This window comes from Podarcis vaucheri, assembly GCF_965113315.1.
Source record: "Podarcis vaucheri genome assembly, chromosome: 3".
NCBI lineage: Eukaryota > Metazoa > Chordata > Lepidosauria > Squamata > Lacertidae > Podarcis > Podarcis vaucheri.
This window is the reverse complement of record NC_138761.1, coordinates 85,286,232-85,574,589: the sequence shown is the minus strand read 5'-3', so window position 1 is coordinate 85,574,589 and position 288,358 is coordinate 85,286,232. Positions and strand designations below refer to the sequence as shown.

Genomic DNA, 288,358 nt, shown 5'->3' with positions numbered 1-288,358 from the left:
GGGAAACAAGCTTTCATAGCAGGAAATATATGTACAAAACGTGGGCCTGATATTTCGGTACTGCTTTGCAGAATTAAGAGAGAAAGGTTACTCAGAGCACACAACTCATACTCTTAGCAGCGCAACCCCAGCTATAGGAAGCCAGTGTAACTTATACTGGTGTAACGTACACCGTTTTAAACCCTATTCTGAACTCTGTTCATGAGCTTTCGGGAGGGGCAACTGCTGGCTGAGTTGGCATGTGTGTGTGGGCCTGGGTGGCCTAAGACACGTGACTTAAGTTGAACAAGGATTGAAAGAGGTTATGTCTCTCCATGTCCCCAACTCCTGCTTACGCCATCCCCCTTTGAGAGGATTTACACCAATATAAATTGTGCTGGCTGAAATTACTCTGGCTGAGCTGACAGAGCCCCAGCTGAGCTGGCTTGTGGAAATTACACTGTTCATATTTCTGACTCAGCCACACTGTTGGCCTGGCCAAGCCTCAGCTCAGCTGGAAAAGCCCAAGATCTGTCCAAACCAAACTCTCTCATGCTGACAGATCTTGGCTTTGCTCCCTCTTTCAATGTTTTATTTTGACCCCTCCTCCTGCAAACATGGCTGCCAATGCCCATGATAGCTTTGTCTCAACTTTCATCATACACTAAGATAAAGGTAAAGGGACCCCTGACCATTAGGTCTAGTCGTGGCTGACTCTGGGGTTGCGGCGCTCATCTCGCTTTATTGGCCGAGGGAGCCTGCGTTTGTCCGCAGACAGCTTCCGGGTCATGTGACCAGCGTGACTAAGCTGCTTCTGGTGAACCAGAGCAGCGCATGGAAACGCCGTTTACCTTCCCGCCGGAGCGGTACCTATTTATCTACTTGCACTTTGACGTGCTTTCGAACTGCTAGGTTGGCAGGAGCAGGGACCGAAAACAGGAACTCACCCCATCACAGGGATTCGAACCGCTGACCTTCTGATCGGCAAGTCTTAGGCTCTGTGGTTTAACCTACAGCGCCACTCACGTCCCATCATACAGTAGGGGGGGTAAATCTGTAGCCTTCCAGGTATTACTGGACTACAACTCCCATCATTCCTGGCCATTGGCCATGTTGGCTGGGGTTGATGGGAGCTGAATCCAACAATATCTGGAGAGCCATTGATTCTGCATCTCCTTCACCATCCACTTACACAGGATTTTCCCACTATAACTTCAGTTTCCTATACACAGCTATGTGTGTTCTTTTATCTGTCAGGAATCCAAGGGTCTCTTTTCTTCTGTTTCAGCCCACACATTTTAGATCTTTCCTTTCTTCAGCCGCGTTTGTTTAGGCTGCAAGCGAGTTGCAGTGCCACACATCATCTCCCGCTTTGCTCTGCAATATTTCAATAGTTATTGGTGACTTAAGGATGCATTACATTCTATATTGTAAGAGAAATCTGACCGTATGACTAGTTTCTCTGGCTGTGTGAAAGTCAGGGGGGTATTTAAAAAATGCTTTCCAGCATTGCCCAGACCAATTTACAGTGGAGTAAGATTAAAGATTCAGGAAGGCCCAGAGGATGCTGAATATTAATAGTGACTATTATGGCCCTCTTGGGCCTGGCAACATTTTACAGAAAAGTTTTGAGTTTCTCCCAAATCTCCCATTCTTTGGAGCTATGATCAAATGTCTTTGAATCCGCTGGGCCTGCAATTTTAGAATGGGGGAAGGAATGGAAGCAAAAGGCACTGCTAAATGCAAAATGCTGAGGAAGCCACACACTCATCTCATCAGACTCTAATTGCTCATTATCGTTCCTAGTGAAATAAAAGTCCCTGAAGGCAAATAATTAAAATTAATCAAACTGGTTAATTCAGAAGCTCCATTTGATAAGAACTTTCCCATCACAATGCATTCTTTTTTCCAAGAAATGTTAGAAGACATTTGTTTCCTCTGACCTTTATTATAGGTTTATAGAAATAGGACTTCCTAGAAATACCCTTCTGGACGTAAGTATTCCAGGGCTGATGAACTGTTTCTCTCTTTGCTGTCTGCTTAGTCTCTCTCTCTCTCTCTCTCTCTCTCTCTCTCTCTCTCTCTCATGCAAACGCGCGTGCACACACACACACACGTGCACACACAGACACACACACACACAGTACTTTTCTCCAAACGGGGAAAGATGTGCTGGTGGATGGATATATTTTTGCCCTTGTGAATTGGACAGAAGCTGGGAAAGAGATTTTGAGTCAGGGCTAAGCAGCCCTCTTCACCACCACCATTAATGCACTCATGCTCACAGGCACTGAGGTTGCATCTTGTAATGTTAGGGAATGTGATCTGTTTTTTATCTGCTCCACTTCACTAGAGTCTGGAGAAGATCCAGTCCAGGTTTTACACAAAATTGGGGAGCTCTAGAAACCAGACCAGTTGCAAAAATTTCTGGCTTAAAGTGTGTTAGAGTTTGTTCTCAGCAAAGTGGTTTACTCCCTATCCTTTGTGCAAAGATTATGTCTTGAACTTTTCGTTAGAAAAAGAAACAAACCATTGGGGGGAGGGGGGAGGTGTGCAACTTCATGTCTTCGTTTGGCCCTGATATGTCAGTCCAGGCTACCTCAATCAACTCATTAGAAGGGGTGCTTTTTCTCCCTTTCTTGTATCTGTCATCCAGAAGAAGGACTGCAGCAGAAATACACTCTCTGTTGGATATGGCAGCCCACTGGGCTGCAAATGAGCAATGAATCTGTTCTGTTGACCAAATTCTCATTGCTTCAAAGGAGCAGCTGAAGAGCACGCAAGTGATCTGTTTTCGTTTTAGCTGTGAAACATAACCTCTTAGTTCAACTTCTGAGAAAGTAATCCCAGACTCTTCCACAGCTTGCATCCCATACTAATCTGGCATCTCTGTTTCACACAGCTAAAGTAATAGACAGCTTCATCTGGTTGATGCAAATGAATCATTTTTACTTCCATTCTTTTCACAATGGCTAGTATACCTACCAAATGTGAGACACATCATATCTTTAAAGCACATAACACTAGTTTATCCCTCACAGAGCTATAGTTCCCAGCACCCTTAACTGCAGTTCCCAGTAAGGATGGGAGAATTCAATTCAGTTTGCAGTTAATGGTCAACATAACTAATTCTCACTTTCCAAATCAATACACAAAATTCACACCTCTCTGAATTTTCAATGCCGTTCTCCCACCCTGACCATTGGCTGTGCTGATTAAGGTTAATGGGCCTTGAGTCCAAACAACATCAGGAAGGCCACTCTTGTTTATAAAGCACCATTTTTTTTAATTGACTCTTATTAGCAGACCAGAGGCAGGCTGATGGTTTAATCAGATAAATCTTACAATGTTTTTGAAGAAAAGCAATTTAAGTTGTCTGTCTGTTTCAATCATGGCAACTGTACTGAACAAAATTTGGAGCACACATTCCTAGCACTATTGCACGTTTAACCTTGCATCCATTCACAAATGGAACAGGAAAACACAAAATATACCTGTATTATTAGTACTGGTATTACCCACTGCAATGTGAGACTAACAGCAGTTTTCTGTATGTGATGAGGGAGAAACTATTGAAACACTCAGCTTCCCTCGGCTTAGATCCAGTTTAGAGCTTCCTTCAGCTGCCTTTCAATAAAGTAAAGATAATAATCATTATTATTTCATTAAATTTTGCATCCCACCCTCTCTCCTAAAGGAGACTTTCATATCAAATATCAGGAAATCCTACCAGACAGCCAGTTTTACCTGTAGTTTGTTGCTTAGGGGTACACTCAATAGAAAACTCTAGCCAATTCTTATTTTATGATGAGTAGACTTACTTCACAACAGCTGTAAAGCTGGGTAAGATTAAAATGATACGTGACTATGTAATACATGTAATTCCAAATACACGTTCAACCCATCACTCTTTACAAGCTGAGATGTACATTTTTTTATACTTAAAAAACAACCCCAAACCCCTCCTGTAATCAATAAAGCATCTCCTGGCATGGAAATACAGGCAAGTCCCTCCTGGGTGACAGTGCTGAGAGATCTCACTTGCTAGGATAAACTTGCCTGGCCTACAGCAGTGTGATCTGCTAATCACTGTTATAAATCATTTGGGTGTCTAGTTAAGCATCTTGAAACTGTCCTTAGAAGACCCCACTTTTTCACTTCTCCTTTGTTTGTTGGCAAGCCAAGCTAGAGTTTGAGAGTTTTATATATGTAAGATATCTGAAACAAAGATGCCTGCTCAATCCAAACAGGGGCAAAATCTTCTTTGTTGGGAAGACAGAAACACCTTGGAATACTTCAAAGAATATTAATTAATAACATTTGTTGTGGCTTAAAACTTCTCAGGCTCCATATGTTCCTTCTCACTCAGCAGACATACTAGGGGAGATGATTGCATTTGTGGGCTGGTACAGTTAAATTATTTGTGTACTCAGCAAGCCCCTATAGGTTAAGCAAAAACAAACTCAATAAGAGTCTGAATAAAATGCTTGAAGAAAAAGGCTGGTATTGATGTAAAAACAGTTTGATGCGCACCCCGGGGTTGCTGTTTCTGAGGCACTCAGTGAAAAAGATTCATCTTCCTTTCATTTCACTGAGGTTTCAACAATGGAATGGAAAATAAGCATTTGTTGAGTATTAAAAGCACTCCCAAAAATCTATATCCAAGACATGTCTAAGCCAAATAAAGTAGACACTGGTTGTTATCCAACTATTGATTGATTTACAGCATTTATATCCCACCTTTTTCTACAAGGAGTTTGAAGTGGTACACAATTGTCCCCCTCCTTATTTAATCCTGTGAGGTAGATTAGACTGAGATGTAGTGACTGGCCCAAAGTCACCCACTGAGCCTTATGGCTAAGTGGGAATTAGAACCCTTTCCTCAGGTCCTAGTCCAACAGTTGAACCACTACACTACACTGGCTCTCCATGTCATGCTCAGAGTAGGCCACTGAAATTAATGGCTATTACTAACTTAAATTCATTATTTCAATGTGCTACCCTGTATTGGATGCAACCCACAGACAGTTAATTTCCCCTAGGGTCAGAAAGTCATGCAAGAAACCTAGGCATCCCCATTGTTTCCTCAGAGATAGTAGAAGAGAATTGGTAGAGACAAAGAAGGATGTTGTCAAAAGAAAACAGCCCAAAAGGCTATCGCAGCCTACTGGCAAGATGGTTCAATCGCATTTGCCCCATGTCTTCCCCCTAAGAGTTCAAGGAGGATTCCATGAAGTTACCCCATTACCTCCCACACCTTCACAACCCAGAGGTTGGTTAGACAGATGCCAGTTCTTGGGAAGCTCCAGTTCACCAGGGGTTGCCCAGAAGAATAAATTGTGCCCTTGAATAAAGCATTCCTGCTGTCTTTTCCTTGAAAAGGTATAGAGTAACTATAATGTTGTTGTTTAGTTGTTTAGTCGTTTAGTCATGTCCGACTCTTCGTGACCCCATGGACCAGAGCACGCCAGGCACTCCTGTCTTCCACTGTCTCCCGCAGTTTGGTCAGAATCATGTTTGTAGCTTCGAGAACACTGTCCCACCATCTCGTCCTCTGTCGTCCTTTTCTCCTTGTGCCCTCAATCTTTCCCAACATCAGGGTCTTTTCCAGGGAGTCTTCTCTTCTCATGAGGTGGCCAAAGTATTGGAGCCTCAGCTTCACGATCTGTCCTTCCAGTGAGCTCTCAGGGCTGATTTCCTTAAGAATGGATAGGTTTGATCTTCTTGCAGTCCATGGGACTCTCAAGAGTCTCCTCCAGCACCATAATTCAAAAGCATCAATTCTTCGGCGATCAGCCTTCTTTATGGTCCAGCTCTCACTTCCCTACATCACTACTGGGAAAAGTACCCCTTCATGGATCACTGCCTTGCCGTGGCGAAGGGGCTTGAAGAACTCAGAGAAGCTATGAGCTATGCCGTGCAGGGCCACCCAAGATGGACAGGTCATAGTGGAGAGTTTTGACCAAACGTGATCCACCTGGAGCAGGAACCGGCAAGCCACTCCAGTATCCCTGCCAAGAAAACTCCACGGACAAAGACAACAGTAACTATAATATGCAGCATAAATTGAGATTTTGAGGGAAGAATGGAGGGAGGGAGGGGAAGTGGTGCGTGGAATGATGGATTGCTAAATTTGGAAAGTCATTGAATTGTTTATTTGTCGAAAATTTATAAATAAAATTATTTTAAAAATACATTCCTGCCATCACCTACTCTAGTGCCTCTGAACAGCACACAGATCCCACCAACTGCATGTGGCTGCCTGCCTCGTGGATTAAGAGGTGCCCCAGTTTAAGAGATTCCTCATCACATTGGAGCAGGGATGGGGAATGTCTGGCCTTCCAAATGTTGCTGGAGTCCAGCTCAATGATGGGAGTTGTAGACCAACAAGGCTAGTGGGCCATAGGTTTCACATCCCTGCCGTCTAAGAGCAAACTAGACCTGTCCTTATTCATACTGTCTGGGCTTAAATGGTTGGTGTTTGAACAAATAGCTAGCAGGAGTTTTCCTCCCATTTATGAACAGTAGACCCAAGACAACAGATTATAAGCCTCCTCCCCAAAAGCCCAGTCTAGCTCCCCTACTCAGCCACACAGGCTCCTTGTTTAGGAACATAGGAAGCTGTATTATCCAAGAGTCAGACCATTGGTACCTCCAGCTCAGTGTTGTACACACTGAACGGTAACAGTTCTCTGGGATTTCAGATAGGGATCTTCTCAAGCCTACCTGGAAATCCTGGGGGTTGAATGTGATTTATTTTTTCCTGCGAGCAAACATATTGTCTACCACTGAGCTATATCCAATCCCTGTGCTGTGCTACACAGCCCAAATCGCCACCACAGCAGGCCAAACAACAGGGAGAATGTCTCATCTAGGTGACCCTAGCTGGCTTATTAGGGCATAAGTTTGTGTGTGGGAAGAATCTTCTTCATTAGATGCATGAAGTGGACAGTGATTGAATTATCGGAGTCCTTCCGTTAATTAGTCATTTGTGGCTAGTTAGGATGATGTACCACCTCATTACTGACATTGCCAGAGCAGTACTTGCAAAGAGGTACGTCCAAAATGATTGGACAATGGTGAGACACATATGGGACCAACGTGTACACACAATGGCATTCATTAACAATGTGGCAGTTAACTGAAACAATTGACAGGGAATAGTCTCATTATCTCTTACGGAGTATGCTGCAATAGTTACGTTTCTGGTGCACGAGCCACTGTATCTTAATTAGGTATAATCACATTATCAAACAGCCCTGGGTTTGCAAATGATACAGCGGATGATTTTCTATTAGTAAGGATAGTTATAACCCTGTTACTTTATTATGACACTATTAAAATGTTTGCTGACGCCAAGTCAATTCATGGAATGCAGAAGCTTATGGCGAAGAAAACAAATTAGAGATTTAACTACCTGCTGTATTTTAGAAACAAATGGCCTTATTGAACTATTGGCTATTTTAACTGGAATGATTGAAAAGGGTTAGTGTAGAGTTTATGGGTCGGATCCAGAACACACTCAGCAACTTGTGCTGAAGAAAAGGAGTGGGAAGCCCATTTTTGTCAATTCCTCCTTCCTCCTGCAGCCTGCAGTCAATCTGATCCAGAAGATTAGGGTATCCTCTTGTGCATCGTAAAATGTATCAGGATGAGGAAGAATATGGAGAAATTGCCTCCCTGTCCCCTCCCGCCAGCAGGGAGTTTCTTCTAGATCTCAGCACCTTCTGTGAATGGGAAAAGCCTGTCTGCAGTCTGTTTGCAGGCTGGACATTGACTATGTTATTGCCAATAAATGCCACTTTTCCTATTTTGAAACTTTATCCTGAAATGCTTCCTTTTAACTGTATCCCCCCTGCTGTCACACACACAACCCTGAGATTAACAGTCTCTTGCTTTACAGACGGAACTATTCCGCAATGGTCATGATCTCAGGTCTTCATACACAGCAGCAGATTGTGGCATCTGTTGGAGCAAGCCGTTTAAAGTGGAAGCATAGATCCAAACGTTCATTCAGATGGATGGCCACCAAGGGCCTGTCATACGGTGCACACAGAGATCCGATCCAGCAAAGTTTTCCACGAGGACAAGCTGTGGATTTGGGATGTAAGGTATTTGGGGGGAGGAGGAGGAAGGTGGCTTTTGGATCATATTCAGAAACACAATCCTCATGGCAAAATGTGCTCTCTTGATGGAAAATGTGCTTCTCTCCTTGGTGGAGAAGAGCTGGATGATGGGGACTGGTGCGAGCTGAGTTAAATCCCCCGGGGAGAGGACCCAAGGGAAGCCTGATTGTTCCCTCAGGCCCACCACCCGGAGAGCCCAGCCCTCTGCTTCAGCCTGCCATCAGCCAATTCAGCAGGCTGACATGGAGCAGAATTTAAAGCTGGGAGCGTGAGCCAAATTTCTCACTTCAGCAAGGAATAGACCCTGACAAGCAGTCCTGCAGCAGCAGGATGATGCTAGCCATCCCTAAATACCACTGCACCCCTAAAAGGGGGTAAGCTGACCTCTCTCAATAAAACTTGATTGATTGGGACAGTTTTCTGTACTTTAAAAAACGGGACGCGGGTGGCGCTGTGGGTTAAAGCCTCAGCGCCTAGGGCTTGCCAATCGAAAGGTCGGCGGTTCGAATCCCCGCGGCGGGGTGCGCTCCCGCTGCTCGGTCCCAGCGCCTGCCAACCTAGCAGTTCGAAAGCACCCCCGGGTGCAAGTAGATAAATAGGTACTGCTTACCAGCGGGAAGGTAAACGGCGTTCCGTGTGCTGCGCTGGCTCGCCAGATGCAGCTTTGTCACGCTGGCCACGTGACCCGGAAGTGTCTCCGGACAGCGCTGGCCCCCGGCCTATAGATGTGAGATGGGCGCACAAACCCCAGAGTCTGTCAAGACTGGCCCGTTCGGGCAGGGGTACCTTTACCTTTACCTTTACTTTGCAGGGGAGGGCTGTGACTTATCTAACAGAAATTGTCTAACTGGAGGGAATTTAAAGTATTCTGTTCCAGATTACTGTAATTCTCTTGGCCAAAAAGTCATCAGCAAAGCTTAATATTGTTGTGTGCATTTCTTTAAGTGTTGAGAAGTTCCAGGGGGCACAGTGCAAGTCATGTTTGGTTTCCTTTGGAAGGAGGTCACTGCCCACTTATTGGCATTATGTAATATCTATATTTATTTACAAATATATGGGTTGAGCATAGGTGAAGATGACCAAATAGGTTGAACACTCCAACATCTGCTCTTCTCATATCAGACAGCATTCTGTCTCAGATTTTCTCTGTCTCATTCCAAACTGTAATCTGCTCTTCTGACAGATACCTGGACACCTTCACCTGACTATCCAGAGGAAGGGGAACACAAAGACATGCCATTTTGCTTAAATGGTACTCATCTCCCTAGTCATTATGAGCCAGCTATTGAGAACCACTGTTGTCAACCCTACACAAATCTGGAGCAGATTCCCTAAGATGACTTGTACATCTTCTGGCAACTCCTGCAGCCAAGCTGGGTCCAAACATATTGCTCTGCTTTCCTTTGGACCACATCAGCAAGGCTGACAGGGCATCTTGTCATCTTGAGAACCCAGGGCCTCTATACACACCGCCAAGGATTGCACCCTGGGGAGGTCACAGGAGTTTGACTTCATCCCCCCCACACACACACACACTCCATTGTCGCTTGAGACAGATGAATGCCAACAACAAAACTGAGAACCATCAGGAGATAATTTACTGCTGGTAAATTAGTGGTGGAACTTAGCAACTTTGCCAGGACTACCAAGGCAACCTCTGATTCTATTAACCCTCTTCTTTCCAACCCCCCCCCCCAATCTCACAGCAGTATATTTTTCATAGCAACTGAAGTGATTCAGCCAACAATCCAGAAAATGCAAGCCTATGCACGCTGCGTTGTCCTCAGCTAATAATTTTGAGGTTTTAATCGAATCAAAATGACAGCATTTCAGTACAGTTTGAACCAGATGTTTACAGACACTCGTGCACACATAAAGAAGAGTGAATGATGATGCATGTAGTTCAATATTGCGCTTCAGAAACTACCATTCCAAACTATTGGAATTAAATGAATGTCACAAATTAACAAAGGCAGATTGCCCTTTGGTGGAACAAATTACAATCATAAAAAAATATGATGTGTAAGCACCTAAGGAAAACTTATTTGTTGATTAGCAGTTATTTGAGTTAACTGAAAACAAATCGCTTTCTTCTAGCTAAGCTATTTTCTTTGGAGCTGGACATACAGATAAGGGAGAGACTCCATTCCATTTGCATTTGAAGGTGAACTTACTAAATTTGCACTTTTTGAGACAATTCAATGGGGTTTTTTGGTCAGCAGGCGATGGAATGGCTGCAGCTCAGTGGCAAAGTCTTTGCTTTGCATGAAAGGTTTTAAAAAGGTAAAGGTAAAGGATCCTTGACAGTTAAGTCCAGTCATGGACGACTCTGGGGTTGCGGCGCTCATCTCACTTTACAGGCCAAGGGAGCCAACGTTTGTCCGCAGTTTTTCCAGGTCAAGTAGCCAGCATGACTAAGTCGCTTCTGGCGAAACCAGAGCAGCACATGGAAATGCCGTTTACCTTCCCTCCGGAGCGGTACCTATTTATCTACTTGCACTTTTTTTGGCGTGCGAACTGCTAGGTTGGCAGGAGCTGGGACAGAGCAATGGGAGCTCACCCCGTCACGGGGATTCAAACAGCCAACCTTCTGATTGGCAAGCCCAAGAGGCTCAGTGTTTAGACCACAGTGCCACCCGCGTCTCTGAAAGGTAGCAGGTTCAATTTCTGACACCGCCAAGTGTTGCTGAGGAAGACCCTGAGGAGCCACTGCTACTCCATGTATCCAATGGTAAGCTACAGAAACCAATACTCTGACTCAGTAGAAGGCAGCTCGCTATTTTCCAATGGGGGGGAAAACTTCTGAGCTTGCATTTAACTTTTTTGTACTATTCAAGTACAAAGTTCATTAAAAATCTGTTCTGGGTGTTCAGATTTATTTATTTACTTTCAGATAAACCACTTAATATCATTTTTAAAAATCTCTAAGAAGCTTACATTTAAAAAAAAACTCCAATAAAAATACAGCAGCATTCAGTAACATTTCCTAAAAACAGGTTAAAAACCAAAACAGCAATATAAATAAAACTGGGCTGTGTACACACTTAAAGAGCCAGAAAGCTGTTTTTAACAGCTGTTTAAAGGCCATGACTGTCTCCACATCACAAATTACCCAAAGGAAGGGATCCCAGAAGGTGGGTGCTATCGTTGAGAAGACCCACTTTTGTGTCGTCACGAGATGGCATTCCAGTGGTCATGGAAGGACCAGCAGGGTCTCCTCAGAAGATATTAAATACCAGCTTGGTCTATACCAGAGTAGGCCGTGTGCTATGTGCCCTGGCCCCAAGCTGTAGAGATGTCAGGCTTCGGAGAATCAAGTCCCTCTCATAGTGGCAGCCAAGAAGCAGAGCAATGCTAAAAGTTCTTAAAGGTAAAGGTAAAGGGACCGACTCTGGAGTTGCAGCGTTCATCTCGCTTTATTGACCAAGGGAGCCGGCATACAGCTTCCGGGTCATGTGGCCAGCATGACTAAGCCGCTTCTGGCGAACCAGAGCAGCACACGGAAACGCCATTACCTTCCCGCTGGAGCGGTACCTGTTTATCTACTTGCACTTCATGCTTTTGAACTGCTAGGTTGGCAGGAGCAGGGACCGAGCAACAGGAGCTCACCCTGTCATGGGGATTCAAACCGCCGACCTTCTGATCGGCAAGTCCTAGGCTCTGTGGTTTAACCCACAGTTCTTACCAAGCAATTTATTCAATAATTCACAGAGCGATGAAGGAATGCAGTCTTCCCTAAATAATGGCATTGCTCCAAGTCAAGTCCCACCCCCCTATGTCTCCCCTATTCTATGTCACCCCTGCGTTGGCTAATCTGAGCTTTCTTCCTCTGAGCTCTACCCTTAATGCACACCTGGTCCTGGGAGAGGGGGGGCAGGAATGCATTCCAAGAACACTGTCTGTCAGCTGTCTCTCCCCTGGAACAACTTCTTCCTGCTGTTCCTCTTCAAATATTTCCCAGCTTCTCCCCTCTGCAGCCTCTGAACTATGTCCTTCTGCAAACCACTATTCTAAATCTATACTGTCCTCCTGTTCTTGGGAAGGTTCAGGAGAAAGGGGAGCAGCCCCCACCATTCCTCCTCAGTCCAGCCCCTTACAATAGAGCTTTAAATGAAAATAACAAAATATTGAACTTGGTTCAGCAGCTAAAAGGTCACTAGGCCGATCTGTCAACACTGGCATAATATGTGTAAAGACAGATGTCTCAAGAAGCACCCTAGCATTTGCAATAGCTGCAGCTTCCGAACCAGGCACAAAGATCGCCCCACATACAGCTCATTACAGTGATCTATCTCTTGCCTAGGAACACATACTCCATAAAATGGAAAAGAGTCCTCTGTCAGTATTCCATAATTTCCACTCCTGCTGTGAAAGGAAACAAATGTCATTCACAGAGTATGTGGGTAAGGCTTGAGAATGGGGGAATAAATTTAAATGAAAAAGTGATATTGCCCCTAGTGAACATTCTCTTTCTCTGCTTGTAGTATAACTAACTTGCAAAGGAAGTGGTGGGTGACTCATTTATTGAGTCACTGAAAATCAAATGGGCTAAAGCACTACCAATACTGACAGAAAATGTACTAGAGAATCTCCGGTAGGTCCTTTGTGATTTCAGGCAGTACTGACGTCACCTAAAACTGCACCATCTTTTCAGTACATCTTATTATTTTTTATGAATGATCCTATTCAGGGCTTTTTTCAGCTGGAACTTGCCAGAACTCAGTTCCAGCACCTTTCAGGTGGGTGCCATTGCCATTCTAAGAGAACAAGGGAGGCATTCTTGGTGAGTTCCAGCACCTCTTTTTAACTATAGAAGCTTCTTGATGTCATCAGCAGCACTCCCCTAGCTGGACTCCTGCTGAAGGGCCTTGTTCCAGGCAAGATCAGCTGCAGCATAGAGTGTAGGGCAGGGTGTAGAATGGTGGAAAGCGCAGAAACAATGGTTTCACCAGCAAGCTACAGGCCCATTCATTGGCTGGGAACAGTGGTACCTCTTTGGGCTTATTTATACAGTGGTACCTAGGTTTTCGAACGTAATCCATTCCAGAAGACCATTCGAGTTCCAAAATGTTCAAAAACCGAGGCACAAAGGGTGGTCTGCAAATTTAATAGACAAAATTGAGAAAAATAACATGTACACTCAGTGGAAGCCGTTCGACTTCCGAGGCGTATTTGAAAACCAAAGTATTTACTTCCAGGTTTACGGCATATGGTTTTGGTTCATCAATAGAGACGTTCGAAAACTGAGGTACCATTGTATATGGTTGTAGCTCAGATAATCCCAGATTAGTCCCAGCATCAACAGATAGAGCTTCACGAGAACACTGTGTGGAACCCTGTAGAGCTTCCCCACACACAACCAAGGCCTGAACTGAAATACAGAAAAGGATGGCAAACTGCATGTATGTTTCTGGAACTCCTGCCCCAAGAGAGCTAATTTATCTTCTTCTTTATTTCTATTCCACTAGCAATTGAAAACATTCCTTCTTAAATAAGATTGTAATTTTGTTGTTGCTTTACTATATTGATTCTTATGACTGGCCTTTTGTGTTCTTGCTTCTTCATTTTTCTTTTCATTTTTAAAAATGTATTAGGCTGAGTTTTGTGCTATCTAAAGGCTACAATAAAGAGTAATGATAACAACAAAAGAAATATGGGTCCCTTGCAATTTGTTCCATAAACTCATACATACACAGGGAAGACAGAAGCAAGAGATGGAAACAGAAATGGAACCACATTCGTTTATTGAGGCAGATGCCAACCAACCAATACCCAGAAATCTGCATGTAAGCCTGGTGATTTGGGACCGACAGACGATAAATGTGATAAATGGAAACCATACATTTGCAAGTGCATCAGGTTTAGCCTGACCCTTAGCTAATCTGACATTGTGGGTTAGTTTTTCCATCAAGGCTAATTTCCAAACATGATCATACCAGCGACTTACAGAAAATTCCGAAGATATTTTCCATTCTCCAGCTACTGTCATTTTGGTTTTCTCTGCTGCTCTTTTTAGCTTTGCCTTTTAATGGTGAGATCACTAGTGTTTTATGTTTGCTCTGATATTTGCAAGCCACCTTGGGCAACTCCTTTGTTGAAAGGAAAAGCAAGGTGCACATTTTTTAAAAAAATAAAGAAATTATTCATCTATTAAAAAGGCAAGGATTGCCTTGCTGGATCACCCTGTGGTCCATTGAGCCCAGTCTCCACCAGCAGCCAACCAGGTGCCTCTGGGTACTCACACCCATGATAGTTTGATCCTGCTGTTTCCTTCCACCACCACATGACATTCAGGGCCACACAATACCAGGGACAGGGGGCATTTGACCTGCTCCATCATACAATCAAGTGCATGCCATCTCATGCCAACATTGCTACGCAAAAGGATAAATGGACGCACACACACACAGGCAGCAATCAGAAACCAGTGTAAGGACATTTCCATCTCCCAGGACAGTCTTCCTTAGTCCCACAAATGCTTCCATGGGGAAGCATAATAATAGTGAACGTACGTATGTAAGAATCGTGATATATACTTCCAAGAAAAAGTATTTCAGTTCCATGTTATTCAGCTTTAAAGCTTTTTTCCTGCAAGTTCTTCCTACCTTACTTTGTATGCAGGTGGACTCACACTCATATGGACTTAATTTGATTCCATCGAGTTACGGAGTATGAATGGCTATTGTTGTTAAGAAAAATCTCATCTGCTAACTAATTTGTCTCTTATCCTCACAGTTCGGTTAGAACAGATTACCAGATAGCACCAAAAAAAATTCTTGTCTGACCACTGAAGCAGAACTCTGCTGACTCAGGAGAAGTGCGCTTTCCCATTCCTCACAGTGTGTGTATAAATCGTATCTGCAACAGACTTCATTTGTATTTGATGTATGGAAGGAGTTCCCAATTGTTTCAGGGCACTGATGCAGAAGGCCTCTCTCTATTATGTGCTGTCAAGGGAACCTATATTAAAGTTTTAAAATAACATGCCTTGGGACTCATAAATCAGCTCCAAATAAGCAAAATGGTCATTATCGGCAGCCTTTGGAGAATTCACACAAGCATATTATGGGGGGGGGAGTTTCTGCAGCAGCCTTTTAACATCTTGCTTAATTCCGTAATTTTTAACTCTAAACTTATTTTCATTTCAGCAGTTCTATTTCATTCAGGAGGGTTAAAACTAGGGGTTTTAAAAATCTTAAATATTATTTATTCTATTTGGCATTGCTTCGCTTGCTGCATTGGAAGGAAGGAAGGAAGGAAGGAAGGAAGGAAGGAAGGAAGGAAGGAAGGAAGGAAGGAAGGGGTGATAGCACTCCTACACTTATTTACCTGGGAGTAAATCCTGATGAATTCAGTAGGGCTTACTTCTGAGTAGACATGCATAGAATTGCACCAGAAGCCAGCATTATTTTATAACATCTGTTTGAAAGCATGATGATATTGTGGGCTCCATCTTTCTGCAGCACTAATGCCCTAAAGTTAACAGATAACAGCAATTGACAATTCCCTCCCAACAATTGACAATTCTCATGTTATCAAACCCGTTAATAATGCCATAATTGTGTCAAACCATTCTGGTATGGCAAAATAGCAATTGATTTCCGTTCCCACTGCAAAAGCTACCGTAGCCTTAATCTTTAAAAGTTTGTTCTCCTCAGTCTCTAAGGAACAGGCAACTTGCCTTGCCAAACGAGATTGCATTGATGTATTTGCGACAAAATTCCTCACTCATCGGAGAGGCAGCATGTCCATGCAGCATAGGAGATATGTACATCTCTGGTGGCTGATCAGGTATGCAGGCTTTTCACAAGAAGCAACTCCCCCAACAGTTGAATTTACAAATGGTAATGAAGGAGTGAAGTGCTGAATGGAAGACCCCCGGGTGGCAGGCAGAAACAAGCTGCCAGCCATGATTCCTTGGCACCCTCTTGTTTCTCATTTCACACACCACCATGTGAGACCTGCACCACCAGCAGTGCACCCACAGAGCATTTCCTATCAACTTGATCCCCCTCCCCTCTTTCCTTTTTCCTTTCTCCTTCTGTGATGGAACTCCTATTTGGGGACTTCCCTGGCTTTTTCTGGCCCATGTAGGACCGGTCTGGATAGTTGGCCTTGGTGAAGATTTGACATTTTCATCCCCAAAAAGTTTTTAATTTGAGTTTATGCTGAAATGAGGCTGCATTTTAATGTATTTTATTCTTGTTTTTAAGTTGTATTTTAATCAATTGTTTTTATACCTGGTGTTAGCCGCCCTGAGCCTGGTCTTGGCTGTGGAGGGCGGGGTATAAATAAAATTTATTATTATTATTATTATTATTATTATTATTATTATTATTATTATCAAAAGAAGAAGAAGAGGAGTGAGTGCCAGCACTACAACACAATCAGGACAAAGCACACAAGCCCACCAACATATTGAGGAAACCCCATAATCCCAAGTTTATTTTATTTTATTATTCGGTAGATTTACAAAAAGGAAAACACACACCAATGAATACATTTTAGAAAGTGGTAAGATTAGACACGGCTGCACAAAGCATTTCTCCCCCCCCCCCCAATCAAGACTCCTAGCAGTCCTCTTCCCTCCTCCTTTCTTCCTGCTCAGGGCAGCCCTGCCCTCTGTCTGACCCTCAGACCTGGTGCAACACTTGGGGCTGGGACTCTGCAGCCACAGTCTCCTCTTCCTCACCTGCTCTCCAGCAGCTGCTACGGGCTGCCCAAGGGAGGGGACTGGCAGCAACAATCATAGAGAGGCAATTGGATGCTCCCTTACAGCAGCTGCAGCTGCCACCACTTGGGACATGTGCCAGCTTATTCTCCTCTCTGAGCGCAGCAGCATTGGCAGGGGAAACAGAGACATTCCAGGATCAAATTAGAAGCTGGGATGGCATTCATAATTCCAAGACTGTCTCTGGAAAACTGGGGTGCTTTGAGGGTAGAATAATCAAGTAGGGGGCTGAGCATGCAGCTAAGACTCCGTTGGGACTTTGCAAGCACTGTTCTGGAAGCCATGCAGTACTTGCCAATGATGTTTTCAACAAGAGGAGCTTGATTTCTTTTTAGCAAAATACAGAAGTTAGGAGCAGACTGCAGAGCCACAAGAAAAGAGATGCAAATGTCTTCTCATTCCAGTCACTGTGCTGTTTTTGCATTCCAGCCACATTTCTGTGTTAGTGTCTCGGGTAAAACAAGTTTTGAAAAGTAGCCTTGGATTTTTAGTTGTTCCTGTTGTTAGTCTACAAGTTAGATGAGAGGCTGTCCCTGGACGCTATTGTTTCTGTGATGGTGCCTCATTTATTCTGGCCACTTAAAAAGCCCTTGGGGTTATATTATTTTTACGTTATGTTAAAAAATGAGTACAGTTGTCAGAGTTTCATAGAGTGTCATGCATGTCTTTGGCACTTCATTGTCTTGAGATGGGAAGCACGATTACCATCTCTGAGCAGCTATCTGGAAAATAAATAAAATGTGAAGGAAAGGGAAACCTGTATAAATGAGCAAGGACAGAAATGCTTGAGCCGAGGGCAAGAAAACAAATTAGACACAAGGAAAGGAAGAAGCGTTCAGGCCCATTAAGACAGTGGCCCATTAGTTCTGAAACAAAAGTGAAGAGAAGGTAGTAAATGACCTACAGAAACAAGTTGGAATATAGGGAGGTGTGTTACAAATGAGTCAGACTTCTAGCTCAGGGGTCAGCAAACTTTTTCAGCAGGGGACTGGTCCACTGTCCCTCAGACCTTGTGGGGGGCTGGACTATATGGGGGGGGTGAACGAATTCCTATGCCCCACAAATAACCCAGAGGTGCATTTTAAATAAAAGGACACATTCTACTCATGTAAAAACACGCTGGTTCCTGGACTGTCCGCGGGCCAGATTCAGAAGGCAATTGGGCCTGATCCAGCCCCCAGGCCTTAGTTTGCTTACCCATGGTCTAGTTCAATATTTTCAACAGTGACTGGCAATATGTCTCCAGGGCTTCAGATAGGGAGTCTTCTCCAGCCGTGCCTGGAGATGCTGAGGACTGAACCAGAGAACTTCAGCATGCAAAGCAGTTGCTCCACCGCTTAGCTGGGGCCCTTCCACTGGTAAAGATGTGACCACATACTTGCTGCCTTTCCATTGGGCCCCCTTCTTAAACATCAAGCTGCTTCTGAAGCACCACCATTCTATCGGCCCTGTTTCAAAAGCAGTCAAGTGATGAGCAGGAAGAGATTAAGAAGAGAAAATCCATGGAAACAGTACTGTTCCTGTTAAGCTGTGGGTGAACATATCAGACAACACAGCGATTCTTCAAACAGCTCTTGTTTATTCACAGGCCAGAACAGAACTGAAGGGTTCAGTCAGCCTGCTTATGTAGAGCTCCAGTACAACATAACTGTAACAACTTTCTATAACTATCCAATCACTGAACGTCACTTTTGATCCCTTATTTCCATATGTGGACCTGAACTATCTACAGTATCCCCCTGCTGGCCCAGGGTGAGAACTTCAGTACATAACAGCTCCCATGGTTCAAAATCACATGGGCAGCCCTAGACATGCTGTGCAGGCATGCTGTGACTGCTACTAACTCTCTATCTCAAAAAAAGACATCCTTTGCATAGCATGCCAGAAGAAAAGTCAAGCCTTGCCTTGTCCCCAACACTTGTGTGCAGAGATTTGTTTTATTTTATTTTGCATGGGATTCAACCTTGGGAATTCCTCTCTTACAGTCTGAAGTGGATGTGTGCTGGGAGGGCGGTACTTCATGTTTTCTTTGCATGCGTCAACTTTTTGACTATGACAATGACATTCTTTATTGGGCCTTCTCCCCAATTTTTGACTCTTGCATAGTCTTGTCCTAAGTCTTAGCATGTGAATGGGGGGGGACTGTTAGTCTGTTATTCAAATCTAACAATGGTCAATGATGTATAACACTTCGAGACCATAATAGAGACTTTGGGGGCTTTGCTTTCCAAGGCTTCTACAGTATGATGAATTGCTGCCAGGAGAACATATGGAAATGTAAACAAGAGTGCTAATAAATCACACAAAAACACAGAGCAATCAGATATTATACAGAAATCTCTAACCGGCTAGCTAGGCCTAGGGCTTATTCATAACAAATAGTGTATTACAAGCAGTGCATGAAAATGTTAAGAAAACTAGATTGAAAACAATAGGAATTCATCTTTTTTCTTTTTTAAAAAAACACATACACACAAAACACCAACAAGATGCCTCTGCTCAGATCCTACGAAGGTTAGTAAAATATATCCCAATGTGGCATTATTGTTTTCTCATTTAAAGGCAAAAAAAGAGCCAACTTAACTGGTCACAACAATGTGTTCCCTCCCAATGAATGACAACAAGCAGGGATTCACACAATGTGTGGCAGAGGAGTGGTGCAGTACATAGATGGAAGGCCCATAGCTCAGAGACAGAGCGAAGACCACAGGTAAAATTCCAAGCATCTTCAGGTAGGGCTGCAAAAAGAACTCTCTCTGAACCCTGGAGAGAGCTACTGCCACTCAACGTAGACAATACTTGGCTAGATGCACCAATAGCCTATCTCACATTAAGGCAGCTTCCATTGCTTCTATGAAAGTGTCCTTTGCTATGCCCTTCTTGTTCCTCCAACTGCTTCCTGTTCTCATATCTCTTCCTGCTTATTATCTCCTTCACCCATCCTCACCCTGGACTACAGCTGGCATCTGGGGGGGTAGACCTTCAATTGTAATGTCACCTGGTGCCCATTCACACCCTTCAGATTTATTTATCCTGCCAAACCCTCCCCTTCAATCCCATCCTCTTCTCCATCAGCTTAATGGGGAGAGAGGGAAAGGTTCAGGGAGAGGGAGGGAAGAGGTGGTGGAGATATGAGGGGCAAGAGATTTATTTCAAGACTACTTCCCTAGAAGTTTCATGGAGCCAACTGGCATGAGTATGCAGATGATGGCTCCCTGTTGCCTGTCAACCTACATAGCAAACAGGGAGAAGATGAAAGATGCGGTCAGCCACGCCTTGAACACCAATGATCCAGCCGTCGCCTGGCAGAGTCCTCTTTCTTAGCCTGATTAGGCTAACTTAGGCTCCATGAGCCCAAGGAACACTATCCCCTTCTGCCAGGGATACTCAGGGTTGTGGTCTACAATTCCCATCAGCCCTAGCCAGCTTGGCCAATGGCCAGGAATGATGGGAGTTGTTGTCCAACAACATGTGGAGGGCACCATGTCTGCTACTTTTGCTTTATCTGAATAGGCCTGGAGGGGGGAAATGGGGGTGGGGTATACCTTTTTGAGCTGAATTCATTATAGCTGTTTGATGTTTGCATTTTCAGAACAGGTATTAATACGCTCTGACTATTATATGTGAAAACCTCTAAGTAGATGTGGAATACAAATGTTGCATAGAAAAGTAGAATTGATTTCATAGGGACACACTGAAGTATACAAGGCATGAGATCTGGTTAGCTAGACATGGACTGAAATATGGAACCTCATTACGGCAGCATATTGTAATGTCTACTGGCTCAATTCATTTTCGTTTTGTTCTTTTAACGAGGATATATCAAGCCCCTGGAGGATAACTCTCTGAAAGCTAAGAGCCATAACAGCTAAGAATGGAACCATATGGTAGGTCTGGCTTTCTCCAGTAGTCCCTGATTGTGAGTCTCTCTTGCTGGCCAGTGTTGAAGGCCGAGCTGGTGTCGATGATGGGCTGCTTGTCAGATCCAGAAAAGTTATTGTATCCTTAAGTGCATGCTGTGATCTGGGCCTTTTGAAAGCCCAGAAGATAGGACTCCCCAGCTGGTATGGAAGCCACAGTCTGTCAAGTATAATGAGGCTGCTTCCTCAACGGTGCTGCATAATATCTATGTATTACATATGTAAGTATTGAAAATATATCCTGACATATGGCACAATGGGCCCTGAGTGGTGCAATGCTAGCATCTCCTGTTTACACATCACACCGCAGGGACAATATCAAGGAGAGTAGGAATTGGCTTTTCTAATTGTATCTCATTAGTGAACCACTGTACTGTACCATCCTGTTAATTACAACGATAGCTTAGGAAGTAGTCTAGGGCATGCACTGTTATACATTAGTGCTGTGGATATCTAAAATCCAACAGCACCTCTCCAGTTTAATATTCTACTTCCAATTGTCAAAAACTGATAAACATGGATCAACGTGCCTTCTAGGAGGGTAGGATCACAATCTAATACCCTGCACCTAAACCCATTGACTTGAAGTCTCATTGCAATTAGTGAAGCTCTTTACTGTGAGATTGATATCCTGGGGATCAGAGAGTGAATCTACTAAAATGGCAGTGAAGTGCTTGCTGATTCTTAAAGGTATGGATCTCACCTAACTCCACTTTCATAAACATCTGTTTATTTGCATGTCGCTTTTCCACAATTATGCCCAAAGTGGCTCACAATATATCATTATTTATTTATTTATTGAATTTGTATACTTCTCTTCATAATACACAATAAAAAGAAAAAGAACTCAATAATCCCCCAACATAACAATTCAAAATATATATTCAGAGCAAATAAAAATAATTTTGTCAATAAAAACTGAAAATAAATCTCTACCACATTAATTAAAACAGTCCTATGACACCAACAATACAAAGGCACTCACCTAATTTAACAGGAGAGGGAGTAATGCCCAGAATATAAATAAAATGGTAAAATACAAAATGGGGGAGGGGACATCACTGTTCCTGAAGAAACTCACCACAATTCACTTGCATGCATTGGACGGTGGCTGCACCTTTCACTTGTAGCAGCTTTCCCTCCCAGCTCATAACTGAGTCACCTCTCTCAATCACTTCCCCTTCTCTCACCTGGAGAGAAAACAATTGTCAGGCCCTTCTTCAAATCCCACATACCCTCACAGTTTTCATATTGTCTTGTTTTGCTTTTGTTATAACTATTTGTTTTGTGCTTTTATCCTGTACCTTGGATCTCGGACGCCTTGGCTCCCAAACAAATTAGCTCCAGAACAATCGAAACCCAGAAGTGAGTGTTCTGGTTTTTTAGTGTTCTTTTGGAACCCGAATGTCTGACGGGGCTCCCGTGGCTTCCAAGTGGCTGCCAATCAGAAGCCGCGCTTTGGTTTTTGAACATTTTGGAAGTCGAACGGACTTCCAAAATGGATTCCATTCGACTTCCAAGGTACGACTGTATTATTATCTTGTGAACCGTCCTGAGATTTTTTGAAGGAAGGGCAGTATTTAAATTTAATAAAAATAAAAATAATGCTTAGAATGTCTCCTGTTGTCATCCAAATCCTGTCACATCTAACATTTGTAAAGCCAGGGTTTTGCCCCCTAGTTTACAGGCTGCCTTAAGGAAAATATATAGAAAAGCAGATGAACTAGCAACTGTATTATTATTATTATTATTATTATTATTATTATTATTATTATTATTTCTACCCCACCCATCTGGCTGGGTTTCCCCAGCCGCTCTGGGCAGCTTCCAACAAAATATTAAAATACAGCAGTCTGTTAAACATTAAAAGCTTCCCTAAACAGGGCTGCCTTCAGGTGTCTTCTAAAAGTCTGGTAGTTGTTGTTCTCTTTGACATCCGGTGGGAGGGCGTTCCACAGGGTGGGCGCCACTACCGAGAAGGCCCTCTGCCTGGTTCCCTGTAACTTGGCTTCTCACAGTGAGGGAACCGCCAGAAGCCCTCGGAGCTGGACCTCAGTGTCAGGCAGAACAATGGGGATCCAAGCAGACAGATGGGAGAGTGTGTATCTGTTGAGAAAGTTGTAGGAAGTCTGCAGCCTGACAATCTCCTATTCACATCTCACTTTATCAACAGTGCAAAAATGGTCCAATGTGGCTATTTTCTGACCACATCTCTATATTTCAAGTAGGAAAATGTAACAGGGGAAGCTGTCATCTCAAAAACTCATTTCAAACTCATCGTTTAAGCTGTTAACATACTTTATGACATCCCAATGAATCTCGGAGGAAATTCTGCACCTCCTACAATTCGCTCCCCTCCACTCTGAATTTTCATTCGGGTCCAATTAATACAAAAACCCCAACAGTTATTGTAACGTAAACAGAAAGCAGGAGAAATGGCAGCACTAAAGCAAAATGTTTTCTAACAGGGTAGAAAAATGTGGACCAAACTAAAGCGGGCTTATTGAAGCAAAAAGCATTATTTCTCTAAAAAGACAGCTAAATGAGCTCTTCAACAAAGGGAAGATGAAAGCTATGTGAGAATGAACAGGTAAATGGAAGGCAGGGGAAAAATATGTGATATAAATATGTTGAAACACAATGTGCTAAATGGGCTTTTTCCACTGCTATCGGTACTCTTGGAAAGAATATAATCATTCTATCCTCAAAAGCTACCGTAAAAGTTTTTTCTTCCCCATTTCAATAGAGCTATCTGTTTTACCTGTCATTATTTCAGCTTTAATATACGTAAAATTATTGTTTGCCTTTTATATGTCCTTTCCTCAAGAAAATAAATATTTTCACAAGGGTTTGCAAATATCTCATTTCCCTGTGTTTGCTGTGGGCCATTAACAATCATGCCCAAGACGGAATGGAGGAAAGGAGCATAGAAAATGTAAGAGTTGAGGATGTGAGTGGACAATATTTTCTACAGGAATTTTCCAATCTCATTCCTTCATTAAGAGGCCCTTATTTATCAGCTGCTTCACACGTTACTGAGGTTCTGAATCAACTCCTTGGGCCTTTGTCATGAAAACTATAATGATTCATTGGATGATCCATTTGATGGAAAGGGAGGGGAACAGTATCCCACCTTCCTCTTGCAGTTTACTGTCCCCTCCCCCAAATCTGCTCAGGAGGATTGGTGGATACTGGGGAAGAGACTGAAGCTGGCACTGTAGGGTGAAGGAGGAATCAGCAAATTCTCCCTCATCCGCTAAGGACCCAAGGCCCCATTTGCACTAGACACTTTAAGCAGTATCATACCAAACAGTCATGGCTTCCTCCAAAGAACCCTGGGAGCTGTGGTTTGTTAGGGGTGCTGAGAGTTCTTAAGAGACCGCTATACCCCTCACAAAGCTACAGTTCTTTGAGTTCCCTAGGAAGAGGGACTGGTTGTTAAACCACACTGGGAATTGTAGCTATGAGAGGTGAATAGGGGTCTCCTAACAACTCTCAGAACTGTTCCCAGGATTCCTTGAGCCAAGGCTATTTAAAGTGTTATGATATGTTCTATATATGTCATGTAGATGGGGTTTAAGTCAATGTGTTCACAGCAAAATCAATGAATGCAGCACACACACACACCCAACCAACCCTCACAACTACTACATCCCATCAGCACAAAAAATTCCACCAGTGCAATGAGATTTCCCTCCCTTTCCTTTCCTCATGTGTGCCTCACACCTGCCCCAAATCTACTCCAGAGGGTTTGGGGACCTCCTGCAGATGTGGATTTAGGGCAGTGTGAGAGGGGCAGCCACACCACAGATTTGAATTCAAGGGGGGGGGAGAGAAGGAGAGATTCTGTTGCATAAGCAAAAATCCTTGCACCTTAGTGCTACATTGAATTCCACCCTGTGGGTTTCATTGTGGGGAGGAAATGCTAAACACAGAGCAGATTATTATTATTATTATTATTATTATTATTATTATTATTATTATTATTAAAAATTCTATCCCACCTTTCCAGAGTGGCAAACCAAGCAATTAAACAATACAATTTAATATAGATAGATGATAGATATAGATCATAGATAGATAGATAGATAGATAGATAAATAGATAGATAGATAGATAGATAGATAGATAGATAGATAGATAGATAGATAACATGTTTTAAACATCTGAAAACATTTTCAAACAGTAAGATCTAAAACAATTTTAAAAATGAATTGTTATTTTTTAAAAATTAATTGATAATGTGAGAATCAGCCCTATGAAGAAGAGCTGGAAATGAATTAAGGAAAATGTTCCTTTTAATTTAACCCAAAATAGAGCACTTCAAGATTGATTAACATAACCATTTTCAGCTCATTTTTCTATGGGAGGAAGTCAGCTCAAATTGATTCCTTACATGTTCCAAAATAACACAACTGACTCCCTGCATTATCACTTAGTACCATTTTGGAACTTCTATGAGCATGCAACCGCTTGGTTCACGCATGTCATGGCAAGCCAAACTATGACTTTGCAAATGTGCCAGTTCCCGGAGAGAAACTGGCAGCCATTTTGCTCCTTGCCAATCTTTTTTACTTGCACACCAAACTGAGCTAAGCCAAGGTTTGACTTAGCATGTCATCTGGACCAAGGCTCCCCTCAGCTCCCTGCTAACCATGAGCTGTAGCCTCAGCACAGGTTCAAATGGCACACTGTCAAACCTTGGCTTAGCCCAGGCATCCCCAACCTGCGGCCTTCCAGATGTTTTGGCCTACAACTCCCATGATCCCTAGCTAACAGGACCAGTGGTCAGGGATGGTGGGATTTGTAGTCCAAAACATCTGGAGGGCCAAAGGTAGGGGATGCCTGGCTTAGCCTCATGGGAGCAGAAAAGACAAGGGAGCCAAATGGTTGCAAGCTTCTCTCTGGTAGTCCCATTAAGTGATAGCAAAGTGAACCAGCTGGATGTTCACTGGCAGTTTGCAAATCACTCAAAACAGTCACATGATTAGTTCATCACATGAGCCGGCCCAAACCCACCTCAATTTGCTCTATGCATTTTAATGCACTGTGAAGTGCACACAAGACTGGGCTAAGAAGAGCCCAGTTGCCCCACTTGAACCCTGACTAATTTCTTGAACATGCATTCCCCCATCTGGCTATAGCATGGGGTTGGGCGGGAGCCAATTTTTAACATTAAAAGGAGCATACGGGGGAAGGGAGCAAAACTCACTACTGATCCTTCCCTCTCCTCTTTTGCACAGAAAGGCAGCCATGCAGATAAGTAAATAACATATCCTCCAACTTCTTGAGTCCCAAAACGGAGATTTACAAATTCCCACCCATGCTCCCAGACGAGTCACATGACCCGCACAAGATCATGGAGTCCGAAAGTTGGGCTTTTTCGGGGCTGTGCTCACACGATGCCCTAAAACATGTGTTTTGGGGTACTGTGCAAGATTGTGGCTCTGAAAACTTTCTTTTTGGAGTGCAAGTTCTCAGCGTGAAATCTCACAAGATCACGGCACCCAGAATGGTTGTCGTCCTCCTCTCACATGAGAAAACAGGGTGCCCTATCTTTTCCAGGACACTAGCAGGGTATGAAATAGATTAGTTTTCTGCTTTATTTCATAGAAAGACACAGTGACCAATTTGTTTTCTACACAGGAAACTGAAGAGGTGGCTAGCTCAAAGTTACCACTTCTTTTAAAGTCAAATGCAATCAGATAGATAATTGATCAGCTAATTATACACACAGTATTCAAGTAATTATCCACTCCTTTACCTGAAAATTGAAAAAACACAAAAGGAGCCCTGCTGGGTCATATCAAAGCATTCCGCTACGCCTCTGATCCTGGAGGTAATGTTGCTATCATGACTAGGAAGCTTATCCTGCCCTCTGCTCCTGTCTTAAAGCTGTCCAAATTGATGGCCATTATCATGTGATAATGAATTCTAGCTATGTGCTGAGTGCAGAAGGGCATCCATTTGCCTGTCCTGAATCTTCCAGCATTCAGCTTCATTGGACAATCCTGGGTTCTAGGGCCTTAAAGGGATGGGAATTCTTTCTATCCCATTTTCCCCCACATTCTGCATAATTTTCTACACCTCTATCATCCTCCTAACCTTTTTTCTAAACTAAAAAGGCCCAAATGTTCTAACGTCTCTCTTATGTCTCTTGATAGGATTCAAGATCCATTTATAATTGATTCCCCATTTCTGTAGTAGGGATTTCAATTAGGAATTTCTGTTAGGGACTCATAGTTAATTCAAAACACAGTCATGCTCCACTTTGATTTCTAAAGTTCTTGAAAATGTTTCTGAAAAGTTAGCCTTAAAACATTTTCTTTTCTTTTCTGAAATGGATTCAAAATAGAGAGCATGCCTGAATCCAAGTTGTGTATTTGTGAGATCATCTTGTATAGTTTAGTTAGTATCCAAGTAAGCAATATGCCTCTCTGTGGAACATGCACTTTTTGAATTTTCAAAGTATTTGGTGATGCTTTCAGCTGAAACTTAATTCAAGACATACTCCGTTCCATTTCACTGGTCAGTTTAGTGCCAGTGGAAGGCAGAAGCCATGAAAATTTCCTGGAAACTCAAAAATTCAATTGCAGATTAGATGTGCGCTGATCATCAGTTTCTTGCCACCATTTAATTAATGGTGCTGTTTTCATTTTTGCACTGCTGCCATTTTCATCTACAGTGTGAACCCATATATTTATACAGTTATATTTGTTATGGCCTATGGCCAATACAAAATAAATTCTCTCTCTCTCTCTCTCTCTCTCTCTCTCTCTCTCTCTCTCTCTCTCTCTAAAAGAACCCTCCTTTGAGCCAAATTTCCAGTTTCCCCCCTTCCTTGGCCACAGTTCTCGAGCAGTGCCCAAGGTCACGAAATGAGTCCAACACAGAGTTGGAATTCGAAAGCAGATATTTAGAATCAAGCCCAACTTTGTATGCTCTCGACCAAATTGGCTTACAAATATTTTTCTGCACTCAAGAAACACGTTCCCACAAATAACAGTAGATTTTTGCACACAAAGCAGAAGTTTGTAATAGATTCGCTAAAGCTGGGAGCTCACTTGGCTTAAGGTGAGAGAAGCCACATCCTGTCAAGAAGAAACACAGGATGCACAGAATATTATACTTCCAAGGCTAACTGTAAGGTAAAGGGTAAAAGGGACCCCTGAATCATTAGGTCCAGTCATGACCGACTCTGGGGTTGCAGCGCTCATCTCGCTTTATTGGCCGAGGGAGCCAGCGTACAGCTTCCAGGTCATGTGGCCAGCATGACTAAGCCACTTCTGGCGAACCAGAGCAGCACACAGAAACACCATTTACCTTCCCGCCAGAGCGGTACCTATTTATCTACTTGCACTTTGACATGCTTTTGAACTGCTAGGTTGGCAGGAGCAGGGACCGAGCAACGGGCGCTCACCCCGTTGCGGGGATTCGAACCGCCGACCTTCTGATCGGCAAGTCCTAGGCTCTGTGGTTTAACCCACAGCGCCACCCGCGTCCCACCCAAGGCTAACAGTACAAAATGCTTAAACATTGGCAAATGTGAAAAGCAGCAACAGTGCTATCATTGAAACAAAACACATCCTACCTGTGGAAGCAGAGACAGCAAGGTCATCTTGGGCCGTATCTTCAGCATATGGACATATAGGCGATCCCTTGGGCCTGCAAAAGTGTTGGAGTCGTAACTCTACTTCGTTTCCAGTCAGTGCTTATCCTGATAAAATCCTGCAACTTTTTATACTACAAACATTCTGGTTTATTGTTGTCCTGCTTTTGTTACCTCTGGACAGCAGTAATGTGGTGGCATCAGGGATGTATCGCAGAACAATAAATAAAGCGGAATAAATCGGCCACTAATGCACTATTGCTCTTTTGAGAACATGTTGCAGAATAAAACCCACAATAAAATATCAGATTAGAGGGTTCCTTAGAATAAAAAAGGACTCGTCTAGTAAATTTTGTGCCAGCATGAACTTGAGAAATTCATGCTACAGAAAAAGAATTTAAGACATTAGTTAATAGTTAAGTGAGTTGGGATAAATATACACATCCACACCCTGGTAACTTTACCTTTTACTCAAGTATTGGGCAGCGGAACATTCTCAGCTACTTTGATCCAGCCAGGATTAAGGACACATGATCATTATATTGAAGCATATTCTGGGAAAGGGATGAGAACACACTTTCCTAATAGGAAGCTATCTGAACACCTTGGGTTCCTTAGCCTAATAGTTAATTGAACCCTGGAGTCGTTCCAGTTGGTTTTCCCCATGAACTTAAGCATCACGCTACGTATACCCAATTTTCCTTTTTTCTGTGGGGAGGACTTTCAGGGTCACACCAATATTTTATGTAATGTCTACAGTTATTTTATTCTGGCTTTATATCACCTTTAAAGAGATGGGCGGTGGTGGTGGTGCATAGAGGTATGCTGCTCTCTGATGTTCATTTGAGAAATGGTTAGTTCAGACATGCAACGTTTGTGTGATTGCCTTTAGGGTATCTGCTACCACCACTCAAAAAACAACATGTGTGAGAGGGTGAGACCGACAGGATGCAATAGCTGTTTGACAGCTCCTTCTATCGATTATATGTTGGTAGCTCTTAGGTTTATTGCGAAAAGGTCATCAGAATCTCAAACTCTGCTGTTTACAAACAATCTCTCCATAACAGCCATCTCTATTTGCAATGCATTTACGGCTTTTCTCTATTGTACTTCACATCTTTGCAAAGCTCCTAAGTATCATGTTACAGATTACTAAAAGGAGCCGTCAAACAGTATTGCAAAGCACAACAAACACTCATTTCATGTCTATTTCTTTATTCAAATACATTTCTGTTCTACTATATACTTGGCCAAGTATGCTCTAATACATAGGGGGGTGTGGGTGACACTGTGGTCTAAATGGCTGAGCCTCTTGGGCTTGCCGATCGGAAGGTCAGCGGTTCAAATCCGTGTGATGGAGTGAGCTCCTGTTGCTCAGTCCCAGCTTCTGCCAACCTAGCAGTTGTGAGGGTTGCATGTCAGTGGCAGGTGACACCAGCAGAAAAGGTGGGTGGAGCAACAGGCATAATGCTACTGTTTCTACAGTAGGATACATTCCACCCAGGCAAAAGTCGTCATTTCCTAGATTCACACACATCTCTCCATCAGAGTAAGGAAGAAGAATGATCACAGTCCAAGCACACTTGCCAGCCCCTCATAGACAGTTAAGGAGAGCATGGAGCAAGTGTGTGGACAGGAAAAGGGGTGGTGGTGATGGAAGAGTGTTGTCTAGGGGAGTCCTGACAGCCAAACAGAGAGGCTGAGAGGACCACATTTGGTCCCAGCCATGAGGCTCCTCATCCTTGCCTTCCTTCATCTTCCCCTGCCCATCCTAGTGGTGTTACCTGAAGCAGGTTGACCCGGCTGGGGTTGAGGAGGCAAGATCACATTTCTTCTCTATTCCAAATGCTGATTCTGAGCTTGGAATTGGGGAGAGTTTTCCTTACCCTTTTCTATGGATTCCTAGGTAAGATCCTCCCTCTATTGTGTGGGCAGGTAATCCCTCCCCTACCTGGCCTGGTCTCCTTGGCAACGCTTCCCCCAGGTGGGATTGGACAACTGACTGAGGTAGGCGGAGACCTCCAGGTATCACACCTGAGGGAAGGCAAAGCCAAGCCTATGCTGTTGGGGCCACTCCAGATCTAGGGGCTGCACGCGCCCACGCAAAGGGCGCCCCCCGTTTTAAGCGGGGAGCGGTCATTCCAAATGCTGATTCTGAGCTTGGAATTGGGGAGAGTTTTCCTTACCCTTTTCTATGGAACTCAAATAAAACTCTGTCTGGAGGAGCAAGGAGGATGGAGTAGATTTGGAAAACTTGCCTTTTAGAGGACTCTTTCACTGACACTAAAGAGCCATCTAGTGTGCTGGAACTGGTAAATCTCTAATCCAAAATAAATGCTTACCTCTAATGTGGACCTAGTACTTAATAATCTATTTGTGTAAGAGATTTGCTTGCTTAATGAGTGAGAGTGGAAATTAGGTTTGACTACTGGAAGCAGGCAAATCTGTCATCTTTCTTCCCTTTCTAATTGCCGGGATTATTTTCCCCTGGTGAGCCTATAAATAAATATAGCCCATATTAGATTGGATTTGAAATTTCTGACCTTAGATGATTCAGATAAGCTCTCACTACCCCACAAAATAAACATGGGTTTTTATTTTGTTTAGCCAAATTTATATAGAAATTGATGGTAAGAAAACCTATAAGCAGTCGGAAGACATGCAAAAGGGGTAGGTATCTGTCTTGTGCTATTCAAATGTTGAAGTAAGTGAGCTTTACTTCATATAGTCAGCCAGCAGCACAAGCTGCAGTTCCCTAAGCCAAGCACGATCCCTTGGCCATGACCAATGGTTTGCCACATACTCCTATTTGTGCACAGAAGATGCATGCAGTTTGCCTGGTGGGTTTCAAATGTGGGGAAGGTTCTCAAACCAGGGTCTCCCGCAATATGTTTGAGTAGAGCAAGTAGAGGGCAACACTGAGAGGGAAATGGCAATTTTAAACAATGGCAAAGGCTTTAGTAGCGCGAACAGAGGAACACCGAGGAGGAAAGTGAGCAGTTTAAAACTAAGTTTCAGAACAGCATGGGAAGGACACTGAGAACAGAAAGAAGTGGGAGATGTTTGAATAGATTGGGAAAGGAAGGTTGCTGTTGTTGTTTTTTTAAAGATAGGTTTTAACAAGGAGAAAAAGCAATAATGGGTGCAACACAGACACTACAATAACACCAAAAAGCCTACACAACAGCAAGAAGGAGAGAGGCTCTGTTCTGTAAGCTTTTTGGTGTTAGCTTCTGTGTTTCACCCATTACTGCTATTTCTCCTTGTTAAAACCTATACAGTGGTACCTCTAGATACGAACGGGATCTGTTCCGGAGCCCCATTCGCATCTAGAAGCAAACGTAACTAGCGATGGCATGTCTACGCACACACATGTCACTTTTCGCTGCTTCTGCGCATGCGCATGACATCATTCTGAGCGTCTGCGCATGCACAAGCGGCGAAACACGGAAGTAACGTGCTCCGTTACTTCCAGGTTGCCACAGAGTGCAACTCGAACATGCTCAACTCAAAGCATATGGAACCCGAGGTATGACTGTATTAAAAACCAACAACACAAAAACACCCAAGCAACCTTTCTTTCCCAATCTATTCAAACCTCTCCCACTTCTTTCTGTTCTCAGTGTCCTTCCCTTCTAGCTCCCATGCCTGGCCACTGCTGCTGTGCAACTTGCCTTCATGCAATCCAGGATTGTGATGCAGCACTACAAATTCTCTAGTGTGGGCTGTGTGATGACATCCTCATTACATATCTATATATGTAGAGATATATTCATAGACTGCAAATACACACATAAGTACCTTCTTCCGTTATTACTACAACTGTCTGAGGAAGTGTGTCATCCTATTGCCATTTGATGGCATAATACCTACTGTACTTTGGATTTTTTTCCCACCACAGTGAGAGGTTGACTTCTAGAGCAAAAGTAGATTTCTATTCCCTCACCTCCCAACCCATCCACCCACTTCCTCCTCTCCTGTCAGCTATCAAAAATCAATAATAGAGCAGTCTAAGACATGAATAACATATTCCTTTTATGCAATGATATTACAATAGACTGCTCCTTTCAACCTTTTCCTTTGCTAAGATGGAGCCCATTTATGTTACTGAGGGATGGAGGCCTTAATTATGATCTTGTCTTTCCCATTGTCTGAGGCAAATGACTAAGTGGCTTATTAAGGCAATTAAATTTGACTCTGCTCTAACTAATCTCTTGCCAAGCACAATATCCTATTAGACATCCCAAAAAAAGGGGGGGGAGAGAAGGTTATCTTTGAAACCTTACAATAATGGCTGAGAAGCTTGGTAATTAATTATCATTGATCATTCAGTCTACTTGAAGCCCGTCACCTCCTACTACCATTCCCTTCTTTACCCATGTGAAGGGGAACAGTTAAAACCAGCAACAGGGACTGTACGACGTAGATGAGGGCAATTAAAAGCAGCTTCTAAGGGAAAGTGCTTTCCTCAAACTGCTTTGCACAGCCTGTATAAACATTGTAAGCAACAGCTATCTAAGCCAGGCTCTTCCTCTGCTCTGTTCACCCTACTCCCTGCCACCTTACCAAGCAATTACTCTGGTTTTAAGCAGAAGGATACACTTTAATGGCATTGGAAGCACCTGTTGTTTATAAGGGCCTAGATAATTCTGAGCTAGAGTTGGGTAGCAACACAGTAGCCTCCATATGACGCTGGACTACAACTCCCATCAGCCCCAGCCAGCATTGCCAATGGTCAGGGAATGATGGGTGTTGTAGTTCAATATCATCAGGAAGTGCCACCTTGGCTAAAGACTGATGTAACACTGTGTACTGGGGGTGAGCTCATCAAACATGTGGAATTAATTTATATTGTATATTGAAATGCCTAGTATGTTCCAGACACAGGCTCATCTTGACGAGCACTGAGTAAACAGGTTTACAGAGTAAACAAGATTTTGACAACCCTCTAGGTCAGGCTTCCTCAACCTCGGCCCTCCAGATGTTTTTAGCCTACAACTCGCATGATCCCTAGCTAGCAGGACCAGTGGTCAGGGACAATGGGAATTGTAGTCTCAAAACATCTGGAGGGCCGAGGTTGAGGAAGCCTGCTCTGGATGCTCAGGGGGAATACAGTGAGAAGTGGCCCCCTGCCAGTGGTGTCTGTAGTTACCATCCACATATACATACAGCATGCCACCAGCGGTCCACGTAAAGAGACCCTTTAGGAAACACTCTGCATGCTGTCAAAGTCTACAGTATTGGAATCCAGGGCAGTTGGTGCAAGACTCATATAATACGCTTAGCAAAACATCAAGCAGTCCTGCTCTGGTTGTTTGCTTCCCAAAGACATTCAGTTGGCTCCGTTGGTGGCAAACGGACAGTGTAGATCAACACTTCTCATCCTTCTGCAGACCCTCCAAGCATCCCTATTTTCCAGGGATGTCCCTGATTTAGAGAACCTGTCCCAGTTTCTGATTTGATCCCAGAACGTCCCACTTTTCCTCAGGATGTCCCTATTTTCATTGGAGAAACGTTGGTGGGTATGGAGTTATCCAACCCCCAAGCCAAATGAAGACATTCCTGTATAGGGAAGTTTTTTAAAATGTTCAATGATTTGTTGTGTTTTTATATGTGTTGGAAGCTGCCCAGAGTGACTGGGGCAACCCAGTAAGATGTGTGAGGTATAAATAGTAAAATTATCATCATGGAAAGATACGTCCCTATTTTCATCGGATAAATGTTGGAGGGTATGCTTCTGCCTTCCAGGGGCTTATGAAAAGTTGTGATAGAAGAACATTATGGCAATGGAAGAGCAAACAAAGTGAAACTGCCAAGGGGACTTCCTTTCTTTCAAAATTTTAAAAGGAGAGAGAAAATTACATGTAAAAATAAAAAAGGGGAGAACTTTCAATAAGGTTGCCTTCTCTTTCTATAATATACGAGGCTAAAACCAAACTGCACAGGCAATGAAGTAGTCATCTCCACGGCCAACATTTCTAGTTGGGATCATATTGTTGTTCAACATTTTCCCTTCAAATGCCTCTGCTAAAGTACTTGACATGTTGGAGTTATGTCAGCGAGACAGAAGTGCCCTGTTAGCTGTGCTTAAGCATCCATCTGCTTCACAGATTGCTTGCTTAAACAGTAAATGGTAACTCTGTATTTGTTCATTTTATTGGTGCAAAAGTGAAAGCTGAGTAGGAAAGGGATAATCTGATTTCCAGCCAAGCTTCAAGTGCAGCAAGCCTGTGCCCTTGTCTTAATTTGTATTTTTATTTCAAGCTGGCAATAACAATCCTATGGACAGACTGCTGATGTTTCAGATTTCCAGCCCCTTTGATAGAGGAGAGCAATGATGTGACAGTAATAAGAATCCCAGCTTCCTTCCTCAGATGCCACTGATGGTAGAGCAAGGAGGAAAACTGTACTGTAGACTTTGACAGCATGAAATATGTTTCCTAAAGGGTCTCTCTGGCAATCAAGCATGTTTGACAAATCTTGACTGCTTAAATATAGAGCCTGGAATAGCCATTTGATTTCCGATGCTAACAAGTGTTTAATGAAGTATGAACGGAAATGTTAATCCATTTTCCTTGCAGATTATTAGGGACTGCTTTCCACTTCAAGAATTAGTAATAGTTAGAATCCATCATTAATGGTGTCCTCTTATTCATCTAAGAATACAACAGACGGCTATTAATACACTAAGTCTGCTCACCTATTCTGGTGGGTGGCATTGCGGCCAGGCTTGGGGGGCCCTGCAGTGATCCGCCGGGAAGCAGAGATTGACGACCCTCTCATCACTGTCCAGACCATGTCACTGGTGCTGGGCAGAGTCCTGCCCAGCGGTGGCCCTGCTGTCCAATCAGCACTGGTGGGAGGTGTGGCTGTGGAAATCTTAAACCACGGCGCTGCCAAGGATCCTTCCTCTCACACCCTTTTTCCACTTGCCACCAGCCATTTGGTTTTCGCCTACCTTGTAGCAATCGTCACAACTTTGTGAGGTTAGGCATTGGGTAAGCCTTTGTTTGGACGGAGGGGAAGTTGTAGCCTCTCCCTGTCCCTCCTCATTAAAGGGATCCTGTTGAAGAGATCTGGGGATGTGGGCTAGGGCCATACCATGACCCCAACATGTAAGTCATAGGGCTCACCCTATTGGTGGACCCTATGATGGACTCCCTGCAGACAGACATGAATGAAATTGTGGCCTATTTGAACCCACGAACCTGAATACTCGGGTCCATGTCTTTATTATCCACTAGGGAACTGCGGGTCATGGGGCCTTGGCACGCAACAACAAATGGCAGTAAAATGGTGGGATATTAATATTTACTATTTATGAGTACCATTTGCTGAAGGTGAAAAAAGTTTTCTTGAGTAATTTATCAGGCAGGTCTCTTCAATATAGTCCTATTCAAATTATTGGGAGCCATTAGTGTTAGTGTGGTGCTGCTAACATAGGTTTAGAGTGTTGGGCTGTGAGTGGAGAGACCTGGGTTCAAATTTCCACCGCCATGAGGTTCATGATGTGACAATTGCTACCTTACAGTCTAACATATCTCACAAGGTTGTTGTGAGAATAAAATTGAAAATACTGAATATGCTGCCTTGAACGTCTTGGAAGAAAGAAGGGATATCCATGTAATAAATAAATCTGAAAGGGGGTTCTGCAGAAAAACTTCCCAGAAAAATTCTAGGGGGGAACTAATATATAAAGAGATAAAAAGGTAAAGGTAAAAGTACCCCCTGACCGTTCAGTCCAGTCGTGAACGACTCTGGGGTTGCGGCGCTCATCTCGCTCTATAAGCCAAGGAAGCCGGCGTTTGTTCACAGACAGCTTCCGGGTCGTGTGGCCAGCATGACTAAGTTGCTTCTGGTGAACCAGAGCAGCGCATGGAAACGCTGTTTACCTTCCTGCTGGAGCGGTACCTATTTATCTACTTGCACTCTGACGTGCTTTCGATCTGCTAGATGGGCAGGAGCAAGGATTGAGCAATGGGAGCTCACCCTGTCGTGGAGATTCGAACCACCGACCTTCTGATCGGCAAGCCCTAGGCTCTGTAGTTTAGACCGCAGTGCCACCCACGTAGGATTTGAAAAATCTCTAGGTGTGCTTCACTTATGGAAAAGAGTCAGAGATTTGGCTGAAGGTGAACTGAAACCTGTTCCTGTACAACAAGCCATTTACAACAATGGACTACCAAAGAAAAAGAAAAAGAAATAAAAAACAAGTGAATTTCCTCTTCAGTGACTGGCCATCTATCATGTCTCAATTCATGACAAAGGCTCCTCATCTGTGTGACTGATCATATTTCATTAATCGACTGCAACGTTTTGAGATGTGTTCTCAAAAACCACTTGGCATGTGTTAGCAAAAAACGTGGCCCCGATCTAGTAGTTTCTCATGGGCACAGAAGTTCCAATACAGCTTTCCTGCCTGTTAAAGCTTCCCTGGAGGGTACCCACACACCTTTCCAGGTAGAAAGGTATCCACTCAGCTGAAATTCATATGAAAGCATGGGTGCAGAGACGCTGGCTGTGTGTGTACATAAAAGGATTCTGGAATGAGCCCTGGACAGATACAATTCTGCTTTCAGTGCAAGATTTGTGTAGAATGCAACCACCAGTCTAACCCACAACTTCCAAAGGCACTGTGCTTACAGGCACTGAGTAATACAGATAAGAAAGACAAGATTTCCCAGGATTGAAAACATTTGCCCATCTTAGAATGGGGGAAATAAACAAGATTTTCATGTCCTTGTGGTAAAAGAAAATCCCTAATTTAGATATTCATTTAGCTTTACCATACTACACACACACACACACACACACACACACACACACACCATTTAACTGTATAAGCAGTTGAGGAATATTAATTCTGGAATATTTCTACTCCCTTTGCTGATCTTATACCAAAGATGATTAATGCCCTATTTTTATTCAAGCCTATTAGCCATGGATATTAATTTCTGCAATTAGATTCAAAATAGTGGAGTATTTTGAGGAAAGTAATTAGAAGTGCAAACTGCATTAATTTTTTTGGGAACTGGTTAGAATGATCTTATCCACTCTCACAGCTGACATTATGACTTTCTCATGACCATGACAGATAGGAAGTATGGTTCTCTAATGGCACTGTAATGATTCATTATTTTAAAAGGTAATCAAACAGCCTGATTTTCAGTCCCGTTAAATGCATTTAAAGGAAATCCCATAGAGAGAACACCTACAAGCCTATCCAAGTAACAAAGATTTTTAATGAATGGTAGGTATGTTTTCAAGACAAATTATGTACCACATTGCGGAGACAATCTATTGGCATATATACCAATTATAAAGCAGAGGATCTAGGTGAAAGTAGAATGCAAAAGACCTTTGGAAAACGATGATCTGTCCTTAGGCACCTAAGAATTCTAACTGTAACATTTGCTCCTGCGAATCTCTAGAAATGATTTACACTGGAAGCTGAGTTCATGGGAAGGAGAGAAATCCTTTTACTTTTTAACAATGCATAACTGTTACATGAGAAAAAAATATATATTACTGCAATCTTGGGTGCTTCCTATGAAGCACTTAAGGAATTAACACTTTGGTTCCTATCTTTATCTATTAGCCTAGTTGCTTGGCATACCTATTTCAAGGAGCTGCATGTAAGAGGAAGTTTAGCACAGTGACACCCATCAAAACCCATATTTACAGACTGATTAGTTCAGTTAGCATTTGGGCCAATATTGATTATAATTGGGCTGATATCAATTATAATGTTGGGGGGGTCACACTATGTTAAATGTTCCATCTTCAGAAGCATTTCAGCCTGATAGATGGGAACAAACCCCGCTCCTTTGTTTGCTGTTCTTGGGGCTCTCTCAACTGCCCCCCAGACAATTGGGGGGGTTGCAGGAAAAGGAAGCCAGTCATGCAAGAAGAAGCCCTCACATAGGGTTACTGCTGGTGGGGTTCATTAGGTGAATCCCACCCATTATATACAAACATCAATCTGTGTCTTATCTGAAGGAATTCCTGCTACCCGAGGTGGGGCATTAACACATTCTGGCCCATTTTCTTTAATTTTTACATAAAGGATATTATCAAAGAATTCAGTCAAGCCCCGTTCAGCTCCGGTTCCATCAGGCCAGGCTGGTCAATTCCTGACAATATATATTGTTTTTCATTGAATATCCTGTGGAGTCAGACCAGATGTCCCAAATAAAGCATTTAAGAAGAGAATATGAGAGAAGGGGCCCTTCAAGCTACTCTGTTGTTGGTGATAATTCTGGAATGCTATGATTAAATTTAATCAGGGGTTTGAAATATTGCACCTTTTGAGTATCCCTAAATTTTCTTGAAGAAATTATTTACTTAGGGTGCTGAAAGATGCCATCAGCTATTCTGGATGGGTGTTGTCATAACATCCTTTTAAACTCTGCTAATGTGTTTGCAGAAAAGATGTACTAACTAGAATACATCTGTCAGTATATATACTATTACCCTACTCCCCCCCCTTTCTTTTCTCTTCTTTTTAAGGGGGTATTTTCAATGTTGGTTACTGATCAGTCAAGTCCATTGGTGTAATGTTCATAAACTAGATTGCATCCTGACAGATAGTGATAAAGTGATTACACAGGAAGTAGCCAATTTTGCTATAGCATCAGCTAAATATCACAAAAGTTTTTATTATGCCCCTGTTGCAGATTGTAAATTGGATTTTGATGTCTTGTTGCTGCAGTTTCTCATTATCCATTATTTTAACATTGGCCTCACATTTAAATTGATCACAACACTTTGTATTTTGAATTTCATTGTGGCCTGTGGCTAAAACACACAAAAGCAACTGATTTGGCAGGGTTTAAAAATAAATGCAACCCCTGGTGTCTCAAGCCATTTAAAACATTACAAAGGGCAAAGGGGGTCTTCTGCTTCTTTGGAATTAGGCAGCAGCGCCACAGCTTATATTGCCTAGTTGTACAATGCCTGTCATTACCAAATGCAAGATTAAGAACATGTAAGGGTCAGTTAGGGATGCGGGTGGCGCTATGGGTTAAACCACAGAGCCTAGAACTTGCCGATCAGAAGCTCGTGGTTCGAATCCCCACAATGGGGTGAGCTCCCGTTGCCCAGTCCCTGCTCCTGCCAATCTAGCAGTTTGAAAGCACGTCAAGTGCAAGTAGATAAATAGGCACCGCTCCGGCGGGAAGGTAAACAGCATTTCTGTGTGCTGCTCTGGTTCGCCAGAAGCGGCTTAGTCATGCTGGCCACATGATCCGGAAGCTGTACGCCGGCTCCCTCAGCCAATAAAGCAAGATGAGCGCCGCAACCCCAGAGTGGGCCATGACTTGACCTAATGGTCAGGGGTCCCTTTACCTTTTAAGGGTCAGTTATGTGCTGATCCATACTCTGTGGTTTGGTTTGGACTGGAATGAAATGCTGCACAACCACAAAATATGAAGGTCTACAGGGTTGTTTCTTTAATGGAATCTCATATCAAGTTTACCTTATCAAATTAAATTTCAATTAGTAATACGTTCCAAAATATAAATCAGAATCATAACATTTCAGCCTTCTTTCACATTACTTCTGTGAATTTAAACATGCTTTTCTTTTTCTTAAGTGTCAGGTGTTAAAAGAAGCTGCAGAACTGGAACTTATTAATAAATTTGACAGGATTTGTCATGGTCTAAATAAGGGTCATGAGGCTTGGCTCACGCTATAAAAAGAAGCTCCTATACAGTAGCAGAAAAAATTGTTTTTTGTACCTTTCATGACCCAGGGACCTTGCAATGTGCAGTGGAGAACTTAAATGAGAATGTGGCTCAGACTACTTTCTTGGTGGGGAAGAGCCATCAGGGTCCTTTTAACTGTAAGGCACAGTCCTGCCATCTTCCTTGGACTTAGAAGGTGGGCGCCTGCAGTACCTTCATCTCTCCAGCCTCACAAATGTGAACATAAGGCTGGGGCCCTTCAACCAGCCAGCCAGGGAAGCAGAGCCCAGCACACTTCAGGCTGGGCAGGCTACATATGGTCCCAGCTGGTTCTAGGTACCTGCAGAGAAAACTTCTCTTGACCTTACCAAGGAGTCTTGGAACTGTCCAAGGTGCTGTAGGCTCATCCACACTTCCACTTGTGCCATACCTAGAAAGCATGGGGTCCAAGCAGTTTTCCTGTGTTTTCTAGACATGGGTCCAAGCTGTTTTCCCTTTGCCCTGCTTCTTTCCAAGGGAAAACCTGCTCTTCAGCAACAGATCGGAACAAATGGCAATCTGGGGAAAACCCAAGTTGCTGTTTGCTCCAACTGAGCGCTAAAGAGCAGTTTTCCCTGGGGGAAAGCAGAAGGACAAGAGGAAGCGTGAATAAGCCTTCACACTACCTGCTTTCCCTACAAGCCTCAAGTGCCCAGAGAACTGGCCAGTAGACAGGGTCATGTGGTGAAGCTAAGTGATGGGAGATGCAGGACGCTCAGAAGGAAGTCCTTCTTCACACAGTGCATAGTTAAAGTATAGAGTTGCCGCTCAGAACGTGATGATAGCTACTAACCTTAAAATGGAATGGCTTTTAAAATGAGGTAGAAAATTTCATGGAGGATAAGGGTATTGAGGCATGGTGGCTACGTGCTATGTCCAAGACATCACTGAGGAATAAGTGCAGGGAAGGCTATTGCCTTTGTGTCCTCCTTGTGGGCTTCCCTTGGGTATCTGGTTGACCAATGCAGAAAGCAGGTTACTGGACTAGATAGGCTTTTAGTCTGACCCTACAGGGCTTTTCATACTAGTATGGTCCTGTAGACACAGACCCAGTGCAGAGATCATGGACTTGGTCCAGCAGACCAAGAACAAGCAGACCTTATCACTCCTGCTGACCTTGCCTGTTCAGTTTCAGTAAAGATGTCATGGTTTCTTATAGCTTTCTGAGGCATCTGAACCAGGAAATTGGGGGCTAAGGAAATGAGGATATGAAACTAGGACATAGGGAAGGTGGCTGGAAGACATTCCCTATCAGGAGTTGAATGGACTACATAAAAGGATGCACAGGAGCAGACAATCTTCAAGGTATTCAGGTTCGCAGTTTTAATGTGCTCCAAAAAGCCAGCTTCACCTTGAAATCGAGTGGCAGCACTTGACTCGGACCATTTTAAAGCTTTGACCCACGTGTGAGGACTCTTTAGGGTACTCTTTCCTGAGTGAGTTCACTTTCGCTCAGCAAATCCACTCCATTGCCAACAAAGTTGTTGAACCATTGTGATTGTTTTCCATTTGACACAGACAGAACTTAGGTATCCTGATTAATTTTCATGATATGTAAAGAGCACCTAAAGGCACAATGAAGCTCAAAGATTAATTCGTGCCATTTGTGAGGTTTGCCAAGGACTGGAGTTCTTATATCTAGCATCCAGTTGTGGAGTCATCTAGAGGCAGGCCTGTGAAACATGCCACTTGCCGATAAGAGAAGCTCTCAATTCCCATTAGCCAGTTACCAAAGGAACCATAAACAAAATTAGCTACTTACAGGTTTTGTTTAAATATTCATAAATGTCCAATTGTTAAATGGAGTACTCATTGTTATGTATATAGCTTCAGTGCTTGCTTTGCTCTAGATGTACTGAGCTCATTTCTTCAAAAGAAAAATAAGAAGGATCAATTTGAGAACCTGGATTTGCAACAACTCCATGAGGTTCCTTTCTTAGGGGGAAATTGATAGACAGCATCTGTACCTCTTGGCTTCAATTCCTATATTATTGGAAGGAGAGGATAGGCTAGTGATTTAGACTAAACTTAGAGGAAAGTATAACTTCTAATAGAGTTGGAATCTTTCAAAATCCCAGATTAAGGGAATTGCAAGAAGCAAACAGGTTTAGAATCCCAATTAAGAAAGAACCTGATTCGCATTAATTATGATAAAGCCTGGTTTCTTTTTTTATCCCAATCAAAACCTTTCCTAGGGCTTATTATTCAAACAGAACTCAACAGGCTTAACAGGCTCCAGTGTAGTCCAGCATGTAGCAACTGAGGTGCAACCAAAGGCCTTTCCAAATGTGTAGTCTTTTCTTTTTCTCTTTTTTAGGAATGCTTTATTGGTTGAAAACTGTATAACAGAAATAATCAATAGATGTTAAAAACAAGATAAAAATAAACAATCATTCAGTCCTTAACTGATACTTGTTTCGTACATAATTTTGTAATTAAATTTAACATGACCTCCTTTCTTCCCATTGTGCTCTGTATGGGCCTATGGCCGCAATAAATATTATCTATCTATCTATCTCCCATTGTGCTCCCAGATTGTATCCCTTGAGTACGCACTTAACTTTATTTTCTCCATGTTATTTAACTTACTTTAAATTTTGTAAAATTATCCTATTTACACACAGAAGTTCAATTGAAACCTGCCAACAGATTGATATTTTGACAATGTTCTTTTACATAAATTCTATATATGTCCCACTGTCTGATAAATTTTCAGCTGTAACGTCTTGCAACCTTGCTGATAGTCTCACCAGTTCAGCATACTCTCTTAATTTATTTTGCCAGTCTGATTTGGATGGGGTGTCCTCTCCCTTCCAACCTTTTGCAATTAAAATTCTGGCAGCAACTGTAACGTACATAAAGACTCTTCTAAACTTTTTTGGAATTTCATTATCCATAATTCCTAGCAGGAAAGCTTCGGGATTTTTAGGGAAAGAGCATTTAAACATTTTCTTAAGCTCGTTATAAATCATTTCCCAAAACGGTCTGATATTTTACACATGGATTCATGTGCCATCAGCCTCCTTGCACCAAATGTGCAGCCTTTTCCGTTATGGCCTACCTTTCTTCCACTGTATTTAAAGAAACATACATAGTGACCAGAGAGAGAGTGCCTTCTCAGCTATGACTCAAATATGGAAGACCTTCCCAAGAGAATCTCTTCTGGCACCAACTCTGATGTTCTTTTGGGCCCAGCCTTCTAATTTGCCGAGGCATCATGGAAGGTTTATAGCTGGTTTGTGTGCTGTTTTATTGCTTTATATTTTATAAGGGGAGGGGGCTCCGTGGTTTCTGTTCTCAGTGGTTTGGATTTTTTTTAACATGTTTTTATTCTATTATTTTAACTTGTACCCTACCACCAAATGTAGGGAGAGAATTAAAACACCCCAGCACCTTTCCCCATTCAGAGCAGACAAACAAGGCAGTTGCACAGATCTCCCAGCATAACACTCAAAAGCAGTGAAAACACTATCAAAAGTTTTACCACTTTCCGGGTTCCTAAACTTATTTCTCTCCTGACATTAGAGAGTTGAGAAAAATCTAACTTTTGGCAAATCAGAGTTCACAGAAGCACATGAAGCACATACTTTATGCTTCATCAGATATAAGCAACTTGTTTTCATGCCAAGGTGGTGCAAAGCACTTGGCTTTAAGGACGTCTATCACCTGCATAAACAAGGCAGTCAAGAGCACAAGGAATGCATTTATTTCTTCAATCAATGAAGCCCTCCAAAATACATATCTTCTCGGAACACGTAAAAGGCATTATGCTAATGGGTTCTGAGCTTCCTTTGGTTTTTCATTCGTGAGGACTTCACTGCATAATTCTGTGTGTTCCTTCATCAGCTTCTCCATGTCAAGTCCTTTTGAAAAGTTTTCATCCATCATTTCAACACTTTTTGCTCTTACTAAATATTATCCTGCGCCAGAGAAAAGTGTTTTTTCAGACTGTTTTTTTCTGTTTATAAACTCTATCCAGCATACCAAAAAGAAAGGGCTTTGCTGTGCTCCCCCACTTCAGCCCTGTCAATTAAGGTGGAAATTTGGGGTTTATGCCAATTGCTTCCTATTTATTTTAATAGGGATCACTTTGCATAGTGCAGCCTTCACAAAGGCAGAAATGAATTCTTTAGACAATTGCATTCCTTGGGTAGGCATGTTTAATGAGATGCAGTTTTAAAACTGTAATCTTTGGAGATCAACTATAGGTGTAGACTTAAGACTAGAGTAACCATCTCTCTTTCCCAAGTGTTTGCTTAAGGGAATTCACAGTGGATTGGTAGGTAAGTCAAATTTCTTGTTTTCCTAAGTTTATAATAAAGAGCTTATGCATTCAGACCTAAGTAAAGCTGAAATAAGCTCTCCATTTCTTGCTCTTTTCCCATTCTTCAAAGACCTCAAGTCTGAGCAACCCAGACTAGATTGCACAAGAGATGGGATTAGTTACAGTATGTGCGGAGGTGAGCTGCTGTAATGGAAGACAAATCGGAGCTTTAGGGAACTGCATGGCCCTGGAAAAGTAATCTAAAATGTCCATGACCTTGAAAGAAGAAAATGAGACTCTTTGGAATAGTCCATACCCCCCACACTCCTCCACACAAAGTATTGTTAAATTTAATTTTCTATGCATTTTCATGTATTTGAGATTGGAGGGACTTTTATTAGCAAGAATATAAATAAACCATCCTAATAAATCTCTCCAGTTCTGTATCCTGATCTTTCTGCCACTGGTACAGGATGATTCCATGGATGCGCTAATGAAGCCATAAAGCAAACATGGAGTAATCCATTGCCTCTCAGTAGCCATCTTGTGAAGGAAAAAGATTAAGGAAATTCAAATTAAGGTTCATATCACGGGTGCCTTGTATAATAGCTATTGAAGGAATGGATTTCAAGGAAGGTGTCTGGTAACATACCTACACAAGGATTAGCATTATGTTTCATATGATGTGGCCTTGGGGTAAATAAATTATCTCGCTTTGGGGTTTTGTTTGGTTCTTCCCCATTAATTGATCACTTCACTTTCTCCACAGCTTAGGAGATGGCATCATTTACATGAACTATCCCATTTCTAGGACAAAATGTCTGGGCCTTTATTCACCTAAGGCAATCTTTGGTAAAGCCACATTAGATGCATAATGCAGATAGAATCTATCTATCCCCTTCATATCAATGGCAGCTCATGATCTGTCTTGATCAAAGCAGAATCCATGGAGAATTAGGAAAAACAGAGGTTCAGTCAACATCCTCAAGTTTAAATAGGCACAGTTTTGCTGAATTTTGTCTGTTGAACTGCCCTGAGCAAACTTGCTTGGAGAAGTCAGCATCTGAATTGTTGGCATGCTGTTCATTAGCCCTCCTCTTCTAGTTTCAGCCGTTTGTTAAACCTGACTGCACTGTGCGTGACCCCTAAAAATACTAAGGTTATGAACAAAGCAAATTGGGATAATTAAGTGTGGTTATGAAGAATGGGTTTTTAATGGGATAGCACAGATGTTCTGATTTTTGAGGCCCATCGTTTTAATTGAAAAGCATCATTCTGTTGAATGTTAATTAAAATCACTATGCAACAAAGGAACATGTCTAGCATATGTACGGGAGTAATCTTAAGAGGAAAAGAGAGTTATTGGAGATGGAACCATCTCAGATGTTCCAAGCTAAGGCATTTAAATAGGAAACACAATTGACTTCAGCTTTCTTCTTTGGTCCTCTGTCATTTACAAAGAGGTTTAATTTTTTAAAAAAAAAAACTTACTTTCTTTTTTGCGAAGCTAACCCTAGATGTAAGTCATGCTATATTCAGAATTATTGATTCACATGCCAAATATAGAATATCTGCTTGAAAGGATTCTTCTAGGAATCCTCTTGGTTAAGCATCAGTTTAATCCATAATTATGAAGTCAACATGCAGAAGCTACCATAAATTTTAATATCTCCAGATGGTATCCAAATATGTTCCCTAGTCCTAATATAACTCATGTGAATACAGGGGTGGGTGGGGGTGGAATACAAGTATTTTGGGGGAAGCCATCTGTTATTTTGAATACCTTTTACTTTAAAAAAGATACCCAAAAAAGAGGCAGGGATCACATAAAAAATAAGAAAGCAGATATTGTTAGAAACAGATGAGATGCAAACATTTAGCACTGTCACAAACACGTATGAAAATTATTACGCATTCCATGGGACATCTGGGCACTTATTAATGGTCACAGGAAGAGCCAAGTGGGTGGGAACGTGTCCAGAGGAGGGCAACCAAAATGGTCAAAGGCCTGGAAACGATGCCTTATGAGGAACGGCTAAGGGAGCTGGGCATGTTTAGCCTGGAGAAGAGGAGGTTAAGGGGTGATATGATAGCATGTTCAAATATATAAAAGGATGTCATATAGAGGAGGGAGAAATGTTGTTTTCTGCTGCTCCAGAGAAGCGGACACGGAGCAATGGATCCAAACTACAAGAAAGAAGATTCCACCTAAACATTAGGAAGAACTTCCTGACAGTAAGAGCTGTTCGACAGTGGAATTTGCTGCCAAGGAGTGTGGTGGAGTCTCCTACTTTGGAGGTCTTTAAGCAGAGGCTTGACAACCATATGTCAGGAGTGCTCTGATGGTGTTTCCTGCTTGGCAGGGGGTTGGACTCGATGGCCCTTGTGGTCTCTTCCAACTCTATGATTCTATGATTCTATGTAGCTAGCTACCTGCCTTTCTTCAGTGTAGCAAATGTGCCAGCAGGTAAGTAGATCAGGGAATCAAACACAGAGTAAAGATGGCAGGCAATCTACATATGACCTGGCTAAGTGAACAGGCTGTAGTGATGAGTTATCATTCTCCCCATGAAAAACATGTCTGAGTCTGCGCTGAGCATATGTGCAAAAGTGTCATAGGTGTGAAGGTGCATGGCATTGTGCTTGTGTTGGAGTGGTCCAGTGGCCACTTAAAAATTAGCAACCCACATCCTGGACAAAGGGGGCGGGGGCCCAGTTCCACAGAATGAATGTCTAGATGCTTGATGGACCCATGCAGCATGTACTGAGACCCTGGGCCAAACTTAACTAACATGTTCCACCACCAGAAGCCTGCGCAAGGACATCTACCAGTGCCTGGGTAGGCAAATTAAGGCCCGGGGGCCGGATGCGGCCCAATCACCATCTCAATCTGGCCCACAGATGGTGTGGGAATCAGCGTGTTTTTACATGAGTAGAATGTGTCTTTTTATTTAAAATGCATCTCTGGATTATTTATGGGGTCTGCCTGGTGTTTTTACATGAGTTGAATGCCTGCTTTTATTTAAAATGCATCTCTGGGTTATTTGTGGGGCATAGGAATTCATTCATATATATTTTTCAAAATATAGTCCGCCCCCCTGCTCCCCACACCAAATTTGCTCAGGGTGTGTGGGGGCAAACATCCAGAACAGCACATAGTGGGAAAAGAGGGCAGATTGTCCCATCAGGCAAACAGAAATTCTTGTATGGACATGGGGATCTGCTTAGCACTATGCTATGCTAAACTCCTCCCATTACGATTGTAATTCTTGCAAAAGCTTTGCATTTTAGCCTCGGTTAGCCAGCTACTCTTAATGCCCAATATCCCACCAGTGCTAGTCATTTCCTCTCCTGCTCCATGCCACGTGCCTCTTAAAGGCTTGATGCAGAAACAAGCCCCGTGGTTTCTCCCTGTGCAGTCTCTAACTCCCCTTTTGAAGCAAACTTAGATTAAAGCCATTAACAACATCTGACAAAAATGCCGTCATTTTTCTCTTTAAAATGTGCTGGATGGATTTGCTTAGCTGTCGGCATTCTCTTCCTAATGCTTTTTGGCAGAGAACATCCCTGTTCAGACCCAGTGTTCTTCAGGGCTTATTAAGTGAGTTTAACTGAGGTTCGGTTACGATGTAGTGCACTAACCCTACAACTGCACTCCTCGATGCTACAGACACCCTTGAAGTGAAAGATTATACAGCTCATAGCTCTGGATCTTCTCTAATGGTGCCTTGATACTGCACCGCCTGCATGCTACAGGCACACTGCTTTTAGCTACCACTAAAAGTTGCCATTAGCCATTGCAGAATTTATTCTGATCCGGGAACCCTTAAATAAGATGTTTCCCCTTTATAATAAGCCCAGGGTGTTGAGTCTGTGGCCCTACAGCTGCCATCAGCCCCAGCCAACACCTGAAAGGCCATCGATTCCTCAGCCTCTGCATTTTCCCTTTACCCTTTTCCATTCAAAAACAAACTCAAATCTGAACTCTTGTTCAAGTTCAGTTCGACTTTCACTGTCCACAGATAGAAATGGCACATCTTTAACATTCAAACTAAGTATTTCAATTTTAAAAAAGAAAAAGTATCCCAAAGTCCAGCAAAGAAATAAAACCCAATTCTGCGAGGAGTTGTCAGTGACACGATGCTGTCAGCTACCACTAACTTGGAAGATGTCCTGGCGCCTCGCAGCTTTTGGGTCTTTAAAGCAATCATCAGGCTGTCATGGTTGATTACTTTTCAATTAGGGTTCAGCTCTGCAATCTGCAAGGTGCTGCGGGGAGAGCTAAGAAGAGGGGACTCCGCGCCTGCAAAGTGCTCGCCTCTCAAGGCTCAGCATAACAACTCAGACGGCGCAGAGAAATTCTGAAGGGAGCACTTAATGAACTGCTAGCACAAGGGAAGAAAAATGCCTGGGCTGCTTTGTAAGGGAAAGACATTTAGCTGCCAAGCCCTGTTCTGTACTGCAGGTGTAGGCAGAGGTGACAACAATCTGTGGCCCTCAGGTTGCTGCTGAACCACAACTCCCACCATCCTTGATCATTGGACATGTTGGCTAAGGCTGGTGGGAGATGAAGTTCAACAGCAGCATTTAGGCCCTGGGGTCTACAGTGGTACCTCAGGTTACATATGCTTCAGGTTACATACACTTCAGGTTACACACTCCGCTAACCTAGAAATAGTGCTTCGGGTTAAGAACTTTGCTTCAGGTTGAGAACAGAAATCATGCTCCGGCGGCGCGGCGGCAGCAGGAGGCCCCATTAGCTAAAGTGGTGCTTCAGGTTAAGAACAGTTTCAGGTTAAGTAAGGACCTCCGGAACGAATTAAGTACTTAACCCGAGGTACCACTGTACTTTGTTTTTGGGTCATCCCCCCCCCCGAACTCTAATATCCACCAACTGAAGCATGCATAGATAGTGGCTCAGTAGGTGCATGTGCACATGGAATTAAGTAACCCAGTACCTCTGAACTAATGTTCAGCCCAGGAATCTATTTTCAGTGCTTGCAGTCCTTTCATCCACAAACTCAGTCTGATTTCCTGTCAGGTTTTCCCCCCTTCACATTTAGTAGTCTAATTTAGAAAAAGAAAACCACAATTTTTTGTTACAGTTAAACAATTTGGAATGAGAAACTCTTGCTGATCTGCTGAAAATCACTGGAAGATGTACCGGTAGAAACTAACCCACTGCTTGCCCCAATTAATGTTATCATTATTTTGCAGTGTGCGGCTAGTCACTTAAGGGTGATCAAAACTACACCTGCTAAAATTTTACAAGTCTTACAGTTAGAGGAACCTGCTCTCCTCTGTAAACTGACACTGCGCAAGCAGAGTGAATCACAAACTTTACTGAACATCGTGCAACTCTTATAACAGGGGTAACCAATGTGGTACCTTCCAGATATTTGATTATAACTCCCAGAATTCCTGCCTATTGGCAATGCTGGGTGAGGCAGATGGAAGTTGTAGTTCACAATATCTGGAGGACAGCACAATGGTTACCTTTGCTTTACAAGAACTGATCTCAAAATGGAAGCTACCCTTGTTGCAATTTTCACTTGCACTCTCCAGATCAAGTTCTTCTCATTCATGCATTCATGGAGCGTCATTCATGGAGTATCCCAGCATCATTTCCCTGCAGCCATCTAACTAAGTCCCAGTGCTTAAGAAGTTCCAGTACCAAGTGGAAGACTCCATGTTATCTGGCCATCAGGCTCCTGTTACTCAAAGAACCAGTCCTCTCTCTCCTAACTTGATATGGTAGAGACTCAGAGTCCTATCTGTCAGGAAGGAAGAAGGAAAGGGTCAGCAAAGTACAAGAGATAATCAGATGTGATGCCCAAAGGCAATGGTGACTACCTGGAGGAAGGAGTAGCAGAGGCTGGGATTAAAGACTGGAAGGAGGAACAGGATTGCTGTGTGGGAAACTTGCGGATAAATTGGTAGTCCGGCCTTTCACGATCCTTTTTCCCACTGGAGGAAAATGGACTGTCAGTTCCATTCCCAGCCTGGCTTAGAGTCATCCTCCTCTCCGCTAAGCTTGTTGCCTGCCAAGAGCAAATGTCATGTTCATTTCTCCAAGGGGTTATGGAGGTAGTGGCAATGAGTGCTCAGTGAGGTCACGGAGCTTAAAGTAAAAGCTGCAGCCAGCTATAGGAAACTGCTGCACTCTTTCTACACTGCTGCACTGATTTCTACCCTTTTCCCCAGAGGGTCTGGAGAAAGAGGCCTTGGTGACTAGGAGTGTCTTTTACCAGCTTCGACTGGTAAACCATTCTTGAACCATAGCTTAGCCACTGTGACCTATGCAAGGTTGGATTATTGCAATGCACACTATATGGGGCTACACAGGTTCAGGAGCTGCAGCTGCGGCAAAACCCACAATGTGCAAAACCCTCATAGTGCTCAAAGGCTATAGAAACAGACATGCTTTATCCATTGTTCCTATTGTCATCTTCCCAAGATTAACAGTACAGTAGAGGCGAAGAAAGTATGTCCCACAAGCCCTCACCTCAGCAGTTCCCTAGCCAAGAATTACTTAACTGGCAATGGGTGAATCTGACAACTTCCGTTTCTCATTTAAAAAAAAACAACATCCTAAAAATTCATCAGTTTACTGTGAATTTCTCCTAACAGACTTGTTGCCGTATGCAATTTTTACAAATATAAACATTTTTGTAAAGTAGCTTCCCCTAATCTAATGCATTTGTGCATGTATTTTCACGGACAAATGCCTTTCTGTGCACACTTTACCCCAGTAGATGCATTTCTGCACATATCACTTGGTTGCATAACTGCTTTGCAAAATTGAGAGATGTGTGAATTTAAACATGGCTGGCTTTCAATTCACGTATTGTTTCAGAAAGTGCAAGTTCAGTCGGTTCACCTTTAAATGTGAACTGAATCAAATTTCTAGCTCCAACCTGAGCCACGAAGAAATGAAAAGATCTGTCATGCAATGATGGTGGAATGGAAATAGAGGATATATTTATTCGTGCTTTATTGGTCGCATAAGATATATGAGTTTTAAAAAACCAAAAAGTTCTTATGCTGTTTAGCATTTAAAATTCATTGCTAAAGTGTTTATGTCATCATTCTTTGTTGGTGGTCTCAGAGAAAGGTGATTATATTGAAACATATTGCATCTCTGCTTCTTGGATTTAATTGGGTGTTTTACTGGCTTGGCTTTATTTCTGTGTACCCTCAGCTTGGCTAAGCAAAGCTCTTATAGTCAGGTTTACAGTGCTTAATAATTGCATGCATACATTGTAAGCAATGGGACTGTGGTTTTTATTGGAATAATTTAGCCTTAATATATTTACATTGCACAAAGCAATGCCTCTCATTATTTCTGCCACTTAAAAACAAATCTAATCCCATTCCATTGAACTGTTCCTTTTCTACATACTACTCAAGTAGCACAAATGACCCCAATTAATTCACTCCTGTTCTATGTTCCAATAGTTTATATTTCTGTGGGTTTTGCTATCAGACTCCCACAAATGGGCCTACGGCTTGTGGCTTTGCCATGAGCAAACAATACCTGCCCAGAGTCTTGGACCTAACAAAGAAATCTTAAGAGTCTGGGATATTTGAGTGTTGACCCTCAATGGGGGAGACATGGAACAAGGTGGTGTCTTAGTATAGGATGACTCTGAAATGGTTGGAACAGGAAAAGTTAATTGGAGAAGATCAAGGGAGTATACCTCTCCCCTTCCCCAAGCTAAGTATGATATAATTTAGATCTCCATGTGAAAAGAATCTGTAGAAAATGCACCTAGAATCAAGAAGAGTGAGCGAGAGATTTCTGAGTTCTGGAAAGAATCTATTGGGCAGCTCTAATATGGGGAGCTGGAATTTGCTGTTGGTATTTTAGTTCTCTGCCTCCACCTATGCTCAACTTGTATATTTGTAAATAAACTCAAATATTACACACACAAAATTACATCTTCAGTGACCTTCCAACCAAATCCAGATAATTTATGTACCCTTGAACTTCTCTCTGCTTAACGAAGTGGGGCGAGACTGATCATATTTCTTAGATGAGAACAACTGTCTTAAAGTAGGGCTGGGGAACAGTGATGTGCATGGCCTTGGAGGTGGGGGTGTGACTTAGAAGGTATTATGGCCTGGGACAGACAGAGAGGTCTGGAGGGTTGCATTTAGCCCCTATCCTTCCTTAAAGGATTGCTTGCTCCTGTGTGATCCTGTCTGCCTGTTTAGATCACACAGAAACACTCTGTTCTGTGGCCCTCCTCCGTCGAATGCTAAAATGGTAATATGTGGGACAGGGCCTTTTCAGTGGTGGCATCTAGGCTCTGGTGTGGTCTCTCCCAGGAATCCTGTCTGTTTCCCCCTCTCTCAACCTTTGGAAAAACTGTGAAAGCACTCCTCTTAAAATCAGTTTTTATGTTTTCTGAGCTTCTGCCTGAAGATTATCTGACATAGTTCGCTGGCTTGACTGTCTACTTAAAATTATTTGCCCTATTATTTCATTGTGCCACACAATATTTTAATTATGGGCCATAAGCTGCTCTGATGGTCCTTTGTTGGTGCAAAGGTGGCAGATAGAAGCTGAAATAAAATAAAATATACTGTGGCAAGGTTCTTTCCCAGCATTCTCTTGGTTTCTGTTTATGAAGATTTCAGTGTTATTTCCATTTTCTTCTTCATGCTATGGAAAGCAATAGTTCAGCCTCCAAGAATGTCAAAAGCATTGCTGGTGTCCGTCCTATATTATTCTATCAACCATCTCCTCACAAGTTTTCTTTTCCTATCTATCTGAAAGTATTAAATTACATGGATTTCATTTGCCAGAGTTAATGAAACTGGAAGGATTATAAACTCAGCAAAAAAGGCAAGATCTAAACAGTTGTTCATCTGAATTCTAAGTATTTCTGCAAAGCCTAGGAAGGAGAGGAAGAGCCTACAGAGGCAGAGGAAAGCAGAACAGATCCTTGCTGCAGCTAAAAAGAGATGTTATGTATCATCTCAAATAGTTCAGCGTGATTATGCCTTGCATTTTTAGGAAGCAACGCCCCCCCCCCATTCTTAGAAACAAGAAACAATCTATGTCACTTTTTTCCTATTATTCTTTATCTTTTTTTCTAGTTTTGCATCAGTCTGGCACGCAGAAATTAAACAGGGGTACATACTTGCCCCAGCTTGTTTCTTTAAAAACCATCTGCTTACTTTCTTCATGCCAAATTACTGTTAAAAGCACAGAAGCGGAGCCACTTAAAATGCTGGCAAACCTATCAGCAACCCCTAAGCTCGCTTGACTTACCAATACTAAGCTGAGGCACTTTCAAGACAGCTGCTACTTTCGGGTGAGATTCAATCACATACAGTCAGACCTCAGTTGTCGAACGTAATCTGTACCGGAAGACCATTCAACTTCCTAAACATTTGACAACCAAAAACTGAAAGCGGAAGCCTCAACACAATAGGGAAACTCAAAACGGAATCCGCATAGCACATTTGGCTTCCAAAATTCGGAACAGTTACTTCTGGGTTTTCAGCGTTTGGGAGCCGAAAGGTACGATAACAGAGGAGTTCAGGAACCGAGGTTTGACTGTATCAGCAAATTCAGTTGACACAACTAAAGTTGATCTTTAGGTCTTGTGCAACAAACTCACTTCCTAAAAGATCAGACTTTTTGCAATAAGGAAAGTATTGTGGAAATGCACTGGGAAGTGTTGGAGGACACTTGCTTTGATGTAAACTGTCACCTCCCCACAAACAAATCAATATGAAGGCTCATTAGATAACTGATGGTTGTCTAATCTTCCTGTAAACAAATCAGGATGAATGCTCAGTGCACCGGTCATCTGAAAGCACCCCTGCGCTACCAAAAGAATCAGTTTTTTTGAATCCTATTTACTTTCTTGGAAACTAATGCAGCAACAGTTACTGTATTATCACAATAATCAGTGTTAGGGCCATATATTTGCCCAGTAGGATTATTCTAGGTGATACATTTTGCAGTTTCAAAGAAGTAAAGGTAAAGGTAAAGGTACCCCTGCCCGAACGGGCCAGTCTTGACAGACTCTGGGGTTTGTGCGCCCATCTCACATCTATTGGCCGGGGGCCAGCGCTGTCCGAAGACACTTCCGGGTCACGTGGCCAGCGTGACAAAGCTGCATCTGGCGAGCCAGCGCAGCACACGGGAACGCCGTTTACCTTCCCGCTGGTAAGCGGTACCTATTTATCTACTTGCACCCGGGGGTGCTTTCGAACTGCTAGGTTGGCAGGCGCTGGGACCGAGCGACGGGAGCGCACCCCGCCGCGGGGATTCGAACTGCCGACCTTTCGATCAGCAAGCCCTAGGCGCTGAGGCTTTAACCCACAGCGCCACCCGCGTCACTTCAAAGAAGTGCTTCTTGCCATTTTTCTATTTACAGACTTAAGGTGGTACAGTCTCCTCTTGGCTCCCTCTCTCGGTGCTTTAAAAGTTTCCTTCTCTTCACTATGTTTTTCCCTCTTCTACACAAAACCGCAATGATTAGAACTCAATACAATTCATCACTACTGTCTGCTTTACTGATTCCATCTAATTAAAATTATTTTTTTTTAAGGTGGAAAGATAATTGCTTTTTTCTGTTAGAACTTTAATATAATCGACCTCATAAGACTCTATAAGAGTTTAATATAATCTGCCTCATAATCCTCCAACACTACTGCTGCACACCATAAATAAATTAAAATCGAGGGGAAATTATGTTAAAACAGCATTCAGACTGAACCACAAAACCATGAAAGTGGTGCAGAAAAATTCTGCTTAAAACTGCCATACATTTGCAGCACTGATGCTTTAGGTTCACGATGCAAGAGCCTCACCTCGCAGGGCCTGTTGCATGTCCTGGGTAATTCATTACCTACACAGCTAAACCAAATAGCGCAGAAAATAGCTTTACAGTAGCTGTTCACCTACAGAGTCACTATTTACCAACAGTGAAATACTGCAGGATCAGCAAATAATAACTGGCACCACAGGTGAAGGACTTCTGGGTTCTAAGTGAGAAATGCAGAGCGATAATGCAGGATGGAGTGCTATTGTTTAGAATTTCTGGTGTGCCACTCCATTGTTCTTCCTCCTTTGCTGTCCAACACATACACACTCTCACACACACACACTCACACACCCCTTCAGTCAGCATTCCATGCCCACTTAGCATGCTCAGTGCTTACAGGCCACTTAGAAAGAAAGGTTCTGAACCCTTATGGTCCCTCACCCCTCAAAGAATGTATGCACTTCTGCAAACTTCACACTGGGGCATTTTAGCTACACATTGTTGCAGTGTGAAGTGTTTGTTTGTTTGTTTGCTTGTTTGGCATACCTCCGGGTTCTCCTTGTTGCTGTGTACAGTCATACCTTGGGCTGAAGTAGCTTTGGGTTGAGCATTTTTGGGTTGCACTCCGCAGCGACCTGGAAGTAATGGAACACGTTACTTCTGGGTTTTGCCACTCGCACATGCGCAGATGCTCAAAATGACATCATGCACATGCGCGGAAGCGGCAAATCGCAACCTGCACAGACACACAGATGTGGGTTGCGTTCGCTTCAGGATGCAAACGGGGCTCCGGAACGGATCCCATTTGCATCCAGAGGTACCACTGTATGTCCATTTGGCCTCCTCGGGAAAGCGGCTCTGGAGGCAGGACTCTGGCCTCCACTGTGAACCAGCCTACTGAAGGCAGGATTGTCGTCCTGCTGTCATATTGGCCAATGGTGCAGGAATTTAGGGGCGTTCCCCAGGGCGCGGTGCCAACTGACCAGTAGCAGCACTTGACACCGCACCCAGGGCAAGGATAAATGACCAGCCTGCAGGGACTTTTGGCCTCTTTCTTGCCATGCCACCTTCTGTCTGATACCCAGACGGGGGCTAGGGCCACACTACTGCAACAGGGACCACTTGGGGGGTGGCCCGATTTGACGTAGGTCATAGGCCATAGGGCATCACACACACACACCCCACCCTGCTGGCTTCACCCTTAGAAACACTCCCAGCGGCCGGGCAGTAGTGACATATGCAGTTGCTTACCTCATTGCCTATGGTCAAGCCTTCACATTTGTAACCAATAAAGTTGTGGCCTTATTTGATCCCCAAACCTATATGCCATGGAGTTGTCTAGTTATTTCCCTTAGGGAACAGGGCGGTCACGGGGCCTTGCCACACAAGTATATACATACACATATACTTTAAATCTGTTCTGGGAGTCTCTCACCAAAGACTACTTGCCCCAAACTTGGATCTTGGCATTCAGGAATTATAATTATGCCAAGATCCAAGTTTGGGGCAAGTAGTGTTTGGTGAGAGACTCCCAGAACACAAAATATGCAGCAAAGTAAAGTGTGAGGCTGTTGGACCTTTAAAATATGTCCCTCCAAGTGAGTTCCAAAATTGTCCCTCTTCTCCCAGCATAGGAAAAGACCATATATGTGGTAAGTTAAAAAATGGTTTACTGTACTTACAAACTCTCCGAAGGTCTGATTCATGTACTTTTCCATACTTCAGTCAGAACAGTTGCACAGGCAGTAAAATGTAGCTTAGTTACAAAGTGGGGAAGGTTCCTTGATTATTGGTACAGTGGTACCTCTGGTTACGTACTTAATTAGTTCCAGAGGTCCGTTCTTAACCAGAAACTGTTCTTAACCTGAAGCACCACTTTAGCTAATGGGGCCTCCTGCTGCTGCCGTGCCGCCAGCACCGCGCGATTTCTGTTCTCATCCTGAAGCAAAGTTCTTAACCCGAGGTACTATTTCTGGGTTAGCGGAGTCTGTAACCTGAAGCGTATGTAACCCTAGGTACCACTGTATAGGAATTCAAGAGTAGCTGGGGAGATCCATGCAGCTAAGCTGGAGAAGCTGGCTCAAACCTCTTTACACCTGAGCTTCTCAAGTAGACTACAGGGGGCAGAGGGAATAGGCTTGATTACCTATTTCCTCCCAAGGTAAGGGAAGTGCCACAGCAAACCTGTCAGGACAGGTTATTCTATGGCATTAACCCCTTCATGCATCAATTAGACCAGTGTTTCCCAACCTTTTTTGGGCAAAGGCACACTTGTTTGATGAAAAAAATCTCGCGGCACACCACCATTACAGCCCCGTGACGTCAGCACGCAGCGTCATGCCGGGAGGGACGCACGAAAGTGAACGTTTTCAATTTTTTCCCTCCCCCTTGCCAGGGAACCTCCAAACTTTGGGGGTGGGGGGGAGGAGGCAGCAAAGCGAGGGACTGAGGGACCCTAACCCTAACCCTCACCGATCACCCGGGAAAGCATGCGAACGAGGAGCCCCCGTGTCCTGCTCCCAGCAGCGGACGGCACAAAGCGAGGAGGCCTGGACAAGGCAGCACGCTCCCCGCTCTCGCTGCATCGGGGCTTTTCTCCTCCAGGCCGCTTTCGAAGTCCCCTTCTGCGCTCCCAAGAGCCGGAGCCGCTGCTTCCAGGCCCTGTCCGAGCCCCGACTTGTGGCCTCACTTCGAGGAGCGCCTGTTGCTGGGGACGGGGCTGCATCCCCCTCAGCCGCCGCCTCGATTCCTTCCAGGAGACCCGACGGCTCCCCCTCTCCCGCTCGCCCTCCTGCGCCCGCAGCAGACCGAGACCTCCCCGCCCCCGCCCGGCTCGGCCCTACCTGGGCGCCTCCAAGCCCGGCCGGCTCCGCGTCGCGCTCCACGCCGGGCAGCTGCAGCGGGGGCGCGCGGCGGCCTGGCTGAGCGCGCCCCGGAGCCGCCACGCCGTCGCTTGCGAGTCCCTCCGAGAGCCCTCGGGACTGACTCCGGAGTCGCGAGGCGGCGCGTCGCCCAGGGAAGGGGTGGCTTCCCACAAGTTCTCCAGGAAGCAAACGCCCTCACCCGCCTCCCTCCAGGCAACATCTCGCGGCACACCAGGCAACATCTCACGGCACACTTGTGTGCCGCGGAACACCGGTTGGGAAACACTGAATTAGACATAAGTATATTGGTTATAGGAGGCTGGTTATCCCCCCCACTCCTGAGTATGCTAATATCTTGTGTATAGGTGGTGCTATTTTGGCTACTCTCCCCGTGAAAATAGGAAATAGAATAAATGATGCAAATATAAGATTTATGACAACAAGCATTCCCAGGGTTGTGTATGAATACTTTGTGGTCCTTTACACAAGTAGCATGCCCTAAGTATGCAGTTGACCAGCAGGAAGTGGGAGGGTCTGAGTTTGCACAAGATTTGTACAATGGACTGTGAAGAAAAGGTGGGGGCCAAAAATGTAATTTTAAGATGCATTGTTGTCCTTTGTAAACTGCTTGTAGGTTTTCTGTTGAGTAAGTGGCATATACATTTTGTTACATCAAAAAATTAAAATCATTTCCAGACAGCAAACTAAAATTCATACAAGAGGGGGAAATGGAACTCCAGATTTTGACAGTCTTTTACTCCAGTGGAACTAGAAAATCTGGGATGCCATCAGTGCAAAAGCAAAACCATCACATGAAGTGAAAGATGCTGCAGGAAAAAATAAAAGCACACAACATTTGTACTTAAACACACACACACCGATCCAATTTGCTAGAAGTTCAAATGAGCTGGCTCCTCAATCTAAAAAATATGAAACGCTTTTCCTGTTTGAAAGACCTTGGCTGCTACAAATACTCTAGCTAAGATAATAGAACTGTGTGTTGCATATTTCACATGCTGAACATTTTTCTTTGTACTATTCTTTTTTATATTTTTGATTTCTGTGTTACCTCTGGATCAATATTCTCTCTCTCTTTGTTTAAAGTCAATGTAAAATACTTTTCTAAGATAGATAGATAGATAGATAGATAGATGATAGATAGATAGATAGATAGATAGATAGATAGATAGATAGATAGATAGATGATAGATACACACACCACAGCTGGGGTCTGGGACCATTGTTTGAGTGATTGTTTGGATATTGATTTATTTTGTTGTCTAGTCTATAGATTATAAGTGGAAGATTCCTGGAATATGTAACTGTGAGCTGTCCTAGGTAAAAACAAAATGAAATCCAGCAACCCTGTTATTCCACATCTGTGGCTATCTCTCTGTTCTTTTAGTCACAGCTAACAAATGAAAGTGCAGTTGGTTTGGGGGGGATTTGTTGTTGTTTTACAGGAAGATTAAACAGGACCATTTTTAAGTGGACAGGTTCTTGCACCTTAAAGCTGGGCAAGCGGAAATGCAACTATTGGTTAGAGGATGAAGCTTCTGTCTGCCCTATGTCCCTGGAACCCATGCAGGAGGGGAAAGATGACAACCTTAACTGCATTTATTATTTCGGTCACAGACCAGTTCCAGCTCACATACAATATCAGAGAAGTCATCAAACACGATAGGGATACATTTGAATTTGCAATTGGGTATAACAGGGACAATACAGATATAACAGCAGTTAAAAATATATAAGTTAAATCTCAATCACTAAAATATAACCTAAAACCTTAACTGAAATATACATTAAAAGAGAGAAAGAACTGGATGGGAGAAAGGCCTAGAATATGCAATCATTGCAGGCTCCAAACGGAAGGAACTATTTAAATTACATCTGATAAATAAACTAAAAGCTATTAAAAGAATGAACACTTTGAATTCAACGTGCTGAACAAACCAATTAAAGGGGACAAAAGAGCAAGTGTTATTGTTTTGCACATTCTATTCCAGAAGCTCTCCACTGTAACAGATTTATTGGCACTCCAGTGGCAAATCAATCTTCTTAGCTTAAGGTTGAAGGCTCTTTTCCCTCCATGGCTTTTACACAAAAGCCTTTCAAGCCACCGTTTCCACAGCGCACAGATTATCTTACAGTTAAGGATTTTATTCTTCCTCCTGGCAAAACCAAAGAAGTCACACACCAGTCCTGGGACTTATCTCTTATAAACCTGGCACACGAAGGTTCCTGAAGCAAACAAACACACAAAAGGAACACTCAGAACCAGGGTAATACATGGAAAATACAGAGGTGGATTTAGGGGAGCGTGACTGGTTCTGTCGCATTGGGCGCAGAGCCTCAGGCTTGCTGCTCCCCTGTGCTCAGTAGATAGGCTTGCTGCTCTCATACATAGCATATAAGAGCAGCAAGGCTATTCACCAAGGCAGAAGAGGAGGAGGAGGAGGAGACACTGCTGCCACCATGACTTTACACAACAGCTATGGTGACCCCACCATGTTGAAGCAGGAGTGGGGCAACACCTTCCTCTTCCTCCTTGGTGCCACTTCTCTCAGGTGCCGCCCAAGGTACCTGCTTCCTCCTGCGTCATTGGTGGGCCGGTTCTGCTGGTGGTAGATCAGAATCCTAGATAAACCCAAAATAATGGAAAACAAGCTTAAAACAAACATCTAGGCCTCCTTCAAACTCCCATAGAGCAGCCCATCTGCTGCCTCCTCCAGACTGGCTTCTGAACCTTTCCCAGAGGAACTGGCTACTGAGCATGCTCCACTGTGAGGGAGGAGAAGGTAGCTGATGGTTCAGCTGATGCACCCTCTGTTGGTTTTGCAATGTTTTCTCCTGCTCTGCATAATGAGAATAGCAAACAGCATGGGTTGCACTGACACGTAGACAGATCCTTCCAACAGTCAGGATGTGCATTCATCAGCATTCAATGTGATGTGTTAACATCCCTTCTGACTCCGGCCCTTGGCTCATCTAAACGAGTGTGGTCTACTTTGATGGGCAGAAGTTCTCCAAAGCCAAAGTTCTTTCCTAGTCTGGCTAAATGAGATCCTTTAATCAGATATGCACTGCCAGGGACTCAGCTTGAGCCCTTATACATGCAGAGCATGTGCTGGTGCTGCAACACAGGACCTAATGCGTCCATGTTGATTAAAGTTGATAGGAGAATATTTACCAATTTCTGAAATCCATGCTTTGAGCCCTTCATCCGAATTAATTTCATTGGGAGGAAAGTGAATGTTTATAGTGAGGAGAAATGAAAGAAACATAAAGGAAGCAATGAGTTGAGTTAAATAAGTATTTTTCCGCCCGGGTTTTTCATTCACTAGGCCCTAAGGGATTAAATAGAGAAACTGTTGTACCAGACTAAACACTGTTATGGATTTGCTGTTGTGCGCATACTTATCACATGAGTTTTGCTTAGGAAGGAGGGTGAATGCAGTTAATATTGTGGGGGTAGTATTGTCAGAAAGACATGACACCTGCCTCCTCCTCAAAACTATTATATTTTACACAGAAGGAGAATGAATTCCAAAGACTATGTGGGGAATTGTGACATGAAATTTCACTTCTGCAGACAAACCATTTTTTGTTTTGGGTTTTTGCCCCCCCCCCCAATTTGACTGAAGGCAATTCAAAACATGCACTTCTGGGAGGCTCAGTGCTTGAGAGGAAGCTTAATCCAATCTAATTCAATTTTATTTATATAGCATCTTCCATCAAAGAGATCGCAGAACCCTGCACCACTCAAAGGCAATTAAAGCATAATAATCTCCAACACATAATAAAAAGAATAACAAATGTGCACAATAAAAAGAGGCACACATTGTAAGGAGGCAAATGAGGACAAGAACGGAAGGTGGCTTCCCTATACAAAACAAGGCTGACATTTGCAAAGTGTGTGCTTAAGGAGAAAATGCCGACACCTTTTTCCTCTTCTTGCCTTTTCTCTTTCTCTCGCTCTTTAAAAGGATTGCCTCTGTAGGCTGTAAGAAATACACATTTTCAATGTGGAACAGCTCTCAGTAAAAGCATCTTCACATTGGGATGCATGACATACAACTGCGTCCACCTGCTGATGGGAAGCTCTTTGATGCGATGGAGATAAAGGAGGAGGTGATTTTCCAGCAGAGCGAACACAGGGGGTTTTGCCACTGGAGGCAAAACTGAAAATCCCACCCAACTCCTCTGCAGCCTCCTGTCTCCTCCCCAGCTGCAGGCACCACTGAGATGCCTGGAGGTGGCCCAGGGAGTATTTGGAGGCCAGAGAGATGCAAATGGAAGTAGCAAGCAGGTAGGAGGGGCAGCAGGCAGGCAGGGGCAAGTTGGCACTGTTAGGTTTCTGTTTGTTGCCACTGTGCAGTGCTTGGAGTCACAAGACTCCGTTTACATTCCAGAGTCTCCAGACTGTTGGAAGTCTCAGAGAAGACGGGAGACAGACGTTGATATTACTAGTTTCCTGTTTCTTTGTACAGTTGGCTCTCTGCTCTCACAGAGAGAGGATGTTTTATTTCTTTTCTGTCTGTGTAGTTAGAAATAAAATTCTTAGCATGTAGCTCATATTTCTCGTCTTCTGCTGCTGCTGTATACTCTGCGTAATGAGGGAACATGCCTGGAGCCTCATCAAAGGCTCATGTCATTAATCACATCGGAGGACTCGACTGGAGGAGTAGCTCGGTTGAATGCAAGTCCGACAGGCACATGGGCATGCAGGTATACGGAGGAGGCTACCAACCCAAGGCAGTGGTGAGTGGCACACTCCTCAGAGGCTGGATCTGCCGCCCCTCCCAAGTGTCCACTGCCTGCCGCCCTGAGGAGACAGCTTCATGGCACTGCTTTGCAGATTCCTCCTTTCTCATTCAGCTCTCTTGCACCACCTCCATACTGTTCCAAAGGGCCCATCAACACCTTTTGTCATGTTAACAGCCACTATCCCTGGCTTGGAAAGGAAGCTTAGCCTGCCTTTTTCCACTGGCTGGAATCCTCCCTTCAATACTCCAGTTATTATCTTAATACTACTATTTATTACTTTCTAATATGCATTAACAGACTCTGGTACCCGAGCTATAAGAGAATACTGAAGGGGTGTTAGTTGCACCACAAACTCCTCCTTTAAGTTCATTTTCCCCTCCAGCGATTTGTCTGATTGTGTAGCAGAACCTGGCACCATGTTGGATGAGGCATTTTCTGCTGACAGTACAAAGGTCTCACTATTTCCCCTCTCCCTTGAGCAAAAAATTGAAGTTAAATAGCTCATTTTAAGGTGAGGAGCAGCAGCCAACTTTCCCCTTTGATAACAACGCATTTAAAGATTGCTAACTTTGAGATTGTCATAAATAATGCTTTCTGGTACTGTGGGGGGGGGGTGAGCTATGGATTCATGCAGCCATCTTCTAGCTTGCTGGCCACGCCCCCTTATAATTCATTCTTGACAAGTGTCTCTGATCTTTCCCTGATGGGCCTCTGTTTATTAATTTCACTTTGAAAATGATTCGTCAGAGTATTTTATGTAACCACAGTGCTTTCCTGTGCAGCATTTTGTTGCCATTAAAATTAAAGGCATGTAATGCAAGACTGGTCCTTTCAGAGTCAGCGAGACAGAATGATGTCGCATCTAAATTAATACTTACCTCTAGAGCATCTCTTATGAAATGAGCAGTACATAGCAATATGCAGGGGACACCCACAAGGATTTCAGCAGTTGTGAACTAGCGCTTGCCAAAGTGGTGGTGGGGCTGAATCTATTGTGCAAAATGGGCCATCCGTCTAATTTGTCATAATATAGTTCCTTGTCTATTACAGCAAGCTTTCTGATTTATAAAAGGATATAAATATAAGCTACTCTAGGAGTGGGTTGGTTTAAAAATAAAAAGTGGTTAAAATTATGATTCGGAGCAAACTTCAGTTGTACCTCATTGTTATGTACTGAAATTCTCACCCTGGGCCAGCAGGGGGATACTGTAGATAGTTTTCACTCAGGTCCACATATGCAAATAAGGGATTGAAAGTGACGTTCAGTGATTGGATAGTTACAGAAAGTGGTTACTGTTGCGTTCTAGTGGAGCTCTATATAAGCAGGCTGGCTGAACCCTTCAGTTCAGTTCTGTTCTGGCCTGTGAATAAACAAAAGCTGTTTGAAGAATCACTGTTTCGTCTGATATGTTCACCCACAACATACACTCATCTTATTTGTTCACAAGTAGCTCATCTGAAAGTAAATCCTTATCAAAGGGGAAATTAAGTCTTGAAATTGCCCTTGTAAACTTGGAAAAAAGTATTCCTTTCAGCACTAATTCAGACCAACATATAGAGCAGCTTACGTGACCCTCTGTTCCCCAGCTGTTGTTAAACTACAACTCCCATCATCCCTGACTACTGGTCCTGCTAGTTAGGGATGATGGGAGTTATAGTCCAACAGCAGCTGGGGACCCAGGTTTGAGAAACACTGCTCTAGACTATTTGTAGTTCCTTTCAACAGGGTTCATATGTGGCCGTTCAAATCACATGTTGACATATGGTCAAGCATTTTCTCTGCATTTTCTCATTTGTTTTTAAAAGAAATCATTACAATCCTTTCCGTACAAGGCAGGCACTTTTTAACTAAACAATAATGGGTTTCTTCACCCTTGCTCTTTTATTTTTGTTAACATTTAGTGCTACAAATGAGTCATACAGATTGTGTAGGAATAGACAAATTATTAATTATTAACAGCTTTATAATATGGGGGGAAGTGGCAGCAAATGTCATCGCTCCCACTAATGAAACAAATATAATTGGATTGCGTAATCGTGTTAGAGACTCTGAGGAACTTTGGTGGTTTGTTTATTTGGGAATGTGACTTGTTATTACCATTAATAAAATTCACCAACTTAAGGCACAGTCTTATAGTTGAGATACACCAGGGGAAGAAATCTAGTAGGGATGGAGATTCAGATGGATGTTGGACTCCAACTCACATCAGCATCCAGCCAGTCAGCATGGTCAATCATTAGGGATGATGGGACTTGTATCCAGGTGGGATACCTGGAGGTCTCCACCTACCTCAGTCAGTTGTCCAATCCCACCTGGGGGAAGCGTTGCCAAGGAGACCAGGCCAGGTAGGGGAGGGATTACCTGCCCACACAATAGAGGGAGGATCTTACCTGGGAATCCTCACTTGGCTCCAGAGTTTCTCCCACCCTACCCACCCTCAGTTAATGTCTTCCTTTGCAGGTTAACTTTTATTCATAGGTTTTGCAGGTTAACTTTTCTTCACAGGTATGCGGGCGCTGCTACGATAAGGTCGCCGGAAAGGAATTTCCCTGCATTGGCAGGTTTCGCCTTTCCCGTAGCAAAACGTCACAACTTTGGCGGTATCAGGCCTTGGGCAGAATCCTTTAGTCCATCTTCCTCTTGGCGGCGGCGATACCAGGGTTCCCCGTTAAAGGGGTTTCTGAAGGGAGGCTTTGACCGTACGCCGAAAGGTCGTCATTGCTCTCCCCTGCGGCGGCGGCGTAACGGGGGCGGCTATCTCTGCTTGAACGTATGTTCTCCAGAGCCGGCCCATCCCCCCCACACACTGGATAACCCTGAAGCTCCATAGGTCCCCGGCTGGGGACTGGGGAGGGAGAACGCCCAATGCCTGAGCCAAGGTCTACCCACATTTGAAATTTAATAAAGTTGTGGCCAATTTAATCCCATAGCATGTTGTCTTGAGTCGTTATTCCACATGACCGGGGGGGGCGCTCGGGATCTGGGGACTCCGCCTGTCCACGCAATGGCATGTACCCCTAAGTGAACAGTGTTCCCTGCCAAGCCTACATATTTTTACAAATGTTATATAATGATCTGTACCAGTTTTGTTTCATTTTCCTTTCAGTTCATCAAATACCAGTTTTCCTAGTCTGTTTGTTTGAATATACTCATCTAAATATAAATTGAACTCTGCAAAGAGTTGCCCTAAAGAGATATCTGCTTAGCATCTTGGACTTGACAAAGGAGTCTTAATAACCCGGGATATTCAGGCTCCATCCATGGAAGCTAATTGCTTCTTGACATAAGACTGTTCTGTAATGTCTGAAAAGGGCAGGAGGTGGTGTAATCTAGGTCTGTATGTGAAGAGAATCAATAGTTTGGGGATTAAAAGCAAAACAGATTGGAATTGCCTGGGTGGGGGAGAGAGACTGTCAGCTAACAGCATCAAGGGTATCTGTCTGCCGTTTGTTTGTTTGTTTGTTTGTTTGTTTGTTTGTTTGTTTATCCATCCATCCATCCCTACTTATCTATCTATCTATCATCTATCTATCTATCTATCTATCATCTCCAAGATCTGATGTAGTACAGTGGATTACCCTGTTGGAATGTGCCTTCACCTATGCACAATTTATGTATATGTAGGTAAACTCAAATACTAGTAACTTGGAACTTACACACCTTGTGTGCATTCAGCTTTACGTGCTTGGCTGAAAAAGAGGAGTGGAAAGGGGGTTTGTGTCTGTGAAAAAAGACTTTGGCAATCCCACCCACCATTTAACACCCTTTAGGCGCTATCCCTGGAATGTCACCCCAGTGTGGGTTTAGAATCGCCTGTGTCACAGAACTCTATGAGGCTCCAGTGATTTCCTTCTGAGAGAAACCAAAGCTAAGTAATCGTTGTACTCCTGGAACTTCTTGCCACTCTAAAACATGGGATAAGCATAACAATATGTTACTCTCTTTGTAGAGTTTTCTCCCATAGAGCTTTCACCAGGTTTTTGAGCAAATCAACTAAAGTGAGAGCTCAAATAATTTCTTTTCACAGGTGTGAGTTTCACTAGAGCTGAAAACCATCCTTGGTTCAGCTTTACTGAAGTGTAAGAATGGAGAAACCATTTTTCCCACCCTTTCCTGGCTAGAAAAAGCTGAACTCCTCCATGACAAATTTCAATATACTTTACCTCACGTTTCTGTGCTGTGTTACTTCTTCATGCCACAACTGACACACCAAGAGCTTTGGGTGTGGGATTTCGAAAGAGTTGTTGAATTGGTGTACTGTAATTAATCTGTTGCCTCGTTAATAAGAAACAATGCTTTGCCACTAGCCTTTAGCCACTGTGATGCACAGTGAACAGGAAAAAGACATGACAGGACAATTAAGTAGAAAAAGAGGAAGAGTGCGAAAGTGAGGGTGATGGAGAGCAAGAGGGTTGGACTGAATGCAGAATGAAGGAGAGGCTGCCTTCATCCTGACCACAAATCCTAGACTACTACCGTATTTTTCGCTCTATAAGACGCACTTTTTCCCTCCTAAAAAGTAATGGGAAATGTGTGTGCATCTTATGGAGCGAACGCAGGCTGCGCAGCTATCCCAGAAGCCAGAACAGCAAGAGGGATCATTGCTTTCACTGCACAGCGATCCCTCTTGCTGTTCTGGCTTCCGGGATAGCTGCACGAAGCCTCCTCAGGGCAGCGGGAAGAACGTTTCCCCTGCCCTGAAGAGGCTTTGCGAAAGCAGCGATCCCTCTTTCTGTTCTGGCTTCTGGGATTCAGAATATTTCTTTTCTTGTTTTCCTCCTCCAAAAACTGGAGCGAAAAATACGGTAAGTACGGAATTGGGTTTTTCAAGAGGACTTATAAACAGGGTTGGAAAATAAATGAATTGTCTCATATGTGAGGGAAGGAAGCACTGGTTAACTGGAATATGAGGAACCTGTGGATCCTTCTAACCATGGTTCAGAAGTGGTTTGCCTGGTGGGACAGAATTGCAATGTTAGTTGGTCTCTCTCCCCCAACTTTCAAGCCTTTCCTCTCTTCACGGCTTAAGTTGGAGCAACAGGATATGACTTTCAAACTCCACACCGAATGATTTGGCCCATTCGGCAGCATGATACTGGACGGCCTGTTCGCTTCCTGCCTTGTTCCCTGCTGTTGCCCATTTTGTGGGAAAGCACATATTTCCCTTTTTATTTTCTATGTGGAAAAACTAATGTGTAAAGCAGCTCTGGGCTGTACTGGCAAGTTATTCTTTGGCAACTGATGGCTGCTGCACACATTACACTTTTTAGGTGTGCACCTGAGTATGCAAAGCACAAATTAAGAATAAATGTGCTTGGAAACACAGATGTCATATACACAAGAGGTTCATGAACCAGAACCAGAATTGGCTACTGCACCCTGTCAAATGTGCAGTGGCCAGGAAAGCTGGATTTGCTGCTTTATAACGTGTGGCTGCAGCTCTTGGCAAGAAACAGGGCTTCCTCGGACCCAGGTTAATGTTTGTCTTCGTAAAAGTAGCACTGTATTGTTGTTCTGTACAATGACTATTGTTCCACACCACTTTTCCTGGGTGAGAAGCTAGCAGGGAGCTCTTTCTGGAGAGAATGGAATAGTTCAATGGCAGAGAATACACACTCCCATAGAGTGTATCTATCCCATTCTGGATAGCTCAGTTGGTTAGAGCATGGCGCTGCTAATGGCAAGGTTGCAGGTTCGATCCCCGTAAGGGACAGGCTGCATATTCCTGCATTGTAGGGGGTCGCTCTAGATGATCACCTATGATTCTATGAGATATGTGGTGGCCATTTGTTGCTTATATGCTTGGCCAATCACAAGGAAGGCCATTTCCATTAAATATTGCAAGACAGTAGCTACGTATACACCATACTTGTAAAGTGCATGACTAAAGAACCCTATTAACTGTAGTTTGTGAGGTATGTTGGGTACTGTAGCTCTGTAAAGGGTAAACTTCAGCTCTCAGGATTCACTGGGGAGTCCATGTGCTTTGAATGTGCCCTGAATACAGTGGGTTTTTCCAGGGGGCGTGGGGGGTGCATACCCCTAAACATTTTGTGAATCTAAGTTTGGCCTCATTGAGGGGCAATATTTCCATATCAGTAGGAAAATAAGAGTACCCCTGAACATTTATATTTTTTTGGGGGGAAGCACTGCCTGAATATATGGTGTATACACAGCCAAGATGTTTGAAGAAATCATCTCCCAGCAGTGAGCTAGATGAACCAGTAACCTGACTAAAATATACATCATGCTTTCATGTCTAGAACCATAAATTGTAGGTATGTACTATATCAAACCTGGAGAAGGAATTGGCAAACCACTCCAGTATTTTGTCAAGAAAACTCCATGGACATAAAAAAAGGAGAAGCTTTGAGAAGAAAGTGAGAGTTTCCAAGGCATGCTCTGGTTCATGGGGTCACGGAGAGTTGAACACGACTAAGACGACTAAACAACAACAACACTATATTAAATGTTCAAGGTTTTGTCCATGGTGAGGTCTAGCCACATCTGTTAAAGCTGAATTTTAATGCAAGTCTTTAAGAGATCCTTTCTGATCAGATGAGATTTTTAGTCTCTTTGAGAGGGATTATTTGTTACAGATATTAAACATGTTTAATATATACACCAGTATTCATAAAGCTTCTTTTTTTCCGTTGCCTCACTGTTTAACCAAAGCCAATAAAAACTCAATATGTTTGCGAGTTCCTACAAATTGTTCTTTTGAAATACATTTTTTTTCATATCATGCCACCCAATGAGCTTTATTTATTCACCCTTATTCATTACTTGTTTAGCACCAGCAAATTACATTGCATATAAATGGCTATCAGATGCTATGTTCTTTTTTAAAAGAAAAAATAGTTTCATTTGAAGTTAACATCTTGCCTTAATGAGAAAGGGAAAACAGCTAGTTGATATCACATTGCTGCAATTCATTTATTCTGGTCATTCAAAGCTGCCATTTAAACACAGCACTTTTTTCCCTTTTTTCTTTTTTCTTTTTTGGTCTTGTCTTGCCTTTCTTCCTTTCCACTAATCATAGCTGATATGCTTTTAGATGCCCTGGCTTCTGAGCTGCATTCTGTTGAAACCAAGGGTATTTCAGAAGCTTCCCAGAAGTCCCTCCACAAATAGACCATAAACAATGGACAAGCTTCCCTGACAGGCATAGCATTCTCCAATCCGCACCTTCCCAAAGCCACTATATGGCACATGCTCAGATCACTTGAGGCAGTTGCCAGCAAGCCTGGCAAGCGCCACATCCCTTGGAGTGTCATGTTTAGGAATGTTCTCTGCAATTTGCAGATGAAGCGCTGGACATGCAACATGCTCTCAGTAGATAGCACAGGGTCTATCGAAACCTTCTAAGCCACACTTTAAAAAGTGGGGGGGGGAGAGTTTAAAACTGAAGTAAAGAGAAAACTGCCTGTGTTTAGGCTGAACTCTCATATTTTATCTCTGATCTAAAGTCCGGTGCCAGGGTAACTCTTGCTAAATACCAATAGACCCAAAAAGTTCTGTTGGGTGGAAGCTGCAACTGAGGGTCTCCAACCCTACTTGTTTTGCAGTATCGGCATTCCTCTGTGCTGAGAGGAAAACAAGCTGGAGGAACACAGCGGACAGATTTTTTTTAAAAAAAATATTAGCTGACTGTATTTAGGTTGCCATCTGCTGGAGAATATTCCACCTGTCTTTGCCCCGTAGGGAGATGCCCACAAACAGAAAGCAAGAAGCCATTCGTGTCTTCCCAGTACTGTATTCAGTTTCAAGTGACAACTTTCCTAGGCTCTGTTTTTCCTTTCATTTAATCTTGTGTCTGGCTTCAATTTACTTGTTTGTTAATTGTTTCAATCGCGGCGCTTTGTTCAGGTGATGTCTCCTTTGTGGTCGTACAAATTAGATAATTGCAGCAATTGGCAGCATTTTCCCTGGCACAGGATTTCAGCTCATGGGTAAAATATGAAGTTGCAACAGTTTAGGTCTATAATGCTGGCACATTGAGCTTTCAGTAAGACCCACAAGCTAGTTCAGTAGGACTGCTTGGATGGTTAATTGATTCAGTCCCAGAGACTTCAGGGGCTATCCAGACAGGAAATGCGACAGTCCTGGTTTCCATTTTTGCATTTATTCAGCCCAAATGAGAAGAAAATGTTCTTCCTAAGTTTTTAAAAAATGCATGGTGAGTGAGAATAGTATATCAATGTGATTTGCTCTTTGGAAGTAGGGAGTACTTACTGATTTCCCATATACCTATCAAATGCTTTTTAAAAAAAAGTACACTGAAATAATTGCTTGCTGATTGTCTCACAAAATGGTGTTATATTCTTTCCTGACAAAAGAATTTAGGGCGGTGTGCTATGTCCTGGCTCCTTTTCAAAGGGAACTTGATCTTCTGGTTTTGATTGTGCTAATATAAAATACAGGGCAAATTGTTTTTGAAAAGCAAATTATCTCCAGAGCAACCATCAGTACAAACTGCTCCTTTGAAATATCTCAGAAAATTTAAAGTATTACCCAAAGCTCGGGACTCTAACACGCTTCTGGGATTTACTGTCAGCTGGAAGAAACCAGTTTACCAAAATGCATGAGAGTACTGCCTACTTCAGGTTCACAAGAGCTGGTCCCTGGTTATAGCCACATCCACACCATATATTTAAAGCACATTTAAAGCACATGGCTTCCTCCAAAGAATCCTGGGAACCGTAGTATGCCCCTCACAGAGCTGCAAAGCCCGGCACCCTTTAACTACAGTTCCCAAGATTCTTTAAGTGTGGATTGTGGGTGTTACCTGTGGCCACAACCCATCTCCAGCTCCTTCCTTCTGCTCCCTTTCTCCTCTCCAGCTCATCTCCCAAAGTGCCCTGATTCTTCTTCTTCCTGTTGCATTACACCATCTCCAGGCCCTCAGGGGGAAGGGGTGGGATGAGAAGCACACAAAAAATGGAAGCCCAAACAGGCTGATCACTGCATCCTAATGGGCAACAGAGCCAGGCTGATGAACAACTGAAGCCCAGCTTGCATTGGAATGACCAAAAGCAATAAATCTGGGGTCAGCACTGTGTAGGAAAAGAGAGGTTTCAGAAGGTGCACCTCCATACATTATAGCACAGTGCAACCAATGACAGAACTCAGCCACCAAAACTTTGCCTCCTGTGCAGGGATTAAAAATTACAAGACACCCTGTTGTATCTAATAGAATCTAATCTCTCTTTCTCTCATGTGTGTGGAAAAAGAAAGGTGAAAGGGAGAACGTTATACAAAGCAAGGTGAACGTTTTTCTTTATATCAACACGCACAAAGCATAGCCAATGCACATAGCCTGCACATCTAATCTTCTTAGAACCACGCAATACTATACTTTACACTCACCAAAGAAAAGTGGTTCTTTTAAAAGGGGGAGCACAGATGAGCAATGCTTGGTGTACTGGTGAAACAAATCACCTGTCCAAGGTGGCTTCTAGAAAGACAAGTCTGGTCTTGTGTCTGAATGGTTCAGCAAGAAGTTCTAGTGTTGCCCCTAATAGGAAAGGCTCTATTTCAGGCAGAAAAATGCCTTGGGCTGCCCCTGGCTGAGTCTGGCTATACTATGGGAACAGATGGTGCTGCCTTATGAGTAAGTTAGACCCATGGTCCATCTAAAAAAGGTAAAGGGACCCCTGACCATTAGGTCAAGTTGTGGCCGACTCTGGGGTTGCAGCGCTCATCTTGCTTTATTGGCCGAGAGAGCCGGCGTACAGCTTCCGGGTCATGTGGCCAGCATGACTATGCCACTTCTGGCGAACCAGAGCAGCACATGGAACCGCCGTTTACCTTCCCGCTGGAGTGGTACCTATTTATCTACTTAAACTTTGACGTGCTTTCGAACTGCTAGGTTGGCAGGAGCTGGGACCGAGCAACAACCGCCGACCTTCTGATTGGCAAGTTCTAGGCTCTGTTGTTTAACCCACAGCGCCACCCGCGTCCCTATGGTCCATCTAGTTTGGTACTATTGAGTGGCAGTGGCTCTCCAGGGTTTTAGAGAGAGGACAATCCCAGCCCTACCTAGGGATACCAGGGATACTAGGGATACCAGGGATTGAACCTGAGGCTTTCTGTGTGGAAAGCACCAGTTCTACCATTGAGCTACAGCCCTTCCTAATCTGCATTGAGTGAAGCTGCCCTGACACGCAAAAGCTTTGAAAAGAGACTGGAAGCAGATGCTGTCCTTGGGAAAGAGCTGGAGACTGGAGTGCAGATGCTTTTGCGTTTCCAGCCATCAAGCTAAATTGTTCCTCTCTATGTGGCTCAATAAGCAGAGCAAATAATGCATGTCTTAAAAAAAGAAATACACTGAGACAGTAGGAAGGAAAATACTAAATCTTTCATTTTGCTCAGTTGGTTAAAATGTTTGCTTAGCAGCAAGGAGAGAAGGCAAGAGAGAACAGGGAGAGGAGGGGAGGAGGGAGAGGATCTTGGCATGATTCCTTTTGCCTCCAGATGCCATCCGCCTAAGATGATCCACCTGGTCGGATGCAGGGAGGGAGGAGTGAATCAAAGAAAGAGCTGGGTAGTCAGCTTCAAGGCAGAGGCAGGGGCTCTGGCGATGGGATTGCAGCTCAGAGACGGAGAAGATAGATGAAGAAAGGATGATGAATGCTCCTTTATTAGGAGCCTCTTGAAAAATCATTTTCCTATTCTTCATGAGTGATTCATTGTTTTCCTTCTTGATTCCCGGGCCATCTTAATAAGCTTTTGCTGTGTAATAAAAGGAAATAATGCTTGAAAATGCTTTTAATAAATCATAGCTGACACAGAATCCATGGGAAAGTGGCTTGTTTTTCCCCCTAGTGCTCCAAAAAGAGTGCACAAGAGAGCGATTATAAGTTTGATGGGATCCTTGCAGCAACTACTTGTATCTTCCTCTGGGAATAAGTTGGCTGCTCTGCCTGAGGCTTCTTGATGAAACACATCTAGGGTTTGGATCTTCTTGAACTTTACAGCCATCCTCCATTTTTGTGATGGCCTTACATTTTTCCTCCAACGCTGGCCTGAAAAGCAGCTCGTAGTTGTGACAAGCAGAGTAACAAAGCCAATTCCTTTGCCCCATATCATGACCATAGCTGTCAACTTTTCCCTTTTCTTGCGAGGAATCCTATTCAGAATAAGGGAATTTCCCTTTAAAAAGGGGAAAAGTTGACAGCTATGATCATGACCAGTGTGCCAAACATACAAGACAAGCTGAAGACCTCTGTTTCATTCCTACTTATTTCATTTGAAGTCATATTGCTTATCATCGGGTAGGGATGGACAAATCACAATATTTCTACTTTCTGCCCATTTTGAATGTGCTTATTTAGAAAGGGCTGTAGCTCAGTGGCAAAGCACCTGTTTTGCATGCAGAAGGTCTTAAGTTCGATTCCAGGCAGCTCCAGGTGCAGAAGGGAAGTCCCCTGTCTGAAACCCTGGAGAGCAGATGCCAGTTTGCGTAGATAATACTGAGAAAGACGGACTAGTGGTCAGACTCAACACAAGGTGCCCACCATTTGTAATTTCAAGTCGTTTTCATTCCCACAAGTTTTCCCAGCTGGATGAATATGTCTCTGTGATGTGTTATATGCATGCACATCTATAGTGAGGGATGCAAAAGCAGACAGACAGGCACCCACTAAGCAGTGGTTTTGCTCTCTAGGGCAGTACTGGCATAGCAGAGTCTGCCCCAGCCCCTGTTCTTCTAGGAATGGTGCCCTGTTAGAGAGAGAAGCACCCTCTTTCTCCATCTATCAGATAAATAAAGATCTCTCCACAGTGGTGTGGGTGCAACTGCACAACCTGTTGTTAGAAAACAATGTTTTTAAAAATAAAAACTTGTTTAGGAGTGCAAGCCAAATTATTTAGCGGCTTTGCAGACCATCCAAAATTGCCGGCAGGGCGTGGAGAGAGATGGGAGCAAACAGGCACAGTCCATGGATTGTTCCTCCTTGTTTTATGTTGTGAAGGTTACAATCCTATGCAGGTTTTCATGGATGCAAGCTGCAACTAAATGTTACTCAGGGTGGACTCATTGAAATTAACAAGCATGACTGAATTACCGGTCCATTCCTTTTTAAGACTGAATAAAACTTGGTAGAACCTCACTAATGGAAAACTGAACTTGGATATTATGCACTTTGACTTCAGGGGTAGGGGGCATTTGGGTTGACTCTGCCTCCTCATTAACTGAAGGGTAACTGCACACATACACTGTACATATGGGGTGTCTCTCAACAGTGAACAAAAGCCCTTGCTTTGTGTGCACTGGAAAGGGTGTAACTCCATGTACGCTAATGCTTGCCTTGACATTCCTGCACCTAAAATGAGATATCAGAATGGCTCGCACCCTGCTTATGTGTAAACAGACACACATAGATGATGGCTAGAGGTAAAAATAAAAAAAAGATAGTGACCACTCTCAAGCAATTGCCTATTTTGTTCTTTTTACCGGAATATATATACTTGCATAAGCTGGTGCCATTTAATTTGTCATTTGTGAATGATTCTACATACATAGGGTACCTAAGGTGCTAACTAAAATTCTGCTTGCTGTAGCACTAAAATATAACTGAGCGATGGTATCCTTTCCATCCACTGAGAGATGAATGAATAGGATCGTGTGGTTAGTTATCAGACACTGCCATCTTTTGAATTGCTTCAACCTTGCTAAACTAAAAGGATGAGCAAAATACAGAAGGCAAATTACTCCCCACTCCTGACATTCATTTTACCTCTCAGATTCTCAGGGCTATCTGCTCTCCCAAACAAGGCATCATTTAGCTTAGGGAGCAGATGTACTATGCTAGAGGAGTATGAATGGAGCTGAGAAAGAGAAAAGAAAATTACAAATTGAAAGTCATTAAAAAGTGCAAAGGGAGATGTATATACAGGATGGGTGACACCAGCTTGACAGAAGTACATGTTCTTCAGAAGATCAAGGTGTTTTAGCAGACCCTTAACTAGGCACAATTCAGCAGTGCAATGCAACAGCGAATGTGATTGGCTGCATCAACAGGCATACAGTTTTCAGACTGCAAGAAGTAGAGCGCCAAGTCTGTTATCTGGGCAGACATCACCAATAGTCCAGATCTGGGGGCCTTAGACAAACTGGACCTTGACATGTCCAGACAAGGAAAACAAAGATGGTGAAGAACCTGGAGATCAAGTCTTATGAGAAAGGGTTGAGGAAATAGGTAATTGATTGCTATGCGACAAATATTTGTCACATTGATGATAGACCAAGTTTATTTTCTGTTGCTAGGAGTTAGAAGCTGAATTAATTGGTTCAAATTTCAAGAAAAAAATATTTAGACCAGTGGTTCCTAAACTCCACCCTCCTCCAGAACACCTGAAAATTGTTGGCAGTCTTCATGAAGCACTTAATAATTTTTCTGCCTGTTGTAGCAACTGTGCTGTGCTGTGCTAGATGCAGTATGATTCATGGTGTTTTTATTGCTTCTTTTATTTCTTATATTGAATTTAATTGCATTACAATGTGCATTCCACAGAATTCAAATTGAAACACAATGAAATACAACCTTTTATAAAGCAATAAAATTAAAAAAAATCAATATGCATGTTTAATAGAGATATGCCACAGGTCACCTGAATAAATTTTGCAGGCTACTGGTAGTCCACAAACCACAGTTTGGAGACCTTTGATTTAGACTAAACATTAGAAGGACTTTCTGATGGTTTGAGCTATTTGACAGTGGAACACTCTGCTTTAAAAAATGGTAGACTCTGCACTGACCACAAGATTTGGGTTTGACCCCAATTTGGTACTTCAGCCTGATTCAATCTGAGCCAGCTTCAGAACTGCCCTATGCGGTCAGAAAAATAGGTCCAGTGAGTTTCGTTTTGGGTACCTTTATAGTTTTAACTAACGAGAGAAGAAAAGAAACTGCTTATGGCTTTATTTTTTGGCAGAATTGGATAAAATATGTTGACATGTAGCTCCTGCGGGGGGGGGGAGGATGAGTCCTGCCAAATTTCAGAAGGCTAACTACAACAGTGTTCCTGAAAGGGAAGCTTTTACCATTTGGGGATGGTTAAAAGGGATTCATTTAATCTCCATGATTTTGTGAGCTGGGTGCTTCATAGAAGTCCTGCTTTGACTCTGAGAAGCCTCAAATCTGTCCCAAATTGCCCTCGTCAGTTCAGGATCTGTCTAAATATGCTGTACACCCTTTCATGACTCCTTTGCTAGAGGTTTTTAAGTACAGCATTTTAATAGAGATCCCGTAATAGAAGATTTCCTGCACTGGCTGTGGCTGATCTCAATGTTCTTTGAGAAGCCTTCCAACTAAGTCTGTGATTCTAATGGCCCTCCACTTATAGATCCCAACAATCAACTGCTGAGGCTCACACACCTCACCACGTTTTAAGTTCCAGAAAATCTCCCTGCTTTGTACCTTCAGTCATGCTAGCATTGGCCTTTGTTATACAGTGGTACCTCGGGTTAAGAACTTAATTCGTTCTGGAGGTCCATTCTTAACCTGAAACTGTTCTTAACCTGAAGCACCACTTTAGCTAATGGGGCCTCCTGCTGCCGCTGTGCGATTTCTGTTCTCATCCTGAGGTAAAGTTCTTAACCCGAGGTACTATTTCTGGGTTAGCGGAGTCTGTAACCTGAAGCGTATGTAACCCAAGGTACCACTGTACTTGAACCCTGCTCATGCCTCCAGGATAGTTGCCTAGTGACACCCACAGAACAGTCTGCTTCTAAGCCCTCAATCCCTGCAAATTTTGGATTTTCTTTGTGGCGTGATTGACATTTTCATCTTCATACATGGGTACCAGCACTTCGATTAATGTCTATGATCTAAAAATGCTTCTCATTCTGACATTATGCACTGTTTACACATGGGATGACTACAGTACTCAGCTTAAAATAGCAGTAATTACACCAGCTAGGTGGAAGGTAATGGAGGAGCCTAAGATAAGCAATGGGAAAGGCACATGTAATGGAAACATCCACTTAAGTGCTGTTTGACAACTTTATTGTATAAATTGCATGTTACACCGAAATGTTTCCTGTTTTAATACTAACATAGATCTAAGATATTGTTCTGCAGGGCCAAAGCCTCCATCAGAACCCAGTTTTCTGTTTTCACTTTTGCCGCAAGCCAAAAGTGATTTTAATTTTGCTGCATCAAAAACCGTTCCAGGATCTAGCACCTGCTTAGCTGAATGCAATTTTTTACAATATAAGTACTAGACACAGACACTAAAGTCAAAATCAGGATGTCCTTTTTTTCAGAGGCTGTGCTCTGTCAAAACATAATGGCCATGTCGGAAAAGAAATAATTCATGGAGGAAAAAACCATGAAAAATCCTGCCAAAATGTTTAATCACATTTTGTGAATTAATCACGTTTGGCAGCGCTGCCGCACGGACAGCAGCAAGCTGTAATTCTACCTATAGCTGTGAGCTTAAAAGTTGGCTTGGATCTCTCAGACAAGCATCCCCCTGGAAGTTAATGAAGCCCAATGCTGTCAGTCAGAAATTGTCAGTGTGTCATAAACCACTGCTTTAAATCCCAGCCTGTGTATATGGTACCTCAGCGGCTGCTACCAATCAATCCTTGGAGCTTAGTTAACCATTTACCGGTAACTAAGAGGTTTGCTGTTGGCAGAGTGGGTATTAGAAGGGCAGTTACATGGGTTTTTGTTTCAGGGGGTTGAGAGGGGAGGGAACCTGTGTCCAGGGCCAAGACATTTTGCTGCCTGAGGTGGCTGGTAAATAACACATACCCCCACAGTACCCAAAGCCAGCCAATATATTTTGTCATCTGAGGCAGAAAAATCTCCCTAGGAATGAACAATGCAGTAATTATGTTAATTAACTAACAATTAGCTGCTCTTTCACAGGCCCAAAATCAGTTGTTTGAGGCAGATGTCTTGCTCTGTTTCGTGGGAGGACCAGGCCTATGCTTTACTGACTATAAACTGAGTAAGAGTTTCCATTGGGCATGTTGCTGCTTTTTAAAGATGTTTGATAATAGGAAGTATATAGTTTGTGTGAATTAATGTGACTCTCAGGCAAGCTGATATGAGACTACCAAAGGATCCATTCTCTAATAAGTTCATTTTCAAAAGGGGCTCGACTAGGCGTGCCTCACTGTACTCCCAGCTAGGAGTACCTTCACTTGAAAGAGCCTCCCTGTGTGGTCTAAAATGGAGGCTTCATTATTTCAAAGCCCATACCTGGTGCATTTTTGTTTACTAAACAGTTATTATATTATTGCTATTATTGCAACCTAGCTTCCTAAGGAGGAATGGACTTTTGTGCCTCCTCATGAGCTAGTTGACAAGAAAGTCAGGCACAAAGACCATAAGATACAAGACTGCACATAAGGTCAAGGTGTTTGGAGGCGATCAGTTCCTAGTATCACCCACTTTAGATAAATTCATCTTTGGTTCACTTCTGGACACAAAATGGAGGCCACCAGCAAAAGCCATATAACATGGACTCCAATAGCTCAGTTGGTAGAGCATGAGACTATAAATCTCAGGGTCGTGGGTTGGGCAAAAGATTCCTGCATTGCAGGGGTTGGAGTAGAGGACTCTTGTGTACCTTTCCAACTCTACAATTCCATGGTTCTAAGACTCCCACCAGCCCCAGCCAGCATGGCCAATGGTCAGAAAAATTGGGAGTTGCTGTTCAGCAACATCTGGAGGGTCACAGGTTGCCCCCACCTGCTCTAAACTCTAGAAATCATGAGTGTTAAAACAAACATAATTCCTTGAGCACAAGCTATCTCTACGGGCAAAACAAGAGGTGAAGAAAGTCCTCTTTCTTTGGCTCCTCCCTCTTCAGTTCCTTCACCTCCTGTGAGTGGCTTCTTATTCTAGGGTGTCTCACACATGAAGAATACTTCTGCACTTCTCTGTCCCCAGGAGGATATATTGTGTGTGGGCATGGCAGCTACAGGCCCCGTGTACTGCATTCTGTACATCTGTCAGATTGTCAGGCAGGTACATTACTAATTCAAGCAAGACAATAGCCTGTCCATGTCATCATGGAAATGGTGCAAAATGGAGTGTGAGGGGGGATAATTAGTATTGCTTTGACAAGAGTCCTTTGGGCAATGTTGTATTTCCACTCACTTGGTGGTGTCAACCTGTCACATTAAACCCCCAAATACATCCAATATAGAAATGTCCCTGTCCTCTGGGAATCTGAGAGAAATGTTTCTCCACAAGCATGTTGACAGTTGGAAGTAACTACTATATTTTCTTTTACCGCATTCTTGTTTCCCCTCTTCCCATCCTTTGTGCTTTCTCATAGGAACAGTGCTTTTTTTCTTAAAAAATGTTTAGGGGTACTCTCATATTCCTACTCATATTGAAATACAGCCCCTCAATGAGGCCAAACTTGATTCACAAAATGTTTAAGGGTATGCATACCCCTGCATACGCCCAGAAAAAAGCACTGCATAGTAACAATCAGATCCTCTTGGGAAACCTCATATTACTACAAATGTACATCATGGTGTGTGTTTTCCCAATAACACCATAAACAAAAACAGTAATAACTTGGATCTAGTCTTGCTCTACCACTCACAGAAAGGTCTTGGGCCCACTCTAGGCTCCCACTGGGGTAGAGGACATAGCGATTTTCCCTGGTTCCCATTCCCCCCTCCCACTATTTTGGAGGGACCCCTCAACCCTTCCGAGCAAAGCTGCAGGTGGGCATAGAGGAAGGGGGGAAGCAGCCAAAATCACCTTCTTTCCCCTTTGGCCAGCAGTGAAATATTGCACAAGCGGAATTCCACTCATGGGATCTCTGAAACCAAGTCATTCATAATACATTCATATTTATAGCCCAAGGCATCCTGAGTTCCTGGACAGATAATAAAAATGATCATTAAGGAATCTGTTCTGAAGAAAGGAAGCAGGCTAAAAGGTCACTCAAACCAGAATAGTTTTTAAATGCCCATCCTTCTACTATCATAATTCTGACCTCCCAAGATGTCTTCTTTCTGTACTTTCCCACATCTTTTTTAGACAACAGTGTCAGTGTGGGAACTTGTAGTCCTCTAGATTTTGCTGTACTTCACCTCCCATTACCCCTAACCATTAGCTATCCTGGGTAGGACTGATGGGAGTTGGAGTCCAGCAATACCTGGAGGGCCATCCCTACTCTATTTCATCAGTGCCTAGTCCTGGCTGTGGGGGACAAACAACAGGTAGGGAAAGGGTGAAGCATCATCTCCCTGATGCTTCTGCACTGTGAATTCTCATCTCCCCAAGCAGCTTTGCTTTCTTACATAGAAAGGTATTGGAGCCTCCTTTACATGTGTTAGTCAGTGATGTGAAGTTTCTCCTAATCATCTACCTCAACAGCTGCTTCCTCCAGGCTTCCCTGCTCCTCATGCTACTTTTAAGCCTTCCCTTGTTTCCTTCACTTTTGCCTGTTCTCCAGGGATTTCCATGCTCCAAGGAAACATTGAGGAACAGAGTATGAACCTCAACTATGACCTGATGCTACGCTGCCTGGTTACAAGTACTCATCAGGGCGTGGCTAGGAGACCTGAGCAATACTTAAGTCTTTTACAGTAGGTCCCAAGTCTCCTGCCTCTCATCTCCACCCATTAAAAAAAACCCCAGTCAGCCACCATCTTAATTTCCCAAAGGCATGCATGCATCTAAATTAGCATATGCATTTATTTATTTTTTGCAAATCTTTGTCACAGGCCTGTGCCCTGCATGCTTTTAAATACCTAGCAACACCCCTGCCGTCTTTTTAAGATACTCGTTTCTTGTCTATAGTATCTCTTTGTCAGACGTTAAAGGGTTTTTCTAATATTTATTCTGCCCTTTTAAAATGTTAATTTTGAGTGGGCTGTGTTATGAGATATCTTAAAGGAATTAAAGGTTAATGTCCAAGTTGCTGCCGCTTGTCACAGGATGCAACTAAACAGTGGGCATTTTAACCATGCGAACCTCTTCACTTGGGTGCCATTCACACTGTTTTTAATACTCTCACAATCGGGATGGATTTCACAATGCAGTTTGCCGTTTCCTTTCCACCACACTGGAGACCTGCTGTGATGATGACAACAGCAGTAAAATGTAAAGGGCAGAAAGGGTCTCACACAGACAGAAGCTATTTTCCCAAATGATAGTAAGAATCAGCCTGTAAATGTTTTCTGTATGAATATGCTTAATGAGGCATGTAATGTGGAAAATAACCCTTTCTAATTCAAACCACAGTCCAGAGAAATGTGTCTATTTCATTCAAACAACCTGGCAGAAGGTCCCTATTACCCTGTTCCTGTAACTAGACACAATCATAAAGGTGTGTGTCATTATAAGAGCCTTTATCACTGCCTTTTGTTGTTGTTGTTGTTGTTTAGTCATTTAGTTGTGTCCGACTCTTCGTGACCCCATGGACCAGAACACACCAGGCACTCCTGTCTTCCACTGCCTCCCGCAGTTTGGTCAAACTCATGCTGGTAGCTTCGAGAACACTGTCCAACCATCTCGTCGTCCTCTGTCGTCCCCTTCTCCTTGTGCCCTCCATCTTTCCCAACATCAGGGTCTTTTCCAGGGAGTCTTCTCTTCTCATGAAGTGTCCAAAGTATTGGAGCCTCAGCTTCACGATCTGTCCTTCCAGTGAGCACTCAGGGCTGATTTCCTTAAGAATGGAGAGGTTTGATCTTCTTGCAGTCCATGGGACTCTCAAGAGTCTCCTCCAGCACCATAATTGAAAAGCATCAATTCTACGGCAATCAGCCTTCTTTATGGTCCAGCTCTCACTTCCATTCATCACTACTGGGAAAACCATGGCTTTAACTATACGGGCCTTTGTCGGCAAGGTGATGTCTCTGCTTTTTAAGATACTGTCGGGCAGCTGGGAATCTTTCTGCATGCCGTGTGGCTTCTTCCCCCTCTGTGGTGATCTCCACTATCCACACTTGCAGGATAGAGGGGGAAACATTCCTACAACTTTGGGCTGGAATGTTGTGGAGGAGAGTTCCTTAAAAAAAATACAGTGTGTTTGTACCTTACTGGGCAGGTGGGGGAGGGAAAGTATCAAACCAAAAAGTGCACCCTAAAATTTCGCATGTAGAGCTGCCCTGAAGATGCAAAAGGCTGAAGATGTGAACATTTGTTTATATTCCACTCATTTTTAAAAAAGAATACATGCTTTCATTTTTCTCTCTCTTGCACACACATTTTAACCACACCAAAACACCATAAGGTATGACAAAGTGTGGGACGGTGAGCCCAAAGTCACCCAGGGAACTTCATGGTTGAGTGGGGATTCGAGTCTGGGTTTGCGCAAGTCCTAGCCTGACAGTCTAGCCCAGAGCTTTCCAAACATTAAGTTTGTTACATACTTTTTGGACATGCATCATTTCATGACACAGTAATTCAGTTTCGCATCATTCCATGATGCAGTAATTCAGTTTTACCAACAAACCGAAGGTTAAACTAACCCTTTTCAGCTCCAGCAGGAGCACAGGGTGCGTTCGTGCAACACACCTACACACTGCAGTCAACACACTAACATGTCTCGACACACAGTTTGGAAAGTTCAGTCTAACCATTATTGTGCACTGGCTGCCAGCTAAATTCTGAAACCAGTTTAAACGGGCCTTGTGGGGGAAAGCCAGATAGTGTTCTGTGCTCTGCCTCACCTGCAGTCCTATCTTCCATTCACAAATGATAAAGCTAGGGTTCACATAGGGCTGCGTTTGCACCACACATTGAAAGCATGTCGCACAAAGAATTCTGGGAAATGTAGTTTACATACCCCAGAACTACAATTCCCAGCAACCTTAACAAACAGCAGTTCCCAGGCTTCTTTGGCAGAAGCCATGCGCTTTAACTGGACAGTGTGCGCACAAGCCATATAAATTTGCTGAGTTGGTCTCCTCCATGTCAACTAGGCCAGATTTGAAATGCATAGGCACCCTTCTTTTCCCACTGTTAAAACTGCACGATAAAGCTAATAATCAAATTAAAACTGAATTAAAACCCTATTGGCATCCTTATTACCGTTAACGCTACCAGCTCCCAAACCGCTAAATGAAGTTAATGATGAATCTGTGTAAATAAAGTCCCTGTTCATAACACAGTACATTGTGTTTGATTAGGCTGTGGCTTACTTTATGCTGTTGCCAGATGCTAGTGGATTTGATTTTCCACTTCCCAGGATGACAAGTGATGAAACAGTCACTAGAGTGTTGGGATTAGACCAGAGAAGCCAAGGTTCAGATCCCCACCTGGGCATAATACTGACTACGTGATTCTGGGCCACTGTCTCTTAGCCTAACCAACATCACAGGTTTGTTAAGAGAGTAAAATAGGCAGGTACCATGTATATCAGGTGTGGGGAACCTTAGGTCCTCCAGTTGTTGCTGAACTGCAACTCCCATCAGCCCCAGGGATGATGGAAATTGGCATTAAGCAACATGTGGAGGGTCAAAGTTTCGCCACACCTGATGTGCACTATGCCAGGTTCCTTAGAGAAATTGTGAGATAAAAATATAAATTAAAATGAAATAAATCCAGGCCAAATATTGCAATGTATATGTTGATGCATATTTATCCATTGGAGGAGGGGAAGGCAAAGCAGAGATCTCTTATCCAACAATCCATCAGCTGTCTCCAAGGTGCAGGTGCACCATCCTCTCCTAGGAGGAGCTGACTGGAACTATCACAGGCAAAAGCCCCCAACTCTGTGGATGACTTTTTAGGGGGCAACATCAAAGGCTTCTGGTTCTACCTTGGCCAGCATTGTAAGAGTCAGCGTTGTGGTTCTATGGACCGAGACAAAATACTTCAGTTAGACCTAATCTGCATAACCCACATCCCTCAGACTTAACTGCACTGCAGATTGGCCTACTCATTCCTTTGAAAAGGAACGTTAAGTATACCAGATATCGAGCACTGATGTTGGGAACAGTTGTCCTTATTCTTTAACTTTACAAGAAGAAATATGCAAATGCAAACTTTTCCCCCTACTCTGCAGTTAGCTTTGTATGCAAATATACCAATTATTATTCATAAATAGCATTTTAGCGACTTCATTTAGAGAGGGAAAATGTTAATGTATTTTCTCCCTGTAAGTCTAAGTTTGCCAGAATGAGGAAAGCAATTTGTTGATTTCTCTTTAATTTCATGCCATTTTTACTATCAGAGGATGCTTTTGCATGCAAGATGATATATTTTAGAACCCTTATGCCCAACAACACTGTTTAATTCTTGGTATGGGTTATAGCTTTTTTGTGTGTGTGTGTTTTTATGTCTTATAAAACCTGATGGGGAATGGCTCGGTATCTAGTGATTAAAAATATGATAATCACAGCAATCATCGTTTGGCATATGGATAGTGCAAAAAGAATGTTTCTGTATAAGTACATTACATGTTCCACATGTTGTATAAGAAGCTAGCAGAGTGAAGTAAAATATATAGAAACAGTTTTGGTTTAAAGGTAATCATAACAAAGCACAATAAACACTGTGAACACGTGCATATTTAAAACAGATTTGTAACATAAAGGTTTCAACCATGAAGCTTCCTACATCTCAGACCCCACCGTGTTTATGGAGACAGGGGTCCCTCTGGTTCTGGTGATGGGCCCTGCTGCTCCGGTTCCTGTGCATTGACTCCCATCCCCTCGCCATCCTCCATCACCCTGTGAGTACTTCCTTCCCCAGCCCCTGTTTGCCCCGGGGTGTCCCAGTCCCGGATACACCCCTCACTTGGATCCTCTTCCTCCTCCCCATCATCCTGCCAGTCCATGACACCCCCCTACTCGCTCGCTCATTCAAAGTGTTTCAGTCGTCAACCACACCAGCCCTCCGCACTGGAATATGCTGACTTTATAGGTTTGCGATAACAAAGTTAGAAATGCAAGCTGGAAATGCAAGAGTTAAAAGTGGTAAACATTTTATCAAGTTTCAGGACGCTGCTCTCCTACGAATATAACTTTAAAACAAACAAAGCTACATGGAGCACTTGACATTTTAAAATACTCTGAGGATTCTATCATCTGACTAGCAAGATTATAAAAAGAAAAGTGGAACATATCCTTTCAGCAGGAGCAGGAGAGGACAAAGAGGAGACACCAGCTGAACTCTCGACAATATTTATCCTATAATTGCTGCCATGAAGGTTAGATGTGTCTCCTCAGGATTCACCAAAGTATTATTTGGATGATATTTGAACATATGACCCATCTTCCCATGGGACTGTAGTACCACACAATCCATTGGGTTTGATGCAGATTGCTGATTGATTAAAAAAAATCAAAGGTTCTCCATGAGTGAAGCTAAACACCAGGGGCAAGTTTCTAAGGGACATAGACATGTTGTTTCAGGTGTCTAGACCTAGATGTGTATCCTGCCAAGGGCAAGAAAGCAATACACTTTTGCTACCTGAGGTGCCAAACAGAAGAAGAAGAAGAAGAAGAAGAAGAAGAAGAAGAAGAAGAAGAAGAAGAAGAAGAAGAAGAAGAGTAGTAGTAGTAGTAGTAGTAGTAGTAGTAGTTTGGATTTGATATCCCGCCTTTCACTCCCTTTAAGGAGTCTCAAAGCGGCTAACATTCACCTTTCCCTTCCTCCCCCACAACAAACACTCTGTGAGGTGAGTGGGGCTGAGAGACTTCAGAGAAGTGTGAATAGCCCAAGGTCACTCAGCAGCTGCATGTGGAGGAGCGGGGAAGCGAACCCGGTTCCCCAGATTGCAAGACTACCGCTCTTAACCACTACACCACACTGGCTCACAATGTGCACACAGACGTTGCACATAAAAATGCCACCTGGACTGACAGGTGAATGTTACTTCAACACTGATGATGGGATAACACCCTATCCCATACCTAAGGGTAGCAGGTTAGCTTAGGGCTGCAGGGTAGACCAGAACGCCCACACCACAGCTCTGTCCAACCAACACCTTGCTGCTTTCCCCTTCTCCCCACTCTGCAACCTGAGAAACCTGCTCCACTTTGTCAAATGATAGGGCTGGTCCTGATGTTGCCTAGTAGGGCCAAGGTGCCTGCAACATGAAATGAAAGCATAACACTGGGGCGGGGGGGGGGAGGGAATGGCCACCAAAGACATCTGTCACCAAAGGCAATAATGTTCAACAATGGCTGTTCATGCAGTCAGCTTTTACCTGCAAAAAAGAACAAGCAAGACTCTAGCCCCCCAAACCACAGGCAGGTCCCAAAGTTTGCTTACTCTTTTGGAAAATGTAATTAAAATTAAATATCATAAGGACTCTGAACAGATTTGTTATAAAGGGATAGTTAGAGGTTCAAAGATATTAGAAGCCTGGGTGCAAAATCCTCACCTCAGAGTATTTTAGGAAGAGCACCTCCATTTCCCATGCCAGCCTAGTGCCCCAGTTAGAAATATGGAACCTGTGGCATCATGGGAACATAGAAAGCTGCCTTATGCTGAGCCAGACCATTGGCCCACCTAGCGTAGCCAACGTGGTGCTCTCCAGATATTGCTGGACTAGGACTCCAATCATCTCTTGACCAGAAGCCATCTTGCCTGGGCCTGGTGAGAGTTGGAATCCAGCAGCATCTGCAGGAAACCACCTTGGCTATCCCTGGCCTAACTTAATTGGCAGCAGCAGCTTTCTCCAGGGTTTCAGACCAAGATCTTCCCAGCCCTACTTGGAGATGCCAGGGACTGAACCAGGGACTTGCCACATGCAAAGCAGATTTTCTACCCCTGTGCTTTGGCCCTTCCCACATAGCTGCTCCACCTGAGAAACGTGGGGAGAGGGTAGCTGCTGAGCTGTTGATGGCATGTCCTTGCATGGCTGAGTTTAATTCAGACTGACTGCCGCATCAAAATGCAAACCATGCTAAGTGCTAATCACAGGCCGCTGTGATTCAATGCTTTTCAGCTGCAATTTATTACATTTGGCAGAGGCAAGAATGAGATAAAGTGTTTTTATTCATGGAAATGCATCTCCATAATCCATAAAGGCCATCAACGTGTTAACTGTGCCGTGCTTGTGATCCATCTGTGGGGCTTTCGCAGATTTAAGTTAATTCTCTAGTTAAGCAGGTGAAAAGTTTGAGGTTTCGTTCCTCAAGGTTTTCTTCATTAGTGGCAACAGTGAGGCGATTTCATCACTAGAAATGGCCTCGAAGCTCTGGGAAATATGTGGCATTTAAAAAGAAAACACAGCACTGAAAGGCTCCTGTTTAGTAGGATGCTAACCCTCCTGTGATGTCATTTCCTGTATGGATGGGCGCCTGACAATGTGCTTCAACTTTGGGCATCATCCACCCTCTTCCCTCATTATTAGAACTTTCTCTTCCTTTTCTTCCTTCCTTTCTGTAAGATGAAAATGTACATGTCTGAAAGTTAACATACTACTTCTTCATTATTGGGGCCCAGTGTTTTTTCTCTCTCCATGGGGGTTCTCGAGGGTACGCAATACCAGCACCTCTTTTTCTGTTATTAAAAAGTGTGGCACTTACTGCAACAACTTCATTGTGCGTAGCAGCACCTATTTGGGGGGGGGGCATGGATAGGCAAACTAAGGCCCGGGGGCTGGATCCGGCCCAATCGCCTTCTAAATCCAACCCGCAGACAGTCCGGGAATCAGCACGTTTTTACATGAGTAGAATGTGTCCTTTTATTTAAAATGCATCTCTGGGTTATTTGTGGGGCATAGGAATTCGTTCTTCTTCTTTTTTTCAAAATATAGTCCGGCCCCCCGCAAGGGACAGTGGACTAGCCCCCTGCTGAAAAAGTTGGCTGACCCCTGTTCTAGGGGGGAAAGCACTGTTGGGGCCCATTCATGAAAGATTTCTTTAGAGCTACATTTTCACACTCGTCCATTTGCAACAGCTGTTCTCCCAATTTCTTTTTTTATGCAAACTGCTAAGCATATGTAGTGTCTTGAAGGAGAGAAGGATGTTCCTCAGGTACACACCTCTCACCGCTTCATTATCCTATGGAGATGTCTCCACATGGCATTTTGTATCACATCATCATAATTTGTGGTGTGACTCAAGCGTACAGATGCATGTTGGAATTGGGCATATTTGGGGTGGGGGGTTAATAAGAGCCCACAATCATAACTGGCAAATGCATAAGTAACACATGGGGGGGATTACATATGACTCACACACCCTCATGCATTCACCCAAAGCATGAGGGGGTTGAGGGGCTGCAGAGGCTCGTCTCACCCACTGCCCTCCCCCCACATATTGGCCCTGTCCTCTGCTGGCCATGCACATAGGGGCCTGGTGAGCATACAACAGTGCAGTACGTATGGAGAAATGGCTAGCAAAAATGTGCAGATTAATAAAAACTGCATACAAAAAAATGTGTATTTGGGAAAATCTGCCACAAAATGCTGTTGAAATTTCATGCGCGAAAATCAAAATGGCAAAAAATGCTTCAGAAATGTGGAGAACAGAATTTCAGCCTGGAAAAAAGGAGAAACCCAAACTGACAGATTGATCCATTCCAGCTTCCATGTACAGTGGTACCTCTGGTTACAAACTTAATTTCTTCCGGAGGTCCGTTCTTAACCTGAAACCGTTCTTAACCTGAAGCACCACTAATGGGGTGCTCCCATAGCTAATGGGGCCTCCTGCTGCTGCTGCGCCGCCACCACATGATTTCTGTTCTCATCCTGAGGTAAAGTTCTTAACCCGAGGTACTACTTCCGGGTTAGCAGAGTCTGTAACCCAAAGTGTTTGTAACCCGAGGTGTTTGTAACCCAAGGTACCACTGTATTTACCATATTGGCAAATGACTGTCAGACCATAGCTCGATCAATTAGCTAGGTGCTCTGAACCAGCTGTTCTGGAGAAAGTGTGAGGGTCTGGATTTATCACTTCCCACGAAAGGCTGATTAACTGATACTATTCAGAGTATCTAGCTCAATTTAGGCCTGTGTAGTCCCAAACGCGGCTGTAGAGTAGGTTAAAAACGTGCACACTGAGTTCAGAAAGAAAGGCTGCACCTGAATAGAACCCACAGCTTGTCTCGTTTGTGCTTGTGAACTCAGCCTATGAAACAAGAATGAAGCGTAACAGAGTCAGAGAGCATGCTCTGTGTGTATTTTATGTGTGTTCATGATTATGGCAAAGGGTTGGGGTGCTGTGTTACTGCCATGAGAACAGTACTTTTTGTCCTTTGCTATCTCTTTTTGTAAGCATGAATACTATTCAGGGAGTGGGTGTAATGGCAGTAAACCAAGAACAGGGAGGGGACGAATATCATCTTGATCCCAGAAGGGTAGCCTCTTTGGTGCAGACAGGAAGAGCAGCTGCTTCGTCATCTGTAAGAACAGCAAAGTGTCACTATCCATAAAAATAAAAAAGTTGGTTTGAATTCTTCTAAGAGAATAAAAACATTCTTTTCTTCTTCTTTAAAGGCTTCCTTAATGCTTCCTACTTTTTATTTAAAGGCTGCCACCTCATCATTTTATCTCCATCCTCATCTTTAGTTCTCAGCTTTTAGCAAGCCAACATGCTAATTCCCCCTTTTCCTCCACTTTATACTTTGAATTATTTTGTTGTTGTGGCATCAAACCCCTGTTCTTTCAATTGAGCTTGAAAAAAATTGTCTTGAAAAGCAATAAAAATTCTCAGCTTCTGCACTAATTAAGCAGTCTCCTCTTTGTATTTATTTGTTTTAAGCCTTCTGCTTCATTTGCTCATTTATTAGGGGATGACATTATTTATGGCTATATATATCTACTATATATTAAAATAAATCTAACATGCTCCCCACCACCACCCGGCATGTAGCCAAAAGATTAAAAATAAATACACAGTCTGTTCTTACAATCTGGCTGCCTTAGAAGCTGTTCAGGTAAAGGTATACATAGCTCTTAAGGCTGGTTACCTGTTCAGGTAAAAGTATACATAGCTCTTAAGGCTGGTTACCTGCATGGGCGGGGTACAAATAATAAATTGTTGTTGTTTGAAAGAAACGTGAATTATTTACCCTTTTTCTGCCCCCCCTGCTAAGGGCAACTGGTGCAGTTGAAGTCCCAAACGTTGGCCTTGGGATTTCATTTCATGTATGGGTAGAACTTTTGTCTCTAAATGTCTGCAAGGAGCCCATCACACCCTGTGAGCAGTGGCTGGGCCCTGTACTACAGGCTGGCATAAGAAAATTCAGATTACAATGGGAAAGTATAGCTTCATGAGATGTCTGTGGGGAAATATGCCATCTACTGAAAGGTGATGTTTGCTTATATTAGAAGAAGACGAAGAGACAGAAATGAGGCATCGCCGTAAGCATCAAGTCCTTTGCAAAAGGCCATAAACAAACACCGGCGCCATTGACTTCAGAAATTGCCAGAACAGTTAGGGTGCTCTAACCTAAAGCAGAACAAGAAAATGCAATCAGTGTCATTTCTGCCCACTGCTCTTTAGCTGAGGAACACAGGCTCTGTCTCAAGAGAAACCCTCCCTCACACTCTGCCGCTACTTAGATAAAGCATTTTACACTAGAGGGTGCGAAAAGAAATGTGAGGGATTCCCGTTTCATAACAGGGAAAGTCATTTGTGCCATGTTCTGCAGATGAACAGGCTGTGTGAGTCGACCCCCCTCTAAGAGTCTTGTTCTCTTTCTTAAAGCCCTCTCTTGGGGCCAAGCTAAAAGGGACCTCTGGGCAGTTTCCTCCTCTTTCTCTAAAGGTGTGATGCATCTGACCATCACGGCATGCAAGAAGGTCTCTAGAGAGTTGTTGTACAAGAATTCCAGAGATTTTTTTATTTGCTGTGGCCTTTACTGTGCTGCTGGGTGTCCCCTTCTAGTTGTCTCTTAGAAAGAAAGTGGAAAACCCTACAGATACTTAAAGCAATGATCACAGGTCCATCCAGGTCACAGCCACACCATTTATTTAAAGCACCATGCGTTTAAAGCACATTTAAAGCACATTGCTTCCCTCAAAGGATCCCGGGAACAGTTTACCCCTGACAGAACTTTTGCTTTGTTTCTTGATTTGTTTTCTCATCCTGCTTGTGAATAAAATCTTTATCAAGGTACAGACCCCGTATGCCCCTTGCCTTGTCTGAATCTCAAAATAACCTCTGGTTTAAGTGGAGGTTTTCCAGGTTTTTAAACTGCCTCTTGTCTTAATTACCACTGATCTTTCAGACTAGTTTTCTTATTCTATATTGTACTATTTTGATCCTGTGTAAGCTATCTTGTATTTTAAAAAATACAAGATTATAGTGTGTGATGTGAAACCTGGAATGATTTTACAATTCTTGCTATAGTTTATGGGATTAAGAAGAGGACTTGAATGATATGAGTCTCATATATTTATCACATGTGTATCCCTCTGTTCTCCTGGGGTTACATGGGGGGAAATTTAAATGCTGGTGCAAAGAAGGGAGTTGGGATGGAGCAAGGGGGCAGAACCTTGAAGTCTGAGACAGGTATGGTATAGAAGGTAAAAGGTAAAGGACCCCTGGACAGTTAAGTCCAGTCAAAGACAACTATGGGGTTGTGGCATTCATCTCGCTTTCAGGCTGAGGGAGACAGCGCTTGTCCGCAGACAGCTTTCTGGGTCATGTGGTCAGCATGACTAAACCGTTTCTGGTGCAACGGGACACCGTGATGGAAACCAGAGCGCACGGAAACGCCGTTTACCTTCCCGCCACAGCAGTACCTATTTCTCTACTTGCACTGGCATGCTTTCGAACTGCTAGGTTGGCAGAAGCTGGGGCAGAGCAACAGGAGCTCACTCCGTTGCAGGGATTTGAACCACCAACCTTCTGATCGGCAAGCCCAAGAGGCTCAGTTGTTTCGACTACAGTGCCACCCGCATCCTTATAGAACTACCTATTTGTTTAAGGTGCACAGTCAAAAATAGAAGAAGGAGCCTTGTGACACCTTGACACATTTCCTATGGCATAATCTCACTTCACCAGACGCATGAAAGAATCATAGAATCATAGAATCATAGAATCATAGAGTTGGAAGAGACCACAAGGGCCATCGAGTCCAACCCCCTGCCAAGCAGGAAACACCATCAGAGCACTCCTGACATATGGTTGTCAAGCCTCTGCTTAAAGACCTCCAAAGTAGGAGACTCCACCACACTCCTTGGCAGCAAATTCCACTGTCGAACAGCTCTTACTGTCAGGAAGTTCTTCCTAATGTTTAGGTGGAATCTTCTTTCTTGTAGTTTGGATCCATTGCTCCGTGTCCGCTTCTCCGGAGCAGCAGAAAACAACCTTTCTCCCTCCTCTATGTGACATCCTTTTATATATTTGAACATGGCTATCATATCACCCCTTAACCTCCTCTTCTCCAGGCTAAACATGCCCAGCTCCCTTAGCCGTTCCTCATAAGGCATCGTTTCCAGGCCTTTGACCATTTTGGTTGCCCTCCTCTGGACACGTTCCAGTTTGTCAGTGTCCTTCTTGAATTGTGGTGCCCAGAACTGGACACAGTACTCCAGGTGTGGTCTGACCAGAGCAGAATACAGTGGCACTATTACTTCCCTTGATCTAGATGCTATACTCCTATTGATGCAGCCCAGAATTGCATTGGCTTTTTTAGCTTCCGCGTCACACTGTTGGCTCATGTCAAGTTTGTGGTCAACCAAGACTCCTAGATCCTTTTCACATGTACTGCTCTCAAGCCAGGTGTCCCCCATCTTGTATTTGTGCCTCTCATTTTTTTTGCCCAAGTGCAATACTTTACATTTCTCCCTGTTAAAATTCATCTTGTTTATTTTTGCCCAGTTCTCTAATCTGTCAAGGTCGTTTTGAAGTGTGATCCTGTCCTCTGGGGTGTTAGCCACCCCTCCCAGTTTGGTGTCATCTGCAAATTTGATCAGGATGCCCTTGAGTCCATCATCCAAGTCGTTGATAAAGATGTTGAATAAGACCGGGCCCAAGACAGAACCCTGTGGCACCCCACTAGTCACTCTTCTCCAGGATGAAGAGGAACCATTGATGAGCACCCTTTGGGTTCGGTCAGTCAGCCAGTTACAAATCCACTGAGTGGTAGCATAGTCAAGACCGCATTTTACCAGCTTCTTTACAAGAATATCATGGGGCACCTTGTCAAATGCCTTGCTGAAATCAAGGTAAGCTACATCCACTGCGTTCCCTTCATCTACCAGGCTTGTAATTCTGTCAAAAAACGAGATCAGGTTAGTCTGACATGACTTATTTTTCAGAAATCCATGCTGACTATTGGTGATCACAGCATTCCTTTCTAGGTGCTCACAGACTGTTTGCTTAATGATCTGCTCCAGAATCTTCCCTGCTATTGATGTCAGACTGACTGGGCGGTAATTATTTGGGTCCTCTCTTTTCCCCTTTTTGAAAATAGGGACAACTTTTGCCCTCCTCCAGTCTGCCGGGACTTCGCCTGTTCTCCAGGAATTCTCAAAGATGACTGCCAGTGGTTCTGAGATCACATCTGCCAGTTCTTTTAATACTCTTGGATGCAGTTCATCTGGCCCTGGAGACTTGAATACATCTAAACTAGCCAAGTATTCTTGTACTATCTCCTTAGTTATTCTGGGCTGTGTTTCCTTTGCTGAATCATTTGCTCCAAATTCTTCAGGTCGGGCATTGTTTTCTTTATCGGAGAAGACTGAGGCAAAGAAGGCATTGAGTAGTTCAGCCCTTTCTGTGTCCCCTGTTTGCATTTCACCATCTTCTCCTCTGAGTGATCCCATTGTTTCTTTGTTCTTCCTTTTGCTACGAACATACCCATAAAAGCCTTTTTTGTTGCTTTTAACCTCTTTAGCAAGCCTGAGTTCATTCTGTGCTTTAGCTTTTCTGACTTTGTGTCTACACGTGCTGGCTATTTGTTTGAATTCCTCTTTGGTGGTTTCCCCCCTTTTCCATTTTTTGTACACATCCTTTTTTAATCTTAATTCAGTTAAAAGTTCTTTAGATAGCCACCCTGGCTTCTTTAGGCACCTTCCATGTTTCCGTCTCATTGGTATTGCCTGATGTTGTGCTTTTAGTATCTCCCTCTTAACAAACTCCCAGCCATCATGAACTCCCTTTCCTTTTAGTATTGTTGTCCATGGGATCTCACCCAGCACTTCCCTAAGTTTTATGAAGTCGGCTTTCTTAAAGTCAAGAAATTGAGTCCTAGTATGCTTGGCTGCTCCTTTCCGCTGTATAGTAAACTTCAGAAGAGCATGATCACTCGCGCCTAATGATCCTTCCACTTCTACCCCACTAACCAGGTCATCAACATTGGTTAGGACCAGATCTAAAATGGCTGTTCCTCTTGTTGCTTCTCCCACTTTCTGGACAATGAAGTTGTCTGCAAGGCCAGTGAGGAATCTGTTTGACCTTATGCTCTTGGCTGAGTTTGACGTCCAACAAATATCCGGGTAATTGAAGTCCCCCATTACTACTATCTCCCTTCCTTTTGCATGCTTGGCCATCTGTTCCAGGAAGGCATCATCTATGTCCTCCGTTTGGCTTGGGGATCTATAGTAAACTCCCACAATGAGGTCTCTGTTATTCTTGTCTCCCTTAATTTTGACCCAAATGCTCTCACTTTGGCTTTGAGGATCTAAATCTTGGATCTCTTCACAGGTATACACATCCCTGACATATAACGCCACTCCTCCTCCTTTCTTGTCTGGTCTGTTTCTCTGAAATAGATTGTATCCCCCCATTATTACATTCCAATCGTGGGACTTATCCCACCAGGTTTCAGTGATGCCTATTATGTCATATTTAGTTTGCTGTACCAAGAGCTCAAGCTCATCTTGTTTATTTCCCATGCTTTGCGCATTAGTGTACAGACATTGAAGTCCATTAATCATTCCCCCGTGTCTCTTATTTAAGGATTTTTTCCTCCCACCACTAGGTCCGCGTGCTGTTTGCTCCATTTGGTCTATGACATTTGGATGTTCATCTTCATTAATTGATAGACTCCTACCTTCAGGAGCACTGTCTCCCTCCCCCACATTAGTCAGTTTAAAGCCCTCCTGATGAGGTTTCTGAGATTTTTGGCAAAAACATTTCTCCCAACCGTTGTGAGGTGCAGCCCATCACTTGCCAGAAGTCCATCTTCAAGAAACTGCAGTCCGTGATCTAAGAATCCAAACCGTTCCTGTTTACACCATTTGCGAAGCCAGCTGTTCACTTCCACTATTTTCCCCTCTCTCCCTGGGCCACGTCGTTCAACTGGGAGGACAGATGAGATGACAATTTGTGCATTTAGTTGCTTCAATTTCCTGCCGAGAGCCTCGTAGTCTCTTTTGATCTTCTGGAGGCTATTGCTTGCAGTGTCATTGGTTCCCACATGAACCAAGAGGAAGGGGTATTTGTCAGTGGGTTTTATGATTCCTTGCAGTCGTTCAGTTACATCTTGGATCTTAGCCCCGGGGAGACAGCACACTTCCCGAGACATCTTGTCAGGCCCACAGATCACTGCTTCTGTTCCCCTCAGTAGGGAATCCCCTATCACCACTACACGCCTCCTCTTGGGTTTGGTCGGGGTTCTTCCGTGAGCTGTCCGTTCCAAGGTCGCCTGCACATTCCCTGAGGACTGACTTTGCTGCTCGTCTTCATATACCTGATCGACTGTAATGAGGGAGAGATCCTCAAATGGAGTCTGCTCTTCGTCTTCCATGCTAGGGGAGAGGACCTCAAAGCGATTGTGTATTTCTAAGCAATCAGAGTGAACCCTGGGCCTCCTACTTCTTTGAGTCACGTTTCTCCATATATCTGGCTCCTGTGTTGGTGAACTAGACTCCTTCTCAGGGGAGTCCCCTGTCTCCTCCTTGGTGGAGACGGTGTGCTCTGTTGCTTCCAAGAAGAGCTCCAGCTCTCTAATTCTTTGGAGCGTAGCTACACGTTCCTCCAGTTGCTGGACTTTGTCTTTTAAGAGGGCAATCAACATGCAATTGTTGCAGGTAAAGCTGCCTGCAACCTTTGGCAAGATGGCAAACATTGCGCAGGAATCGCAGGCGACTGCAGCTGTTCCCTCCCCTTCCATCTTGAGATCGTGTCGTTGGGGTTGGCTACAGAGGTCCTCCATCATAAAAAGCTTGAAGACAGGACAAATAACTTCCCCCACACAAAAAAAACACCTAGATCTCCCCCAACAAACGTTTGAGACTAGCTCCCCTAAATCTAAAAGATGGATCTAACTGCGCGCGCCACTAGGCACGCGCCGCTGCCCTGCAAACTCTGATAAGCTCCTCCCACAGCTAATCCCCTGCCTCAACAGAAACCCTGCCCCCTCAGACCTTTACACAGGGAAAACAGCTAATGAGCCACAAAGAAACACACACACACAAGAAAACCCTTTTTGCTCCTTCTTCAACTGATGCCCTGCAAACTCTGATAAGCTCCTCCCACAGCTAATCCCCTGCCTCAACAGAAACCCTGCCCCCTCTGACCTTTACACAGGGAAAACAGCTAATGAGCCACAAAGAAAGGTAATCCTCAGCTGTAAGTAGACATTTGAGGGAGTGTCAGGCGGCAGGCCTACCAGTTATTCCGTAGGGAGAGGAAAGGGCTTTGATGCTGTGTAACCTGCATTCCTGCATCCATAAGAATATGGAGGAACGAAGATGAAAGCATGAAGTGGGGGATCTTCAGCAGGCCTGTGTTCCTTGCAAATACGCAAAAAACAGCCCACACATTTTGTAACTCTGTACATGCAGTTTTCAGGATCATCTGCACATTTTGAAGGTTGAGGCTTTAAATAGCTGTAAAGCAGGGCTTGTTGCTTAGCTGTGTATTGACCTTACTTGCATACTTCTGTTGGGATTACAGAGTTCCTTTTGCCTTTTGCACATTCAGGACAAATAAAGGCTGTTTGAGAGGTTTGTTTGTTTGTTTGGCAAGCTTTGTAAAAGAAAGTCTATGAAGAAAATAAAAGGTGAAATTTGAGTTACTGTGAATCTACAGTATGTCCAGTATGTTTGTATGTCCATGTGATTGTATGTGTGCTAAGGGTTTATGGCTGCGCTTGTGTGTATATGGTCCCCACCTGCTTTCTACACGTTAATATATCCCTCAGCATGAGAAATGTTCCCCAAAGCTGGTTTGTAGAGTTTACCCAGAGTGTTGAACAGAAATGATAAAAATGTGACCCTGTATCAGCAGTCGAAATATCCATGCCCCATGCCTATAGACATGTTTTCTGATTTGAACAACAAAAGGGTTAAAGGATACATAATTTCATTTTAAAGGATCGACCACTCTCTGTATATGTGTATATGAGCAGAAGGAAATTTTGGAGAAGACCATCTGAGAGGATCTGCTTAGAAAAGGGCAGATCTCCAAGGCTTAGGACCCCGGTTGCTAACTTGCGAAGCAAAACCATACATTTCAAACATCTGCTGAGTCAGTTCCCTAACTTTCCAAAGGGTATTTAAACAGAAGAAAGACATCTCTCCTAAAATATTTAAAGTCATATGACCATAAATAAATTAGTCTGCGGCTTGGAAAAATCCTGACATGGTAGACATTAAACTCTAATTAGTTATACTAAAGTATGCAATGCTTTTGATTAAAAGGTTAGGCCAGTGAGAAAGAGACAGCTGTTTCAGTGCAATTTTGGCATAGCACAGCAGAACAGATATTATTCTTCCTAAGCACAAGAAGAAAAGTGCATTAAAGAAAGCACATCAATTCATAGCATAGCTATGACAGAGAGAGATAGGGCAGGCCTTACCTTGCAATACAATCCATTGTTTTCAGGACCATCAAAAGCACCCAAGATTTCAGTTTGATGTATCATGAAAAAGTACATCTCCTGACCTAACTGATATTAAATGTCAATGCTTTCAAAAAAAAAAATATCTGTTGGCATCTTGCCAGGATATTCCAGGATACACAAGTGTGTGTTTTAAGCTGCAGTCCTAGACCCACTTATCTGGGAGTGAATCCCATTGAACTCGATGTGGTTTATTCCTGAATAGACACATTTAAGATAGCACCTCACATCTTTCAAATCAGGGATTGGGATGCTGTGGCTTTACAGATTTTGCTGGACTGTAGCGACCATACCGGGCCATGGGCCATGTTGGCAGGGGCAGATGGGCATTGAAGTCCCAGCAACATTTAGAGGGCCACACGTCCCCAGCCCTGTTTTTAAATTGCACTTTAAAATAAAACAAAGAGAGGTTGCTTAAAGTATTTGCTAAATGTCGCTTAAAGTCATTGTGCCCTGCTCAGTGCAATAGCATGTTCAGTTTTAACTCTCTCAAAAATCTGGGTTCAACGAGTCTCTTGAGAGGTTCTTGAGTCACAGATGTGGTGCCCCCAGCCGGTACTCACCATGAAGTTGTTACAGTAACCTGCCACACATTTTAACAACAACAAAAGAGGTGCCGGTGCTGAATACCCTGGGGAAAGAAGCACTGAGTGCCCCTTTATCAAACCACGAGAATGTATCTTTTTTATCTAAGTACAGTGGTACCTCGGGTTACAGACGCTTCAGGTGACAGACTCCACTAACCCAGAAATAGTACCTCGGGTTAAGAACTTTGCTTCAGGGTGAGAACAGAAATCGTGCAGCACAACAGCAGCAGGAGGCCCCACTAGCTAAAGTGGTGCTTCAGGTTAAGAACAGTTTCAAGTTAAGAACAGACCTCCAGAACAAATTAAGTTCTTAACCCGAGGTACCATTGTATAGGAATTACAGCTCCAGTCATGCTCCCCAATTTGAGATTGACCCTTGCAACTAGATCTTTTCATGAATTCTGGCCTGGCTCGGATGCTGAGGTTGCAGAACGGCCTTGTATCCTGTCACTAAAGTTGCTCCTGACCACCTGATCCTAGTAGTAGTAGTAGTAATAATAATAATAAACAACTTTTTATTTATATCCCACCCTCCCTGGCTGACGTCGGGCTCAGGGCGGTAAACATCAGATATATAACATTGGTATAAAATCAAACAATAACTAAATTACCTCCTAAAAACAGGTCAAAATCAAATTGTTTGCTTCTTGAATGTTCACATGCTTTAAACAGAAATACGAGAAGATCCTTGCTGGATCAGGTTACGGGCCTATCCAGTCCAGTATCCCGTATCCTGTTCCCAACAAACCTGCAAGCAGGACACTAGATTGGCAGCATGTCAACACCACACCTCTGTCACCAAGGACATGGGGCCACCTGTGATGGCAGGAGCAGACCCATCAGAAGGCCCCACTTGCTTGCCCAGTCCCACAGCTTGGGAAGACAACTTGGGAAAGCAACAGGGAAGCTCAGGGAGCAGGTCAAGTATTGGGACAATGTCTTAGCTTATGCCTAGCCTTGTATCCTGCAGCTCTGCTGTGACTTCTGAACTGTGTAACCCATAACCTGATCAACACTGGGGTGCTATAGGGAATTCTGGAATGAAGCCTTAATAGTTGAGCTGATTCTACAAGTGAAAGCCAGTTTGGGGGGGTGTCATTTGGTTTGGCAAGCCAAAATGCTTACCCTAACAGAACTATCAACATAGCATGACACCAAATTCCACCCAAAGGGTGGTATTCAAATGTTTTATACTGTTTCACAACTCCTTTATGGGATTCCCTTGTGGATAACTGACTTTAACAACAAAGTCGAGGGTGTAGAGGCATCCCTCTTCCGACAAATTCTAGGAGCTCCAAAATGTGTCTCCTATGTGTGCAGACTTAGGCCAGCATCTCTTAGAATCTAGGGGCTGGATTATGACTTTCAAATACTGGCCAGAAATTCACTTAAATGCAGACCCGGAAAGTTTACTGACTTATTTATTGGGAGATCACATAATTTTACATAGTTTTCTGATATTATCCTCAGGGATTGCAATAGATTCCCTTCTTCTATCGGATGAGTCACAAATCTTCTCATCAAGTCATCAAGCAGAGACTGTTAGACCATGAAATCCAAAAACTCTACCTTTTGTACGTTCATCTGCTTACTTAGGATGCAGCCCCACCATGGTGCAATGCCTAATTTCTTTTATGATTTAGATACTCCATCGCATTGCAGAGCTTTTATGCTAGCTCATCTAAATGCATCCCCCTCATCTCTTTTGTTCAGAAGGTTTCAAAAAATCCCCTTCCAGAACAGATTCTGCTCCTGTTATAAGAAAACACCAGATACAATACATGGCATAATTTTGGACTGCCCTCTTCTCAACACCCTTCGCAGAGATCTCCTAGTGACTCCCTTACAGCTTAAAATATCAGTTTACGAAGAGTCTGTAATCCAATATTTGTTGAGGAATGATACTCCCGAAACTACCAAGAATGTTTTGGAGTATTTAGCCGAGAACTTTAAAGCTAAAGTTGCCTGGTTTATTCAGTGGTGGCTATCTAGTCTTTTATATACTGTATGTGTTTGGATTATCAACATATTTGGATGATTTTGTATGATTTTATTGTTTAAACGTATGCTAGTAAAGGCTAATAATAATAAAATAACTTCTATGCAAAGCAACCCACTGAAATTAATGGACCTAACTTAGTCATGTTTGTTAATTTCAGTGAAACATAATTGAATACCACTCAAAAATGTTAATGTAGATCCCACACTGATAGATGCCCTTCAAGTATAAATGCATTGCCAAGACCTTCTGTTGAGGAATCTTTATATCTCACAGATCAATCTAGATCCAAAATTAATACCCTGCACTAAGTGTTAGGTATTATGGAAAGCTCTGACAGGAATTAATTTTTCTTTTGGTAGCAATTTTAAAACGATGAAATGTTTCACTTTGAGTGCTTTCTTTTTTTTTCAAATAATCCAGGTTGAAATATCACCTCTGGTACTCACTGTTCCTATTTCACACTTCTCAAATTTTCTTGATGAATTTCTTTTAAGTGCTTGTGAATGAATTAATTAGTTAATGCCATGCAGTGCTTTGAAGAAATCAGCAGCCATAAAATGCTAAGTATTAACTTCTGGGTATTGAGGAAAGTTGTCTTAAACCTGATTTGCCATGACTAATATGCAGATTATTTTCAACAAAACTTAACTTTGCATAAAAGTACAGGCTGGAAGGCTTCAGTGTCAATCTAATCCACCCACTGAGGCAAGATTCTCTATACTCCCAAAATTCCTGCATTTAACCCAAATTACAGAATAATGCAGGCGTTGATCATTTTAATTACAGTATGACACAGTTAGAGAACAAGAAAAAAGTATCCATTTCAGCACCAGCCATTTTGCTGGTTTCTTTGTTTCCTTAGGAAACAAATGGACATAAGAACAACCAAATGAAATAAACAACAACATCTCACAGAACCTGAGATATATAGATTTGAAAACTTATTTGAAACCCCCTTCTCCATAGCGTCCTCTCCCTTACCATCTGTTCTTTGTTAAAGTTTGCTAATTGGTTATAATGATCACAGATATTGTCTATTCTTATGTTAATGATTCTGTTATTCTGAGAAATTTGCATTTTGCTAAATTATGTGTGAACATTGGGAGAGACGATTAGTATATATATTCTAGATTCTAGAGAATGGCTATTACTTGTTTACAAATGCTATTTGTTTTCAAAAGTTTGAGCACCCGTAATCTGCCTGCTCTCCTAACCAATGACCATACTCAGTGGTGGAGGGGGGACAAAATATCAGAAAGCACTGGTGAGTGGTGGTTTCCCACACGAGTCACAGCAAGAATCCAAGAATCCATAATCCATTCTTCCCTTAACAGTTTTTCTCTGTCTCTGTCTGTCTGTCTGTCTCTCTCTCTCACACACACACATACAGAGAGAGAGAGAGAGAGAGAGAGAGAGAGATATTTCAGGGCACTTTGGTCCTGCTCATGGAAATAATAATAATAATAATAATAATAATAATAATAATAATAATAATAATTTATTATTTGTACCCCGCCCATCTGGCTGGGTTTCCCCAGCCACTCTGGGCGGCTTCCACAGAAACCCAAAAAACACTAAAATATCATACATTAAAAGCTTCCCTGAATAGGACCGCCTTAAGATGTCTTCTGAATGTCAGGTAGTTGTCCATCACCTTGACATCCGATGGGAGGGCATTCCACAGGGCGGCGCCACCACCGAAAAGGCCCTCTGCCTGGTTCCCTGTAGCTTCGCTTCTCGCAATGAGGGAACCGCCAGAAGGCCCTCGGCGCTGGACCTCAGTGTCCGGGCAGAACGATGGGGGTGGAGACGCTCCTTCAGGTATACTGGGCCGAAGCCGTTTAGGGCTTTAAAGGTCAACACCAGCACTTTGAATTGTGCTCGGAAACGTACTGGGAGCCAATGTAGGTCTTTCAAGACCAGTGTTATGTGGTCTCGGCGGCCGCCCCCAGTCACCAGTCTAGCTGCCGCATTCTGGATTAGCTGTAGTTTCCGAGTCACCTTCAAAGGTAGCCCCACGTAGAGCGCATTGCAGTAGTCCAAGCGGGAGATAACTAGAGCATGCACCACTCTGGCCAGACAGTCAGCGGGCAGGTAGGATCTCAGCCTGCGTACCAGGTGGAGTTGGTAGACAGCTGCCCTGGATACAGAATTGACCTGCGCCTCCATGGACAGCTGTGAGTCCAAAATGACTCCCAGGCTACGCACCTGGTCCTTCAGGGGCACAGTTACCCTATTCAGGACCAGGGAGTCCTCCACACCAGCCCGCCCCCTGTCCCCCAAAAACAGTACTTCTGTCTTGTCAGGATTCAACTTCAATCCATTAGCCGCCATCCATCCTCCAACCGCCTCCAGGCACTCACACAGGACCTTCACCGCCTTCACTGGTTCTGATTTGAAAGAAAGGTAGAGCTGGGTATCATCTGCATATTGATGAACACCCAGTCCAAACCCCCTGATGATCTCTCCCAGCGGCTTCATATAGATGTTAAAAAGCATGGGGGAGAGGACGGAACCCTGAGGCACCCCACAAGTGAGGGCCCAAGGGTCTGAACACTCATCCCCCACCACCACTTTCTGAACACGGCCCAGGAGAAAGGAGCGAAACCACTGTATAACAGTGCCCCCAGCTCCCAACCCCTCTAGACGGTCCAGAAGGATGTTATGGTCGATTGTATCAAAGGCCGCTGAGAGATCCAGCAGAACTAGGAAACAACTCTCACCTTTGTCCCTAGCTCGCCGGAGATCATCAACCAGTGCGACCAAGGCAGTTTCAGTCCCATGATGAGGCCTGAACCCTGATTGGAAGGGATCCAAATGGTCCGCATCCTCCAGGCGTGCCTGGAGTTGTTCAGCAACCACACGCTCAATCACCTTGCCCAAGAATGGAAGATTTGAGACTGGGCGATAGTTGGCCATACTGGCCGGGTCTAAAGATGGTTTTTTAAGAAGCGGTTTAATGACCGCCTCTTTCAGCGGATCTGGGAATGTTCCCTCACAGAGAGAAGCATTCACCACCCCGCAGAGCCCATCGCCCAGCCCTTCCCGGCTCGCTTTTATAAGCCAGGATGGGCAAGGATCAAGGAGACAGGTGGTTGGTTTCACGCGTCCAAGCAGCCTGTCCACATCCTCGGGGGTAACGGATTGAAATTGATTCCATGCAACTTGACCAGACAGGGCTCTAGCACTCTCCCGCCCCAGCCCTGCTCCCACGGTGGTGTCTAGCTCCTTCCGAATATGAGTGATTTTATCTGCAAAAAACTTTGCAAAATCGTTGCAGGAGATCTTGGGGTCTTTACAAGGCCCCGGTGGTAAAGGTGGTTCCGTTAAATTGCGGACCACCTGAAAGAGTCTCCTGCTACTATTTTCTGCAGATGCAATAGAGGTGGTGAAGAAAGTCTTCTTCGCCGTCGCTATCGCCACTTGGTAGGCTCGACGTTGAGCTCTAACCTGTGTCCGGTCAGATTCGGAGTGAGTTTTCTGCCACCGACGCTCTAGCCGTCTCAGCGATTGTTTCATCGCCCTCAGCTCCGAAGAAAACCACGGGGCTGTCCGGGCTCCATGCAATCAGAGAGGGCGCTTCGGAGCCAGACAGTCGATAGCCCTGGTTAACTCCGCATTCCAGCGGGCCACCAGGGAATCAGCTGAAAGGCCATCAACATGGGATAAAGCATCCCCTACCACTCTCTGGAAACCATTTGGATCCATTAAGTGGCGGGGGCGGACCATCCGAATTGGTCCCACCTCCCTGCAGAGGGGAAGGGTCGCGGAGAAGTCCAGTTGCACCAGGAAGTGATCTGACCATGGCACTTCTTTGGTTTCATTTTTACTTAGTGTCAGATCACCCACGTCACTAGAGGTGAATACCAGGTCTAAGGCATGTCCATGACTATGAGTTGGGCCCAACTTATTCAGGGACAGCCCCATGGAGGCCATGCTTTCCACGAAGTCCCGAGCGGCCCCTTGTAAGGTCGTGTCGGCATGGATGTTAAAATCCCCTAGGACAACCAAACTAGGTGTCTCCAGGAGAACATCCGCCACGACCTGAAGCAGCTCGGACAGGAGCATATTTTGGGAGTCACTAGTTTAAGGTTCTGATACCCTTGCACCCAACCCTGAGTGTAGCATCTCTTAGGACTGAGCAGCAAATGGCATTTTCATGCTAGATATCCCATAAATTCCCTGTGTATTTTTACATTTTTAAATGCCAAAAATACACTTGAAGCGTAACACACACACACACACACACACCTTTCAGACATGAAATGCATTACCCACCATAAGCTCAACAGAAAAAAAAACGCTTTACAGTATTCATCTCAGGTGGCACAGAAAGTTAGCTGGCGAATTTTGAACAGCTGAGTCAAGCCAATGTTGATTTATTTATAAACAGATTTTTTTTAAGTATGGTTGGGGGTAAGAGAACAGGTGCAAGGGATTCAAAATATCTTCTAGAGAGAAGGCGATGATAGCTACATAAAGAAAACTTGCACTTAAAGCTCCTGCCATCTGTCCTCTTTCCTGTACATACTAGTCTTGCATAATCGGCCGATCTTCACATCCAAGGACCACAGTGCCATTCAGTGAAATCTAAGCATGCATCCAGGTTTATTAGCATTATCTGTTCGAAATCATATCTATTTGCATATCTGTCATATCATTGTGCTTACTGAATGATCACTTCTTTTCCTTTTATTTTCCAATGTGTCCCCAAACAAGATTGTCTTCACAATTTCCCCCCTGCAAATCTGAAAACCAGAAATTTAAATGGTTTAAAACACACACAAAAACAATATAACTGTAATTTAGGAATCTTGAAACAACTATGAAAGACCATCTTGTGCTAGGTAAGTGGTGCAAGTATACCCCTGAAAACAACCCTTTTATTAGATTAAATCCTGGGTGCACATGTTAGCAAGTCTTCGGATTTACCAGTGCTCACATCATATTTTGATAAGAACTTTCTACCTACAACTGCCTGGAGCTGGGTGTTCCTCACTACTTGGCTCTGACGGACCATAATAGATGAGTGGAGAAGAGAAAGCTTGGTCTTTAATTCACCTTAAGATGGAATCTGCAGAGTAAAGATCTTGCTGGGAACTTCGGAACTACTCTTGCAAATCACATTAAAATGTCATGCAACATGAGGTACATGGCAGCATATCTGAGGCCACATATGTCCATTTTGTTTCTGCTTCTCATTTTTCCAATCTTAAATTCAGTTCCCTACATTTCTGCAGCAGTTTGCGATTATTTTTAAATCCTCACAAACATGCACCAGAATTTTTGTGTGAATTTCCCATGTCACATTTTTGTATGCAGTGTTCACATTCTTTAAAAAAAATATGAAATGCATTTTTGTATGTTATTTTTTTGCCCATTTACAGTAATCTGTATGTACACTTTCCTCTAATATATGCATTTTGCAAACATGGGTTGGAGAACTGCTTTGCATAATTCGGATAAGTGTGAATTTCCGAGGCTAGTTGGGTTTCCATTCTCATATCGTTTTGGGAAAAGCAATTTTTATAGATCTGCCTTTATGTACGAACTAAATTGAATTTCACTCCATCCTTGTTGCACACACACCTCTTTCCATCCCGGCAAGCAAAAGGTATTATCAGAACTCAATGACACATTCCAGTCGGACAAAAGCGTTATGAGAGCTAAGGAGGGATGTGGCCCAAGGACTGGACAGAGAGATCTGGAGGGCCTCATGCAATTCCCTACCCCTAATCTAGACCAGGGGTCAGCAAACTTTTTCAGCAGGGGGCCGGCCAATTTTCCCACAGACCTTGTATATTTTGGAAAGAAAAAAAATGAACCAATTCCTATGCCCCACAGCTAACCCAGAGATGCATTTTAAATGAAAGCACACATTCTACTCATGTTAAAACACCAGGCAGGCCCCGCAAATAACCCAGAGATGCATTTTAAATCAAAGGACACATTCTACTCATGTAAAAACATGCTGATTCCTGGACCATCCACGGGGTGGATTTAGAAGGTGATTGGGCCAGATCCGGCCCCCGGGCCTTAGTTTGCCTACCCATGATCTAGACGGTTTACCAGTTACTCTTGTGGCCTGTCACAGGGCTGCAGGTAAAACACAGCATATACAAAAAAACCCACATCTTTCCCTAGAAAACTAGAGGTGTCAGGGCGAAAGCACGTCATTTGATTTTCTCCCTAGCATGGCTCATTTTCTGTGTGTGGCATCTTCGTTCAGGAGGCATCTGCCTTCCTTTACATGTAGTCCAAAATGGTGCAGCATGAGAACAATTTTACTATTTGATGAACTTTTTGTCTCCTTGAGGCCTTACTACTCTACCAAGTCTATTTTGCCACTCAACAAAAATTCAAGTGCACAAATCTTTTATAAAGAGGATCAGATGAAAACTTCAGCTCAATTGTTTTAACTGACGTTTGCATAAGCAAGTATCAGATAGCCGAGACCAATTACATTATTTTAAAAGGCTTATAAAGGCAAAGGCAGGGAAGAAAGGGATTTAATATTATTCAGTGTCACATTACATTTCTGGGAGAGAAATTTGGTTTTTAGGCATTAAGCAGTTTTACTCTGATAGAACTTTATTTGCATAAAAACATAAGTGTAAAACAGCTTGTCAGCACTTTACAGCAGGGGCGGGAAATTTTGGCCCTCTATGTGTTGTTGAACTGCAACTCCCATCAGCTCCAGCAAGCATGAGCCATGACTAGGGATGGTAGGAGTTGTAGTTCAGCAACATCTGGAAGGCCAAAGGCTCTCCATACCTGAACTCAGGAGAAAAGAAGGAAAAGCTAAGAAAATCAAAGTTAAATGAGAACAGCCAAAATAAAGTTAAAGTTAAGTGTTTAACTTTGTTTGGATCATGTTCTAAATATTTACTAATAAATTTGTGACGGTCTGGTATCCCATTATTTCCTTTGCCAATAATGATAACTCAGTTGGAAGACTGCCCCTGACCGTTCTGTTTTTGGTCTGATGCTTTGCCTTGTATTTCTCCTCACCCTGGCAGTCTAAATGTAGCCAAGGCAGCTTAAAACCTTGTTCCTTTTCTTACTGTAAAAGAAGCAGATGTGGATGTCCATTACTGATATAGACATGCACAGGTTTTTATATAATAATCAATTGTTTTTATCCATGAGTTATCCATCCTCTGGAATTTCACACTGGCAATGTCCCTTCACCAAAGGGAGGCAATGGTCTGGTTCCTTAGGCAGGACAGCAAGGCAGGGCAAGACAAAAGTCAGAACCATGGACAGAGATCAAGGTGTGACTCCAGCACTGTGGACAGTGCTCCTGGAGCTGAAGTGAAACATCCCATTGTCTCAGATCCTGGAGCAACTGGCTGAGTTTCATAGCAGGCCTAGCCAGTCATTCACTGCCTCCTAACCATTTCTGGTGCCTTCTTCTGCAACTGTTGACTCCTTTGAGGTATTTGGGTTTTCAGAGCTTGGATCTCTCCTCAGGGAGAGTCTGTGGACTGGCCTTCAATCTGGCAGCAGAGGTGACACCTTAGGGCTCAGCGGAGGAGAATAAAGCTCCAATGTCCAGAGATACGCGTGGAATAGACCAGGGCATGGAACCATCACCTTCAGTTAGAAAGTTTTCATTTCAGTTGCTATTATGGGTATGAATGGATAGCCAGGTTCTCTGACCTTCTTGGTAGCTCTGTACATAGCAAAAGACTCCATATCTATGCACAATAGAGAATGTAGAGATGGGTTTATCTCTCGCGAACACTAAAAAAAAATACATTTTTATTGAGTCTCTGCATATTAAAATACACTCTTTGGCTTTTATGCATGTATTGGCCCTCTCAAAGGACTTGATTCTCATATAGGGCTCAGAACCTAGATTCAGTTTGCAGTGCCCTCCAATGTGTAAAACAAATGCCTTGAAACATGTACATTTCTTCACATTCAAGCTTTAACCCAGAATGTGTTGATTTAGGAGCTCTAGCATTTTCCAGAAATGAATTGTTAGGGTTTTGGGGCTGCAATGCAGCTCTGACCATTTTACACACTATCATGGTCACACTTTTTCAAATATCACTCTCTTGAGTTTAGTTTTCTCATATTGCAACTTAATTGTTACACAGGCATAAGCCTTTCTCACATGGCCATGATCAATATCCCAGTGTAAAAGTAGTTTGCACAGAACTCAGGGATATTGTGGTGTAATTTTCACCTGTTGGGAAGAATCCATATCCTGGAAAAGCGACATCCATGCCCTGAGATTTAAAGAAATCACTATGAGGGCTCTTACTGCAATCTCTCTTTGACATATTTCATACAGAGTTTTTCCTGTCGTGGTAGGTGGCAGGTTCAGTCTTGTTAAAAAGCGGCATGAGATAAGCTCTTGGAAATCAATTAAATTGTGATTTTCTATGGAGCAATGTAGACCTCTCCTGCTCGATTGCTTGTTCTGCTCTGTCCCTATCAGATCAGCTTGAAGTGGTTTCCAGTGACTTTGCACGAGAGGCTAGAATAAAATGTCTGCATATATAAATAACTGATTTGTCTCCTTGCTGTGCTGTTATCAGGTATGTAAATGTATGTCATATTCAGCTATTTGAGCAAACAGGTCTCATCATTTCTATCTCACTGAATTACAGGTAAATAATGTCTGGACAGCATACTAAACCAAACCATGCCTTGGTGCAAACAAGCAGGTTCTCAAACTGCCAATCATGGCCATAGCACTTTCCCCATAATCTTGCTGCTGCCTTAGCCCAGGGCTAAGCCGTGGTTTGGTTCAGCATCGCATCTGAATGGGGGCTTGCAGTTTGTCTGGGGGAGACGAGCCTAGGTTCAGGTATATTATTATTGCTATTATTCATTTCATTTCTAGACCACTTAATATTTTAGAGGGGAAAATCACGAAGCAGTTTAAGGTAAAGGTAAAGGGACCCCTGACCATTAGGTCCGGTCGTGACCGACTCTGGGGTTGTGGCGCTCATCTTGCTTTATTGGCCGAGGGGGCCGGCGTACAGCTTCCGGGTCATGTGGCCAGCATGACTAAACCGCTTCTGGCGAACCAGAGCAGCACACGGAAACGCCGTTTACCTTCCCACCGGAGCAGTACCTATTTGTCTACTTGCACTTTGACGTGCTTTCGAACTGCTAGGTTGGCAGGAGCAGGGACCGAGCAACGGGAGCTCACCCCGTTGTGGGGATTCAAACTGCCGACCTTCCGATCAGCAAGTCCTAGGCTCTGTGGTTTAACCTAACACATTAAAACATTGAATACAGCAATCCAAAATAAAACATTACTGAAGAAAATCAGATATAAAGTATACCCTCAAAGCAACATAATTTACAGGAAACTAAAATATTATCTTAAAGATTTCAAAATGAAGCATTACAAAGGAGGTAAACTACTGAATGCACACTTAACGCAGAAAAGTTAAGAAAAAATATCTTTAAAACATTTAAAAGGATCCTGGGAACGTTAGTTTGAGGGGGCTGGGAATTGTAGCTCTGAGGGGGAAAGTACACTTCCCATTATTCTTTGGGAGAAGTCATGTCCTTTAAATGTGTGTTGTATATGCTTTCAGTGTTTGGTATGGCTCTGCCCTTAGTTGCTTTCAGTGAATAATGAATTACTGAAATATGTCACTCTGAAAGACTGAATATTTCGTAGTTACAGATGGGTAGCCGTGTTGGTCTGCCATAGTCAAAATAAAAAAATTTCTTCCTGTAGCACCTTAAAGACCAACTAAGAACTAACTTAGTTGGTCTTTAAGGTGCTACAGGAAGAAATTTTTTTATTTTGAATATTTCGTAGTCTCTTACTGCCACCTTATGTGATTTCTTGCCATTGCATATAATGAACTTTATTTCCCCATCCTAGTCAGTTGTTTTTAGGGTGACCAGATAAGTGACAGGACAGGTCTTCTGTACTGTGGCACAAATGGTCAGTGTCTGGTTGTTAGCCAGAAGGTTGGTGGTTTGAGCCCACCCAGGAAAGGACGTGGGCTGGACTCCTGCACTGCAGGCAATTGGAGTAGATGACCCTTGGGGTCCCTTTCCATTCTACAATTTAAGAGGGAATTACAGCAGCTGCATCTTTTCTCAAAACGTATGGCAGTATGACACAATAGCCTGTTTCTTCTCCATAGCTATTAAAGATACAAGAGCTTTCCAGTTGCATGCAGTGACACTAGCCACCTTCTCAAACAAGGTGAGTTGAAGGTATATATTATACTGGAAGATTCTCGTCTTCCAAATTTACAGTGCCCGACTTCTGTCCTCTCTATTCTTCTGGGAGGAGTACAAGCGCCAGAAGTATACTTTGTCCTTTGTGGACAGTCAGACTCAAAAGTAAATTCAAAGCACATAGACACAATAAAATCACAGTTGTGCAGCACATTATGCACAAGATTCAAAATAAAATGCATCAATATCTGACTATCATACCACTTCTGAAATCATTTTCACTGTACAGTGGTACCTCGGGTTACATACGCTTCAGGTTACATACGCTTCAGGTTACACACTCCGCTAACCCAGAAATAGTGCTTCAGGTTAAGAACTTTGCTTCAGGATGAGAACAGAAATCGTGCTCCGGCGGTGCAGCGGCAGCAGGAGGCTCCATTAGCTAAAGTGGTGCTTCAGGTTAAGAACAGTTTCAGGTTAAGAACGGACCTCCAAAACGAAATAAGTACGTAACCCGAGGTACCCCTGTATAAGGGAAACTGTAAGTGATATTTTTACAGAAGTTTAAAAGTTTAGTAGACCAGAGAAGACTAAGTTTCTATTTGCTCCTAATTCACAAGTCAGCAGGTATGGCATTTGATAAAATCAGTGCTCTGGAGGAGAATACCTTTTAAAATAGTAAAATTAATTACAGACTTCAATAATTGACTTAATGCTTTTGTTAAGAAATTGCTAGCATAGTTAGCTGGCATGGCTAAATAAGTAATGCTGCATATGCAATATTAACTGTTGTTTCAGCATATGCATATGTAGCATACCATATATGGTATGTAGGGTTCATCCAGACTGCAATTTTTTTTCCAGGTATATTCTACAAGTTGTTATTGATACAATAATAGTGCATTAGTGGTGGATTTATTCGGAACTGCCAGCACTTAATTCCACTTCATTAGTTCCGATATGTTCTTCCAATGCACTATAGCACAAAAAAGTGGGACAAAACAAACACCCTGGAATGTGTTTTTTTTGGGGGGGGGAGGATGAGTTTTAGCAGGAAGCTACAGGACACGCACTAATTAGAATGAAGCAGTATGTTTATCTCAAAACTTTTGCATGTGCAAACAATACTGAAAGCCGGATTGTGTGTAACCGCCCCAATAACATTGTGAACACAATGCACAATAAAATGCACAATAAAATGATTTACTTGGAAATTATTTATTGAACAATGTACAATAAAATAATTTATTTTAATGCACTAACATAAATTTTAAAAATTAAATTACTGAAACCTTTGGATACTTTTTAAATGATATATTTTAAAAAGATTTTTATACTTTGAATTTGTATTTACTAAGCTATATAACAATCTGATACATGCCCTTAGCCTGGGATCTAATGTGCGCAGTGGTAAAAATCACAAATTATTCCCTGCAACAACCCTTTCTAGTAAGTATGCCAAGAAGCAAATTTTCAGCCAAAGGTCTTTTGATAGGAATAAAGTGAAAATAAAATCCATTTGGCTGTGGTGATTCATGGTAATTAAAGCTGAAAGCACAACAAAGCTCAGGTCCTCAGTATAACAAAGTCAACAAAGCTTCACATTCAGGGCATCTCTGCAATTGCAATCTTGTTATTATTTCCAAACAATCACAAACTAGCTCATTTTTTCTTTAATATGCTGGTCGCAAACATTCTCAGGCATTTTCTTATCCCCAAAGCAAAATGCAGGTCAGATTTGTATTGATTTTACTGAAATGAACTACAATCTCTTCTTCTTAAACACACTTCAGTGATCACTCTAAATGACAGTGCAATCAAATGAGCACTGCACATTGGATAAGCATTCTCCTTGTCTGTCTGTAGCATGTGAGTGACTGCTGAATCTGCTACTGGAAGCACCAGAGTCAGGTGTTTCAAAGTTGCCCTCAACAGCAAAATCTGGTCATTAATTGAGATGTATATATGTATTTCTAAAGTACCGGACAGCCCAGCTGAATGAAGAAATGGAAGAGATTACTTTCCATTAGTAAAAGCTTCCCAATGCACATGCCCAACAAAATCATCCTACAGGTCCTACATTCATAATGCATAATGCAAGACTGACGTGAGGCCCTCTCTTCCACCACAAACTGATTTGAGGAGAAACTGCGCAAACCAGGTTTCTGTGGGTTTAACTAGCAAGGAGGGCTTTATTAGACTGAACTTGTGCTCATTTATTATTATTATTAATAATAATAAGAAGAAGAAGAATTACATTTTATATCCGTACTTCCTCCTGCTGGAGCAGATGCTTACGTTTAGGATCTGCTTGTAAAACCAACTTGAAAATACGGTTTTTCAAATTTCAAGATTCTAACAGAAGGGTCCTAAACACATCTTTGTAGAAGTCCTATTGAAGTCAGTGGGATTCACTGTCAGGTAAGTGGGGTTAGAACTAGTGCCTAATTCAGTTCTTTAAGATAGGGGTTATGGAATCAAAGAAATGTACACCCAGTGGTGGTGGTGATGATAATTTTTTATTTATACCCCACCCATCTGGCTGGATTTCCCCAGGCACTCTGGGCAGCTCCCAGCAGAATATTAAAAACACGATAAAAAATCAAACATTAAAAGCTTCCCTAAACAGGGCTGCCTTCAGATGTCTTCTAAAAGTCAGATAGCTGTTTATTTCCTTGACATCTGATGGGAGGGCGTTCCACAGGGCAGGTGCCACTACCAAGAAGGCCCTCTGCCTGGTTCCCTGTAGCCTCACTTCTCGCAGGGAGGGAATCACCAGAAGGTCCTTGGAGCTGCACTAAATGAAATGACTGAGTTCTTACAGTGGTACCTCAGGGTAAAGTACTTAATTCGTTCTGGAGGTCCGTTCTTAACCTGAAAATGTTCTTAACCTCAAGCACCACTTCAGCTAATGGGACCTCCTGCTGCTGCCGCGCCGCCGGAGCCCGATTTCTGTTCTTATCCTGAAGCAAAGTTCTTAACCCGAGGTACTATTTCTGGGTTAGTGGGGTCTGTAACCTGAAGCGTCTGTAACCCGAGGTACCACTGTATTTCAGTTCACTCCATGTGAAAATACAGAGCTGGTTTGATCTTATGAGTAACAAGCCTTATACAGCTAGACGGGCTTTTCCAGCACGTAAGTAGGCAAACATGCTTAATATTTGCTTGATATTTTCATTTCTAAAACGTCGCCGATTAAGTTCAATATGTGAAAGGGTGCATGTGCTGCCTATACTAGCGGGCTCCTGTGCAGGCGAGTTTTCTCCCGTGCTTTCCTTGGAATCGAGCTAACGCTGCTTGGAGAGAAAACTACCAACTTATTCTCTAAGGACACTCCACGTAGAGAGAGAGAATTTAAAAAAACTCGATTTAGCTGCTTAAGGGAACTCGCAGCTTCGAAGCGCCCAAGCTCCGAGCGCCCAAACTGAACAAGGCAGCTGGCTCCCTCGGCAAAACAAAGCAGCGCACCTCGGCGGGCGTCACGTGAACGGGAAGACGGCGCTACGAACCCTGGGACGCCGCGCTCCCAAGCGACGAGGAGCCTCTCCCGACGCGGGGCGCCGGATAGGCCACGTGACCCGACCGCGCCCAGAACTACATCCCCCGTGATGCTTTGGGCGCGGAGGACTCCGTTGCCATGGCGCCTTAGCGGTCTCCTTCCTTCAACTCCCTCGGGATGCCGTTACCGCCGCTTTCTCCAGCCCGGGTGTTTGCCGAGCTGGTCCCTCCGCCCGCCGGGGGGGACGACAGCCGGGAGAATGAAGTCCCGAGGCCGCCGGGGAGGGAAGTTCACGTCAGCGGCACCTCGGAGCTCAGCGCTAGGCCGGACCGGGCGAAAGTCACCGTTTACCTGAAGAGCAAGAAAGGGGAGGTCGGAGCGGCGCGGAGCAGCGTCACTCGGAGGCTGGATTATGTCGCCCAGAGCGCCCGGCAGCGCGGAGGAATCTCGGTGGGTTGGAGGGCGAAAAGGAGAGCCGACCCACCTCTCGCGCATGCGCGCAGCTCAACGGCTTTCTCTGCGGCTACACCACATCATCACCATCTTCTGCACCGGAAAAGCTTTCGCGCTCTCTTATATTTTGGTGGGAGGGGTGGGCCGCTTGTACCCCTACAGATACCCTCACCACCACTGACCTGATGGGAGCCAAGCTGCAACACATGGAAGGGCAGTGGTTCCACACCATAGAAGCATTCAAACTGAGCAAAACCTGCACAGTGGAATGATTAGGCTAGAGAAGTAACCCTTGGCTACCAGCCCAAGTTTATTGTGTATTTCCTGATTGTGTATTTGCTGCATTTCCATCCTGCCCTGCTGTCAGTGAACTCAAGGCTGCACACAGGTTGCTTAGATGGCAACCAGGTTTTAAAAATTGCTCTCTGTATTTGGTGCAATGAGATATATTTACGGAGTAACAGGCTGGATGATAAATGATTCCATGCTCTGCTTAGGTTGGGTTAACAGTCCAGAATAGTATTTGATACAGTAATTGTGGGTGAAGACAAGATTTACTCATCTATGCTAAGCTGGATTTTTTATTTTTACCTTGAAATAGTGTACCATGAACTCTGCTGCATTGCTTAGTACTAGTTAAGCAACCATAATTTCACTGAAAAGCATTCTCTTCCTTAGTTTTGTACTTAAAGCTGTTGTGTTTTTATCCCTAGGAGAACGACATGACTGTGACAAAGAACTTTAGTAGAATAGACAATTTGTATAAGATGGAAGCAGAGGCAAGTGTCTTAAGTATGAGTATTGGTCATGTGTCTCAAATACCCTTATATATATATATATCTCTTGAGCATTAAACAAGAAATGTGAAACTATGTCCTAATATGCTTTTCTGCTCAAGGGTGAAAATGGTTCCACACTCATACATTACAGTATTACTGCTTGTGGTTATTTATATATTATCTTTTTTGCCATCCCACTCCTGAAGTATTTTCCTGCAATACCATCTTAATAGCCTTACAAAACTATGTCAGCATCACAGCACGCTTGATAATGAGGTACTGGTGTAGTTATTTATGGAAGCAGAAATTGAAACATCTACCAAATTTACAATCCAATCCTCAAAACATTCATATTGAAACTAAGAAAAGCTTTCTTTATGCGAATTGTGTTTAGAATTGCAGCCTTGGATCTAGGCATCAATCCCATACATGCTTATCTGAACACAGTGTAGGGTAGTTGTTGAGCTTTTTTTTTAGGAAGGCCCGAAAGTTTGCTTTTTTAAAGGAAGTCACTGAAATTGTTGAGCTTTTTACAAAAACGCCAAGATGTCAATTCCAGACGTTTGACATCCCTAACACAATGGGACTTCTCATGCAGGATTGAATTGTCTTAAAATATTAGGAGCATGTTGATGTGCGGTTATAAACCAGGGGTTAATATTAATTTTCTGAATGTCTTTCCAATTCTGCAAATTCATTGCTTCTCCGTAGTTGGTTCTACAAAAATGATTGTCATTCTAAAAACTTGAATATGACAAAAATTGTCTGCTTTAATTCCATATAATAATAAGCATACAGATATGAGTATTTTTCATGTATTGCTGAAAGCTATGTAAGCCACATTGAGCAAAACTTCCTCTGTACAGAGGTAGCATATAAATGAAAGTATAATCTAATTTCGCTTTGTACAAAATGCATATTATAATTGATTTTGTATTATTCATCTTTACCCAATTTTTAGCTAAGACACTAAAAAGGCTTGCAAATTTTTACATTCCCATATAGGTCTGCATTACATTCAGTGATTTCGGCAAAATGCAAGACGTCTGTAACTTCCTTGTTGAGAAGCTAGGTAGCTCTGTTATCATCAGCCCTCCTCACTTTTACCATACAGTGGAGGCAGTAGATGCCCTTCGGTAAGTTATGTCTTCCTCCTTTTACCAGAAAGTTATGTCTTGCTAGCTTGATTTACCATTGCCATGCCTCTGGAAATCTGTTCTCTAATAAGTAGCCAAAGCTTCTATTTTGTTGACCAGTCCAAGAAAACAGCTGGTGGAATACACGTGTTCATATAGATATGGCTCGTGCATAATAGTAAACCATTTATAAAATAAATGATGGTTTAAATTGAATGTGCTAGTGCACACAGTTGGAAACTGCAGGTGTTTTACTTTTGTCCCGTTGCTGGAAAACAAGCTGTATTATGTAAGAATCCAAGCTCATCTTTTGTTTCCCCCAAATAAACCATGAACAGTAAACCAAGAACAAACCTTGATTGCTACTCGTGACTTGGAGAGAAGCAGACCAGAAGCACTAAGCCAAGCCATGGCAGGAGCAAATCCCCCATGAAAGAGGTTGATATAATATTAAAGTAGACAAAAAAACGAAACAAGGCTCCATATTCTTCTGAAGGTTCTAAATTGGAACGTATCATTAAGATGACAAATCATTCAGTCAAGCACCCCAATGCTGGTACATGAATAACCGTGAAATCCGGTACAGTCATACCTCGGGTTGCGAACACTGTGGGTTGCATGTTTTCAAGTTACGGAACACGGCGAACCCGGAAGTACTGGAACGGGTTACTTCCGGGTTTCAACACATGCGCAGAAGCACTAAATCACGCTTTGCAGATGCGCAGAAGCGCCAAATCACGTCATGCGCGACGCTGCGGGTTGCGAACGTGCCTCCTGCACAATCACGTTCGCAACCCAAGGTTCCACTGTACTCTCAGTAAAGTGGGAACAAGGTTGCAGCCTATGAGGAGGAGAAAGCCAGCCTAAGAAGAGATGAATGAAAATAAATGCAATCACATATATTTTGGCTTAGTTTCAGAGTTTTGCCTGTCTCGTATGGAAAGGTTGAAATGACAGTGCATGTATATAATAACCACTGGAAGACAGGAGTGCCTGGCGTGCTCTGGTCCATGGGGTCACGAAGAGTCAGACACGACTGAATGACTAAACAACAACAAGTATATAATAACACCACTGAAGTGTATAAAGGCCTTGATTCAGATCTGAAGCATAAAGAACTATTAAACTGTTGAACGGCAGCAGCACGGTCTGTGAAAGCATGCAGTTGGTAAAACTTTCAAAGAGTGAATATAGATCAATGGTATCAAAGGGTAGGGCAGCTAACACTTCATGCAAAACTACACAAAAGTTAAACTTTGCCTGTGGGAGAAAATTAAATACTTTTCCATTAGTTTGTTACATGTTTATTAACTGTTAACATATCAGAGCAGGGGAGATTCCACCACCAGCATACACCTCACTCTGGGCACAATGAGCTGGTTTTTGCTTTTTGCTCTGGAAAGAAAAGACAAATTAACTCTGTGTGAGATCGGAACTTTATTTGCCTTTCTCAGCCTTTGACAAACTTACATTGGATTTCCAATCTGACATGGAACATGTGTGTTGTTATTTTTCACAACAATGTAAACTGGTGGAGTGGGGGAAGGGGGTTAATTTAGTTGTTTAAGTTGCATAAATTTTAAATGTCGTAAAATGGGGGAGGGGATAACATCACTGAATATATAGAGGCTGAAATCCAACACTGATACCTGGAATTAATCTCAATGAACTCAAAGTGACATACTTTTGGGTAGATCTGTATAGGATTGTACTGTTAGTTGCTTTGTGAAGGTCTTTCTCATTGAAAAGCAGAGTATACAGTGCTCAAAAGTAGGTACGACATTGGTTAACGGTTTTAATTGACACACTCCCTTTTTGTTGCTTTAATTAGCTAAATCTTCTCATTTGTCTTTTTTTTTTTTTTTTTTTTTTTTAGACGTCAGGTTTGTCTTGCTGCTGTTGGGAGTGCCCGGCAAAAAGCTCAAGAAGTTTGCCAGTTGCTTGGCCAGCCCCTTGGGAAGCCTTTGCTAATAAGGGAAGAGGAAGTGAAAGAGTGGGAGGGTCACCTCGAAAATCACTTGGCCAATGCCCCAGACTCACTGGGTTTGCAGCAGAGACTCCAGAGTGCCACCATCTATGTTTCCTCAAGGGTATATGCTGTTTTTGAAATAAAGGGGGAAAGGAAGAGAAAACAAGCAGCTCACATAAATGTAAACTGATTTATTACTGAAGTCCAGAATAATTGTGTTTTCCTTTGGGAAGAACATTATTCTTAGGAAGCTTAACTAGCTTTTCCTTAATCAAAATGTTAAAGTGACTCTGACGTTTGTTCACTTTTTAAACGATTCCATGAAATTGTAGCACAGGTTGTAATTCTCTGGACTTGGACGCAAGCTGTGGCTTGGATCCCAATTTACGTTTCATTTCTTGGAAGAAAACCTCTTGCCATGAAGAAGCCCTCGTGTTCATAGAAGACACTTTCCATTATCAGCAGCTCCTTCCATGAATAAAACAAACTTTGGAATCAACCTAGTGAATGCTTGTGATAGCCATAGATAAAAGTACATTTTTTATATACTGTTTAGAATAATTCTTAATGGCTGATGACAGAAACCAGTTTTTTTTCAGTATTTTACACTGGACAAATTGCATATGGTGAAATGCCACATTGTCAGTGTAGTTCAAGAAATCTCTGCTGAGAGTAGTTTTATCAGGGGAGAAATTCCTTGGATGCCAGAAGCTCCTGGCCTTCAAATATGAGGATGTGCATTTACTGTCTGACATGAGAAATTTCTCAAATATAACCAGTCTGAGTTAAGAAATTATGAATAAGAGACGGAAATACTGTAAAACTGCATTGTTGCTGAAAAACTTGCTAATTTTTGGGTGTTGGTGGTGAGACTAGGCAAGGTGTTGAGTGATTTCTGCTTGAATAGTTTCACAGATTAAGGAATGCAGTTTAAACAAAAAGGATAGAACTTACAACTCTGCCTATAGTTTCTTAATCTCCAATTTAATAAAATTCTAACTTTCCAACCTGTATGAACTATTCACTCTTTGTATTTCATCTGCTGTTTGCTATTTTTGTGGAATTTATTCTGGCTTTGCTAATGTAAGGAAGCAAGGTTATGGGGGCGGGGCAGCTTTTCCTAACAAGGAAATAATGCAGATGTTTTTCATTCTCCTAGCCCAACACAAGGTCCATTTTATATTATAGTATATTATCATACCTGCCTATGCACCTGTTAAGAATAAGTGCCTTCAGAAAGAAAGTTGATCACACATCTCTGGATAATAGAATTTGTAAGGCTGTCTCACACATGTAGTGATGGTAGTAAAATTTACCAGTTCCATTAGAGCATTTGTGTTAAGAAACTAAGTTACTCTTGTTGCCAATCAATATCCTTTATATTTAAGTCATTAAGGTTGCAGTCCTGTAGAAACTTACCTGGGACTAAGACTCGTTGAACTTGATGGGGCTTATTTTTGGGTCAACGTAGGATTGCAGTATGGTGAAAGTTTTTAGACACAACTTGTGTACTTCACACATTTATATTAGTTTAATAACAAAAGCAAAGCAGCTTAGAAAAACGAGTTTTCTATTTATTTAAAAATAGGTTTGTAGTTACTACATTGCAGTGACAGTAATTCATACACATACATTCTAGTTTGTATAAAAGGATTCCAAGTATTATTCATCAAAACCAACGTAAGTGTTTCACATAACAATAAAAGTTTCGATCAATATGTACAAAAAGAAAGGGCACTGTTCATCCAGGTGTGAGACTGCACTTTATAACTTGATAAAGCAGAAGAGAAAGAAAATAACCTTGATAAAACCTAAACTTGTACTGTATGTTGGTTACATGAACATTTTTGGGATTTACACCATACTGTACAAAGTAAGCAAAGCTTTAAAATGTGTCAGTTTCAAAATTAGATGTTCCAGACAATTTCCTTAAGTTACACTACATTATATGTTTCAACATTAAGTGGCAAGATTTAAGGTATTCACTCAATAACTTTCTTTTCAATTTTTGCAGTGTAATGGTCCAAAAATGTAACTTAAAAATGTGTGTCAATAGCCTATCCTTTTTAAAACATGCATCTGAGATAAATATACCATGTTAAATGTCTTATGTGAAAGTGTAGAAATTTGGTGCTGTATCTTTAAAGGTGTAGTCATTTCCAGCACTAATTATATCATGAACCAAAATTTATACCGTATCCTGAAGCAATTATCTGCATTTATTTAAAATTCAAATATTCAGCATTTGGCTCCCTTTTTGGTATCAAAAGAAAAATGATTTTTCATATAAATAGCTCCTTAAATTATTTACCCTTTAAAAATAGGCAAATTTGGGGTTTGGTCTTTAACAGCAAGTATTATGCTATTTCCATCTTCAAAATGCCATCTCACATCTACGGTACTTTAACAAAAAATATCCTGAAATAAATGTAACCTTCCTGAAACAGAGGGTACCTTTTATTCCAAAATGTTGTGAACTAAATGGGAAAATGAGAGCAACAAAATAATTTTCTGCTTCACCATTCTTCCAAGAGTAATTATGTAAAGTTAGCACATTTAAAAGAAAACACAATACCAGATTTTGTTATATTAGAAATAATTTTCAGACTTGGCCACTATATATGAAATGTACACCTTTTTTGAATTATAAACATATGTACATTATTTACAGCAGAAACTGGACAGCCCTTTTATTAGATGAATGCTTAGGTCCAAGAACATGAAATGCAAGATTGATACATCAAAATTTACAACAAGGCTCAATCCAGTCGGTCCCTTACACACACTAGGACACAGCTGTCCCACAAGTGCACCTCTCCAGTTGTGGGAAGTCTGATGGCCGGTGTGGGTGAGATGGATGGCAGGAAACTCCTGCATGCCCTGAGGATGCAAGGTACGACTGGATTGTGGCCTTAAGCTTTCATTAAATAGACCACCAGGAGCTCTTGCTTCAAAGCAAAGGATCCACATTCTTCAGCACAGTAGGATCAGCTCTTTGCAGAAATCAACACACAAGAGCTGTGTGTATGGGGTTCTAGTTGGGGTCTTAGTATCACTTTAGATGTACTAAAGCTCATGAAACTGAAAGCTCAAATTGGTATTTCACAAAGAGTCGTAACACAGCACATGACTTATGTACTGAAACTATGTCCCCATTCATTTTTAAACGTTGAGAAGTACTACATGCTTTTGAATCGGTATTTTACAAAGATCAATCCATACTAAGATAAAGTATTAAACAACTGAATTAACCACAAATGGAAAAAATTGACAGGATGGTACGAATAATTTTGTGCAAGTTTACATCACAGCAGTACTATAGGAAGACAGGTTTTGTAAAGCTGCATCGCTACTCATACCACAATGATAAAGATCATTTCTTCAGTACCCAGTATTATACCAATGTAATTTAAGCTTAATCCCTGGGAAACAATTAAATTTCAAACCCGCTTAGCCAAACAAGGGATTGATTACTGGAGTGAAAATGAACTTATTTCCCAATCAAAGAAAATGGAATGTGCTGCTATCAGACATCGTTGTATAGTAACCACTAGTTAATATTGAAGTAATTTAATGTTCAGCATTATGGAACTAATGGACCGCTCTGTATCAGAAGCTGTATTCAGTAGACTGCATTTTACATTTGTTTTCGTTACTGCCAAGTTTGTAAGATAATTGCTTGTGTGAATATCTGTAATTACCAACAGAAAGAGTGTCTACATAGTATTTTCCATGTAAATGTGCCATAAAATAAATATTACTTTGCTCTCAATAGTTTTATCCATAACACATTTCATTATGGTTTCTCCCTCCAAAAGTTAGTGAACCAGTATTTATTGCTTATATTAAAATGTGCTAAATCAAAAGCTCTTCTGTGTTGGTACAATAATTTTTTTGCAAATCGGTCAAATCTAACCAATGACAGTAATTTCAGTCAAACCAATGCAATTTACAGCACTTATATAGTATATTTAGCACAATTACAGTTTTAAGTGTTTCTACACAAATGTATTACCAAAATAATGTTAGAAAAAAATAAGCTTGTGAATTCTTAGTACAAAATTATTCCTGAATGGGGAACAATACATTTGTGTACTGCAAATAAGACTTCGATTCTTTTGTTCTGAAATGTGTAATTTTCAGACACTATGATGGTGATGTGTAATATTCCATTCTCCAACGTTACATACACATACTTGATGTATACAAGTATATACATAAATATATGCCAAGTGGGACATAGTTATAAATGGAGTAACTTACAGCAATGGGGTTTCATGTTTGCTTTGCCAATTTCTTTTATATAACAATGCAGATAACAAAAGGAAATCACACATTTGAAATTGATTGCCTTCATCAACAGTGAAATTATTAAATGGACAAGATAAATCTACTGTAATGCTTCCATTGTGAAATGAACTATCACTGTACATAGGCTGCTGAAATATTTTCATGTTTAATGTCTGCAATATTAGTAAGAATGCATGTTTAAAAACATAAGTCAGTGTCCCAAATCCCATAATTATAATATGCTAATGAAAATAGGTATCCAAGGAGGACTAGTGCCAGTAGAATTTATTATTCTACTGTAAATCATGATTTGGCAAATACTCTTAGTTGAAGATATTTTTTAAAAAACCAAACCAATATGGGTTATTTAGAGGAGATGGTGATGGCAACTAACCAACCAAAACAGAATCTTCCCTGCCTCCAAATATTCTAAACTGGCCTGATCATAACATCGATTAGTCTACTTCAAATAAAAGTGAATTATCTTGATGTTTATGAGTATTTGTGATAAAATCAGAAATGCATTTTAAGAACCAACTGCCATGGACACAAATGGATAAAAGATGCATATTAATCTTGAACCTCATACACCATCCACTGCGAGCAACATATGTGCACTAATTGAGTATCATGTTGCATACATAGCTGTGTTGCATACATAGTTCCTGAAGTTGCTTCCACCTGCAGTCCTCAAACCCGGACTGGAAACTACATATTAACACAGACTGTCAATGTTGCCAACATGGTAGACACACACAAAACGTAAGATAATTGGTGCCGTCAACCTAGCTGTTTGGAGGGTACGGATCTGAATATAACCTCCCATGCTTCCACTGGTGGGGGGGGGGAGAATGTTAAAGGGGCTGCTTTTCCACCTCTCCAAACAGATTATTGGCTCTACCATGTTGGCAAAACACAGCTAAACCTTTGGTTACGTGAATATAATACTGGTAACTGCACACACAAAACGTCAGGCTGTTTGTGACTATGCAACTTCTTTTTCAAAATCAATTCAACATGTAATATAAAATATCACAAGATGCAATTCCATAAATCAAGAGAACATATTCTGATAAAGTCCAATGGATGGTCAGGAGAGACAGTCCATTCAGTTGTTAATTTGGCAAACAGGAAATAACCACGGCACGGTATGCTTAACCTGTGGCGTTCCACACCTCGCTACTTTGAGGATTCTAGCGTTCTAGTGTTCCTTACATGTAGGTATCAGATGGAAAGCTTGAAAGTATGGAGCGAAGGATTCTGGGATAATACCTTGTTTCGCCCCATCAAGCTTTGTCAGCCATGAATACTCATAACTCTACCTATTATGTTCCATGTTTTTGGCACACGTGAATATGCACGGCTGACGAAGCCAGATTGGGTGAAACAAGGTATTATCCCGGAATCCTTATCGTGCCATACTTCCAAGCTTTCCATCTGATATCTACATGTAAGAAGCACTAGAACACTGGAATCCTCAAAGCAGCGAGATGTGGAACACCACAGGATAAGCATACCATATGGTGGTTATTGCCTGTTTGCCAAATTAATAACTGAAAGGACTGTCTCTCCTGACCATCCACTGGACTTTATCATAATATGTTCTGTTGAATAATGGAATTACACTTTGTGATATTGTATATTACATGTTGAATTGTTTTTGAAAAAGAAGTTACATAGTCACAAACAGCCTGACGTTTTGTGTGTGTTGTTACCAGTATTATATTCACGTAACCGAAGGTTTAGCTGTGTTTTGTCAACATGGTAGAACCAATAATCTGTTTGGAGAGGTGGAAAAGCAGCCCCTTTAACATTCTCCTCCCCCCCCCACCAGTGGAAGCATGGGAGGTTATATTCAGATCCTTACCCTCCAAACAGCTAGGCTGCCGGCACCAGTTATCTTTTGAACAGGTATGTATACATCTGCATCTCTAGATTGAGGCTTACTTCTCCCAATGGGTGTTAAATGAAAAGTGTGGTTACATTTTTGTACCATGCAACTGTTTAAAGATGTATTTTGTCTTCTTTTAAACTGGACTATACTTTCAAACAATAGAAATTGTATTAAAGTTTGTTTTAATACAAACTTTGTTTTAAAGGTATAAAATAAGTAAATGTACCATAAACAAATAAATAACTGTTTCTTTTTCCATAGCAGTACATACAGCAATACATTCCCCTAAGTCATATAGTCATTTACAATAGACAACTTAAGTTTACTAAAGATGCACAAAATAATAGACTACAAGGCACAATCATTAAGTGGGATTTTCCTTTAGGGTGTATATATTGACTTATGTCAGCTTGATAAGTACACTGTAAAAAGTGCAGAAAAACAATGTGCAATGAGAACACTGTATAAAACATGATTGCATAAAAAGTGATTTGGCCTTTTTATCTTTAATAATTGAAAATAACCAATCTTCCCCTTAAAATAAAAGTATGACATTTTAAATTTTTATCTAGTATTATCTAAAAAGTCCTGAAAAAATTATTCCTGGGTAATATTGTATATATTTATGTGCTTGTGTACATAATATATACATACACAGACACTTTTTAAAATTTTAGTCAGTTTTAACACAATTTGTATAAACAATCAATCTTATCGCATCGTAAACATAAGAATCTCACACTTTTCCTGCAGTTTCCTTGAATCCTTTAACCCAATTATACATTTTGCCTAAGGATCCCACCAGTGCATTAATTGTTTTTACTACAAAGTACCAGTAGAGATAATTTTTCAGAACAGTGTATATTTAGAACATAGATTCATAAGCATAATTGAAAAATGTATGCTGCACTGACACTAAAAACTTTTCTACTGCACCGGTTTTCAGTCTTTGGCACAATAAACAGAGATTTGATTGATACGAGAATGAAGGTCTGAAAAATTAGACATATTAGTCAAACTTTTTCCAATGTGGATATATATATCTACATAGTGTGATTTTTCTCTCTGGCTGAACCTAGATAAACCAACAAGCTGCACTAGGTTGGTTTGTACAAAGCTGTGTGCCCAATTACTACTGAAATTAAACATCTTATTAGCAATGTTTGGAATTTTGCATTTGTTCTCAATGGCATTTACTGCCACACTCTGCTAATATCCTGCAAAACACAGATACTACACTCTATACAAATGTACTGTACCTTGCTCATTCAAAAATAGGAGTTCTGTTCTCAGTCTGTTACATTAAAAATTCTATCAATTTTAATCAAATAGAGGTTACTGACTGTCCAAAATTACAGTAACATTTCTGCAAATCAAGAATTTCCATTTATACAATCTTCAATACCAACTGAACAAAGTGAATTGAAATGTATAACCTACTTGGAGGGCAATAAATAGCAAAAGTTTAAAATACATACTTCTTTCAAAGAAATGTTCAGTTTGTTTTTGCTATACTTTTTCCAACGTATTCTCATTTGTAAATAGCAGCAGAAAGCAGATATCCTTAGTTCTACCACTTCCTCAGCTGTACCTGTTTATTAGCATTTTTAAATGCTGGTTACCAACCAATGAGATTAGCCTTTGCTTTTTCAGTCAACTTGCGGACTCTGCCTCTGCTAGATGTCCCAAAAGTCAAAGAGGTGTCTTCAAACAATAGTTGTCTTTGCTCCTCCTCCGAGTCATCTTCATTGTAAAAAGCTGTCCTCCTACCCTGATTTCTAGTTCTCATGTGGGGTTCAGAATCTTTAAGTTCTTCATGCTCTTCTTCAATAGGTTCATCTGTCTTTTTTCTCTTGCTTCTCGTCTGAATCTTAGGATCTGCAGAAAACGCAAGTTCTAATCCTGGCTCTTGTGCCTCTGGCTTTCTTTTAGGCTTTCTGCCTCCACGCCCTTTTCTTTGCAACAAGTCTTCCTTCACATTATTTTCAGAGAGAGAATTGCATGCAGTGGAAACAGATGCTTCCTCTGGTGGTGGTGGTGGTGTTAAGTCTTTAGTAGTCTGGATTGTGTTCTGCCCTAAATTCTTTTGCTGAGCAAGTAATAGGTTTTTTGGTTTCCTCCCTCTTTTCTTGTGCACCACTTCACAACTATTGTTGTTTGTTTCAATCTTGGGTTTCCGTCCAGGACCCCTCTTAAACATAGGCTTTGAAGACTGTCCCCCATGTCCATTTACCTGGATGCTTCCTGATGCCAAAGCCATGACATTATTCTTGCAATCTGCTATAAAGACAGAGTAACATGTCAGTGACTTGCATTACCCATCTCCTTTGCAAACAAATAAAAAATTAAGTGCAGCGCAATCCTAAGTATAGGACCAATCAGGCCTCAATTTAGTTGCATACAAATTAGACTCATCTGAATGATTAAACACACCAAAAACACCATAAAATTTTCTAGTATTAATCAGGGCTGTAAACTGATATACTAAAAACTTGCCTTATAAATTACTTAGTGGTTACTTGGTGGAAATTACTTTTAATCAATCTAAAACTGCAGCCCCAGTTATTATATATTCCATAATAACCAACATTTAAAAATACAAGAAGCTTACCTTGTGGGCTGAGAGTGGAAGATTTTGGTTTACGTTTAATTTGTTTATCCTTCTCTACATTTTCTCTTGCAGTATTATTCCTAGTGTTATGAGTATAATTGGTTTGATTATGGACTGATAAAATATTCTGGTTCTTGGAATGTTTGGTGGAATCCTCTAGTACTGGGAGACAACATAGAGAGCAAAAGGTAAGTTTTAAACAAGATTTTCAATTACTATATATTTGTTGGTCAAATAAATACATTTCTTATTTCTTCTGAAATATATTTTCAACAAAACATTGTTGAGGGGTTCTATTTAAGATTATTTCACTCATTTATCCTCACTCTATGGTTTTCTATACTTCCATGATTTACACAACCCCCAAATCTGCTGACTGTATGGGGTCTGGAAGGAGACGTGGCTCTCTGCTACTGAAGAACATTGGGACATGTCCGCAATGGTCCTTTGACCAGATGTAGCTGGCATCAGGCCCCAAAATAGTGTATTTGGGGGGAAGGTAGTATCCAAAGCCCCTGCATTCATTAGAGAAGTGCTGGAATCAGGCCCTCTCTCTACAACAAGCCTGCAGCTGACTTAACTAAATTTGCCTCCGTTGGAATGTGCAATGGGAAAGGGGACAGAAATGAAAATTTTACATTGTGAAGGAAAAAAGGCAAGTCTGCCCACCCCCACCCCCCGCTGGCAGGCCTTTGGAAGTGGCAGTAAAATTGCCCCTTTGCATCCCCAACCTCACTCCATTTAGGATTGCGTTCCTAGTCTTCCTAATCTGAATATGAACATATAAATGTGATGTTGCATCTGCAGTGGAAGCCATTATATTTTAGGTTCCAGATCTGTACCACTTATTAATAAGTTTACCCACCTGATTTACCTGATGTAACAGTAGCACTGGGTTTCACAATTGTAGGCTTTCCTCCTGAAGAAGTAGATGGTTGTTCATTAACTGCCATTTCTGCTACTGCCCTTGTACTCCTTGTTCGGACCAAAGTCACATCTGCTTTTCCATTCATCTGAGCAGCAGTGTTTCTCAGGGATGTTGAACGTGATGGTGCAGAGGGCAAAGGTATAGCAGGGGGTTCAGCTTTCAGCTGTGGTTTTATTATTTTGCGTTTCCTGTCCGGACTACAAACAGATGAGAAGTCTGACAACTCATATTTTATAGCGTAAAGCAATAGCAATAGGCCCTGGTTATCAACTAATTTAATCCATGAGCCATTTTGTCTTTATGTGGTCCAATTCACCCACACACATCTCTCTCAATGCCTCTTCAGCAATTCAAATGCTGATTGTAACCTTTAAAGGCCTAAATGGCTAGGGCCACAGGTATCCAAGGAACTGCCTAATCCCACATGAACCTGCCCAGGTCTTAGAATATTCAGTAGAAATTGATTGCTTCTGCTGCTGAATATTAGGTGGGTGACAAACTGGGAATGTTGTATGTTGTGGTTCTATGACTCTAGAATGTTCTCCATTAGCCAATGAGTCTGATGTCTAAAGCTTATCAAGCTAAGACCTTTTTAATGTCTAGGTTTTTAAGTATCTTTTTACAGTGGTGCCTCGCAAGACGAAATTAATCCGTTCCGTGAGTCTCTTCGTCTTGCGTTTTTTTCGTCTTCCGAAGCATGGCTATTAACGGCTTAGCAGCTTTAAGAAAAAGGAAACAAACTCACAAGAACTCGCAAGACGTTTCGTCTTGCGAAGCAAGCCCATAGGGAAATTCGTCTTGCGGAACGACTAAAAAAACGGAAAACTCTTTCGTCTTGCGCGTTTTTCGTCTTGCGAGGCATTCGTCTTGCGAGGTACCACTGTAGTTAGCTTTAAGTTTTAACCACAGCTTAAGTACTGGTCTGCAAGTATCCCCTTATGGTTAGTAAGTTTACTGAATTAACTGTACAGTGGTACCTCGGGTTACATACGCTTCAGGTTACAGACTCCGCTAACCCAGAAATAGTACCTCGGGTTAAGAACTTTGCTTCAGGATGAGAACAGAAATCGTGCTCCGGCAGCATGGCAGCAGCAGGAGGCCCCATTAGCCAAAGTGGTGCTTCAGGTTAAGAACAGTTTCAGGTTAATAACGGACCTCCGGAACAAATTAAGTACGTAACCAGAGGTACCACTATATTCTCTCAGATGCTGGGGTGTGGGTGGGGCGCAGGGAGAAAACAACTCCTACACCAAGGGGTCAGGTGGCCTCATGTATGGTAGTGGCAGCTTGGACAACTGGACTGGAAGAATGAAAGCTAGCCCTGGGCCTGTGCATGGGAGTAAGCTAGGAAATATCTTTTTATGCAGTGTAAAATATTAACAAAAGGAAGCCACAAGTGCTGCCACACCAATGTAAAACATTCAAATATTGCACTTGGAAGAACGAAGAACTCTATCATACCTTGATGCAACGCTACTAGAAAGAGAACTGCTTCTGCTTCTTTTCTTCCTTATCTTTTTAATTGTGCTTCTTTTATGAAAACGCAAGGCTGATTTGTAATCTGATAAGATGGAACTAATGTGTTCTTCAAAGAAGGCAGACAGGCGCAGGCTCATGCTGTAAATCTATTAAAAATATTAAAGTGTATTAATATGACAAAAAATTGAACAGTTTGTCTCACATTTAAATTTATGCCCATAGTAAAGGTAAAGGAACCCCTGACCATTAGGTCCAGTCGTGGCCGAATCTGGGGTTGCGGCACTCATCTCGCTTTATTGGCCGAGGGAGCCGGCGTACAGCTTCCGGGTCATGTGGCCAGCATGACTAAGCCGCTTCTGGCGAACCAGAGCAGCGCATGGAAACGCCGTTTACCTTCCCGCCGGAGCAGTACCTATTTATCTACTTGCACTTTGCCTGCTTTCGAACTGCTAGGTGGGCAGGAGCAGGGACCGAACAATGGGAGCTCACCCCATCGTGGGGATTCGAACCGCCGACCTTCTGACCGGCAAGTCCTAGGCTCTCTGGTTTAACCCACAGTGCCACCCGTGTCCCATGATGCCCATAGTAGTTACACAAATCAGCAGACACATGAAGCAAGATCAACTGCACAGAAGATCCCCATAAGGCTCCACAGCATCACATTCTCTGTTTCCCATGCACCACAATGGGAACATTAGAAGGAATGTTTACAGTTCTTCACCCAGCCTTGTACTCTCCATAGGTACTTTTGGTCAGAATGTAAGCAGCCAACACAGATAGAGGGAACACTGGATGAGGACAGGAGAGGGGCCACAGACTTCACATCTACTCTATTGTTCCTTCCTGTCACGTTGCTTGTCTGCATGCCCAAGTGCAGGAAAAATAGGTAGATGCAGGGAATAAGAATCCATTGAATTGTATCAGGATTCTCCATGAACAGGCACAAGACCCAAAATAAGGTATTATTTCAGGTAACACCAACTATATCTTTAAATATGCTTTAAATTTAACGTCTGAGACGTGTTTTGTTGTCCATATTCAAATCAATTACACATTCCGCTTCTCTAGCAACAAACACAACATTTAAAGAACATCAGTACATATCAAGAAATAAATTGCAAAGCCATACTCTTGATCTTTTGCACGGTGTATACACTTTGGAGTTGCTGAAGATTAGCCTCACATCTTTACACAATTCCATTGGCGATTCATAGTTCCCTGCTTCTAGTGTTTCCCGAACCGTGGCAAAATCCATTGGCGTATCAATGATGTCTCTGTAATCCTTTAGAAATGTTTAGAAACATTAATGAACTGATTTCAACAATCTAATGTTATATTACTAATTACTGAAAAAGCAGAAAATAACTGCACAAGCCGGTATGAAAAAACATAAATCTTATACTGTGTTTTAAGCAAAATCCCCCAATGGAAAAAGGCCTAAAATTTCTGAATGTGCTACAAATCAGATGTATGGCAGATGAACAGCCTCAACAAACAGAATGCATGAAATACCAAATACAACCACACCTGTAAGAGAGATAGATAATAATATTTTGCTGAAAACTCAACATCATTGTCTTTTACTTAATAGAATGTTTATCATTATTCTTCCACTTCAGTTTTCTAAGGTAAATGTTTCAGAAGAACATCATATTTTCAAAATACTCACTGGATATTCAAGAAGATCCACTGGCTGGCGAAAAGGTTCAGAATCCTCACACTGAAAAATTAGATTCAGCAATTCCTGGCACTGCCTCTTCCATGCCTGAATATCGTAGGATTGAGCTCTATTACGTAACCTCCGCTTGGGCTGATGATCCTAGAACAGCAATATTGAATACGGCTTATCAAATAAGTAGCTGTTCTTGCAAATTAAACAGAAAACTGATTATCCCCTTGTGGAAAAATGCTGAAGAAAAAAATATTCTGTGACCTCTCTCAAATTTTGAAGCCTTGCACTGTTACTTGAATTGAACCCAGTCAATTTTTAATATCTATCTGGAAAAAATCAGGAGAAGGAAGCCATGGGCTGCTGGTGGTACCCACCATTTGGAAAATCAATAGTTTTAACATTTATTGAAATAATAATATTAAACATGAAGATACACATAATCAAAGAGGCCTTATTTAAATTTGTTTGTTCCCACTTCACACATAACCAAAGCAGAAATCACTGATGTAAAACAAATATTACCTTCCTCTTTCTAGTAGAAGTTCCTGGCATGTTAATGTCTTTCTCTTCTTCCTTTGGGCAATAAAATATTCATCACATGATGCAGAAATACTAAGCATTTGAAATATACTTAACTTTGGGTACTACTTCATATTTATTTACTTACTTCTACTTCCTTTCTATTATGAACTTGTAAGTCTGAAAATATTTTTACACTTTAAGAAGCCAGCATTTGTAAACAGCAGCCACAGGCACTGCCTACGCTTGTTACTGCTGCTACTAGTTCCAGTCGTTTCCTTGCCTGCATGAAGTTCAGTGTGTGATACAAGGCCCACAAATACCTGTAAAGTTATTACTAGCTCGTATTGAGATAGGGATGCATTTTCCAGAATCTCAAATTTTAAAACGGTGACTGTTTAAAACACAAGCACACACACACACAAACACACGTATATGGACAGTTATAAATTACATTATATCAGAATTTATGGATCTGATTAATGTTTTCTTGCACTAACATAAAGAACATTAACCAGGCAATAATTTATCTTCCTAGCTTAATTTGAGCTACACAGGTATTCTTTGTAAACTAGAATCCAAATTCTGCACTTTTATCCAAAAATAAAAGTCGACTGGGTTTTATGTTGCACACTATGCTCTGGATGTGAGAGAGCTGGCAAAAGTATATAGCTTTGTACCAGCATAACATCAAAACAGCAGTGGCTCTAAGGACAGGGATTCTGAGGAAGGTACACACTGCAATGAAATTCTCTGCATACAGAATGCTTAAGGCTTAAATACTTGATTTTACTAGAATTGCATTATATTTGGGGACAGAGGTGTGTACATGTGTGTGATGCATATACTTTCATGGAGCTTGTATGTAGAAATAATGTTCACCCATAATTCACATAACAAGTAAATTGTTGTTGCAATGAATAAAGCACACAAATATTACTTCAAATAAATTAGGGACTAAAAACCATCCTTCCTGTAAAGAACATGAGGAGCTTGAACTAGAAGGAATTTGATTATCATTGCAGAACCCCTCTCTGAAAGCTAAATTTGGGCAGAAAAATATAACTACTTTCTAAAGAAATGCATGACATATTGAGTTAGCTTACCTCCTCCGAATCAGACAGGACTTTTTTCTTCATGGCATTATACAGTGGGATTATGTCATAGCAAGTCTGATCTCTGTTCAATAAAACACTTTGCATTAATGAGCTTATTTGCAGCCACAGATGCACAGAGTAACTTGGATCCTGAGCAGAAATCCAGTTACAGGATACTCCCTGGTGGGAGGAAGCAATTTTGGCTGGTTCTTTTTTCCACTGCAGCTCCTTGCTCACTGGGTGACCCACTAGAGTAGCCTGGGAGACGGCACTGGGGGCTGGAGGTGGAACTGAAGATAGTCTTCCCTCTCCCTTCCACCAGTGGGAGCCTCCATTGGATTAGAGTCCCTTCTATTAATGGAAGGAACCCTTACGCTCATGGAAAACCAAATCAGGATCTAAATGTCTATACAATACAGAATTTTATTGCTTCATGTTATTGGATTATAGTCAAAGTAATGCCAGCAGAGTTCCCTGGTGCAATGCTTCCATTCCCTCTCCTCTCCCCAATCTTCTGAAGTTTCCTCAACTTTCCAGAGCTGATTCTGAGGGTGCGCGTGGAGCTGCAGGGGAGAGGAGAGAAAGTTCCATTCTGCTATCACAAGGGTTTTGCACTAGCAGAATGGGAGCATGGAATACTGCCCAACATTAGGAAGATTTTAAATATCAACCTTCCTACTGTTTAAATGGTAATGTTAACCATGTTCTCTCCTCTAAACATGTAAAAGAATATGCCGAGTATAAAACATTGTCTTTCTTTGATTCTTTCTCAGATTATATTTTTCCTGCCTCTCTATCCAAATCCACTTCTACTCAGAAACAAAACAAAACAGGAAAACCCCAGGCACAAGCAGCTTCTAAGCTTTCAGCAATTAATTTGCAGGATTTCAACTACCCGGCTTTCAACCACACAAAGTTGATATCACACAAATTAATCACGCATAAGATGCGGTCGTACTGTATTCTCAATTCCTTGCCTTCCAGTAATGAGAACAAGATTAAATGAGCCCACAATGGAATTTACAACACACTATTTCCATGGATAAAGTTGTTTCTGGAAGAGTGGTGATTGCTGAAAAAACGAATTCTCTTATTCACAATAGCAATTAATAGTTCACTCTTACCCATCGTAAACATAAATAACATTCACTAAAGATTAAAAGCATGTAAAGAATTCCTCTGGTTTATGCTATTTCCACAATATGCACTGTGGGTCTGTTCATTAGCTTACTTTATGAAGTGCAGCAGCAGATCTGTGACAAATTTGGCAGATTTAACTATGGGACTTCCTGGTTCATTGAACGTCTGTGTATTATATTCGATATACCGAACTTCCCACATAAGTGAAGAAAGTCGCCTTTGAAATAAAGAACACATGCGTATCACAGAAAAAATAACTTTTGAAATTTTGTTCAAAATATGTAAAGACCTGGAAACGAAGAGTGATGTTCAGTGTTGTACAAGCAAACTTCTGATAACCCTTCCTCTCTGTCCCTCCCACATCCCCAAAATCTCCTAAAGACAGTCGCTTCTGGAACAATTATCGGGATACACATTTCTCAAAGTAGGGCTAAATTAATAATATGGACAAATTGTCAGAAATATAAAACCATCCTGACAAGGAGGAAAAAAATGAGAACTTAATACATGACTGCTTCAGTCAAGGCAGGCGCAAACTGGATTATAGTACCTACCTACTTCCTGCTTTTGACCGCTAGGTGGAGTCATTACATATTTAGATTTTAATGGATCAGATTGGGGACAGGTTTTCCATAACTGGGGCACCACCACGGAGGGAGCCTTCGCTCTGGTAGCTGCCCACCTTATCTCAGATGGCAGCAGCACTCACAGCAGGCCCTCCACTGCAAATGTATAGGTACATATATCTGCATACGGCAGCCCTACAATTATCCTGGGTCCAAGCCATAAAGAGTTTTAAAGATCAATGCCCACATTCTGAATTAGTCCCAGAAAAGGACCAGAAAACAGTGCAGCTGGCCTAGAGAAAAGAGATCACAGAATACTGTGTTGGTTGGTTCTGGTTCCTTGGGTTATGACAGGAGGCTCAAAGAGATAAAATTATGAGCTTTTAATCAAAAATACCTCCTGTAGGCTTCCTTTTAAGCGGTTCCAAGAGGAACAGCAGCTTTAACGTAAGTTCTTGCTCAGTTAGAAAAACAGTTAAGAAAAGCAGGGACCCATAAGCCATTTAGGATTTCCTTTAGACAAGAGGCAATCCACATCAAGGCACAGTGGGCTGGAGCATTGCAAGATTTAACCATAGGACAAGAAAGTCTTATACAACAGTTTGACATTTCATTGTACATCACAGTAATTGATCTGTGCTATACACAGCTCAGCTAGAAGCAAAAGCTGCCCAGGAAATTACCCTAACATATATAAAAGCACAAACATTTCTGGAAACACCAACAATAAAATAAACTTAAAACAAACCTGTAAAACCTATTTTCCAGCCTCTGTTTAATTGTACTAAGATCAGTAGGATATGCAACGACAGTGCAATACATTGGATAAGCTTGGAAATCCACAGGAGCCACAAAAGCAGAAGCAATATCTAAACACAAAACAAAGATGTCATTACTACATTAGTGTTAGGGAAGCAATTTTCTTAATGTGCAGCAGTAATTTGAGTGAGAGAGTGCCTAGCTAAAGAGGGAATTCTACAAGTCTTTCAATAAGAATGTGAAGTAGAAGTGACTTTTTTTTTACTTGTAAGGTACTGAATATTTGTATTCTATGACCAACACACACAAAAATATTTTCTCCAAAGTCCATCTCATGCATGCCATTTTCCGGCATAGAAATGATTGCCACAGATGAAGTGGACTGAAAAACTTGAATTTCAGTATGTGCTTTGAGAAGAATTTTAATACAGAAGGCCAAATTAAAAATATGCAGGAATGTGAGACTATCTTAATGGATAGAAATGATAAAAAACACTTTTTCCCCCTTCTTTCACATTACCTAAAGTCATCAGCTGGTTTATCCCTGATATTATTCTTTCACATTCATCATCACGAGTCCTGGAACCCCACTCTCCTTCCAAAGGCTTGTAGATTAATGATCTGCTTTCAATATTAGTTAAAGGAACACTAGTTCCAAGCTCCTCTGGAAACACAGCTGAAAGAGACACAAAATGAACATAATAGCTGATATAATTATCCTTGCAACTTAAGAAATTGCATATCTATTTTTTTTAAAAAACAACATAATGGTATAAACAATTCACAGCCCACTATTGTTTTTAACAGCAACTAACTGATTGTGGAATATTATAAATGCATTTGGAAGAAAAACAAATACTTATTTCTGCATTACAGAGCATCTTCCATTATTAACATACTTACACAGAGTCATAGCTAGCTAGGATTATTTTTATTTATTTTTTTGTTTAAAGAATGAAATGAAATAATCTATCCTTAAGGGATTGGACTGAGTTAGATGGATGAAAGGCTATATACATTTGAGCTACACATCTACATTTTTAATATATCTAATTACTTTTACAGTATTGAAAATTTTCTTGATTGAGGTCAGCATGTAAATGAATTCATCTCCATGTCACACAAATATAATGATAAACATTCTTGTTAACCAGTCTGGAGTATGGCATTAAGAATTTAGGATTTCTAAGGAAGAGCTAAAATGAGATCCAACTAAAATTAGACTCTTAAGTAGCTAAGTTTGAAGAATAATGTTAGAAGGCGCAAAAGAAACTTATGGTTAGGGGAAATTATGTCTCTCCTAGCACTAGGGTACACTAAAGCATTTTGTAAACCACTAAACCACTTTGTAACCTTGACAATTCCAACATTTAACAGTCAAAGCTTTTCTTTATAAAAGTAGAGGCTGTTCCATATAGCAAGCGGTTTATCAAGTTTCTACTTTTCTTCTCACTGCAGTCAACATGGCAAGTGATCAGCATTCCTTCCACCTTTGGAGCTATGGAGATGGGTAGGGTACATTCTTGAGGTTGCATAGTGATTCCTGCCCCTTTTCCAAGCTCCAAGGTTGGAAGCAAGGCAGAAAGTTATTTAGTTGCTCTGTTGATGAGGTGACTAGCACTTCTTGCCTCTTGCCTTTTCTCTCTTCCTGTTCGTAATGAATTGTGAATTGTTTACATTGATGGAGATTCTTTAAATTAAGTATTTTAATGTTATTTGTATTTTATAGGAAATGACATGTACAGCAATGTATTGCTGGTGTTTATTTAGAATAGAATAGAATTTTATTATTATGGTCACAGACCAGTTCCGGGTCACTTACAATATCAGTTCCAGGTCACTTACAATTTCCCTTTGTTTTTCCTACTTTTCTGTGAATTGCTTTTGGGTGTACTTATATAGAAGAACAGACTACAAATATAGTGACTGACTGAAAGTTGTATCCAAAAGCGTTGCTGAGCAGACAGATTTCCATCAGTGGAACAGGAAGGAATCCCCGTCTCCCTTGCAGCTCTTATCCAATCAGGTCTGGAGGGTTGGGGACCCAAATAGCTTGCCAAGTGCCGCTGTCTCCATACAGATATTTCAAGTGATCACCAACACCAAAGTGGGAGATTTTTGGCCCTCCAAGCATTTAACTACAGCTCACATCAGCCAAAGCAACCATGGCCAATGGCTAACGTTAATGTGAGTTGTAGTTCAGCTGAACATTTGAAGGGCCAGAGGTTCCCACACCTGACCTACATAAACAAATTAACTGGGACAGAGTCTTCATTCTTCCACTTTACCACTCATGAGTAGAAGCAATCATCATAATACTTCTAAAGTGTTAAATTTAATCAATTTATATATCAATATCTGAACTTAACAGAGTAAGGATTTATTACAGTGAATCCAGCAGTATTATGAACTCTGACCTTGGGAATTCACCCCAGCAATGCAATGGAAGGACAAGTTTTGGAGTCTTTGCAAAATGTTTGCTTCCAAGTAGTTTAACAACAAAATTTTGTATCAATTTCTGAAAACCAGGCAACCAAAATGCAATGTTCAATTTTCTTAAAACAGGTAACGAGTTAGTTCACAGACATTTTATTAATGTAATAAAGAAATTGATTTGTTTTCCCTTCTTTTATAGCATAATCAGCTTAACTTCTTTATAGTTCATCACATACGTACATAGTAAGTTCTGTCTCCTTTCTGTACATCTAGGGGAAAGTAGACACATACCATTGTTTGGTATAGGCTCCATATCCCAAGGACTCATTTTCTCAGCATCTCCATTGTCCCAACTTCAAGAGAGAGAGAGAAAATTACAATCAAGTTAAAGTTACTATTACTTATCTGAATATGTAGATGAGCAACACTTTACCCCAAAAATATTTTCAACAAAATGCAGGTAGAAAACGTACCAGCTAATGATTAAACACACATGAGGTTAAAAACCAAAAGAGAAAAATAAAACCCCATGTATAAAGCAAAAGCTACTAACCAGACATTGTAGCACTGAAACAAGCTGTCAGGATAATCAGGCTGAAGAGGTTCTTGGCTTTCTATTGTTCCAAACCACCAAGCATCATCAATTACTGATCTAAATCGGTCACCTGGACAAGAATACAAAGTCACGTCTTTACTCCAGAAGGGGTAGAACTGTATCTTAACAGTTTCTTATAATCATGACCAATATTATTAGAGGTTGCTTTTGCCAACTATTGAACAAACAAGAAGATGCAACACCCTGACAACTTTCCATTAGCAGGACTGCATAAAGCTTCAGCACTCTAATGACACCATTACAACCAGATAAGCTTGACAAAAGAAGATTCATTTCAGCGGGCTGCAAAATACTCCCAAAGGTAAGATGCCACAGAGGCTCTTTGTTATTAAAGAGGTCTGTGTCACATCCTCTAATCTCATGTTGAGACTGTATGACAGAGGCAGTCAGTTTCCAGATATAAAGAAGGCAGCCATAAATTTGGCCCATATTCCTTCCTCCTACTACAGCATTGCTTTTCTCAACATCTAAGACATGAACAGCTCAAAAACAGATCTGAATCCTGCATGTGGGGTTTAGCCAGCTCTGTTCACCTGGCTTAGAGGGCGAGGGCTGATTCCTCTCCATTCAGTCCTCTCTCCCCTCCCCTCTATGTGATCAGTACTGACAGCACTAACTATCTGTTCAGCAGACACTGTTGGTCCAGGGATAAAAGATGGGCCCTGAAATCCCGTTTTTTGACTTACAATTACAGGAGAAGACAAGGCAGACAATAGTTTATTCATTCAGAACATACTCCTAAAAATATACTAAAACAAAAATGTTTAAATTCTCTTCAGGGTTTTTGTTTGTTTGTTTTTTAGTTTTTCATACCCAACTGTATTGCAAAAGTAATATTGATTTCGAATGTTATCTATGTTAGTATTACTAATCAATACTAAAATTGATTAGTATTGTCAAGAAATAAAAGCTGGATAAAAGCCATGTTGCCACAGTTTTCTGCCTTGACCTAGTCAGCTCAGCTTTTACCTTCCTTAGAAAAGTAAACACAAAATTGGGAAAATACATTAAGTCTGGCATCTCTAGTTCAAAGCAGAAAACTGAGCAGGTTTGAGTAAATAATCCGTATTTATATTTAATGCTCAGAATTATAATTAACACCTCCCAAAATTACTGATACAGTGATTGTATTAAAGGTACTTACCTATGTTCCAGCGTCTGTGTTTTGCATCATCAAACTGCTGCCTTAAGACTAGGAAATCTATAACATCTGGCATGTCATGATACCTGGATATAACCAAAATAAGACAAAAATATTAAGAAAGGTGTTTGCTATTTCATAGCCAAAAATATTTGAGAACATATCAATGCCAAGTAAAGATTTAGTAGACATTGTAGAAGAACTTCAGTGCCCCGCCCCACAAAAACACTAAGGGATAAAGTAGAAGTCTGGTAGGAGACCAAATTAACACTGAATTGCTGGGAAGTTGGGGGGGGGGGCTGATTAAAATGAGGCACGCACACAGAAGTATAGCCCATTATTGCTCTCTTATCTTATCTTCTCTTGACTTCTATTTTCAACAGGTAAAAGAAAGGGAAGAAGGAATTTCTTAAAAAGCTCAAAGCGATGAATATTTGAAAGTTACTTAGGAAGCCCTTTTAAGCTTCATTTATAAGGACCTTTTAATTTAGATCCACTGCAAGCATATTACAAACACTTATTTAGCAACAAATATTATAACAGCTGTATGTGAACAGTGGTCCTTACTTCATTGTAAAAGATCCTCCGGTCAATTTACCAGTATCTGGGTCAAGAAAAGCAAGTTTAAGGCAGCAAAGTGTAGGTAGCCCAACTTCATATTTTATTCCAACTATTTTCATGAGTTCTTGTTCCTGATGGAGACCAAAAGAAAAGTCTTGCATTCAATATACTAAGCAAACACAACAGAAAGAGTTAACATATGACAGCAAAAGTAGTCTGGGAGTTCTAAGCTTTATAATATATTTCCTTGTATTTTGAAGTAAAATGGAGTCTACCTTTTAGTAATTTTTTTATGTCTTTAATGCTGTACATTACTTCAGTGTCTTAAGGCGGTAGAGAATGTGATTCAAATACTACAGTACATGAGAGGGGGCTGAGGAGAAGGCAATGTGGTCTATAAATTATACAGAAACTTAATATGCAACCATTATACAAAAACATAAGAAAGAGGATTATGCTAACAGCCACTCTTCATTTGGCAATATATTTATCCTTTGCTGTCATGACCACAAAACATTGAAATTGCACTCAACTTACAAGAAGTTAGGAACAGTCAATGGCAGCAAGGGATGGAGGGAAATGCACACAAGACAGGAGAGGGTCAAGGATAAAGAATGCCACCTTGCCATGGTTTGTTTTAGAGGACAACCTACGTATGCCTACAAAGTAATAAATCCTTCTGAGTTTAGGGGAGTTACTCCAAGATAAACACATACAGAAATTAAAGGGGGAAACAGAAGAGATATACCCGTAGTTCCATCTTATGCCATGGCTGTTTCTTCGGATTAATGCTATATATTTTGTTCTTCTTTGCCATTAAAACATACGCTTCATGGCCTTGTCGGAAATAATATACCTTAAGAATAGAAGAGAGACTTTTTTTTAAAAAAATGCCACCTTACTTGATGTGTGAAAAAGTTGGTGATTCAAAAACATTAAATGTCTAGATATTTTTCTTGAAATTCTCTTCTTTTTAAAACTTGGAAGTCCATTTACCCAGCCGCATAACTTATACTTAAATAACAGAGGACATGCAATTTGTCATTTCTACTTCCTGACCAGTGGCCACCTCTTCCCTTACCTCATTTTCACTGTTCCAGTCATGTCCTCTGCTACAATTCTGTTTCTACTCCCGCTAGCCTTTTCCTTTTTAAACACAACAGCCAGACAGCATTCCATGGCTACTGAGCATGCTCCTCTATCGCTGGGGGTTTTGATGGTGAGGGTCCTTTAAAATTCTCCCCCCTATATGATTCTTTGCACTTCTGCAGACATAGGAATTCCTCCAAGCCTGTTGCTACTTCTGCAGGAATGGTGCTGTTTTAACTATCTAAGCCACTGTACTCACACCAGAATATAAGACACAGAGAACAAGCATGGCTCTGCAACAAAGTGTTATAGCATGGCAAATTCTGTTAAGGGTTCCAGCTACTGCATTCTACTCTCTCCCCTCTCCTCATTTTTATTCCACAACATTCACGCAGAATTCCATGGGCACTAAATATACTGCTCTTATTGTGCTGCTTTTGTTTTTACCATCCATGGGGGGTGTGAGGTAGACAACTGGCGCCCAATCCTGGCAACAATAAAAGCTCAAAGTTTTTCATAAATGTCCAGAGGCAGCCCTCTTCCATCCCTGAGGACATTTAAAATAAGCTTTTCAGTGTGAACCATAAATAGCCTGTGTAAACAATGGGACAGTGAAATGATTCTCTCTACCTTTTTCATATATGTGTTTTTTCCTTCTATCCTCACCTGCTCTCAGCAAGCACCTGTAAGGTTTTTATACATTTATGAAATGTGTACATTTTGGGTTCTACTTAGCTTACAATAGCAAAATAGTCATGCTATGCGTTTCTCATTATTGTGCATAATATGAAACCAGTGAAGTGGCTAATAAGGCTCGCAGCTATATTCAAAAGCAAAATTCAACACTAATAATCAGTTTAAACATTTTGAAGCTTTTTAATACACCACAGTGCAAGTTTATAACATTCAGTTAAAAAAAAAGGTAAGAACCCCAGGACAGTTAAAGGCGACTATGGGGTGCAGCGCTCATCTCACTTCAGGCCAAGGAGCCAGCGTTTCTCCAGACAGCTTTCCAGGTCATGTAGCCAGCATGACTACACCACTTCTGGCACAACAGGACACCGTGACGTGCCAGAGCACACAGAAACACCATTTCCCTTCCTGCCACAGCAGTACCTATTTATCTACTCGCACTGGTATGCTTTCAATCTGCTAGGTTGGCAGAAGCTGGGATAGAGCAACAATCTCCATCATGTGAATTCAAACCGCTAACCTTCCGACAGGCAAGCCCAAGAGGCTTAGTGGCTTAGACCATAGCATTAAGGTAAAGGTAAGGTAAAGGTACCCCTGCCCGTACGGGCCAGTCTTGACAGACTCTAGGGTTGTGCGCCCATCTCACTCAAGAGGCCGGGGGCCAGCGCTGTCCGGAGACACTTCCGGGTCACGTGGCCAGCGTGACATCGCTGCTCTGGCGAGCCAGAGCCGCACACGGAAACGCCGTTTACCTTCCCGCTAGTAAGCGGTCCCTATTTATCTACTTGCACCCGAGGGTGCTTTCGAACTGCTAGGTTGGCAGGCGCTGGGACCGAACAACGGGAGCGCGCCCCGCCGCGGGGATTCGAACCGCCGACCTTTCGATCGGCAAGCCCTAGGCGCTGAGGCTTTTACCCACAGCGCCACCCGCGTCCCTGCAGACCATAGCATTACCCGCTCCTATTTTTTAACATTAGAATAAGATAACACCTGGAATTTTATTTATTACATCCATTTTTCATCTAAGGAACTCAAGGTGGCATACAGGGCTCTTTGTCTCCCCATCTTATCCCAACAACCACCTGATGGGGAAGTATGCAGCAGGCCTAAGGTCACCCAGCAAACTTCACAGCTGAGTGGAAATTTTGAACCTTTCTCTCCCAAATCCTACTCTGACACTCAAACCATTGTAGCACTTGAGCTCTCCTAAACAAAACAGTTTTCCAGTTTCAGAGCAAAAGGACTGATTCAGTTTATGGTGTGATGCTGAAACACCATGCCCTCTTGCCATGGCTACAGGCCCACTGGAATCCACACACCAGCAAAACTTTGGGGGGAAACCTAAGCTCAGATATGCCTGCCAGAATTGTGATATTCCATAAATATGGTCCCTACAATCAACAAGCACACCACACCTATATTTCCTTCTGGCTGACCCAGTTTTTTAGGCTGAAAATTGTTGGAGAATCAAAGACTAGACAATCCTGTAAGGTAGAATGTTTTCTCCCACACCACGTTTTCCCTTCTCTGCCAAGAATCTACTGTACACAGTAACAAGTCTTACTAACTTTATAGAGAGCAGATCAGTCTAATTTCTTATCCTGAAGGCCCTATTATACTGGGTGTAAATCTAAGGGTTGTTGGATGCCCCTCCCTTACGCCACCAGAGAAAAATGTTTCTGTAATAGAAGCAATAATGAACTGAGTAAATTTGCTTTCGGTACCTGACATTTGGCACTATATATAGATGGTGTGAGCTAGTTGAATTTATCAATAACTCTACCCAACCAAAATTTCTGCACTATAACAAAAGAGGGGTTATTGGCAACTCTAATGATGGCTCCCATAAAAGCAGCTCTCAAAAAGCTCTGCCCCAGCAGCCTGCCAAGGGAGAAGAAATAAGGGAGGGGGAAAATGTTCTCTTAAATCTGCACACCTCACCACTGCAATGATTTGCAAGGTTCACACATCTTGTAGACTGAAGAGTATACAGGCCTAAGAGACAAGCATCTCATATATAGTTTTTCCTTCTCTATGAATTGCATTGCATTCCTCTTATACTGTTTGCACCCCGGTGTCTGAATCACTCAACAGTGACAAGTAGAGATAACTGGTATTTTAAAAACAAGCACCACTGTTCTGGGTTATTCCAGTGTTCTGCTTTGTTTTTGTTTTCATTACTCTGAAAATAGACTAATACAATAAAACAAGAATACATAGACAGAGCAGAGAATAAAGGGAGAAAAATAATTTTTTAAACGTACCTCATCTCCCATTTGTGGTACAAATGGGCATCGGCGAGGAACAAGGTCTGTGATCCACACAGAAGGCAGCCATTCTTCCAATGTCAAGCCATTTTCTGCTAACACTCCCACAGCCAACCTCTAAAAGAACCCCCCCCCCAATAAATCTGAATTAATCTCTAGGATATTTTATTTAAAAAACAACAACTGTATTTGAGGCATCATTAGAAGTCTAAAGAATTACTGAAAAATATATTTAATTTGAAATATTTTGGTTAGCCATCCTGGGGGGGGAAACAAAATAGGAGAATGTTTGTAACAGGAGCACACCTGACACACCCCTTGTCTACATAAGACTCCCACCACGGGCCCTGCTTCTTATGCTAGACTGTGATAGAACTCTGAAAATGAAAGATTGTGTATTTACTAGCACATCTGTTCCTGTGTGTGCATGGAGGGTATATATTGCCTGGACCATGGGAAGGCACAAGTGGGTGGGTGCTTTGTGGGAAGCCTACTGTAAGGCAACTCAACCACTTCTGCTATACCTCAATTTGCAGTTCATTTGCTTCATCCCATTGATCCACTGGTTGCCACTAAGAATCGACCCAGACACTATCTGCATAATTTAGCTCTGTTGCAAGATTCAGTTCTCATTATGATTCTAAGCATAGTGGAACCCTGGGAGCTAACTTTTTTCGATGGGTGGATATATAGAAAGGTGCAGAGATGAAGAAACAGCTCTCTGTAATGCAGAGAGAATCTTCTTATTGCATACAAAATTGTTATTTATAGAATCTGTATTTTCTAACTATCCAGTTTGAAATAAATTCAATTGTGTGGTTTGGGAAACCACCCAAAATGTTTTTCATTAATTTAAAAAATGTCCAAATGCAATGCTGCTCTAGCTACACTGTTCTCTCTCACGCTATGCAGCCATTAACAGCAACTACGGTCTGGAAAGGATTCCAGGAGGGAGAGGGGGAAAGGGAAAGCTTATGTTAAGTGGCTGATCCTTTTCCAGCTCAGCTGCTTGTTTGTTTGTTTTAAGTACATGGTTTTCAATGTGTCCATTCTTTTTCCTTAATGTTTGGAGTTGCTTTGAGGAATACAGTTGGAAAGTAGAAAGCAAGTCTATTAGAATATAAACACACAGTATCAAAATCTTCTATAAGCTTGAATTTACCTTGGTTGTGCTCATATCCACATTATTAAAATAAAGCCTAATTGAGGTCTTCAAAGTAAATTTTCAAAAGATAGTCACCATCTTCACATCCTTACTGCAGAGTATGATTTTTACCAACTGCTATTTTTTAATGGTGGGTCCCCACAATTTTAATGAAAAGAATTAGTGAAGCCATGAAGATTGAAGCAGTGGGACCAGTAAATGGAGATTAGATACATTGCAAGTTGTCTCCTATCTGATATATAGACCAACCCTGCAATTCAGTCTCTGGTTTGGAAATCGGAAGCTTCTGCTTTAAATTAAGCACAATTTAGCCTTCATCCAAACTCAGTTGTGGTTAATCTTAACTATACTATAGTTAGTGAAAACAAGCCAGCTTCATAAATCAATTTGGTTCATTTTCACTAATCATACCTAAGACTAACTGCCATTTGTCCTGGTTTGGATGTCATGAGAAGCTACAGTTAGCCTGGATAGCTCAGTTGGTTAGAACATGGTGCTGATAATGTCAAGGTTGCAAGTCTGATTCCCATATGGGAGAGCTGCATATTCCTGCATTGCAGGGGGTTGGACTGAGGCTTGGGCAAATAACATTAAATCATATTGAGTAATTTTCTGTTAGAAAATAGATATAAATATTCTACACACAAACACACCATAGTTTAGCATTATATGTGAAACAGGTTAGGATTTTGCCATTCAAGGGATGGCAGTCCCCGCCCCCACACACAGGTACTCAGGATCCTGTACAATCAATCAGCAAGTAGGCAACTGCTGCAGAAAAACATTGGCTCGGATCCAAACATACATCTATGAACAGAACAGAATTTACTTTCAAATCACAGAGCTTTCCTGCCTCCCCATTCCCTTTATGCATTCTGCTACTTCAGAAATCTGCTCTGGGATTGGGAGGCCCTAATGAACAGTGTGGGATATGGTACAGAGGGCTACAAATAGAGAAGGGGTTTTACAGAAATGTCCTTCTTTCTTACAGGAACAGAGGAGCAACTTGAGATCCAAAACAATATCTGGAAAAGCCCTACAAAGTAGTAGAAAACGCAGAAGAAATACAGGAATACAACCAGGGTGGTTGTTCCAAGTCCCCAAACAGCTTTTATGTGGCTGTCCTCTATGACAATGGATTAACATAAAAGCATTCCACAGGTGAATGATTTAAAAAAAAAAAAAAAAGGTGCATTCAAAATGCACAAGGAGGACAGGTACCATCACTACATTTAATCTGAATGAAAGTCACACTGCATGAGAACAAAACCACTCTACTAATGGATTGGATCAAAGAGATTCTCTTCTGTTGATTCCTTTCCTGTGTATTTAACACATGCAAGACTTCAAAACTCTTGCAAAGTAAAAAAAGAAAGTAGCACTTTCAAGTTCAGAAACATGTAAGTACATTAATGTAGTGTGGTGGGTGCCTTAAAATTATAACTGCCATTCATAGGGATCAATATTGACAACAATTAAAGAAACATTACTGCTAATCAGAATAATGTTTATATTAGCTAATATTCTACTACTATAATACAACCTTTTGCTTTCTCTCTTTGGGTTTCCTTTTCTTTGGTGATGTTGGACCATCTTTGTATTCAGTATCTTTTTTTCTTTCCTTTCTGATTTGCTTTTGCCTCTGTTTTTCAGGACCTTCCTCATCTTCTGAGCTGCTTTCTGCTTTCTTAGTCTTAATTTTAGGAACTTTCTTTGGTGGTTGCAGATTAATTCCAGCATCTGCTGTCCAGTCTGAATAATCACTAGAACAGTCACTAGAAGAAATAACAAACCAATAATAAATTTACACAAGCTTAACACACACAAAAATAACTTTCCAGCCAGGACTTAAAATCTAGAGAGCTACACTGGCTCCCAGTATGTTTCTGAGCACAATTCAAAGTGTTGGTGCTGACCTTTAAAGCCCTAAATGGCTTCAGCCCAGTATACCTGAAGGAGCATCTCCACCCCATTGTTCTGCCCGGACACTGAGGTCCAGCGCCGAGGGCCTTCTGGTGGTTGCCTCGCTGCGAGAAGCCAAGTTACAGGGAACCAGGCAGAGGGCCTTCTCGGTAGTGGCACCCACCCTGTGGAACGCCCTTCCACCAAATGTCAAAGAGAACAACACCAACCAGACTTTTAGAAGACATCTGAAGGCAGCCCTGTTTAGGGAAGCTTTTAATGTTTAACAGACCACTGTATTTTAATATTTTGTCGGAAGCCGCTCAGAGTGGCTGGGGAATACCTGCCAGATGGGCGGGGTATAAATAATGATGATGATGATGCTAAGAAGATTTAAGTGTTTCCTACCCCACCTTTACTAGAACTAGAATTGATTGACTCTACATGCGTTTCCTGAATGGATCGCTAAAGGATGAACATAATCCTAAGCATAAAAACAGGTATACAAGAGTAGAATGTATTTTTAAAATAAAAACTACCAAATTATGAAACTTTCCTTAAATATTCCAATTAACATATATTTAATCTTATTTCCAATATAGTGGTTATCTTTGGTTTCCAAATACAACTATAAGCTTGAAAAAATAGATTATTGCTACTTATAGTTAACATTTACTGTACTTAAAGTAACATTTCTAATGTTTTAAAATTTCCTGTTTTCTAGTTTATACTAACCAGGTTCAGGTTACCATTCTGTGTAATACATGAAATCAGTCACTTGCAAAACTGCAGAACTACTTTTCCAATCTCCTTAAATATACTTCTGCTATTAAACATTTAAGAATAATTGTCCTACTGAACGCCTCAAAAAATAGGCCCATGAAGTACTGTTTTTAATCACTGTTACACTTCCTCTTCTGTTATTTAAATGATTTCTTACATTTTGTATACAGACTTTGCAAAAATATCAGTACAGAATACTTTTTTGACAAATTTCCAGTTCCTTCATTTACTTAAACTAAAGTTATCCTCTAGACCAAAATATATTTATGCATGTTTCTTCAATGTCTATCTTAAACTATTCAAGCTACAGGAAACCCATTCTCAGTGTTCAAGTTTTGCTTTAGCTTAGACAGGAAAATCTTATAGACTATAGCTGGGACCTACAAATACATGAACTATATATGCAAGGGATATAGGACTGCTACCCTAGAGCATCTTACTACCTTGAGAGTGGGTTTCAAAGTATGGAAGAGACTGGTGCTTAAAAGGGGATGATGAAAATCCCCTGTGCATGTACAGCAGCTTGGATCCCAGCCTAAGTATTTTATTTTCTTCTTTGTCTCTTTCTTTTCTTTTCTTTTCTTTTCTTTTCTTTTCTCTTTCTTTCTTTCTTTTGCATTCCATAACTGTTTGTTAATCCATCTTTTCTTAATCTCATTGTTTTTATTTTTTTCCCTTTTTAAATTTCTTTCTTTCCTTTATGCTATATATATAGAGAGTGTGTGTGTGTGTGTGTGTGTGTGTACACGTGCATTTAACAACCTTTATGGACCTTTATATTCAGTCTCTTACCTAGAGCTGCCATCACTGTGCCATGCTTTCCTCTCGTCTTCAGATGTTCCTCCACTTGCAACAACTACTTCTCCCTCCTAAAAGCAAGGGAATATAATGTTTGTTTATAACTAGTAATACATACTAGAATATAATATCTATCCACATAATACAAACATCATATACTATATATATGTGTGTGTGTGTCCAATAATATTTCTTCTAAGAAATATTAGTTGGGTTTGGTCTAGACTTGTCCCCTGTGAGCAAAGGGCTCCTTCTGTTCACAAAGGCAGAATCAGCTTCCAGCAGAGGTCCCTTTCTTGTAGATCCCTCTCCAATTTTCATCTACTGCTCCCTGCACTCCCCCACCCACATGCTGTTTCCTGGAAGAGGGGCCTGGCTGCCGGGCATGATGAACAGGAGCCCTCCACACTGCAGCACTGCCTTGCTAAAGCAAGTATGTCAGTTTTGATGCATGCAACTTAAATGTCACACAAAAATGTTGACCCACCACCAACATAAACCTGAATGAATGCTACTGTCACCGTCCCATAAAATATAATTCAGTGTCTTACTTCAGAGGAACTGCTTCCTTTTTCCGCATCTTCATTTGGCCTGGCAGTTTCTTCCAGTGCATATCTAGTACGGTAGTTATGTTGGTTGGCCTGTTGCTTTTTTGAATCACCAACATCTAACAGATGATCATGAGAATGATTCTAGGAAGACACAAAATGGCCATTACAAGAAGATACACAAGAAGTCACTGTTCCCAAATTCTTTTTGATGAACAATCTTAACATGTAGATTGAATTTTTGAACAGATTTAACTTTATATGGTTTTTATGATATAGAAGATCGGGATGAAGCAACTGCAACATTTTATCCAAGTATACAAAAGTAGGGTTGTGCTTGGAGCAACTGATCCAGCTCACATACTGCTACAACATCCTAGGGTATGCTGAGTTTTTCAACTTTAAAATTAAAAAAAAAATGAGAGGTACTATAAAGTGGTAACACGACTTGGGAATTCAAAAATATTTTTGTTCAATTAATATAATATAGTTTTGCTTGGTAAGTAAAATGTGTGTAGAATTGCACAGAAATCAGTAAAAATAATTTCCAAGTACTTGTAGTTATATTATATATTAATATTATTTAGCATTCACATTTAGTTTACATTTTCAGAAAGTAAAATTAAAATTATTTGGTTTTCCAAAAGCAATTTATGTGCTTCTTCATCAAAAAAAACCCCAGATTTGAATTCCTCACACCCAAAAGCATATTTTAAAGACCCGCCCCCCTGATAGAAAAAAAAACCACCCCTAAAAAGCCATGCCCTACTATCCCATATACCCTCAGCTTTCCCGAAGATCTGCCTTGCTATGGTTGAAATCCTGATCTACCTTATATCAGACTTCTATCCCAATTATATTTGAGTCTACCCAGCAATAATTCCTACTGATTGCAATAAGGCTTAGTTACAAGTAATTCTGTTTAGGGCTGCACCTTTCATGAGGGACTGCATTAGAGACAATGGTTCACTGCTTACCTTAGGTAAAGATGGTATTTTATTCTCTCTAGGAACATGAGGGATAATGTGTTTTCTTTTCTCTTCTGACCTGTATAACTTGATTTCTTCTTCTCCCTTTGCTGTTCTCCATTCCTCCTGCCTACTACAAAAGAGAAATTTAGATACTAATGTGCACGTATTTTACAGTATAATTCTACATGCAGTAGAATTACAAGGTCCATGCCAATTCCTGGAGAAGAGGCCATGTGCCCACACACTTCAATATGTTCCATGTTTGACAACGTAGGACTCCAAAGTATATATGCCAGCATAAATCAACAACTCCTTCTGCAGTTTTAAAATAGCATACCAAAAATTTTAATCCCCTCAAAAGGTGAAAAAGATGATAGATCTGTACACACATTTATTCATATTCACAAAACTGAACAATTTTGTAATGAACATTTTAGAGTCCTAAAATGTTAAGTCCAAGGAATGCACACCCACTTCTGGCTCACAGAATTAACCCACATTTTAAATGTGGTGATTTTTTCCCTGTGTCATAAAGATGAACTTTTAACAGTACCATAGAATATCTCTTTCTGCAAATTGAATAGATACAGTAAAAGATAAAGAATGATTAATTCAAGGCTAGATGTTCAGGACCCTAATGGTGCAGATTCTCCCGCACCAACATGGGTAATAATTTTTTTTTGTTTTAAAGGTGACCACTAAGGGCATAATAGATATACTCCAGGCACAGCAAGTGAAAGAAGAGATTCTGTATCTGCAGCCATTCCTCCAATAATAAATTTGAGAACACTGCTTGTTATATGGACTTAAAGAAAAGCAAAAGCATCCTGTGAAGACTGATACCAGTTTGGGGCTTTTAAATGAAATATGTACAGATAACTTCCAAGGTTAATTGTAAGCCTAGCTATTCAAACTTAGCAACTTGATACCAAGATACTTGAATTTACCTAGCTACTCCTGTTGACAGCTCTGGTACCACAACCCTTCGACTCCATGCCACTAGGTCTCTCTCAGTAGCTATCTCACTTCTTGGTGCATTGCTATGCATCTGCCGCACTCCTTCAATCTGTCCACTGCGTCTTAACCCCACATTTGGTGGTGAATGTACCTCAGAGGTAGAGTTTACAGAGCCTTTGAAATGAAAAACAATATTTTCAGAGACAGTTCTGAGGGAATCTGATGCATAAAATTAATGGCTTAGAACCTAATTCCTGTGAACAAACTCACTCACAGCATGTTACTGCTGGCAGAAAGGGGGATTTTCACAATTTCCCCATCTCCCCACAGCCCAGCTCAAAAGTTGGCTACAGAGATTTGGGACCCACCCCCACCCCCCACAACAGTGTGAAAAGTGGCACTGAAAGCCATAGAGGGTATCAGGAAAAAACACCGTCCCAGCTCCAAGAGCCTTTGCTGAAACTGAACCCCTTCCACAGAAAGAGTATTTGTTCTGTTCACAGAAATACAACTCAGGATTCCAGGCAAGACAATTACATGTAGATTAAAAATACAACTTCTAAATATAGTTAGGTAGCTTGGCAATATAAATTAACCACCCTTATAAAGCACTACTGTAAGTCCACTATATTCAACTAATTTAGGCTGTAAACTGTGAAATGGGTGCCACTATTGCCTTCTTCAGGTGTTACAATGATTGAAGTGAACACATGGAGGGAGCCAGCAGAAATTAGCACCCTACTTCTACTGCCCCCTTTAGAGGGTGAAAATATGAAGCAGGGAACCTCCTTGTACAAGGAGGCTCCCCACACAATGCAAATTCTTATTTTCCAGGGATATAAAATGAATGGGGAACCTTCGTGAGCAGAAGGCTCCCTGCTTCAAACAGTCACCCTTTGCAAGATGGAGTGTAACCGAAATGGCAACACGGCATGAGACTTGAGTGCTCATCCCTACTACCCTCCTCATGAGTTCACTCCACTCCTTATTTTAATGTCTGAAGACAGCTTACGTAACTCCCTTAAGCTTTCCTGCTAGTTGCAATTTGATGAAGTTCCTTGGTTTATAAACAAATACATTTTATTACTAGAAAATGATGAGAGACATTATTATTGTGCTCAAGTGCCCCCTTTCTATAAATGCGATATACTGAATGGAGGCAAGTCAGATCCTGCTTATTTGGCTATTTAAATAAGGAGCTATTTTACCCCGGCCAACTCTGTTAGTGTTGCTAGTTCCAGCCTCTCCTGATCGCCTTTGATCTTGCTCTTGTTGAAGTCTCTGTATCATGCTGTCCAAGGGGCTAACTTGCTGACTCAAAACCTGGTTCAGTCCTATGAAAAGCAGAATTTGAATTTAGTTCTTCAGCTGATCCATAATTTCTCAATGTATTAGAAGTATTGGAATATTAGAAAGTGATTCCCCTTTGCATTAAAGGTAGCTGGAGGTTATGAACGTGACATTGCCCCTTTATTAGTGATCATTAAGAGAGCATAAATAATGCTGGAAAATAATTAACATTATCTCATTGCTTTTCCCATATGCACATCACTCTGTGGATTTATAGTCTGGTAACAGTGCTAAGACATCTTCCTTGGAAATCCTGTTGAATACTGCATACTCAAATAAAACTTCAAAAGCCCATGTCAAGTTGAAATTGTTGATACCTGAAGAAGTTACCCCCATCTGGGGAATAAGTTGCTCCTCTCTACAGTTTTCACGTCCGGGAACTAATCTCTGGTATCTTGATGGATGAGGGTTACCGTCAACATCAACTAAAAATGGTGGAGGCATGAGGTGTGGTGCTTGTTGTGTCTGTTCATCCAATACAAAGTTGTTGGCATCACGGATGAGAGGCCGATAATCACTGTGAAAGAACATCTGATCTGCAATCTGTAAATAAATCAAATTTTAAATTATAGACAAAACTAGTATTTCATTGTTATTTGCAGCTCTTTCCTATTATTATTTTAAGAGTCAACTTCAGAAGAGCCATAAAGCACTAGCAAGCTACAGAAACACTTGTGTTCCAGATACTCCTGCATTTATGTAGCTTTTCCGATTTCCTATTTAAATAGCTTTTCCTATTTGTACCTAAATAGGAAAAGCTATTTAAATAGGAAATAGGAAAAGCTACATAAATGCAGGAGTATCTGGATATAAACCAGAGTCAGTTTGGATGGCCATGGTAAATTATAGATCCTGTACAAAAGCTACAACTGAAACAAATTTAAGCTGTTTTCTGCACAATACCTTGTCATATTTGCTACTGGAGCCAAATCCAAAGATCAGAAGATGACCGTGAGAGTCTGTACAGGCAAAATGCTGGCCATCAGGAGAACACTTGCAGTCAAACACTGCCCCATGTCCTTGTCCTTCAATCTAAAATACAACAACACACAATATCAACAAACTTCTAACCAAAATTGTCATTTTATTTTCAAACACATGACAAACCTATTTTTAAAAGGAAATATGCTGTTAGATGAAAATTACATTCAGCGTGGTTTATTTTTTTATATCACTTGTAAGCAAAGTCCGATATACCATTCATTAAACAATACTACATTTCCTGCCTTCTGACATTTTAAGAAAAAATATAAGGTTACTCAATTAAGTTTACACTGTCTTTCATATAGTTATTCTTAAGGAGGATATACATTTTCCTCCACTATATTTTCAATAAAGACAAAGCTGTAATCCTAATATTCTATTGCTAGGAAGCAAGTCTCATTTGAAGATACTTCTAAGTAAACATGTTTAGGATCAGGCTATTACTGTAACTATCATTAAAAGCTGCAATAAAAATTAGTTTACAACATGGGAACAAAAGTATTTGACAGGTGCCCTTTGGTCTCATTTCATGACTAAGTGCTAAATTAGTTCTTGGCCCTTCTTGCAAACCACAATGAATTCTGTTTATTTAAAGCACTTGCCCAATTGTTGCCACTGCAATAAGGATATTTGAACTAGTTGCTTTTTACTTTCAACCTGAACACTGCATTTGATTGATTGCAACTCATATAAAGAACTGCAAATATTTTTAAAAAGAATTTACCTGATACTCATTTTCAGGTTTTCCACTTCCATTAATCCAGAACAAATGGGTTTTTGTTTTTCCCTGAAACCTGTCAACCAAGCACAGGTGACCAATCACCACTCTGAACTTTCATGCCCTATGTTCTCTACCAATATTCCCAGTTGCAAAATAATTTCAGTGGCACTTAAGCACAAAACACTTTCACCTAACCATGGCAAGGCAAGCGAGGAAATGGGGTTCCCTTCCACAAATAAGAGCTAGCTGAACCTTGCATTCTCTGAAGAAAGAGAATGATACTTTCATGCCCTATGTTCTCTACCAATATTCCCAGTTGCAAAATAATTTCAGTGGCACTTAAGCGCAAAACACTTTCACCTAACCATGGCAAGGCAAGCGAGGAAATGGGGTTCCCTTCCACAAATAAGAGCTAGCTGAACCTTGCATTCTCTGAAGAAAGAGAATGATTAATAGTCCTATTTCTCATCGAGAAAATAAGGTACAGAGGTTGTCTTGATTAGTGTATACAGCATAGCGGGCCCAGAGATTATGGTGTAACTCCATGCTCTTCAAAATTCTAGATGTGCTTCAGAATCAGTAAACAAGAAGTCATAGTAATAAACATATTACCTGACAGTAAATTCCATTTAGTTCAAATAGAATTTACTTCCAAACAACAGGACCAAAGAGATGGAGAAAAGCATTTACTATTCTATCCTAAAAAGAGTCAAAGAAGGGGTTGTTGAATAGGATAAGCAACCTTTATTAAAGATAGCTACATAAATTTTGTATCAACTCAAACTCTCTAATGGCACAATTTTTAGTCTTTGATATCAAAGGGAAAGGAGGTTGGACCCTTTGTATCATGGGAAGAGAGGAAGTTCCACAGCACAAGCTCAAAAATGCATTTGTGCTAACAATGCCTGCGATGGATACAGCCTTGTCTCTCACGTCAGTTGCTATTCAAATGTTCAGTGCTATAAGACTTACAAGTTTGTCTACGAATCTGTTAAACAGAATTAGTTTACGTAGAAAAGTCATCTGACTACCAGTTTAGTAGTTTTTCTTAACACAACATTCAGAGCCTGATCCTATACATGTTTACTTGAAAGAAAGTCCTGATTTCAACAGGATGTAATCCCCAATAAGGGGAATCTAATTAATAGTGCAGGCTTAGGGTTGGAAAAGTGGCAGATGCTGAAAAGGTGTGCTGGAAGTACTGAACAGCAGTAGAGATGTGAAATACTTAATTTTAAAATTAAGACTAGATTTTCAACAACCTGGGTAGTCGTCTGCTACACTTAACAGCAAAATGGTGTGTGATAACCACAACTACTAAAGGAAGCACCCTAAAAGATCACGAGGCAACTCATTGGTTTGCACTGGCTCAGTTTTATCTATTCTTTTATACAACACTATCTTCAGCAAGAGACAACAACTGAAAAATGCAAGGGATTTACTGAATGAGCATGAGATGTGGAATAATCACGAGTATCACAAACCTTAATCTCTGCTTGATTTACAGTTTACAAGAACCCATTTGCTCTGAATTAGTAGATAGTATCATACTATCCAAAGAGAGTCTAGGCAAAAAGAATTCAATTATAACATTTCAATAAATCTCAAGTGCTCTTTTAAAGTTGGATTTCACCATAGAGTTTAGAAATGAGCAATATTAGTATGTGAAGGATTCCCCTTAATTGTCATGTTCAAAGCAGCAGCTGTATACAAATAATGTTCCTGTTACAAGGGATAAAGGAAGTGGTCCCAATTCCTTCATACAGCAATTTTATAAATAGCTATTGGCAAAGAATAACTGTTCCAGGCAACTGGACCACAGCCACATTCAGATGATCATACTTCTACTAAATAAACAAAGATATCAACAACCCCTTTGTCAGTGTACACAGCCCCTTCATGCGAGCCATAATTAAACCAGGAAATACCAAAACAATAATTGCTTCTTGCTTTGTCTGAACTGGGAAACTATGACTACCAGTTTCAGAACAACCCAGGATCTTAAGCCATGTTCTGAATTAGATTTATGATCCTGGTTTGTTCCAAAGCTGGTAACCACCATTTCCCAGTTTGCACAGAATAGAAAACTATGTTTAGTGTCCGTTTTGCATTTAGGCACAGCAAGAAGGGAAGAGCACGTGAACATGGCCAAAAGGCTCATTTGTATCTTGGTCCATTGAGCAGGTAAGCATCTTAGTGAGCTTCTTTGTTCATCTGGTACAGTCGTACCTTGGTTTTTGAACAGCTTAGTTCTCAAACATTTTGGCTCCTGAACGCCGCAAACCTAGAAATGACTGTTCAGGTTTGCGAACTATTTTTGGAAGCCCAACGTCCAACGGGACTTCCGTGGCTTCCAATTGGCTGCAAGAGCTTCCTGCAGCCAATCAGAAGCCGTGGGTTAGAAGTCGAACCAACTTCCGGAACAGATTCCGTTCGACTTCCAAGGTACGACTGTATATACCTTCTTGGTATGACTGAATGCAATGAATGACATGAGACCAACTCATTTCAACATGCTATCTTGTACACTACATTTCCATTTGCAAGATTGGCCGGAGGCCCAGTTTACTTAATGATATCAGGAAAATAAGCTGTGGCTCCCTCCTCTTTGCACTCCTCACTTCCAATATCATAGCAAATGTTTCCTGTTACACCTCAACTCAGAAACGCTGGTTTAATTTCTGCTTAATGATCTAGTTATAGCACCATGTCACCCACATCAATCTGCACATTTGTGCTGTTACATGCGATCATCACCAGCCCCTAAACCTCTATGAACTCCACCAGGGGATACTGCTCTTCATTCTCTTTCTATAAAATAAATTTAATCTAATCTTTCAAGTCATGTTCAAGGTGTTCCTAAATTACTTACGTTTGCCCAAACCTGATCCAACTATGGACCAGATTTGGACAGACTAGTGATGGGCTGACACAACATCATCAAACAATCCTGACTGAAAAAATTCCTCAAGTGATGAATAGGTGTTCCAGCTGAGATGTAACTGTGATAATGAATAAAATGGATCTACACCATATTCTTGGTTTCAGATTTAACTGACTAAGCAGCAATTAGTTTTTAAATCACCTATCCAATGTACATGCATTAATAAGTCTAGAAAAATGTAAAGTATCAGCACACTAGTGTTTACATTACTAATCTGTCTGTATTATGTATGCATCTATAATAAGTATATACCACATACTTGATTTCAATTGTTAAAGGAAAAATGAGCTTCTATAACATTTTTTATATAAGTAACCAAATTATTTACCATGTTGAAGTAAGATCGGATCTTTACTCCCTTTGTCAAATCCCATACTATGACATTTCCATCATGGCCAGCAGAGAAGAGAACTCTAGGATCAAAGGGGTGACTCTCAAGTACAAATACCTCATCCTCGTGACCCTGATATTTAAAAAAGAATAGAAAACAAATTAACTAAACTGAACATGTTAAATCCAATCCAATTTGGAGTAAGTAAGTTGGAGTGTAGCAAGTTCTAAGCATTCCCTTAGCCAAATCCCATACAATGACATTTTCATCATGGCCATGATGAGATTCCTTACCATTTCAAAGAATCCTGATTTAGCATTATGTAAAAACCAGGAATCCTGTTATAAAGTTGGCTTATTTAGCAACTAATAATAGATTCTTATATATTATTATGAAATCCATATTTTTTTGAAACTGAGAGTGATCTCAGAAGCAGTTTTCTTCCTGGCCATACAAAAAGTGGATGAAATAGAGAGGCACTCACTGAAGCTCAACTACATAACACTAAACCATAGTTTAGTATTACATGCAAACCAGCCCATTAGGATCTATAATATTTCCAACACTTCCACCCTCCAAAAATTTGTTCTCCTATCTTGCATGATCAATATTTTAAATTATCTGAAACAATTAAAAATATATATACAACAGAAGAATTTCAGTAGGAAGGCACAGCAATCCTATAGAAAGAGGAATGTTACTTTATTTTCCTTACCATAAGGACATGAATAAGTTGCCCAGTAAAAGAGTTCCAGACTTTCAAAGTCATGTTATTAACTGCAGTAATAACGGAGTTGTCATGACGGTCCCAAGCCACCATTGTAACTTTCAGTTTTGTGATTTTGTCTTCTACTCCTTGTAAAGTTTGTCTACAATTAATGAACAAAACAGCATATAAAAATGTTAATCAGAAAACTGTCAGAATTTCAGGAGTGCAAAGATCATTTTTAGAGATTTGGTCAACTTGAAAGTTGTCATGATCCTTTCACACACTAGGTACTAGATGCAAAGAGACTGCACAATAAAGCTGAACATTAAAAAACCACAGGTGGCTGAAAATTATCCTGAGAACTAGGATTACAATGATCATATATGCATAAAATCCAAAATTCTACTAACTTATCCAACACTTCAATCTCCCAGGACATTCTATATAAGATCTTAAAGTAGCTGTCTTACTGCAAAAGAATTTTAGACATATACTTGAAAGAGAAGTTGCTGAGTTACAACTCATTACCAAACTAAAAACTATGGAGATACCTGGTCTGAATAGAGATATTGGATTCATGTCCTATTATACATTCTAAATCTAATTTTGGTCATCTATCCCTTTAAAAATCCCTTGCCCTTCTCTGTGGAACCAACTGCTATCAGTAACAGTCATCAACAGTTATAAGGTTGCAGCGACCTCTGCTTCAGAGTATCTGAAGAAGTGTGTATACACACAAAAGCTCATACCTAGAAAGCTTATACTTAGTTGGTCTTTAAAGGGCTACTGGAATTATTATTTTTTAAAAAAAATAAATACGTAAAAATTCTTTGAAGGACGGCCTTAAGACAAAAAGACTTGATTCTCTTAAGGGAGTTCTTTTTGGATCATCTTAATAATTTTTTTTAATCTTTCATCTTGTTATTTATTATCCAACAATATTCATTCTTCATTCCTTTTACATTCTTAGTTGAATCAGAACATTTGTCCACAATCCCTACTATTGTGGTATGGATGGAGCCCTCACTGATTTCTAAGTGGCACTTGTCCTGTCTCCCCTGCCCTTCCTTTCCTGTTTTGTTTCCGACAGACTCCTAAATATTTCATGCCTCAGCTACTCCTAACCACATACTCAACATACTCAAGATCAAAATGGCTTACCCTGCAGGCCGAGTAGCCATATCTAACAAAATACTCTTCCACTCCCTTCTCTTGAACATCCAGATGCGTGCTGTGCCATCACGACTTCCACTGACAAATCTAACAAAGAGAAAAATGCCTTTAATTGTCTTTCACAAGCAAAACGGTTTTTTGCAATGCTTTCTCTACAGATTTCACAAAAGATCATATTGCAATCTAGTAATACTTTTAAGTGCACTAGTCTATTTATGGTTTCTTGAATTCTTGACTAACAGCGTTAGATGGAATCTGCAGGACATACACAAAGTGCTGTGTAACAAGAACAATACTGCAATCCTATACACGCCTACTCAGAAGTAGACCAATGCTCAGCAAAGTCCAATGGATTTACTGGGACTTACTCCCAGGGAAATGTGCTTAGGATTGCAGCCCAACTTTTATTACCCAACAACCTGAGCCTAATGCCAAAGCTTCCACCCTATACAATCTGAAGCAGGGGAAGTCAATGCTGGTGCCCTCTAGGTGCTGTTGGACTACAGCTGCCATTGGATTCAGGCAGCACAGGTAATGGTCAGGCACCAAGCAAAAAAGGCACTAAGGAGAATTGTTGGGTAACACAGCTGGAAGAGAGGAATCATGTAGAGGCAGAACAGAAGCCTGCAGAACACAAGGTCAGGATTATGCAAGAGAGCTTTTTTTAAAAAAAACAACAACACCTCACATGGGGATGGAACAAATATTTTTAAAAGCATTTTTCCCTCCCTAGTATATATTTTATCTTCTAAGGGCAGCTCACTATGTTTGCCAAACCCACCTATCCACCTCCGATCACCTTGCCAAAACCATCCCCTCCTGTTACTCCTTATCAAAACCATTCTCCCCCTGCTCACCAGCACACACACCCTTTCAGCTTGCCAAATCCTTAGGCCATGGGTGGGAAATGATTTTGGTTCCATAGGGGTCAAATTTGATAGGCATTCCTTATGATATACACAAATGGTTAAGTTGCTTACCGATTACTAGTGTTAGAAAACTGAATGCTGTCCACTTTGTCCTGTGTGAACAAGAAAAAAATTAACATCATGACTATAAGATGCCAAAGCACTTCAAACAAATAGCTAAGCAATTTTGAGGAGGTATTTACAGTATGAAACTCCAACTCTGATATCTTCTCTGGCTGACCTGATCCAAAGTAATAAACCCTAATGATGTGATCTGTACTTCCAGTGGCCAGAAACATTCCACCTAAAGAAAACAAAAAGTACCATCATCATCATCATAATATTCTACTTCTCAATTTGACAATCTTCCACCTCACTTCCCAATGTCTGTTCCAGTGTACTGATCATTATGGACATGGACAAAAAAATCTGAACACCAAAACAATAATACTTTTACTCAACCACTATCCAAATCTATATTGAGATTCAATGTTTCTAGACACAATTATTAGATACTTCACCTGAGCACATATTTTAGCAATTAAGCTTTCATAGGCAGAAGAGGATAAAGGTACAGTGTATCATTTATGTATCATTTAAGAACGGTGCGACTTAATGGAAAATCACAAGTCTTTCTCAGACACTGATCTCCTTACAAGATGGCCTTCAACAAATCCTTTGCTTACTGTTTACAATTCAGACATCTAGAAATCAGCATCAGGATGCTACTTAGCAAATTCTACTGCTACATTTTTAAAAGTTATGAATATGTCACTAATACGGGGTTTGAGAGGAGGAGCACTTTACCAGCACTAAAAGATGAGCAGATCATTTGGACTCCAGGTCTTGGACGCTCTGTAAACTTTGTTGGTCTTGGACTGCAAGGTTAAAACACACAGTTAAAACCATGAACAGAACCTAAGACAGCAACTGAATTAGTCAGTAGCTCATAAATAAAGGCATTCATCTAAATGAGAAGGAAGACTTAACTAAAATAGAGTTCTTCCTACTCTCTTAGGCTAAGATATATTCTGTCACTGGAAGCTCAGGTTGCCTCAGTGGCTAGAACTACCTGCAACTGGTTCAACAGCTACAGCTATTCCTAGACAGAGAAAGTCGAGCCCCAAAAGTTAAAGGATTGGTAATTTCAAGACTCATTGTGGGGTTTCCCATGTTTTGATCCAGAAGCTGCAGATAAAGCAGAACACTGCAGCAGGAATGAGACCTGTCAGCATATAGCACCTGTGTTCAGAGACCTGCACCAGTTGCCAATTTGTTACCAGGCCAAGTTCAAGGTGTTACTGCTAGCATATAAAGCCCTTAACAACTTGGGGCCAGTTTACCTGTGAGACCTCCTTACCCCATATACACCTACTCAGCAGCTTCCATTTGCAGAACTGGCATATTTACAGGTATCACAAAGTACCCACTTTGGAACTCCTTGGCTATTGGTATCAGGCATGCACCTTCACTGTACTCTCTGTACAAAACATTTTTGTTTAGATAAGTCTACCCAGATATTGAGAGTGCTGGTGCATATTTTAATCTGTTTTTAGTTTATTAGTGATCTCTGTGAAATAGGTTGCAATCAGCAACCAACTCCATGCAATGGGGGCAGGGGTAGGGGGGGAGTTTTTAAAAAATAAATGATGGCATGGCTTTTCTCTTGCAGTACTTCACCAACTGCTTGTTATAAATCAGAGTCTCATTCATTTCATAATTGCAAAAATCACCATGCTGTGCATCAGAAGCCAAGATTTCATAAAATTATTATTATTATGCTTTATAATGATGGAAGTAGCTAGGGTTACTTCTGATACTAAATCTAGACACAAGCCCTAGGCCTGGACAACATGTAGGAAATCTTCTTTAATTATATTCCCTGGGCAATACTGTATTGTAGGATTCAAATTAGGATAATGAAGCAAACTCCATTGTAACAGAAAAGCAAAATACAACCTTACCGAAGACAGGTTTTTATAACAGTATACGTTTTAGCTCCTTTTACAGGGATCTGAACAGTACTTTGTAGTAATAAAATAAAGGCTGTGATGCATTAGAAACCACATCTGTGTGTTGGGTATTGTCAGTATTTTCCAGAGCCATGCCTTTTTATTTCTTTTTGAAAGGACTACAAAGTCATTTCATAAACTGTCTACTCTTTGCCTAGAGCAACTTCAAACTTTCCCCTGCACTACAGGTACATTGGTGTTTGTTGCAATAAATATGAAAGATGTGACAGGGAGACAAGTCTCCAAACACACAATGGGTACATGGCCTAGAGCTACAGCCACATTGTGAATCCCGGGTATATATCCAGGTTCTCCGAGTTTCAATACACAAATCAAGAATCCCATCCTTTCTTATGCTCTAATATAGGAGAAAGCCAATCAAGGGTTGCTAACATAAATCAGTGGCCTATTGAAGTCAGTTTCATTAAGAGTATTTCCTGTAAGAACACATACTATCTTGATTAAAAAACGTATTGATTTGTAATTAAATAGATCTGTCATACAGCATAGAAGCACTATCTAAAACATATGCCCATGCTACCTACCTACATTTTGCTCTATGAAAATGTAGACACTTACAATGAGGGTGGAGAACTGAATATGGCCAAAGGGCTAGATTCTTATCTTCCTCCCTCATGGCCCAATTTGACAGGTGTCTAAGGCTGCCCATCTGTTAATCACCCAATGTCTCAAAGACGTCCAGTAGAGTCATTGATTTACCAAAGAGGTTACATTAGTAGCCTTAACATGGATGTTTACATTCAGCTCAGACATTTTGAAACGTTTTTATAATTAAAAAATGCTGTAACTGAAATTAGTAAAACAGTAAACAGACTGTGTTTAAATGCTGCATCATCATTTCAAAAGTAGTAATGGGAGGAGGCTTTTGAACCCTAACACTGAAGATTCGTGGCTTAGGCAGCAATCCTACACATACTTAACTAGAAGTTTAATTAAACTCAATGGGACTTGAATAAGAATAAACTGTAAGTCTATAATCCTAAGAACATCAAGCAAGAAGCAAGCCTCACTGAAGACAATGTAGCTTACTTATGAATGAACAGGCATAGGATTTTTCTGTTATGCTAGTATGAATCCTCTGCTACTTTTTCTGCTATATAGAAAGCAATATAAATTATAATATTAGCACCGACACACACAGAAACAACCTAGGGCAGAATTCTATGGAGCTTCCTCTACTTCTGCTGTCCCCTCCAGACCCCAATGCACACATAAAACCACCTCTAGAGAGTTTGGGGGGAGGGGAGAGAATAATGCTCACCAGCGGAGGATAGTTTGAGGATATTGCACCAATCCTGACCCGACTTCAATGGCTGCCAATTAGTTTCTGGGCACAATTCAAAGGGCTGGCTTTGACCTACACAGCCTTAAATGGCTCAGGACCACAATACCTCTTCCAACATGAACCGACCCAGATGCTGCAATCATCATCTGAAGCCCTTCTTTGTGTGTCTCCTCCACAAGAGGTCGGAAGGCTGACAACACAAGAATGGGCTCTTTCTCCAGTGGCTTCCTGTTTGTGGAATGCTCTCCCTAGGGAAGCTTCCCTGGTGCCTTCTTTAGACACTAGGCAAAAACCTCCTTCTCCTAGGTCTTTGGCTATTTAAACAATCTATGGCCTTTTAAACTGTGAGGGGGCATGGTTTTGTTTGTTATTATATAATGTATGTTTGTGCTTTCATTCTGTAAACCACCCTATGATCCTCAGGTGAAGGGCAGTATATAAATTTAAACAACAACAATAAAAGCCCATAACTTCCAAAAGCCACCCATTATCAGCTGCAATGTTTAATTCCACAGTGTGCTTAATACCATACAAGAGAGAAACTAACTTTATTTTAAGTGTACCAGCATCCCATAACCAAAAGCAAATAGTGCCATCTGCCCCAGTTGAAGACAGGTATCGCTTTGAGCCGCTGCATAGTGGTGAAAACTGCAAAACAAATAAAGCTATTTATAATTCTTGATTTTTAGCAAACAGTGAAAACAAGTGATCCAAATGATTCAGTATAAAGTGAAATTTCTATCATAATTACCACTTCTATAAAAAGTTACTTAATCAGCCACATGCATAAGTCTGTCAGAAAGCTCTTCACTGCAGGCAGAAGAATGCACGTGCACACACACACTCACAAACAAAATCACAAATAATATTCCTTCTCCCCTGCCATTGTCTTTGTTCAGAACAGTTAAAACCTATACTGTTTCAAACAGGAATGCAAAATAATCCACTTAACAATTCACACATAAGCATTTGTCTAAGCATTTGATATCTGACTGAGCAGCCCTGCCTTGTTTAAGTCAAGTGTCATAGATATCCACAAGTGAGAAGATAACATTAATAATGCTCAAATCATGCCATAGAAGGAAGCAAACTGTTACCTGTAGTGATGTTATGGATGCACTGTGGCCTTGCAAAACTGCCAAAGGGGCACATGTTCGGAGACACCACACTCTGATCATTTTGTCACAGCTCCCTGCAGCAATCATGGTATTCTCATAATTAACAGCCATGTCCGATATTTCCGCTGCATGTCCTCTTAAAGTAGCAAGCAACCTTCCATCATCTGTCGCCCAGATTTTCACAAGACAATCATCAGAACCCTTAAAAAGATTAACCACAATTACTGCCCAATTGAAGTTCATGGCACTTAGCTAGTTTATGAGACTCCAATACAGATTTCATATGGATCCTAATACGGACCCTGATATACACTCATTTGGATCCAAGCAATCCCTTCTGCAAGGAAATTTGCTTCTGATTCCTATTCAGTCATTGTACCGAATGTGAATCTCTCTCCTCCCTGCCCTGCCCTGCCCAATAGCATCACACACCTTCCTTCTACAGCAGAAATAGACATATATATTTCAACAACTGCAAAAGTTACACATGCTAAAAATTAAGAAAGAGTAAAACATTAATGATATGATGGCAAAGCTACAGAATTAACGCAATTAAATTGAATTCCAAACACTGCATTAAATGCCAGCATTTCTGTTAAAATAAGCCTTTAGGGACTATTTACTGCATTGTGTTAAGAAAGACTTCTTATCCTTAATATCATTTATAAGTTCTCAGTGTACGAGTGCTGGCATAGGTAATTCACGGAGAAGAAGAAAAACCAAAATCCTTTTAGTCTGATTACCTACTTTTAATTATCACTTTCACTGAGATCTAAGCATTACAACATTAAGTCTGACAGCAAATTCTCTCAATAAGGGAATGTATGAAAGGAAGTTCAGTGACACCTATACGGGCCTATCGAGAAGGGAGAGTAGACTACATCTTTCCCAGTGACCCCATACATAAACAACTTCCAGCACTGCGCTCTGTTCACTAGAGCAGAATAAGCAACTGTAATTGCCATCACAACCATCACCAATTATCATGATCACCAGAACAAAAGGGCTCAAGCCCATCTAAGCCTTTCCCCAAAACTCCAAACATTGGGGGGGGGGGACAGAGAGAGAAATACAAAGCGCATATAGCCATGACTGTGTCTGGGGGCAGGGGAAGTTGAACCCATAGTTTAAAGTTACTAATACAAATATTGCCACCACTACTTTTAACCTTTTCCAGCAATCTTGCATTTTATGTTGCCATGCAGGTAGGAAATGCTGCAATCTTCCACTAGGATTGTTGCTATATTAGACCTAGAAGTGGTATCAATGTTCCAGTGTTTTATCCAAACCCTCTGCATGGCACCTACAACAAGAGCTGTATTAAGAGTAAGCCCCCACCATCCAATTGTGTTTTTCAATCAAGTTGTTGGGATCCTGCACCCTCTGCTGGTTCATATAAGGCACTGCACAGTTACAAGCAATTCAGTTAAGGCCTGCGGGGCAAAGAGTGGAAGATAAAGGGGCAGGAGACAGTATTAGCTGCTTTTGTGGGGAGCAGGGAAGACACCAGAGTTGTCAATAGGGGAGTGAAAGGAGAAATGGCAGAAATCAATGCTCTAGTTGCATCTACAGCCAGGATGGATGAAACTGGATTGTTCTGAGTCAAGAAATGAAATGAAGACTCATCTGATGGGGAATCAGCAAACCTATGTTATGTAGTTTCCTGCCTTCCAAGCAGCAGGAGGGTACATAACACACTTGGATACCTACTACATCCAAGTGAAATGGGAATTGTTCCATGTTATCCTCCAGTCACTTCCAATCAACCTTTAATCTTTCCTATCCAGAACAACAGAAGGTACACAGGTGGAGAAAAACACAGAAAGTCCATCATTATCACCTTCACTAACCCCAGGTTGATCCTGGGTGATATAAAGAGGAAAGTGAAATAACAAAGCTACGATACTTTGGAGTGGCAAGATGACTCGCCAAATGTTCCTCTCCTAGAGTCAGAAGTCTGAACTGCAACTGCAGTGAGATCTTCCACACAAATGATACAATTTTTCACCTAAATTACCGGTAACTGCTAAAGCCACACCTCAGCCATCCTGGGTAGCTTCCAAAAAAAGATTAAAAATACATTAAAACACCAGACATTTAAAACTTCCCTAAACAAGGCTGCCTTCAGATGTCTTCTAAATGTCAGATAGTTGCTTATTTCTTTGACATCTGATGAGACGGCGTTCCACAGGGTGGGCACCACTACCGAGAAGGCCCTCTGCCTGGTTCCCTGTAGCTTTGCTTCTCGCAGTGAGGGAACCGCCAGAAGGCCCTCTGCGCCCTACCTTTCATCCACTCGGAAAAGGAAGAGGAATAAAACGCAACCAAGGGCACACGTGACAGAAGAAATAAACACCATAGCAAAACAAGCAGAAACAGACCATGGAGTCCCTTCTCTCAGTTAAGTTCATTATGAATTTCCTGCCTCCAGCGGGAAGTTCCTGCTTCCAAAATGTCCCTCTGTTTATATCCAGGTAAAATATTGCTTTTCGCAACTATTCCCAAAGAAAGCAGGTCTTCTTGCCAAAAGAAGACTATGAGGCTGGCCTGTACCACCACAGAAAGTATTACATTCGTCCTGAAATAGGACTGCTGAGACCAGCACCTCAGAAGAGGCTCCACAGAACCACCACCACCCCTTCAAGAGCACCATAAGAGAGAGAAATGTAGAAATTTTGTGCTTAACGAGATGAATTAACCTTTTGCCATAAGCTACCTGCTTTGCATCATAGTAATGTGTACAGTACATCATCCTTAAAGATATATTTAAACATTTTTATGACTATGCACATTTTCATGAATTTGCACTTACAGTGAATATCCGTCTGCCTGTTCGGTCAAACGTTACACAATATACCGAAGACAAATGTCCTAGGATTCGCTTGTGCATTTTCATATGTTGATATACAGCAGTTGGAACAAGTTGTTCAAGTCTGTATTTTCCATTTAGTTTTCTTGAAAAGAGAGTTTCAGCTATTGAAAAAAAGCATTTTGTATGTCAGTCAGGTGGCTATCCAGAAAGAGGCAAATATCATTCCTAAAGCAATACAAAAATGGTTCCTAAATAGTTCCTTTTTGGATAGTAAAAAGTTGACCACCAGTGATCCCCCAATTCTTTCACTGTTACTATTCAATAGGAAGACAATAAATGTGGGAAGAAACAGATTATGACTTCCTCTTGGCCATTTTCTATACTAACTTGCAAACATGTCATCTTCTCCAAGCTCCCAAGTACCTTTTTGCACAGAAACTACTAACTACAAGAAAGGGAAGCAATTTGGACTTGCTACCTAGACTGATGGGCAAAAAAAGAAGAGTGTAAAGAGAAAGCATGCATGCAGAAATAATCCTGTAGGCACAGGATTAGATGTTCATTAGATGTACACTATAATCAAATGTCTGGCAGGTTTCAGTCAGTGCTGAAGTCTCCCAGACACTGGGATGTGATGGTTACAAACACGTGCAAAGGCATCTAATCAGCTATTTTGAATGTGTAGATGCCTTCCTAAAGCCTGAAATCAGATGTCATACCAGGATTTATGAACACCAGGACTAACATACAGAAAAATTCTAAGTGGTAGAAGTAACACACACCACAGCAACAAGTAGCCACCAAACCTTACTGACATAAATCCAACTGCTGCACTAGCAATGTTACACACTTATTTAGTAAGACTCTTACCTATACTAGGTGGACTGCCATAGTTTACTGGAGACTCTGGAGGTCTTCCACAGTGCAATGCAGCAAGAGCAGATCCCTTCCACACCACATGCTTGCAGCCTATTTGATTATATAAAATAAAACATAAACATAGAAACATAACAAAATAAGTGTACAAATCATTTGGGGGGTGGGGGAACCATACTTTTACTTGTGCGAAGCAAAGACTGTCTTCCAGCTCCTAATAATGTTTGGACTCCTGGAACGCTCTGAGGAATTTCTTGCTCTAGAAGTGGTCCTAGTCGATGGCATATCTGAAGCAGGTGATCAGGTGCCAAGTGTCTATAGTATTTTACCTGTTAAGAAGAAACCAGGAGTTAAATATACAATATTCTTCTGTTAATTTAGAAAAGTATCGGGGGGTGATGTTTTGAAAAGGGGACAGTATTTGACACCTGAAATGCTTCTATGATTTCTAGTATACACAACAATGAAAGCAGTATTTAAAGGAGGACTCACATGAACACACAAATAAAATCTAGACTGATTTTTCCCTAACCTCATGTTTAAAATATTTATGAATTTGAAAACAAAATTATTTGAATCACTACAGAAATAGTATTGAATACGCTGTATCATAATGAGTCAATTTGAAAACAAGGTGACATATTTTAGAAATAGTATTTAGCATTAACATTAAAATGTTTTGATAGTTAAAACACTGCACATACATAGGTCTGATTCATTTAATATGAATGAGTGTGCTAGTACACACTGAAGTTCCCTTGACCACCTCCCTTACTCTGGCTGCCTCACAGTCTGGTTTGTACTGCTGTCCGAACCCAGGCTTGTGGTCTGTTTCTCTACAAAGTAGGAGCAGTTACCAAAGTCAGTTCTACCAAACCAGGGATTGCGGTTTGTTTCTCGTCAAATCTTAAGCCGTGGGTTTGTTGCTAACTTATAGATCATGACTTATTAGGGAGAAACAAATCAAGATCCTTGGGTTTGGACATAATGGAAAGCCAAGGCTTCCTGGATTGTTTACTGCACCAGAGGAGAACCAAAGAAGGAGTGATCGCACAGTGTGAACTAGCACACTGTTTATTTATAGTATACCACAATAAGCCAGAAACCCTGGCTTACCATTACATGCAAATGCAGCCAAATTTGGATCTGCAAAGACAGAACTGTGTACTCTTTATATCTCAGCAGGAAAACTTTTCCGCACTGTATTTTCCATCTCAGTATGAACCCCATCATGCAATTCATGCACTTCCTTGTTCAAATACTCAAACAGTATCAATTGTGATGATACTCTTTTTAACAACAGGTTTTCCCAGATGACTAGTTTATTATATATTAAAAGAATATTTTTTCTAATTTGTGTGCACATCTGCATGTCTTTTCTCTCAATAGCACTTAAGTTACAAGGTTATTATATTCAGAATGCAGAAAAATGCAGTACTCCTCCCCAGATAAAAATGTTCATTATTATTTTAATTGCCACATGAAAATGTCATTATCCAAGTTCATCAATCTACAGGAGACAATTTATGACGTAATCAGTGACAAGCAACCCAGCTTTCTCCCTTCTCACTGAAGTAGTTGCACAAAAGATAATCTTTTTTTAAAAAAAGCTTAATTTTTGTTTTTAAAGGGTCCTCCCGCCCCCTACCTTGCCTTTGTAGATGGGTGTTTTTCTCACTGCACTTTTGTCAATTGCTGCAGAATGACACATCTAGCAGACTATTTTTTAATAAAATAAAAATAAAAAGGTGGCACACCTCCCCCTTTCATACTTATATAGTGCACAGGAGAATATTTTGCTGTACTCACCGAAGTGAATGGATAAAAACCAATTGGGGCATGATTTGAATTAACACAAACTGCTGGATTTAAAGGACATCACTAACTTTTTAGTAAGAAATTAAATTAAATTTACAACATACTCTGGCCACACTTTGCGTAACAATCAATCAAAACCAAAGTTCTAGAAGTGAAAAATTACTTCTATTTGCTTTTCTCACTACCAGTTATAGCTTCTAGAAAAAATTTAAAAGGTTTCTCCCTTTTCTTTTAATTCAATTTTTCTATCATATATATATAAATGCCTTTGTGATTGTGAATGAGGCTTGTCAGTCAACAGGCAAGCAAAATTTTAGAAGAAAGTAAGGCCCTGAATAAGGAGGAACAAAAATGTATTTTTAATGTATTCCTCTAGAGCCTTACTTTAGTATTAACAAGCAAGAAAAAGGACACTAGTAACTAATATTATTATAATTATTATATTTATATTCCACTTTTCACCCAGAGACTTTAGTGACCCAAACAAATTAAAATACTGATAAAATATGAAACATTAAAAACATATTTAAGATAATCCTTAAAAGTAAGTAAATGCAAATTGAACTAAAACAATACATAAAAAGTAGTAACTGTTCTTAAAATAGCATGTCAGATGTTAGATTTTTCCAGTACCATATCTTTTACAATGAAATGTGGAAAACAGTGACCAAAATAAGAGGTTAAAGCATCATCCCTGTAAGGAAGAGTTACAGTGTTTTAGTTTGGGAGGATTAAGAAGTGAGGTGTGACAGTTGAATAAACTTATGCAGTGTAGAAAAAGTTGATAGAGAAATGATTTTGTCCTCTCTCCTAATACTTGATCTCAGGACCACCCAACAGAACATACTGGCAGTACATTCAGAACAGGCAAAAAAACCCAAAACTTTTATATAAAACACATGATGGAACTATGAAATTCACCGCTTCAAGATAATTAGCATGGCTTCAAAAAGGTTTACTATCCCTCCAATAGGAAAACCATACCTACAGCATTAGAGACAAATTGGAGACACTGAGGGGGGAAAAGGTGAAGATGTAGCATGATTGCAGAAGGTACAAGAGAGACCTCACAAGAACAGAATGAGGACTGAGCACACTCAGTATACACCAGAAACTATGGAAAGAGTATCCTCTTGAGATCTGACACTGTTGGGAAGGAAAGTCTGCTCTTAATCTGAAGGAGAAAGGTCTGAAAAGTCCAGCAAACAGTAGTAACCATGGCAGTCTTGGAAAGAATGCAGTCTATCTTGTCCATCTTATCTTTGTGATGGTCCTTGTTATCAGCAAGATAGTATGAAAGGAAATAGTCATCCCACCTGAAAAGAAATGCATTCTCCAACAACCCATGGTTGCTCAGCAACAGATTTAGAGGTACTCATTGTTAGCAGAGGTAGAGATCCCCAGAAGTGGAACAAGTATTGGACCACAGTGCAATCAGCATCCCATCTGAGCCAAGAAGCCTGCGAAATCATCATCCTCTCCCAGAGATCAACTGCTGTAGGAATGATGCCACTGTGTACGCCCCACTGCTATGCTAAAGTTCAGAGGCAAGAGTACCTGATTCCATACTTCTCTAATTACTTATTCTGGGAATGGTTGCTATGCTATGAGGAAATATTTCCAAGGGGAATCTTGCAGGCCAAAATGTGTGGAAGAGTATGGACATTTCAAGGGCCTCATACCACAAAGAAGAAATGATGAGTTTCCCACAACCTACTCCCCAGCCTTGATGAGAATCATGTGATGATCGCTGCCACAGAAATCTGTGGAGTAAACAGGACTCGCAGAGTACCTTGCCAAGAGCACTCACCAGATAGAAAACTGAGCCCACAGTCAAACAGCTTTTTCAAAGACATAAAAGGAGCCTCACGATGGCCAAATCATGTCCAGAAAGAAGCACCACAACAGGTGAACAGAAAGGAAATCTTAGCTGTTGTGTCAGTTCACAAGCTATCAGCCTCTGGATCCAGTTAGTCAGCCCGCTGGATCCATCCTCCTCCTCCACAGATCCATAGACATGGGTGGTAATTTGAGCTGTGCAGAAGGACAATGTGCATGACTGAGCATCATCTGATTAATCTATTCATCATGAATTCTGTCCATGCTTTCAGTCTGAAAGGGCAACAGAGGCAAAGCCTGTTGCTGTGACTGAGGCCACTGCCATGAGAACCAGGCATGATCAATTACCTGATGGGAACCATGTTCCAACTAGTATGAGAGAAAGGCTGTATCCAATGACACCATCCTAAACTTCTGAGGTTAGAAATCCCAAAATACTTCAAATAAAAACTGTAGAGTTAAAAAGTACTTGCTACCAATTCAACTGCTTCCTTGCAGGGAATAATTTTTATCCTTTCTTTAGCTGTGAAGGTAATCCTGGGTGGAAAAAAATTCTTTGGGGCTGGAGGGAAGAACTCAGTCATGTGCCCCATGAAAATTATAATCAGTACCCATTTGCCAGTGACCAGGGGAACTGAATCAGGGTAAAAATACTGGACCATTAGAGTGAACTAAATTACAGCAAGTCTGGAGCTGCAACATCAGATGATTACTAATCAATCTGGTAATAGCTGATCATGGGTAGCATACTTTTTTGTGGAGAGGTGTTATTCACCCATAGTGTCAACATGGAACTTTTAAAAGCAGCAGTTGAAAGAATCACAGCATCAGTAGTAAAGCTCAGGGACAGGACATTTTCCATCAACGTCCCCCCAGAACCTTCATCAGGCCCCCGTCATCAGAAAACGCTAGGAGTTGCTGATTGTCCAGCTGCCCATGTGAGAAGATGCTCTATTCTCTTGGGAACTGAAACATCTGGTACTCCCTGGCCCTGATTTATAGGTAACAAACAAGGGATGGGTCTACTATCCTCTATGGTTTCCATGGAACCTTCAGAGAACAGCAGTTGAAACAGACACAGAAGTGGCAACATCTAAGGCCCAGGAAGAGAACATGTGCCATCACTGTTCCCCCTCTTCCTTTCTAAATAAAAGTCAGTCTTTCCTCTTTAAACAATCTTATTAATTTGTTAATATATATCAGTTTTCATCTACTTTCAGATACCTTAGAAGTCTATTGTCAGTCAGGAAGACAGGATACAAATATATAACACTGATCAGGTTCCCAAAGAGTGTGACAATTCAAGCATCAGAACATCTAGACCAGGCAAAGGCAACCTTTGGCTATCCAGATGTTTTGACCTACAACTCCCATGATCCCTAGCTAACAGGACCAGTGGTCAGAGATGATGGGAACTGTAGCCGAAGGTTGGAGGGCTGAAGGTTGCCTATGCCTGATCTAGACAAATGCATAGGTCCTTCATGGGTGGAGGTTTGAAAGTATTATTTCCTTGTCAATAAAAGTTAAAGTATTTTTTACTATGGGGGAGATGCACACATAATCATAAAAATAAACATAACTGATATCAATTAGTTTGCATGAGAAAAGTATAACCACAACTGGAACTATCATTTGGAGTGATGAAATTTATTCTCCTTCTAAGCACTCAATTCATTCTTGAAAATGTGGTACAGCATCTAAATATCCCCATACATCCCCTCAAGCACTTTTGTGCATGCTCCAGGATTTCTGCAACTGATACTTCTGATTATAGCTCCTGGTTCTCCAACATTTGGAAGTAGCTTCTCAGCAAGCATGAACTGGTGGTGGCAGAGGAGCTTCCTGCACAGTTATTAGCTCTCACCCAACCTGCTTTTAACAACAAAAATTCATAGACACTTTTGTTGCAAGTATTGAATTTGCAACAATGAATCTGAACCAGTTTAAACTTATTTTAAGTAGTTAAACTAGTTGTTTTTTAAATGTAGTTTTACTCCCCAGAATTTGTAAATTATAGTAATAGAAACAGACAATTAAAGAAAGCAAACAAGAAAACCATGAGTAAATGAAAACATGGCTCTGGTGTATGCATAGTTTGAAGCAACAAACCATAGTTAAGATTAACAAAAGTTTAGGATTTAGACATAATGACAAGTTGTAAGTAATCAAAAATGGAAGCAAAAGCTTCCTTAGAGCCATGCCAGAGGAGAGGGAGCACACAAGTTCAAGGCTCAGTGTAGCTCATTCCAATGATAACCAAGCACAGCCACTAAAAACATTAAAACCAAAAAGTGAGAAGATGCTTCCAAACAGATGAAATCAGAAAAAGGTTTAGGGGAAAACAAAAAACAAAGAAACTCAGTATGATTTTAAGGTAAACATAGACACAAAGCTAGAAGTAAAAGTTAAGAAAAGACTGAGTATAACACACATAAAATATGGTGGTTGTCACTAGCTTTAGATGACATTATAAGGGATCACACAAATTTGTGGTTAATACATCTAAAAGGATTATAATTGTGATAAACTGAATCCCCATTTTATAGGCAGCAACTGATAGGAGAGGAGGCTGCAAACCATGCAGCTGGTCACTACTTTAAATAGAATGCAGGACGATAGACTCTGATCTGGACTGGTCCAGAAATATGACTAGGGTTATAATACTTACTGGAAAGTAGGGACAAAGTGAGGCATCCCAACATGGGCTTAGGAACTTTCACAGCTATAATAATCAACATGAGAGGGACTGTAAACAAGACCTGGAAGAACAGGACAACTCAAGAGCTTCTGTATGAGGTCTGATGTAGTGTGGGTATGCAAGCAGTGCCCAGCAGTGTAATATGCAGAGCTTCACAATAGAAAAGTTGAAAGGGCAGGGTAAGTGTAAATAAGGGTAAGTGTAAATAAAAGCATTTATTATAGTATTTCATATTCTATTTTCTGGTCTACACAGATATTCAAGACAGGCCACAATTTTTTTAAAAAAAATCTTTTTAAAAAGATCTAAACAATGAACAATTAAATCCATTTAAAAACACAATAGATAGTAGGAAAATAAACCATGCAATAGAACATGCAATTTTCAAAAACTTTCTGCAGCTTGTTATTACCAATCTCATCCTCAGTTGCTACCATTGAGAAAGTCCTTAGCCTTGAAGCTACCAGCTTCACTCTAACAGAAGAAAATGTTACCAACTTCCTTATTCCCCCACGATCTCTCTTTTTTCTCAACAAGGAAATGCAATTGCTTTAGTATTTCATTGCAAAGAAAGTGCTCCAGCCCTTAAATCAGTTTAGGTGTCTTTTTCCATATCTTTTCCTGCTCTGTATCTGCTTTCTGAGAAATACTTGACACGCTCACTCAAAATCAAAGTGCAAATAAATTAACCTGGCTCCAATCCAGTATGCAAAATATATACAGCTAGAAAATACTATGCCAGCTACGTCATAACAAGAATGCCAAATGCTATAACTTTTTCTTCCCCTAAGCAATCTTATAGCACAGACGGGAAAGCAACTATCGTGAACTTCTAAACAAATATTTCTTTCCCAACACAACTCTACACCTATCATAGAAGGGTCATATATGAATCATCCTCAATGTTGTGCTAGCACAATTAGCAAGTGCATTTACCACTGCCAAGAGTCTAATTTAATTCTTACTATACTTACGGATGTGTGCCAGAAAATTGTCCACTGATATATTTTTTCTGACAGAAAAAAATCCATTTCTAAAAAGGCATTGTTTCATAAAATTAATTAATAACATAATGAATGGATATAATACATGTAAACTGAATGGTTTCTGATGTGTGATAACATTTTTCAGACAGCTTCTTTACATGTTCCAGTCACACATTCTATCAAAACATGGGTGGGAGGAGCAGTATTGAATCTGCCAAAATGTGCGCAACTTTCACATTTTTAGCAGAAAGTCAAAAAAGGCTTTACAAACAAGAATCTGTACTCCCAATAAGGGTCCCCAGTCTACACAAACAGATCCCATCCTTGCCTTCCATTGAATGAAGGACCATTTGGCCACCAAGTTAGGGAAGCAATGTTTAGAAGCATTCGGTAGTGTCTAGATTTGCATTCTACACTTGGGACATGTAGCTTTATCAGATAGTTATTTAAATCATTGGCATTCCCAAGATTGAATTTTTTTCTCTAGTATCAGAGGTGGCAGGCCTCTGAATGCCATTTGACGGGGAACACAAGTGGCAGGAGTGTTGCTGCAGGCTTCCTAGAGGAATCTCGTTGGCTACTATGTAAACAGGATCCTGGACTAGATGGGCCTTTGAGCCAGCAGGGCTTCTTATGTTCTTACACTTACCTATTTTTTCAGACAATTAAACATATCCTTCTAGTTTATGGAAGAACAGGAAAACTGCAGAAGTACTCAGAAACCTCAGTGAGCAATAGGAATCCAATACATTAAGTGGCACATTAAAAGCATGCTCGCAAGTAATTCCCAAGTCTAGTAACATCTCACAGGCACAGGAGCTTCAATGAACAAGCAGAGTTCTCATACCAGTACGGTTTCTAAAGCTCAATTCAAAAGAAGCAAACATTACTGATACTCATGAATTGCTGTGCCTTCCGCTGAACTGACTGGAAAGCTTATTCCTACAGGAGGTATTTGTGAACATCAAAATACACATGCAGCTCAAGAAAAAAAGTATGTAACAGTCCAATTCTGCACATCCCTTTTTGAGCATCTAACAGGTCTGGATTTCTATTGCATAAACTTTACATAGATCCCTTCTCAACTTCAGTTCTTGCAGATTCAATGTATCTTACAATGTATCTTACAATGCTTCTGCTGTGAAAATAGAAGCCATGTTTTATCAACAGGTAACACATATTTATGAAGCACCACAACTAAAAACAAATGCCAGCACACATTGCCACGATAAGTCAACGCTGCACAGTCACATCTGAATTGCAGCCAGAGGATGGGGAACACACATATCACTACTCTGCTCCACACTCTGCAACATTATGGAAAAATTGATCGTGAATACTGAATGCAAGCAACAAGAAATACACAACAGGATCACTGAGTAGAAGACAAAATGGTGATGAGAAATGGACACAGCGTTATCTTCTCCACTTTGCAGACATGAACAACTACTAAAAACTCCAATTCTACAACAGCAACAATGCAATTCTGCACCACAAACCATGCACACAACCTAAGGCATATGAAGATCTCACAGCAGCTCATAAAAAACAAACTATCACCATAAAAATAACACAGTGAGTAAAAAAAAGTTCCATAGACAAACCACCACAAGCCCCTGGGAGGCTTCAGAAAAAGAAGGAAGGACAGCATACATTACCATGAGAGGACCAAGTACTCCACCCCATAGATACAACCAACCCAAAAGGCATCTCTACTATCCCTTGTACAAGTAGCATCAAAGAACCTAAGTTTGGACTTTCAAAAAGGACTGCGGAAAGCGCAGATGGAGAAGTGAAACTACTAATAGCAATCACCTTGAGAATGTGAACATACATTAACACTTGAGAAGGAGGGGATACTTGGTTAAAGGCATGTTTTATACTTAAAACACAAATCTAATATGTTCACAATGCAACACAGAAGTGCAGCGATCAGTAACCCAGTGAACCCACTGAATTAAGCAGAGGGAAGATTCTAAAGAAATGGCTAAGCAGTCATTCTGCCAGTACTTCTGGTATTACTGACCATATGCCCAATAAAACATGCAGTGTTGTTCATTCAGCAACCAAGAATTAACAGCAGGGGTCCACTATGCCATGAAGGCAGCAACTTTAGAAAACTAATGAAGAGACCTGGTCTGAATATAGACATTGGATTCTTATCTCATTATACATGATAAAGCTATTTTTGGCCATCTCATCCCTTGCTTTTTCCTGTAAGACCAACAGGTTTACCACACCTATCAGCCAATCACCCATTCCCACCACCCTTCTGAGTAATGCCCCTCTCCACCCTCTCACTATATATAAAGGTCTGGTGACTTCTGTTTCATTGTATCTGAAGACGTGTGCATGCACACGAAAGCTTATACCAAGAACAAACTTAGTTGGTCTCTAAGGTGCTACTGGACCTTACACAGCTACCTACCTGAATCTAGAACCTTTAGAAAACGATAGCCATGTACAAGAAATTAACCAAAAGACTATACAAGTAGACAGCAGTGGAAAGATGAGGAAGAAAGGGACTAATGGTGTAAGGAGTCAATAATACTGTGTTGGATCACTTGTTAAATCCAAACATATTGACCAGCATAGCTCCCTCCAGTGTCTTCAAGATTTGTCTCCAGACACACACGAACCTGAGGCCTTAAGCTACATGCTTTACCCACAGAGCTATGGTTTGAAGGTGGACAACATCACCCAAAACCTCAGGGATCCAGGAATAAGATGAGGGTGTTTAGGAAGTCTCCAACTGAGAAACAGGATTCTAATCCCAATGACTACTGAATTTATTCATTTGAGTTGACAACACTTACTTGTCAGGCTGCCTGCTACAGTTAAGAATAACCCTTGTCAGAGAAGGAAGGGGTTTTATTTTTTAAATTTTTAAGGTCTGATTATTTATCTTTCTTCAAGCAGTTAATATGACACAAATTAGTATGTAGTATGTGCAAACAGACAGGCTAGCAAGAATTCATGTGATTAGTAATGTGTGTATCAGATTTATAAGGAAAGGCTAACTTCATCCTTGCTTCTGTATTACTCAATTTAAAATAAATATAAGATTATTCTATTTTTTTTAAAAAATCAATGCAATGTCTATCAGGAGCCAGATTAGATCCCAATACTGCATCAGCCACTGACTAACCCTTCACTTTAGTCTCACTATTTTTTCTTGAAAGACTGTGCCTCCTTCTCATTCATTCTCTAACACACACACACACACATACTTTTACAATGTAGAAATAATGTATTTTAATGTAGGTATCCACAAATTTCACTGTAACAAAAATTAAACTGGGCTCAACTTCAAATCCAGAGTGAGCATGGGACAAACTTTACTTCAGCAAGCCTACCCAGACATATAATTTAGGTATCTATGTGTGTTTAACAACTTCTTGTTTATTTTATCTGTTTTGCTGATAATTTTATTATGTACATCACAGAGTTTTCTTCTTATTAAGCAATGCAAAAATCATCCTTAATAAGAAATAAATGGCATCAATTACGAAGAATAGAATTTGGACTTTCGTCCTTCATTTATTATTGTAAAACTCTAACCTATGGTTTCAGTCCTGGTCACTGGCTACGATTGGGAATTATCTAACTGTCTGTCTGCAATGGCACCAAGGCATCCCAACCAGTGTCTTCTCTATGGTGTTGCTAGAACTGTTTCATTGCAACATGAATGATTGAGAACTTATGCAATTGGGGGGGGGGAAAACCAGATAGGTGTGTTACAGGTCAATTTTGCTTAACACTATTTTAATTCTGCTATTTCATACTGGTAGAGCTGGGCACTGCTGGCTGAATATGTGGTAACTGTTTTGCTTGTAATAAGAGTCCATGTGCCAGTAATCTGCTTAGTTAGACTACAGAATTTGGCTGTTGACTTAGAAAGTGAAACATACAAGCAATTTCATTCAGCATTTTTATGTTCAACATGGATATAACTTTGGGAATGCAGAACAGTTAATTCATCAACACTACAGTATTTAAAATTAAGTTACATTGATCTAAAGCAGGGATGGAGAACCTGAGCCCTCCATATACTGCTGGAGCACAACTCTCATTATCCCCAACCATGCTGGCTGCGACTGAGAAGAGCTGGAGTCCAAATTCTTAAAAGCACTTCAATTCTGTACTGAAAGAAGAGTTAAATAACTGTAGGCGTATTGATTCCTCTTTAAGGAGTCCACTCCTATGATTCCTCACCTCACCTCTTCTTTCAGCGTCAAGTAAAAGCACTTTAGGAATTTGTGAAAAGTGAATTTTACAAACATGACCTCAAATCATGTTGTGCCATTATAAAAGTCTGCTGTTGTACTGGTAACTAGGAGCCTAGAGGCATTTCTGGCTTCATAACTTTTTTGGGGGGGAGCCAACAAATAAAAAAAAATCCAGGACTTCACACTTGTTTATTTTTTTAAAAAAAATAAGGTGATTATACATAAACTTTACTTTCCAAAGACACTGCTGTCTTCCATGTGCCTTTGTGCCTCATTCAAGTATTAACAACACTGGAAAACATAAGCACTCGAGAGCTATCTCTCCAGGGATATCACTCACATGCTGCAATGGATGTATAAAGAAGAACATTCCAACTGTAGTAGTTTAACATGCAAGTAAAGCCAAAGATTGACTTTAAAACAAGTCATTTATTGTTCACTAAACATTTCCAGCTTATTGATCTAAACTACTAGCATATTAAAAATATTCAGGACCATGCCAAAACTGGCATTGGATGAGAAACTGTTAGAATGTCAAAAATACTTTAAAAGCTTCTGTGAGCCAATAGTACCCACTCAGAAAAGAGGCAGACCACTGCATCTCTGCATAATTTACTGGTTTGGCCTTATGCCCTTGTAATAAAGACTTCACCGGGCACTGAAAATTTTGAGTGTGATTATCATTCAGTCACTCCTGCTGAGAAACAAAGCAGAACTACCTGCCCTTGGATGTTGCAGCTAGCTGTGCCTGTCCTGTATGAGTCACTGTTCTGGCCCTGCTTGATTTCAGTCAGGGAGGCATGGCCAGATCACTCACTCAAATAAACACACAAGATGAACAGTTCTTTAAGTGGATAATTCTTATTCCAATGTACTATGAAAGTGTGGTTTGGGGAGTATACAAATGTTGGCACAATTCAAATTTTAGCTCATAAAAAGTGTGTCCTAACTATTAGAAGTTTGAGAAATATTGATTTAGACACAACCAGTAAAACCACTGAAGGCTAAATGATCAAAGTTCTCACAGATTTCTCTCTCACACATTTTACAAGCAGCTATGTGAAGGAGTGAAATTGCTAGAAAAGATGTTCAGCTCTCACTTCTGTACTGTTTTCCTGATCTACAACTCTTCACCCACCGGCTACTTGGCCTGAAAAGGGTGGGCAGTAAAATATATCCTGGAGGCATCTTAAATGCTACTTTGAACTTCCTCCCCAAAAAAACCCAGATCTGAGTGTCTCTTCTAGTTTAGCCTGACTTGTTTTAAAGCAAGCACTCCTTCAATCAAGAGTAGAAAACAAAGCCCACCTAAAACTGACAAGCAGAATGAAACGCAGGACAGAAAAAAACAAATTCTGCAACCAAAGTGATATATGAACGCACAATAATTGTTCCATAAAACAGCACGCTAGTCCACAAAGTTGCCACTGCCTAACAGAACTCTATTTAAAACTAACGTTCTGCTCTGAAATTCCACATTACCAGAACTCGGACACAAAGAGCAGATTACTGTATGCATATACTGACTGAGACTACAACCACAAAGCAGCTTTTATTAGTTATGTTCCAAGGAAAAAGATAAAAGCTTAAGGAAGTTGTGGGGCTTCCCTGAATAAAGCCTGCTTACAGTTGCTCAATATCTGCTCAGCCCCATTGTGTATGTGAAGCGAGACTGCATGGAATAGAGCGCCCCCATCTCCTACAGGCCTGCCAGCCTCTCGCAAGCAGTTCCTGCTCGCTCCTCCCCTCCCTGTTCTCTCGCTTTCCCCGCACAACATCCATGACGTACCTTTATTTCTAGCATAGTGACTCTAGGGCTCTCGCATTAGTAGGATTATTATTATTTACCCTAACTCGGGGACCCCAGATTTCTGACTTCGGAGGCACCATCTGCTTTTTTATAAACAACACACACCGCCAGGAAGGAAAAACCGGGAGCTTAAAAACTGGCCCCTATTTTTTTTTTAAGTTGCTTTAAAAAAAAAATTGCGGGAAATTCAATTTTTAAAGGGCTGCTCACAAACTTTCCCTAGTACATCACATCGCAACCACGCCGACCGGCCGCTTCTCTTACTAGGCTCTCGTAGCTCCTGGGATGCTCCTTCCCCGTCCAGTCCGTGCGCTTAGGAAGCAACTGGGGGGAGAAAAAAAGACACACACCCCCGGTCACCGAGTGCTACTAGCCGCCCCCCCCACCCCACCCCCCCTCCCGACGCCCCAGCAGCGCCCGCCCGCCCGGGATGGCGGAGGAAAGGGGAGGGGAGGAGGCGAGGCCGTTGCAGCCGCCGGCGCTGAGGCGGATGGAGAGAGCCGGTCTGGAAGGCGCTCGCAGCGCTTACCTCCTTCTCGGCGACTTCTCGGATCAGGACCTGCGGGAGCAACAAAAGAGGAGCGGAAGGAGGGCCGTCAGAAACCGGAGGAAGAGGCGGCGGCAGCCCACCCCGCAGGCCCAGACCCCGGCGCCAGCGCGCTTACCTGAGCCGCTTCCTCGCAGGGTCCGTTCTCCAGAAAGCGGGCGATGAGGAAATAGAGCTCTGCAGGGGGGGTGGGAAGAAGGGCGAAAACGGGGGGGGGGTTGAGAAAGGCGAACACGCGCCGTGAGAGGGGGGGGGAGAGAAACACGGCCTTGGAGGAGGAGGCGGCGGCAGCAGCCCGGCCCCTCACTTACCCGCTCGCAGCTCCGCCGAGTGCCTGCCGCTGTTGTTGCTCCCGCCGCCTCCGCCGCCGTCCCCGGACATGGCGAGCCAGAGGAGCCCGGCTGGCTGAGGCCGAGCTCCCCCGGCGGCGGGGCCCTGCGACCCGAAGACGACGCCGGCGCTCGCCCGGGAGCTGTCACTGTTTGTTCGGCGGCAACAGCCGCAGCAGCGAGGCGCTCGGCTCCACCATTCAAGCCCCGGGCGGCAGTAGCGGCGGCGGCGGCGGCAGCAGGAGGAGGAAACAACAACTCGCAGCAAAACCCGCCGCCAACCCAAGCGCTGCTGCTGCTGCTGCTGCTGCTGCCTCTCTCGTCAGCCAGCCAGCCAGCTTCGGGCGCGAGCGAGCGAGCGAGAGAGCGGGCGGAGTAGAGAACGCAATCCCTCCGCCGAGACAAAGAGTCCCAGCCCCCCCTCCCCTCAGGGCGGGCGCGCGCACACACAAACACGCACACGCCCCCCCCCCCACCTCAACCCCCTTCACTCCCTTTCCTTCAGGTCGCCTTCCCCGGGGTTGGGTGGTGGTGGTATTGCGCTCCCCGCCCTAGAGAGCCCTGCCTCTCTTTTCCCCCCTCCCCACACAAAACAACGCGCTCGAGCTGAAGCTCGCTCCGGACTAGTGGGGGGGAAAGCCGAGCGAAGATGTCGGAGCGAGCGGGCAGAGGCGGGGTGTGGATGGGTGGGCGGGCAGCTTCGGCTGAAAGACGCTTTCTCTGTAAGAGAAGGGCTGGGAGGCCTCGGCGGCGGAGGGATACGGCGCGCGCGGAGGCGGGAGGAGCGATGGAAGCGGGGGGGTTGTGCGCGCGAGAGAGAGAGGCCCTTTGGCGGCGGTGGCGCTGGAAGTTGCTCAGTTTCAATGTAGCCGAACTAGGAACCGAATGAGGCAAAAAAAAAAAATGCCCCCAGGGACCGCAGGCCCCACTGGGCGAGGCGGGCGTGAGAGGCTCTTCTCGGCCCTCGCCGTGCCAGGGCCTGCTGGGGGAGGGGGGGGAGCAGGTCGGGCCCGTCCTCTCCAGGCTTTCTCTCTTCTTCCACATGCCTCCTTGTCGCCTTTAAATGCTACAGATTCCCATCTGCTTGTAAGTTGCAATGTCATGCGTGGTTTTGGTTTGTTTTTTTCCTCTTTCCTAAGTGTTACTCATTAGGGGTGGGCGAGCGTGTTTATATGTATGTGTGTGTAAGGAAGAAATAAAAATGTATATATATTTTTCATACGCCTTGTCTCTACAGCTTTTCCTTTGTTATTGACTCTCTCCCTCTGGCTTAAAAGAGGAGCATGAAGTGACTTCCTGGTGTTATTAAAAGGTGCAATGTCAACATTTGCGTTTGCCCTGGTTTATTACTTAGATAGTGGGAGACGGCGGGTTAAGACAGCAATATTATTATGAAAGCAGACAAGTGAAAAGGATGAAAATGGATGCAACGTATGGCTGGACTTGAGGTAATTTACAGCTGGATCGATAACATACAGAAGGGTTATCGCATGATTAATGGTTACATTTACATTTTGTGTTTCATGCTGTATTTAGATAATGAACAGGGCTCACCTGCCTAAAGTGTTTATTTCCATCTTAGGGAAGTGTCTTTAGAGGCATGATGTGTTACAGTTTGAATTTTATCAGAATAAACAGTGGTCAACATTTGTTATGTAATATATCAATGTTTTGGGATTGAAAGTTGGGCATTGGGCAATTTTTGTATTCCAAAAAAGAAAGAAAAAGCGGCCATTTAAGCAATTAGTGCAAATCAGTTAAAAACTGCTCATCAAATACAGTAAAGCTACAGTGATATGTTCTAGAGATATTCGAACTATGTTAACCTAAAATGATTTCCTCTCTCTGAAGTTGCAGCTTTGAACGAAAATAAGGTATGTAGTTTTCAAGTAAATAATTATATAATATGTTGTATTAATGAGTTATTAAGGCCCCAGCTCACAAAAGAGGCTGCATATATGCTTATTTCAGCACAAAACTGGAACTGTAGTAAGACTGCAATCCTACACCAATTTACCCTGAAATAAGCCCTATTAAACTCGGTGGGTCTTCCTTCTGAGTAAACTTGAATATGATTGCATTGCAAGAGCAATTGCTACAGTAGTCTTTTGCATCATATCACAAAAAAGAGAAAGCATATATCTGGAAAATGTATGAAGGTATGATTTGCAGTAAGTCCCACACTGCTGTTAGTTATTTCTGGAATTAGAAAAATTGATATCTAGAAGGTACACATGTCATCCTGAGATGAGTAACAAATTAATACAGGATTAATATTAAGTTAGAACTGAAGTGATTTTGTACTACAAGCTTTTCTGTTTTAGTATCTTCACCATTTCATTTTCCTACTATTTTTGTGGCCCCCATTTGAACCTGATACTTTTATTTTACATTATAGAATTGTATGAAGGTTTTAATTAATCTTTTAATAAAGTACTATATTTTTCAGTTACTCTGGAGCCTTATATTTAAGATGTAGAATGTGAATAAAGACCTTAATTGGCAGTGCTAATAAGATTTGCAAGTTTATCCTGCTCTTTTTATGGTTGCTTATATGTGTACAAATATAGCTAAGGTATTTATATGAATTACAATCTATTGGTACTGGATCTGTATTTCAAAGTTACTTACGCTGAAAGAAATTAGTTTTTAATTAGAAGAAGGATGATTGTGACTATAAAGGCTTTCCTTTTTTGTATTATATATCCCACAGTAATTCTGTTGATTGAATTCACATGCAAAAACACTGACATTTCTATTATCACCAGTATAGCACACTAAAAATACAAGCAGAGGGTGCAGTTCTATCATTTTAAAATTATTTCTCTTCAATAAGATCATTGGCTTTTGTTTTGCATGCAAGTTGTTTTTTCTTCTACATAAGTCTTAGAATTATTTTGGTATTGTACATTTAGAATAGAGGATGTTGAGGTTTGTTCGTTCTTTTAATTGTAACAGCTTATTATCAGTGATATCTCAGCAGTGCATTGTGCTAAGTCCCAGTAATGTTATTGTTTTCTTTGCTAGAAAAATGTATTTCTGAAATCTCTCACACAGTCTCCAGTAGTATATTTTGAAATTCCTGCATTTGTGTCGAGTTGCATTATCCTTAAAGAGAAATATTTTAGTTCCACTGTCATTGAGATGTAATAGGTTCTTTGTGAACTGCTTCTGTTATAATGAGGTTTGTCCTACACAAGTAAGATTCCCCGTTTCAGAATAAAATAGCTATTTAAAATATGTAACGATGTAGTCTAACTAGTGATGTTATGGTTTTAATTTTACAAAATCATGTTATAATTACAGGTGGTAGTAACATGGTTTTAATTTAACTTTCTGAAAATGAATGTTTGGCATTCCTTTCATTACTGTAGGGTTGCTGAGTTTCAGGAAACTTACAAAGATTTGTTTTCCCCATGGTAGATGCAACACCATATTTTACAGAGAAATTGAAAGACCTTTAGTAGCAGTTTATGAAACTCCTTCTTTAGACAAATATTTGACAATAAAAATATTTGCTGTATTTAAAACAAATGTAGATAACACTGACTGTAGTATTTCTGGAATATCAGAAATAGATATAATTAACTGCATATCATTTTATATACATTTCTTTCAGTAAGACAGGAAATTGTGAGAAACATCAAGGGCATTGCCCCAAAAGAAAATGTTTTTATTAAGGCTGAGAAACACTTTGGCGGATGGATCCAAAGAAACATGAGTGGAACAACTATGCTTATTATTGTTTCATGAACTGTTTGAAAACTTCATGGAACAAAGTACCTGGAGGTACACCACAGTATGGAAACAAAGTATGGTCCATACTGTAGTGTATAAGCACTGCATCTAGGCATGATCAATTATAGGGAGATAGGGGGGCCCATGTTGTTTGAGAAGTGTTCCCCAGTGCAAAGCAAGCTCTAAGAGCTAGGGTGCAACTATTTCTACATTGCAATATTCACTCTGCAATGCAGAACTCTTTGCACCCCAGCCATTAAGGTTTGCTTTGCAATGGGGAGCTTCTCACACCTTATCCATTAGGGCTTGCTTCCAAATGTGTGATTTAAACATAAGCATTTCTGGAAGATTTGGAGCTAGATGCAAAGGTGCCCTTCCACATCTGCAAGGGCCTTTATTCTACTAGAGGCTCTTGCAAATGTAAAGGGAAAAAATGTGATTTTCACCTACTCCCTCCTTCTGCAATCAACCTGAGCCACCTTCCATGCTTTTTGAAAGGTTTCACAATCCTCTGGAGCAGAGGTTTAAGGAATCCTTAAGAATCAAATTCCCCCTTCCATTCATAGAAGTTGAGAGCAACGCTCATGCTATCTCTAATGCCAACCAATGGAAACCAGAGAGATATAGCAAACTGTCTTTCACAAGTGGTTGTGCAGTGATTTGCACTAATTGTGTTGCACTTTCTTTCACATAATGCTATGTCAGAAATAGCCCTTCCATGAGCAGAAAATGCTTTCTGCTTGTGGAACAACACACTTGGATCTAAACATACTGTTATAATAAAATAGCAGGAAATACTTTATTTTCGAAAGGAAATAGCAATGTTTCTACATATTTATCATAACTAACATACTAGTGGAACACAGTATGAGTAAAGGACCTCTAATGAATATGGATTGATAAGTTATGCAGTACCATTTTCAGACCCATTTATAGTGCATTATCAATATATTTGCATAAACGTTTTTGCTGGCACACACCCTGTTGAGGAAAGTGGTGAAATGAGGAATGTTGTGAAAAGTTGTTTAAAATGACTATACAAATACATTTCTGCAAAAACCCAGAATCTCTTGCCTTGCCTGTTTTGTACTTTTCAACTTGTAGTTTTAGTAATGAGGAACAAGTACGATAGGCAAGTTGCCAGGGCTAATACACTGAGAATATGTGAGGGTAGATTCTTGAATTTGTTTGTTGCACAATCAAAGGCCTGAAACATAGTCATGGAATTAAAGTTATCCAAAACTGTCACATTCTATAGTGGGAAGTAGTGCTAAAAATATATGTGAGGGTCGATGCCTGTAGTTGAGATATCTTGCAAACATTTTTTTCAATGAACTTCATAGCCTTTTTAATATTTCTTACTCTGGCTCTCTTCCTATATGGTTATTTTTTACTATTTTGTCTCTCTTGTTAAATTTTACATACAAGTGTGCATCAAAGTATTCTAAACGCTAATTATGTAAACATTGTCCAGGATTAACATTTGCACATATTTTCCCTTAGACGTTTCATGTAATTTCAGTCCTAGAAGTTCAGTCATGACATGTGAGTATTGTGGATGGGGACTAGCAGAATAATCCTAGCTACAGGAAGTTATGGCATTTAGGAGCCTCTGGGAGGGACTGTTGCCAACTAAACTGGCAGGTGAGTGTGGACATGAGTTTTGAGGAGTGGGCCCTAGGTGACATGACTGGGCTGAACAGGTTTTGGAATAGGTTTCTGCTTGCCCTGTCTCCCAGATCATCCCTTTTCGGGGACTTATGTTGTTCTAAGTTCCACCACCTTATCTCCAGCCCAACCAGGGTGAGGGGCTTAGACCACCAAAGCCCCAGCTTAGAAAGAAAGTCTAGGATCTGCTTAATCTAAACACTCTCATCCCAGAGGATCTTAAGTTTGGCTCAGACTATTAATAAGCAAACCTGCATACTAGCAGTTCTAAATAGATACATATTATTTTTATTTATTATATTTTATTTACATGCTGCCTTTTGCCCAGTACGGGACCCAAGACTTCTTACAGCATATATTAATACAGTTACAACTAAAAGACACAATAAATATAAATATTAAAAAACAAATAAATAACCGTATTAAAAACGGCACTAAAACAAAACTATTTAAAAACACACATGTACAAAGTATTACACTCATCGCCTGAAAACCCTGCAACAACAGTCAGTTAATAGCTAAAGGCCTGTACCTTTGGAAAGTTGTAATTTTTAGTTCACAGTACTGCTTTCAATTGGTTTTTGTACCTAAATGCAGTTGCCTACCTCACTTCACTACAGTTACTTAATGACAATTACTGTCATGAAGCTAAACCAATCTGCTAAGAAGCTACAACACAGCAGACTAGTGAGCTACCTAATGCTAATGTAGTTTCTGATGCTGTGTATCTATTTCAAAAATTAGGATTATTTCATAGAAGTCAAGGGCTTTGTTCACTAATTGAAAGAAAGCTTGAGTCAACTTACAACTTTCTACAACATTTACAGAAATGTTCCTCAAAGCTACAAATAAGATCTTTCTCAAAGATTGATCCTGATATTCGCTTTCTGGTATCATCACCAAGCAAGCCTCAAGATAATAGAAGGGAAAACAACATTTGAGGTGTCAACAGCTCAGAACCAGTGCCCTGATACAAAGGTGGTGTGGGGAGGGGGAGTCCCCCAAATTGGCTCTTTGGTGGACAGGAGGACTGGATTAAACACCCTCTGTCTCTTTCTAAACAGCTGATCAGCTAAATGTTACATTTTTGAAGTGTTACCTTACCCATGTGCAGTCCCTAAGCTGTAGAATGTGAGAGGATAACTCAGTAGTGTTAATTTTTATACACACAAATGAATCTGCTACGAATCTGTAGAGAGTGAGGAAACAATTCTTGGAAGATGGGTTCCACATGGATTGAGGGGTTAGGGCACTGATCTTAATACACAGCCTTGTGTTTAATATTTTGCATCTTTCAAGACATTGGTCAGATGAGTGACTTGCCCTGTAGAACAGTTTAACAATAATATGTGGTGGTATGGAGTGGAATGGCATGATATTTCATTCTCCTTTTACAAATGTCATCAGTTGCTACTATCTAAAATCAATAATAAGCCCATGGGGAGAAGTTACATAGAAGTGTATGCCTACTGTATACTACACAGTTATTCAAGTCTAAGCCTCCTTACGTTAGATATTTCATTTTAAGATACATCACTAGCATCATCTTAAACTACCATTTGCTGGCAGCGTTCAAGCTATTTCTTAAGTTGATGGTTTATGAAGCCAGGAATGAGAATTTGGATCAAATGTTCTTCCATTCACACAGCAGCTTCATTCTTGGCTTGCTGTAAGCCCAAGTTCCCATTATATCTGAACAGGATGATTCTGGTTTACTGTCAGTTAACAAGCCAAGATAATGAGCCAGGATTAGAGGGGTGAGGCAGAGAAGGAGCACTTGTTCCCAGAATCATAAACCTTGGTCATCCAAAACCTTGCCGTTGTGTATCTTTCCAACATATGCCATTCCTTTTTAAATTCTGTAAATAACCATTTATCTAGTCTCCTATGGTTATTAAGAATCCTCTGGGTATGGGGAGCTTTCTGGAGAAAGGTTTAAACAGTGTTATGGTGTGCATGGAATGTTGCAAGTTCAATCCCTAACCTTTCCAGTTAAAGTCTCAGGTAACAGCATTCAAAAAGACCCATCCACTGTCACATTAGGCTGCCTAGAGCTAGCGGACCTATAACCTGACTTCAGAATATAACAAGAGTCCTTTGGTATCAGACCAAAACCACCTTGTCCAGCACCCTGTTCTCACTGTAACCAACCAGATAACTAGGGAAAGCCCATAAGCAGGAGGACAGGAGTGCAACAGCACACTTCCCTCTTGTGTTCCCAGCAACTTGGATTCAGACCCATACTGCCTCTGACACTGGGGGTAGTACATAGCCATTATGACTAGTAGCCTTTGATAGTCTTATGCATGGATTTTAAAGTCCTCCAAGTTAGTGGCCATCACTACATGTTGTGAAATAAATTTCCGTAGTTTTAATTACATGCTGTGTGAGGAAATGCCTCCTTTTGCACATTCATCTTCATTTGATGAGCCCTAGTTCTAGTAGGCATGCGGGTGGAGCTGTGGGTTAAACCACTGAGCCTAGGGCTTGCCGATCAGAAGGTTGGCAGTTCGAATCCCTGCGACAGAGTGAATGCCTGTTTCTCGATCCCTGCTCCTGCTAACCTACCAGTTCGAAAGCACTTCAAAGTGCAAGTAGATAAATAGGTATCGCTCCGGTGGGAAGGTAAACGGCGTTTCCATGTGCTGCTCTGGTTCGCCAGAAGCGGCTTAGTCATGCTGGCCACATGTACGCCAGCTCCCTCAGCCAATAAAGCGAGATGAGCGTCGCAACCCCAGAGTCGTCCACGACTGGACCTAATGGTCAGGGGTCCCTTTACCTTTACCTAGTTATAGTATTAGGGGAAGAAGAAAACATTCACATCCTACTTTCTGCCAGTGTGTATAATTTTATATGCCTCTATTTTACTTGCCTTTTTCAGATTTAAAAGCCCCAAAGACTTTGTATAAGGCAGCATCATATATATTCATAAAAGCTTGATAAGGCCGCAAACTACTACCAACTGAGTTTAGGCACACAAGATTAGTAAAGTTTTCTGTGGACATAATGCAAGCCTTTCCTGATGCGAAAGCACTTTTTTCTGAAGCATCACATTGCTAGGAAGCAACTTAATTAAGGAAGAATGGAATAATGTTTTACTGCAGATTTCCTTTATCAAAGTTATAACAATATCTTTCAAGAATGATTAATTCGGTGACTCGGAAGGTCTACTGATTGTTCCTTTATTTGTAGGTATTTTAATGTAGTTCAATGTTTATATTTCTATCTACAATTGATACTAAATCAAGTATTTATAAAACTAATATGAACTGGTTATATCTAACAGAAGTTCTTTGAAAGCCATTAAGAATTCAAATATATTTCTAAAGCTTTTATCGCATATTTATTGTTTTTGCATTCACTAAATGAGCTACTTCCAAATCAGTTATTCACTATGCATTCAAGTATACAGTTTCCTTACATCACATGTCTGTTTAATGTACATGTAAAACACATAATGTACAAACACATTCCATTTGTCACAATAAGATATATGGGGGAAAGATCAATTATTCCTACTTGGTTAGAACAGTATATTGTCTGCTTTCACAGTCTTGTCTCTTGGGAATTGGCTCTTGCAGCTGTTGAATTGTTTTGCTTACATATTATAAGTGGAGCTATCTACCGATTTTAAACCTTTTAGTCGATTAATCATCGTGACTTTCAACAAAATAATTTAAATTTAAATTTCAAATTGATATAAATGAAGGGGCCTTTTTGAGATATTGAAGGAACTATGAGAGCACACAGTGGATTAAGGAAAAGCTGACGTTCATTTTTGATCACTCAGAATATCCTTTTTCATTCTCCGTTACAGTTACACTAGAACCAAAATAGCTTTAAAAAGAACTGTGTGTTTAAGACTCAGCCTCGCTGTTTAACATTTGCACCTACTGATTAATATAGTAAAAATTCAGCATATTAATTGCCAATTAAATATTTAAGTGGTGGTGGGCAAAGTAAACACATATATTGATGTGACAAACTACCACAAAGCAGGTACGGTCAGCATCTCATGTGAGTGAAATAAAGCAAGGAAATTATGAAAATTTCTGATGGGCTGCTCACACGTTTTTAATGTGCACATATGTGCATGCGATGTATGTGAACTTACAAGGCTGGCTACACTTCCGGATACAGTGTCTGTGCAGTAATGTGCAGCAGCCAATTTTGCTTGCATGTGAAGGGGTCCTGAGCAGCTTTGCCTCCTGCAAATAACATCCTTGATTAGTTATTAGTCAAAATGCAGCACTTATACACAGCCCAACAAGACAACAGTCGGGAAACTGCAGTTAGTGCAGAATGCAATGGCTAGCTTTCTAATTGGGGCAATTTATTGCAAATTTGCGACACCATTTTTGATTTTTTTAAAAATTGAACTGGTTTTAGCATGCTACTGGGCCAGGTTTAAGTTTTTGATATTTATTTATAAAGCCGTAAGCAACTTCTGACCAGGTTCTCTAAGGGAATGCCTTCTCCCCTAAGATTGTCAAATGAGGCCCTCCTGTTTGTTCCACAGTCAGTGGAGGTCTATTTGCAACAAGAAAGAGGTGGATGTTTTCTGTTATTGCACATGGTTTATAGAAAAGCTCCCCTTCTGAGATAAGGCAAGCGTCTACTTTTCCTTCATTACTGGCACTTGCTGAATGACTACTTCCTATTCTAGGCTTTGCCTGGCAATTAATACCAGCATATTGAGCCTTTCCTGACTTTGTTCCTGCTGCATTTACTGTGATTTATTATTATTATTACTATTAGTAGTAGTAGTAGTAGTAAAAAAGGATTTTAAAACAAATAAATTATTGTTGGTATCCTGGAGGAAGCCAAACATTTTTATGAAAAAGTTGGGGTATAAATTCCTAAAATAATAAATTAATTAATACATCTTTTGTGGGATGGATACTGGGTTTTCGTGGTAGAAAGCACTTCCCTGCCCCTCCCCACGTGCACACACACACACAAAGCACAACGCACTTCTATCTGCATAGATGAATAAACGGTACTCTGTTTAAAATATGCATACCTCTATGGTCTGCTTTCCGAAGATCCAAGTGTAGTTGTTTGTTTAATTTGATAATCAGTTGTTGTATTTCTTAGTATTTCAGCTGCAGACAACAACTAGTGAGTGGTAGGTGATAGGGGCAGCAGCAAACAGGCCTGGTGTCAGGACCTGGACCAACATGGTGCTGATGCTGACTGTTGCAATATCCTTTCTTTTTAATGCCATATTTATGTGACTCTAATGTGCACCTCAATTTTCAAAACCTCGAAACCAAAGAAGTATTTACTAGCAAATGTAAATGCACCATCAAATCTAATGTGCACTCTAATTTCCGTGACATAATTTGGCCAAAAAAGGTGTGCATTACATTCAAGTAAATACAGTGTGTATGTCTACAGAGTTCTAGACCTTTATTATTATTATTATCATTATTATTTATTATATACACACACATATATTTCCCACAGCAAAGTGATCTACATTCACAAAAAAATGTGTGTAGCAGCAGGGCAACAGAAGCAAACTCCATTTTATTCCCATAGTCACGATGATCCTATTATTTAACTGAGTTTAAAACATGAAACTACACCTGCTCAGAATATTTCTTGTTTAAATTGGGGCTGTCTGTGTTTCAATCTCACATATCAGGAATATAGAAGCAGCTGTAAAGCATAGAATGACCTGGGGCGGTGAGGAGAGAAATGTTAATTCTGTTTCACAACTGGGGTAATACATGCGGCCATCTAAAGGGGGGGGGAGGGTAGCTTGTAAGACCATTAAGTCCAGGTTCTGAAATTATCTACCTGCACCACTGCTGTATAGTAAACGCTCTAATTAGAACACCCAAATCGGTGCATTCATTCAATAGTAAATTATGTATTAAGTGTTTTTTGCAAGCTTCGCTGCAGGTTTCTGTCCAAAAGGTAGTTAATGTGAAGAAACCTGCTGAGTGAGGCTTTTCTTCTGTGCTTGCCCTGAAAAGTAAAAGTATAATAATCCCTTTCTTATATATCATATAGTCCTAGTGCCGTCTAAAACAAAACATTATTTTGAGGCAGAGCTTTATTTTAGAAATGTCAGCTCTATTGGCAGTAGGTGGGCTGCTGAAATTATTCCTGAATTAAAATCCAGTCTACTTGTCGTCTTCTAGGTTGTGCAGAGTCAAAGCACTGCCACGATATTTGTGTCCCTGGCTGGCTGGTGAGATCACAGCAGAATGTGTCTTAACACCACCAGCAAATGTTGCTGTTGTGCAGTAGATAATAGTGTGTGTGATGATAGGAATTATATAGTTATTTATGTTCAGCAACATAGCAGCATCTCAGTCATCACACAGTCTGCTCTGGCAATACAGCTCTCTACGTGAAATAACGTGACACATTAGCTACAGCTGACTTGCCATATAAAAGGCCAGCGCTGCACCTCTAGCATTAGAAAGTAGTGGACAGGTGTTGAGGTTGTGCCACTCACCTGACCTCTATTCAGCTAAGTCATGACAGCATAAGGGGTGGGTACTAAGCCTCCAAACCAGAGAACAATATACACCAGGAGCCTTGATTTGGTCAGAATCGAGTATACACTTCCGGAGTTAACACTAAATACATTACTTCTGGTAATGTAGAAGAATAGCCATTGCTGGTCTCTAGTACTATGTTCGAACAGTGATTCTGGATCATCATCATAATAATAAAATTTATTCATACCCCGCCTTCTCCGGTCAGAGCCGGGCTCCGGGCAGCTAACACCAATAAAATCACAGTAAAAACATAATAGGGGGAAAAGAAAAAACCAATTTAAAATACAGGTTAAAATGCAATTTAAAATGCAGCCTCATTTTAAAAGTAGTTGATAAATTAGCATATTAACTAGCATGTTGTTATTATTTATTAGTCCTCAGTATCATTTGATGCTCTTGGTCTCATTTTGAAAACATATCCATATTCTGCAAATAAATAAAGTTATTTTTAAATACTATACTACACTGAAATGTTTAAATGTTGCTTTGATTGTCCTTGAATCTTCTCACCACTCTTTCCACCCTCTCCTGCCACACCAGTGTGGCACACCACGCCCATTGAGAACCATGGTCCCAGACTCTCTTTCAGGTGCTCCTCAGTCTTTTCATTAAGGCTGTCTAGCAACAAAAGTATACCAGGGCCTCTTGTCCCTGTCTCCTTGGGCTTTCAAAATTGCAACCCCTCTGAGGCAGGCAGAGTCTCAACCCAACTAGCAGATAAGAACTGGGAATGCAGCCCAGGTGTTTGAACCAATCCCCTTCAGCACAGCTCTTCCCCAAGTAGTGCAACAGGAAGTTCCCAGCAAGCCTTCCACTTCTCCTCTTGCACAGGATTTCTATGGTTGTAAATATTTCAGTCAACGTCCCAGCCCCCTAGATCTGTCTAGTTGTAAGAAGTTCCTTCTAAAGATAGCTGCTATTGAAGGTGGATGGCAAGGTGTGTAAAACAGGTTGATTCAGACAGTAAGGCTGAGAAGCCTTTGCAGTCTATCTGTACTGAAAAGTTAAAAGCATTGATTCAGATCACCTCCCACTCTGTCCTACTACTTGACGCCTTTTAAAGTGGCACTGCAGAGTTAAGATAAGCCTTTAGCTCTTTGGGGGGGGGGGTCAAGAAATTTACACAGGCAAAAGCACCAAAAGGGTCAAAACAGCTTTAAAGACAATATGAAGGTAATAGAATATATAAGAAATTATATTCTGCTAAATGGAAGGTAGCTTTTGGGAAATAAACTGAGCACAAACACTACACTACTTTTAAGCTATCATTTCATCGTAATGGAAACAAACAGTTCTGAACAGCTGAAGAATACTTAAGCAAAATTTCTACCCTGCCTTTTGATGAAATCATATGTAGAAGCCTGCCGTACTGCTTAGTGACCTATGCATGTTGCTGCTCAGAGATTAACCATTTCATTTGAAGAAGAAACAAAATACCGGTACAGATGAGGACTGTAGGACTGGTGATGCAGCCCTTGAAAAATGGATGGTGGTAGTTTTTTAATGCAGTCTACATAAACCAGTGACACGTTTAGTTACTACTGCTAATAAGAACTTAAGCTGGATGACTCGTCAATGGAATTTGTATCCAAACATAAACCTAGTTACTCAGAAGAAAGCCCCATTAATTTCAGTAGGATCTGCTTCCAAGTAAATGTGCAAAGGAAGTGTTTATTCAACTTAAATTAGGGTACTTTAGCTTAATGTAAAATAGAGTTTTCTTTTACATTGTAGTATGCTATAGGTATACCAGCTTTGATTGCGTTTTCCATTTCCCTCTAATTAAATGCCAATAAAGTTATAGTTACATTTTAAAAATTATTAAAGGTTCAATTGAAAAAATGATATGTGAAAACTCATAATGAATCTCATTTCACCATATGGGTGAAATACGGAGCTGTAAAAGAAAAGGCATTGCTGTTGTAGAATATAAATAAAGTAAAAACAGCAGAAGTAAACTGATATTGCTGGCATCCTTCTGTCTCCGGAGACAGTGGAGGAGTGTGCCTTTGGGGGTGAAGTCAAGCTATTATCCACCTGCTGTGGCTGTAGAGACCAATACAGGAGAGACATGTTTTGTTGCAGCTGGGGCAAATGAAGCTGTCCGGTTCTGCTGATGCATGTGTACCATGGCGTTTTTTCTTTCTGCGCTCCTCCCAGTGGTCATTCCTTCTCTGGTTACTGCTTTGTTTACACAACCTGGCTGATTGTCACCAGACTCTGCGGTCATCTACAAGGGATTCCCACACGGTGGAATTAAGGTTCTAGCCTTCGTGTCACATTTGCAGACATCGGAGTTGGTGTGCCAATAGGCCTGGTACCTGAAGCCAGCTCCCCGTAGAGCATGTTTGTGGGAATCCTGCAATCTTCCATTCTGTGGACATGACCAAGCAAGCAGAGATGAAATGCAAACATCTGGGAATGTGGGCTTGGGAGAACACATCTTTGTTTCAGATTGTCCTGCTACTTGATGCCCAAAATCTTCCGGATGAAGTGCACGAGGAAGGTGTTATGTACTGAAGTTCTCACCCTGGGCCAGCAGGGGGATACTGTAGATAGTTTGTATGCAAATGAAGGATCGAAAAGTGATGTTCAGTGATTGGATAGTTTTAGAAAATGGCAACAGTTACATTGTTCTGGAGCTCTATATAAGCAGGCTGACTGAGCCCCTCAGCTTAGTTCTGTTCTGACATCTGAATAAAGAAGAGCTGTTTGAAGAATCGCTGTGTCGTCTGCTATGTTCGCCCACAACTTAACAGAAGGCATTAAGGCATCGCTCCTGGTGGGTGTTATGTTGCCCACATCTCACTACCATAAAGCAGTGTGCTCAACACACAAGCCTGGTAAACTTTGATATAAAAAGGTAAAGGACCCCTGACAGTTAAGTCCAATCGCAGACAACTCTGGGGTTGCGGCGCTCATCTCGCTTTACAGGCCGAGAGAGCCGGTGTTTATCCGCAGACAGTTTTTCCGGGTCATGTGGCCAGCATGACTAAGCCGCTTCTGGCGCAACGGAACACCGAAACCAGAGCAGCGCACAGAAATGCCGTTTACCTTCCCGCCGGAGTGGTACCTAGTTATCTGTTTGCACTTTTTGGCGTGCTTTCGAATTGCTAGGTTGGCAGGAGCTGGGACTGAGCAACGGGAGCTCAACCCGTCATGGAGATTCGAACTGCCGACCTTCTGATCGGCAAGCCCAAGAGGCTCAGTGGTTTAGACCATAGTGCCACCTGCGTCCAAACTTTGATATAATGTCGTGCATTTTCACAGCAAAGTATAAAGGGACCGTTTGTGTACAATTAGTTCTTCTAAATATGTAGTGGTTAAGAGCGGTAGTCTTGTAATCTGGTAAACCGGGTTCGATTCCCCGCTCCTCCACCTGCAACTGCTGGGTGACCTTGGGCTAGTCACACTTTTCTGAAGTCTCTCAGCCTCACTCACCTCACAGAGTGTTTGTTGTGGAAGAGGAAGGGAAAGGAGAATGTTAGCTGGTTTGAGACTCCTTAGGGTAGTGATAAAGCGGGATATCAAATCCAAACTCTTCTTCTCTTCTTCACTGGCCTTAAATAACTCTCACTAACTACACACAAGCATCAACTACATGGTTTGTTGAAAAATAAAATGGGGCGCTCAAATTCTGACAGCAAATTTCAGGTAGCAGAAAGAGAGGGAATCTAGAACTGCAAAGGTTTGTCTTCATTCAATATTTAATCCCCTGGGTATTTTGTTTGCAGATGTACAAAAGGATTAGTATGACCTCAGCTGTTCAAAATTCTATTGACCGTGTTAATTTTTTGCTACGGAGTAATCTATCCATTCTTAGTGCAGCCACAGCCCACTATTCTAAACCTGAAAATGTATCTCCTTTTCAAGCCGCATCCATACTACATATCCAACTTGCTACTGTCTGCAACTACTACAACCTCCGCTCTAGTTGCCATCCTACAGCAAGGACAATCAGTACAGTGGTACCTCGGGTTAAGAACTTAATTCGTTCTGGAGGTCCGTTCTTAACCTGAGGTACCACTTTAGCTAATGGGGCCTCCCGCCGTCACCACGCTGCTGCAAGGCGATTTCTGTTCTCATCCTGAAGCAAAGTTCTTAACCCAAGGTACTATTTCTGGGTTAGCAGAGTCTGTAACCTGAAGCGTCTGTAACCCAAGGTACCAGGCCAGGAAAAGGTCAGTAGGGGTTTGGAGTCCAGCATCTAGCCTGCCTCCTTCACAGATCAGCCCTCGCCTCCTATACACTAAGGAATGGCAAGCAACTAGACAGTTCATTTTTCAGTCGTGTTTTGTGATGCCACCTAGCTTGGTTTTGTGATAAACAGGCAACAACTTCTTTTTTTAAGGTACAAGGGGATTTTGGGGGCAGGAGAGGGGCAGAATGGTTTCTAACCACCTGAGCTGCATAGGGACTCTACAGCATTTCAAAGCAGAAGACAAAAGTTATCTTGTCTGTTTTGGAGATCATACTCAGAATTATGTAATGTTGATCAGCTGCTCCATGACATACTTAAGCTACCCTGTTGGATCCAGAAAATTGTGATTTACTTCACTTTCCATTGCTGCACTTTCAATCTTGGTAACAAGAAGCTGTGATTTTTCTTGATTTCTAGTTAAGAATACACATTACAAGATTCTGCCATTTCCAGTGTCTGTGACGCAGAAGTGTAGATTCCCCTGCTATCTAACCTTTAGAGTACAGCTTTTCATAATACTCAGCTTCAAAATCACATATCAGAATGAGTTTTCTAGAATCCATCATTTATAGTAGGATCCAAATTACCTGACACTGGTCTTCTGCAATAAGGAGGCTTTATCGTGTGTATTCAAAGTCAGAAATTGTCCAGGCTACTGGTGCACATCATTCTGCAATAAAACTGTTTTCAAATAGTTTTGAATCCTTAAATGTTTTTTTCCTTTTAAAATATGAAAAATATATTAAATTACTTATTAACAAAATAATATAAAAACCTACTTGACTAAACAGACTTCTCAAGAAAGTCAAGGTCAGAGAAAGGTTTTCTGGAACTTCTGGTTTCAAGAACTGTACTTACCTCAATTTGTGTTTACAAATGTGATAGAATCTAACAGTTGTGCCAAAAATTGTAAATCGTAACATTTTAGGTGTCCCAAATCAGTCACATTTTGTACATTGTTATTTGAAGTTCCTCCTTCGATGTTTAAAGAACTACTAGCACTAGCAGGGCAAAATCAGAAAAAAGGACATGCAATGGAGGAATCAATTTTGTTGTAAATAGCTCATGTAAAATGGCAGGGGCAACAGAGGGCCTACATCAGCTTTCCAAACTTTTCATGTTGGTAACACACTTTTTATACATGCATCATTTAGCCTCGTAGTAATTCAGTTTTACTAGCAAACCCGAGGTTAAACTAACCCATTTCCAGCTCCAGGAGGAGCACAGGGAGCATTCACATGAGGCGCCTACAAACTGCAGCCAACACACTGACATGTTGCAAAACACAGTTTGGAAAGCTCTGGGCTACGCAATTGGAAAGCCAGCAGGATGTGTTGGACCTATTGTGCCGTCTTCTCCAAAGGGGAAAGCTGTTATATGTAACACAGGGATCAGGACCCCCGTGTTTTGTTAACAGAAGTCCAGAAATGAAGAACCTGCATCCTTAATACCTCCATGCATTTCCATGGGAAGCACAGCCCAGTCACAGGGTGCTCAGTCATATGTGTGTAGCAGGTCAAGGATGTGCAAATGCGTATTTTACCAGTAAGCAGTAGGAGAGGATGGTGCAATATGAGTGGACCAGCAGCAAAGTCGATTGCTTCCTTTAGTCTGAAGCCACTTGTAAAGTATGTATTAATTGGTTTTCACTTTTTCCTCTCCTGAACCATGATTTTCAAAGAGAGGGATTGAGAGGGACAAGGTTGATATTGACACAACTCTGTTGGCGTTGAGTCCCTACTTAAAATCTTGTTTAAAAAATTAGAAAAGTCTGATAATTGTTGAAGATTAGGATGCAGAGCGGATTGCACCAGCTCCTTGCATGATCTTTGGTAACATACAAAACAGCTGGTCTGAAGGACATACCCTAAGAAGAGGAATCTATGTACACCTAAGCAATACTCTGATACAGAAGCAAGTGGAAAGGCAGACTCTACTCAGCGCACACAAAAAAGCTGCAGTGTTTTTTGTTTCTTATGTTTGTCCATCTTTCATTAAGTTAAAAATAGGCTATACCATCGATGAGGAAGCAGTCGCACTCAAAACTTCTATTCCCTAGGGAGTTCCAGGGTAAAAACACTAATGTGTCTGGCTAGAGACTTATTTCAGACAGGAAAGCAGAGATACAAAAGCGAAGGCAGATAAACAGCACCTGCTCCCTTATTAGGAAGGCAGCTGATAGGGTGCGGGTCTGGTGTGTTCATGTTCCCATAACACCACAGCCAGGGATTTGGAAAGCAGGGTGGGGATGAGCAAACAGCAGCTTTCTTCATTTCACGTGCAACAAAATATTGTGTGTGCATATTACGTCTACAGAATAATATAAACCCTTTGTTGTTTAGTTGTTTAGTCATGTCCGACTCTTTGTGACCCCATGGACCAGAGCACGCCAGGCACTCCTGTCTTCCACTGCTTCTCGCAGTTTGGTCAGACTCATGTTTGTAGCTTCAAGAACACCGTCCAACCATCTCGTCCTCTGTCGTCCCCTTCTCCTTGTGCCCTCCGTCTTTCCCAACATCAGGGTCTTTTCCAGGGAGTCTTCTCTTCTTATGAGGTGGCCAAAGTATTGGAGCCTCAGCTTCACGATCTGTCCTTCCAGTGAGCACGCAGGGCTAATTTCCTTAAGAATGGATACGTTTGATCTTCTTGCAGTCCATGGGACTCTCAAGGGTCTCCTCCAGCACCATAATTCAAAAGCATCAATTCTTCGGCGATCAGCCTTCTTTATGGTCCAGCTCTCACTTCCATACATCACTACTGGGAAAACCATGGCTTTAACTATACGGACCTTTGTTGGTAAGGTGATGTCTCTACTTTTTAAGATGCTGAATGTAAACCCTACTCCCAGAAAAAGCACTGACAATTTCCAGCTCTGTCCCTTACACATAGTATCATTGTTTCATAGTACATTGAAACACAGCCACTAAAACTTATTTGTTTGAAAAGCTGATACCAATAATGTTTCCTTACTCACAATGGATTGAGTGTGGATTAGTAGGACTTCGGATGCTCGTGATTAACTAAAACCCCTTTAATTTAAACGAGTCTGCTCCAAATACAATTTACACCTCGTTTCAATTCAAATATATTAGATTTGTTATCTTTGGAAGGAAAAATATGAATCCCTGCGACCCACGTGTGTGGGGTGAATAATATAATCAATGCATCGGTTGGGTGCCTCGATTCAAAACATGGGGCAGTAGCAGAGTTTACTGCTGCTAAACTTTTGTGAGTTTAAACTGGGACTATAGGTTGTTAGACTCTTTTATCCCATTTAGTCTGCTTGGAAACAGTGCTCCTATTTCTACCCCTCTTGCAATGAACAGCCCACACACTGCTAAATAAGTTTTAAATGCTTTACTTACAAAGTGTTCCAAAGGTCAAATTCATGCATTTCTCGAAGCAGCAGCAAAGGAGAATACAGGCAGAATACGCTTCTGGGTCAAAAATACAGAGACATAGCTTCAAACACATGTTCAAAGCTTAGCGCTTGCTTAGGCAGGTCTTCCTTGGTCAGTTACATGATGTAGAGAGAGAAGGAACAGGAAGGGAAGGCTTTACTTTCTCTCTCATTAGAGAAGGGGGGCGTGACCTAGTTGAGTCTAGGAATCCAGCTCTGTAGTCTTAATCCCTTCATGCACTAACTAGCACTCATGCAGTTATATTTGATTGTATGCTATTCATTAGAGGCTCCTGGAGGGTACTGACACTTTCAGGAAGGCATCTCTTACTAGGTTGTGTTGAGTTAGCATTCTTAAGAGCCTAATCCCAAGGTCTGGGTTCTCCAGTTTATCTTTGGGGTTACCGGTAGCTCCCATCCTCTTCCTCATTTCTCTCAGCACTATTTAGGTAGTATGGTCCCATGGGCAATGTTTTTCCACTTTAGAGAGGGAGGTTTCTTCACCTTACTAGTGAAATCAGGTGGGTGGCACCCGGAGAAGGCCTTGTTAGTTGTGGTGCTCAGTCTATCAAATTCCCTTTCGAGACATGTTTGTCTGACACCAGCTGCACCATCTTTTCGTCACTGTGTGCTATTTTAACATATAAACTATGCTTTATTTTTATTTCAGTATTATATCTTGCTTTTGTTAAATTGTCTGAAAGTATTGCTAACGGTATAAATCCTTTAATTAAATATTCTGTAAACACCAAGAGCTGCTTCTTAAGTTGCAGTGACCTAAACAGTGTAAAACAAAATAAAGTTTAATGGTTTGAAAGCCATCCAAGTTGGTAGTCATTACTGTGTTTTGTGGTAGCAAATTACACAGTTTAAAGAAAGATTTGTGTAAATAAATATTTCATTTTGTCTTCCCTGAATATTCCAATATCTGGCTTCATTGGATGACCTTCGGTTTTAATACCAAGGGAGAAAAACATCCCTGTATCTTTTCCAAACTAAAAAGCCAAAATTGTTGTAATCTTTCCATATAGTGGAAGTTCACTTTAGCCACAATTTCGCTTGCTCTTCTCTGTATATTTTTCAGCTCTGCAATAGCTTTTTCTGAGATGTGGTGACCAGAACTGTAGTTTTTCAAGTGTGGTCACACCACAAATCTATGTAACAGCAATATATCATGTTGATCTAGGGAAGAAGCTATAACAGACATAACATAAATGGGGACTGCAAAGTTTTGCAGAAAAGCATGGATGAGAACATATTCACCCATGCAGACTACAGCCTATCACTTTCCCTTTGACCTTGCCTCCTACATATTCTCTTCAAGGCAAGATAGCATTTCCAGGAAAGGAAGTACTTTAAACGAGGTTTACATATTATTTCAAACTGAATGCACTCTTAAGGCACCAGGCACTTTTAAGTTAGCGTTTCACAGCTGAAGCATTTGGTTCCTGCAATCCAGATGGACTTGCTGGGGGGAAAATAACCCGTTTGGAACATACCTGCCCTAAGCTAAATTAAAGCAGAGACACAAAAAGGTTAGAAGGCTATGATTTCTGACTAGATTTAATTCCTAATTTGTCCAGCACATGAATACCTTCCCAAACTCTTGGTCAAGGCAATCTCTGCTCGCTCCATTTTCAGTCGGTAGAACAGCATTAAGGGCTGGGCAATAAATCTCTTGTGTCTTAATTACCTATCTGTAAGATGGAAGATAATAATACCTTCCTACATCAAAGGGATGTTGCAAAGAAATTCATTAGTGTGCGTGTGTTAAGAGAGTCAAACTCTGGTGAGAGCAGCTAAATAACGAAGTCGATAGAGCTTCACGGCAGGAAGCAAATCACAGGGCAATTGTGTATGCTTAGGTAGGACATTCTCTATTAAAGGAAACAGCTGGGTTTTGTTTAAAAACCAATCCAATGCACTGTGATCTGGTGAGGATTAATGAAAATATAATAATGCATTTGCATATAAACATGTTCTGAAGCTTTTGTATGTCACTTTATTCTTATACATCAACACAAGATGCACTTGTTAGGTGTCTCCCTCCATTTCTGTAATGTGTGTGTATAATAGAGGAGCTAAACCAACTGAAATGAAATGATATTTTTCAAAGTAGGAGGCTACTGCAGGTGGCACCATTTTTGCCCAGTCCTAAATAAAGACACTAGGGGTTAGGTGATAATTACTTCATTTATTGACTGAAACATGCATATATTCCTAGACATTATGGCCACCAGCACAGCAATGAAAATAAATGTTATGAAAAGACAAGAAATATTTTCCCTTCCCTCTCTGCAAACAATAGAAATATTCAAGTTCCAGGCAACAACAAAAAAGGGGGAGAAAAATAGAGGGGGGAGATGACCAGATGCTTATAATGGACCAAAGCAGTGTTAGCATGGGCACTAGAAATCGTTCAGCTTGTTTAACACCACCGTTACAACCCCAGACCTTTTAATATATTCCAGCTTCATCCTCTCTACCAGGTACCACATGATGTTGTTTAACCTCCATTGACCACCATTCCTCCAATAAAAGCAGGTGGAATTGCCAAATAAGAGATTAAAAGCAGGAACATGACAGAAATTACAGTGGCATAATCTCCAGTGTTTACATGGAACTGGGGTTTAGTTAAGAGGAGATGTGAAATCAAAGCTGCATCTCGTAAGCGATAAAAGAAATTGAGTTTCCAAAGCTCAGCTTCTGCTGTTACAGTGCTATTTACGTTGAAGCAGGAAACAAAAATGCTGGAAAAAGACCCCTCGCAGGCATGGCCAAACTTGGCCCTCCATATGTTTTCGGACTGCAATTCCCATCATCCCTGACCACTGGTCCTGTTAGCTAGGGATGATGGGAGCTGTAGTCCCAAAACATCTGGAGGGCCAAGTTTGGCCATGTCTGGCTGGGCATTTTAGACCTTGTGCTATAATGTCAGACTTTGCACCCAGCCAGCCATGTATGGCAGCCCACCAGGGCTCAAGAAGCTTTCTGGTTTTGCATATGCAGACACAGCTTCTGAAAGGCCTGGCAGCCTACAATGTATGGCTGGTTGGCTACGTACGGCAAAAGCCGTGCAAGTCTGCGTATGTGAATCTTTAAATATCTTTTTTGCACAGATCTGCATGTATTATGAGTGCTCCATGGAGATCACACGGCGCTTTGGCTTTCACCAAAACCCACTTAGTTGGAATTCTTTTGTATTTTAAATCCTCTGGTTCTAAACAATGAGCTGTATTGCCAAATTATTAAGTTGTGAAATCAATGGGACATATTTCTAAATAAGTGTGCTTAGTATCCTCCCAGCCAGAGCGAAGTTATCTATAAGGCAGCATATCTCAGATTTAGTGAAAATATTGGGGAGTTATATTTGCTGGCAAGGAGACGTCGTTATTGTCAACAAATGAAAAGAATCCAAAAGAGTCAGCAGGTGGCCATTATCTGTACATGTTTCATTAAAATCGCATAAACCTTAAGTACAAAAACACCACGGATTATTGCTCTAGAAAAAACCGCAAGAAAAACCCAAACACCCACGGTAAAAACATCACCATATGCACAAGACGTACATTTCTGAAAAGCGAGAATATGGAATGCTGGTCCAACATTACAAACACTTTTTCCCCTCCCCCAATGTTAAGCTGATACTTTTTAAAAACTTGGCAACATTGGGGATTTCTAGAAGCGTGGGTATGGAAGGAGGGAAATGTTCATATACAGTTTGTCAACTTATTTTAAGTCCTAAAAAATTAGCATTTACAAAATACTTGATAAAAATATCTTTTAAAAGTTGTCTAGAGGTACATAAAATCATCCTCAAATGTTCATGTCAGTTCACACGCACTTGTCATCTACTGATTCAGTTCTCTGTACCTGCAAAAAAAGGAAAGGGAAAAGAAGGTTTTGGTAACTGACCACTACATGTAAGTCTCTTTTTTAAAAAAAGCAGCACAACCAATATGCAATCTTTCCTTTTGCAGTATTTGTACAGCCCAGTTCCGGACTTTTAAACACTGCATTGATATAGACAGGACATCTATAAACTTACATTCATTGGTTCCTGATTTTCAAAAGCCAGAGAAGCCTTACCTGCCAGCTTCAATTGTTCACAATGAAAAGCACCACACTACTATCTGCCTCTATTCACTGCACACATGCAGATTGCTCTACCGTACCCTGAACTTTCACTGTTTCAATCTGCCCTTTTACTGACAGTGTTCTGGGTGGGGCACCTCTGGATGCTGAAACACTAACAGTGGAGCGAGAGATGCGGATCTGTAATAACATCACGGGGCAATAAAAAGAAATATTATGAACATGCTTGCAATGGCTGGAAAAACCGAATTACAAAACACAACTGAGTGAATCGGCAGGAGCTCTGCGCGCAAAGTACCTCTTCAGTGTTACTTTCACCATTTTCAGACGGTGCAGTACCTTCCTTTGCCGCTTCCTGCTTTTCATCCTTCTTCCCCTTAGCACCTTTGCTGGCCTTTGCTCCGGGTTCCTTCTGGAAAACAAGATCAAACGGAGGGAGATGGATTCATTATAGAACCGGGAAAGCTCCCCAGCAACTGCGAGCGCTCTGCAAAAATCCATCAGAAATAAATCACTGGAGGCTCTCTTGGCACATTGCACAGGCACCTAGTCTCTCATGGAATCACAGAATTGTAGAGTTGGAAGGGACCCCGAGGAACATCTAGTCTAACCCCTCGCAATGCAGAAATAGGCAGCTGTCCCATATGGGGATCGAACCAGCAACCTTGGCATTATTAGCACTGTGCTCTAACCAGCTGAGCTACCTATGCACAATCCCTTTCCACAAACATACCCCACCAGGTTTTGTGTGAAGGGGGAAAGGTGCATATGCCGATCCAGAAATGGGACTGGCGTACATGTGTTTGCATGCAGGAACCCGAGTCTACTAGGCCTCCTCCTTTACCACTTCTGTGGAAGGCGACCAAAAAAACTACAAGATATTTTAATCTTGTGCACTGAAAATATTTTGGCTTAAACTGATGGATTGTTCCAGTAGAGAGGTAATCTTATCTATCATCTATCATCTATCTATCATCTCGGGAAGTGCCTATATATTAAGGACTGGCTAATAAGAACATGGAATATGCTAGAAGGTGAAACTCCAGACAACTAATTATCCAGACTACCACTTCTTGCATGACAGCTGTTTCTACACTGGACTGATCCTGTTGACATTATAAATAAGGCATAGGCAAATTCGGCCATCCAGACGTTTTGGGACTACAACTCCCATCATCCCTGACTACTGGTCCTGTTAGCTATGGATGGTAGGAGTTGTAGTCCAAAAACATCTGGAGGGCCGAGTTTGCCTATGCCTGTTATAAATAAATTAAGGCACTAAATCGAGTTGAAGTGATATTACTTTAGTTCTCTTGTGATGTGGGGGCACGAAGGCTTCTCGCTAGGAAAAGCAGGGAGGGGAGGAGCCTGACGCATGCAGAACTTCTCCATGCTCTCTAACTCACTGAGCACTCATGTCTCTAGCTGGAGGACCTCAATGACTTGCATTGGATTTGTGGAGATTGGAACACTGGACTTCCTGTAACTGTTCTTAAAGTCAGTGGAGAGTGGAGCTTGCAAGAAATGATCAATTCCTTTTCTAGAAGGCAAGGTCAAAACTTGCAAAGAACATTTATCAGAGCCCGCTGGGAGGGGAGGCAACCTGTCCCAGATTTGGCCATAGCAAGAAAACCCTTAACCATGTACTATAACCAGGTAATTTATTCATTCTTTCAATTTGTCTCCTGCCTTTTCTGCGAAACCAGGACTCAAGATGGCTCACAAAAATAAAAATAAATAGGCTGGGGGTTTTCAGGGTACAACAGCCCTGCAGGGCGGTTAAGTGTTTTGCCTTGATTGCAGGTTGGAGGACTATGCTGAGAGTAGCTTACACCAGCCCTATAATGTAGCCCACTGCAAATATTGCAGCTCAGAGGTGGGGCCCCTCCTTTCAGGTCAAACCAAGCCCTCACTGTATGCAGGGGTGGTGGTGGACTATATATATATATTTACAGGGCTCCAGAGCTATATACAAATATGTACTCGGCTCGCCAAGTGTCCAGTAATGTTTGGCTTGGGAGAAAAAGGCAGACGGCAAAGTGCGTTTAAGACAGGGCTGAAGTCAGAACAGCTGGAAAACAACTGCATGCTCTATCTAATTAGGATTTACCAAACTGTGTGCAGCCCTTAAAACCATCAATTATTTTCAATGCTTCTATTACTCTTTTATCTCAGGCTAATATAACAACACAAATTACTTTGCCACAACGGTATTATTTATATCCCACCTTTATTTCCAGGAACTCAAGGCAACACACACTTCCTCCATTTTATCTTCACAACCCTGTGAGGTAAGTTAAGCTGGTAGTGATTGGCCCAAAGTCACCCAGTGAGCTTCATGGCTGAGGGAGCATTTGAAACTAGGCCTCCTCAATCCTAGTCTGACATGCTAACCATACACAACATCAGTGCTGCTCCACCTCTGTGAAGTACTGGGCATTTATCCCAAGGTAGCGCAAAGTAATATGTCCCATCGCTGCAACGATTTCCATTTGTGCAACAGGAATTCCCCTCTCCATTTGCTCTAGAGGTTCCCCTAACTCTCCAGAGCAGATTTGGGGAGGGTGCAGGGTGCATGAAAAGGAAAGAGGGGAAGGCGGAAAGTCCCTTGCTCTGGCGGGATGCCCATTCAAAGCAGACCTCTCATATCTGTGCTTTCCGGTTTCAACTGACACTGGCTGACAGCTTACTTGGGAGACTGCTACAGCTCTAGACTCCAGAGAAGCGGGATATCGTTTTTCTTGGGGCTCCTTTGATTGTGGAGTGGGCTATAAAACTACTGCTTATCAGGCTTAAATCTGATGGAAGGGAGGGGGCGCAGAATTAATCTCCGGAGTGTCCATTTTATTTTTGCACCTTGTGGGGATTAGGTGTTTTTGGCTTCCGTGACAAAATAAAATTTAAAATGTGGTATAGGTGCACCAGCAATGAAGAACTGCAAGGTACTTACTATGTAAAGTAAAAACTATTGCTAATTTATTTTCCAGAGACAGGCTCATGCAATCATGGAACAGAGCTCATGCCCAATATAGTCTTCTAACTTAAAATTTTGCTAAGCTGAAGAAATTGATTCATCATTCCCTTTCCCATAATTAGCTACTGTGTTTTCACCTCTGAATGTTGTTAGTATCTGGGCATATAACAATACATTATGTGACAACTATCCCAGGCTGTGAGCCTACAACTCAGGTTGTTTACTGTTGCAAAAGTTTCACAGAATTGACCCGCAGTTGCTGCCTTTTCTTATGTTAATCCTACATTAATTTTAATTACTTTAAGATGTAATGATTTCATTAACTATTAACAGTTATAACCCTCTATTCATGTTGGGTAGACTGAGCAAGATAATATAGCGGTACAGAGAAAGCGCCCAGTAGGCAGAGTAAAACAAAAAACAAACCACTGTTAAAATCAATTTTTACCTTAGTGGTTTTTCTTGGCTTAGGCTCAGGTTTTGGTGGAGCTGGTTTCTAGGAAAGAATTTCAGACAATCCAAGCATTAGCACAGTTGCTACCAATTATTTCTTAGTCTTTCCCCTTTCCCCACTTCTTAACATGTGACACCGAAGAAGCCAGAGGCCATTTCTACAGATAGGCTTCAGTCAAAATTACCTTCTATATCTTATCAAAATGTCTGAAAGTCTGGTTCTCTGCACGTTATAGATGTACTGTGAGAAACAGTTTCCCGTCATCTCCAAAAGGGGTTGCATTTCTCCTCACACACACACACAAAATGACCACACATTTCTTTTCTGGAAAGGATATAAGGAGCCAGCCAACCAACACAACATGTGAGTTTGGTTATTCAGATTCCTGTGAATCAGGGATGGGGAGCCTGTGGTCCCCCATATGTTGATGGACTCAAGTTCCAATCAGGCCCAGCTGACATCGCCGATGGTCAAGGATGATGGGAACTGTAGTCGAACAACATCTCGAAAGCCACAGGTTCCTTGTGCCTGCTATAAATCTCAGAAACTTTAACAACTGGAGTTTAATATTCTTTAATGACTGCGGGTGCACTCCAGATATCCTTTACAGACTTTGGAAAGTGACACATTTCATCCAGAGGAAGGGGGCCACAAATAGTGGAGCTAGTTCTACCACTTGCCTTAGGGGAGAGAGGCTGCAAGAGTTTGGCTGAGTATCTAAAGCAGGATCAGGAGTGCTGATAGCCAATGCTGGAAGATCTGTTCCTTCCAATATGCTCTATGTGCATATTTGTAGGTAAAATAAATTATTATAAAAATGCTACAGATCTTGTGCTCAGACCAAAAAGAAACAAAACCCTTCGTAGCTGTCCCGGGGCTTCTTGCTGCTCAGGAAAGTTTGATCGTTCCAGAGTCCTGATTTACATTCAAGGATTAAACACAAAATCTAGGTAACATTGGCTTACCACTTGCCACACGGCATGGCCAGTGCCACCTTGTCAAGGGTGGCATGAGAAAGAACGTGGCTTCCTATCTACACAAACAAGCTCTTATAAATACTTACAGCTGACAATCTTGCAGATCGTCTTGTTGGCTATAAAAAGGAAAGAAAATATCTTTGTAGATTTGCAGCAGTTCACATCCACACAAGGCAAAAATCTGTCACTCATTTGCCAACAAAATAAAATGTACCTGAAAGACAACAGAAGTCTTTATTACCAAATGCAAAGGTCTTTGCATCCTGAGGGATTATTGTTTTACATGTACGCGATGTACTTGCTCAGCTTATTTGCTTACTACGTTTTGAAATCTTATCTTCCTGTTTGTTTCTCTACGGTTGTGGAAACCTCTTGTGGCAAGATCAGTGGAAATTATTTCTGGGACTGTGCTCCTGCAGCTGAGACGACGGTCCTGTTGACTCGCGACGAGAGGACGGAGAAGAATGAGGCCGAGGAGAGGCTGGCGCCGCCGCAAAAGGCTGCTGAACACGCCCCCTCGAAGGCACCTGGTTGGATGCCCGCCGAGGGGGCGTGGATGCCAGCCAGGTGAGAGGAGGCGGCAGGGGGCTAATGCCCCCTGCTAGGGGCGGTGCTCGGGCTCCCGCCCACAACCACTCCCCTCTCTTCCAGGGAGGAGAGTCTTTGTGGAAACCTCTTGTGGCAAGATCAGTGGAAATTATTTCTGGGACTGTGCTCCAAGGCACATTATGAACAAACAAAATCTGAAACCCCCATTACCAAGGCCCAAGTAAGAGTGACTTGGCGGTCTTTGGAGCTTTCTAAAAATAATAATGCCGTATTCTTTGAGCACCCAAACACTGGGGAATAAATAATGCACACCTAGTAAACTAGACTTTCTTGATGTGGAATTTGGATTCTTTTGCAACGGAATCTAGAGTCTTGATGCTAATGATTGAAATTTGATACTATGATCAGAAAACATCAGTGCTGACACGGAATCTTTAATTTACTGCTCCTTTTGTAAACTGGAATCTGGTGGGAGAGGATCTTGAAAAGTCGTAACTTGTAAATAACTGGTAGAGTTGTGCGGAAAATCTGAGAAAAGTACAACCATGATTTTTAAGGGGAATTTGTGGCTTCATGGACTGGCGAGTGAAGCATCAAGCCACACATTCATTTAGAGGAATTTTGAATCGGAAGTACTTTTGCTTTCCTCTGTGACGTAAGTCAGGCCAAACTTAAAACAACAATGTACTATTCATTTATTTTAATTAACGCTTTTAGAGAATTTATTGCAAGGCAATGAACAATAATATAAAGTTCGGCATGAAACAATGATATCAAAAACACTCCAATAAAATACTAAAATAATAAAAACAGGGGGCAAAGATGCAAACAACCCAAGGTTATTAAGATATCACCAAGTGCAGCTGTAGAAAGCAAACCCATCAACTGAGCTCTCCTTCAAAAAAAAGTCCATGGCAAAAGGCATGTCTTCAGGTGAAGGCCAGCTGTGGTCCTACGGTACACAGACACCACCAGCACATTCTGCTGTTTTTCTGATCTAACAAAAATGAACCATGAATGGGGACACGGTCCCACCCATGGAAAGCCTACTGGAAGCTGCCAGGCATGGTTGAGTAGGAGGGAGAAAGTCACATTCATCTGGGGAGGGGACATACACAGTACTCCTGCGCCACCTAAGAGATAACCCTTCAGGGGTAGCTCTTCACAGTGCTAGCCATCTGTTCCCATGCTATAAGCAGATGACAATCTCAGTGCAAGCATCCCCTGCTCCGTGTAGCACTGTCGGAACTGACAGGGCTGACCACACCTTAGGAAACAGGAAAGGGAGAACACTATAATATTAGTATTTGGTGTGCCACCTGAGGCATGCCTGTAGCTTTTGTACCATGTTTGTGTTTTCTAGTTGAGGATTTTCTCTTCCCCCTTCCAGGCATGGGCATGCACTAGACATTTCACTGGCAAAGCAGCAATGATGTGATATGAGCACAGGACTGGTGTGAAAAACACATTTTCTTTCCTAAATGCATGCATCTCAATCTAGTAGTCTCATACGTGGTTGCACACATGGAGTTGCACCTGGAGGAGCATGTGCAGAAGAAATTCTGGCCAAGTCTGATGTTTGTGAACTACTGTGCAAGAGCTAGAGGAATATCGTTCAAGAGGTTGAGAAAGTTTGCTTTCCTCGCACAAGTATCATGCACTAAGTCAGGAAAGCTGCTGCTGCAAACTGAAGAGGCCTTCTTCGCCTTGCGGAAGGGCACCTTTTAGCACACACAGACCATAAATTTTCAGCTCCAGAACCAAATTTCTTCACATGACGTAAATAAGCCTGCACAGCGCACTGAGCTCCAGGTCAGAGTAACGAAGAGAATTATTCTACTTTATCACACCAGTGTCAGGCTGAAGTAACTTTCCATTTTTCCAAAAAATGACCATTTCATTCAGCAGCTATGGTTAGCCTTTTACTCTTGTTTCGAAAAAAAGTATTTTCTTCCACACAGTCATCTTAAAAAAACAACAACAACTACACAACACAACTTTGCCTCCAGCCAATTACCCTCACATGCTTCACAAATTTTTACATTTCTCATTTCCACAATTAACATTCAGGTTTTTTAAGTTCAAATATGCCCTCTAGAGAACATTAAAAGTGCTTCAGAAGAGAAGCAATTCATTGTTAATTATCCCAGGCACTTGGTTTTGTAAATAAAATTTGTTCTTTCAGATTGGCAACTTCTTTGAAAATAAGGACATTCATACATTGATCCGATCAGGAAAAGCATTCCCTTACTGTGCGTAAGTAAATCAAATGTTAGCGAAAACGCTTGCAGTTTGGAGACTAGCTAAATGCATTGATTGCTTTTAAATGAGTGTAAGTGCTAAAAGTTGGGGAGGTTTGTTGGCTACTTAGGTCACACTGTGTCATCTCTTATACAAACATATCCTGCACCCACCTGCTATCATCTACACTGGCACTAAATGGACCCATGTATAGGCGTTAAGGTTGCACAGTTCTGCAAAAAGTTGTGTGTAGGAAGCTGTCAAACTATTGGTCTATCTATTCCGTACTGTCCTCACTGACTGGCAGCAACTCTCCAGGATTTCAGAGGGGACATTCCCATCCCCAAGTGGAGATGCTGAGGATCGAACCTGGAACCTTCTGGATGCAAAGCAGATGCTCTGCCACTGAACTATGGCCCCTACCTGATAAATACAGTCTGCATGGAACTGTATACAGTGTGCCTGAAATTTATGTGTGTTTAACTTGCGTGCATTCAGCTTTATGTGCTTGGCAAAAAAATAAAAACGGGGATGGGCATCTGGGAAAAAAGTCTTTGGCAATCTCACTTGCACCCAATGTGTTTTAACTATGCATTATTTTGACTTTAGATGCAATCCCCAGAACGTAGCCGCTGCGTAAGTTCCAGGCTTATAGAAACAGGAACAATGATAAACTCTCACCATGCTGCTGTTTTCTACCTACCTGTCTGATTTGTGCAAGTCTATCAGCTGTGCTTCCCAGGAAGAAAATGTTTTTAAAGAGTAAGAGAAATGCAAAATAAGGCGACTGCTGTCAAAAAACAACCTTAAGATTGTGACTGGCAGCAGAAGCTGCTTCAAGCTGCCCCCCAAAGAGATCCCAAAGCTGGAGACTATCCCAGTCGTAAGGAGCAGACCAGGGCATCCAGGCTGCCTCAGCAGCAGACCAGTGAAGTGAACAAAAGCAGTGCCAGACGGAAGTGAGTTCACTTGTAGAGCAGACATGCCCTCAGAGTTAAGTCTTCCAACTCAACAGTGCCTTTGTACATATTCTCAGATTTAGGAGACAGAAGTGGTAACTTACAGAATTTAAACAGAGCACATGATACTGCCTAGTGATATCATCATCATCATCATTTATAAGCTGCTTTTAAAGCCAAGCCTTCCCAAGGCATTCAGACGTTTCAATGATATATAATCCATAATAAACAGTACGACTCTCAGCTGAGGTTGTATATTCCATGCAGCCACAATTTGTGCCATGCTAGTGAGAAAATTGGTGTAATAATAAATAATTAGAGCTTGGTTCAGTCTATTATCATGGCTGCAAGTACCCTACAAGGAATAACAGGACCAGGTTTCTCTAAACAAACCCACACCCCAGTGGCACACAGAATTTCCAAGATGCTGGTCACTGATCTTCCACATCAAGTCTCTTTTAGCTATTAAGAGTCCCACAAACTTCCATAATCTGCTGTTGTATCTGGGTCCTTCTTCTTCCTCGTTATATATTAATAATAAAGTCATGACAGACAGGATAAAACCATGGCTTTTTCGATATCTTCTGTGTAAATGAACTTTCTGTAATAGCTTTTCTGATGTGGCCAGAAAACAGATTTTGCCATATCAAGATTTTCACTGGCTGTCACAGGCTCTGAAGAGTTTCAGACCAGGGATACCTGAAGATGCCAGTGATTGAACATGCATGCAAAGGGAGTGCTCTCTGATGGAGCTAGACCAGCCAGCTGCCATCTGAAAGCAAGCAATACACACACACACACACACACACACACACACAAAATCTTAGTGTTTAATTTCTCTATTTTCTTATGGCTCTTATTGCTGAACATATATTCATCATTATCATCAACCTTTATTACGGTCCAGAGACCCAACCAATCGTTACAAAGCAATACACAATTCATACAGCCTACCTCCAGGTTAAACAAGCATTTCGTTCAGAATATAGGGATCATTGGTTCTAGCAACCACAGATAAAAACTTGGCCACTGCTAATGTTCTAGCATTTGTCCGGTCTTCCAATAGGAACCTGACATAGTGAAAATATATTCAGCCAGTGCTTGTAGTATAGTATTTCAGAATCGAGGAATCTATGCAGAAGAACAGGAGATGACGTTTTGAAGGTCTGCAGTTTCCTGTCGCTCTCTTAAATCCAGCAGAAAATTGCACCCAGCAAGCAAATTTGTTTTAACTTGTGTAAATTATCGGGTCACAGGTGTGTGTGTTTTGTTCATTGACCCAGAATATGAGTTAGTCGTTGTACTGTTAACTTTGAATATGAATGACACAGCACACAAACTATTTCAGGCCTGACTCACCCCTCACAGATAGTTGCATGTACTAGCAGATAAGTTGCACTTTGGCCACATGTGAGCTAACTCTACTGTCTCGCTAGTGTTTTGTCTTATAAAGCCACCAATATATAAAGAATGGTTGAGAAACAAAGGAAGGAGTCACACTTGCCTCTTGTTTTGTTAGTTTCGCGGCATCCTTGCCTTCAGCACCCTCTGGAGACTAGGAAGGAAATGATAGAATTTAGTTAGTTACATTACATTCTACTTCCTTAAATCAGACAAGCAGGGTAGAAATAAGAGCAAAAGCCAAGCATTACACATTATTCTATCCCTCCAAAATACTACTCTTCTTTTAAGTGCTTCACATGTTTCAGAGCAGCAGTGACGAGCGCAACCTTGACTTCATGGTGAAACATGATAGCAGTAGGTTGCCCTGTCTCTAATACACACATTTTAATCAGGGATAGAGCATCTGACCTTGCCAGTTTTAAAAACATCTCTGAAGCTGGCTTTACATTTCCCATTAAAGGTAGCTTTAAATTACACATGAAATAAACTGCCTGAAATGCTTTCAAAATTCACTATTTAGTTTTAATAACAAACAAGAGTCAGTCAAAATACCTGTCAAATGGTAGCACAGCAATTGCGTTGCCTAGGCTCTAAGGGGTCAGGGTAATGGAGTGCAATTGCAAAATGTATTTAAACTTCCCTCAATAACAGACAAACACCGAGACAAGAAAAGCACAGGCTAAATATGTATTTCCCTTGCTTCTACACATGACAGTAACAGAACATCGCTTTAAACAAAATGGCAGATTTACAAGACGGCATTCAGACACATCCCGAAGGCACTTCAGAATTCCCAGGCTACAACCCCAGTGCTGAAATCTTGTCTATGTACATTTTTCATTGTGGCAAGAATCAGGCTTTCCCCAAGGATACGACACTGGCTGCCTTACAGCCTAAAAAAGATGGCGCTCATATGCCTCAGCTGAGTTTCCAGCTGATTAACAAGGTGCGTTCATAGAGGGATGCAACAGCTGGAGATTGATAAGATAAGGGAATGGAGTGGAACCTTGAGGCTTAACCTAACAAGGATGTAGAAATCTCTTGGAACACCAAATGCTTCGCTTCCCACAGGCATGGGCTCCTCCAATATTAAGAGATCCATGAGGCAGAAATGACGAATGGACCAAAATAAGGCACGGGAATTGATTTTCAAATTCATCCTGCCTCTCATGTAGGCAGTCATGAGGTCGCCCCATTTTCCCCAGGACACAAATAATGCCACTGGCAAACTGACAAAGGATACAATCTAGGACTGAGTGATGCCCAGTTTTCAATATCACGATATATCACCACCTAAATATATCACCAACATATCACAATGTCTGAAATAAGGATGTAACTATGTAGAGGCGAACGGAGTACAGTTGTACCTCGGAAGTCAAGCCGCTTGACTTCCAAAGCACGGCTTCTGATTGGATGCAGGAAGCTCCTGCAGCCAATCGGAAGCCGTGGAAGCCCCGTCAGATGTTTGGCTTCCAAAAGAACATTTGAAAAGCGGAACAGTCACTTCCAGTTTTCAATTGTTCAGGAGCCGGAACGTTCGACTCCCAAGGTGTTCGGGAGCCGAGGTACAACTGTAATGTCCTGGCAACAGCTACCACTTCGGGGGTCTAAAACTGATACATTTTTACGTAAACATATTTTTATAACTGTTGTTTTATAATACAGAGCAACAGGGCAGCAGGAAGCATGAGAGAAGGAATAACCGGCTTCACGGATTTTCCCACATCACGTTTTTTTTACATAGCACACAAACACATTGTGAATTACGATCTATTGCCATGTCAAATATTATGAAACCCTATCACGATGTGGACTTCAAGCCGATTTTGGATGATGTATTGATGCATTACCGAGCACCACTGCAATTCAATACTCAGGACTAAGCTTAGTGGGAGTGGCGACTGAGTAAATAACAGGAGACTCATATACATGTCTATTCAGAAGCAAGTCCCACTTAATTCAACGAGGCTTATTCCCTTGCACTGCAGTCTCAGTGACTAACATCTCATTTACAGTTTTCTGCTAAAGGGAGACCTGAATGCCTCAGCAAAGAAAATTGAATTAGGTTTCTGTTGCAAGCCGCAATCCTAGAAAGTGAGCACATCACTCTTTAAAACTGATATGCTCCAGACCCTGAAATGTTTTGGGCCATCAGGGAAAATATAATGTAAATTAAAATTAAAATGGCTTCAGAAGAAGACTCAGCGGCAGCTTCAAGTAGAACAACCATTCAATTACGCATGTACAGTATTCCAGTTTATTTTACAAGTCACTGTAGAAGAGAAGTGAAGAGAGAAGTAATGAAAACAAGTAATCAATAGAATCATTTTGAGAAAGGAGCTGAGGGAGCAATAGGCAGCTCAGACACATGCATGTACAACAGTTGATTTCTCACTGCTTGATTACTCAACCTGAGCGAGCCTGCAAAAATGAAAGCAAACAACGTCTCTTATTAGTGAAGCCATGAAATGAGACTGACGTTGCCTGGTCTTTGCACACTTCTTGCGCAGAAGTAAAATGCCATGGAGTTTAGTGGGGCTTATTCCAGCTTAGCATGCATAACATAAACAGGTTTCCTTGGTTTCTCTAGCCAAAGCAACAGTTTTCAACCTTGCCCACTTTTCAGTATTTTATCATGAGCCTACTGCAGAAGCTTATTTTGTTTAACTGAACCCCAAACACCAAGGTTTGTTTATCATCTAACAAGAACTGAGCATGCCATGGCAGTTACAAGTATAGTTTACAAGCGGTAAAATTCTTAAACCAGCATATATTTCGATTCTGGTGGATGTCCCAGTGATTTTTTTAAAAATTCATTTTAACAAGGAAAGAGAACAAAAGGGGGGATATGAACTTCGCGGAGATGACACATGCTACAAGGCAGACTTGCCCAGTGATCTGGAATTGCATGTTTCAGAAAAATATAGGCCTGTGTATTTTGTTTTCCAAATCATGGCTTTTAAAAATAATTTTAAAAATACCTGTGATTTTACTGGGTACAGTCTTTTACAATGTTTGTAAGCTGCCACTGGGGTAGATATATTGAAAAGAATGCAACACAAATAAATAATAAAATAAAAAAGATAATCAAAGCCTACATTTTTAGAATTTACCAGTGTGTTCTGGTTTGTTTAAAGGTTTCGATGGATAAAATGAAATTTCAGAGGCAAAACCTTAACAAGAGAGAGAGAGAGAGAGAGAGAGAGAGAGAAGAAGGAACTCTACTGAGTCCCAGATCTGGAATTATTTTAGATTATTAGATGTCAGCTGCTCAGCAGGCAGGGAAAACAAAACTGAAATTAATTCACAGGCACCAACATCATATTATTATTCAACTGTTTAGAAAAAGTGCCGGGGATATTATCCTGTCCCATGGTAAGTATCCTGTGTGCTTTCCCTCAAAAATGGTCTCCGATCAGCCACACCAGTAAATAGGGCAGATGTGATCAGTTACTGCTATGTTTGCACTGACTAGGGCGGGAGGTGAACTTAGCTGTTCACAGCTTCTGCCATCTTTATTTTACAAGCAATCACACTGATTCCTTGACGTTCCAAATCAGCCAGTAGTCTAAATCTCAGACTTCCACAAAGGAACTTAAGGTAGCATATAGTTCATCCACACAAGAATCCTATGAAGGGGCCAAGAGCACTGTTTGAGAAGTTTCACATCTTAATTTCACATCCCAACACTATACCACACTGGCTCTCTTGAGCCAATGTTAATAATACATTATTCTACAGATGTCATCATACAAACAACTCTAAACTTTACGCAAAATACTTCCAAGTAAGTATGCAAAGGAACGAAAATTTAGGCTGCAGTCTTGTGACCGGAAGGGTAAGAAAAAGATTTCCTTAAAAAAAAAGTTCTGCTATATAGACTGTAATGATATACAGTGGTACCCCGCAAGACGAACGCCTCGCGAGACGAAAAACTCGCAAAACGAAAGGTTTTTTCGTTTTCGAGTTGCCTCGCAAGACGAATTTCCCTATGGGCTTGCTTCGCAAAACGAAGCTTGCCCCGGGGACAGCGGGTCTTCTCTTTTGAAGCAAGGGGCTGCGGGGAGATAGCAATCTCCCTGCAGCCCCTTGCTGCAAAAGACGTCCGGGGGAAGCGGGGAAGCGAAGCGCTTTGCTTCCCGCTTCCCCCGGACCTCTTCTGAAGCAAGGGGCTGGGGGGAGATAGCGATCTCCCTGCAGCCCCTTGCTGCAAAAGACGTCGGGGGAAGCGGGGGGGAGCAAAGACTTTGGCCCCCCGCCCGCCTTCAGAAGAGGTCCAGGACCTCTTCTGAAGGCTGGCGGGGGGCAAAAGTCTTTGTCCCCCCTGCCTGCCTTCCCAGGGGCTTTTAAATCGCCCCGGACAGCGGAGAAGTCCTCCGCTGTCCGGGGCGATTTTAAAATGCCGCCCGCCAGCATTTTAAGATCGCCTGGACAGCGGAGAAGTCCTCCGCTGTCCCGGGGTTTTTTTAAATGCTGGGGGTGGAAAGAAAAGCCCTTGTCCCCCCCCCCCAGCCTTCAGAAGAGGTCCGGGGACAGACTGTCCCCGGACCTGGTCTGAAGGCGGTTTCCCTAGGAACGCATTAATTGATTTTCAATGCATTCCTATGGGAAACCGTGCATCGCAAGACGAAAAAACCGCAAGACGAAGAGACTTGCGGAACGAATTAATTTCGTCTTGCGAGGCACCACTGTATAGACTGTAACAGTTTAAACTGTTTAAAGATCTACTGTATTAATATATTACTCTTGATGGAAACCGCAAAAGAAACAAAATGTGCAAAAGCCCCTTGTATAGAATTACGGTAATGCCCAATTTCTTCAAGGTTAATAACTTAGTAATAGAGAGAGAGAGAGTGCAAGTTAGGAGATTTGTGCTCCAAAATGCATGTTAATAAAAAGCCTTAGTAATAATAAAAGCTTCATCATAAGCTGTGGTGAATATTGTATTGTGGCAAACATTTGGTGTAAATGCCAAAAGTTGAGGGGCATGAGTGGAAGGAGGTGAAGGGTGAAATTGGATTCTCTAAGACACTCTTATCTAATTGTAAATTATTCTTTTGCAGAATCTCCTGAATTTAAATGCAGTGTTGCTATGAGCCAGTGACGAGACAAAATGTATTGATAAGCCTTGCCTTATTAACTGCTTCAATTACCATTACTGCTGACTGAAGGGGAAAAATATTCCCAAACCAGGCCAATAGCTCAGCAATTGTAGGTGTGGAAAAATGATTTTTAAAATACAATTGGCATGGCTGCTCTCATCCTCTCCAACACAGAGAAAGACACAACAGAACTGAAAGAATATTTTGGACTTCTGGCTCCTACAGTTCTAAGCATGTGTCTAGTTTTCCTTTCCTCCTTTTGTTCCCTTTTAACTACAAAATGAAATTGCCTCTTATAATGCTATCCAAGGCATGCCTACTCAGAAGTAAGTTCCCTGGCGCTCACTCCTAGAGAAGCGGGATCAAAATGGCAGCCTTAATGTATATTCTGACCAAATATATTTTGTAAACTCGGTACAGTATGTTGTCCTCGTTTTGTTGAAGCTGTGATTACTTGTATCTGCTTTTTCAAAAGTTATTTATACAGTAGTAGAGTATTAGCAAACAGATTTCCCCACCATCTGAAACATGAAAAATTGAACGTTTTCATAAAGATTTCTGAGCTGTTGTGCGCAATTAAAAATCCTGCACCTACATTGGTCTGCATTTCTAGGGAATTATTTCCTAAGCACTACACTTCACAAAAACAGACAGACAGACAGTCTAACACAGGTAGTGAAGATTTCTCCTAATGACAGAGTAACATGTGAATAGGGCTTCTATCTAGCCTATGAAATACCTTTAACAAGTCCATAAATTTATTCTAACCTTCTAAAGTAGGCATCAGAATTACATATGTATTTAATATATGTATATTATGGGATGGAGATTGTTTAAATGTTCGCCCCAGAATTTTGACTAGCACCTCTGGGCATGGCAAATAAAGCATTTTTTTTTAAAGAAACCAGGAGTTTTCTCAAACCACACATTCAGTTTTCAGAGTGGGATGATAGATCAAAAGCACTACCACAATACTCTGTATTTCAAAAAACCAATGGGAATCTCACTAGTTTGGTTTGTTGATATACTGACTATTGCTCTCCATGGAACATAAAAATTCTGCAATCACAGAAAGCCTAGGCAAACTCAACCAGCTTTTTACTTACTATGGACATTCTTCCTAAAACAACCCATGAAAATTACAAATAACAATGCTACTGTGTGATTTTTAAACATCAGGAAGGTTTTAAAAAGTATTAAAATAGAAAAACTACTAGCATTCCATAGATTCTGAAATATTCAATGTATGTATATTGTATATAGGTATGGAATGCATCTTTCATCTTTCATTAATGCTAATAAGCATTAATACAAGCCCTCTTTTTCGATGTATAAAAACTACATGCTTGCATGGGCTCAATAAAATTTTCACATTTAAAATTTAAACAGCAGCCTTTACCATATCCTGTGATTTGAACTGGATGTTTTTTTTCTGATGCACCCTAAATATTTACAGTGTGATCTGCTTTAACATGTTTGATTTATTTTGGGGAAGTATTAAAAAAAATAACTCTCCAAGCAGCAGGTATATAAACAGTAAGTAGTATTTGATTCAAGAATAAAGAATGCACACTTAAATGTAGCTTAAGTGTAATATGTAAACAACAGGATATGCTTCCATTCCATTTTAGCAATTTTAGCAATTTTAGGTTTGGTGCTAATCTGACCTGCACAGCCAATTAGGCAAATTTGCACTATGAATTTGAGTTTGGTTTTGTATATGCACTTGTTTGTACCTCTATCTAAAAATCAATAAAGCATGTTATGTGCTCTCTAACACACTACCTAAGAAAAATATCCAGAAAATCATCAGTTACATTTTTAGAGCTTACACAATATTGCCATTGCTACTAACTGTTGATGGAACAAATAATCTTCTTGAAATGGATTTCTTTCGGTGGAAAAATAAGGGACTGGAATGGAAAGTTTTCTCCCCCATATCATTGGTCTGTTTTGAAACACCCAGATCTTGATTTAGCTAAAAAGCTAGTTGTGGCCATGTCCTCCCCTGGCTGAACGTGGCTCCCATGTCACTCCATCGCTGCCAATCTCCCACTTCCACCTGCCGAAGGTGCAGGTGGGCAGGAGATCCATTGGTGAGAGCCAATGGGATGCGTAAAAAAAAGGGGCATTCTCAGGGTGGGGCTGAACCAGCTGTGGATCTGCTGGCTGCCAAGCTGGTCTCACTGCCATCATGTGACAGCATCAGACCTGATCAGATCAGTGCCCTGCCCCTTCGGCTGAGGACACTATGAGCAGAAGATGTGGCCATGCTGGAAAGCCCACCCAACACAAGGATTCCACCCTTAGTCAGTACAAATGTTTCCCAGATAAGCGCTTCTTCTCTGGCATGAATGATTGGCACTTAATTTCTTCTCAAAGTCCTTTAGAGCATATGTAGGCCAAAGCACCTCTCTAGACTACCACCTTTTGTATTTGTACCCTATTCTAGTATAGTGGAACCTCGGTTTATGAACTTAATCCATTCTGGAAATCCGTTCCTAAACCAAAACCTAATGAGGCCTCCCACCACTGGTGCCCTTCCACCGTTCGGGTTTCGTTCTTAGACCAAGCTAAAGTTCACAAACCGGGACACTACTTCCAGTTTTGCGGAGTTTGTAAACCGAATAGTTCGTAAAAGGGCTGTTCTTAAACCGAGGTACTAGTGTAGTTTGAGAGTTTTGAGTTGCAACCTGCATCTTCATACTAAATGCGCATACTGTAATAAAATGTGCAGCTATATAGACGCTTCCATTAAATATGTAATAAAATTTAAGAGAAGAAAATATGAGTATGAAGCCATGGACCGCACCGTAAGAAGCAGGTAAGTGAGAAAACCCGCTAATCCAGCCCTTTCTTCCTTGGTCCTGAACACTACCGCTAAGAAGATACCTTATTCCCTGGTTGCTTCCACATAACAGGATGTTCACCTCTACCATTTTTTAGTGGCCTAGCCATTTCTCTGGGTAGCATGGCCTGGCCAGGAGGCATGGGGTGAATAATAAGGCCACACATAAAGTGAGCCGGTTTATGGTAACAGTTTGAACTGTTAACCAAAAGAGCAAATTAAAAAAAAAGACCAGGAGTGGCTTGCCAAGTTGAGCAGGGCCCCAAACCTGACACCAATGCCGGGAGGCGACTGCTGCAGCTCTGCCCACTAGGTGAGCCACTCCTGAAATATAAAAGAGGAAAACACATCCAGATAAACCTAGTTTATATTGTTTCCTTATTCAAGTCATTAGTTCTCTCAGTTCAGCTTCTGGATTCTAGGTTTACTGCATCCCTCCTCTCCATCCTGGCTTCTTTTCTCTGATTGTAGCTTTCTCGTTTCTTCAAACAAAGGTCAAACGGTACTTATCAGCCTTACTTATATACATTATTTCCGCTCCCTATTCCAATGTCTTGGCCAATCAGAAGGGCAGCCAAGTTCTCTGTGGGTTTTTCGCTCCCACCATTTCTTTGCTTTCTTTCCTGGCCCCCTCTTTTTATTTTACTGTTTCATTTCACTCTTAATTTTCCTATTCTAGGGCTGAAAATTTGACCCTCCTGCAAGGAGCAAACTAACTAAAAGAAACCATTTTACAATCAAGAACAAAGCACACAAAATGGCTGAAACAGTTTCACTCCTTCACAGAGAAGATTTAAATTCTAAAAATATGCACTGGAAGCAGAATGATAATTTTCTAATCCTTAAGAGGGTAATGTCAACATCATGAAGTGACACTTTCCTGAAATGAGAATGAACTAGGAACTAATGCTTAATACACTGCCAGTCCCATCTTACGCAAACTGACTCAGAAGCAAGGCCCACAGAGTTCAATAAAGTGAGGCCTTGGCCTTGAAGAGTCCAAGAACAGAAAAACAGTGGGCAACGTGAGCCAAATTTCTTGTTTGCGTCAATACAATCTATCTATCTGTGTGTGTGTCACACAAAGGAATGTATATGCAATTGACAGCCTTCGCTGAAATAAACTGGGCAACATTTCTGGATGTGGAAACTCCACGTTTGAGACAGAGCTCCAACAGCTGCAGGAAATTTTTGGATCATGGTGACATAGCCACATGACTTGAAGACATCAAAACACATGCGGGTTCATACACACCGGGCTAAAAAACAAAAACCTCCAGGCACATCAACACCAAGCTAAAAACCTGACACTATGGATTTTATTGAGATAAATCGCTGCTTGCACCAAATCACTTCTGTGAGCAAAACTGAACTACCCCTCCATCTCTTTCCCCACCCCAAAATCTACTCTAGAGAGTTGGGGGGGAACCCTAGGCAGATTTGGGAGCACACCGGGGGAAAGAAAGTAAATGGAAATTCCATTTGCAGAATTCACTCTGTGCACACAAAGGATTTGTTTGGATGCAACCCTATGAATTTCAAGCATCTTCCCAATCCTGATATACAGGCGGATCCTAGTTATTAGTTTATTAGTTAGAAGACAGTCCCATTAACCTCAATGGAGCTTGCTCTTCAGTAGGATATGGATTGTAGCCATACACAGTTTTAAAAAACTGTAAAACACAGTTTTAAACTGTGTTTAAAAAACACACACAAAAAAAAAACACAACCCTTTAAATCTTTGCTGTATTTCGACAGCCAAAATTATCTATTCAAAATTACTCCATGAATTATTCATCAAAAGAAGAGAGAACAACAACAACAAAAACCTACTGAGGGGAGCGAGGGGGATTTAGTTTTGTTTCAATTAATTTGTTTATTTGTTAATATTTGTTTATTTGTGAAATATAAAAGTGTACTGCAACTGTATCAGTGTACAGTGGTACCTCAGGTTAAGAACTTACTTAATTCGTTCTGGAGGTCCGTTCTTAACCTGAAACTGTTCTTAACCTGAAGCACCACTTTAGCTAATGGGGCCTCCCGCTGCCGCCGGAGCACGATTTCTGTTCTCATCCTGAAGCAAAGTTCTTAACCCGAGGTACTATTTCTGGGTTAGTGGAGTCTGTAATCTGAAGCGTATGTAACCCGAGGTACCACTGTACTAGGTTGGATTCAGGTAGAGGCGAGCAGACAGAGGTGTTGTTTTGTGAATTGTTGTACAAGCACATTGTGAAATGTCAACACACCTCTGGTTTTTAGTAGTCTTTTTCTCGCAAAAGGATCTTGCACTAAACATGAAAAAGCCATGTGTAGAGAAGCCCTTTGCTCCCATCTAACTTAATGTTTTTACCTATATGCACATTTAACTGGTAGAGGTATTAATCAATTAAACAGATACAACTTATGATTAAAAATATTTAACTGGGTTGCAGCTCTAATTTAAATATATTATTTGTCTAACAGAAGATGCAGCAAACCAAATGCATATATTTTGATAAAGAGCAAACACTTTGATCACTGTCTAGAAACTCAGGACAAGCATTTGAGGCCTTTTTGTGTCTGTAAGTCTGAGTTTGGGAATCTATGGTTATGCTACAACTTCCATGCTGGTTGGTGTTGATGGGAATTGGGAGTCCAACAATATCTGGAGGGCTACACAGGTTCTCTTTCCCTGCTGTAAATAGACCTTGAAGGCTGGGTATTGAGTGGTGTACTGCTGGTTGTTGTACACAAGTTATACCTGCTTCAAATTTATTTATATTATGTTATATTTTATTTATTATTTTCATAGCCCACATTTCCCCCCAAGGAGCTTAAGGCAGCATACAGCAGCAACCCTGTGAGATAGAATCATAGAATTGTAGATTGGAATACTACTACTACTAATTTATTATTTATTTCCCAGCCATTTCAGGCTGCTCCCAATAGAATATTAAAACCATGATAAATACACCAAACATTAAAAACTTCCCTAAATAGTGCTGCCTTCAGATGTTTTCTAAAAGTCAAGTAGTTGTTTATTTCTCTGGAAAGGGTCTTGGGGTCATCTATACCAACCCCCTGCAGGCTGAGAGTGAGTGACTGGCCCAATGAACTTCATGACCATGTGGGGGATTTGAAACTTGTTCTCCCAGGTCCTAGTTCAACACTACACTATGTTGGCTCTCAGAGTTGGCTTGGTTGGTAGAGCTTGAGAGTCGTGAGTTTGAGCCCCCCTATGGGCAAAGATTCCTGCCTGGCAGGGGGTTGGACTAGATGACCCCCACGGTCCCTTCCAACTTTGCTATTCTATGATTCTGAGCTTCAAAAGTGTTGGTCCTGTGTCCATTACTGGATCTCTTGAATTTACCAGGCTAGATTCCAAGGGCAAAGACGGATCAGGAAGGGATCAGGTACAGTGCAGAGGAGGCATAGGGGTTTCTTCTGTGTCCTGCAATCAATTGTGTGTGAGGGTGTGTGCGCTCTTTTTTAAGTACAGTGGTACCTTGGGTTACATACGCTTCAGATTACAGACTCTACTAACCCAGAAATAGTACCTCGGGTTAAGAACTTTGCTTCAGGATGAGAACAGAAATCGTGCTCCGGTGGCGCGGCGGCAGCGGGAGGCCCCATTAGCAAAAGTGGTGCTTCAGGTTAAGAACAGTTTCAGGTTAAGAACGGACCTCCCGAAGGAATTAAGTACTTAACCCGAGGTACCACTGTATTTCTGAAACAAGGCAGAGGCACATTTTCTTTGTTTTTAGATAATGCACACACATGCAATAGCTGGTATCATTTAAAAGAAGGCATTCCTCTTGTATGCGTGAAAAGAGAGAATGCCTCTTTTAAGATGGTGCTTGCTAATACAGTTTTTACCAACACTTGCATTAAAAACTTCTGCTGCCCTGATTAATAAAGAGGCACCATTTTAATGAACAGAGCAATTACATACTGTTGATTTTCAAATAAAGTGCAGCTTCAGATCTCAGCCTCACAACCTAGATCCTCAGAACATGCTTCAAAAGTTTCACTGTAATCAATGGGTTCAGACAAAGTTAGTTAAGCTTGGGTTCCACTGAATTTACTCAGTCACTAGTCAGAATTTAACTCAAATCCCATTGATTTTAACAAGAACCAGGTTCAAATAACTTTAGCCTGGATCCAACCCCATGCAATTCAGTCCTGGGTAACTAAATTGTGGTCCAAGAAGAAGAATGTAAATCATAGGATATTTCAACTACCAACAGTCTTCTTTTACATTTGTACAAACTGTTCTGGGAATACAGAGCTTATCAACGAAATTGATCCATTTGAGTCTAACATTCTTACTGATCTGCTGAAAACCTATTTGCAATCTCTTCTCTGATTCATCCTTTCTTTTTTTAAAAAAAAACCTGTGTGTATATATGGATTATGGACACTTGCTTATTTTAAATTGGGAACTGCTATCTAGCGAACATTATTGTTTGCTGTACCTGGCAAAAAGCTGAAGATTTCTGTATTGATTTATTGGCCTGCACAGCCTTGACAGGTACCTGTCATTACAAACCAGCAGATTTAGTATAGAGCAGGATATGAAGGTAGTATGCTTTCGCTTCCTGGGCCAAGGCTACCTACACACTGGTTTCCTTGCAGAGAGTAGCACAGAACATGAGGCGACATACCAGAGGTTACAACTGAACACAGTACGGCAAACGAGTTTTTGTGAAAGCATATCTGAAGCTCCTGAGTAGGCACACGCTGCTTTATCTTTTACTTTTGCTTCCACGTCTATAAAGTTTAAACACTACCATTAGAATTGTGGTCTTTTTTTTTCTTTTTAAAAAGCAAACGTCCCACCATTTTTGGTAGGTCTTTAAGGACTGCCCAGGGGTAGGTGGATGCAAAACCGCTGGATATTCAATGGCAGAGGTGTAAGTTATGATAGCACTGCTTAACTGGATTACAAAACAAGCAGCACACTTAGGAGCTGACTCTGGAAAGGTGATTTCCAATGTGGCAGAGTACAGAACATCTTGAGGTGTATAGCGGAATGCCAGGTCGTGAATATTTTTAATACATTTTATTTATTTATTTTGTAAAGCAGCAGGGAGTTGGGCTTCAGAAGTCACGCAGCTTTAGTGACATTCCACTTCGACTTATATTAATCTCCGGCTCCCCATCTGATCAATTTGTTTTACATAAGTGCTCTTTTTTGATCTAGCCCTAACAAGCTCAGCTATCAGGTAATTTACTGTTTGTCAACAGCAATATCACCAATAAAGTACCTCAGTGGAGGCGAAGACAGAATGCCCACACAACCGCTTCAATCTGCAGAGCTGGTGCTGTTATAGGTGCCTCATAATACTTGCTCTGCATTTGTAAGAATTCAAACTTTCAGTGCGGAAACACTCAAACTTTGGAACTCTCTGCCTATTGACATCAGGCAGGCGCATTCACTGTACAGTGGTACCTCAGGTTACATACGCTTCAGGTTACATACGCTTCAGGTTACAGATTCCGCTAACCCAGAAATATTACCTCGGGTTAAGAACTTTGCTTCAGGATAAGAACAGAAATCGTGCTCTGGCGGCGCAGCAGCAGCAGGAGGCCCCATTAGCTAAAGTGGTGCTTCAGGTTAAGAACAGTTTCAGGTTAAGAACGGACCTCCGGAACGAATTAAGTACTTAACTCGAGATACCACTGTACTCTTTTTGAGTGGCTGTTAAAAACATTTTTGGTTAAACATTCCTACCCAGATATGTAGAATGTTTCTATGTGTTTTAATGTGTTGTTAGCTTGTGCAGATTTTAATTATCATTTGAATGCTTAAACTAATTGTTTTTAATTATTTTTACTGATAATTTCATTGTTTTATTCTTTTTGTAAACCTCTCTGAGGTTTCTTTTTACAACCGAGGGGTATATAAATTGTATGAAATAAACGAAAGTGAAGAGGTCTGCTTTCAAAGTAGAAGAGCAGGTGCTCAGTTCAAAACCGAGTGTGCCCCATCGAGAAGCTGATACTTATTTGTTTGATTTAGGTATTTACAGCCTGCACTTTAATACTGAATTTCTAGGCAGATTACAACATACAAAATATAATAAAAACAGTCCATAAATACCCATAAAACGTAATTAAAAGCAACAATAAAACTTCAGGAGATGTTGGTTAAAAAAGGGAAATTCACCATATTGTTAGCAGGTCTGAACTCCCATGCCTAATTATAATGACTTAGAAGCTTTATTGCTTTCAATAGGCCTTACTTTGAAATCTCTCGTTAAATTCAATAGGTTTTATTTCAAAGCATTTTCACTTAGGATTGTGGGGCTAGACGGTAATCCCTGACATACTTCCAGCCTAAATTTCCTTATTCAGAGAAGGTGTTGCAGATGGAACTTACTGTCTTGGGAATGTATTTTACAACTGCGGCCTAGTTGTGCATGTTACATACATGTGTGCCCTGCTTCTCTGCTGCGAATACAAAGAAGCAGGGCCACAGTCCTTTTTCAGTCACTGGTTTCATACTGCAGACCCTCCAAGTGTCTCTATTTTTCAGGGATGTCCCTGATATAGAGAAGCCATCCCAGTTCCTGATTTGACCCTGGAATGTCCCACTTTTCCTTAGGATGTCCCTAGTTTCGTTGGAGAAATGTTGGAGTGTATGGAATTATCCGACCCCCTAAGCCGTCTGAAGGCAATCCTGTATAGGGCATTTTTTAAAATGTTTAATGTTCTGTTGTGTTTTTATATATGTTGGAAGCTGCCCAGAGTGCCCAGAGTAAGATGTGTGGGGTATAAACAGTAAAATCATTATGGAATAGGACTTTCCTATTTTCATCAGAGAAACGTTGGAGGGTGTGCATACTGTTCACTAAACAAGGCTGTGTACACATTACCTACCAGCTTATAATGCAGCTAGGTTGTTCTTTTTCTCTATTCAGATCAAAGCTGGTTTGGGGGAGAACCCATCAAAAGGCAGTACAAACACCAAGATAGATAGTTTGTGGCTAAAGCCATGTGCAAGCTACTTCCCAAACTAGTAGTAAGAAGGCACAAGGAGGAAAGTAAACTGCAGTGTGCATGTAGTCTAAGTTGCATTTTACATGCACATGCAAGTTGCAATTCTAGTGACACCCAATTCTTTATTTCCCCACCAGGAACTCCTCCATCCTAGATGCTGCCCAACAGAGAACGTGTGTGGTTTTTAATCTTTCTGGAATGAAAAATCTGAAGGTTTGAAATCTGTTTTCACTATTTCCTCTGGTTTAGAATAACCTCTTCTTTATTTGTTATTTATAGAACGATGAATGAGTATAGCATCATGAATGCTTTTTCTATATTTACAATAACATGTTTGTTTGTTTTTAAGTGGTAGATGGGGATCCGCTTACTCACATGATTCTATAATAATTTGATCTGGCTTCAACTGGCTTCAGGATGTAACTCCAAGAGAGTGTGGTCAGAGAGTTGGCTGGACAAAGACAGAAAGTAAACTAGTGGGTGAGTGGTTGGGAATCAGGGCTTGCCCCCTCAATGTAACTGTTGTACAGTGGTGCCCCACAAGACGAATGCCTCGCAAGACGGAAAACTCGCTAGACGAAAGAGTTTTCCGTTTTAGAGGTGCTTCGCAAAACGAATTTCCTATGGGCTTGCTTCGCAAGACGACAATGTCTTGCGAGTTCCTGCTGGTTCCCCCCCCCCTTTTCTAAGCAGCTAAGCCGCTTATCAGCTGATCCGATCGGCAGATAAGCCGCTAAAAGCCGCTAATCCGCCAATGAGCTTGCTTCGCAAGACGAAAAAACCGCTAGACAAGAGAATCACAGAGCGAATTCTTTTCCTCTTGCGAGGCACCACTGTACAGCAGATAGGGGAAACCTGCAGATTCCAACTCAGATCAGTGCCAACAAGCATGGCCAGTGATCAGTTCAACAACATCTGAAGAGCTACTGGTTCCCATACATGCAAAACGGGATTGCTCTGTTCACTATAAAGATCCAATATTACATCAGGAGCTGATATTTTCAGGTTGAAAACCCTAAAAACAATTCAATGTGCTTGCTTTATTAGTGAAACCTTCCCTCTGCCAACCTCTTATTTAAAGATAACATTACAATGACTGAGGGGGTTAATGTTTTTAAAAGAAAATGGTGTAACAACAAATCATTAAAAGCTGGAAGAATGGGTGGAGCTGAGTTTAAAGAACCATAGAGCATCTAAAACCAGTGGCTTGCTGATAATGCTGATCTGAAGCCATGGTTTGTTGCTGGGCTTACACAAACATCCATTTCTTTTAACCATGCACCCTTCCTTAACTACGGTTTGCTTGACCAGCCTTCCCCAGATGATCACTAAACTACAAGAGCATGAAGCAAGAGCTGGTGGAAATCAGAGCAAACTTTGGAGAAACAAGCCATAGCTTGTTTTTCTCTAGAACAACTCATAGTTAGCTCACTGTCTGTCCAAAACACAGCTTAGTATTATGTACAAACCAGGTCACTGTCTGACTTAAAGCTGCATTTGCATTTACTGTCACCTAACCAGACCTGCAGGGACCTGGGTGGCGTTGTGGGTTAAACCACAGAGCCTAGGACTTGCTGATCAGAAGGTCGGCGGTTCAAATCCCTGTGATGGGGTGAGCTCCTGTTGCTCAGTTGCTGCTCCTGCCAACCTAGCAGTTCAAAAGCACGTCAAAGTGCAAGTAGATAAATAGGTACTGCTCCTGCGGGAAGGTAAACAGCGTTTCCGTGCGCTGCTCTGGTTTGCCAGAGTCATGCTGGCCACATGACCCGGAAGCTGTACGCCAATAAAGCGAGATGAGCGCCGCAACCCCAGAGTTGGTCACGACTGGACCTAATGGTCAGAGGTCCCTTTACCTTTAAACCTTAAAAAGGATGGCCTCTTCCAGTCTTGGTGATGGCACATTTGTTCTGAGCATTATATATGAAAGGGTTTGGGGGGAAACAAATGTTCTAGTGCAGTATTGGGCTATGAATCCCATACTAAAACTCTGGTTTACTTAGTGCTAATTCAGTATTTTCAGTACAGCAGCAGACATGTGAAAGCCTAACTGGAAGAGCTTAGAGCGCTGACACTTCACTGTTATTATAGTTCAGTAATCGATAGGTTTCTTTCTGCACAAATACTTTGTGTTTGATTCTTCCAGTCCACTGATGGCTAAAACTTCAAAATATATCTAAATACCATTTGAGTTGAAATCCCTGGCTCTAGAGTTTCATACTTCTCTTGATAATATGGTTATCTGCATTCTTTACAGTCGTACCTCGGAAGTCGAACGCCTTGCGAGTCGAACGTTGTGGCTCCTGAACGCCGCAAACTGTCGCAAACCTGGAAGTTAGTGTTCCGGTTTGCGAACATTCTTTGGAACCCAAACGTCCGACGCAGCTTCCGTGGCTTCTGATTGGCTGCAGGAGCTTCCTGCAGCCAATTGGAAGCTGTGCCTTCGTTTCCGAACATTTTGGAAGCTGAATGGACTTCCGGAACGGATTCCAAGGTACAACTGTATTACAGAGTGAGATCAAAAGAGAGGGTTGAGAAGGAAAGGACACAAGCTGTTAAGATACACGAAAAGGCGCCCGAAGCCAGGTGTATTGGTTTTACTTTGTCAAGTTTGGATTTATTCTTCCTCTTGTCAAAACCACACAGCATGTTTTATTTCAATGTTTTAAACAACTTGCTGACCTTAGAAAGCCATTGGTACCTTTTATTCAGATATTAACTTCTACAGAACCTCTATAGAAATTCCATTTCTATGTAGAGAAAGCCGCTCTTTTGTGGCACTGCAGACTCCAACTCCCATCAGAACCAGCTGGCATGGCCAATGGTCAAGGTGATGGGAATTGCAGTATCAGGAGTGCCACAGATTCCCTATCCCTTGACTATTTTGTTGTTGTTTTGGTTACACATGCTTATGTTGGATTCATAGACTTGCAAACTCCTCAGCATTTATCCCGTGAAGTTCCCAGCCCCAAATTTCTTCAGGGCACCATTTTGGGGGAAACAATAAATCTTCACGCTCTTTTTTAAAAAGACTACTCACCATGGTACTCACCATGAAGTTGTTACAGTAAGTAACATTTAACTTTTGGGGAGCGGAGGGGTACCCTTGAGTACCCCCAGGAGGAAAAAAGCACTGCCTCTGACCATTTCAGCCCTGCCTTGCTGGCTTCTGGGTGAAATGCAAAAACAACTCCCTGCCAGAAACAAGCGCATCGAGAGATAGGGAAGGAACATACCACCAAATCCAAGCGTACAGGGGGAGGCACGAGATCTGAATTTGGGGAGGGAGTGGAGTGCAGTGCAGGGGGCGCAGGAATTCCCCAACAGCTGCAGGAGATGGAAACGAGGAATGGGCAGCGGAGGTGGGAAACTCTCCGAGGCCAAGCGGCGCATCGGCGGAGAGGCCTCCCTCCCGGCTCCCGTCCCCGAGGGTGCCGAGCTCCTCCCCGCCGTCCAGAGCGCTCTCCCTGGGTGCTCTTTGGAAACTCTCCGTTGTTACTGCAGCCTTCGTATGCGAGTAGATCCCCGGCAGCCTGTGCTGCCCAAGGCCGTCGATGCCGCCTCCTGTCCTGATTGACACCGGAGTTGGTACATACGGGGTCTGTCACGGGAGGCGAGGAGAAGGGTGTCGTTTGGTCTAAATATGGCTTTTCTGGTCTGCCCCCTCCCCGTCTCTCCATGTTACCTTGGCGCCACCACCATCATCAAGGCTGCAAGGGAGACAAGAGGCAGGCGCAAGGCAGGGGCGCAGGTCCCGGAAGGGGGAGATGCACACAAACACACACACAATAACAACACACAGAGGCAGTTTGCACAGCCTCCCGCTCGGAGTTTGTCAGCAGCCAACTCTTCCCCGGCGGAGAAAGGAGCGGCGGCAGCGCTGCAGCTGCGACGTTGCGCCAGCGAGCGCGCAAGAGTTGTGGCTGCAAAAGCAGCTCCGGGGACAACTAGATAAGGACGGAGCGAGGAGCCCACACCGCTGGTTGTATCATACACAAACACACGCCATTAAAACGTGCAAGACGCCGAAGGCCACACGCACATGTCACACTACAGAGATCTCCCGACAAGCCGCCTCTTGCAACAGGCGCTTCCAGCAACAACAACAGCAGCAACGCTGAAGTCGTGCACGACCCGCGCGGCCTCCCGGAACCACGCAAATGCCGCGCGTGGCCAAAGGCTGCGTTTTCTTTTTATTGTGCATTTCTTTCCCCTCGCCCTGCCTCCCTCTAACTCAGACCTGGAGGCGACCTCCACGCACCTTTCTTTTCGGCATGATGTCCCTTCTGCGGGCCGCCGAAGGGAAGCGACGAAGACGCGGCTGCCGCTATTGCTCGCTCGCTATTGCTGCCGCTGCTGCTGCTATGACTGCCACCGCCGCTGCACAAGCGCAGATCTCGCGTCCTCCTCCGGCGGTGCCTTACGAAATGTCCCCGATCCGCGGCGGCCCCAACGAGCAGCGGCGGCAGCAGCGGCAGCCTGGGCGCTCTCGGAGGAGCCTTCCTGGGGGCGCAAGCGGCGGCCTCCACCCGCTGCCACTAGCGACCGCCCGCCTCGTCCGGAGAGCGAAGGAGAAGCGCGCGCATGTGTGCGTGTGTTGGGGGGGATTTGCACACTCCTGGATCGTGATTGGCTCCCCCGTTCGGTAGCCCCCCCTCCGCCGCAGACGACTAGCGAGGGGAAGGCCTTGCGGTTCAGATGCAGGGCACGCAGGGGCGAGGCGGGATCCTGCCATTGGCCAGCCGGCGGCGCGCGGAGGCTTCCTTCCCAAAGGAAGGTCGGAAGGAGAATGGCGGATCGCCCTGTCTCCATTTACCCCGAGTGTAGCGGGGAGAGGAGGGTTGCTTCCTTCTCCACCCTTCCGCGTTTGGCACAACTGGCTCCCCCCTCCTCCAAAGATCCTAACATGTCCTTCTACCTCATCGTTGTTGCCATAATGTTGATATCGAGACCATACCCTCCAGTGAAAACAGGGACATCCTAAGGAAAAGCGGGACATTTCGCAATCAAATCAGAAACAGGGACGTTTTCAGTAAATCCGGGACTGTTCCTGGAAAATAGGGGCACTTGGAGGGTATTATTATTATTATTATACCGAGTTAGTGTGTAAAATGCTGTAGCCTACGAAATATGGTTGGCAATACTGTAAATCCCTGCAGCCCCGATCCATTCGTCTCTGATGCTTTTATTTTAATTTTACGCACCGGATTGCTTCCCTCTTGAGAGCAGATGTCGGTTGTCCTCTTCAGGCCATGCACTTCAAGGGAATTTCAAATTACGATATTGTTTGTTTCTGCTGCCTGCTCCGGAGGAAGCTGCTAGCTTCATTAAATATGGCCGGCATATAATCTGAGAGATTTCAACAGTCAGTTGAAAACCATCAGGTCATGGATTTGCCCTAATTTCACATACCGGTAAATTAGGCCTATATTAGCAGGAAGTGGCTAGCCTTGTGTCCTACTTTTATAGAGGACAGCCCACCCAAATTTGGTTTTTAAGATGAGGAACCATGAAAAGGTGTAGTAGGAACCTTGGAGATGACTGCCAGCAGTTAGCACAAGGTTACCAGATTTTTTCCAATGAATCCGGGGACACTCTTTAACTTCAATGGATTTTGTATGGGGACTGATTTGTAAATCCAGGGACTGTCCCCGGGAAATGGGGACATCTGGTAACCTTAGGTTAGTATCACTTGGTCATAAGGCTTCACAGGCTCGGTTGCACAATCTGGGTAAAGGAGGGGGAGAAAGTGGCAGTGGCAGGGCATCAGTGAAACAGGATGTGCCCTCCCTGCCTGTGATAAATAACATTCAGCCTTTTGTGTCATAACTTTACATTTTCTATCCCCTGTTTGTGAAAGCTCACATTCCCACCCCCACACTTTTGCATTTTGTGTTTCATACAGCTTTGTACTGTATTTTGTAAACAGAACTACTCCTAGGTACAGATCTTTTAAGGTTTCTTCTCCTTCTTAGCAGAAAGTGATGATAAAGTTGCATAGTGGAATATATTACTTTGGGACTATTAAGGCAGATCCACACCATACATTTATAAATCATATCCAATTCATGTTTAAAGCACATTATTGCCCTCAAAAAATCACGGGAACAGTAGTTTTCTGCCCCTCACAGCTTCAATTCTCTGAAACCCTTAACAAGCTACAGTTTCTATTATTCTTTTGGAGGCACCAGAGAGGTGCCAGAACTGAGTTCCAGTGAGTTCCAGCTGAAAAAAGCCCTGCCTGGGACTGAGCATTTTTAAATGTCATTGATTTGATGGAAGAGTTGAGTACTTCCTTTATTTACTTTGTCACTGAACTCAATGGGGCTGCCAGCGAGAGCTTCACCTTCAGCTACTATTACTGCTGGCTAAGGAAAGGCTTGTTTCTAAAATCATGCGTTGTGATACCCTTGTACCAGCAGCACTGCTATCACAAAGAAAACAAAGTAGACCACAGAGACACGGCAAGAATAGATTCTGGGGACACTAATGCTTGCTTGACAGCACAAGTTAACACTGTACTTCCACTTAATGGAGAACCCCAAATGACCTGCCATATTACACAGGGTTTGCCTCCTCAACCACGATGGAGCATAGCATTCCAGGTAACTGCTGGCCATCAAAATCACAGGGAATGTATACAAGACCTAGCTAGGGTAGGGAACAAAGGTCTGTCCTTTCAAGTTACGCAGCCCAAAGCTACATCATTCAGCCTGTCCTTACGTCCATGCAACTTTGGTTTAGACTTGATTTTGAAGTGCTTACATTCCCTGTCCCAGGTCATCCGACTGCCCGGGTCTGTTTATACATCCCCTTTTTGTCCAACAAATAGCCAGAATTTTTATTTATACCAAGACCTGTGAGGCACAACACCTGCCAATGCCATCTGCTTTGCTAGGGGAAAGGAGGTTAAAAAACAACAACCCACCACCCCTGTGGTTTGTTTAAAATCCATTAACTCCAAGTAACCTTTCCAATACCATTTGTAGTCAAATAAGGTTGGGGGGCTGGGAGAGAAATTGCCTTCCTTATATATACAGTTTATAGAACAACAGCCCAGTGAGTAACATTGAGTGTCACTATCTCCAGCGTCGGACAATTTAAATTGATTAAATTGCTACCTGGCTCAAGAAATGGTCCTGTTTGTAATCTGTTTTTAAAAAAACCAACAGCAATATATGGAATTTCCTTAAAACTCTCCATTCTGAAGAGCTTGGCTTGGTTTCCAGCAGGCATGAGCCCATTCCTCCCTGCTGCATTCATAACACGTCCAAATGGTGGTGGTGTTTGAACAGCCCTGAAGCAGAGGTGCAGTTAGGTAATTTTATGTTCTGAATTTACTGGAGGTTGGGGGGAGGGAAGGTAGGAAGTAATAGGCATTACTTCACTTTGCAGTGGTACCTCGGGTTACAGACACTTCAGGTTACAGATGCTTCAGGTTACAGACTCCGCTAACCCAGAAATAGTACCTTGGACTATATGGAATTGGCAGAAATGACTGGCAGAATCCGTGACCAGGGAGAAGAGTCGGTGGAAGAAGATTGGAAAAAGTTTAAAGACTATTTACAGAAATATTGTAAAATTAATGAATGTTAGAATGATGTTGGATAGAAACTAAGTGGTCTTTAGCTGTAATGCTATAAGGGAATATGAAAAAAAGGACTATTAATAGGTAAAAATCTAATGTTACAATACTTTAAGATTGAAGACTAGGATAAACAAAGAGGGGAGGGATTTGCTGAACTAACAAACTGAATTGGAATACAAAAAAGGGAGGCGTGAGGAGGTCAGGGAAATAAGCAAATGAAAGATAAGTGATGGAAAGACTGAATTGTTTTTAACTATTTTTATTTTGTATTTTTCTTTTTTCTTTTTTTCTTTTGTAATATTTTGAAAATCTTAATAAATATCTTTTTTAAAAAAAACAAAACAGAAATAGTACCTTGGTTAAGAACTTTGCTTTAGGATGAGAACAGAAATCATGCTCCGGCAGCGCGGCAGCAGTGGGAGGCCCCATTAGCTAAAGTGGTACCTCAGGTTAAGAACAGTTTCAGGTTAAGAACTGACCTCCAGAATGAATTAAGTTCTTAACCTGAGGTAGCACTGTACTTCAAATGGTCTTATGCAGCGGGAGGGAGGGGGAACTTTGTAACATGGCAACAACGAAAACGATTTCAGAATCTGGTAAGTCAGCTCTTATTGGTTTGGGAGTCCTGCTCATTCTACAGAGTGCCTGCCTCTTGAATGGCTGTCCCCTTAAATCCAGCCCTGGCAACACTACTGCCCTCAAATATTATGGTTATGGTGTTTCCAGGTCACTCAGGAAATTGATACTTGGTAGTCAAAGGCATTTTTATTACTAGGGAAAAAAATGTGGTTTTTTTAAGGGACTTCTTTACGTCACAGCTGTCAAAATGAAATAAATGCTTAAACAAACGTGAGGTACAAACTTTGCTTAATAAAGAGGCCCAGCAGTTCTAAAGAGATGGGGTGTTGGCCTGTGGCAGCGCAGTGGCCTGTTCCACTCGGATGTGGGGAAAAGGGCTCCCTTCCAGGAGCCAGAAACACACCCATGCTGGCAAAATGAAAACTTCCATTTATTGGTATTAGAAATGTCTTTTTCTAACAGCCATTTTATATTTCTATAAGTGAGCAGTTTATATTCATTTGTTAGAGTGCATCCAGATGTCTTCCCTCAAGGTGGTATTCTTTTTGTTTGCACTGTGTGATATGTCAATATTTTGTTCTGTGAACTGCCCTGAGATCTTGTGAGGTGTATGCTAAACAAACAAACAAACAAACAAACAAACAAACAGTGTACTTCCTCCCCTCCCCCCAGCACACACACAAACATGCAGAGTTAGTACATCAATTGCAATAGTAAATACTTCTGTAAAATGTGTGTTGCACAAGTAACCCAGAGTACTTGCTAGTGGATAAGAAATAGTTAACGATGAGCAGCTCAATTTTTCCTCTCATGTTTACAGAATTTTAACTTCTCACTCGATTTTTAAAAATTAATTGTTGCTGCTGCTTCTTTACATTGCTTTATTATCGATTTTTCCTCTTTGGGATAGAAGTTCAATACAAAATATACATATCTAGAACCTTTTCCCTGAAAAGCAGGCGTTCCCCATATCTGAACAGGATGAAATTACTATTACAATCTCAAGCTTTCCATTAGTCATAGTGTCTAGGGAGCTTCCAAGTCCCCACAGCTTCACTGCCAGTCTTTCTGAATTCTTGATTTTTCTGACTCATTTTCCTCTCACCATCCTGAAGTTTAGACACAAAAGAGGAAAGGGAGGATGCATTTAAATTCATTTGCAAAAAGCTAAAATTCATATCCATTATTTCTGCTGTTTTTATAGAGACAGCATGTGACAATTTGGAAAAAAACCTCTCATTTACTTTTGACAGATCTGTTGTCAAATTCTGCAAGATTATTTTGACCGGAAGATGCCTTTTTTGTGTAGCCTGGGAAGGCAACAGCAACCATGGCATGCAATGTAGGCAGTGTTTTAACACTCTCATAAATATGTTTTTAGTAGAGCTATATGAGGAAGAGAGACTTCTGGGGAAAGGAGCGTGAAAGACCGGCCCAAGACATTTTGGCACCTGAGGTGAACCACAAAATGGTGCCCCTTCTCCACCAGGGAAGAAGCGGCGAGTGAAGATAAATATCAGGACCAAAGCAGGGATAAAGATCTACATTGGAATCTGCTGCCTCTGTGGATCCTGCTGCCTGAGGCAGTCACCTCATCTTGCCTCATAGGTTGTCCGGCCCTGTATGTATGTATTTATTTAACACATGTAAAGCATCTAAAATGTTCTAAGTGCTGTACGGATGCTAAAAGATAACATTCCCTGCCTGTAGGCTCACAGTCTAGTAAGACATGATAAAAAAGGGAAAATGCATGGAGGAGGAAGAGGAAACCAAGAAATGGAGTACACGGATGGGGTCAGGTTAGTCTTTCCCTTGTCATAATATTGTTCCTGGGTGCAACTTCTCAACAGTGCTTGACCACCTGGCCAGTGACTTCCCTTCATTTCTGAAGTCCCAAGCCAAGAACATTGTCAAATGCGTAGGTCATAATAAAAAATACACAATCAATAACTGAACGATAATTTTCTTTTGAAAGAAATATTCTCAGAAGGTGTGGTATGTAATCTTTAACAATTTAATACAGAAATGCTATCTTGTTTCATTAGAAGGGATAACCATGTTTGATATTTTATCTCAAATCAGTTAGAGAATCTGCAAAATAGAATATTCACTATTAAGGAGCCAAATTCATATTCAAACATATTCTAACAAACATATTCAAATCTGATCAGTACTGTAGCCCATCCAGATTTTTAAAAATGGATTGAGAGTAGTTTCAGCTTCTTGTGAGATGAATGCTTTTACGGTTTCAAAGTAAAATGCAATATAAACTAAAATAGCTTTACCAAATTTGGGCACAAATTAGATGGAGGGGGCGGGGGAATGTTCAACTGTAGTCATTCACACAAATGAGGGTGTAAGTATTCTACCAGTATATGCTAGCTGAAGAAAAGATCGTTTTACTTCAGTCTGTCAATCTGTCACTGTTTTCTTCTGTCCATCACACATCCTCAGAAGAGCAGCTACCTCTCGGTGCACTCACATAAGATCTCTGCAGCTACCAAACAACACATTGCTTAGCAATGCCACTTTTATTTTGCAGGGGAAGTGTGGAGTCCTGATGCAGTGCTGTGTTCTCAATTGACATAAGGGCTCCATGCCAGTTCATTGCCAAAAATGCCTTTCTCCCAAGCTGCTGTTTGTGTTCCAGGAGTGCTGTTTTTGAAATAGTACCTTAGGGGGAGAAAGAGTGAAGGAAGGGCCCAGTGATATTAGGTGGGAAACTGATGCAAGGTTCCAGACATCTTATTTTATTTCAAAGTAAACACATTTGTATTAAACACATTTTTCAAAAAGCATAAAGTTTTTTCATATGCTTAGTTGGGATCTCCTTTGGTAGCAGGAGAAAACTAGTTTGTTTCCTCTTCCATGTGACAGCCCTTCAGATACAGTCATACCTTGGTTCTCAAACAGCTTGGTACTCAGACATTTTGGCTCCCAAACACTGCAAAACCGGAACTGAGTGTTCTGGTTTGTGAATGTTTTTTGGAAGCTGAACATCCTACACGGATTCCGATTGAGTGCAGAAAGCTCCTGCAGCCAATCAGAAGCTGTGCCTTGGTTTTTGAACCATTTCAGGAGTCCAACGGTTCGACAACCAATATACGACTGTATTTGAAGGTAGCTCTCATATCTCCTCTCAGTCTCCTCTTTTCCAGGCTAAATATACCCCGCTCCTTTAACTATTCCTCATGGGGCTTGGATCAGTGAGAACACAAATCAACTCAATGGGAATGAAGGCCTTATTTTATTCCTGCTTTGACCAGATTTGTCATATCATTTATGAAAATTCTACACAAGTAAAATTTTATTTTACTTTCCCCATGTTTTTCCATTCTCAACTCATTGATTGATGATTCCTGCATAAACAGAAGATAGCTCTTCAGTTTTACTCAACTGCTCCAGATTTCTAAATCTATCATGTGTGTCTTTCAAAGAAGTATTCCTAGCGAGCAATTACCCATAGTATATATACATACACACCTAAGTGGCTGTAGAAGTTTCCAGATCATTTCTGGCAATGACCTACTCATAAAGAAATCAGTATGTTTTCCCCATTCCTGAGGCAAGACATTAGGTTTCTCAGGCAGGTGGAGGTACAGCTCATTTGTAGGCTACATGCATGTAGATCAAGTGGTCTCCAATTGTATCTGAACTTCCCTTTGTTGTTAGAGGTAAGTGAGAGCATAGCTCAGTGGTAGAACATTTTGTAGTTGAAGGAGTCCCCAGAGCTCAGTCTCCTAGCACTTTCTCTTTAGTACTAATCTTACTTTGGAGTCTGGCAGTTATATTTTCTTCTGTATGTTGCCTCCTTTGTGCTGTCTTTAAAGGATGGATAAATTGAACCATGTTAGATATTTCTAGGCTGAAAAAGGAGAAAAATGACTTTTTTGGGGGGGGGGGTACTCAGCTTAGCCTGTTTTCCAGTGATTCATCCAGATCTTCATTTGTGGGAATCCCCACACTTGAGACCTGTCATTTGACTGTTCTCTCATCCTCCTTGTGCTCTGTTCATCGTTACGCAGTTCTGATGTGCCATTCCAAAATAGAACAAAATGGATAATAACTTTTCAGAGCCAGAAAGTCACATGTGGTTTGACTTATGAAATGAAATATAAAAGCTAGCCAAACTTTCAGTAGAACTGCTGAAGGAGCTTCTAGGTGCAAAAGGAGGGTGTTTTCCAGCTGTCTCCTGGAACGCATCCACTTTGACTATCTGTGGCATCATGGCCTCTCTGGAGACACAGCCTCTGCATTCTGCAGTGCATTTATTTAATTATGCTTGCCTGTAACCTGGTGACTATAGAAATGGGATCTGTGGAAATCCAAAGATTTAGGGTCTTGGTGTAAATGTATCCCTGAGGGCAGCCAGAAAGGGGAAATGTAATGGTCTAAACTGGACCTCAAAAATACATGGGGCTGCAAAGCTAGAAGGTTTGCTGATGTATATTTGTATATTTATTGACTTGAGCTACATACAGTCTTCAGGCCACACAGTGTGGTATATTCCTGCTGAGATGCTAAATACAAAGAAGCACAATTACAATTATTAAGAATAGAAATAATAATCTGGAGAAAATCCATACTGTAACTTTGGTTAACGTGGATAAAATGGGCCCATCAAAGAGAGAAAGGCGGAGAAGAACAGAGGGGCTGGATCTAGACACATCAAAGAAGTGTTTCAGTTAAACACGTTGTAAACTTTGTATGAGAAATCACATTGGCAAAAATGTTGAGGCAGAGAGGAAGGACTCATTCTCTGAGTTTGGGTCTGAATATAGACAAAATGGCCCCTTTCACACACAAGAGTGAAGTAGATTTGTAGGCCTGGGAAAAACCCAAGTTATGCAGAAGTGTCAAATATCATTCAGAGGTAAAAGCAACAACTCTGAATTGGAGATACACACCCCTGCCTGCCAAAAATAATCTAAATGAGGACTGAGCATACTCATCTGGCACAGAATACTCAGTGACTGCTGGGCAGGGTAGGAAAATGGGGGCAGGGAGGAAACGGAATGGAGTGTTCTGCAAAAATGGCTGGCTGAAATGCTAAACTGAGTACTCCATACTGGAACATTATGTTGCAGTTCCCACTTGTCAACTCTATTTCAGTGAAAGCCCAGATTATTTTGGCTCATTTGCTCAAAGGATGGTGGCATGAAAATCAAAGACCAGCAAAGGGATTTGAAAGAACTTCCTCACATTTGGCTTTGTACAAATTAGCATCTTAAAATGCAGCAGGGCTGTCTTCCCCCCACCCCACCAGTGCATTTCAAACTGCATTTGCATTTTACTGTGTGCACCAGGGAGAGGTCAGAGAAGTCTTCACCTGTTTGGTTTTCCCACACCTGCAACCCGCCCCCCCCCCAGCACCTATTTGTGAGTGAACCTGTCACCTGCGCAGCCATCTGCTTGTGTGCAACGTCTGTCTCAAATGTGCACACCACAGTTTAACTGCAAAGCGAATGTGGCTTATGTTTTCAAATGGGATGGAAGTTGGTTTGATGGGAAGCACGTTGGTATTTCTCACAAAACTACAGGATAGATATAGCTTGCGGCTAATGTCGTGTACACTGTTTCAAACACCAGCAGTAGAAGTGTGCTGGAGGCAGAGTAAACAGTAATGTACACAACCAGTAAAGTACACATTATACTCTTGACAGGTCTTCTTGTATGGAACTGTGCCATCTAACAATACATTCCTATGAGTTATTCGTATGAGGTGCCCCGTTCCCTTGACAAAGCTATCAGTATATCTACATAACAATATAACCACTATAAAGGATTATTTTTGAGATCAGAGTGTTCTTCACTTTGCTGATCACAGCAAATGCGCTAGTATTAAAGCTCTTTACCCTTTTAGGATCTTTAATGCAAATGATGGTCACTAATAAATTCAGTTTGAAGGGATGATAAACTAGTCCCAGCAATAGTGAAGTTTTATGTGGATACATTGTATTTATATATTTTTCCAGAAACATCAAATCCTTGGTGCAATTATTCTCTGTTCTACAGTCATACCTATATGGAAACCAGGATAATGTTCCACGGAAGCTGTTGCACCACACACGTCTTTAAAACGTCTAGAAAAAGTGGTGGGAATACAATTCTATTAGGACACTTTTAGACATGCACTATAGCAATTTTGTATCAAGAAGCAGAAGGAGTGTTTAGACAGCTTTCAGAACAAGAAACAATGGTTACCAAAAAAGCTTACATGGGGTGGAGGATGAATCACACCACAAACACAACTACTGGATCTGATCTGACATTCCAGCTGGTAGAATCGCAGTTAAATCTCATTTTTACCACATGACTTGCAATCCTAGCTCCTTCAGATATGGCTCCTCTAAATCATTAAACAAAACACAAGTTGCTATTCTGAGAATTTTTCATGATGGGACCTGAACTATTTGGTTAAAAATGTCAAACCAAAATTGGATCCCCAAATCACTGCATCCGTTCTCAATGACATCTCTAGAAAATAAATAGCATTTTCTAATCCTGGGGGTGGGAATGGTTGACATCATTAATGGTCAGGCTACATGGGAGAGCAGTAGACCCATGTGTCAGAGTGGAATTGCTTCCCAATCCCTATAAAGAAAAAGGGCAACTTAAAGTGCAGTTAGGCAAACAGAACGGAATCACCGTGCTTTTCTGTCGTCGGTGCAGTTGCTTTTATTGGTAGGGCTCCAAAACCAGAAGTCAAGAGAAGTGGCAGATCATCTGCTCTGCATGTAGAATGTTCTGGGTGCAATCCCTGGCATTTCCAAGTAGGTTTGCGAACCCTGCCTGTGACCCTAAGAGCCACTGCTGGTCAATGAGGACAGTAAAGGTAAAGGGACCCCTGACCATTAGGTCCAGTCGTGACCGACTCTGGGGTTGCAGTGCTCATCTCGCTTTATTGGTGGCCGAGGGAGCCGGTGTACACCTTCCGGGTCATGTGGCCAGCATGACTAAGCCGCTTCTGTGAACCAGAGCAGCACACGGAAATGCCGTTTACCTTCCCGCCGGAGATTCAAACCGCTGACCTTCTGATCGGCAAGCCCTAGGCTCTGTGGTTTAACCCACAGCGCCACCCATGAGGACTCAATATAAGGCAGTTTCCTTGGCTATATCTACTGGGGGTTTGCCTGAGACTCTGGAGAGGCGATGCCAACTGGGTACCAGCTAGATGAACAAACAGACCAATCTAGTGTATAGAAGCTTGTGTCATCTTCAGTTGTATTTTGCCCCTGAGGTCCTGTGGAGTTTCCTGAAAATGTAGCAGGAACAGCAGGTTCTCTCCCCCCCCCCATCTTGAATTAAATAATACTTTGCGAGACATTAATGAGTTCAGCGTAATAAATGGATTAACATTTGAAAGCAGAAAGATGCCTTCAACCAAAAGTTCAGGTGAGTTTTTTATTTTTATTTTTTTTAAAAAGCCGGAAGGGGTCTTGTCATGTCACAAAGGGAGCCGCCACTCTCTTTTCTTACAATACCCAACAGCAGAATGGAACCAAAAGAGCTGTAGCCTTTGTGTAGGTGGAATACTGAAAAACAGTACAATAAAAGGCCGACAATTCTCCTTGGAATGAGCCTTCATTAGTATCTTGGCAGCATGCCCACGTGCCACAGAAAAACTCACATTTGGTTCACACTTTTTCTTCAGCATGGCTAAGAGCTGATGGCTGCAGACACGTGACGGCATCTTTGGCATATGAGCCGGAATACTGGATGGGAGATGGAGACCGACTTCTCAGTTTCTCCAGTGAGGCAGAGAATTGTTTGAAATTTTAGCCTAGTTAAAATTCTTGCACCAGAGCCTTCTCTCAGCCTGGCCCCATTTTCTTCTCTTACGATTATTCTGCTTCCAGGGGAAAATGTTTACCCAGTTTGCATCTGGGAAAGCGATTGGAATTTCCAAATATAAAGGATGTTGTTGATAAGGCGAAGACAAAATAATGCTGTTTTGATGCTGCTGTTTGGTTTTTGGAATGTAAAACTACAGAGCTGCCAAGCTCTATGAATGCTTGGAACAAAATTTTGACTGACAATTTTAGACATCGGCACTGGGGCTTTATGCTCAGATGTAAACTTCCAAGCATAAAACTAATCACTAAGGAGAAGGATAGGAGGGCATTAGGACCCTTCTCTCACTATGTTAGATTTTTTCCTAATCTATTGCTCAAATTATTTTTTGACATTTGGAAATTATATTTTTCAGTGTGCGTGTGGGAAGTCTAAATAGTTCTTCCGTATCTAAGAAGCTGATTTTTTTTTTTAAATTGTAAGAACACTTCTGTCTCATGGCCCAAGTCACTGGCAACACCACCTTGGTGTGTTATGATGGCCACAACAACTATTTGCAGTTGAACAATCTGCAAAGAGAGCCTATGATGTGATGAGCAAGACTTAAGCATGCAATCTTTGGTGACAAGGGGATGCTCCATATAGTACCAAGAGAAACTATGCATTTTCTGAAATAACTCTTTAGTGCAGGGATGGACTTTGGCATTTCAAATTTCAGCAGCACCTTGTGCAAGGCCAAAATTCAGCACCCCCTGCCTCATGCCTTCTGTTCTGCTTAATTCAATACATCATAGTTGCAATGCCCTGCAGCACTCCCTAGATGGACTGGGCCTCAAATATTACCGGATATATTTTAAAGAGCAATACAATGAATGTTTTAATAGACCAGTTGCACTGACTCCAATCATCATGAAGTGTTTTGAGAAACTGGTGCGCCGTCACATTATCTCCTGTCTTCCATCAACTTTTGACAACTACCAGTTTGCATACAGAGCAAATAGATCCACAGAAGACGCCATCAATACCACTCTCCATGCTGCTCTGTCCCATCTGGAGCAGCCGGGGAGTTATGTGAGGCTGCTGTTTGTGGATTTTAGCTCTGCTTTTAACACTATCCTCCCCCATAGACTGGTGTCCAAGCTAGAGGCGATTGGACTCTCCAACTCCACCTGTCTCTGGGTTTTGGATTTTTTTGTCAGAACGTTCCCAGAGGGTTAGAGTAGGGTCACACATGTCCACAGCCCTTAGCCTTAACACCGGCTCACCACAGGGTTGTGTGTTGAGTCCCCTGCTCTACACTATCTATACGTATGACTGTACAGCCATCTATTCCAGCAACAAAATCATCAAGTTTGCTGATGACACTACGGTGGTAGGGCTCATTTCAGGAGGGGATGAGTCCGCCTATCGGGACGAGGTGGAGCGGCTCTGTGTTTGGTGTGGAGAGAACAATCTGGCTCTTAATACGGCTAAGACCAAGGAATTGGTGGTGGATTACAGGAAAAAAAAGGCGGACATTCAGCCCTTGTATATCAACGGGGAACGGGTGGAGAGGGTGGCGGAATTCAGGTTTTTGGGAGTAGCTATCGATCAGGGCATGACTTGGAGCGCACATACCACTGCTCTGGTGAAGAAGGCCCAGCAGAGAATTTATTTCCTCAGACTTTTAAATAAGAACAATCTGAGTGAGGGACTGCTGGTGTCCTTCTACCGAGGCTCCATAGAGAGCATTCTTACATACTGTATTTGTGCTTGGTTCTCCAGTTGTACAGCTAGGGAGAGGAAGGTGCTCCAGAAGGTCATAACCACAGCCCAAAGGATTATTGGTCATCCTCTCCCATCTTTGGAAGAACTGTACGGTTCCCGTTGTCTTAGGAAAGCAAATAACATCCTGCAGGATTCATCTCACCCGGGACACTGTCTGTTTGCACTACTGCCTTCTGGCAGAAGATATAGAAACATCAAGTCAAAGACAAATAGACTGAAAAACAGTTTCTATCCAAGAGCTGTGGCCCTTTTGAATGCTGTAACTCGTTAGTGTGACCTGGGAGTTTGATGGGTGTGGTGTGGGTGTGGCAGGAATGTGGTTTGTTTGGTTGTTGTTGTTGTCTTGCTTTTGTTGTTTTAAGGGATGGCATCCAATTTCGTTGCACTTTGTGCAATGTTGCACTTGTGTAATGACAATAAAGAATCTATCTATCTATCTATCATCTATCTTAATGAGCATTGTGGACATTTTTCACTCTGGCAAAGAAGTGGAAATCGGCCCTAAGGAAGAAGCCTAGCAAAAGTGAGAACTCTATGTATGAATGACAACATTTGATAGACCACTAGCGATTGCATTTTTTAGAGGTCCACGAGACATGACATAATGCATGCCTAATTTTTAAAAACCATGCTCTCTCTTTTTTCAAGACTACATACACTCTAAATATCTAGCCAAGCAAGCGAAATCTTACTCATATCAGCTGTTTCATACAACTCTATGGAAGTAAAATAGTGCCCTCTAAAGGAATTCTGTTTGCCTACAGTTGATTAAATAGCTTTTCCCATTCCAATTCCTTGTCCAGGAAAATAACAGTCATAAGCTAGAAACTAGAAAGAGGCACTATTATGGAAAATATTCCAGATCATTTCAAGTTGGTGGAATGAAACAGACTCTCCTCAACATTTAACCAGTCATATAGTTACTAAGATGTGCAATTCATTTAAAGAAAGGAAAGATGAGCTTCACACACCCATTGGCAATTCATTCATTTTTAGGGAATGCTTTATTCCCCAAACGACTTATTTTTTGTCACCAGAAATTCTGATGAGTTATCAGAATGGGAGGTGGTTGGTGGAGAGTTCTGATGCCAGAGTGGGGTGCATAAAGTTGTGCCTCAAAATCACATACTCTTTGAATATGTAAGCATTTTTTTTTTTTTTTGCCTAGATGTCATTTAAACAAACCATTTATTTATAGAGTTGTGGTAGTTAAAAGTGACTCTGCAACTGCACCCTTTGTTATGAGGCCTGGTTAACTGTGCTGCTGCACCTGTTAATCTTTGTTATGAAGAACAAGCCTGCAACCACTTGGGTATGTATTTGTAGGCTTGAGTTTGTCTCTTTACTTTACAGGTCAGCCTTCTCTAACAATAATCAAAAAGCTACCCACATGACGATTCCAAGAAGACACCCATCACCACCCTCTAGGATCTGCACTCCAAACGGAATGAAACTCAAGAAGAGTGAACATCAAACAGGTCTTTGAATCAAATCACAAATGCACTAGTGTAGAAAACTCACCATCCTGCTGATAGCTCAGTTGGTAGAGCATGAGACTCTTGATCTCAGGCTCATGGGTTCGAGCCCCATGATAGGCAAAAGATTCGGGGTCCCTTCCAACTCTACAATTCCATGATTCTGTGAAACATTTAATAAGACCTGTTAACCCTTATTGGAATCTGCAAACATTGCTTAGTACATGCAGGTCCTGACACGTGTGCAAGGACACCCGCACTGTCCTTTTTTAGGACAGAAGATACAAGGCCAAATATCTAGTCCACCGCTAGCAGCAGTTTGAACTTTATTGGGAAGGAGATTTTCTTATGGATTGTTCCCAGTGCAGGATTTCCCACAAACGCATTTCTCATTGGAATAACTTGGGTACCACTCTCCCACAACTAGGGTAGAGTAAGCATATTTTAACTGGCGGAGCCAACAGTTGCTGTTAGCGTTCATTTTGCAAAGGCTTTGATAAAAATCAGATACGGAAATGGTAAAGCTAAAAAAACAAAAAGCTCAATATAAATACCTACTTCTTTCTAAATATATGTACCATTGAGAGCTATATTAACGCAAAACAAATATGTGGATGGAGTTCTCATGCAAACTGCAGTTAATCAAATCTACTGTGTGTATCCTAGCAACATGCTAGTAGCCAGCTGACAATAGTACTGAAGGACAGCTTGCTTTTTTTGTACAGATATCACTTAGATTTTATTACTGACTGACTGAAATAATTTTATTGGGTGAAGGATACATTTGGTCTGGAGAAAAACGGAAGTTTCTGTGTTCTGTGCCTCTTAGAAGCTTTGTGTTAGGAATAAAGGGGGTCAGTAAAAGTGAAAGGATATTTTCTTCTAATAAGTAAATTAGAATAAGCCATTAGGAAATGAACAAAATATGGCACGTGCCTATTTCAGAAGTCAGAATTTTGACTTTTGAGAGATATGCTATGTTGGCATTTTATGCATGTGCAGCAGCACAATTCTTTTCATACCTCTGCAACCAACTGGTATCCCATGTGTGGTGAAAGGAATCTTTACATGCTTTTTCAGTCAGTGAAAAATGGTTTCATTAGTAAAATTAAAAGATGTCAGAGACAGAAATGTACAGGAGGGCATCAGTGTTGGAAGTAGAATGTTGGTGTTTCATACTGTTTCAGCCTGATCACATAGGACTGTTATTATGTAAAGTCTTAACGTAACCCACCCCAAACTTTGAATAAGGTGGGAAAGGTATGGAGAGGTCTAAACCCTTTTTTCTTTTTCTTTTTTTTTGGAAACAAATATGATCTACACAAACCCATCACAGAAATATTTTAATATAAATCATTCTGTTAAAAAAAAACACCCAAGCATTGTTCCAAGGTAGAACTTTTGACACAAAATATAAAGTTATAAAAACAAATTAAACATTACATAATAAATAGATATTAAAAATCAGTACAGATGGTAATATTTTTATAGCATTAGCTCTAAAACAATTCTTTTAAAATACATACTATATTCTTCTGAATCATAAAAATGCTTTGTTTTATATTACAAGAAAAAACATTATCGCCCTTTAGTGTTGGATTAGAAATGCAAAGGTTTTCAGTGCTATGAAGCTCCCTCTCCAGGCTACAGGCCACACGTCAGCTGCTGGGACCCTGAAGCTGCTGCACAAGGGGGTGCCAACAGGTGACAAGTGGAAGACCACAGCGAAACACTTGTCAAAAGTTCCCACCAGCTCTCACAGGCGGATCACAAACAAATGTCAAGATGGAGTTCATTACAGGCGGATCACAAACAAATGTCAAGATGGAGATGCTGAGATTCTGACTGGAAACTTTGAAATGGTCAAGCTCCATCTATATCGCAGAGCAGAATACTAAAATCAAACCTCCACAATAGCTATTAGACCTGCCCCCAAAATCCGCTGTGGTCTTTCCCACAAGGTTTCAAAAAGCCTGGCAACTAAACTAGTAGCTGAGGAGATTGGCAAAAACCAAAGGGTACTTTGGAGCTGTACGGACCCACAACTTACGTCAAGCCAAGATGGCATCTCTAAAAAATCCAGGTTAGCCAGCCAAAACGAAAATGGCAACTGGTAGCTACATAGCGTAATGAACCAAATGGACAGTTACTGTTTCTCATTGTGGAATTGTTTCCTAATTCGATTCTGTAGCAAATGATAGTGTGTTTTTCTTCTTTGCCTTGCCTTTAACCTCATTCTAGAACACCAGTATTCCTTTTGTCTGTCTGTGAGCACTTACTCAATATCTCTTGCCCCAACAAAGTCACTGACAGCTTGAGTTATCTGTTTAGATGGATGCATGCAAGGGGAGCGGGGCCACAGAGGCACCAAGTTTTAGTCCCTGTCCCTCTCTCCTACTCAACAGTTGCCATCAGAGGCTGAAGCATCCTCATCATCATTGCTAGGAGACTCAACTGCAAGTGCTCATAAGGCCTCTGACAGGCCTAAAGAGGTCAAAAGCTTTAGGGTGGCAGAGTTCTACATGCACACCAAAGTGAACAGGCTATTTTTCATCTCTCAACAGCTTTTTGCACTTTATGTGGATCTGACCCAACTCAACTATGTTCCCTAGATTGGGACAATTGTCTATAGCCAAAATAAAAGCAGCCCCAAAAGGTGAAGTTGGTGCTTTGCTTCAGCTGGACAATAGTGCAAGTCCAACAGATGTATTTAAGTTGAGGTCTGGACTGCTGCTAACCAATTCTTTTGCTGATGTTTTTAGATTGCTTCCTATTCAAAATGTTCCATATAAGTAGCACAAACTGAGCATTTTACACAACCAAAGAATTGCAGTTAAAACTAAGTGACACAGCCAAATGTACATTTTTACCAGCCATAGCACTAGATCTTTCTAAGTCTCATATAAACATTCCCAGTTACGTCTTGAAAGTGAACAAAAACTAAGTATTAAAACAAATCCAATTTATTTGATCAAATATCATAGTATTTTCCATTATGGCATTGCAGGCTAACCACCTGCTGATGGAAAGGAATCTGTTAGAAAGAGGACAGAAGCAATTTTCAGCAGCCACCTGTACCCCTTTCAGTGTCGCCCTGAAGTCTGCTCCAGGGGGGTTGGAGGATGGACTGGAACAGATTTAGGAGGAGAGCTGGGTATTGCAGAAGAGAAGTGGACTGCAAATAATTGCCTTCCTTCCAGTTCCATTGACTAATTCTCTTCCATCCTCCGACAGCCACCACCGGATAGCACATCAGGCAATATTTAATAAATCCACTAAGAACAACTGCACAAGGTTGTGTCGGACAAGTCCACTTCATTAAGTGGACTGTGCTCATGGCTGCAATCTGCAGCCCATTTACAAGAGAGAAGGTTTGTTAATGGGATTGGTGTGATATGCGGGAGTGTGGCTGATGACAAATTAAGCAAGTGCTAGGTTAACCTAAAATGTGGCAACGCTTTTTCACTTCACCATTAAACCATTTTCTCATACGCATTCCAACAGAAGGTGAGAAATTACGAAATTATCTAGAGTCCCATCAAGTCCTACATTCTATTTGACTGAACGACAAAATCAGATTCCCTTCTATTATAAGAAAAATAGACTCGGTATTGCTTTTCTCAATATTTAGGCTTATTATGCAAGACCAGATGAACGAGCTGATGGGTTGAAAAGTCATCATAATATGCCGTCTCCTTTGAACTGTTCTCATTTCTTAGTTCAACAAAATGTTTGCATTTAACCTCTGCTGTATTGAAACTATACTACTTGGGAGACTTCCCATAGCAGACACTCCCTTCCCTGATGGTACAGAGGGAGGATTAAAATTGCCCTCAAAACTGGTTAAAGTCATTTGTAGCCCTAGAGAAACAATTTAAAGAAGAGTAGCGATGGAAATTACTTTATTACTGGGGGGGGGGGGAGGAATTTCAGCTATTTCTTTTTGTGGCCACATGCAAAATGTTTCGCTAATGATGTCACGCAGAAGCACCCTGACTCACTGTGCCACCAAGCTGTGTACATTTAAAAGTGAAGGATGGAAAAGATCTAGAGAAGACGGGAGAGATTATTATGAAGGTGGGCGGGCAGAGAAGACTGAATAGACTGGGTAGGACTGTGCTAAGAAACCCGACAGATTGGTATACCTCTATCAGTCACCACTTTCAATTGCTTAGGGCACCCTAGAGAAAAAAAGCTGCGTTCTTGATGACACATCAGGCTACATATCCCAATTTCCCCCACGTATATATTTTCAGTCACTTCATATTTATAACGATATCTGAAAAGTTTTAAAAACTATAAATAGCGCATTAAATACATGTACTCTTTACACATATGGACTTTCGCAAAATATAATCATTGCAACAGTACTTCTTCAACCTCATCTTCCAAGTATTCAAAAGCCTTCACTGCTGGTCTGCTTGCTGTGTGCTGCAGTCGGTGCCTTTTGGGATTGAAGTTTTTCCCTTCACTGAAGAAAAGATCGCCGTCGTCTTTTACATTGACCGTAGAGCCTTTATCCTGGAAACCATTGTTTGGGCCGCTGTCTTGTCGGAAAGTACCCAAATCATTTTTCTTAGGTGGAGTGATGGTGCTGGCACCGCTTCCAAACAGCTGCTCCATTAAGTTGGCCTTTTTATCTCTCTTCGTGTGGAGACTCAAGTCTTCCTTAGTGGGTTCATCAAGGAAATCGCTTTTTTGATTAGCCCAACTTGGCCTCCCTGATACTTTCCCAAAAGAAGGTACATAGCAACCAAATGTCAAATTGCTGCTTGGGCTTGTGGTCTCTATATTTTGCTGTTTCTGGATTTCTCCTTTCGTAACCGTATTGTGCTGGCCATATTCCAGAAAACCATTGAATAATTTCTCAGTTGCTTCTGAGCTCTGGTACGGCCTCTTACTTTTTTCCAAGGAATATGGTATAGTTACAGTCTCCGAAGTGTGCTCCTGTGAAGTAACTTTTATATTGATCTGCGTTTCCTTGTCAATTTCATACATCTTAGAAAGCAGAATTGCCTTCCGTCTTTCCTCTTCTTCGCTTTCATTATTTTGCATCCCATTTCCCAAACTATATATCTCTGTCTCCATTTTTGCTTTTTCTTCTTTTTCCGGCAGAATACTATTTTCCCTCTTTTTTCTCTCAGATTCTTCCTTTTCCCATTCTGTGGGTTAAAGCATCAACAACATTGACTTAGAATGATATATTATTATGTTAGTCACCTTTGTGAATGGCTTACAATGAAACACATTCTTGGTTTATACATAACCCAAGGCGTACTTGCTTATTTTACAGAATTCCATTCCCCTTTGAGTTCAAACAATTATATAAAGCTCAGTTTTGATTGATGTTGTCCCCATCAAGCTTTTGCAAATGATCTACAACTATCCCTACAACTCAGGGATGAGGAGCCTGTGGCCCTGCAGAAATTGTTGGACTCCAACTCCCAATATCTCTGACCATTGTCAATGCTGGCTGGGGCTGATGAGAGTTCAAAGTCCAAATGCAAAATAACTCAATTTATTCTGAAGTCCGGACCAGGTGAAATACTATTTCCACTTGAAAACTTTACATCATATAAAGCTCACCATTCCCGCCCCCCCTGAGCTCTACTTTTTTACTGGAGTTTTGGTCGATTTTTGAGAATTGTGCAGTGAGGTTGGAACCCTATGTTTAGTTAAACATGCTTGAGCCCATGTGTCATGACACAGCAGGTATGGGGAACATACGTGGGCTTCGCCATGCCTGGTAGCCTTCCACAACCAATAATTGCACTTGGTTCTGCACACATTTCTCAGGTTTGACTTCAGTGGCATTGTGCACGCATAAACTGAAAACTGAAGCAAAATTGTTCCACAAATGCAGTGACCTAGACTGTGTTGGTACTGAAACAACTCACCTGTCACTGTTGATAAAAACATCCCTCCACAATGCACAAAAAACACAAGTTTCCTGTATTGAAGCTTAACACTACCCTTTCTAAAGGGAAATATAATTCCAAAGGACAATTCTTGTATGAAATGAAAAAACAAAATGTTAATGGCATGTTTATTTACCTTTCTGCACTCCTTTAAATAAATGCAGAAGATGAGAACTGAGTATAATCTGAGAAGGAACAGGGCTAAAAAAATGTGTGAGCAGAATGACTTCTGCTGGTAAAATAGGGCTCCCTCCTCCTTGTATGTACTCTGTGTTGTCCACAAATCTACCTCAAAGAATAGATCAGAACAGATTTGGAAGGTATGCAGGGGGCGGGGGGAGGAAAAACAAGCCCCACTGCACGGCGTATGTTGTTCCGCCCGCAAAGAGGACTATTTTGAACACAGCCCATAATCTTTTCACAAGCAGCACAGCCAATAAATACTAAGAATCACACGTTTTATTTTCTTCAAGAAAAATAAAATTTCCTATGCTTACTAGCATGAAGTGTTTCACATATGAATTAATATCCTGCCTACTAAAAGTGCAATCCTGCACATGTTTACTCAGAGTAAGCAGTAAGTCTTATTCAGTCCACAGAGCCTTACTTCCAAGTGAAAAGTGGATAGGATGGCAGCCTCCGGTTGCAAATTTAAGTGCATTTTCTTACCATCTCTTAGTTTCTTGGCTCTCTCTTCCAATGCCTGCAGTTCTTGATCACTTTTCAGCCTTTCCTCTCTTTCTCTGCTCTGCTCTTCCTTGAAGCGTTCTGTTTGTTCTTTCCAGTCTTTAATTGACTGTTCCTGAAGGAAGTTTTAAATATAGAATTGAAGGGGGGGGGGGAATATAACATCACATTCTTCCTGTTGTTCCATCTGTGTAGGCGTGCCTGATCAAACAGTACCCCCTCTCTTGTGTGCCCTTGCAAAACCAATTTTTAGGGCACAGGAGCAAGGGAGGAGAGGGGAGAAGCCCCACTGAGCAAGCGGAAGTCCTTGTGCAGGGCTTCCGTAGACAGGTCTGGTTAGGTGAATGCTGCCTGAAGGATTATTTTTTTAAAAAAGATATTTGGAAAAGGATATGCTATAGCCAGTTGATTCAATGGCATTATATTAATTTCCACTAATGGAAACTTTGGCATCATATCATAGCTGCACAGAGCCTGATCCTCAAAACAAATAAAAGACATCACAGGGGAAACAGTTAAGAAACAGACTGTTCAACCTTTCCCCAAATCTACTGTTTCTTCAGGGCAAATCCTCCACTCACTTACCACTGGACGCGCTCACAACACTAATTTATATATTTATATACCACTGTAGCATCAAAATATACAGCAGTGGTTTTTTAAAAACATAAAACAGCTCCAGCTCATTGCTCCTGGAATCAGTTTCGAAAGGAGAATTCAAACATTGACATGGTACACTTAAGAGCCTATGGAAAAAAAGAGATGGGACAGACTCTCTTTCCTTTTCTGTTCTCGAATATGCAGTGTGCTCTGTCCATCCCCTTTTGCTTCCCCACCCATGTTCTCCTCCATCCCACAGTGCAACATCCAGAAGGCAGTGATAACATTTTCAGTATCTGGATCACACATGAAAATGGTTTTTTGGGGTTGGGGGGGGGGCAAAAACCTGTGAACTCCAGGGCATTTCTTCAGCAACAAGGCAGAGGATTATATCTAATCCAAACATTCAATTATTATTATTCTCCCCCACCAGTGTAAGGGTGCTGAATGCACAACCCACAGGCTGGATGAGCTCCCTCGCTGCACAAGGCTTTTAAAGTGGTCAGCCAGCTCCAATCTTCCTTCTTCAGCTCAGTGCTGGGCAGAGAGCAGAGGTTTAAACATCTTCTCTGAGCCCAGTGATGGGATGGAGATGAGTGTGGTATGTGCATGAGAGAGACGCCTCTGTGCCTACGTGTGTGTGAAGGAAAATGTATGCTCTGAGCTGTATGCGTAGGGCATGTCTATGAGAGGGCACAGCTCCTTTTGGCCATGTCCCCCACTAGCAGGTGACCCCTGGAGACTGGACCAATCCTGAATTTGTCCTTTACACTGTTTGGGAGTCCTCTCATTAACAAACTCATACTTTCAGTCTGCGTTACCTTCACCCCAGGTACAAAGGATAACAAGGCTCATTTTCAACCACCCTTTAGGAACTTATCCTTATTGCACTGGGAACAGTGATTTGCAGAATGCGGGCTAAACTCACCATTCTGAGATGTGCATCATCTTCCTTTTCCTCTGGTATTCCATCAGAAATAAAGTCTGGTGGTTGAGGAAATTCTACTGGAGAAGAGCATCCAGTAGTCTGGACTCCTTTTGTTATTTGTACTTCTCGTTTAGTATTCTTATTAGAAGCTGTAAATAAATGAATGCTCAATTCACATCACTTTTAAAATAGATTAATTTTAAACAGTCTAACATGAAGGCCAGTGTTTCCTTAGTCATCTGAAGCTCCTAAACATATACAGTCAAACCTTGGAAGTAGAACAGAATCCGTTCCATAAGTCCGTTCGACTTCCAAAACATTCGGAAACCAAAGCGCGGCTTCTAATTGGCTGCAGGAAGCTCTTGCAGCCAATTGGAAGCCACAGAAGCCCTGTCGGACATCTGGGTTCCAAAGAACATTCACAAACTGGAACACTCATTTCCAGGTTTGCGGCGTTTGGGAGCCAAAACATCCAAGTTCCAGGGCGTTTGGGATCCAAGGTACGACTGTACTAACCTGATAGTCAGGCGTCTGTCTGTAGAATAAGGGGATAAATTTTCAAATACACCCCCCTCTCCCAAAAATCTTCTGTAGAGTGTTGGGGGACCCTCCAGGGCAGATTTCAGGGCAGATGAAGGGTTTTCCAGGGAGAAGGAGGAATCACCAAAAGTTGGTTCTCTCACTGTTCCACAGATGGAAGCCTTAGCGGAGCAACACCACTGGATACAACTCAAAGCCCACATATTAGAAAATGTATAATGAAATTGGAGCTATGAAAAGGAAAAGTTACATCTCTTTGGAGGGTAGTTTTCATTCCCTATCAAAACCAATGTATTCAAAACTCAAACCTCTTGATGTGTCAGCCCATCTGATTCATTACCACTCTAGACTTCATTCTTCTTTTAATTATATTCTTGCCATACAATGACATTCATTGAATTTTTAATTGTGCCACTTCAGGATAAATATCATTTTGATTAAAAAAACACCTAAACATTGAAAGGATAAATTGTGGGGTCAAAATTCCAGAAATACTGGAGGCATTGATCATTATTGTCTTATATGACCCCTGAAACTCAGCTTGGCCATTAGATTTGCTTATAAAACTTTCCAGAAAGTGTTTACCTTTTTTCCTTGGTGCAGAATCAACATCTTTTTTGGGTGAAACTTTTAACATCCGATTAGCATATATATTTTTTGCATCCAGTTCTCTTTCTTTTTCCTAATAAAAAATGTGAATTGTCAAATCAGAAACACTTTTTCACTTTTCCTTTCACTTTTTCACTTTTCACTTTCCTTGTTTTACAGAATTTCTAGATACGATCTTCAAAAAGGTTATGTACTAAAAATATTTGCTTTTCAGCCTCTATAACAATTATTATGCAAGTCTGGCTTTACAATGTGCTTTACCGCCTGACATACAATGAAGAAGCAACTGGAGGTGTAAAATGAGCAAATTTGCCTATAAAAGACAATACAACAACAACAACAATTTGTACCCTGCCCAACAGTTTGGGTTGCCCTAGCCACTCCGGGTGGCTTCCAACATATATAAAAGCGTAACAAACGTCCCCATACAGGGCTGCCTTCAGATGTCTTCTAAAGGTGGTATAGCTACTTGTCTCCATGACATCTGATGGGAGAGAATTCATTGTTGTTGTTGTTGTTGTTGTTGTTGTTGTTGTTGTTGTTACTATTATTATTATTATTATTATTATTATTATTATTATTATTATATTTTACATAATTTTATTTATGTAGCACTAGCCAAAGTATTATTGTTGATGCAACTCCTGATCCAAGCCATGTTGAAACGACAACATTCATCTTGCAATATGTCTGCTTCAATGAAGAAACATACAACTATGAAAGACAAGAACGGTTTTAGGAATACACTCACTGCAGCCCCCTAACAGGAGTTGCCACTGCAAACTTATTCACTCAACACTTGAGAAACACTCAAATCCTGTTCATGAATGCTGCAGTCACAGTTATGACAATGGAAGTCACACGAGCAGGGTGCTTAATGACACGCAAACACTTCTGTGGAATGCTCTGGCGAGGTTTTCTCCATGTGCTTGGGTAGAATGCATGCTGCTGAGCGATGCCCCAAAGCAGTGACCTTTTTTTTTAGCACAGCACGGCAACTTTATAATCTGTTTAGCTGTAGTCCCCAGTCTGTGTCCGACACCCACTGGAGTGCCCAGGCAGATTCTCTACAACCAACTGCAGCTCATTTAGACTGCCATTACTGTGGAGTCCTTGAAAAAACTAACTTCACCTGTACAGGCATATTCTGTGCTGTGGGGTGTTTTGGAATATATATCACATCATTCAAATGCATAACCATGCCATCCATTTGGTTAAAGCTCAAAATACTACCATGGTGCAGTCCTGATGCAACCCCTGGGTCACCAGTGTGGCTACCTTGGTCCTGAAAAATCATGTGCTAAGGCTGTTCTATTCAAGAAAAGTTGCAGTTTTTACCTTTAATTTTTGACCTAGCCGTTGGACTTCCTCTTGGAGAACTTTATTTTCTTCCTGGGCATCACATAATTTCTTTTTCTCAGAATGCAACTGTCTTTGGAAACTACTATTACTGAGGTCAAGGTTCTTCTCCAAGTCCTGCAATTGAATATATCAGAAATATCAATTTCTCCAAATGTCTGCTAATTTTCCAAACTTGGACAACATGAAATAATTATTTAACGAGAGAGGGGTGACACTGTGACAGGTTCTTGGTTGTCAACCCATTGGGACAGGACCTTCCTCAACATGTTCAGGGAAGTTTTTAATCTGTGATATTTTACTGTATTTTTGGAAGCCGCCCAGAGTGGCTGGGGAAACCCAGCCAGATGGGCGGGGTACAAATAATAAATTATTATTATTATTATCAATGTTCATGGTGGTGCAAGGAATCTTGCCCATTTATTTTACAAATTGGTATGTTATTTCATTTTAGTTATATTTTATTTATCTCGACATTTTCATCCTGTTTTCCTATGAGAAAAGTCAAACTCAAGGCAGCTTATGCATAAAAATATAGAACAAAAGGGTAAAAAAACCTGACAATGAAATGAAACAAACTATCAACAGTAATTTAATCATCATCATAAACAGCTTCATAAAAAGCAGCAGCAGAAAACCAACATATCTTCAAAGACTTTGTTCATCCCTTTAATTAAGCTTTTGTAAAATTATACTTTGTTTAAATCTTTAATTCAACAATTAAGGTCAGATTCAAAGGTGCCACTCTGTTCATCAAAGGGGCACTTTCATGAATGGAAGGGACCTTTGATTCAGTAGAGGCATCTACAGAGGGAAGGTGGGGAGGCAATTTTAGCCAGCTGCCCATCCTTCATGGTGTTACAGAGGACTCCAAACCCAGAGAAAGTTTTTTTTTTTTGGGGGGGGACACAAGGATGGGGGAGATGGACAACTGGCAAAAGAAATATGCCTCTCTGTCTTCCAGTAGCAAGCACTGGGTGAGTCACATCATGAGGGGAACTCTGCTCCCAGGATCTTAGGATCCAACCCAGTAAATAAAATGGAAAGATGGATAAAGAGGTTCCCTTTATCTATTATGAAGTCCTATACATACCTACTTACTTACTTACTTTACTTATATTTAGAAGTAAGTCCCACTGAATACACTGGAATATTATTCCCAGGTAAGTACATATAGGAATGCAGTCGTTGAGATTTCAAGAAGTTGTGAATAACAACAGCATTAATGATTGGTGGAGCATAATTATTGGTGAAATTAGCATTTACTATATTTACCGTATATACTCGTGTATAAGCTGACATTTTCAGCACATTTTTTATGCTGAAAAAGTCCCCCTCGGCTTATACTTGAGTGAGGGTCCCACCCGAGCGCATTTCCGAGAGTGGCAAAGGTGGAGGAGGAGGAACAAGCAGCCCAAAAGCAGCACTTTCGGGCTGCTTGTTCATCCTCTGCTGCTGCCGCCATCAGCTTCTGCCTCTCAGCAGCACCCTTGGTAGGCAGGGGGACAGGAGGGTGGGCGGGGAGAGGTTTGTGGTGTGCTGAACCAGCTTATACTCGAGTCAATAAGTTTCCCCAATTTTTGTGGTAAAACTAGGCTTATATTCGGGTCGGCTTATACTCGAGTATATACGGTATTTATACATTGCATCCCCCCCCCCCGCGCCCCGCTATACCTTTTGCCAACAACAGCTTGGCTATTTCTATATATGCAATCCTATACAATGAGAAATTTATTAAGAATGATAAAAGGTAGTTTGAGTGTCGCCATCCCCCGTCCCCTACCTTAATTCTCTTCTCAGTGTCATCCAGCCTGTTTTCTGCTAAAGCCAGCTTCTTAGCCAGCTCATCGCGTTCCGGGAGGTGCCTGTCTTCAGCAAGCCTTCTCAATTTTTGCAAATTGCTTTTGGCCTTGTACAGCTCCTCCTCCGAAGCCCGGAGTTTCCGCTCCGTCGTTTGTTCTCTTTCTTGAGATCGTCTCAGGCGCTCCCTCAGTATCCTCATCTCGTCACTGTGCCGTGCCAGGAGCTGAGAGATTTCGTTTTCGGTGTCCTCAAACTTATGCAGGGCTTTCTCGTGCCTGTACTGAAGCCGCTTGAGCGCCCTGTTCTCTTTCTGAAGCTCATCGAGCTTGACATGCAGTTCCGTCAGCTCATTACGGAGCTCGTTGATTTTCAGCAACCTGGCAGAAAGAACTCTTTTTGTAACTAGGCTAATATCTTTGGCAGGAGACTCCCTGTTGAGGCTCTGGGAGCGAAACCCCCAGCGGATTCCTCGTTTGCTGGGCGCATATTTAGAGGCAATTTGCTTAGTGCCTGCAACAAAAGAAGATGTTGGTGTTACAATGAAAAGCAACAACCCACTGCTATACTTCTAATAATAATAATAATAATAAATAATAATAAAATTTTATTTATGTCCCGCCCTCCCCAGCCAAAGCCGGGCTCAGAGCGGCTAACAACAGCAAAATGATATAACATTATAAAATCATTTAATTATAAAATTAATTCAAATCAGATTAATGGCAACCATTGGGCTAGAGTTCTGTGAGGATTGCCAAAGGAGGGGGTCAGGCTGTGCCCTGGCCAAAGGCCTGGTGGAACAGCTCTGTCTTGCAGGCCCTGCGGAAAGATGTCAAGACACACAAGAGCTCTCCTTGCAGGCATGTTATAGGCATGTCCCTTAGTAATAGGCAACAAAAGTTCTGTACCATTTCTAAGACATTAAACACATAATTTCGGCTCTATTTCCAGAGAAAAGGAAATAATTCCTCACTGTATAGCAAAACTGGTTTAGCAAACCTTCAATCATTTACTTCTGGAGATCTATTCTAAAGGTGTTTTGATCCCAGCAAATCACCGCAAGAGTGGGTTATATCCTATTGTTGTGCCTCTACTGATGGAAGATGAAGGAGGCAGTTTTCAGAGATTTGTCCAGTTCGCCCTCCCCGGCACTTAGCTCCCCAAATCTGCTCCAAAGTCCTCCAACTTTCTAGAGAAGATATTGGGCGAGCGGGGTTGGATTGCAGGGGAGAAGGGAATCGCCAAAAATTGCCTCCCTCTCGGTTCTCCTGTCAGATACCTTCCAACAGCAGAGAAGCTCCAAATGAATTCTACACAGCCACAGTCAGAGGCTGGCTGCTCAAGAGAGCACAACAACTGAGCAAGTCAGACCAAAAACTGTGTAGTGGAAAGGAAGGAGAACGGTGCCAGAACAGCTCTGCGAAGCAAGTGGATCAGTCTCTTGAGCAAATGCCTCAGCAAAATGAGGGAAGAATTAGGTTTCAATTGCTCATTTAGAACTTGTGGAACTACAGGATTCCCCCCCCCCCCACGGACAGAAAACTCTTTTCTTTTTCATTCTTATTAAAAATAAAAACAACTTTTTATAAATCTATAATATGAAAAATAGAAGACTATAAATAATAGAGCACTGTTTGACCTACAGTCATACATACAATTTCTATGCTTACACAAGACGGAAAGGTTCAGCCAAACTTATTTTACTTTCGCATATGTTTAGGATTGCAGTTTAGCTTAGAAATCGTGTTTTACCTACCACTTACCTTGGTAATGTGCGAGGCTTTTCAAAGTCTGCGATTTGTTGCTTTTTTCTCCAGCGTTTGTAGACTGAGTGCTTATCGTTGGCGAGTGGTCAGAGCCGTGGGATGACTCGTCGTCAGAATAGTAAGAGTTGCTGCTTTTATCACTGTCTGATTTTCTGTTGGGTCCAGAATCGAGACTCCTTCCTCTCTCCCCCATTCTAAATAAAAATAATGTTCAAGACCTTTCCTCAAGGAATATTCATCTTGCCAGAGGACGGCTCACAGAGTCACAGTGGAAGTGCTGGCTGGCTGCTTGCCAATTCATCATTACCCTACATTCAGAAGAAGGGTTGCCGGCTCTCCCTTTGGCAGTCAGTAGTTTTGTTCAGAATGTATGTTTGTTTCTGAATTCAGAGAGGGGAATGAAAGTCATTTAGCATTCCATTCTGTAACTTTTTGAATTTATTTATTTATTTATTTATTTAAATTAAATACTGCCCTTCATCATAAGCTCTCAGGGTGGTTCACAAGATTAAAATACAAGGTAAGAGCATAAATACATAGTTAAAACAAAAACAACAAAACAACAACCTACCTGCCACAAACACATATTTATAACGGATAAAATAATTTGAAAAAAGTAGCTAACTATTTCTGCATCTAACACTGACATTAGTGTTTGTGTGTATCAGAGAAGTGCTCTTGTTCTTTAAAAGCTGCTGTCAAATATGTACACTTTTGACATTCTTGCTAACGGTAACATGGCAGAGGAGACAAAAAAAATTTAAAAAGTGTTTGAAGTAGCGCATTACATCACTTGAAAACAAAATAATTTAAAAGGTATGGTATCTGGATTGTTTAAATAAACAAGGAAACAAACAAGGAAACCAGAGCAGAAGAACCCATCTGTTCATCAACCATTATTTTATAAAAATTGAAAGTATTTTGATTTCAGAATAATTGAACATTTTCAAGCTCTACATAAGCTATTATTTAAGATTGTGGTAATCAGATATTTTAATATTTTGAATACTTTCCCTACCATTATAATAGCAAACCTATCAACAACAGCAACAAAAGGTGAATCCAGACCAGGGGTGGGGCCTTTCTATACGTTGCTGGACTACAATTCCCATCTACCCCCAGTCCAGCAACAGCAGGAGGGCCACAGGTTCCCCAGACCTGGTTGAAACCAAGCATTTGTTTCCTACAATTGCCAGTGATCTGTAGAGAGATCACAAGCCAGGCCTGCAGGTGATGGTTCTGCCCTGTATGTTATCAGTGTATGGCACCTTGGAATATAGTGTTAGGATTTTTATCCATCCGTGCAGTTCCAGCAGTAGCACTATGTTTGTGTATATCATGTGAGTGTCTGAGAGAGCGTGAGACAGGAAGTCTGAGTACTGTTGGAGTACAGTGGTACCTCGGGTTAAGTACTTAATTCGTTTCGGAGGTCCGTTCTTAACCTGAAACTGTTCTTAACCTGTAGCACAACTTTAGCTATTGGGGCCTCCTGCTGCCGCCGTGCCACCGGAGCACGATTTCTGTTCTCATCCTGAAGCAACGTTCTTAACCCGAGGTACTATTTCTGGGTTAGCGGAGTCTGTAACCTGAAGCATATGTAACCCGAGGTACCACTGTACTGTTGGAAGTTAGCTTCACTTCTGAAAGTGTTTTTTCTGTTCTGTACTGGTGCTCAAAGAGCACAGACGTGCTGATGGATTCTCTGTATATAGATTGTAAAATAAAGTAGTTTAGAGAAGAAGAAGAAGAGGAGGAGGAGGAGTTTGGATTTGATATCCCACTTTATCACTACCCGAAGGAGTCTCAAAGCGGCTAACATTTTCCTTTCCCTTCTTCCCCCACAACAAACACTCTGTGAGGTGAGTGAGGCTGAGAGACTTCAGAGAAGTGTGACTAGCCCAAGGTCACCCAGCAGCAGCATGTGGAGGAGCGGGGAAGCGAACCCGGTTCACCAGATTACAAGTCTACCGCTCTTAACCACTACACCACACTGGCTCTCTCATCACACTAGAGCTACTGATTGACTCTTTCTTCTGCTATGAGATGCCAGAAGACGAGTGTGCTCATCTCAGGAGGAAGGGGTCACTTATCACCAGTCTCTCTGGACTGAGGGAGATTTATAGCCAGTGTGACCACCAGAGAGATGCCCCGGAGTCTTGGGAAGCTGGAGGTCTTCCCAGGTGTGTTTCCAACATATGGAGGCTTCATTTAGCTATTGTGGCTAAAAGCTGTCACCTGATTTCTCCTAAACTTGTCTAATACGTTTAAAAAGTTGCCTAAGATCATGGAAAGCACCAGGGGCCTGGGTTTGGGCATAATAAGGCTTGTGGGATGCTGCTCCCAGGGAAACATGGTGAGGAAGAGGAGGAGCAAAGTGGGAACTTTGGTACAGTGTGCATCAGCATTCTGCTCCTTCACGTTAGGCCATAGTTAAACATTATCTATAGTTTAATGTGCCATGTGGACCAGAACGTTATGCGAAATAATTATTTCCCAGGGTAGGCTCAAGTGTTAAACTCTGAAGAAATGGAGCAGGGGTTTGATTCATTATAAGCAGCTTCCTATGTCCATGCATTATTTTTTTAAAAAATGTACCCTGCTTTTCACCATGTAGGTCTCAAAGTGGCTTACAACAACAAAAGAACACAAAATTTAAAAACAAATTAACCCCCCCAAATTCAAAATCTTCTACTTGAACCACCTACTTGATTCAACCCTAAATTCCAGTGGGGCCTGTAGAATGCCCTCCCATCAGATGTCAAGGAGGTAAGTACCTATACAGCCTTTAGAAGACATCTGAAGGCAGCCCTGTACAGGGAAGCTTTTTAATGTTTCATTGTGTTTTTGTATATGCTGGAAGCCACCCAGAGTGCCTGGGGCAACCCAGTCAGATGGTTGGGGTACGATGATGAGGATGATAAAAAAATGTCTCTAAATTGTTCAAGATCATATTTTAAAATTTTGTCATTTGAACAAAATGATTCAGAGGTTTGTAGGAAAGGAACTCCAGCCTATTAATGATTTTAGTAACCATTCTACAAAATTTCACTGAGTCTTCTAATGAAATCAACCTCAAAATACTTACAACTGTCTGAACCTACAACTTTATGAATCCTTTTCTCTTAATAACTTTATTCCTTTGGATAGAAGTAAGATCTCCCACGTGGCTCCTGGGTCACTCATCCTCAAGGGCCTATTTTCATTCCCTAGAGCAAGAGGATTCAAAGTTCCTATTGTTATGAACTCCTTAACTAGCGTTCCATTCATTTCCACAGATGTGAACCATCTCATGCTACACATGACCCTAGCCTGTAACTGCAGGAGTCACCTTTCTAGCCTCCCACACATTCTGGCTATGATCCAGAAACCATTTAATCACTAAAATCCCACTGAAGTCCTTGGAACTACTCCAGAATATGTAGTTTGATTAGTCCAACCTCTGTGCTTTTTCAGTGGAATTTTGATAAGAAACACTTATTAGGGAAAACAAAGTGGTAGAAACTGAATGTCCTTCTCAGTGAGTATATTATGCAGAAAAGAATAGGCAGAGATTTTAGTTTTAATACGTTATTGGTGTTTTCATTGAAAAGAAGCATTTTTTTCCAATATGAGAAACACATTTTAATCTAATTAGATGAATATCCACACTCCTGTATATAAATACAGTATGTCTTGTTCAGCTGATATGGTAAGATTATAATGAATTAAACTGAATTTTCTAATGCAGTTTGAGAGGCTACAGAAATAGTCAATGAGTATCTCCAAGCAAATTTAAAAGTACACTCTTCTTAGCTCAAACACATTGATTAGTATTTTCCCCAACATTAACATACTCAAAGGGCGGAAAATGATTAAAATAATAAGAACCATTAAATGTAGCATCAATGAAACAAAAAATAAATAAATAAAATGTCACCTGTGACTGGAGAAGCCTTTGGAAACAAAGATATAGATGAGAATATTCTGATAGCTAAGGAAAGGTTTTGAATAGTACTAGGACAATCTTGCATTTCCCCATTCTCCTTATTACTTAAGCTTGTGATTGATTTTAATTTGGGGGTGGGGTTACAAATGAAATCTTTAGCTTGAAAATTATTCTGGCAGCAAGATCTGTATAACTGAAAGACTAAATTAAGATGCAATCAGTTATAGGTAGAAAAGAAAGTGATTGATATTGGGGGGCATTTAATATATGCATATTTTCCTACTGAACTATTTGATCAGACATATTATTCTACTTTGGCTACCCTGATGACTGTATATGTATTTGTACATGTATACATACAAACACACCATATCTGGCCAATGTGGAAATTAAACTGAACCGAGCATTAAATGTTAAAAAGAAAATCACCAGCTGTCAGAATCTTACAGCTGACAGAAATGCTATGATGAAAATACATGTTTCCACTGCTGTGCTCCCACATAATTTTGCTATTTTCGCTACATTTTTTCAAAGGGAAACATACAGAAAAATATAACATCAAGGAAATTAGTCTCAAGAGAAGTTATTAACAAAGTAGTCCGAGTGATATTTTGTCAAAGTATCCTTTTAGTCCCAAGGCTTAAGAACAAGCACTGCAGAACAAACAGGAGCAGAGAATCCAAACCCAACAGCAACACATAACAAAACAAACACTGCTGTTACACAACTGTGGCGTTACAGGCAGATTTACCAGTGTAAATGGTCAAATCAGTAAAAGGGTCTTTGAGGGTCCTTGCCAACTCAATACAATTGTGGATGTTATAAATTAGGAACAGGTTTCTTTTCCGTTTGAAATCCAGAATATTATCTGCCAAGTTTTGCCCAGCTTGGTACCCCTGCCAACTTGTAAGCAATTTCATCATCCTAAAGAAGTACTGTTCATTTTAGAGGCTAATGAATTGCTTTGAAATTTGAGTTACTTCAGCAAGTATGAGGACTTTTATAATTAAGAAACTTCCTGGTCCATTGCCTTTAACTATCACGGAACACTTTCATTTAATTATGAAGTCATTTTAATTTCAGCACACGCAAGTTAAATCCTCAAGGTTATCTGCATTTCCTTGGCAATTTCGATAACATAGTTCAAAATTCCAGTCATTTACAGACTTACTTGCAAATAATATGCATGTACTGAAATTAAGTCTATAGAAGTAACAACAGTACAATATAGTTAATAAAAGCCATGAAGGGCTATTCTTGGCCTTATTAAACTAATATCTCCATTTTCCTCATAGGTTTCATTTTCTAATGCATGTTCACAGGTACAGAGAACATGAGGCACTCCAAGTCTCTTTCTTAAGGAAGTTGCAGTACAGAATGTCAATGATGAACAAAGCTGACTTGTAGCTTTACTCTGCTTACTTGAAAGTAATTCCCACTAGATTCAATTGAGCTTATTTCTTAACAAGTATGCTTAGGATCACAGCCTCAGCCTGCAATTCTGACCCATCAAAAATCAATGCCTCCTCCCCAGTTGAGGATATCGGATGTAACACTGTAATTCTCAGACTGTTACTCCAATGCAAACTCCATTTATTTCAGTGGGGCTTCAACTTGGCTTAACAGTATGAGGACTGGACGGATGGCACAGCAAGGGATTACAAAGAATTCTTGCAGTGAAGTGCAGAATTATTTTATCACATCTAATGGTCACTAATGGCAGCAAGAGCATATGAGTGATAGTGACCAAAGCAGAAACACCTCACATACAAAAATAATGGAAGAAACCTCACTGGTGAATGCAAGCTGGGAACAAGACTGTGTTTTCCTGGAATAATTTGGGTGGGGAGCCAGCACCCCTCCAGATGCTGCCTGACTCCAACTTCCATGAGCCCCAGCCAACACAGAGGGACAATAGGAACTGTAGTCCAGTGACATCTGGAGGGCCAAAGACGAGATAGGATCTGTCCTTTTTATTATTGTTGTTGGATGAACATGCTTGAAAACGTTTTTTGTTTCATTTTATGTTTATTCTATGTATCTATTTTTTAATGTTTGACAAGTATTTTAGTATTCTGCAACATATGTATACATACCGGCCAGTACCTGACAGTATTTGACAGAAGAAGATACATTGCTTTATGGTAAATAAACAAGGGATTCATGGCATCATGGTCAACAATATAAACAATCCACAGTTGGTAATCTAGTTACATGCTTCAACAAGAAAGTTCTGAAATAGCAGTATCAAAATGCACAATTCCTTACATCAATACCAGTGAATCTAATCCATGTTTACTTGGAATTATGTGCCACTGTGTTCAGTTGGCCTTCCTCCTTAGCATATGTGCTTAGGATTGCAGCGTAGGTGCCATAAATGTCTGCCTATGAATGGTTAGCACATCTGCTCTCTGTTATTTTCTGAATATAAAAAATAGTACAAGTAACCAGACCTCAAATAACTGTCCTGGCAAAAATGTACAGCTTCTATGTATTCTGGAGTACTGAACTGGGAGTACCTAATTGACCTGTCCACAAAGTGAGAAAAGAGTTACGAAGACAGGCAGGTTTTAAGTTTATCACAACTACTAGTTTTGGGATGGTGGGGGTGGGGTGGGCAGGGGTAGAGAGGTTTTACGTTCAGAGATTAAATGAAAACAGCCAAGCATCTTAGGCGATCTTAAAAACTAACAGTCTTCAGCTGAAAATCTTAAATGCACTTACAAGTGCCTATTGAACACAGTGGGAATTACTTCTGAATAAACATGCATAGGACTGCGTTATTGTGGTGAATTTTTTCATAAACTAGAAATAGGCTTTTCTGAATACTGCCCAAGCATTAAGTGCTAGATGCTCAGTTGGCTCGTGCAGAAATACACACATAGAGATAAAAGAGTTGCAAACGTGGAGAACAGGAGGCCATGAAACACAAGAGATTCAACCCCCAGCCCTAATATATGCAAAATCAGAAATAAACGGTGCAATTCTATGCATGTCTACTCATGAAGGAAGTCCTGCTTCATTAAATGAAAATAGTATCCACAGATCTCCAATTTCCCAAAGGGGATGGAGGTGTTGGTTTGTGGCAGCAAACAAAGAATAAACAAAGAGGCACCCTAAGGACCAGCAAACTTTACTATGGAAATAAGGACTGGCACCCACTTCACCAGATGCGCTTCCAAATATTTATTTGTCTTCATCCCACATCTGATGAAGCGGGCTAGGGTCTGTGAAAACACATATACCACAACAAACCTGTTAAGTTCCGGCGGCAGGGGTGCGTTGTCCTGAGGCTTGTTGGTTCTACACTTTGTATTTTTATTTTTTTTACCAGGACCTCAAGCTTTACCAACCAGATATCAACGACCTGCAGCTTGGAATTCAAAGAGCAGGGTGCCTCCGAGCACGTTAGGAGTCATGGGGTGCGTTCTCAGCACCAGAATTTACACTGGAGTGAAGAATTATGGCTTGCTTTTTAGCTTTTCTTCATTTTTGCAGCCTAATCCATACAGTATATATACACACTCTCTGTGTGTGCGCGCGTAATTGAGTCAGAAACCTTTGCTTTCATCTACTGCAAAAAGATTTATTTCGTGCCCACTCGCACTAAGGTGCTTTGGGAAACATTTGGCAAAAGAGGAAAGGAGGGAAGGAGGTGGGTGTTTTATAGGAATTTTTTGCGTTGTTGCTTTTTTGTTGTTGTTGCACTGTTGCCTTTTGACAACACTCAGAGTTAGGAGGAGGAGGAGGAGAAGGGGGGTACTAATATATCCGAAGAGCAACAGGCGCAGACAGCCCCCTCCCGCCCCTCGGCCGCCCCGGCTTTACCTGCCTCCTCGACCCCCTTGCACGAGCCAGACGGTTGCCGAGGCTCAGCTTAAAGGGGCCGCGCCGACGCCACCATCTCGCGCGTCCCGGGATATTTACAGCAGGTTCCAAGGTAACGGGGGATGGGGCGAGAAGGAAAGGGGCGGGGACCAGAGGAGGAGAAGGAGGACCCGGAGCCCGATTATTTCCCCTCCCCCGATTGGCCGCCTTCCTTGCCAAAACCCTCGCTCGAAACCCCAATCGCCGCGTGCGATTGGGCCGGAAGGGGCGGGCCGAAGTTGAAGGCTCTAGGGAGCATTCCATTGGGCCGAAGCTTGGGGCAGGTGAAGGTGCTGATTGGCTGCTGGGCCGCTTGAGGCGGAAGTTTTCCGAAGCCGACGGGAAGAAGAGCAGCGGGGGTCGCGGAGCGTCCCATCCCAGCAGCTGGTTCCTGCGGTGCCGTAATAAGGCCGCAGTTCTGACCCCCCCCCTTACTTGGAAGTCAGCCCCGTGAAACTCAGCAGGGCTTGCTTCTGAGTAGACACGGGCCACGTTCACGCTATATGTTTAAAGCGCCGTGGTACCGCTGTAAGGAGCTATGGCTTCCCCCAGAGAATTATGGGAGCAGTTCCTCTCCATAGGGAATTCTGGGAACTGTAGTTCTGATGAGAACGGGGTGTCTCATAAACAACTCTCTGCACCCTTGGCAGACTACAGCTTCCAGAAGTCTTTTTTTTTGGGGGGGGGGGACTGTGGTGCCATAGTCAGTACTTTTCCCCTAAAAAAAATGTTCGGGGTACTCTAATTTTGACTCAAGAAAATCACAATTTGATAGTTCAAATAAATACAGAGAAAGGACAAAGATTCACAAAATGTTTAGGGGTATTTGTGTCCTAGCATCCCCCCAGAAATAAGCACTGGTCATAGTGCTTTAAATATATGATGTGAATGTGGCCATGATTAGGAGTGAGCTGTAAATCTGGTATTATTTCTCAAGTGCCTCACAGAGCAATTCAATTCTGTCATTTGTGGTTTTGAATTGAGATCGTGAGTGTTTGTTTGCACTTTGTGTGTAAACTAGGTTGCCAATGCCACAGTGTTTGAAGTGCCACCAACACTGTCTTGGTCACTGTAGCTATTCCCTTTCAGGAAGTTGTCGCTTTTGTATTTCATTTTCTTCTGATCTCCAAAACACCCCCTGGAAATACATATCCAGTTGTGTCCTTGGTGTCTGGCATGTGTTTGTACATAACTTGAAAAATTCAATTTTTCCTAGCTAAGCTTTGTACGTTTTTACACTTGTACGATTTCACACTTAGGTACAGCAGTATTGTTAGAAGTTATTCGTGGAGACAAATAGACCAAGGACTTCAATATAAGGATAACCCTTTTATTGTTCGCGTTTGCAAAGGCGGACTCTCCGTACCCGTGGATACGAAGAGCCCCGATGAAGCATAGACACAGTGTTTTTATTATCCCTACAGCTGCCGCCCCTCTTTAGGAGGCTTGGCTTACATTCTACCTATCAGAGTTCAACACATCTCTAATACATTATTTCAATCTACACTAGCCGTTTAACTGTTACTAAATATAGGTATACGCATTCCACCCCTGCCGTTATCTTGCAGACATGGCGTTTAGACTCATAAAAGACAAAGACTCTTTCTCCTGAGTTTGAGGCACTCTCCGTACCAGTCTCTTCTTTGTTTCCTAATCTCTCACAATCCCCCCTCTTTTCGATACTTTGCCTCAAACTCACGTAGGGCAGTTTAAACATGTATGCTCTTTCTCCGGCTTTGTTTGCTGTTTCTCCCTTATACCCATACATATATATATACTGGACGTAATGGGCCCCACTGCCAGGGGCTCATAGCACTCAGTTTTGTTGTCTTTAGTTCTGCATCTGAAATACTGGGTTTGGTTATGAATGCAAGGGTCTAATTTTTCTACACACTCCGGAGCAACATTATAATACATTAAGGTTCGGGTAACCCTATTTCCAGTTTTGGTGATTTGAATGCACTGGCTACAATTTTGATCTTTCGCTACGCTTGTAATTATTCCTATGGCCAAAAAAACTAACTCTTACTATAGTCCCTCTCATTCTGATTTTCGTCTCAATTGTTCAAGGGCTTGTACTACCGTAGGGGTTCTTGTTAGGCTACAACGGACCTCCCCTCCCAGGGTAATAACACAATATCGGAGTACAATGTCCTCTATAAAAACTATGTTACACTGTTCCGTGCAGTGCACACATAACACACAACACTCACAATGAGCACAGCAACAACACTCATAAAAGCACTTGCAAGTACAAAACAGGCACATTAAGGAAATTGTGTCAACATCCGAGCCTGTCTTGGTTCCTGGTTCCCTGATTTATAAGCGTCACCTTCAATGGGTTGACTGGATCAGCAGATATTGTCCAGTCCTGCGGAGCTTTCTTGACTCTGTGATAGTAAGTCCACCCATGCTCTCTGGTCCTTACTGCCGATTCCGTGGTAAGCAGCACTTGAAATGGACCTTCCCAAGCAGGGTGAAGCTTCTCCGCCTTCCACGCTTTTATCAGGACCCGGTCACCAGGCTGGAATGAGTGTTGTGTTCCAACTGTGGGGGACGCTGAACCAGAACGCCGCGTCTATGAAGAGACAATAAGGACTGGGAAAGTGACTGCAAATATTTTCTTAGGAACAGATCCTTAAATTCCACCAAAGGTAGACCCAACTGGGCCAAATAAAGTCTCCCCATCATCAGTTCGAAGGGGGATACTCCTAGGTCTTTTCTAGGTGCTATTCGCATTCGTAGCAAAGCCAGGGGGAGATTCTTCGTCCAAGGTAGCCCATTCTCCAGATATAATTTAGTCAAATGCTTCTTAATTTCAGCATTCGCCCTTTCTACCTTTCCACTGCTCTCAGGGTGCCAAGGGGTGTGGAGGTCCCATTTAATTCCCAGGGTTGCCATTACTTCTTGCAACACCCTCTGGGTGAAGTGGGTACCCCTATCTGAATCTATTGCCTCAACTACACCGAATCGGGGGACTATGTGTTCTAGAATGGCCTTGGTGACTACCTGCGCAGTTGCTCTTCTACTTGGGAAGGCCTCCACCCACCCCGTGAGATGATCCTTAAATACCAATAGATATTTTTGCCCCCCCCCCTCTCTGGCAGTTCCGTGAAATCTACCTGTACCCTCTGAAAGGGCCATACTGCTAACGGTCTCCCTCCTTTCTCGGTCTTTTTGGCTCTAGTCTTGTTTACCTTTTGACATATTAAACACTTCCAAGCTATGGAATGTGCCATAGGCCACATGTCCTTACTCCAATATAAGGATTTTACCATATTGACCATAGCCTCGGTCCCAAAATGCCCGCTTTCATGTACCTTTTCTAAAACTCCCATCATTAGGGTTTTTGGTAATACTACTTGCCCTTCCGGGGTTTTCCATTCATTATCTATCTTCTCCCATCCCTCCTTAGTCACATACTCAATTTCTTGGGGGGGGGGGTAAAAACCAGATTTTCTGTATCAGCTTTCATCAAAACAGGTACCTTCAGGGTGTATTGTTGGACCATCGCATCATTAGGAATACCTCTAGCTGCCTCTTTTGCCCTGAGATCAGCCCACCTGTTCCCCACCTCTTCAGGACTTGTTCCCTTAGTATGGGCTGAAACATGTACCACCGCGACCTTTTCAGGTCCGGTAAGGGCATCCAATAATCTTTCTAACAGTGCCATATGTTCTATCTGTTTTCCATCTGCCTTAATATACCCTCGGTCTCGCCACTTTCTACCAAAGGTGTGGACCACGCCCCATGCGTATCAGGAGTCTGTCCATATCGTTACCTCCAACCCTTTTTCCAACTCGAGGGCCCGTGTTAGGGCCATGATTTCACATTTCTGAGCTGACCAGGTTGCCGGCAGGGCCCCACTTTCAAGAATCTCCCCATCTTCTTTAACGACAACATACCCTGATTTCCTCCTCCCTTTTTCTACATAACTTGAACCATTAGTGTACCATCTTTCCCCTGTTGCCAACGGCGTTTCCATCAAATCCTCCCTGACTTTTGACATTAGTTCTATAGTCTCTACACAGTCGTGTTCATCCGGCTCCCATTCTTTCCTTTCTCCAATTAGAAACTCAGCCGGGTTCAGATTGCGATCAGTCCCCAAAGTAATGTTGGGACTCGTTCTCAAAATAGTTTCATATTTTACCAGACGCCCATCGGTCATCCAGGTAGAGGCCGCCCCTGTCATTACTGTGGATATCTGATGGGGGCTATCTATGAACTATCAAGGCCCCACCGAACGTCAATTTTCTACTCTCAACCACTAGCATAGCCGCGGCAGCCACCGCCTGAATACACGTGGGCCATGCCTTTACTACAGGTTCCAAAGTCTTACTGAGATAGGCAACAGGCTGATACCGCCCCCCTCTTTTCTGGGCCAATACCCCCACAGCAGTCTGAGAACTGATCGTCACATACAGATGGAATGGTTGTTGTAGGTTAGGCAATGCCAGAACTGGAGCTCCGGCCAATACCTTTTTTTTTATTATTATTCCCTCCCATCTTGCCTCATCCTCTTTGTCCCAGGCCACCTTTCCGTCTCCTACAAGTTTTTGATTCAAAAATTGGACCATCTTCGCATATTGGTCAATCCACAGCCTTACCATATCCCAATAATCCCAACATCCTCCTCACGTCTGTCTTATTTCTTGGGGGTTGTAATTCTAAAATCCCTTTCACTCTTTCAGGGTCTAATTTCCTTGTCCCCCCCCCTCTAACAGGTGTCCCAGATACTTCACCCTTCTCTGAACGAATTGCAATTTTTCTTTAGACACTTTTACTCCCAGTTCTCCCAATCAGTTGACATGGTAGGTTCTAGCAACCCCTGCTCCAACAATCCATCCACTACTGGTTGCAATCCCACCCGCCCCTTATGTGTCATGGGGTATTGAGGGGTCCAGGACTGGGTGATCCCCGGTTTCACTGTGATTTTAATGGGGACTATATCTAATCTTCCTACCGTCTTGCCGTCTGCCCAAACTGTTGGGTCTATTTGTCCCTCGTCTTCCTCCTTTAAGAGGTACATGGGGATTCCCTGGTCTAAGTCTACTAACTGAAAACCCAGTCCTATCATCAAATCCCTTCCCAATAAATTTATTCCTGATTCTGGTATAAACAGCAGTGATCCCTCCACTACCCGGTCACCTCTCATTATTACAGTTTCTTCCAACTGTACAAATTCTTTTGCCGCACCGCTCACTCCCACCACTTTCAGATTTGAGGTTGTTTTTCCTACCCCGGGGATAGGTATACAAACCGATGACCGCGTAGCTCCAGAGTCTACCAAAAAGATCAGTGATTTTTTTTTTTAAGGGGCCCTACGCATAAATTCACCAGTGGCTCATTCCGGGCCCCTACGGTTGAGCCGGAGATTCCCTGTTCATATAAACTAAACAATTCTTCAATCCCTGTCTCCTCATTTGTCCTGTTTTGTCCTTGGGGCTGACTTCCCCTCTCTGCATTGGCCCGTTCCTGCACTTGAGCTCTTGGACTTCGACACTCCCGTGCGAAGTGACCCGGTTTGTTGCATCTATAGCAAATGATTCCGGGGGTCTGGGGGTAATTTCCTCGTCCCCTTCCGGGCTCATTTTCCCTCTTAGCTGCTCTGATAATTGAGCAAAATTATACAAACGTGGTGGGATTTTACTTACCAGCACACAACACATAAAATCTTCTACAAAGATGAAGTATACTACTTCATAAAACTTCATTTTTGTTGTAATTAAACAAATTGTATTTAAGTTTGGCTTGTGCTGCCAAAGCAATCAATAGCATTCATTTTATTTATTTTGCAGCAGGCTGCACTTTTATCTGCAGGTGTCAGACTCTGTATTTACCTTTAGTCAAAACTACAATGTTCTTGACTTGTGTGCCTTTCTGAATAAAATTTAGGGCGGAAAATAACAGGCTTCTGTACAGTTGGAAGCATTTAACGCCTGACAAATATCACAAGGGAGGAAAAATAATAGCACATGCAAATTATATATTGCTTCTTTGACCCATAAAATGCTCTGTTTAAGATAATGAGCCACAACCTTGCCTGCACTATAATTCCAGAGTCTTCTACAGGGTATCGTCAACACACAAAACACACACCACCTCATGGAAGAAATCCCTCACACCTTGAGTCTAAGAGAAGGCGGCTTTTCAGGCTACCAGAACTGTATCCAAACACTTCTCCCACTTAAGATTCCCCCCCCCCCCAAGATGCTACAATAAATCACAACTTTAGCTTACACTTTTCAAAAGCATCTTCCAACACGCCACTTGTCCCCAGGTGGTCTTAAATACCTAACAAGTAGAAATGGAGCACAGGTTCTTCTTCTTTTTTTTTTTTCCTCAAGAGCCACAACTGCAAAGGATTATAATTCATTACTATTTGCCAGTCTCGTGCAAGGTGTGTGTGTGTGTGGGGGGGCTAGTCAGGCTGCTCCTCCATCCTTGTGCTTTAGTGAAAATAATAGTGCAACAAGTCATTATTTACTTAAAGGGCTGCAACTTTTCATTTTCTCTAAGGCTAAAAAAAAACTTTTAGCTAAGCATTTTCTATGTAACAAAGGTAGCTGAATTAAAACAATGCCTTTCGCTCTCAGGCCAACTGACCTTGGCAATAGCACATTTAGTTTGTTGCAAACTCTCTTCCGGGAACAGAGCCAGGGAACAAGAGAAACATTTCTATGTAAACCTATGAAGGGGGAGAGGGGAAAAGGGGGTTTTGAAGCAGGATAAAAACCTGCTTGTAAAATGTTTTCAGCGGCCTGTTTTGTGAATCCATCACACAGGTGCCTCTGCCTCCCCCCCAATCTGCCCCCTTCCGGCTTCCAATTATACGTCCCGTCTGGCCCTATGGGGTACTTTGGCCAAACCACCCTGCAGAAATTAATCATAGTGACCTTTGACAGGCCGACAGTATATTGCCTTAAATACTCCTCATTCCACTGCACAATACCTGTCCCAATAGACTATTGGGATCTATGGGATTATTTCCATTGGATTCCTTCTGCCTCTTACTTTGATTTTTGCCCATTATTCACAATGTCTCCAAATTCACGTTCTCTCACAATCGCACGGAATCGCCTGGCCGCTTCCCTCGCGGGAGAGACGGAACCGCAAGCTAATCCTCCCGTCAGGGCCGAACCCTGATCCACACTCACGCGTCCGTTTGGAGCCTCTCTTTCACTCAAGAGACGATTCTCTCGCCCCCTTTCCCTTTTAATACCTCTCCCTCGTCTACTCACCCAATACAGTCCAGCGCCGCTTCTCGCGACTAGTGAACAGGTCAGGAGACGAATCTCTCACCCCCTTCCCGTCCCTTTTTATTTCTCTTTCTCAACTACTCACCCAATGCAGTCCAGCGCCACTTCTCGTGACTAGTGAACAGGTCAGGAGACGAATCTCTCACCCCCTTCCCGTCCCTTTTTATTTCTCTTTCTCAACTACTCACCCAATGCAGTCCAGCGCCACTTCTCGTGACTAGTGAACAGGCGGGCGTCCCCGCTGGGTTCTCGCGGTCCCCGACCGCCAAAAAGAGCTCAATACTTTCCTCCCATATATTGAGTCCTGTCTCTAGCCCTTGTGCGCCGTCCCGGGCGGGACTCGGTCCGAGTCACTCCGCAATAACGGAGGGGCGCCTACCCGGGGTCCGAATTTCGCTCAGGCAGCGCGTCAAAGGCCCCACGTTCGGGCGCCAAGAATTGTTAGAAGTTATTCGTGGAGACAAATAGACCAAGGACTTCAATATAAGGATAACCCTTTTATTGTTCGCGTTTGCAAAGGCGGACTCTCCGTACCCGTGGATACGAAGAGCCCCGATGAAGCATAGACACAGTGTTTTTATTATCCCTACAGCTGCCGCCCCTCTTTAGGAGGCTTGGCTTACATTCTACCTATCAGAGTTCAACACATCTCTAATACATTATTTCAATCTACACTAGCCGTTTAACTGTTACTAAATATAGGTATACGCATTCCACCCCTGCCGTTATCTTGCAGACATGGCGTTTAGACTCATAAAAGACAAAGACTCTTTCTCCTGAGTTTGAGGCACTCTCCGTACCAGTCTCTTCTTTGTTTCCTAATCTCTCACAGTATTAAGTGCTGAGAGAAAATCTCTCGTACCAAAGTATTATCACTACATGTGATAATGTATTGTCACTCACACTGGAGGACAGATGGAATCTACATATGTGAAATAAATAACATATATCGTCTAAGGGGATAAACTAAATGAATACTCCAAACAGGCATATTATATTAATGTAAAAACTACATTTGCCATAATCATAATGTAACAGATTTTAAAAATGCTACCTTATGCTTCATATTCCATATTACCAATATTTACATATGAGTCAAATTGCAGGGAAGAAGCTTGAATGGCTTTTTAATGTCATGTATAAAAGTGCCCATATTTATTTTGTTAAATTGAAGTGGCTCATAACCATTTAAAACTAGTAGAATGGCCTTAAGAAAAAAAGCATACAGAAGATAGCAGGATTAAACAAGAAACTAGAAGAGAAACTATTAGTATCATCAAAAAATTATATTAGATTTTGACAGTGTTGAATGGAAAGTAGAAGCAAAGTTTTACATTTTAATTAAATGATCAGAAAATATAAAGGAACCAGTAACCCTAGTCACAAAACTCTTTGCAAATATAGATTTAGGAATGTGTTTACATTGTTGATTATACTGCCAATTCCTAGCTGGATTACAGTAAGTGAAGGCAGCCATTGTTGTTGTTTAGTCGTTTAGTCGTGTCCAACTCTTCGTGACTCCATGGACCAGAGCATGCCAGGCACTCCTGGAAGGCAGCCATAGGCAAATCTAATTGATCTTTGAGTAGGATTAAATCAATCATTTGTTTTTAGCAAATGATAAAAAAACTAAACTTCCTTTTTTGAAATGTTGCCAGCTTTCAAAAATGAAACAATCACCCCCGCCCTTCACACCCCATGTTTGTGAAATCAGAAGCTAACTCTCCCTCAGAGAATCCCCCTGAATTTCACATGCAGGGCTGCCACCAGAATTCAGTGCTGCCAATGGACCCTGACCACAGGGCAAGATTAAAACATGCTGAGGGCCTAAACTATGTCATGTTTAAGAGGCTCCATAACATTACCAAAAAATGTGTATTATTGTAACGAAAAGGACAATGAAAATACAGTGGTACCTTAGGTTACATACGCTTCAGGTTACAGACTCCGCTAACCCAGAATTAGTACCTCGGGTTAAGAACTTTGCTTCAGGATGAGAACAGAAATCGTGCTCTGGCGGCGCGGCGGCAGCAGAAGGCCCCATTAGCTCAAGTGCTTCAGGTTAAGAACAGTTTCAGGTTAAGAACGGACCTCCGGAACGAATTAAGTACTTAACCCGAGGTACCACTGTAGAAAGAACAAATTTTTATACGTTGATGCCCAAGAAAATCTGCAGCCTAGGGGGGCACTCCTAGTCAATTAACTGGGCTAAAAGCCCAAGTGTGGCCGAGTATTGTACCAGAGAAAGAACTGTAGCATGAAATCTAGATGGGCAGTAAGGTGTGGGATGGACATTCCAAGAGTATTAGGGGTAGTAGACAGCCCAGGGTAAAGGTGGAATAAAGCTGTAAGACAAGACGTAGTAGCAGGAGATGAGGATTGGAATTGGAAAACAGGTAGCCAAAGGCCCTGGAGCTTGGAAGAGTAGCTCCAAACTTAAGGTTTCTCAAACTGGAGAGTGGAAGAGATCCAGAATGTGAAAAGGTATCTCACTTAATTACTAATGTGGTCCATCAGCTTGGCCAATGGTCAGGGATGATGGGAGTTGTAGTCCAACAATATATGGAGATAGGGCACCATGTTGGTTATCCCTGATTGTCTACAGCCTGTAGAACCAAGACATCCATTTTCCTATTTTCAGATGCCAAAACTGAATGGATGAAAGGGCTTGCAGCTCCTGAGCTGTTAAGAGTGTTCAGGGCTTGAAACTCAAGACACTTAAGATGGTGGCCTTATGTTGGCGGGGTGGTTGCCTCATGCAATCCCGATCATCAAAAATGGTGGATCTGCTTCAGCCTTCTGTCTCTGGCAGTGGCCAACCATAAGAAGTTTACAAGCAAAGCATGGTGGCATCAATAAATATTTAACTGCTAGTCCAGTAGATCAAGGGTTGGGAACATTTACAACCTGAGGGCCACATTCCCTTCTGAGTAACCTTCAAGGGACCACAAGCCAAAAGGTGAGTGGGGCCAGGGGTATAATATGTAAAATTAATTGAAAGGTGGGGCCTGGGGTGAAAGGATGTAGCTGGAGAAGATGTGTGGCCTGGAGAGAGTAGCAAGGGCCAGATAGAGAGGTTAAGGTTTCCGAACCTCTATGGTAGATAATATATTCAGGCCTCTGTCTTTTTTATTTAAGGGAATGGTGTAGGAAAAAATGTCTCACCAGTCTCATCAGTAGGGTTCACTTTGAGGATAGACACTGCCTGGGAAATGCCATGTTTTAGGAGGGGTCCCACAGCTAGTCACCAGAGTGACCTGGCTGCCCTGGTGATTTCCAGTCTCAGATCACCTTTTTGCTGTTGACATTCCCCACTGTTTTTGATTCATCCGCTCAGATGCAATTGCATAGTTTTATAAACTAGGGCATTTTTTAAAATTACTTTTATTTCCTGCTGCATAAGACGTTCAGCTGCTGTCGGCTTTCATAGCGCTGAGCTATTTGCAGCTTCCTCACAGGATTTTCCAATATATCCTCCTGACAGCAACAGCAGCAGAACTGCTCCTGTCACTACTGATAGCCCTTTTGTACTTTTTGGCAGGCAAACATGGATGAGGCTCCTGTGAGCTGAACAGTGTTCCCACAGCATATCAAGGCATCAGAATTTGCATCGTCTACAGTGAATCGTAATTTACATTCAAGAAATAAGGCTTTCATAATCTGAAATTTTAAGCCTTGCAAGGGAAAGCGCATATCTCTCTCTCTCTCTCTGATACACGCATATATCATATTATGAAATATATATTTCATAATTTTGCATTAATTATCATAACTTTGTTTTTTTATAGAATTTTTATTGGTTTTACAAAGTTTTTAAATAACAAACAAACACTTAAAGAGACAAACATACACGTATAGTTTCATAACATATTTTCATAAACCTCTTTTCTTGGACTTCCCCTTCCCCCCCCTTTCTGCATCCCGATGTCCATAATTTTTAGCAACTCCCAATTGTTACTTCCAACCTCTGTCATCTTAGTCCTCTCTATATTCTGACCTTATATCACTGTATCCCTTTATTTCTAAAAACCAGAACACTTTAACATTCATTAAGTTTATAATAGTCCTTAAGGTAGCTTTTAAATTTTCTCCATTCTTCTTCCACCGTCTCCTTTCGTTGGTCACGGATTCTGCCTGTCATCTCAGCCAATGTCATATAGTCCATCACTTTCATCTGCCATTCTTCCAGAGTGGGTAGATCCTGTGTCTTCCAATACTTCGCGATGAGTATTCTTGCTGCTGTTGTAGCATACATAAAAAAAGTTCTATCCCCTTTTAACACCAATTGGCCAACAATGCCCAAGAGAAAGGCCTCTGGCTTTTTAGGAAAAGTACATTTAAGTACCTTTTTCATTTCATTATAGATCATTTCCCAGAAAGCCTTAATCTTCGGGCACGTCCACCAGAGGTGATAGAAGGTGCCTTCAGTCTCTCTACATTTCCAACATTTATTATCGGGCAAATGATAAATTTTTGCCAGCTTGACTGGAGTCATGTACCACCTGTAAACCATTTTCATAATATTTTCCTTTAAGGCATTACATGCCGTGAATTTGATACCAGTGTTCCATAACCATTCCCAGTCAGCTGACATGATATTGTGCCCAACATCCTGTGCCCACTTGATCATAGCCGATTTGACTGTTTCATCCTGTGTACTCCATTTCAGCAACAAGTTATACATTCTAGATAAAATCTTAGTATTGGGTTCTAATAACTCAGTTTCTAGTTTTGATTTTTCCACCTGGAAGCCAATTTTCCTATCCTGTTTAAAAAACTCCATTATTTGACGATATTGAAACCAATTTTGTACTTTATGTTTCACTTTCTCATGGCTTTGTAGTTTAAACTTATCTCCATCCTGTTCCAAAATTTCCCAATACTTCGGCCATCCGACCTCCATATTGAGTTTCTTCACTGCTTTAGCCTCCACTGGTGACACCCATCTAGGGGTTTTGTTTTCCAACAGGTCTTTATATCTTATCCAAACATTATATAGTGCTTTTCTAACAATATGATTTTTAAAGGCACTATTAACTTTGTCATACCATAAATATGCATGCCAACCAAAAGCATTGTTAAAACCCTCCAGATCCAAAATGTCCGTATTCTCGAGGAGCATCCATTCTTTCAGCCAGCAAAAAGCTGCTGCCTCATAGTACAATTTTAAGTCCGGCAGGGCAAAACCCCCTCTTTCTTTTGCATCTGTCAATATTTTGAATTTAATTCTGGGCTTTTTGCCCTGCCAGACAAATTTCGAAATATCTTTCTGCCACCTCTTGAAACATTCCATCTTGTCAAGAATCTGCAAGGTCTGGAACAAAAATAGCATTCTAGGCAATACATTCATTTTAATCACCGCAATTCGGCCTAACATTGACAATTTCAAATTTGACCATGTTTCTAGATCTTTTTTGATTTCTGACCAACATTTTTCATAATTGTCCTTATACAAATTCACATTTTTAGATGTCAAATAGACCCCTAGGTATTTCACCTTCTTAACCACTGTCAGCCCTGTCTCTTCTTGGAATTTCTCCTTTTCCATGTCTGTTAAGTTTTTTCCTAAAACTTTGGTTTTTTGTTTATTCAACTTAAATCCAGCTACCTGGCCAAACTGTTGTATTATTTCTAAAACCTTTTTCGTACTAGTGATTGGCTCTTGTAAAGTCAATACTAAGTCATCTGCAAACGCTCTTAACTTATAATGTTTAGCTCCGACCTGCACTCCTTTAACCTGCTGGTCATTCCTTATCATATTCAGCAACACCTCCAGAACTGAAATAAAAAGTAATGGGGAAATTGGGCACCCCTGTCGTGTTCCTTTTTCTATCTTAAGTTCCTCAGTTACTACGTTGTTTACAATCAATTTAGCCTTTTGATCAGAATATACTGCAGCCATACCATTCTCAAAACCTTGGCCTACCCCCATCCCATGCAGGTTCTTTATCATAAAGCTCCAAGAAATATTGTCAAAGGCTTTCTCCGCATCCACAAAAATCAGTACTGCTTTAGTGTTTATATTCACCTCTAGCTTTTCCAAAATGTCTATTACATTCCTTACATTGTCTGCCAGGTGTCTTTTAGGGAGAAAGCCTGCTTGGTTCTTATGAATCCTTTCCATCAACACTCTTTTAAATCTTTTTGCCAAAATATCTGCAAAAATTTTATAATCCACATTAAGTAGTGATATTGGGCGGTAGTTCTTCAGTTGAGTCTTTTCAGTCTCTGTCTTTGGTATGAGTGAAATATATGCTTCTTTCCACGATTCAGGTGCCTTCTTTCCCTCAAGGATCTCATTGCAAACTTCTTTTAGTGGTTGAGTCAACCATTCCTTCAACGATTTGTAATATCTAGAAGTCAGTCCATCTGGTCCTGGAGATTTGCCCAGTTGCATGTTCTGAATGGCAGCCTCTATCTCTTGTTCTGATATTCTCTGGTTCAGATCCATCTATCATAACTTTGTTTCATGTCCTGGTTTTGATTTTGATCTCTCTTCAAGTTTTCTTTTATTTAGTGCATTTAAGATGTTGGACAACTAGAGAACAAAAACCAGTAGCACGCAGTATACATAATGGGTGGAATTCAATAACTTATTCGAAGTAAATCCATCAAAATTAGTGAACATGCCTAAGCTAGGTCCACTAATTTCAACGTGGCTAATCTGAGTAAAAGTTCGTTGAATTCCACGCTATGGAAAATGAGTCATTGATTATTTTTTTTATAGTAGGGCTTTAAACTGTGTATTAATTGTGTTGACTTTGATGTGTAAAAATAAAACTTACCAATTAGATAATAGACCTATGTAGATCAACATGATCATGATTAGTCTGACCAACACACAAGAAAGATGGGTTGGGATCACATCATTTGGTTCCATCCCTTGCACTCAAGATTTTGTCACCCCAGAGGTTTTATATGATTTGATTGAGCTTTTATTGTACAACTTGTATCCTGGAAAAAAGTGGATTATCAATCACACATACAGAGCCTACATATATCGATGTGTTGACATTTAGGACCCTTATGACAATGAGACTTTGAACGTAGTATGGGATAGGGTTAGTAGGCTTGATCCTGACCTCCTCCTTCTCTTACCCTGCCCTCAAATAATTCATTACACAGATAAAAAGTCTGCACATGGCTGCTGAACCTACTTCTCCAAGGTTTTCTGTTAAATTTATCTGTTCTTTTACCACATTTTTGTCCTCACAACAACCCTGTGATGTAGCTGAGGGTGACAGTAATTAGCCCAGGATAGTGAGCTTCATGGCTGAATGGGAATTTCAACCCAATGTCCCCAGAAGTAGTCTGACACTTTAAACCACAAAAGGGGTACAGAGGTCCTTTCCTATCTCTTTCTGACTTGAGCTATATACTTTCTGAACCACCATTTCCTTTCTCCTTAAGTCTAGTGACCATTAAGAATATAATTCTGCACCTAAGTTTGTAGCAATGAGGGGACTCACAGACGTATCCTCCCTGGTTTAAAAGAACAACAGAATCATTGTGAACACCACTGCAGTTGTCTATGAATCCTCTAAGTGGAGCCTTAACACTGACTCAGGCAATGATTATTTAGCTGGGAATTCAACTGCAGGAAAACCTAACATGGTTGTGTTTGCCAGTAAAATTCGTATTAGTGATAGAAGCCCATTCTTTCACAATGTTTTTATTAAAAAATCTTCCTCTTTTAGGCTATATTAAGAACCATAATCTTAAGAAAATGTATTTAATTCACTAACTTCATGAGCTAGTTTTACACTTTGAATAAGTATTATGTATTCTATTATTATTATTTAATAAATTTGTATGCTTCCCTTCATTACAGAGCGATTTACAACATAAAAATGCAAAAATGAGAACACAAAATACATAATAAAACAAATAAGGAAGCCAATAACTCCCCAACACATTTAAAAAGCCATTAAAATTTTAATCAGACGAAGCTCTGGTTAAAGAGAAACATTTTTCACCTGGTGCCTAAAGATATGTAATGAAGGCACCAGGTGAGGCTCCACAAGTGGGGAGCCATTGCAGAAAAGGCCCGTTCTTGTGTGGCCGCCCTCTGGACCTCTTGTGGAGGGGGCACATGAAGAGGGGCCTCAGATAATGATTGCAGGGTCCAGGGTGGTTCCTATGAACGGTCCTTGAGTTCTCTTATTTGAAAAAGCAGTTGTTACCTTTTGGGTGTCATCAAATATATAGTATTATATTTAAATTCTGCAGCAAAATTTCTTATTACACATTTATTTCCAGTACTCCAGTTCTCCAGATGTGTTAAAAGTGTCTTCACCTTCAATTTATGCATTCCAAATATCACTTTTTATTTGCATGAGTATTTGCTGATTCCTTG

At 41.6% G+C, this 288,358-nt stretch overlaps 4 protein-coding genes and 3 long non-coding RNA genes across 23 annotated transcripts; 4 read left to right on the top strand and 3 right to left on the bottom strand.

The window, feature by feature from the left end:
- The first annotated feature begins 114,750 nt into the window (after positions 1 to 114,750).
- On the top strand, positions 114,751 to 120,057 carry IRAK1BP1 (interleukin 1 receptor associated kinase 1 binding protein 1). Its single transcript, XM_082218389.1, has 4 exons — positions 114,751 to 115,163; positions 115,880 to 115,945; positions 116,951 to 117,081; positions 118,958 to 120,057. The coding sequence occupies exons 1-4, from the start codon at positions 114,891 to 114,893 to the stop codon at positions 119,238 to 119,240; spliced, it is 753 nt and encodes a 250-aa protein (XP_082074515.1). The 5' UTR covers positions 114,751 to 114,890; the 3' UTR covers positions 119,241 to 120,057.
- A 546-nt stretch (positions 120,058 to 120,603) lies between these two features.
- On the bottom strand, positions 120,604 to 183,753 carry PHIP (PHIP subunit of CUL4-Ring ligase complex). Of its 6 annotated transcripts, none has more exons than XM_082218161.1 (40): positions 183,415 to 183,753; positions 183,222 to 183,280; positions 183,086 to 183,115; positions 182,821 to 182,880; positions 169,355 to 169,505; positions 169,171 to 169,269; positions 168,301 to 168,461; positions 165,468 to 165,689; positions 164,918 to 165,018; positions 161,860 to 161,930; positions 161,256 to 161,356; positions 161,125 to 161,165; positions 160,133 to 160,231; positions 158,978 to 159,131; positions 158,260 to 158,394; positions 154,186 to 154,314; positions 153,600 to 153,825; positions 153,141 to 153,266; positions 151,923 to 152,106; positions 150,982 to 151,105; positions 150,008 to 150,148; positions 149,451 to 149,527; positions 147,517 to 147,748; positions 144,806 to 144,925; positions 141,508 to 141,615; positions 140,766 to 140,890; positions 140,202 to 140,284; positions 138,995 to 139,106; positions 138,682 to 138,794; positions 136,526 to 136,681; positions 135,995 to 136,115; positions 134,772 to 134,897; positions 133,550 to 133,622; positions 132,447 to 132,497; positions 131,922 to 132,071; positions 131,382 to 131,534; positions 130,235 to 130,398; positions 128,711 to 128,970; positions 127,846 to 128,007; positions 120,604 to 127,514 (listed from the first exon to the last, which is right to left on the bottom strand). In XM_082218161.1, the coding sequence occupies exons 1-40, from the start codon at positions 183,482 to 183,484 to the stop codon at positions 126,853 to 126,855; spliced, it is 5,532 nt and encodes a 1,843-aa protein (XP_082074287.1). In that variant the 5' UTR covers positions 183,485 to 183,753; the 3' UTR covers positions 120,604 to 126,852. The 6 variants fall into 6 exon arrangements, with proteins under 6 accessions (XP_082074287.1, XP_082074289.1, XP_082074290.1 ...); XM_082218163.1 differs by having other exon boundaries at positions 120,604 to 127,511; XM_082218164.1 differs by having other exon boundaries at positions 128,720 to 128,970.
- Positions 129,281 to 283,724, top strand: LOC309529966. The gene is made up of 4 exons (XR_014218564.1): positions 129,281 to 129,400; positions 129,664 to 129,915; positions 282,081 to 282,486; positions 283,544 to 283,724. It is a non-coding gene; the product is annotated as an uncharacterized lncRNA (long non-coding RNA).
- LOC309529946 lies at positions 184,236 to 214,773 on the top strand. 3 transcript variants are annotated; one of them, XR_014218538.1, is made up of 4 exons: positions 184,236 to 184,518; positions 185,284 to 185,306; positions 209,293 to 209,343; positions 214,192 to 214,773. It is a non-coding gene; the product is annotated as an uncharacterized lncRNA (long non-coding RNA). The 3 variants fall into 3 exon arrangements; XR_014218539.1 differs by lacking the exon at positions 209,293 to 209,343 and having other exon boundaries at positions 184,239 to 184,518; XR_014218540.1 differs by lacking the exons at positions 184,236 to 184,518; positions 185,284 to 185,306 and adding an exon at positions 207,472 to 207,993.
- Positions 205,132 to 236,139, bottom strand: HMGN3 (high mobility group nucleosomal binding domain 3). 7 transcript variants are annotated; one of them, XM_082218384.1, is made up of 7 exons: positions 234,778 to 235,236; positions 216,711 to 216,761; positions 211,544 to 211,573; positions 210,475 to 210,522; positions 207,351 to 207,464; positions 207,133 to 207,232; positions 205,132 to 206,830 (listed from the first exon to the last, which is right to left on the bottom strand). In XM_082218384.1, exons 1-7 carry the CDS (start codon positions 235,219 to 235,221, stop codon positions 206,817 to 206,819), a joined length of 801 nt encoding a protein of 266 aa, XP_082074510.1. In that variant the 5' UTR covers positions 235,222 to 235,236; the 3' UTR covers positions 205,132 to 206,816. The 7 variants fall into 7 exon arrangements, 6 of the variants coding, with proteins under 6 accessions (XP_082074510.1, XP_082074514.1, XP_082074509.1 ...); XM_082218388.1 differs by lacking the exon at positions 234,778 to 235,236 and adding an exon at positions 235,803 to 236,139 and having other exon boundaries at positions 205,132 to 207,232; XM_082218383.1 differs by having other exon boundaries at positions 205,132 to 207,232.
- Positions 224,791 to 226,244, top strand: LOC309529974. Its single transcript, XR_014218572.1, has 2 exons — positions 224,791 to 224,876; positions 225,243 to 226,244. It is a non-coding gene; the product is annotated as an uncharacterized lncRNA (long non-coding RNA).
- LCA5 (lebercilin LCA5) lies at positions 252,548 to 273,365 on the bottom strand. Of its 4 annotated transcripts, XM_082218299.1 has the most exons (10): positions 272,705 to 273,364; positions 272,132 to 272,249; positions 268,037 to 268,157; positions 264,949 to 265,331; positions 263,169 to 263,698; positions 261,365 to 261,502; positions 260,003 to 260,099; positions 258,878 to 259,026; positions 257,332 to 257,464; positions 252,548 to 255,906 (listed from the first exon to the last, which is right to left on the bottom strand). In XM_082218299.1, exons 4-10 carry the CDS (start codon positions 265,142 to 265,144, stop codon positions 255,101 to 255,103), a joined length of 2,049 nt encoding a protein of 682 aa, XP_082074425.1. In that variant the 5' UTR covers positions 265,145 to 265,331; positions 268,037 to 268,157; positions 272,132 to 272,249; positions 272,705 to 273,364; the 3' UTR covers positions 252,548 to 255,100. The 4 variants fall into 4 exon arrangements, with proteins under 4 accessions (XP_082074425.1, XP_082074426.1, XP_082074423.1 ...); XM_082218300.1 differs by lacking the exon at positions 272,132 to 272,249 and having other exon boundaries at positions 264,949 to 265,145; positions 272,705 to 273,365; XM_082218297.1 differs by lacking the exon at positions 272,132 to 272,249.
- Positions 283,725 to 288,358: the final 4,634 nt, after the last annotated feature.

Excerpts from the sequence above, each read along its gene's own strand:
- IRAK1BP1 (XM_082218389.1), top strand. The coding sequence starts at position 114,891 with ATGCCGTTACCGCCGCTTTCTCCAGCCCGGGTGTTTGCCGAGCTGGTC. Across the intron at positions 115,164-115,879 it reads GGCAGCGCGGAGGAATCTCG|GAGAACGACATGACTGTGAC; the intron begins GTGGGTTGGAGG and ends TTTTATCCCTAG. Across the intron at positions 117,082-118,957 it reads GAGGCAGTAGATGCCCTTCG|ACGTCAGGTTTGTCTTGCTG; the intron begins GTAAGTTATGTC and ends TTTTTTTTTTAG.
- PHIP (XM_082218160.1), bottom strand. The coding sequence starts at position 183,484 with ATGTCCGGGGACGGCGGCGGAGGCGGCGGGAGCAACAACAGCGGCAGG. Across the intron at positions 151,106-151,922 it reads CTGTCAACAGGAGTAGCTAG|TAGGCAGGAGGAATGGAGAA; the intron begins GTAAATTCAAGT and ends TCTCTTTTGTAG. Across the intron at positions 141,616-144,805 it reads TACCACAAATGGGAGATGAG|GTATATTATTTCCGACAAGG; the intron begins GTACGTTTAAAA and ends TCTATTCTTAAG.
- HMGN3 (XM_082218383.1), bottom strand. The coding sequence starts at position 235,221 with ATGGAGAGACGGGGAGGGGGCAGACCAGAAAAGCCATATTTAGACCAA. Across the intron at positions 210,523-211,543 it reads GATCTGCAAGATTGTCAGCT|AAACCAGCTCCACCAAAACC; the intron begins GTAAGTATTTAT and ends ATTCTTTCCTAG. Across the intron at positions 207,465-210,474 it reads AGCCAAGAAAAACCACTAAG|AAGGAACCCGGAGCAAAGGC; the intron begins GTAAAAATTGAT and ends CTTGTTTTCCAG.
- LCA5 (XM_082218300.1), bottom strand. The coding sequence starts at position 265,144 with ATGGGGGAGAGAGGAAGGAGTCTCGATTCTGGACCCAACAGAAAATCA. Across the intron at positions 263,699-264,948 it reads AAGCCTCGCACATTACCAAG|GCACTAAGCAAATTGCCTCT; the intron begins GTAAGTGGTAGG and ends CTTTTGTTGCAG. Across the intron at positions 257,465-258,877 it reads ATGATGCACATCTCAGAATG|GAACAGTCAATTAAAGACTG; the intron begins GTGAGTTTAGCC and ends AACTTCCTTCAG.